Genomic DNA, 258,467 nt, shown 5'->3' on the forward strand with positions numbered 1-258,467 from the left:
AATCTACTGGAGTAAACAAGCTCATAACCAGGCCCCTCAGCATCAGAGGAAAAAGAGAAATAAAAATTCTTCTCAATATAGTTAAAATACATAGTAACTTTACACCACATCTAAAAACTAACCTAAAATAAATCATAGACTTAAAATTACAAAAATTACAAAGCTTTTTTTAAAAAAAGAGAAAATCTTTGCAAATATGGACTAGGAAAAGATTTTGTAGCTACAACACCAGAAACACAGTCCACAAAAGAAAAATTTATGAATTGGACTATGTCAAAAATGTTTATATTCTGCTCTTTGAGAGACATTATTAAGACAGTGAAAGATAAGCCATTGGTTAAGTGAAAATATTTGCAAATCATATCATTGATAATAGACTAGCATCTAGAATGTATAAAGAACTTTAAAACCCTAACAATAAGAAAACAACCCAAATTTTAAATAATGGATGAAAGATTTGAGCAGATACTTTACCAAAAAAAAAAAATACACAGAATGCAAATAAGCACGTGAAAAGATGCTCATCATCATTAGTCATTAGGAAATGCAAATTAAAACCACAGTGAGTTACTACTACACAGTTATAGAATGGCTAATATTAAAATGCATCACCTATCTATGACCCAAGCAAAAACTTTCCAGATAATTGTAACTAGTGCTCTACTGCGAGAAGGCTAACCACATAGAATTTTTCTACCCACATGAAACAGGAACTCCTAAAGTGTAATCCATGTTCTTAACCAGAGATCTAAATATCCCTACAGGATGAATGACTGGACTTTGAGGAGCCTATAAACTTCCTGAAGATATAGTGTGTGCATACCTGTCTATGCATTTGGAGCAGAAAGGAAATAGAGATATCACCAAGTTGTCAATGAGGTCATTTTAATAACAACAGCAGCAACCATCAAAAGCTTAAGAACTCACCCTTACCAATAGCCTAATTGAGCCAAATAACACAGAGAGCTGAATGAGGCAACCATGAAACCACTGGAGAGGGATAGTAGCAATAAAAAAAAGATAAACTCACAATTGAAAATTATAAAGCACACAACCCTGCCATGTCAACTAGTCAAAAGATGCATACACTGAAAGAATTCATAAATAATAAAATATAAATAAGATAGCATTCTGCATTTAATATAAGTATGTTCAAATTTCCCAAAGAGATACAGGAATGAATAGCATCCTGGAAACAAGAACATAAAGTTATTAAACAAAAGTAGGAACATATGAAAAAAAAAAAAAAAAGACCAACTGTAGATAATAGAAATGAAAAAAAAAAAAAGGTTACTGAAAGTAAAACAGGATCTTAGATAAAATAAACCAGACATAGAAAAGTAAAAGTAGTCATTAGAAAGATGGAATAGGAGGAATCACCCAGAATACAGCATAGGAAGAGAAGGTGAAGAAAAATGTGAAAGAAATATTAAAGAATATGGAGAATAGATTGAGAAGTTCCAAAATATAAGGAAGAATACAAGAGTAGAAACAATGGAGTAAGAAAATATTTGCAAAAATACTATCCAAAAATTTTTCAAGAATTGAGGAAAGGCATGATTTTAAAAATCCTACCAAATATTGAACAAGGTAAATAATTTTTTAAAAAAATACACTGCTAGACATATTATGATGAAGTTTCAGACAGTCAAGTATAAAATACAAATATCAAATATAAATATGAAAATCTGCTAGAGAGAAACTATAGATTACCTACAATCCAATGACACTAGACTGAACACAGGGCTTCTTGTTAGCAGAAATAAATAAATGCCCTAAAATAATGAAATAATAATATATTCAAAGTGCTAAGAGACAGGGCAAAAGAAATACATTTTCACTCACATAAGGACTAAGACTTCTCACTGGAAGAATTAGTAACAAAAATAACAATGACAAAATGAATTCAAAAAGGAGATGCAAGAAGCAACAGTGAACAAAGAAATTATTTCAAGATGTAAAGTCAAATAAGTACTGACTAGAAAAAAATAAGCCAACAATAATTTATGAAGGGTGAAAATGGGCCTTAACTACAATTCGGGTTATTCTTACGTGAGTTGTGAGAAGGCAGTTTTGTAGGACTCTGGAATTCCTTGTCTTGTTTCAGAGAAGGCTAGAGATAGTTACTAACTTTAGGCTTTTTATAAAACAAGAGAGTAGCTCACATCACACTCATCTAATTTGTGAATAATTGATTTGAAGAAGAATTTTTTGTACATTCATTTCTAAAAAATGCCTTTATTTTCTTCCTTTAGAAAATAGTCCTCTCTTTCCAAATGAAAGAAACAGTTGATCTGTGGAAAGTGAGGTTTCAGTTGAGGTGCACACACAGAGTATGTCATTTCAATTATCTTCTGGATTTTCCAGATTCATAAGTTGGTATTATGTTTTAAGTATTAAATGAGCTGCCTCCTAACACTGAGTAGAAATTAATCAATCAGAATATGTATAGAGTAAGCACCAAATTGCTATTAAAAATCATTTCCAAATACAAAAACTAGTTGTAATGGCTGTTGACATAAACAGGAAACAGTATTTCTGCATGAAATTTCTGCACTATAAGTTATTGCAGTACTCTATGGTCAGTGTTTCTAGGTATAGAAAGAATGCTATGACAGCAGAGCCCCAGGGGTCAGGAGTGGGAAGCTTCCAGGATAAGAAGACATTTGAACCTGATGTTGAACCATACAGGAAAGCAGAAGCCAGGCCTGGGGAGATGGGAGTTGTTCTGGGAGAGAGGAAAAGCATATTGAAATAGACTGAAGTGTGAATTCCCATGGCATTACTGGGGAGAGGGAGCAATTGTCTTCGACCATTTTACTCTTAACAGAAGGGAAGTGGACACTTTCTGGAACTTGTTTGTGTCCCAGGGAAGTATTACTACTAATTGTTTTTTTTTTAACTTTAGTCTCTTGTATTCCTTTGTTATGATTTTGTAGGTAAAAGGATGCCTCGAAATAAGAAATTTAACTTTTGTGCCTATTTTTTAGATTGATACAATCCAGAGACCATAAAATTCACCCTTTTAAATGGTACAGTTCAGTGGCTTTTAGTATATTCACTCTGTTGTACAACCAGCACCAGTACCTAATTCCAGAATACTTTTCATCATCCCCCAAAAGAAAGCCGTATCCATTAGCTGTCACTCACCATCTCCCCTCTCCCCTCAGCCCTTGGCAGCCGCTAATCTACGATCTGTCTCAATGAATTTGCCTGTTCTGCATAGTTCATATACATGGAATTATACAACATGTGACCTTTTGTGTATGGCTTCTTTCATTTAGTACGATGTTTTCCAGGTTCATCCTGTTGTAACAGGTATCAGAACTTCCCTTCTCTTCATCCCTGAATACTAATCTTTTACTTTTAACCTTACTTTGCTCCAAATGGTTTCCTGTTTTCCCACCCTTATCCCCTAACTGACATTCCACAACTTATCTGCTGTGTGTAAACCATTGGACTAATGAATTGGGTAGGAAGAAGAAAGGAAAAAAATAAAAATACAACTGTGATTCCTAGTAATGTTAGGTAGTTAAATAAGTGGAGGCACCAGGCAGATAGGTGGAGGAGAGGGAGCATGGTCCAGAAGATGGCATTATACCCACTTCCTGTATAAAGGGACTTCTTCTAAATGAGTGCCAGCAAGGAGCTGATTAGAACCTGACAGACATGACTGCATGGTAACAGAAAGGACTTAACCTGTGGACTTAACTGGACATGACACAGTGTTTATTTTATTGTAATTAACATTGCAGTTTAGGCTCCCACTTTGGGTTTTTCTTTGTACACCACGGGTCAGGACTTACACAAAGGGATTAAACATGACTAAGCATTCCAATGACAAGGGCCATCGATCAGTCAAAAGACCACCTCTAAGCCCGGGTGTCAGAGAAAGAGGAGATAAAGAACATGCGATTCCTCCTTGAATCAGCCCGTCTCCTGCTCCTGAAGGCATACTCTTATTTTCCTAAATAAATCTTTAAAAATCTTTTTGCTACACACAATGCTTTCCATCCCCCATCTGTAAATCTTATCTTTCAGGTAAGACAAGAATCAGGTTTTTTTTTTTTCATTTCCCTTTTGGGTAACAGTATAACTACAAGGAAAAAAAACCTGTCCATCTTTGTCTTGGATTGATTATCTATCAAAGAGAGCTATGCCTGACCAGAATCTAAAACTCTGTCTGTGAGAACCTCCTAACTTTTATACCACATGTTCTACCTCTAGAATTCATTGGTTGGAGTGAAAAATGCAAGTAGCCACTACTCTCTTTTAACCTTTATTGGATAGAATGGATGCCAGATATAAAAAAGGATAAATTTTTAATAAACCAGGATGACATTAGCAATTAAAAAATGGAAAATCAAATCTTTATCCATGTGAATTAAAAAGCATGATGATAAACTACCCTGTTCTATTTTGGAATCCAATAAGAAATTTAGCACTTTTTTCATGTGCCCACAATAGAGGATAAGTCATTAAGCTGATAGTTGTTTGCCACTGGAAATGCATTTTGGTCTCTGTGATGTCAACTGGAAAAAATGCTCAACCTAAAAGTTGAGAATTATACGTTATTTGGTGGACTTTCTGAGGACTTTAAGCCCAGGAGACAGCCTCTCAAAAAGTTCTAAAGGACTGCTCTGAAGAGGTAAGAGAGGAGCCACGATATATAGAAATTTTTGCAACAAAGGCCAGGTAGTCAGAGCAGCAAAAGATCACTGTTAAAGAAAACCAGACATCTCAGGTTAAGGAATTTAGCACTTTTCTATGTATGGGAAAATGCAAGAGTCTGGGCTGATTGAAATCATTCCTTTGATATGTCCCTTAGCTATCTAGGGCCAGTATCCTGTTCTTTCACATCCCGAGTCCCCTCTGGGTGTACCATTGGGGGTGGCTGCAGTGGCTGATTGCTTGATGGCGGGCATCCTGTTTCCATCCTGAGTCCCCTCAGGGCTCACCACTTGGGTTGGTCGTGTTGTGATGGCTTAAAGGCCACAACATCCTTTGTTCACTGATATGGCAGGCAATGTTATCATTCACAGTGGATTGACAATAATACTGGCATCCGGGGAGGTGTTGTTATCTGTTTACAAATCCATAGTCTAATACGGTGAAGCCCTAGGATCCAGATGTGTTTTGGAGTGTGGAGTCGACATTAGACAGGTGAATTGGGCAGAGAGCAGACACTGTTACTGAATAGTACTTGGACCTGCTTGCCCACCATGCAGCAAAGCCAATCTACTGACACCAGGGTGTGGTAAAGGAAAGTACGGTGTTTATTTACAGGGTGTCCAGCAAGGAGAGTGGGCAGTTCGTGCTCAAAAGACTCAAATTCCTCAGTGTTCTTTTGTGTGAGGGTAGGTTTTAAGGGCAACATTTGGGTTGAAGGTTGCAGCGCGTGGACTTTCTTCTGATTGATTGGTCGTATGGTAACAGTGTGACATTTGGGGAATCTAAACCATCAACCTTCTGGTTCCAGCCAGTCTGAGGTCTGCCTACTAGCGGTCAGCCTGAAGTCACCATCCTGCTCCTGGGTGGTAGGTTTTAGTCACTACAGAACAACTCAAAGATATGTGTCAGATTGTTACGTGTATCCCTTGAGGAGGAAACTAGGGCTCTGTTTTATCACTGAACTATTGTTTAAGGTATCATTATTTTTATTGCTTAACTACTTTCCCTTTGTTTCTGCATTCCCTTACTTCCCTAATTAGTAACTGCTTGAGTCTACTCTTTGGAACTCAGGAAAGGTGTAGGAGACTAAAGTCTTTTTCTACAAACAAGAAAAGGGGGCTATGGAGGGGCTTTTATACCCAAGCCCAGGGGTTCCTCATAGGGTCTTGCTCAGCTTCAGTCCCCCCCTTTCTTTGATACTTCTCAATCCTGAGGAGGACAAGGGTGGGACAAGAAAAGGAATAAAGTTTTGAATAAAGAGGTTAATCATAAACTCAACAGAGGAACTCAATTTTGGGGGACTCACTTTCAATATCTTCTTCCAAATCTGGGGAAGCTCCCCCACATTACGCACATTCTTACTTCTGCTAAGAGATACATACGTAATTCACACTGAGTGGGATAAGTTAAGAATATAAACAATTTAGTATCCATTCAGATCTGATTTTGCTGCCAAGAGAGTTCAGATCATATATTGCCACCAAAAAATGTTGCGAAAAAATGGTTTTCAAAATTGTGGATAAAGAATTGTGAACCTTGTACTGCCTTCAAGGAAGCAGGGAAGTGAGTAGCATTTACACATTCTTCAATTTAAGAAAAATCAGTCATTGAATTTCCTATCATGGAATATTCGCTTCTTATCCTAAAATAGTCCCCTCAGTGTAATTTGGGTGGGATTTAGTGGAAGTCTAAAAGTCAACCAATAGTTTAATGATGATATTTTTTGTCTACTTTATTATTATTATTATTATTATTATTATTATTATTATTATTATTATTATTATTGTTATTATTATTTAGCCATGAATCATATGTTCTATTCTTACTGGTTTTTAATAAAATAAAACAAAATTAAATTAAATGTTGGTATCAATCTGCATTTTTCACTAGGCTACAGATTCAATTGTCCACATTGTTTGCGTGTGCTCTTCTGGCCTGCTCTCCATGTTGATTTTCCTCTAATAGGTGAGGGGGAGAACATCAAGGAGCATGTCCCATCCCAGCCAGATTCCCATACTTCTCTGGGCACAACAAAATGTGAGATAAACATGGCTGTAGCATACAATGTTCAGGTCTCTGCTCCCGGTTTTCACTGCAAGTACTCCAGCCAGACCTCCCTCCATCCGGTCCTACCTGAGTGGAGGGATATTCCGTAGAACAAGCTTTTCTCTCGAGAAGAGCATAAGGGCAAGTGGGTCCTTTTCACGGGATAAGTTTTGAATCATCTCTCGGTTGCCCTCCCTTAGATCCTAGATAAGCTTATGCCACCTTGTACCGTGAACACCCTTAAATTCCAAAGCTCTTATAGCAGGCAACGTACATTTCTTCCAGCTAAGCACTGTACTTACAGAAGGGAATGACCACAAGGTACTTGACAGTTTGTGACAAGTCACATTGGGCTACACACAATAACATAAGGTTATTTTTATCGTGAACTTTTTTTGTTGTATCGCCTTTATATATATTTTTTTCCTTTCTGGTTGACGGTCTTAGAGTAAAAAAGAGGATTAAGAGTCATCAGGTCAGGACAACCTTCCCCTAAAAAGAATTATGAATGTTTTAAATACCAGATGCACTTACAATGGTTTCCTCACATTTCAGTTTTTCTTGGTAAAATATTTGTAAGGTAACTGAATGTCTTTATTGTATTAAGTTTTATAGGACATGACACATAGAAGAATAAAACATTGTTATATTCCTCGGGGACAGTTTAATCTAGAAGGGGCAAAGGATACATTAGTAAGTTATTAGAATGTTCCCACTGAAGGGCTAGAATGGTAGGGTTAGTAGGATAGGATACATTACCCAGGTACAAGAGGGAAGGAAGGGCATTACAGGCAGTGGAAGAGCGTGGGCAAAGCACAGAGGCAGGAAAGTGTAGCAGGACCTCGGGTGTGGCTGGGATGTGGAGTGTTGGAAGGCCAAAGATGAGCTTGAAGCTGCAGATGAAGAATACATGAGTCAATAAAATGGGCATACAAGTAACCCCCAGCAGTCCAACGTGAAGGAGTTGTTAGGACCAGCAACTTCACTGCAAATGTCTTTCAGACTTGGAAATTATCTAAAAGCTGATAAAGGTGCTTTGGGTTGAGCCAAGCATTTTTAGTGATCTTCACAGAAATAAGCATGTGGTTAACCAAGACTGGCAAGTGGGACATATGTGCAGTTTATGACTTTAACTGATAACTGAATACATTGTGGTTAGATGTGGGGACTCTTTGAGCCAGGCTGCTTGAGTTCAAGCCCTAGCCCCCAAAAGGACTTACTGTGCAAAGTTATTTATTTTACTTTTTTTTTTTTTTGCATATGTCTGTTCATCTATAAAATGAGGATAGCAAATATATACCTTTCTCAGGGTTGTTAAGAGGATTAAGTTAGTTAAAATATGTAAAGTACTCAGATTGTGCCTGGTACATACTAAGTATGAGAGGGGGAGGAGTGGAAGAGGGAAAGGGGGGAAGGAAAAACCAATGACTTAGTTAAGAGAAAAACTGAATATTCCCTCTGAGTGATCAGATCATTGAGCCTAAGGGATCACTTCTTTCTTTTTTTAAGTACTATCTGAATTATGACTATGCTATAAAACAGCATCCAGGCTCCCCATAGGCTATGCATCCAGCCGGCAGCCAGCGTAAACAACTTAATCTCACCCACAGCAGGCAGAGAGCTCAGGGTGCTGACTGTGACCTGCTCCCATTGCCTGGAGCAGCTGCACTGCCTGTGTTTGCACCAGTCAGCATTTCAGTGAGTCTGCCCCCTCCCCATTGGTGTTCCTGTTTTTGGAAGTTTTATAGATTTGCGTTCAAAAGAAAAAGAAAAGAATTGTGCAGGTCTGTAGTGGTTGTTTTTGTTTGCTTGCTTGTTTTGTTTTTAGAGCTAGAAGGAACCTTGAAGACCCAGGAGTAGAATGCCGTCATTTTACCCTGGGGGATCCTGGGGTGGGAGGACAATGATGCTTCTGACCCAGGGGGTGAGGAGATTCAGAAATGTGTCCTTCCTGAAGGTTTTTTCTCCTATTCATTGTCAATGTTTTATTGATTCTAAAAGAAAGTTAATCTTTTATGAACTTGGGGCAAGCCATTGGTCTATAATCTTTGATGTCTTCAACTCACTTACCATAAAAAGGAAGTGGAAACAGCATATTAACATGAAAATACGATTTCATTGTTCTTGGCTTAGGTCATCTTTAACTGCTTCATTTCTGGAGTCAGTGTGATGCTGTTGTAGGAGTGTGATATTGAGGGTCAGAAATCAGGGTTTGATTCCAGGAGCTACTGTATTAATCTAGCCTTGTACAGGCTGCAGAACTTCTTAATTAATAGATGTAATGATGTCTACCTCCTAGGCTTTTGTGAAGATGAATCAGTTAATTAGAGGAAATAATAAGTGTGAAATCTATGGAGCATAATAGGAATTCAGTAAAGGTAAGTCTCCACCCGAGCCTGTTCCTTCCTAAGAGACAAAGTTTTAATGAGGACACCACTTAATTTGAACACAAGTACAACCACTTTGTTAATCATTTTCTCCTAAATCAAAAGCTGACACAGAGCTCATTTTCTTTCACTAGATCTGCTTCCTAATTTGCAAAGCGCGGTGGTTGGATTAGGTTTTGCCCCCAGTGTCCTTCACTGTCTGGACTCGTAGGGCTTCTTCATGGCTTTCCTCTGGCCTGGGAGAATCCACTGAGCTCAGCCATCAGAGTCTCTCGTTTGCTGTGAGAGAGAGTAAGTGGAAATGCTGTGGGTGACCAGAGAGAAAATGGCTCACACTTTCTCCTCTGTGAAAGCATATTTTTCCATTTTTGTTAGCTGTAAAGCACTATCCAATCACACAATTTATTATTATTAATATACTAGTTAGTATTATTTTGGCTACTCTCACTATTCTGCTTTCTTCCACTCCCACAATAAGATGAGAGAAGTAAACACTTCATAATAAACATATAACTCGGTCCATATATGTGTGTATTTACATCCCCACCAATGGGACTGGTCACAGTTTGTGTTCCATCGCACCTCCATTCAGCTCTGTCTGCTCAGTTCCTTGCTCTCCCTCCTGACTGGAGTGACACTATTGATGGCTCAAGACATGCCTGTGGTCAGAAATCCTAGCTGCTGTTGCTACCACCACTACAAATTTGGGAGCCCCCTGTGAACTGACAAGGAGAACTCTGCCCCTAGGCATGGGCTGGATTAAACAGGAGAAGGATCTAGCTTCCCCAGTAGTCACCTGGAGTGGCTAAGTGAGTCAACTTAGAAGTATGGAGGGAGCCAGGAGATACAGTGCTCTGACTTCCTCGCCTCACCCCATGGACAGTTCTGGGAGGGATTCCCTTCATATAGTCTTCCTGGAGATGTCCTATGAAAGTTGAGCAACCAGAAGTGTTTGGTAATTAATGTAGTTGCCTGGGTAACGTACCCCCTTGTACTTACTCTCTGTCATACTTTGGTTTTCCTGAGAAGCAGACTATAGGACAAAGTTTGGTGAGCTGCAGTAAGGAATACTCTTGAGATAGATGTCTGTAGAAAGGAAGGAAGAAGCAGAGAAAGAAGTTAAGTTGTGATACAGACATCAGCTACACCTAAAGATAGCTTTGAAGCTTTGATGACCCTCCAGAATTATCTCAAATTGGTGCAAGGGGACTGGGCACTTTGACTCCTACATCAAGCAGTCATTGGATGTGGGCTATCCTGGGAAAACAGTGTGACCTTGAGAGAGGCAAATGCTGACAAGGGTGGGGAGTTGAGGGCTCTCTGCTGATAGCAGTCCCAGCAGCTAAGGGGATGAGTCCACCATTCCTGAAGGAGGATCTGGGGACACATCTCAGTATCTACTTCAGTGTACCCTGCACTACTCAGATCCAGTTCTTTGTGTAAGTACTGGGAACAGCTCCTTTAGGACTCTGGGAGCCTCTTTTCCTGGTACAAACTTACAAGAGGAAGTTAATGGGGTCAACTATGAGCCACCACTGCTGCAGGGTCTCAAATGATACTGATCATCTTCCTCCTCTGTCATCCATCCTGGGTTCCCATCAGCCTCCGTGCACACCTCTGCTGGTCCCGGTGGCTAACTCAAGTGGCATGACTCAGTCTCTCATCCCTGAGGATTCTGAGCCCCTTGAGCACCGTGCCCTTTGCAGACTGTGGTTACTATCCAGGGAGACATCCAAGGGAATCACCTGGAAGCCAAGCATTCCTTCCTGTCCTCCTTGTGTAGCATTGGCTCGACCTCAGTTCTATCCTCCTAACAGGATGGTGACTCCACGGTGCCCAGGCAGCAACCATCACTTAGAGTTCAGTGTGGTTCTTGACGTGTCTTCTGGTGGAAGTATTTCTTCTTTGGAACTCAAGGCACATGAAGTTCAGAGCTGTGAGGATGGGAAACACAAAATTCCTCCAGTGGGTCCTTGGGCGTGAATGATAAACAAATCACTCCTGCTTCCACCCCTTGGATCTTGGAGCCATGTGTTCTACCTACTGGGGACATGACAGCATAAACAGTTGTTGATTTAGAGTGTGTGCTGTGTCCTGGAGGAAAGTTTTCCATCCTGGCAAGATATCATCTCTTAGCTGGTGCTTCCCTTGGGCCTTTGTCAGGACAAGCCATTGCTCTACCAGGTCAGCACCTTCTGAATGGTGAAGGACATGAGTCATAATCTTTTTGCAGTCATAACAACACAGATCACTGATCACAGATCAACAAAACAAATACAATAATAATGGAAATTTTTAAAGTATTGAGAGGATTACCAAAATGTGAGAAAGTGCTCTTGGAAAAATGGCACCAATAGACTTTCTGGATGCAGGGTTGCCACAACCCCCCAATTTGTAAGAAAAGCAGTTATCTGCAAAGTGTAATAAAGCAAAGTACAATAAAATGAGGTATGCCTGTGATGTATGTTAGAGCACTTTGCAGATATCACGAGATCTCTGACAGTGAAGTCTCATCTTTCCCCATCATGTTCTCTAGAAAATGTGCTGAGCAGTGTACCGGTGATGCCATCTTTCAGGGTTCATCGCCAGGGCCATATGGTGCACAGTCCCTTACCAATGCAGTCATACTAGAGCACTAGGAAGCTACCAGTTCAAATGTCTCCCTTGTCCACTGACAGGGTTCTTCATGCTCCAGCACCAGAGGGTGAGGTTCTTTTGCCTTAAGGCTTTTAGATCTTCCAGTGAAAGCACCAGGGCCATGGTATTGCCCAACCCCAGGCACCATTGCCAGTTGAACCTGTAAATGGGGCCTCCTGGGGTTATGCTGTCATGGCTTTGTTGATAGGGACCTGAGAGCAAGAAAGCCCCCTCTCTGTGGAGAGAAGAGAATGGAAGGGAAGACACTGGGAGTCAGGACAATGAAAGGAGGAACTGAAATATAAAGTCAACGAGAAAAGATTCTCCTACTTCTTTATTTCAAAAAGGTCTAGCCTGGGTTGAATATGTGGCCTAGGTTTCCACCAAGGACTGCAGGAGGTAACACACCACATGCCACAGGATAGCTCATACCTGAGCTGTGTCACTCCTGCCATGACCTCTTGCCATTCCACTTGCCTTTCCATCTTCTTCCCTCTGAAATCATCATTGGCTTCCCTTGGTGGTATTTGTACAAGTTTCTCTTCTGACCTATGTGTGAGAGGGTGACATTCATAATCATTAGAATAAATATTTTAGTCCCTTAACTTAAGCCTCACAATTAAAAAAGGGCATTCATTCTGACTGAGAATGGGAAATTAGAACATGACCCACTCTTACTTAATTAGCCCCCTCTTTTTCTGCCAAGATTCAATTCTCCAAGTCTTTTGAAATGCAACATGTTAGAAGTGAAATAACACAGAATCCCCAAGCACTCTCAGGGGAGGGATGGGTAAAAGTCTTTAAAAAAAAAAAACCAAAAGTAATGGGAAAATAATTAAAGGAAACATCTCTGACATATTAAAACTAAAACAAACCATATGCTGTGGCAGAAAATTATTTCCTGTAGCCCTGCTGAAGGCTGAATGGAACGATCTTCCTTTCCCTTTTGAAGACTGCGCCTTGGCCACCCCCTCTCTGAATCACAAGGCCTCCTCCCCGCTGACCCCAGGGCTCTGGGTCACTGTCCTGCCCCTCAGTGTCTGCTGCTGAGCCTGCTGCAGGGCCAGCACCAATTACTGGAATGTCGGGGATGACCTACTTTCCAGTTTTGTGAACCAGTAAAACTAATTTCGTGCTCTTTTCCAAAGCACAGACTTCATTGATTTTTTTTTTAACAGATCAATGCCAGCCACCCTAGATGGAGGCAGTGCTGAACAGTCCCTAAGCAGCTCTCCTACAGTGAGCTGAATTGCATAGACAACGAAATATGTACATCTACGGTGTTTTCTTTATTGGATCTATACAATCAGTCTGAAATAAAATACCTGTAGGTAAATCAACAGAGTGGGCCATTTTTAATTCATCAGTTGAAAGGAAATGGCAGGTTGCCAAGGAGCCAGCCTGGGGATTGTCAGTGCTGGCCAAATAGGTGGCTGCAGATTTGAGGTAAATTGAAGAACACCCAAATATTTTAGTTCTACACGAAATAGAGAATCATAAACTGTCCTAGATGGAAGGAGCCATAGAAATGATCTAGTTCGGTGATCTTCAGCTGGTAGGGAGGCTGCAGAGTTGGGGGTGGGGAGGCTGTTCATTGGAATCAGTGGGGAGATTTTTCAAAATATATACGCAAGTTACGTAGAAACTTCCAACTCAGTGTGAGAGTCTGTCGGAGCCTGGGGGCGTTGTGAGATGGTCTCACAAATATTTTAGAACTCTGATAAACGACTCCCCATCTCCCTAGAAAACCCGCTGTTTTACAGAAAAAGGAACCGAGTCCCAGAGAGGTATCATCATTTAGCAGAAACCACAGGCTAATAAAATGTAGAACTGAGGCTACCAACCCAGATGTTCTGTTTCCAAATTCAGAACACTATACATTTACTTCATTCTTGTTAGAATATAATCAGTCTCTTGTGAGGTTTAGAGACTACATGCTGTGGTCCTTGGTATCCCTCCGTGTCAGTGCCTAGGTGAGCTCCTCACAGGTGGCATGCCTTGACCAACTGTTCATTTGAAAACACAGATTATGAAGTTTCTTCACATGTTAAGATTTTATATGCACAAATCATCAGTGGATTTCCTCAGTGGATTTGTTCAAGTATCTCTTTTGACCTATGATGAGAGGGCTGCCTATGTATGAGGGGGGTTTCTTAAAACAGCATATAGCTGGATATTTTTAAGGCAGTCTGACAATGTTTACCTCATAATTGGAGTGGTTAGAGTATTTACATTTTATGTCATAATCAGTGTGGTTGGGCTGCGGCTTTCTATTTGCCCTACCTATTTTGTTTTTTGTTTTTCCTTTTCTCCCTACCGTTTTGGGGGAACAAGTTGATGAATGAAGTAACTTATGTTTAATTCTGTTTTTCTCTCCATTATTATTTCACCAGGTAGGAAAAGATCCAACCCTTCATCCCACAAACATGTGTTGAATACCTACCATGTGCCAGGCACTGGACTAGGGGCTGGGACAGTGCATGGGGTGGACAGGGTCCTAGACCTCCCAGAGCTAATTTAACCATTAAGAGAATGAGAACAGTTGATCATTTTAGCAGCTAAGGTTTAGGCTCACGGTTGCTTACGACTGGAGCTAACTGCTTCACCCGTCACATTCTGCCTTCTGCTGTAATTTTCTTATTAAGAGTCTCTCCCCTAGCTGGTTATAAATCCTAGAGGGCAAAGATCACATATTTCTATAACCACTGTGTCACAGCTTAAGGGAGGGAAAGGGAGGACCATGTGTGAAAAATTCCAGGGATACCTCTCTGCAAAGGGAGTTGATGGCCCATCAGTTGCATTGTTAGTTTTGGCCTCCCTAGGTCACTCTGTCAGGCCCCACTAGGGTCATATGTTTGCTTTCCATAAAAAGATTTACCCACAAAAATGTTGGGAGGTGGGCGTTCAGAACGTGTTTTGGGTCTCTGGAAATTGCTTGAACAAAATATTTGTGTTACTCGTCCTGTGTGGGCAAAACCACAGACACCTGGCAGCTACTAGCATCTAAAGATACCTGTATGCTGCCCTGTGGCCACACATGGTATAAACATCTGCAGGTGCAGGGCGACTTTCCTTTCTCTGGAAGCAGGTGAGAGCAGTCAGCCTCCAGGTGCACAATTGTGAGGCAGGGCTCGCTCGCCTTCTGTGTCTTTTTCATCCTATGATGAAACAGAAAGTAATTTGATAGGCATATTTTACACTTCAGTGTTTAAATTCAGCAAACATTTATGCGTATCTCCTGTGTGCCAGCAGACATGGTACTAATCATGTTTCATAAAGAGCTTCTAATCTGTGAGAGATAAGAGACTTCCACAGAAAGGTGCAGTTTCTAAGTGACTGGCAAAGTGGCAGACATGCACATAGGAAGCAGATAAAAAAGATATTAGAGGCAAGTAAATTGAGTAATCAATAGATCATTGATTAGTTTGTTTGTTCAACCAATATATATTTATCCCATGTTTCAGAAACTTTGGTAGTTACTGGAGAAACAGAAGGAAATAAAACAAGTTAAATCCTTGCCCTGGTGCAATTTAAATTCCCGTGGGAGAAATAGGCAATAATAAATAAGTAATGGAGTGACGTCATAATATACTGTATTTCCCAATCAACCTCATGTGTTCTCCATGTTGCATCCTTCCCGAACACCAATTCTTCTATATTTGAGCCATCTTCATTCATTTCACTCATGTTGTTTCCTTACTTACAAAAATTTCCTCCACTTTCTGATCTGGTTAATAAGATTCTCTCTCAATTTTCTTTAGTTTCTAAACTAAAGACTCAGTTTAAAATTTAGCTCTCTCTCTAAGCCTTCCCTGCTAATCCCAGGAATAGTAACATTCTCCTCTCTGGATCACCATAACACTCTATACATTGGCCTCAATTTCTGCACATATAACAATGAAGTGCAGTTAAATGTTTCTATGCCTTTTCCCCCGTTAGACAAGGAGTTTCTCAAGGGGAGGGACGATGGCTGATTTATTCTTACCATACCTTGTGCCTAGGAGATCGCCCATCCATGGAGCTATAATAATATTATCAACCACAGTGATAACAATGACACAAGTTCAAAGTACCAGCAATGTAGCAGGCACTCTGCTAAGTGAGTTAATTTCACACAATCCTTTGAGTTATATATTTTATTATTATCTTCATTTTATAAATGAGAAAACTGAGACCCAGAGAGTTTACATGATTTACCCAAAGTCAGAAAGCTTAGTAAAGGATAAATATCTGATCAACAGATAAATAAGTTGATTTTAATTTATTGTAACAAAGAACTCTGTGTACACAGACTCATCCTTAAAAATCGGATACTCATAGGGCATAAGCATCTGCTCCAACTTTTTTGAAAATTGATGAATATTGATCATTAGCATCATCATAAATCATAGCAGCAAAATCTGGCTGCATATCAAGTTTCATGGTTCTGAATGATGTTCTTTATATGGTTTTAAAACTAAAGAAGAAGTGATCTGCATGAAGGAACTCATGCATACAGTTCCCAGAGGAACATCTGAAAGCCTTGGCCTTTATTTTCTCTTGGACACACATTTTCTCCAATTTAAAAGACAGCTGTTAGAAGGAAATGAGGTGAGGGATTTAGGGGCAATCATGAGACTTAAAAATAGAAAATGGCATTTTTTTCCACCACTCAGTGTCTCCTTTCCTTTGTCAACACAGTATACCACATCTGTGACTGCGTAGTTGATACCCACTCTATTGGAAATCATAATGGACACAGTAGCTCATTTTTAGAGTGAAGACATAAAAGTTGGATCAGGAATATTCACTTTTGGATGACTTAACCCATTTGTCTGTATCACAAAATCTTAGGATTCATCAGCTTATTGTGCACTCTTTTCTTGTTGAGCTTGAGTAGGGAAACACAAAATGTGAACGTGTTCATTCCTATTGGTCTGAAGTACTATGATGCTAAATGTGTCCCAAACAGTAAAGATATGATGAAAAGGAAGAATCCTGTCACGTTTCTGTTTAGTAAAGTCTTCGTGGTATCCATTTCTTTGCGATAAAATTATCTTTCTTGATATCAAGTTAGGAAATAAAGCAGATTCTGGCCATTCTCTCTAAGGTCATTTTCATCAGCCTACTGCCTTAGTATTCATGATATCAACAGCATTCATTCTGAAAAGTTCTTTTGGTCATTCCAAATAAATGAACCGTTAGAAATCCAATCAGTGATGATGAGCTTGGGTATTATAAACAGTCATGCTTTGAATCTTGATTTTTTTTAAAATATTTATGTTATCAGACTAGATAAAACATTACTTATTAGCAGTATTAAGGTAGTTATAATTTAAAATCTATGTAATTTTGCCTGGCAGCTAAAGATATGAGAGATAGTTAGGGATTCAGTCATCTCTTAGCAGAGAAGGGGGCTGGCCATCCAAGACAAAAAGGAGTCTGCTTCTCTACCTCTGGTCAACCTTAAAATTAGTAAGAAAGGCCTTAGAGGAAAACGAAAAGATTAAAAGGTGTGTTTAGTGAGCTCCTCCCTCAGATAAATAAAAACCTTGGAGAATCCTATTTCTTGTTTCAGAAAGAGCTAAGAACTGTAAGTCAAGGACCGTGATGGCTAAGATTCTGCAGCCTCTGAAATGTTTGTAAAATCTCTATGTTGGGTACACTTGTTATCCTCTATTCATTTTTTATTCTGAATTGTACTAAAACTCCTAAAACTAGATTAGAGGCATAGGGGAAGGTGGAGGGTTATAGAAGAGCTTCAAAGAGAGAGCAAGCGGGTAGGCAGCTAATTTGATGTTGAGTGGGGAACATAAACCAAAATCCATAAGGCTGGCTATTGTGAACTCCAAAGTAGGGGTGGATGCTGCTTCTGGAGGCAGGATTTCTTCTACCTCTGGGAAGCTTCACTTCTGCTCTTAAGGCAACTGACTGGGTCAGGCCCAACCCAAATGTCTATCAGTAGGCGACTTTTTGAAACCGTTGTATAAGCAGAAGCAAGGCCAGCTTGGACTGAAAGTGGGAGATTGGACAAGTGAGAGAGGGCTGTTAAACTTCCAAAATTCTATACATAGGAAATGAGTTGATAAAGCTATTCAGCTGCAAGCATGTGCTTCCCTTCAAGAAAAAGGAGAAGTGACTCTAAGGATAGCAGCATGGGCTCAGAGACAGGGGCCAGAGGCTCAGAGTCAGGGGCAGGAGCTGCAGACACAGAGGTGCCCAGAGCTGCCTTGAACCACAGAAACTGAATGGAATTTGCTCTGCTGGATTTTGAACTTGTTGGAGGCTGGCTATTCTTTTATTCCTTCCCTTTTCTCTCTTTTGAAATGGGAATGTCTCTCGTATGCCTATCCCACCATTGTATTTTAGAAGCAGAACACTTGTGTTCTAGTTTCTTAGGTCTGTAGATAAAGGGGTATTTTGCCTCAAGGTCAATAATACCTAGAGTCTCACCCATATCAGATTGGGTTGATTTAGATCATGAGATTTGGAACTTTATGAGCTCATGATAACTAGATGAAAAATTTTAACTTAGACTTAATGCTGTAATTGGTTGAGGTGTTTGGGGGTGTTGGGATGGGGTGAACGTATTTTGCACATAGGACAGATGTGAATTTCAGGAGGCCAGAGAGTGGACTATAGTGGATTGAATGGCTGCACCCCCCAAATATGCTCATATCCTAACACCTGGAACCTGTGAGTGTGACCTTATTTAGAAAAGGAGTCTGTGTAGATATAATTAAGGATTTTGAGATAAGTTCATTCTGGATTTTCCACAGAGGCCCTAAATTCATTGGCAAGCATCCTTATAAAACAAAGATGTAGGAGAGACACCCAGAAAAGAGGAGAAGGGCATGTGAAAATAGAGACAGAATGATACAGTCACAAGACCAGAAGTGCTAGTAGCCACCAGAACCATGAAAAGGCAAGAAATGGAATTTCCCCTAGAGCCTCCAGAGGGATCACAGCCCTGCTGACACTTTGATTTTAGAATTCTACAACTGTAAGAGGATATATTTTTGTTGTCTTTGGTAATTTGCTACAGCAGCCTTAGGAAATTAACATAGTCTGCAAGCAGTATAAAATGTGTTTGGGGTTCTCTGATGGAATTTTCCATAATGTGCCAGAGTGTGCACAAAAGAGTGGTGTCCTCTTTTTAAAAGTCACCTTGGAAACCTAAAAAACACTATGCTAAGTAAAAGAATCCAGGCTCACTCATGACATACGATATAATTCCATTCATATAACATCATACACTTACCCTGGAGAAATCTGGCAAATCCTAATGCCAAAAAACAGATCAGTGGTTGTCAGGGGCTTGGGGAGAGGATGGAGGATTCTCCAATGGGGCACAGGGAACTACTGAGGGTGATGAGTGTAATCAGTGTCTTGATTACTGTGGTAGTCACACAACTGTAAAAGTTTCTCAAAACTTAAGCTCCACACCTAAAAAGGGGATGTTGTACTGGATGTAAATTACACCTCAATAACCTTGACTTTAAAAGTTGTACTTCTGGTGCTATAGGTTTTATAACTCTGCTTTAAAATGTTTGGGGCAAATGTTTTGAAACAATGTGAATATCAGCCTCACATTGATATTTATCTACAACTGACTTGATTTTCCTTGAATGTTTTACTGCTTTCTGATATCAATTCATTCTCAAAGGACAGTTATTTTTCCACCATTGAAGATACACATAAACAAACAAACAAACCACTATAGTTCTGCCTTTAGTTCCTAAAGAAGAGTTGAAAAGGTATTTTGCTTATTGAAATAAGTAGATAGTATCCAAAAGTGACTGCTTTGTTTAGTTTAACTTAATGAGTACTTTGTATCTTATGTGGAAGACATATGCTAAGCGCAGGGCTGGAGCTAGGAGTGGTTACAGAGATGATTAAGAAACAATTCTTCTATGGTTAGAAGTATAAAATAGGAAGCAAGTGACTCTAATACAAAACAGATTCAAACCAAATGCTTAGGGATCTTAGAAGAGAAAGTAGTCACACCCAAAGGGGAGGATCTCTTTCAAGTAGATGAGCTGGAACTGAAAAGAGAAAATGGATGATTGTGGGTTTCAGCAAAAAGGGGAATTCCAGGTGAAAGAAACCAGAAGGGCAAAGGTGCATATTGTGGACTAAATGTTTGTGTCCCAGCCCCCATGCCCCAATTTGAAACCTACTCCTCAACATGATGATATTTGGAGATGAGGCCTTTGGAAGGTAATTAAGTCAAGAGGGTGGAGCCATCATGAATGGGATTAGTGCCCTTATAAAAAGAGAAGGGCAGGATCTCCCTCTCTGCTCTCCACCATGTGAGGCTACAATGAGAGGACCACTGTCTGCAAACCAGAAAGAGTTATCTCACCAGACAGCTGGGTCTACCTGTCTCTTGATCTTAGACTTCCCAGCCTTTGAAACTGTGAGAAATAAATGTTTTGTTGTGTAAGCCACCAATCTATGAGAATTTGCTGAAGATGGATGCCAGAACTGACGAAGACAGTGCAGAAATAGGAACAAACTTAGGGAACAGTCAGTAGTCTCTTTGACTAGTTAGAGTACATGCAGAGGAGTGGGAAAAAAACTAGAAATAGAACTTACAATAGTTTTCTATATGCCTTAAATGCCAAGTTGAGGGATTTGTACTTAATTTAGTGGTCAATGGGGAGCTATTAATGCAGTGCTTGAGAATTTTGGGAATCTGGCAAAAACTATAGATGCATTTCTCCAGAAAAGTGCACATGTGTACAAAATGCTTTATACTATCTCAAGAGCTTTATAGACACCTGCAGCTCCTCCAGGACCTTCCTACCCTGGGTACCCCTAGACTAAAGAAGTTTTGGGAAGGATAATTATAGGAAGGGAATTACTATTTCATATTATTTTACTTAATTCCTTCATATATGATTAGAATGGAGAATTCATTGGTATAACTTATGAAATACAGTACTTTTTCTTAAAGTATGATCTATATTAGAATCACCTGCAGGGCTTATAAAACATCCATAACCCTAAATCCTACCCAGATATACTCAGAGTCTCTATTGATGGGGCCAGGTGACATATATTTTTAACCAGCACCTAGTGTATGGGGTTGCACACTTCACTTAGAGAACAGCTTATCTGGTGATGAAGAGGGTAAGTCATTCCTCCAGTATCAAGCAGTGGTGGATTGATTCCTGGGCCCCTGCAGATACTGAAATCTACTGATACTCAAGTCACTTGTATAGAATGGCACAGTACAGTCAGCTCTCCATATCCACAGGTTCTGCATCCTTCAATCTGGAGAGCCGGAGAGCTGACTGTGTTGTAGTGAACATTCTTTGCTTTTGACTTCCCAACAGATCATGAAAGAGACAGAAAGAACTCAAGGGAAAAAAATATAAAGGATTTTTTTTCCAACTCCACAAATTCTCAAGACATTCTGTGTAGTCAGTACCAATTTAAACTAAGCATAAGAACATCTTCAGCTACAGTGTGTTAGGCAGGACAGCATTTACCCTAGAGAAAGCTGGCTCCTTTATATTAGTCAGAACACTTAAGGGGAACATTAGCATCGCATAGTCATAGTGTTGGAAGTGACTGACGGGTCCCCATGGATGAAGATAAACAGTCATCATCTGTAACCTTAAAACAATCACCTGCCGCAGCAGCCAGAGTGATTTCTGTTCTGTGTCTTGATCCAAGGTTTCACTATGTCTTAGCCAATCCTTTCAGGAAGGAGTTTTCAAAATGACAGTTATTGGCAAGTTTCTGGAATCAGTGAGGTCTGTTGCTTATCAGAATTTTGTGGTTTACTGATATCTTTTTCTTTTTCTGTAAAACAATCACCATGACTGTATTCTAAGAAATGCTATTGATCTCAAATTTATTTATTTTTTTTGATTCAGACATTCCACACATTCATTTCTAGTTGGGTAGAGAACATTTTAGGATTTAATATTAAACTACCATATTAATGTATTACACTTCCTGATTATTTTTTAATAAAAATAAAAAAGGAGAGAGAATAATAGGTTTGAAGAGTTAGCTGTTAAATGAAGCTATTATTTTCAGTTTCCTGACATACCAAGCCTGTTCATGGAATAGTTACATAGCAAGCACACATACTACTATCTGCACTCAAGTGTTCAGCTCATCCAAGAATAAAGACTCATACCACTTGCATAAACAGCCACTTTTATTCTTCCCTAGGCTTAGCAGTATGTGTTTATTGTTTTTGACTTCCCAGCACCTCTTTTCCTCTTCTTCCAGTTATAGCAACCCCTTCTCTTTTGGACAGCTCTTCCTTCCCTGCTCTAGTCATAAGGTTTTATTGGAAGCTGTCAACCTCAGAACTCCACCCCCATCCCAAGCTGGACCAATCACATTACCTAACCTCAGTGAGGGGCCAGCTGATTGTCCTGGGAATGGGCACAGTCAGAGTTCTTCCTAAAGATTTTTTGAACTAGAGCTGGAGTAAGGAGAATAGCAATAGGGAAGTAAAAAGGAGCTCTCTCCTCTCTGCTGGTGAGGCTATGAGTGTATGAAACCAGAGAGGCTGATAGACATGGTCCCAGGCACACTGAAAAAGCTGATCAGAAGCAGACAAAAATGAAGCCATCATCCAAAGGAGAGGTGGCTTTAAGCAACTCTTTCAACTCTAACAGCCACATTAAATTGCTTCAGTGCTTTGCTATCTAATGTGATAGCCACTGTACTAAGCAACAGAACAGGTTAGTCCAAATTGAATCATTCTATTGGAGCAATAGAACTGAATTTTGAAGACTGGCATGAAAACAAATGTAAAATATCTCATTAATGACTTTTTATAATGGATATATGTGAAATTATAATATATTAGATATGTAAGTTTAAATAAATTAGATTTTTTAATTAAATTTTTTATTTTTATTTTTTAATGTGGCTTCTAGAAACTTTTATAATGCATATGAGACTCAAATGATCTCTCTGTTGAAACAGCACTGCTCTCTAGTGAATCTGCTTTTTTGACTTGTTTAGCTACTTTGGGTGGGGTTTGTTCCACTGGCAACAAATAGAGCCCTAATTGATACTGAAATCGGTAACTGGAACAGAGGCATTGAGAGGGACAGATCCAGAATGTGGAACTGGCGACATTCAGGTGCAGAGAGGGCAAAGAGTTTAGGAAAGGCCATAGCAAAGCAGTTAGTTCATCACTACGGGTAATTTATTGTTGTTCAGATCACATTCCGATCCTCACTGAGTTAGTGCATTACTGGACCAACTCCTGAATTGCACGTGAGAAAGGCAGACCCAAACAGACTACAAAAGGCCCTGACAACTGAGCCGATATTACAATCGCCACACACAGTTGTCAAGACACAGCTTTCAATCTGGACCTTTGCTGGTTTGATTGCCTTTCAAAACAAAACAAAACAAAACAAAATCAATATTCTCCAGAGGATTTTAATAAGGCCCAGAGTGCTGTGGCATAGCATTCAAAATGTCTAGGACACAATAAAAAAAAAATTTGCTCAAAAATTCCCCAAACAGGAAAACCCAATCACTTCTTTGGGGAAAACACAATCAACAGATGTTAATCTGGAGATGACCCAGATACTGGAATTGTAAGAAAAGGACTTTAAAATAGCTATTATAACCATGTTCCATTAGGTAAAAGTGAGTGATCTTGAAACAAATGGAAAGATATAAATTCTAGGAAGAGAAAAAGGAGCTATAAAAAAGAACCAAATGAAATCTGAGACTTGAAAATTAGAATATCTGAAATGAAAAATTCACTTAGGCTCAGCAGCAGAATGAAGATGACAGAGGAAAGAGTAAGGAAACTCAAAGATAATATTAATAAAAGTTCAACAATCTGAAGAAGATAGATGAAAAATATTGTTGCACCCCCTTGATATATGTATACCAAGGATGATACATATGTCCTTAATATATGTATTGTACCAGTCCCTGTGGATCAGATAATTTTATTTCAGTAATATGAGTGGAATCCCTGGGGAAAGAGATTGTTGCAAAGACCATTCAAAGAAAAATGACTAAAAACTTCTCAAATTTGGTGAAAGCCATAATTTTACAGATTCAAGAAGTTCAACAAGCTCAAAGCAAGTTAAACTCAATAAAGGCATACTCAAATGCACCATGAAATAACTATTGAAAACCAAAGATAAAAGAAGAAAATCTCTAAAACAGCCAGAGAAAATAGACACATGACATTTAGAACAACAATTTAAATGCCTGAAGATTGCTCTTTAGACACTTGGCTAAAAGACAGAGGAACAATGTCTTTAAAGTGTAAAATGAAAAATAACTCTCAACCAAGCATTTGATAACCAGTAAAAATATCCTTCAGGAAGGAAGGCTAAGTAAAGACTTCTCAGATCAAATTAAGAGAATCTAGTGCAAGCAGATCTGTACTAAAAGAAGTGTTAAAGTTCTACAAGACGAGGGTAAAATAATGAAGGAAACCTGAGCCTTCAGGAATAAGGGAAGAGTAACAGAAATAGTAAACATCTGGGTAAATATAATAGACTATGTTTCTTGTCTTAGTTTCTTTAAAATATTTAAGACTGTTGAAAGCAGAAATTACAATGTTACCTAGAGAGGTTTCAGTATGTGTAAATGTAATATATATGGCAATTATAACTTAGAGCAGAATAAAAAGATCTATATGATGGTAAATCTTCTGTATTTTATTTAGAATGAAAAAGTATTAATTATATCATTAACAGTTTTTTGTTAACAAAGTATTAACTCTGTCTAGACAATGAAAATTAAAATTTCTAGAGGAACCACTAAATGAATGCAAATAAAAATAGCCAAAAAACAAAAAAGTTACTAGAACACTAAAAATATAAATAAATAAATACACAATCCAAAAGAAGATAGGTAATGGAAAACAAGGAAGAATGTTTAAATGTTATACAAATTTTTTTTAAATAGTAGACCTAAGTTTAGCCTTGTCAATAATTACATTAATTGTAAATGCCATTTATATGCTAAAGGACAAAGTATATCAGATGGATTAAAAAAAAAGTATATGCTATCTATAAAAAAATCTGCTTAAAATATAATAATATAAATAAGTTAAAAGTAAAATGATGGGGAAAACATACCACATAAACAGTAATCAAAAGACATCAGGAGTCAGACAAGCCAGGCTTCAGTATAAGAAAAATTACAAGAAACTAGGAGGGCATGATGATACATAATGATAAAAGGGTTAATTCACCAAGATACTACAACCATCCTACATATGTGTGTACTTAGCAATAGGTTATAAGATATAAAAAGCAAATATTGATTGTACTGAAAGGAGAAATAGATCATTCCAAAAATTGCACTTGGAAACTTGAACACTCATCTCTAAGTAACTGATAAAACAAATAGACAGAAAATTGAAAAGGATATGGAAAACCTGAACAGTATCATCAACCAACTTGACTTAATCAACAATGAATATCACTTGGGCCAACAATAGCATAATGTGCATTATTTTCAAGTGCATATGAACTATTTAATAACAAAGACCATATTTGGGCCATAATACAAACCATAACAAATTTAAAATAATTGAAATCATACAAAGTATGAAACTAGAAATCAATTACAGTGAGATACCTGGAAAATCTCAAAATATTCAGAAACTAAACAACATACTTATAAATAACCCATGGGTTAAAGAGAAACTCTCAAGATAAATTTTAAAACATTTTGAACTGAATTAAAATAAAATAAAAATACAACCCATCAAAATCTTCGGGTTTTAGATACTTAAAGGAAATTTTATGGCAATAAAAGCTTATATTAAAAAACAGAAAAGATGCAAATCAATAATCTAAGCTTTCATCTTAAGAGACTAGTGCAAGAAGAGCCCAAACACAAAGTAAACAAAATGAAGGAAATAATAAAAATAAAAGCAGAAATCAATGAAATTGAAAAAAGAAAAACTACAGAGAAATGTGAATTAAACCAAAAGCTGTTTCTTTGACAAGATAAAATTGATAGACCTCTAGCCAAACTGACCAAGAAAAGAGAGAGAAGACACGAATTACTAATAACAGGAATAAGTGAGAGGCAATCACTATAAACCTTGAAAACATTCTAAAGAATAATAAGGGACTACAAAAACAACCCTATGCCTTAAATTTGACAACTTAGATGAAATGTACCATTTCCTTGAAAGACATAAATTACCAAAGCTCACTCAAGAAGAATCTCTTCCAGAAAACAGAAAGAGGAAACACTTTCCAGATCATTTTATAAAACCAATATTCCCTTTTCTATACAACCCAGGCATCTCACTCTTGGCTATTTACCCAAGTGAGGTAAAAACCAGTGTCCACTTAAAAACCTGTACATGAATGTTTATAGCAGCTTCTTTTGTGATTGCCAAAAGTAGAGACAACACAAATGTTCCTCAACCCGGGAATATGTAAATAAACTCTGTTACATTCATACAATGGAATTCTACTGAACAATTAAAAGAAAGGGAATATTGATACATGAAATAATGTGGATGAGTCACAAATTCACTATGTGAAGCAAAACAAGCCAGACTCAAAAGGCTAGTTACTGTATGATTTCATTTATATGACACTTTGGAAAAGTAGGGGACAGAGTACAGATCAGTAGTTTCCCCTGGATAAGGATGAGATTGGAGATGACTATAAAGGGTTACCACAAGACAAATCGGGGATGAGGGGTGGGTGGGATGTGTAATTGTTCTGTGCCTTAATTGCGATAGTTATACAATTCTAGGCATTTGTCAAAACTAATACACAGAAAAAGATAAAAATCTTACTATCTGTAAGTTGCATAATTCACACCAAAAAGTGTGAAATTTGCTATATGCAAATTTAAAATACATGTAAATGAAAATCTAAAAAGATCAATCAATGTAATTCACCACATATAGCTTAGAGAAGACAAACCATATGGTCATCTAAATGGATGCAGAAAAAAATTATTAAAATTCAAATTCAGTAAACTTTGCAAACTGGAAATAGAATAGGAACTCTCTAAGAAACGACATTTACAAACACCATAGCACAAAAATCTCACTTAATGATGAAGTCAAAATAGTTCCTTTTAACATCAGGAGAAATACAGAGCTAGCACTTAGTTAACATTGCAGCAGAGGTCTTGGCCAGCATAGATAGAGAAAAATGAAAATTTATAAGAAACAAAAGGTGTATGACAATAAAAATCCAAAGAGAATCACAAGTGTATTATTAAAATTAGTATAGTTAAGCAAAATTTGCTACATAAATAAAAATGAATGTGTGACAATCAAACGCATTTCTTTCTTTCTTTCCTTCTATTTTAATGGAAGTAATGGAGATTGAACCCAGGACCTCATGCATGCTAAGTACATACCCTTCCCACCCAAACACATTTCTATACATTAGCAGCAGTCAGTAAGGAAACATAATTTAAAAACCACACCCTTTTCAAAAAAGGTACTTAGGAAAAAAATGTAGTATGAACTGCAAAAGGAGAACCCTTTTTTGGAGAAATTATAAAACTGTTGAAAATGTAACTTAAATAGATGGGGAAATGAATACTATTCACTTAGGAAAACTCAACATAATAAAAATACCAGTTGTTTTTAAATTTAGATTCAATGCAATTCTAATCCAAAACTGAATAGGATTTTTCATAGAAATTGATAAGCCTTATTTTAACATGGATTTGAAGGGGCAAAGAATGAAGAATGCCTAAACATTCCTTAAGGAGGAAAAAAAAGAGCAAAATGAGAAGCCTTACCCTATCAAATATAAAGACTTAGTGTAAAGCTTTACTAGTTTTTAATGTTTTAGTAGTTCTTACTGTGATACTGCAACATGGTTGGAAAAGAATAGAATGGCCATTTGACACAACATTGTAAAATGACTATAACTCAATAAAAAAAAGTTAAAAAAAAATGGCCAGAAACAGACCAGAAATACATAAACCATTGATTTGTGACAGATGAGGCTTTGCAGGTTAGTGGGAAGAATTGATTATTTAATATGATAGCAATGGAACAACTAATTATCCAAATGAAAAAATGAGATTGGATCCTCACCTTGTACTATACTCAAAAATTAATTTGGAATGTACTAAAAACTTATATACAAATAAAAAGGAAAAACCTTTTAGGAAATCACTTAAAAATAATTTTTGACCTTAAAGTAGAAGAAAATTTCTCAAATAAGACCCAAAAAAGTGCAAATCGATATGAAAAATGAGTGACAAATTTGACTACCTCATAATTAACAACTCAGTTCATCAAAGAACACCAAAAAGAGAATGAAAAGACAAATCACAAACCACAAAAGATATTTTAATACCTATAATCTGAAAAGGATTGCGATCTGTAATATATTAAAAAAAAAAAACTCTCACAGAACAATGAGTAAAAGACTAAAAGGCAAGTAATCCACTGGAAAAAAAATGAGCAAAATACTTTCCCAGGTCTCAACAGAAGGAATACAACTGTCTTACAATATTAAGATGTCTGTATTATGTTATATATAAGACATTTGTATTATATTTGTGTATAATGCAGAAGACACATATACCTCATTAGGGAATTAGGGGAATGCAAATTAAAACTACAACGAGAATCCATCTTAACCCCACTAGATTGAAAAAAATTTTTTTAATTTAATAATTTCAAATGTTAGTAAGGATGGAGAGCCAGAAAAATTCTCATCCACTGCTAATGGTATACAACTCATTGAAAATAGTATGCCGTTACATAGTGAATTTGTACACAAGTCCTGTATACTTTTACCAAAAGTAATGTTGTAAATGTGCACCTGAAATTTATACATAAATACAACATTTGTTCATATTAAAGGAAAACAACAAATTACACAAAAGTTTATCAAAAGTAAAAGGAACATACTATGATTTTTTAAATAAAAAAAAGAATAAAATAATGCCATTTGCAGCAACATGGATGGACCTGGAGTTTGTCATACTACGTGAAGTAAGTCAGAAAGAAAGAAAAACACCATATGATATCACTTATATGTAGAATCTGAAAAAGGGGGGAAAAAGGGCACAAATGAACTTATTTACAAAATAGAAGCAGACTCACAGACATAGAAAACAAACTTATGGTTACTAGGAGGAACGGGGGTGGGTAGGGATAAATTAGGAGTTCAGGATTTGTAGACGTTAATACTGTATACAAAACAGATAAACAACAAGGTCCTACTGTATAGCACAGGGAACTATATTCAGTACCTTGTAATGACCTATAAAGAAAAAGTATGAAAAGGAACATATATATGAATCACTATGCTGTACACCAGAAATTAATACATTGTAAATCGACTATACTTCAATAAATAAATACATCAAAAATTTTTTAAAGAAGTAGAAGGAATACATAATCTGAGATATATTCATATGTGTAGGCAAGGTCTTAGAGTCTGGGAAGGCATCAAACTTTGCATTAACTATCCTGCCCGAAACTCTGAGAGCTTCCCCGGTCCACGGGCGTTGTCCACGCCTGCCCAGTGGGAGAATGGGTGCTCCAGTCTGTTGGAGATGATTGTACCTTGCAGGCATTGATTTCACAGCCTTTCTCATTGTTTTTTTCGTAGTCATCTAAATATCCATCTAGTTTGAGGAGAGCATCTTCTAACTGCTCAGATCTCATTCTTCTACACTGTATAATTGAAACCTCATCCTTCTAGGCAACACTGTTTAACATCTCTGCCTGTAATCCTTCCTACAATGTGCTGTTTATCTCTAGGAGAAATGGGAGACATCGTAGCAGCCCTGGTTAGTGCCAGCTAAAGTCTCATTTTGCCGTCTGGTTGTCTAATTACCTGAGAAGGTCAGATTTCTACCTTCTTTTTATAGAAGAATTTTGATGAAAATTATATTTAAGTTTTAAGAAACAATCCTGAAAACGGCTTCTATTATTTAAAGTGTTGCCTTTGCATAATTTTTCTATAGCCTGGGATTTCTGTTTTTTGCAATGATGCCCATATATGGAAGGGTCTAATTTTATATTAGGAATGTTGGGGGGTAGGGGGTGGAACATTCACTGTAAATAAGTTCCATTGGCTACATGTGAAAATACTGTAGTGTTTAAAGTTTTATGTCTTTATGTATAGCTGTCTATATATCTATGTTATGTGCATAGTCTATGTACATGTAGGCATGCACTTAAATGTACGTATACTCACATAGAAATATAAATTGTCATAGACTGAAGGTCTTACAATTATGGATTCTGGGACCCACATTTGAATGGGAATAATTGCATTGGAAAAAAATGAAAAATGTGATTTCTTTGTTCACTGGAGCTTCTCTTTCTGATGTTATTGTATGAAGAGTTAACTCTTAGAACATTATTCACATCAGAATTAGTTTATACATAGTACTGTTCAGATTGGTTGATGATGTAGAAAATGGGACCTCATTGCTTTCTGATAAGGACAGATCTGTGTGGACTTCAGTGTTTCAGAACATGATTTAGTCTCTAAAATAAACATTACGTTAGAAGAATTGATGGGGAGAAAAGTTTGAAACAATTGAATGCATCAAAATAATCTAAAGAGTGGGGATACAGAATAAAATTCCAAATATTTTGCTCATATTAGGCCTCCTTCAAAATATTCCTTATATCATCAAGGACATAGCAGAAAACAGAATTTACTTCCAAATAGTTCGAACGAAGAGACTTTACAGAAAAGGCTCCTTATAGAAGTGGGAGCAAGATTAAAGGAACAGGTGTGATTTAGTGAAGTACCCAAAGCTGCCCTTCCCGCTCTTCCGAGGAGGATGGGGAGGAAACTGTTGCCTGAGCCCCATGAGAACTGGGGCTGTGGGGAGGGGCTGCCTGCTGGAAACTGCAGGGATGCACACAGTCTCAGGGCCAAAGCAGGAAGAAATGGGGAATAAAATACCCTCTTTCTTCCCACCCTCACATTTTCTGCTGGTGCCTCCCATTGACTGAACCCAACCCAAAACCAGACAGCAAGAGAAAGGCAGAGATTGGACTCGGGTCGGTGTGGCAAACAGAATAACAGATACGTTCCCTATCATATCAGCCTATTTCTGAACAGCTCTTTTACGATGTTTTTAGTTTTGGTTGTCTTTTGTGCATTATTCATCTCTCCCTCAATCCTATAGAATTTAGACTTGGGATATAAGGAATATAAGGATTTGGAAACTTCTGCCCCCAGTCCTAAGACAGAGATAAAATAAACAAGATGTGCACAGGTTTCTGCTGTGCATCGATATTTCCTGCTCCTAAAGTATCAGTAAAGTGGGCAAATTTTAGCTTGCTCTTCTCCACCCCTGCTTCTGCACTGTATACATTACCCAGGGGAAGCGCATTAGCCAAGTACACTGAAGGTCAACATGTGTCCTTTATACAGAATATTAAATGTGTACAACAGGTTTACATTACAAATTATTTTTTAATGATACCAGAAAGCCACAAGAAGACAATTTCATTTTCTGTCACTGAAAGGCTGAGGGAGGAGACTAACTGGTAATGAGTGACTGTAAAGATGAGGAAGCTGTAGACTAGGATCAGTCATTTAAAACAGCTGCAAGCCTTTCACCTTAGTGTTCGAGCCAGTGTTAGAACTCAACAGCTAGATTCAGTTTTCCCTTTTATTTCTAGTGAAACAGAGATCCTCACCTTGAGGCAGGAGAAATCAAGGAGAAGAGACAGAGCATCATTTTTTGCGAACAGTTGTTGAGAAGCTAGACTGTGCCAGGTGTGTGCTATGCATGTGCTTTATGCACAGGCTCAGAAAGCTTTAAGAACTGTGCACACAGCTAAGAAGTGACAAAGTGGAACTCCCAACTCATTCTGCGCTCATAGACTTACTTACCATTCCACATCCATCTGAAAATAACTATAACAACAACATTAAAGTAGGCTTGCCATTTCAGAAATAAAACAGAACTTTAAAAGAGCCGTAAAACTGAAATTTGTACACAGGGCTCTGACTTTCCTTGTTTCTAGTGTTTTGGGAGGAAAAAACTTGCCATTTATCTGTTTGGATAATGAAACTTCTGTGCGCAGCTTTGCTTGACAATTTCAATGCAAGGATTTATAGCACCTTTTTGCATTATCTATATTTGAGTCTGGATTTCAATCCTCCCAGCTAAGAGTGCAATTCCAAATTGTACAAACGCAGCTCCATAGCTGTCAAAAGCTTTTCTGAGCCTTCACAGTTTGATGCCACAAATTGCCAGACAGCCTGCTACTAGAGTTTAAATAGATCACCTCCCTTTGAACTCTTATCACATACAGTTAAACAGTGGGGCTATAGCTAAGCAGTACAAAAATAATCTTGATAGGACTAAAATGCTATCAGTCTCCATCACTTATCTACATTCTAATCATCTAGGTATTTCCAAATATCTGGTTTGAAAACAGAAGGTAAGAGATATATCTGGACACTGAAACAGAGGTCAACAAACTATGGTCAATGGACCATTTTCTGACCCACCACTTGTTTCTGTAAAATAAAATTTTATTAGAACACAGCCACACCCTTTCATTTATGTCTTGCCTGTGGCTGCTCTCACATTATAACAGCAGAGTCAAATAATTGTGACAGAGACTGAAAAGCTTCTGCAACATCCAAAATATTTACCGTCTTGTCCTCTGAAAAAAGTTTGCCAGTGCTGCTTTACCTGAAATTTCTCCATTTTCTTGAGTTTGGTTTGGTTTTGTTGTTTCTCAGTAATGTGACCAGGAAGTAGAAAAGTTCCCTCCTAACTCCCTTTATTTTCTTTGGAGAATATGCTTTTAATTGAAGTACAGTTGATTTACAGTGTTGTGTTACTTTCTGATGTACAGCAGAGTGATTCAGTTATGCATACATAGATTCTTTTTCATATTCTTTTTCATTTTAGAGTATTACAAGTTACTGAATCTAGTTCCCTGTGCTTCTACAGTAGGATCTTGTTGTTAATCTATTCTGTATTTGCAGTTTGTATCTCCTAATCCTAGACTCTTTGGAGCATTTAACGGAGCCAGTTATTACATCTCACAAATCAGAATCAGCACGACTAACTGTAAACCTGCGTATTTTATAAAGTACACGTTGTCATGTGATAATAAGAGAATATGTTCAATTCCTGGTGAGCAGAGTGAGAGGAGGTTGAAGAGGAGGTGGAATAATTTTCCATCTCACAAGTTTTAACCATGCTTTGGATGAGGTGGGCCACAAACAGTTACATGTCATGTTTTGTAATCAGACCTGGATTCCAGCCCTGGCTTTATAAGCTGTGTGACTTTCTTCTGCCTGGGTCAGTTCCCTTCTCTGTTACATGGAGATGATAATAGTATCCGTCTCCTTGGGCTTTTAAAAGGATTAAATATTGTTAAAATGACTGTTTAGTCTAGTGCGAGCATGTAGTAAATTCGCACATCCTGCTATTGGTGACTCAAGAAAGGAATTGAAGAGATTAAGGAGGGCATGAATGAAAAAGGAAAGAAAAAAAAATTAAAACCACCAAAAGAATGAGGGCATTTTTCTGGTTTTTTTTTTTTTTTTTTGCTTTATACTTCAGTTTCTAGAATTAAATAGTTCTCTCTTTAGAGACAAGAGCAAATGCTTCTAATGTGAGATACCCTCATAACTCAAATTATCTGGAAACTTAAGGGTTTGCTTGTTAACTTGAACAAACAGAATCTGTGGAACCTACAGATGTCATGCTTATACTCAGGGCTTGTTTCAAACCTCATGGACCCTGAATGAGAAGTGAATTCATCCTCAAAGCATGTGTGCACATAAGCAATAGCTGATTTCATAAGCTTGAGAAGCATATTTACTTTCAACAAGAAATGAGCTCTTGCTTGGAAAATTGGCCTGAAAACCCATTACTGCAGTGGATTCATTTTCATTTATTTCCCAACAGGTAATGGAGTTTATCTGGTGTATTGAGAGTGCTTTTCGGAGGCCGGGTATTGTCTCATTTACATGCAAATATTTTTATCTTCATCTTAGATAGAGATAGAAATATAATCCTGTTCTATAAGGCTTGCCATGCACCTAGAATTTAATTAATGATGTGTCTGCACAGAGTCAAGATAAAAAGTTGAAATGGAAAAAGATGTGGCATCACATAACTTCAAAACCCCTGACTGTTTTAGTAATTTCACTCATTTATTCATTCAGTTATTCATTGATTTAACACATTTATTGGGTTCCTACTCTGTGTTGGACACTTGTATGTACAAATATGTAGATGGAAACATAACCTTGCCTCCAGGAAGGTTACAATCTAATAGAGAGACAGAAGCAAACAGAAAGGATCCTTGCAGTATAATAAAATAAGGCCAAAGTACATGGAAATACGTGATTCCAAAGGGGAAAAAATATAAACTTTACAAGAGGGCAGTGTCTAACTTAGCCTTGAAAAATGGGCAGAGTAATGTGGAGGGCATGCCAGGCAAGAAACAGCATGCCCCAAGTGTCAGCAAAAACCAAAAATGGCTCAGGATTCCCAGAATGTAAAGTGTTAGGTGAGCAGAGGGGGTGAATGTCAGGACAGGTGGGAGCGGAGGTTGGATAAGGTCCTAATCATGTAAGACTTTATTGAGCCAGACACTGCAGGTTTTATCTGCAGGTCACCAGACGCCACGGCAGAATTTTGAGCTGTGGAAGCAGGGATCAGATTTTCACACTAGAAATGTCACCTCAGCAGCTTTGTGAAGGATAGTGAGGTACAACTGTAAGTGGGGCAATCAGAAAGTGACCTATAATGACAAATGGGCAAGCGATTGCCAAGGTCATGGACTATACAGGTAAGCATGATAATAGAGATGGAGCCTAACATGAAAATTATTTTGGAGGCAGGATCAGCAGAATATAGGGCCTGACAAAATGTGGGCTTTAAAGAAGAAATAGTGATCTGAGATGATACCCTGATCTCTGGCTTGGCAGCTAAGTTAAGAAAGTGTCATTTATGAGATAAATCCAGAAGAGGAGTCATGGGGGCAAAGTGTAGGATCGATATAGAAGATGATGAATTCTCTTTGGGACACCATCGCTGTGGCATGTCTAAACAGAGATGTCTGATGGGCAAATGCAAATGAAATTTGGGGACTCAAAAAAGAGATCTGGACCAAAGTGATGAATCTGGGAGTCACAGCCATTTAGGTGATATTTGATCATTAAGTTTATGTCACCTTAACTGGACTCAGGGATCCCAGCTGGCTGGTAAAACATTATTTCCAGGTTTGTCTGTGAGGGCATTTCTGGAAGAGATTAGCATTTGAATCTGCAGTCTGAGTAAAGTAGGTCTAGGAAGATGGCTCTCACCAATGTGAAAGGGCATCATCCGATCGTTGAGAGCCTGAGGAGGGTCAGGCAGCAGAAGAAGAGTGGATTCTCTCTGATTAAGCTGAGACACCCATTCCCTCCTCCTCTTGGACCCTGGCGCTCCTGGTTAGGGGATTTTGGGACTCAGACTGGGACTTATACCATTGCCACTCCCCATCCGCAGAACCAGTTCTCAGGTCTTCAGACTCAGACGGGATTAATTACACATCACCTTTCCCGCTCCCCAGCTTGTGTTTGGCAGATCGCGGGCCTTCTTGGCCTCCATAGCCTTGTGATCTAATTCCTATAGTAGATCTTCTCATATTATCTCTCTGTCTATCTATCTATCTACCTACCTACCCTGTCAGTTTTGTTTCTCTGGAGAACCCTGACTGATTACAGATGTTGTGGGTCTGAATAAAAACACACAAGGAAATGTAGCCTAAGGACAGTAGAGGAACTAAAATGGAACCTGAGATGCTTCAGAAGAAAAAAAAATAAGGGGATTGAAAGTCACACAAAGGATAGCATCTGGGAGACTATTCGGTTTGTTTTTTGTTTTTTGTTTTTTTCCAGAGGAAGGTTTTAATGGGAGGTTAAGTCAGAATGCCAGAGGTGGGGTGTGGTTGCTGGATGGAGCTGTGAGAGCAAGGAGCCTGACTGTAAAGAGAAGATCAAAGGATGAGCAGAGGGCTGTTTTGGATGGGAGAGAAAAGGCCAGTGAAGAGGGAGAGGTCGAAAGCTTAGAAAAAGTATATAGCCATTTATTAGGTCAAGAAGTATGCATTTTATTTAACGTTTTAGAGAAATAGGTAAGTCCAGTTTTAAAATGAACAATTTCATGGGAAAAATGGTGGGTGATTCTATTGACCTTAAATAGTCACACTGGTTATATTCTCACTTTTAACTGGAAGGTTTTCCTCATATAGGCAGGCTCTTGAAGTTAATTTTGGTGTGATGAGAATGAGAGTGGGTTTGCAGAACATAAGGAGCATCTGAATAGTGGAGTCCCTCTGAGTTGAGACAGAAGCAGACGTGTTCTTTCTGGAGCTTGTAAACACTTTTTATGTCACAGATCCATCATGACCTTGCCAGCGCATGAAGAAGTTTTTGAGGAATGAGTTGCCCTTTCATGAAGCGTGTTGTAGAGTAGGCGGTGGGATGCTCAGCTAACGCTGGAGGCAGGGTCTTCAATGAGCAGCTCTACAAGCCTCAGAACTATGAGAAAAGATGCTCGGGGAACCTGGTTTCTCAGATCTGCTGCTAATGCTGCTGCTTCACCCAGCTCAGCACTGATCTCAGAGCAGAAGTGCTGATGGGTCCACGGCAGGACAGAGAGGCATGGCTGGGGCCTCCCCTCGCTCAGGGGAGTTTCAGGTCCCTGAGGCAAGTTTGAGCAGCACTGACTGGTCTGTGGTAGGTGCTAGAAGAAGAGGGACAGCAGAGAGAGGAAAATCTCTCCTAGGATTCCTCGGAATCGGGAAGAGGAGGGAGTGGAAGGCTGTAGCTGAAAGACAGGGGAGGAAGAAAGATCAAGTGGAGCCCATTTCACTGTCCAGCAGTTATCAGAACCCTACTGAGTGAGGTATTTTGCCTGGTACCAAACAAATACAAACGCCCAAGACACAGTTTCTAGCCTAGAAGGTATAAACAATCTATGCTAGAAAAATGAGGTTATCTAAAATTTTAAGTACTTACCCATTTGTTGATCAGTATATGAAATATAATTGTGATCAACCCAACAAAAACAGACTTTTCCTAATAAAGGACTATGTGTATTTTAAAATGGTCTTTATGAACCTAATATTTCTGTCAACACTTGTCTGCATTACCTAATGCCTTCTATTAGTCATTTCAAAAAACATTCACCTTAGATAGATAGTGAAATCTACTTTTGTTTTAAACCAGAGCGAATAAACATTTTCTACTAAAATTCCTTTATATGTATGTTATTTATGGTAAATTCAAAAAAGATTAAAAAGTATCCCCAAATTGCAACCAGTTGATATTATACTTCATGGCAGACAAAAAAGGATTTTTTTTTTAATTGCAGCAGCACAAAGTAAAATATCAACCAAAGTGAAAATTCTACTCTGTTTCTTTCCAAGGCTGATGAATTCAATCTGTTTTTCTAAATTGAGTTCAAGGATATGACAAGAATATGAAAAATCCTTAGATATTAAGGCTGGGTCCCAAACAATATAAGAACCAAATTTATACTCCAGTTCTGTATTTTGGGCATATATTATTTCAGGGCTAGAAATGAAGAAGCCACTAAAATGGCAACTGAGGTTTCCTGGTCCTAGGATGTGAATTGTTCATATCTAATTTTTCAGACAACTTGGTTATAAAAACAGAAAAAAGCATAAAAGGTCTTTACTATCTACCTCTGAACATCCTGTGCTGCTGTAATAAATCATATCATTAAGACATTTTCTCTTACTCATACTCTGACAATTTGAGCATGTGGAGAAAATAACTCTAATTAATGAGAAAACTCAGAAAATCACAATAATATTAAGGGCAAATATGTAGGTTACATATGTTTCTGTCTTCTCACAGATTTATCAGACTAAGAAGACAAAATGAAAAATAATCCATTAGAGCTATGTGTAGCATTTTAATTCTCATCAAAGGTCACTCATCCAATTTATAATGCCAGCACATTTTGTTTGCTAGATAACCTGGGCGTATTTCTAGTGTGTCAAACAGCCTTCCTGTCCTTCCCTGATTAATTCAGAGTGTGTTGAATGGATAACCACACTTGCCGCATTTTTTCTTAGCATGGATGGCTGCTATTTTTCCAAACACACCTGCATGTACCTCTCCCTCTACAGCAGTGGCCTAATAGTGTATTCCAGGTCTGCCATCAGAGAAATTCCCTTACTGGAGATTGGGATTTCAAAAGCAAGGAATTCAGCCAAAGTTTGATCTGATACCTGACAAAAGCAGTCTGTCTGATTGAATGTGACCAATTGTAAGTTTTTCTTGGTTTTGGAAAGACAAGGAGCTGAATAGAAAAAAAAGAGGAAGAGAGGGGAAAATAGCAAGCGGAAGAAAAAGAATGGGAACAAGAGAACGGATAAATGAGGTCAAGAGGAAGGTCATGATCACAGAACAGCAATGCCTGAAAATACTGATAGTAAGTTTATAGCATGCGTACCTGCAGGTATCATTATGCAACACAAAATGCTTTAGGGTATTACTCATGCTGTGCACCGTATCTTATGCTACCTTTAAAATTAATGTCTAGCAAAGAATTACATGGTTGTCATAGTCTAAGAGAAATTAGCTTCCATGTGAAGAAAACAGCCCTTTTACAGGCAGAAACTCTGATTATGACGAGAAGATACTAGCTCAACTTCAGCCAATCTTCCTCCTTGGTCAACTGCCCAAAATAGTCCCATGGTTTTTAAACCTTATAACTATTTCAAGTAGGTTCTTTTTTTATTATTATTATACCTAATGCAATTCTGCATGATTACATTATTATCAGTCAGTTAAAAATAATATTGACAAATTGATTTCTAATGATGCCAATAATTGACAAAATATCTGAACCTCATTTGCAAAGAGGTTACATTTAAACAGTACAAAAAAACTGGGTGAGTGCAAAGCCAGTGCATTGATTTTTTTTCTCATTATCAATACTGATTGATTACATTTGTGTAGCATTTTTCAGCTTACAAAGTAATTTCCTATGCATGACCTTACTTGTGCCTCACAGCCACCCAGTAAGAGAAATGTTATTATGCCCGTTTTCCTTATGTGGAGGTTCAGAAAGGCATGCAAACTGCCCAAGTGGGAAAACGTAAGCGCACATCTGCTGCTTCCCAGTTCTCTTCTCAGTCCTTCCTCCCTCCTGGCAGAGCAGGCTCTGCTGAAGGCTGAAGCCAGGTAACCAGATGAGGTGTGGACCAACGTTACAGGAGTCCTTGAAGTCACAGGAGCATGTGCTGCGTACTTCAGGGACCCTCAGTGTCTAAAAGTTGAGCTGTTGTACTTACAGTAACTGCATCATTTAGTATCTTTAAATGTGGAAAGTCCACACCTAGATATCTTTCCACTTTCACAAAAGGCCATTTTCCTCTGGGTCCTTCATTGTGGTGTTTTCCTGCCCCACTGAGCAATGTCACAACTGTAAGAGGCTGTGAGGAAAAATTTTCCCTGTGGGACCCTTCTCAGGCCCCCTGTGGACTCGTCCTGACTGTTCAGGGCTGTTCTTTAGTGGCGGCGGTACAGCTCCAAGAACACTCACCAGGGGTGGGATGGCGTTGGAGCAAGAGAGACGAGACGCGAGAGGCAGGAATCATGCTGGGGTGACGTGGGCTTCCATCCCCACAGAGCTACCATAGGTGTAAAGAAAAAAGGGGTGGCAGGAGTGCGGGGGAAGCACCGCAGGGCGGAGTAGGAGGCGGTGATATGGCTCACATTAAGGGGGATCTTGACAATTTCTGACATTGTACCATGTATTGTTTCTGCACGGCTGCGTGAACAATGCAGGGCCCTCTAGGATCCCTGACTCCCGATGTGATGACAAAACATTAACAGTCATGGGGGCCCATTTTTTTCTTAATGTATATCATTTAAGTTTCGCAGTTTGACTACCTTAAGTAGATACCATAAAGGCATTTTCAAAGATGTGAGTGGGAGCTGTGAATGCTGGAAACGAAAGAATCAGTTCACCTGCTTAAGAATTCTATTCTAAACAACCAAGGAGGTGTTTGGAAAGGGAACACATAGCTCTGCTTTGAAATTGCCCCATTTTCTATAAACATATAATTTTAATAATAGTCCACATGGCTGGACTGTTCTAGCAGCAATGCCAGCCACACTGGGCCTTTCTCCCCGAAGTGTGGTGCATTCACTGGGCATGCGACTCCGGGAAGAATTAAAAACGACTTCCTCTTGACTAAGAAGTCTCCAGAAACCTTTTATGCTTTCCAGGAGCCCTACAGGGACACACCTGCAAAATCATCCCAAGACGCCTCGTCTTTTACCAGGGAGTGGGGCAAAACCTTTGAGCTACAGGGAAAGAACTGATATATGTAATGCAAAATAAAGGCGCTTCCGGTAATCAGTGCCTCTCTAAAAGAAGCTGTCAATCAAATATCAGAAAATTCATGTCCACGCGCATGTGTGTGTATATATATGCACATGCACATGTGTATCAAAATAGCTCACTATTATGGAGAAGCTTTAGATAATCTTTTGTTAATACAGTGTCTTCTGATGGTCCAATGCATGAAGGGAACTTAAATGAGGTGCAAAATGTTAATCTGTTGGCAACCTTCTAGCCAAGGCAGATTATTCTCGTGCTCATTTGAGGGTAATACAGAGTCTGTAGAATCACTGGCAAAGAGCACCATGGTGAATGAGCAGTGGGCTTAAGCTTGACCAAAGAATAGATTTTTATTGAGCACTACTGTGTGCATGGCTATAAGCTTGGCAGCTAGAAACTGAAAACAGGAGACTTTCTCCTATTGATTATCTCTAGCTGGAATAGACTCATACCCCTGGTTAGCTCTATTTGTGCTTCAGAATCCAAGACGGATAACACCTCTTCCATACGCCCTTCTCTGAGCAAGCCTCCCCAACTAAAAAGATTTGTTGCTCCCACGTGTATGCTGCATTCCAGGCACCTACTCACTTGCAGTTTTGTTCTTACCACCATGAATGATAACTATTTGGGTACATGTCTCCTGGCAGCGAGAGGCTATGTCTTGTTCCTCTGGATCATCTATGCCTTACCGAGTTTTTCCCAAAGTTCTTTGATGATAATGAGAATTACCTGGGGGCCCTTGTCAAAGTAGCTAGGTTGCCTGGCCTCTCCCTGGAAAATCTGATTCTGTGGTTCTGGGTTCGGGCCTAGGAATCTGGTGGTTGAATAAGCATCCCAGGTGATCCTTATCATCAGGCAAGATTGGGAAATACTGGCCCAGCTGGCAGTGACACTAAGAAAATGTAATTGAGTGAATTAATAACTGCAGATGAACAGAACCTTTTTTAGGTGAGATATTCATCAAACAAATACAGTATTCCAAAAATATTTGTCCAGTTTGGCTGCTAATTTTGATGAAATTGGGAAAAGACAAATATGATGAATTACTCCACCTCCCTGATATGAGTAAATTAAGTAATTAACAAATAAACTGACAGTTGCTGCTGATAATGTAGCTATGTATCAGTAATCCATTCGTAACTTTATACATGAAGCAGTGCTTCTCAACCAGGTGATCTTGCCCCCCGCCCCCAGACTATTTGGCAGTGTCTGGAGACATTTAGTTGTCACAGCTGGAGAGGTGCTACTAACATCTAAAAGGTATAGGCCAGGGACGCTGCTAAACATCCTACAATGCCCAGGACAGCCCTCCTCACCAGTAATTATCCTCAAATGTCAATAGCATTGAGGTTGAGAAATCCTGCATTAGACGCGGTTGGAAGCTTTAAAAATCCCTATTGCCAGGCCACTCCCTAGACCAGTTACCTGTGAATGTCTGAGGGTGGGACCTGAGCATCAGCATGGCCAAAGTTTGCCATCTATTAGCTGGGAAATTAGGCCCAGAACCTCCCAGTTTCTGTTTCTTCATCTGTAAAATAAGACTAACACCTACCTCAGAGAATTATTATCAGGATTAAAGAGATAATGCATGTGGCAGTGCCCTGTAACTAAATACACAAAAGCAAGGTGTCATTACTGCTCCCTGTTTGGGCATCAATCCAAGTGGCAGATCTGGGTAAGTTACAAGCTTAACGCCACAAATACATTCTTGCATGCAAATTCAGCCTTGTATTTTGGCCTAAAATATGTTCTACATGTGCCAAAGAAGTCAGAAAACTTGTATACTTAGGTGAATTTCTTTTTAACATTATGAACAGTCTTCTCCTACTTTTTCTACTTGTTTTAGTTGTATGTTCAAATTTCTTTAAGATTTTAATAAAGCAGTCCCTATGTTGTTTGAAAATAATGCAAATGATCCCATGTTATATATATGGCTACCTACCTATATCTAATGACAGTACACCTCTGGGAAGGCCACCACCAGTCTTGTAGAGCTAAGGCTGGGGCTAAGGGTAAGAAAGGCTATCGAAATGCAGAGAACACCCTCCCCCCAACATGACTAATGTGAGGGAATGAAGGTTCCAGCATTGCTTTGGAGCATGGGTTAAGACTGATGAGTTAAGGCTTAGAGTCCTCTAGCACCACGTTGCTTCACAGCTGTTTCACAATGTGGTCCACAGAGCAACAGCAGCCACATAAACTGGGTGATGGCTGGACATGCAGGGTCCCAGGACTCATCCAGATGCAGTGAATCAACATCGGTAGTTTAATAAGCTCCCAGGTGATTTGTGGGCACACTAAGGTGGTGAAAGCATTACTCTATAAAATCCTACGTGAGAAATTAGACAACTCAGTTCTCCCAAACGTCAATCATATGATAGCATTCTGTGAAACTAGGTCTATTCTGTTTCCTTTCATGTTTTGAATGGATTCAGACTGCTGCTGACTGCAAGCACAGGAATGTTCCAGTCTGTTAATTCTCACATCCCTTGCCACCTCTGGGTTTTTAGCAACCATTCTAGGATGTTAGGTAATGAGCTTAAATCTGATAAGGTAATAAAGGCTTAGCATAAGTTTAGCTAGAAGATAATCACCATGTATTTTTGCCGGCCTATCCTTTGAAACATGTTATTTCGTTGTTTTCATTATCCTGAAAAATAGTTTACCTGGCAATTGAAGGGTTAATTCATTAGCTGCAAAACTGGTTTCTTTTGTGCTAAGTGAACTAGCTGGCTCATCCTTCTTGCTGAGAGAGGCAGTTAATCAGTATATAAAGACCTGGGATTGAAGTCGCATAACTTCAAAAGGTGCATGGTTTCTTTCTCAGTGCAAGGGCCTACTCCCTGAGAAGCAGACCAAGAGTGGGGCCAGCCACATCCTCAAATCTCTTCCTATGGCCTGCCTGCTTCTTTTACTGTCAAATTATCTGAACTCTTAAGAGCGTGTTTGTGTTGATGGGGGCCTTGATCTAAAATGACATGGATACCCAATACTTCAATTCACTTTAAATCAGCTATGAATTCCCTCCACTAATTCCTGTTTTCATCTTTTTTTCAAAAGTGTCCATACATTTGCAATCACCTGCAGATTATGTTTTTTATAATTCTATGCAGCCATTCAAATCTCCACCCAGGAGAGTAAAACAATTTCCAGGTTATTTGGTAGTTTGGAGAAAGAATTATTCCGATGTGAGGAAAAAGCATATATTTCACAGGGCAATGCAAATCTAAAAACGCTTAATTCAGAAAGGAAAACACAAAGCGCTAAAGAAGAGTAGGGGCATAAACAAGATTTACCTTATAGGGAATGAAGTGCTAAAAAACAGACTAGAGCTTTTTAAAAGTTGCTTAGGGGGCCCAGAGAAGAGGTATTTTTTTGTTTTAAGTTTTAAGTTACTTAAAAACCCAAACACTTGCTTAAATTCCTGGCTATTCCACATTTTTAGAAAGTTATCAGTAAGGTGGCCTCATATGTAATGTACATGAATAGAATTCTCACAGTTCCGTAAGCAAGTAATCAGTCTCCAGATAGTCAAAATAATTTTAATGATGTAAAAAATGCATTGCATTTTAAAGTTGGTATCTTTGTCTTATTAACCATGTTAAATGTATCAATATGTATAAGATATAACCTTAAAGTCACGTGTGTATTGATTTAAGGGCTCAGTCTTATTATTATAAAATCAAAATACATGTAATAGTTAAAAAAAAAACACAATCATTAATAAACTCCTTGAGGTCTTTTGAAACATCATCTCACAGTTAAATAAAAAGTATATATATTTTATAGACTATCTGATTTTACCTGAAAGAGACTGACTTTCATGGAAGTTACTGAAGACAGTCTTGCCATCAAGAACTAAGTATCCTATCAGGACAATGACGAATGAGTGTGACATACATAGAGCATACTTTGGTTTTTAAAAACAGATTTTTTAATGTGTCTGTGTGGAAAATGTGTTCAGAGAAAGGAGAGATCGTAGAGGTTACAAGTTTCAGAATATACCTAATGTAGGAGATGAAGTGTTAAGCTGGACATAGAAAAAAAAAAAAACGAGTTGAGTTTGGATTAAGGAGAGATGGAGGGAGTATTGTACGTAGGGGAAGAATATGTGCCACAACATGAAGGAAGCAATGACTTAGAATATACATGGCAGACTCTGTTGGAAGTCTTCCCCAACATACTTTTGTAGCCCCTTTGTCCTTTCCTGCCTCCACTCAGAATCTAGAAAAGCTACATATTCTCCCAGCCTCCTTTGCAGCCAGGGGTGGTCATGTGACCCTGAGACTTAGTCTTGGATGTTAAGTCACGTGAATAGAATTCTGCTTGGGAGTTTCTGGCAAAGTTGTTGCTTTCTTGATAAGAGGGACAACTATAGTTTACACTAACCTTTCCCCTTTCTCTTTTCTTTCTGGCTTGAATATGAATTTGATGACTGTGCTTCAGTAGCCGTTTTGTGACCATGAGAAAAAAGCCCAAGGAATTCAAGAAATATAAGCCCCAAATTGTTGAATTGCTTAGTTAACACCAGCAGCCTCTCACCTCCCAGTTTCTTATTATATGGGAGGAAAACATTAACCCTTATTTAAGCCAGTGTAGTCATGCTTTCTTGTCACTTACAGGCAAATGCAGTTTTCTCTGATATGGTATATGGAAAGAAATGAAAATTTTTTATCCGAATGACACAGAAAGAACTTCATGGAGTGAAATAAAATAAGATTGTGGGGAGCATAAAAGTCTGTTTGATACCGTGGGCATTAGGAAGCCACTGAATATTATCAAAGGAGAGGAAATAAAGAAGAACTATTTATTGGACATCTTACCAGTAATTAGATTATTCTGATAGAAATGTGCAAGATAATTTGGAGGAAGAATTAAAAGCAACCCAGTAATATATTGAAGATGAACCTTATATATGGTAAACTTTAAAATACCTTTTACTCTCATCCAGAATTTGAGATAAACAGACCAGGTGTTGTGATTTCCCATCCTATGACATGTCTTAGTTCAAGCTGCTAGAACGAAGTACCACAGACTGGGTGACTGATGAAGAACAGAAATGTACTTCTCACAGTTCTGGAGGATGGAAACTGAAGATCAGAGAGCGAGCATGGTTGGGTTCTTGGAGAGTGCCCTCTTTCCGATTTATGGATGCCTGTTTTATCTCTGTGTGCTTACAAGGCAGAGAGTTAACTAGCTCCCCAACCTCTTCTCACAATTTTATGAGCAGTAATATCATTCATGAGGGCTCCACCCTCATGACCCAATTCCCTCCCAAAGGCCCCACCTCCAAATACCATCCTATTGGGCCAAGGGTTTCAACATCTGAATCTGAGGGGAACGCAAACATTCTGTCCATCATAGGTATAGGTTCTAAAGTCAGTGTTGAGGTGAAAATGGCATATAATTAAAAATGCCATGGAGAATCCCCTAGAACACAAAGGACCAAGTTTTGTGTTTGTTCTTGCATTTTTGCTGTGGTTTTCCTGTCTTTAGTGTAGTGATCAGCAAACTTTTTCTATAAAGGGCCAGAGAGTGAAGATTTCAGGCTTTGCAGACCGCACAGCCTCCATGCCACTGCTCGGTTCGGCTGTCGCAGAGTGAAAGTGGCCAGAGACAGAACAACATGAGTGGCTGTGGCTGTGTTCCTCTAAAAGTTTGTTTATAAAAACAGGTAGCAGGCTAGATTTAGGCTGCAGGTCATAGTTTGACAACCCATGACCTATAGCATTGGAAACTAGTCATCTTTAAAGTGGAGAAAGGCCATGACGGGCAGAGGCAAGTTAGTCCAATTTGTTTAATACAAATGTATATGAAAATCAACTCTGCTGTTTGCAGTAAAAGTGGTTTTATGTATTTTCTGTAATTTTTAGAGTCTTACTGATGAATAAAATTAATTTTATCTAGGATCAGTAACTTTTTAAATCAAAAGGCCTTAAACAGTAATGATTCATTAAGTTCACCCTCATGTTCTCCAAATTTATTGTTTGTATAATTTTCTTGCAGTCTAGGATGGTCATTTTCCTCACTAACATAGTTCATTATCCACAGGTAATAAGCATCACAGAATGTTGCAAAACTGTATTTCTTTTAAAATATTTTCTTTCTGTTTTTTTTTAATTGAAGTATAACTGGTTTATAATGTTGCATCAATTTCTGGTGTACAGCATAATGTTTCAGTCATACATATACATACATATATTCCTTTTCATATTCTTTTTCATTATAGGTTACTACAAGATATTAATATAGTTCCCTGTGCTATACAGTATAAACTAGTTTATCTATTTTACGTATAGTGTTAATATCTGCAATAATTAATTTTTTTGAAGGGGGAGGTTTATTTTTTAAATGGAGATACTGGGGATTGATAAAATATTTTCCAATTCAAACTTTTAATTGTATTTTATTTTTATATTTTCCCCAATAATTTAAATATCAAATTAATTACTTCCTTTTTTTTTCCCGCAATTTCCTTATTCGTCAGGATAGGCTTAGGTGACGCTGTGGTAAAACATGAGTTTCCACATCTTAGGGCTATAACACAATGAGCATTTTTCTCACTCCCAGCAGGTCTCTGAGGCAGCCCTCATCCAAGCCACCCGAGTGGTAACGCAAGAACGCAACTTGTAGCTACGCCAGGTGGAACTGCTGACTTCTAGATCCCTGAGTAAGAGTAAGAGATCATAGCTGTTCTCTGTACTTTGGTTTGAAAGTTACATGTGTCAGTTCTGTTTATGGCTGAATTATCAGAACTAGTCACTTGGCCCAGTGGAACTACCTGGCAGGCTGGGAAATGCCGTCTTCCTGTGGGATTGAGTGGGATTTAGAGAACACGTAGCATTGCCTCTGCCACATTGTGATTCTGTTGGATAAAAGGCCATACCAGAACCAATGCATACTGATTTGGTTGCGGTTTAAAAAATACAAAGTAGGCTAAATATCCAACATAACGTATAACAGCAGGTGGAGACATAATGTAAACCCTGTAAAAGTTCGAAGGTTCTTACCCAGTTTTATTCCCCAGTTTAGATACTTAAGTTAAAATACCTTGATGAATTATTAAAAGGATTAGTTGAGAATTAGGGAACTCGTACTGTCGAAGGAGAAATTCTATTCCGAGGTCACATTACTTGACAAGCATAAATGATATGTGGTGGGACATTGATATTTATTCCGTTTCATTCCCTCTGAGTATTTAATGACCATCTTTAGCCAGGCAGAGTTAAAAGAATACCCTTTGTTCTAGGCCATCCTTTTGTTTTACCCCTTCATCCATTATTGTTTCCACTGATCTGCACTGTGGTGCAGTTTCTTGAGATCAGAGCCCTTACAGCTATTTGCTGGATATAGTAAGTCTTTGATTATGCACGTGCCCTGAGATCACTTTAAGCATGAAATCTTTGTCAGTAGGGGTGCTAAGGATGCTTTACTTCCCGCTAATGAACTGTGTAAAATTGGCTGCTTGCTTTGCTTATGCCTCCAAAAGTAGCAGGATGTTACCATAATCTGTTCTCTCAGATCTGAGCCTTGTTGCTCCATACATTTACCCTGTATTTTCTGCCAGAATTGGAGCTGTAGTCATTTCCTTTAGGCACAGTGATTCTCACCAGGAAGGCATGGATTTCTGGGTTTGGACTTGGACATTGAATCTCTGGAGATACAAGCCATGTGTGTAGTAAGAAAAGGCATATTTAGCAAAACAGTGCAATTTCATATTTTGAAAAACAATTGTTTTTATGATTTAAACTCCTGAAACTGAAATTTAACCATCTTATGGGCTGCTGGAAATATACAGATGTTGGTGACTTTCAGCTGTGTTGGGAGGATGCATTTCTGAATCAGCAGGGAATTGGATTTTTACATTTATTTAAAGGTGCATTAGGTTAAAAATGTGAAATTTTTTTATGATGGAAAACTCTAAAAATAGATCCTTCACTGTGCAAAAAAAAAGAACCATGGCATGATTGGAAGATCTGATGGCAAGAGGGTCAAAAGGTAAGAATTCAAAGCAGCCAGTAAGGGAAGAGCATCACAGGGACTGAAAACCCCTCTAGGAAAGCCTTAGCAGTATCAAGGAGGGCACAAGATGCACCTGGTTTGTGTGGGGTAAGAGCTTTCTTTATTTCATTTGGATGGTGAAAGAAGGCTGTAATCATTAGAATTGCATTTATGCTTGAAGCATAACATGTAACCTACTCTAGGGCTAAAATCACATATCCATGTGGGCCTTGGTTCCTTCCATAAAGTAAGAGGACGGATAACAGCCAAGGTCTTTTCCATTAAAAAAAAGCCATCATTTTCTGAGACTCTCCCCACCCCCAACACACAGAAATCAAACAATAAGCCAATAGTCAATGACTGAACATTGATCAAGCCCATTTAATGATCCAAACACTGTAGGCCAAAGTCCTACAGGTGTTGCAAAACAGGATATAGACTTTCCTGCCTGCAGGGAACTTACAATCTATTTAGGAAGACAAGATATAATTGCAAATAATGCAAAAATTCCCTAATTTTCTATTAGAATGGGGTAAGCAAAATAGGGCTTGCAGGACAACTCTGGCCCAACAGCAGTGGCTGCTCTCCCATGGCATGGGGCAGAGTTGAGCTGTTGCTCCAATGTATGGCTCACAAGCCTAAAATACTTACTACCTAACACTTTATAGAAAAGTTTGCCAACACTTAGAGTAATCAAACAATCTCCCAAGGCAAAACGAGATAGATTCCATGTGGTAACAGAGAGGATAGAGCTATTGGAGATGAGGTAAGGCCCTGCCTGTGAAAGCTTCAAGGGGTCTCAGCAGTCAGAGAGAACAGGGAGACTCCAGTTTCTGTAGAAAATAGAAGGTGGGGAACAGAGAGCCTTATAATTAGTAAGAAAATGATGAACATAGCTGCATATTGTTTTTATTCCATATTTTTCTTATTGTTTTTACTACGTTGGCCTTCAAAATAATTAATTTGGAAAAATCTAAGCCTTTGAGATATTCTTCACAGTGTTGTTCCAAAATCAACATTGGTTAGAAACTTCCCAACCCCTCTCCTGAGAAGCAGGACATATTCCTGCATAGCTATTTTTAATACGTGAAAATTTGTGATTTACTCTAATTAGAGATATATCCAAATGAATTTCAAGGGATATTAAGATAGGAAAATCCAGAGTTTGAAATAAAGTACCAATATTTATAGTATTTTGATTGAGATATTTCTATTACTATCTGTCCTTAATTTATAGATGTATTTTATTAGCCACCATAATTTTGACAAATGAAGATACCTGAAAAGAAGTGGTAACTGCTACAGATTCAGGGTCTAGTTACTTTCCAGTGTGTCAAACTTTGCTATCATGGTAAAACAGAAAAATTTACTTTGATGCCTTTAAATATTTCTCAGTGCCTCTGAGTTATTTAGATGCTAAGGGGACACATACTGAAGGCCACTCTCCCAGGCTTGCCCAACCCAGAAAATGCCTCCATTCAAGAATTTTCCTTGCTATTCTTTCCTGCCCCAATCCAAATTTATTTCCCTGAATTTGCTCAGTATCTTGTGTCTTGGGGGCCTGGCCAGCTACTTGAAGACTACTGGATGAACATGAATCAATACAACTTTTAGTAAACACCTGCTAGTGTTATGATACAGCACTAAGAGATGGAGGAATTCATTCATTCCTGAAACTTCCAGTGCTCAGCAATGTGTTAGGCCCAGGGGACACAAAACTGGTGTTAGCTTGTGAGTAGCTTTCTAGCTTCCCGTCTTCAGCAGTGTCTTCCAAAAAGCAGTCCCTGAGTGATCGCCACGTGAATCCCTGGTCTGCTGCTTAAACTGTAAAGCTGTTAAACCTCCAAAAGGGGCTTATTCAGTGGGGATACCTGGGGAGGCCACTCACGATGCACATGGGTAGCATGCTTCCGTGTTTCTGTACTTTAAGGCTCAGGGAGATGATTCCTGAATTCAGGGCACCCATCAAGTCAGAACACTGGCCGCAATGGCCAGACTTGACTTGCAGGTATGTTTTTAAAATTGGGAAATATCACATAAACATTTCATTTCTTCCTTCTCTTGAAAAATTAGAAGCTGTGACAGCACTGGGTTTGTGTTTCTTGACTCAACTCAAGGAAGGTTTTCCGCTTTGTAGGTGGACAGAGCCCATGTGTTCCTGCTGGCTCAAGTCCCTTTAATTCTATATTGTCCGACCTACCTGGCCATTTTTATTCAGATGTCCTACATACCTGGCCCTTGTAATCATTTGACTTAATGACCTTTGATCTAGATTCAAGTGGATAATTACATATTTTTAAAAATTTAAAAAGACAACTCGATAAATGTTATCCGAGTTTATCTATGTCCCAGGTAAGGCTGGGACTTAATTTTATGCACAAACTCTGAAAGGCCATGGGAAGTGGGAGTTTTAGGTTGTAGGGCAGAGAATGGTCAAGATATTTGGGGCAGGTGGCCACTTTCAGTCATCTGACCAGCAAGAGGTTGGTTTAGGCTGTTGAACATGGGTAAGAGGCAAGAGAATTGAAATCACCTTGTTTCTTTCTAAATTTAGCATTTCTATAGCAGTTGTCACCATGGTATCTTGATGTGTTCTGACAGAGGAAATTTCACTTATTAAAAAAATGTAGTAATGAGGGAAAGAGAATGCTTTAAACCCAGAGGCATGTCCTCAATGAAGAGTTCAAAATATGTGTGTACACAGGACAGAAGTTCTACCAGGGTCTGACCTAACCAGGGGCTGGTTATGTTTCTTCATGATGAGGCTGCAGATGTCCCACTGAAAGAATCTTTGAACCTGAGAGCTGAAGGCTAACTCAAGGTCCTAATATCCTTGTGTAGCTCTAGTCAGCATTTGAGGCACTGGTATATTTTAATCTCATTTAATCCTCACAATAAGCTGGTGAAATAAGTATAGAAATGCTTATTCCCATTTTATAGCATCAAAAAGAGATTCCCTGAAGATGAGACACTTGCTTCAGGTCAAACAGGTCTTCTAATACCAATTCCCCTGAATTTTAAATTACAACCAATGTTTTAAGATCTTATTCAGCCTTCACAGCTTCTGTGGAGCATGGGGCTTCCATTTACATAGACCACCGGATGAGTGGTGCCCCCTGGAGTTGTGCAGTGTGGACAGTTTTGAGCCCTGGTACATTCATGGGAAAGGTTTGGATATAGGATGCACTGCAGGCATAAATAAGACATCTGACAAGCTTGGTGAAATTCTTAGTGGGTTAGTCAATCTCATTAATGCATACTCAAAAATCAAGTGAATGAGATGATACAGAAATAACCTTGAATCTGATCTCATTTTTATTACCAAAAAGAAAGAAAGCAAGAGCAAGCAAGCAAACTTAAGGACTGTGCCTATTATTAGGGACAAATTGCTTGTGACAAACTTTGGGATTGCAGGTAACAAGCCTGTGTTGGAACACTTGGACTGAGAAGCACTGAGGCACCCACACTGCTTCAAGTCCATCCATAACTTCTTCCCATGGAGATGCATGCTTACCCTGGAGATATGAGCTTACCCTAGAGATGAGCTGGTTGATATAAAAGTCACTTGTGGGAGACCAGAGGAAGAATGGTTTCATTCAGAAGAGATGCTGTGTTCGTTTGCTAGGGCTGCCGTAACAAAGTGCCACAGACTGGGTGGCTTAAACAACAGAAATTTGTTTTCGCACAGTTTTGGAGGCTGGACGTCCAAGATCAAGGTGTTGGCAGGGTTAGTGTCTCCTGAGGCCTTTCTCTGTTGTTTGTAGGTAGCTTCTCCTTGGTTTGCAGATTGATCTCTTCGAAGGCCTCTTCTGCTCCTACAGAGGGTCTTCCCTCTGTGTTTTTGTCCTAATCTCTTCTCATAAGGACACGAGTCGTATTGGAGTAGAGCCCACCCTGTTGACCTCGTTTTACCTTAATTACCTCTATAAAGACTTTTCCCAAATAGTCACTGAGATACTAGGGGGTTGGTTAGGACTTTAAGAAATGGATTTTGAGGAGGACTTAATTCAGCCCATAACAGTTGCTCATACTGGCCTTTTTCAGAGGATTTATGAATTGCTAGCGTGCATTTTCATGGTGGATGCCAAGATACTTGCATCACCAGGTCTTAAAGATGCTTTTAAGTCCAAGTTTCCTTCACCCTTTTCATTGCAATAAATAAAATGCATAAAATCTTATTGGAATCCATAAAGTACAGTATCTTGCATGAAAGACTATGAAGTTAAAACTCTATAGAAGACAAGCAGGTAATGTAAAGGAAGTAGTACAAAGCAACTAAAGTAAAATAAGAGAGGGTAGGAAGTGATTCTAGACAGCTGGAGAGGGTACGCCTCAGGCTCAAAGAAATTCAGTGTGAGCCCAGCAGTGTCATAGCCTCTGATTTTTTGAGAGTTTGGAAAGCTGAATTTTTAAATAAAATTCCCTGATTTTTTTCTTGTTTTTTCCTTTCTTTTCTAAATTGACGTATAGTCAGTTTACAATGTTGTATCAATTCTATAGCTTAATGTTTCAATCACACATATATGAACATACATTCCTTTTCATATTCTTTTTCATTATAGGTTACTATAAAATACTGAATATAGTCCCCTGTGCTATACAGTGTAAACTTGTTTATCATCCCTCTGTGCTTCCCTCTTTCTCTTTCCAGTTGAAGAAGATCTTTCTTTGGTAGATTCCAGTCTTTTTTTTAATCAATGGTTGTTTAGCAGTCAGTGGTAGTTTTGTTGTGATCATGAGAGGAGGTGAGCTTATGGTCCTACTACTCCACTATCTTGACCACAATTCCCAGGAAGCACCTAAAATACCCCAATTTTTAAGTGTTGGCATTTATTCCTTTTTCAAAAAAGAAAACATTGCATGCATCAAACAAAACATGTCTACTTACTGGATTTAGCTCATTGGCTTGGATTTGGCTGGTTTGGGTCTAATGGCCTGTACTTGATCAGTTTTTTCAACCCCTGCTCTACATAACCCCTTAGGATTATTCTTGAACCATTACTATGTAGTATTTAATTAAAACATTTCTTCATTGGACAAGAGAGACATGCTGTAAATGTAGCAATAATCAATTTGGCCAAAACTGACTTACAAGACCCACCCACAATTACTTATTGACTTTTGCAAGCACTTACGGAGAATTTTTACTATTTAACCTAAAATCTTAGAATATTTGGTTTAAAAGTAAAACTTTATACAGACTTGCAGACATAGAAAACAATCTTATGGTTACCAGGGGGAAAGAGGATGGGAAGGGATAAATTGGGAGTTCGAGATTTGTAAATATTAACTACTATATATAAAAATAGATTAAAGCAAATTTCTTCTGTATAGCACAGAGAACTATATTTAATATCTTGTAGTAACCTTTAATGAAAAAATATGAAAACAAATACATGGATGTATATGCATGACTGAAACAATATGCTGTACATCAGAAATAGACACCTTGTAACTGTATTTCAAAAAGAAAAAGAAAAAAATTTATACAAATAGCCTTGTTAGGACTGTTGTGTAGTTACAGAATCATTTTATTAAATTCAATAATTTATTTCTTTCTGAAATTCTGTGTATATTAGGATGACTCTTCATCCTGTGATGGTTATATGCAGAACATGAAAACAGTAATGAGTAGAAACTTACTAGGAGTTTACTGGGGGCCGGACACTGTTTTAAGTGCTTTAAATGAATTAATTGATTTAGTCTTCTCAGTCACCCTGTAGAGGCAAGATCCATTATGACTGCCACTTAACTAGTGAGATGACTGAGGGAAGCCTTTGCCCAAGGTCATACAGCTACAGAGAGGTTCTTAATCATGTAACCCTGCACTTAACCACTACTCTACAGTATGTGACCTGAGTTGTTTTGTTTTGTTTTGGGCAGTGGGGACATTTGGGAATCTTTAATTTCTCTCTTTAGAATACCCTATTTGGCTTATCATGTCTAAATTTTAATCTCCCCATCCCAAATATCTCATTAAATGTCTCAAATTGGGCAGAAATTTTCATTTTAAGACATATGAACTCTGCCTAATATCTGTAAAGTGAGCTTATTAAACCATAGTGTTCATGGGTAGAATTCCACAGGAAGTCCATAAAAATAAATATTTGTATTTTCATGTTCACTAATCTCTCACTGATAGTATTTACTTCAGTTATGAATTTAGGCAACAGGCCACAAGAGACCTGGCCATGCCTTTGACTTTGTCACAACAGAAATCACAGATACTTTAAAAGCTCAGTACGTAAAATTGTTGCAGAGTTTTCAAAGTGTTATTTACATTCATGGAAACTTCAAAATTACATTAATTATGGGCCTGCTACTATATTATCTTATTTGCTATGGAAGAAAGAAGCTTATCTATTACTTACTGCATTCCAAATTTGTTTTTTTATATGCAGAATTTTGATCACTGGATTAGGATATAACGGATTTTTCTTTATGATCTAATGTTTTGTTTTATGCATTTAAAAGTTTTTTCTGAGAAGGAATCCGTAAGTTTCACCACAACACCAAAGAGGCCAAGGACATGAAAAAGTAAGGAAACAATAATATTTACTTCACCCATTTATTCATCATCTGTCTTTCCATCTACCCACCCAATGGTTCCATTGAATTAATTTGATTAAATACCACTGACTGCTTGTCATGTGTTGGACTCAGTGTTAGGTACTACAGACTTGGAGTTATTGTTCTTACAGGCCCACCAAACTTCATTTGAATTTGATCTCTAGAAACTCTGCCAGAGGTTCTTAGAAAGTACCAGAACTTTCACATTTGAGATGCCTGTGTTCTTTGAAAGACATCCACTTGCTATCAGTCTTCCTAACTGATGGAAACTGAAGCCCCACCCCCACGTAATTCTTCCTCTGCTCTTCCTTTCAATCTCTAATTTTTCTCTTATTTTCTGAAATTCATGCAGGCATGCTACTCCTTAGAAATAAAAGGAGCATTGCTCCATTTTTAAGAGTGGCAATAGAGTTTACACGGCATGGTATTAGTACTGCTGCAGCGTCGTCCTTTGTTGCCAATGTGGTTTTCACATCTGACTGTAGATGAGGTAGATCAGTGCCTGGATTCTGCTTGTCAGTGGTGACTGGAGAGTCTAAGCAGTGTTCACCCCCGTTCCTACAATGAGAAAACAAATAATACAGTCCTAGATTGATCTAATTAGACAAGGAAATATTAGGAAGTTTTGTTAATTATGAACACTCCCTCTGAAAGTATGTACATGTGGTTTTCAGTTTGAGTCACAACAGAGTACTAGCATTCAGTACCTCCTACTGAAAGTTAAAAAAAGTAAAACAACATATATAAAACAACGGTTAGAAGGCATTGGCAAGTAGTGACTGCAGGCAGAACTTGAGAAGCAATGATTCTTGAGTGAAGGGCTAGGAATGGGGTGGGGGTCAGATGGGGAATAAGGATGAGTATTATTGGGCTAAGGACGCAGAGGTCAAGTTTGTGAGTTGCCAAAGTGTCTGGGATTTGAAGGACAAAGCCCCAGAGAGGAATAAACCTAAGAGAAAGAATCCAAAATATCTGTATATAATTTCCTCTCACATTTTAGGCTGAATTCTAAGTGGGGCATGTGCAGGATGAGACTCCAGGAGGAAACAGCATCTGGGAGGGGAAGGAGCTGAGCAAAGATTTAATAAACAGGACACAAAGCACTAAACCATAGGAAAAAAAGACTGATACATTGGATTGCATTAAAAGTAAGGACTTACGTTCTGTTTTACAAGTTCACAAAAATATTTTCCTTTTAGCAGCTTTATTGCTTTACCTCTGATGTTTGAATCTATGATTCCATTTTTGTTGGCTTCTATGGCTCTAAAAATGATTCCTTAGAGGAAATAGAACCATACAATGTGGTATTTGTAATAGGGGGTCTTTACCCACCACTCAAGCTTTTGAGCAGATTCAGTTCAACACTTCCCTGCTACCACCTCATATTTTAAATTCTTGGAACTGGGTTCCCCACCACTGTTCTGATGGGTATCTATGGCCATGCTGGGTGAGGGTGGAGGGCTGATCCCATCAGAAAGTGTCAAGCAAACGTGTCTTGTGACCTGATGGCAACATGCCTTTTGGAGAATCAATGGTCAAGAGTTAGAGGCTGAAAGCTGAAAAAGTGAGATCCTTACTAGATTCTGAGGGGAGGACGAATAGTAATAAAACATATCTCGAATGAATTGATTCTTAACAAAGATGATATTAATGCTCAAAGCGATAAATCATGAGAATTAAGTGATGACATAAGGATAAGGGAATGTTGACTCTGATAGGAATAGTCAATAGGTGGCTGTTTCTATTTTACATAAGGAAAAAAATATTGTATTGCTAGCATAAAACTGCTTCCATGCTTAAATGTTTCTTTAATTGTCAGAATAAAATTTCAGACTACTTAAACCTTAATAGTGATTTGTCAGAAGTATTTTTCTTTATTATTCCACAAGTGATTTCACCTTCCCTAGAATGAGAATAGCAATACCAATGCTTTTTTTTCATTCAATTCTTGAATCATAAACATAACTAAGCCTTCCAGTCTAGCCATGACATTGTTTTATTCATGTTATGAATTGAATTTTATTTTGTATTTATTGGTTAATTGAATAACTTCTGCTCTATATATTTATAGTATTTCTTTACAAATAATGACATCACATTTCTAGACAATTTCAAATAAGCCTAAATGATTTTCATCAGTCAAAAAATGTAGACCAAAAAACTAGTGTCTTCAAGTGAGATTTGGGGCAGTATAAGGTAGAATTTATGTCTCAAAAGTTTCAAAGGTATTTGAAACTCCATTAACTTGGTGTATGGCTAATGATTATAATTGTCTGGGAAATGCGGATGTATCAGTTTATTCTAACTTTACATTGGGGTACTATACATTTATGGCTTTTTTCCTGCATTTTGTATCGTAAGTAAATCATCACTGAGTCAGTCAAAAATGCCATCTGCCTAGTTATTAAAATTTAAGGGCATCATCTTTAGTTTCCTTATTAATTCTTCAAATACTACATTTCCTTTTGAATTGAACAATACATACCCCATAGTGAAAAGAAAATCTCCTCTTTGATTTTATAACTAGCTCCACACTCCTCATCAGAGGAGAAAAGGGTTTGCTCTCACAACCTATTTATATAGTTTTTAAACTTTCTAAGAAAAAGAAAGCTCTCTATAATTAATGCCTAATGTTATAAACACCCCTGCTTTAGTGGTTGCCTAGTAACTACGTACTGCAGGCTTGTGGGGTTGTTAAAGAGGCTGAAGAAACAGAAATATTCAGATCCATTTCCAATTCAGGTGGATGAGGGGCAGCAATGGGCTAGATTCCTTTGTTAAAATTGTTTTTCCATAATGGTTTTGCACTAAAACATCCTTCTGCGCTAAAACTTACTCTTGTAAATGACTTCTGCAGATAAGAGTCCAACCAACAAGTAATAGTTTAAGATTTTAAAAACATTAAGGAGGACTGAACCCTTACTGCTTCATTGTTCTGTATTAGCCCCAGGTTCTGTTCTTAGAGTGACCAAACTGGGGAAAAATGTTCTTACTGAACCTTTAATTCTTCAACAAAATTTTATATTTGCACATTCCTTTAGCACTGAATGACCAAATGTAGTTCCCAGCTAGAGGTGATGTTAAAAACGGCTGGGAGTGAGTATGATGATATATTTATGTTTAGCTTTGGCTTGCTTTCTACCTAGCAAATTTAATTTCCTAATTATGTTTTGCTTTAGTTTGGTAAAATTAGCTTGCATTCCCTTGGCACACACCAACTGCAGTTGGTGAAGCAGACCTACCAAAACCATAGGTTGTTGACAAGAGTGGCTAACTAGATTAGGATTAAATTTACTGAGTGAAATCCACAAAGAGCCTAAGCACATGTAGATAATGACAAGTTGACTATGAGGGAATGTCATTAGGTCATATGAAAACTCATTTCTGGCAATGTCTTGGTTTCAAAAACATGTGATAGATCCAGGGCACTCAAAGTCTACACTCTGTGCTCTTTTGTTAGAGTTCCTGATGTCAAGATTTGGGGCTTCCCAGGTCGGTCACTGCGGTGTAGACAGGGATAAGCATGGTCTGGAGTATATAAATTGTATAACTATAGCCTTGTGGATGGAGTCAGAAATGGTTTGCTCCTCAGTAATTTTGTCATTTGGCAATACTAAGACATGACAACATATGGTTTGCTCTTTGGAGTTAACATAAATGTTGTCATTGACAGAAATAAAGAATTCTCTTATTCCACGAGGGAAGCTGTTTTAGGATATGTGTATATTCCTTTATCTTTTCACATGGAAGGAAGCATCCCATTGCATCATTATGTATAACTCTCTGGGTTTTTGGTTTAGTGGGTTGGAGGATGTGGCCGGTGAGGTCAAGATCATGGTTTAAGCAGAAAACCACTGGGCTCCCCAAGCAGTCTGCATTCCTAGCTGCAAAAACCCATTTCATTGGTCTCAAAAGAGAATCTTGAAGAGTGTGCTATGGCTCAGCAAAAACATGTCTCTTCCAAGATTCAAAGAACAATTTGTCTAAATTCATTTGTCAGTGGGTCATCCCTTATGTTCAAAGGAGAAGACAATGTAGCCAGTGGTTTTCTGTTTGTAAAATATTGTGTCTCTCCTTCCATTTTAATGATGAAAGAAATTTACTGCTAAAAAATCATGATTGATTTTGTTTTTTATATATATATATATATACACACATACACATATACTCATTTCTTCCTGTTTATACTTCCATCTCTCTTCTTTTCCCCTGCCTTCCAGAAATTTTCACTCTAGCCCAAGGGTGTCTGTCTGTCTGTCTGTCTGACTTTCTGTCATTTATTTATTTATTTATTTACTTACTTACTGTTTAATGGAGCTTTAAAAGATTTAATTTCTAGGGCCATCAAGTCACTACCCTTTCAGATCTATTTGGCTTGACTCTAATAGAGCCTGTCTTTGTGCAAAGAAAGTCTTTCAGAAAGAGTTAATCTGCAATCTCAACAGAGGCTAATTCTCAGGAGAGAGTTTAAACCAGCAAGTATCAATCTGGTAGAGAAGCAGCCCAGGTCCAGGCAACTGCTGAGGGAGTAGACTCTTGGTGTGCGACAACTATAGGTGGGACATTCCTTCAGCTCTCAGTAGTGGTCAGTGGCAGCTTTAAGGTAGAGACAAAATGCTGTTAATTTTTGTTCTGAAGCCCTGGATTTTGGCAGTTAGAAAAATGTGCTGTCCTGTGATTTTTTTTTTAATCTTTTTTTTCATTAAAAATAAAAAAAAAGTGAAAGGGAAGAAACCACTCAGAGACTGATTCCTTTGTGATGTGATTCTGCTTTAATTTTGTTTAGACCAATAGAAGCTATTTCTTCCCAATAATGATTTTTTAAAAAAACTGAACTGCATGTAAAAAATAAATGGGATTTTCTTTCTAGAAATATTATCATGTCATATTCCTAGTTCTTAACTCCCAAGTGAAGTTTCTTATTTTATTCTTTTATTTTTTTCTGGCCAATTTCTTGGGTAGTAATTCAACATCAGTATCAAGTACATTTTGTCAGTATCAGTACATTTTTGTATTATCTTGTGACGTGAAAATGCATTTTGAAAAGAACAAGGAATGCTTTTGGTTCCAACTTAAAATTTTTACCATCAGCTCAGCATCTAAGTTTTACTGTCAAATGCTTTTCTTTTATCTTGTGAGTCTAGTTATTTCAATATTGAGCAGTTTCAGAGAGAATATTTGGTAAAAGAAAGTGGTATGACTTCCACTGGATGGAAACCAAAGGGCTAAGAGAGGGAGTAGCTATCAGAGTAAAGTCAAAGAAAATAAATAAATGAGCACTGTTGCTTACAGGATACCCTAGAGGTGATTTCTGAACCTTTGACCCTTAACCCAAGGGTTCCAGGTGTAAGTCCTTTCTTGATGTAGACCTCTTCTGGGAGGGAACATTTTGCAATTTATCAATCACCCCTTTTCAGGTCCTTTGCAGAAAAGATTTTTCTCTGTCCTGTTTTGTGTCATATTTAGATTCAATTTGGAAAGTGAAGCAGTTAAATTACCAAAAACCTTTCATTAGGAGTCTGCCATTGTTTAAAATGAACTTTGATCTGTAACCCTTGGACTGAACATTTCATATTACAGAATTTCAAGTCCAGGATTTGGTTGTGGTTTGTTTTACTTCTTTGAGACACAGTTTGAATGCTTCCATTTGATTTTGTGCTTTCAACACATTTTTGGGATCTGATGATTTGGGAGGGCCTGTACCATATGGGCTTGATAAGGTGATAGATTTTCACGTCCTAGGAATTGGCAGGAAAGGGTAGGAAATGAATCAGATTTGGGAAGGGAAAAGTAAGAGCTTGGGCCTAACTCCCCCATCTCCTGAAATATCTTCAGAGGCTTATAATTCCCATATATTTTTTAGGAAAGTTTTAGTTTTGTTTGTGTGTGTGTCCCCATCACATGGGAGTAATTCTTACAAATTCTCTTAAAAGCAGAGCACTTTCTTTTACAAATAATAACACCTAATATTTCTTGGTTAGCCCTTCACAAAATCACTCGTATTTGGGGTAAAGAACAAAAAAGGGGCCCTGCTTCACCTTTATTGAAAAAGAGATAGTGTAGAAAAGGTATGGCCGAGGGGCTGGGTGTCAACGTAATAAAGGGTAGCAGTACACATTTTGATCTGGAAGTTGATGGTTTTTGGAGGAGAAATCAAACGCAGGCACATACACGAGGAGAGTAAAAATGCCCTGGCGGCAGTTTTGCAAAAAAAAAAAAAAAGAAAAAAGAAAAAAGAAAGAAAGAAAAAGAAAAAAAGAAAAGGATGCCTTATATGATTTCTAGCGGTGGGCTCGAGGCGGCTGAAGTGAAGGACTTCCCTTGATGTAACAGAGGATTGGGATTCAGGCGGCCTGACATTTAATTCGGCCCGTCTGTGAGCCGCCGGCTAGGTGGGGGCCCTGCTGGGCGCACGAGCTCTTGGACTCTTTCTTTCCTTCTCCTCGCCCTAGGACTTTGATTTCTCCATCTGCGCGCCGCGTCTCCACCTGGCCTGGGCACGTGCCCATTTCTCATACCTCGAGGAGCCGGATGAGAGCTGGGAGCCCGGCGCGGGGCGCGCGGCGGGGCGGGGACCAGGAGGCGGCGGGCGGCGCGCCGGCGCGCAGCGGGTTAAGGCGGCGGGGGCGGCGGCGAGGGGGCGGAGGGAGCGCGGCTGCGGCGGCGGCGGCGGCGGCCGGGCTGCGAGAGCCCGCGTCTCCGGACCGCCGCGGGTTAAGCGCCGCCCGCGCCGAAAGGGCTGAACTGGGAGCCACCGCTCCGAGCTCGCATTCGGATCCGCTAGAGCAGGAAGATGGCGACGGACGGCGCGAGCTGCGAGCCCGACTTGTCCCGCGCCCCGGAGGACGCGGCGGGGGCCCCGGCGGAGGCGGCGGTAACTGAGGTCCAAGGGTGGGCGCGGGGCGCGGGGCCCGGGGGTGGGCGTCCCTGGGACGCTCTGCAAGCCCGGGCTCTTCCGGGTGTCCTCTCCTTGGGGTGCTCCCTCCTCGAGGTACCTCATCCCGGGAGGCCAGGGGGAGTGGGGTGAGGCGGCCGCCAGGGCTGGGGAATACCTCCTGTCCTTTCCGAGCCCCGCGAGAGGCAGCCGTGATCCGTCGGTCCCTTGCGTGCCTTGCACCCACTCCCTCCGCTGCGGTGGGGTTTGGCCAAGGCTGGGTGTATTTTCTGGCGAACTTGACCCCCTATTGTTCGCCTCTCGCTGTGCGCAAGGTTGTGGGCGCGTGTCTCAGGGGTGCCTGGCATCTCTCAGTGGACCCGGAAAGCAGCGTGGGTTGGCGGGTCAGTGCCGAGCAGGTGTGGGGATGCCCATTTTGTTTGTGTGTGTGTGTGCGCGTGTGTGCCTAACGTCCCTTGGGAGAGGCCCCTAGACCAGCTGTGGGCGCTGCTGCCGCTGAGCACCGGCGCTTTGGGTCCTAGCAGCCTGCTGCCCCATCACCTGGCGACGGGGGTTGCTGTTGGGGCGGGGGAGATGTCCTCCTTCTTCCCGAAACGGTGCCCGGGTTAGGTGGGGGTTCAGCAGCAGGTATCAACACATTGTTCTCCTTCGCTGGGGTCTAGAAGCCAAATGAGCTTCCATCAATCACTGGTCTCTACTTTGACCCCCAGAATATCCCCGAGCACAGAGGCTCAATGGTGGTTTCCAGCCCCTGCCTTGGAGGAAGACTGGACCCACATTTCCTGGGTGGAAACGTTCTTGGGGTTTGGGAAGCAGCTTGGCAGGAGCTGCAAGGATCTGCAAAGAAAGGCAGCTCTGGGAGCGCCTCCCACCCTTGGCGCGATCTGGCTGCTGCTGCTGGAGGTTCGGGGTGGGATGGAGTGAGCCGAGCGTAGACGCCCCTCGGTTCTTCCCACCCATGATCTCAGCAGAGTCGGTGAAGCAGCAGCTGAAGGCAGGGCCAGGTGTGAGTAGTCAGGGCAGTTTTAACTTCCTCGCTGCTTAAAGGTAGGGCTTTCTGAAGAGGGAGAGGAGAAATGTGGAGGAAAGCAACTTGGGCAGGAGAGGAGCTGAGCCTGGAAAGGAAAAGAGAACCAAGAAGAGAAGGATACACGGAGGTGGAGGGCTGCTGATTTCCACTTGTGAAATTGGCAAGTTTTGATTAGAAACTTTTAGGAAAATTGATGTTTTATTCTTTATGTAAAAAATGTGATCTTAAGATTTAAAATAAAACCAGCCTACTTGTAATGCAGTAAATCAGATCCCCTGTGTAAGGTACAGTAAGGAAGCTAGCTATTAAGACAACAAACCTCTCGAGAAGTTGTTATGATTGGGTGCATTCATCCCCAAGAGATGGTGAGGGGAGGGGGGTGAGAAGAAAAAGAGGGATGTGTTTCTTGTTTCCCAGGAAGGTTGAATTTGTTTGCTTAATTGACTGGAAATGGATTTCTTTCTACTACCCTCAGTATTTTAATCACCTAACAATTACCCAAACACACATCTGAGTTATAGCCTGTAGCTGGTCTGTAGTTTTATTTGATTGAATTATAAACAGAGCCTTAGATGCTAGGTAGATTTTTGTGTTAATAAGGTCAGTGTTCCCTTTCTGCTGTTTAAAATTTTCAGGAATCTGATTTTCACTGCTTCTAGGTAGAGGTTTGATCATTTCACCCAGCTGATTCGAATAGCCATGGAAAATCTCTGAAAGTGAAACTCCTTTGTTATTTCCGTGGACTCTTAGGATTCTGAGGAGATGCAGTAAGAATCTTAATCTAATATTTTTTCAAAATGTTTGACATTTTAGTAAAATTTTAATGATGGCTTTTTACACAGTAAGCTGAGCATTTTACTTTTCACTTAATAAAATATGGTCCGCCCATATCAGCCAATTGGCCTGTAGGCTCATTTTTTTAATTAAAGGAAAGCTAGGTTGAAGAATATGTCATTGTAACTGCCTCAAATCTAATAATTAAAATTCAAAAACGTGTTTGAGTTTTGGGTTTATGGCAACTGAGGACTTAAATTTTTTTAGTGGATGATTCTTATTTGAATTTTAGAGATGTATCTCATTTCAAGTTGGTTTACATATTGTGCATTTTTATATGTGTATTTGGTATTAATGAGACGGTGGAGACCTGAAGTGTTAGGCTATTTTTGAAAGTGTTTTCACAAAGTTTTGACTATTTATATTGTTGCTTAGAGACAGTTTTAATTTACAATTTTCGGCTTAATATGATTTTCAGTGGAGTGTTTTAAAATTAGTTTGTGATTCTTGTTCTTAGCTGTTTAAATCCTGAAAGCATCCAAGTGTAAGGCTAGGTAACAGCTACTTTGTTTAGTAGGATCATATTAATAGTCTTTGCTGTGGACCATGCCCGAGACCTGGGTTATTTTCAACACCTTAGCCAAATGTGATGATTCTTATAGACTATATTGCTATTTCTACTCTGAAATAACTCCTAATAGATAAAGCAGTATGGAAAACAGAAATCTTTTTATTGTCACCAAAGAATTAAGAGTGAAAGGAAAATGTAGATCTTTTTAGAGCTATGTTTGGAAAGTTGACCAACATTCTTGTCAAAAGTAGATATAAATTTTGTTGCCATGGTGATAGTGACGAGAAAAAACTTGGACAGTGACTTTGTTTAAAATGGACAACGGTAATGTTAAACAAATGAATAGCTGGCATCTTAAATTTGTTTCCAGGTGACTAGTATTGAACATAAATGCAATAAAAAGAGACTTCTTAGCCAATTTTGCCGAGCTTTCTTTTTAAAAATTAGTTACATGGCAGCTATAGAATATTGAAAGTTTTACAGAATTATTTAGGTAAGAAATATTTGAGATCTAACGCACATTACCAGACACAAACTGAGATGGAGGTGTCATGAGAAACATCTTTGCTGTCCTAAAGTAACATGCTCCAGTGGTGGAAACTCACATACACCAGGAAATCAAATCAAAGACCATGGTGTTAGGAGAGGCACAAAAATTTTGCATGAGGAGTAGGGGGAAGAAGAGTCATGGGGAAAGTTCCTAGTGGAAAGATCTAGAAACATTCCACAGGCAGATGGAGGACTTGGGCAGGGAGACTGCTGGTAGCTGTGTGCAAAAGTGGCTGTTTCCTAGGAATCCTGGAGAGGTGGCCTGGGGCACATGTGAGGGGCTTTCAAAGAAGAGCATTGAGGTTTCCAACTCAACTCTGTGCCCTAGCGAAATGGCTTAGAAGTTGAGGAAATAGACTAAAATATTCTCAAGATTAGAATATAACTGATTTCTACATGATGCTCTTCCCTGTTTCCTTTTTTAAAATCTTAACTGGTTATATATTTCTGTCTGCACCTATTTTTGGACTTTATTGTTGTTGCTATCGTTGTTACTATGCTGCTCCCAGGAACAATTTTGTTTAGAGAAAAATATTTGTCCTCTTCTGTGATTGAATCCATGCCTAGGCTAGATTGCCAGTTGGTTTTATCCTCTTGTGTTTCGCATAACTTGATGAGGTGAGAAAATGTTTCACAGGCTTCGTACTTAGCCGTTTACAGATTATCTGCCACTGATTGTATGGACAGCAAGGCTCTGGCTGGTGGGAGCAGCCGCCTCTTTCAAGAAGAGCAGTGTGGTTTTTGTTTGTTAAAGGAAAAGTTTCGTAGCACAGTTCCAGGCACATAGTGAATGTTCCACCAATATTTACTAAATGAGGAAAATGAGCACTCACCAAGAAGCTGTGTTATAATCCTTAAGTTAATCGGCTAATTGGAACTTTTACTTCATTTGATTCCTGGTTGTGATAAACTATTGGCCTATGATTTGTAGTAATTAACATTATAGATGTTATAGATCTTTTCTTGTTTCAGAAAGATGACCCTGATTCTTATCTTTTTTGGTTTTCAATGTAATATATTCCCTTTCTAAGCTGCTTTGCTCAATGACATTTCAGATACTTTACAGATTTTTTAAAAAATGAGTTTCCAACATGGTGGTTTTCCCTTCAGATATTCCCTTTTAAATAATGATTGAAACTGGGGATGTGGAGGTGGTGGGATGGAAATTGCACCCCTCCCATCCTAAATTCTTCCAATAATAGAGTGAGGTGTAGGAGAGGAGATCAAGAGAGAAATGCAGGGAGGTTTGGAAATGGGAAAAGGGAATAAAAGGAAAAATTGGGCAGGAGAGTGTGAAATAGTCTGCAGGTGTCAAAAAATGTTGGACTAGAATTCAACTTTGAGTGTGCCCAGGCAGAATGGAGCCAGTGTCTCTCTCTTCTACCCGCACATAGTTTACCACCTAAGCATGTCTGAGTATTGCTTTAGAAGACTTTATTTGAATGCACCTGATTGTATTCTTCTCTATTGGTGCTCCTTTGCAAGACTTATATAATGTGGAAAAGAAAACTTGTCTTTGATTATTAGGTAAAGAAATGGAGAACAGTTATAAGAGAGATGACATTGATGGCAAAGGGTTTTTTTTTTTTAATCTGTTAAAAGTAACTTGTACAAAAGTAACAAGATCATATTAGTAGTGCCGTGCACAATGTGATGCCATTCATGTAGAAATCCTGATTTTAGAAAAAACTACTGCTGACTTGGAATAAATTGTTAGTAAATGACCAAGTAGGTTGAAGATGGATTTAAAAGGTTATTATAGTAGGTATGGTGTGGCCAAGTTAACATTGCTGCGTGAAACGGACACTTGTTTGCAGATGATTTGGTTTTGATATTTTTAAATATCATTGAAAGGGGAACAAGATGATTCCAAAGGCCTGAGTTCTCCAGAAGGGCTTTGTAACTGTAGGAAGATCGTCTAGCTGCCCAGGTCTCAGCCCTTTACTTGAAAATCAGCATGCTGACATTTGCCACCTGCAGATCATCGAGGGGCTATTCTTCAATGTTATTAAAGGACAATTAGTGGATCTGGGTGTCAGCTCACATGTGAAATTGATCCATGTCCCACGTAGGGCTCTTGTAACATGGACAGGCTGAGTTAGGATGGGAATAGACAGTTGTTTTATCTGAGATGTGGTCCTTTTTCCCTCCCCAAGGTGAAAATGGAGATTGAGAGGAGATCTGAAAGAGGAAAAGGGAAGTAGCTGTGCTGAATTAGCAGAGGCTGCCACCCCTGACCCAGCCACTTTTGTGGTTTTCATTCCAGTTTTCTCATACCTAAAATTAATTACATCCAGGACCAGGTTACCTTCCTGACATTCTATTTACTTCCTTCTACACTGAGCTGCTCATCCTCCATGAAAGGCCTTAGGCTGTGTGGGTGCTCTGAGGTGCACGACCATGGGGCGCTGACCCCAAGTTCTCAGTATTTTTCCTTAGTCGCCCTACTTGAGGTTACTAGAAATGGTTTCTTGAAAAATGAGTGAAAATGATCGATCAGTTACTTTGTTGCCTCTAGAGTGGGCTGTGACATTGTATCTTACACTGGGATATCTGCTTACATATCATTTACATACTTCTTGATTTTATACTGAATGAAATAGGCATTTTTATACTGCAAGTGGGAGGCATATATGTTAGGTAAAACCATGTAAAAGGTGTAATACTCTTTCTGTCCTGACATATGTAGCAGAGATGATAAAATAGAGAGTTAATATGGATAAGTAAGTTAATAGAATGAGGAAATACACAAGTCAGGGCATAATTAATTGCAAATAAACTAACAGAACAGTCTCTAAGACAGAATTGAGAGAACGAGGGATTTCTGAGTCCGGCAAGACATAGGGAAGTGGGATTTGAGCTATGTTCTAAAGAAAATGGGGTCCAGGGGAATTAGAGGAGAAAGAAGGATTAGGAAGAATGAAATCAGAGGCATGCAAACCCAGTCAGGAACCCTCTTCCCTCCCCTTAGAGAGACATTATGAGGAGTAATCTGAAAGCAAGACGTAACTGCAGAGATTTGAAATAGTTTTAAAGCATGAAAACACGCACTTTTCATCATGAAAATCACATTTGGCTAAATTCACATTTTCTTAATACTGTTCTGTGTACCTGGAAAGTTAGATTTAGTTTTTTCATGCTAATGGTAGTCTTCAAATTTTTATTTTTATTTTTGAAATCTCAAGATGAGTTTCATTGCTTTCCTTTATTTATAGATTTTTTTGAACTTTTTTTATTGATTTATAATCATTTTACAATGTTGTATCAAATTCCAGGGTAGAGCACAATTTTTCAGTTATACATGGACATATATATATTCATTGTCACATTTTTTTCTCTGTGAGCTACCATAAGATCTTGTGTATATTTCCCTGTGCTATACAGTATACTCTTGCTTATCTATTTCTGCAATTTTGAAATCCCGTCTATCCCTTCCCCTCCTCCACCCCATTGGCAACCACAAGTTCGTATTCTATGTCTATGAGTCTGTTTCTGTTTTGTATTTATGCTTTGTTTGTTTTTGTGTGTGTGTGTGTGTGTGTGTGTGTGTGTGTGTGTGTGTTTTTAGATTCCACATATGAGTAATCTCATATAGTATTTTTCTTTCTCTTTCTGGCTTATTTCACTTAGAATGACATTCTCCAGGAGCATCCATGTTGCTGCAAATGGTGTTATGTTGTCGGTTTTTATGGCTGAGTAGTATTCCATTGTATAAATATACCTCATCTTCTTTATCCAGTCATCCATTGATGGACATTTAGGCTGTCTCCATGTCTTGGCTATTGTAAATAATGCTGCTATGAACATTGGGGTGCAGGTGTCATCCTGAAGTAGGGTTCCTTCTGGATATAAGCCCAGGAGCAGGATTCCTGGGTCATATGGTAAGTCTATTCCTAGTCTTTTGAGGAATCTCCATACTGTTTTCCACAGTGGCTGCACCAAACTGCCTTCCCACCGGCAGTGTAGGAGGGTTCCCTTTTCTCCACAGCCTCTCCAGCATTTGTCATTTGTGGACTTCTGAATTATGGCCATTCTGACTGGTGTGAGGTGATACCTCATTGTAGTTTTGATTTGCATTTCTCTGATAATTAGCAATATTGAGCATTTTTTCATTTGCCTATCGATCATTTATTTGTATGTCTTCCTTGGAGAATTGCTTGTTTAGATCTTTTGCCCATTTTTGGATTGGGTTGTTTGGTTGTTTCTTATTAAGTCATATGAGCTGCTTATATATTCTGGAGATCAAGCCTTTGTCGGTTTCATTTGCAAAAATTTTCTCCCATTCTGTAGAATTTGTTTTACTTCTGGTTTCCTTTGCTGTGCAGAAGCTTGTAAGTTTCATTAGGTCCCATTGGTTTATTCTTGCTTTTATTTCTATTGCTTGAGTAGACTGTTCTTGGAGAACATTTTTGAGATGTATGTCAGATGATGTTTTGCCTGTATTTTCTTCAAGGAGGTTTATTGTATCTTGTCTTATGTTGAAGTCTTTGATCCATTTTGAGTATAGCCTTTTTTGATTCATTTCCAAAGCATAAATCCTGTTTACCCAGAAAGTTCTAAATGCATTATTAATTATTAGTACCCACTATTAAACTGGGGCGAAAATACATTTCTGTGCCTTCTGAGCAGAGGCAAAATCAATTTTCCTCAAATGTTTCTCAAAGGCTTTAGGGAATGACCTAAATTTCCTGAGTCCAGTAATCCGGTTACCCTGATGGTGTGTGAAATCAGGACATTTGGGGGCTGGAAGAGAATTTAGAGATGACTTACAACTTTCTCATCTTACTGCTGAGAAACCTGAGATCTAAGGAGGTGAAATCACTTATTTTCCCTTTCAGTCCATCGGCTTTCTCCCCTGTAAATTCATCTATCAAATGTAGGCACAACCCACTAATCTTGAAACTGGAGGAGATGCTCTTGGTGTCTGCAAAGAGTGAGAGAACACGCTTGGCTCTGTCTGGTCCCTAGATTATCACCTTAGCTGATGTGTTTGGGCAAAGATCTGAGGGCGCTGTGGCTCATAATAGGTCTTAGAGGCTTTTTTAGTACCCAGCAATGTGCCGACTCCATTAATTCCTAAAGGGTATAGATAAGGGTCTTCTGACCTTTTTTGGCTGTGGCTGTTGAATTCCCTACAGAAACTAGATATTGTAGTTTGTTGGTTTTTTTTTTTTTTTTTTTTTCTCCTGGAAGACTTGGGGGAGAGTGGTAGTGGAGGAAACTTCGTACTGGCCTATGTTCAGTTCTGGCAATTTCAGATGACAATTCAGCCAGGTTCTATTTTGTTGTCCTCCTCTCTCTCCCAGCCTCCCTCTCTAGCCTGCGTGAGAATATCTGGAAGAACGCCCTCCCCACACCTACACCCAAATAATTCAGAGCTTTTGCAAACTGCTGTGTTGAATAATAAGAGTTTGAGGTAATGTCTCCTCTTTCGTGTGTATATTTGTGTCCCGGAGAAGGCTTTCTATGTGATGACCAGACTCTGGATTAGTTTAAGTCGCCTGTACCAGATTTTTACAACTAGGTGTTAAGGAGTGCTTTTCCTAGAGTACTTTTCCTGGCAAACACCAAACACGACAGGCAGAGGAGTGGCTTGTAGAGCTGAAATCTACCAGTTTTTCTTTCTTTCCTTTTTAAATGCCTTACCATCGCTAAAAAGTGAGGTCTAGTTTTTCGTTGTTAATTAGGAAAAGCTATTGCAGTAGTAATAAAGATTAGTCTTTGAACATGTCGGCTGTGGGTTTTTTTTTTTTTTTTTGATGGGGGAGTGCATGAGTATCGTGTTTCCTTGGGCGCCTTTATGGAGATCCTAATTTTTTATGTGAATATGGCGTTTAGATCTGTCTTATATCTTCTTTTGAAAATGAGGTTATCAAGTTAATATTTTAAAATATTACCAGATCTGTCACAAAATAGAAGATGGGAGGAAGCTAGCTGGTGGTGGATTTGTTTCTGGCATAGATTATGCTGAAGTTTTCATGGGTGTATACTTAATCTTCAAACTCATCAAATTGTGTACTTTAAAAATTACAGCATTTTTATGTCACTCATACATCAGAAAAATTATACAATTTAGAACAGTTATTTTGCTCTTAAAGCAAGAAGGTTTAATAATTGCTTTTTCTGTATCTGAATACTTTTGTACCATAGTTGTGTCAAGTCAGATAAATGACACTTCGTATGAAAATAATACAGTTTTTTAGTAGGATTTCTGCTTCTGGGCTTCTTTATTTTTATAAAAATACCAAAATGCTTGGAATTTATTTGTAAAATTCCCAGAGTCTTAAGATCTCTGACATGATTTCATATACTTTTTTTTTTTACCCTATTTTGCTAGACTAGGGGATGGAAACATCAAGTAATGGAGAATGACCATTTGAAAATATTCTTAGAATATTTTTATTATTAAAGGCCAGGAATTAGAAGTGTCTTTAGTGAGGAAGCAGGGGTTGAGAGGTAGGGGAGAGAAAGGCAGGCAGACAGATACACTGTGTATCTAAAATAATACATCACTTAATACATTTGGTGTGTTAAGTGGGATGACAATAGATAGATGGAGACAGATTTTCTTTTTTAACATTCTGTGTAACATAATTTATGATTTGGCAAGAACCCTGGTAGCAGTGTTTTTTACTTGAATGAATTTTCCTTTTTATTGATGTGTTGGTTGCAGGTCACATGTTGTGATGTTGATGGTGATGGAAGCAGGGCAAGCTCTCCCAACTCTAATGTGAATCAGAACCTTGGCAAAATGTCTTTCATAATTTATTAGTTTTTAAAACGGAGAGCTTTGCTTATGAAGCTTCGGGAAAACAAGGACAATAAAATATACAATTAATTAAAATCTTTAGAACCACCAGCAGCAGCATTAATAAAGCATTATCCTCTAAAGTGCGTAAGACTTGCAGCTTACTCTCGCATCTCAGTGGGAAAAACCAGGATAAAAGAGTCTGTCTTTCATCATAGTCAGTAAACTGAGTTTATTGAACTTGGGCTGGTAGATTTTTCAAAGAAATAAGCTTGTAGCCAATATCCCACTCCTATATAAAAACATCTGGGTGCTCTCAGCTTTAATAATAACAATCACCCGCCTTTATTTAGCACTTACTTCATTGATACTTGTTTGATCCTCACAAGAACTTTGTGGGATAGATGCTGGGATTTCTGTTCTATAAATGAGAAAACAGTGACTCACATAAGTTATAGAAATGCTTCTCCAAGTGTAGTTCTTGGATCAGAAGCAGCAGCAGTAGCAGGAACACATGGAAAGGCAGATTCACAGCCCCACCGTGGACCTTCTGAATCAGACTTCCGGGGTGGAGCCCAGTCTGTGTTAACAAGGTCTCCAGATGATTCTTAAGCCTGAATTTCAGAGCAACTGGCTTGGAAGGTTTATGTAACACCACTGTGTAAGGGGAGCAGAATTTGAGCTCTAGTATACTGGATTCTGCTCTTTACAGGGAACGTCTCCAAGTTAACGTTGTAAGCAGGGGCATCCCAGAACTACCCATCCTGTAGGTTTGCTCTAGGCTTTTTCCTTTCTCTTTTTCCATCCTGAGCCCCTGACTTTCCAAATAACTGCTTTGTTTACTGTATGTGCAAGAAGAAACCATTTTAAGAGGAAGATTAAAAAAAATTCTTTGGAGAACCAGCCATCTCTGGTCTCTTTCTCCTCTATACCATTATCTCCTTCCAGAAGGTTGTTTTGAAACTGAGGAGTGACCAGGTCTGGTCATACCTGTTTGAAAGTCCCTAGAATCCTTTATAGGCTTTGCTATGTTTACATCCATGTCATCACACTGGTACTATGCCATCAGATACATAGGTGCTAAATTAGTTCTTCTTGGCTCATTGATAGAATAGCACTGTTTTCACCTCTCGAATGTTGGCCCCGAGCTGATACAGTATGCAGACAAGTCACAGCACTTGGTTGCATTTTGGTCGTTTCCTGGTTGTGTGATCTGGGTATATGATCTGACTCTTGAATTACGGTTTTCTAATCTGAAAAATAAAGGTGATGCTATCTTATAGGTAGATTTGATTCCTTGAGAATTCTTTGGAAATCATTGAGTGCTAGGCAAATGTTCTGGAATGTTCTGAAGACTGGCTTCTGAGTTTGGGTGTTCTGAGACATTTGGGGATGAACATGTGTTTGTCAAACAGGTCTCTCCACAGAAGGGAGCAGTGAAGTGTGTGTTGTGGAGGGAGCCCGGGTGGTGGGCTCACCCTGGCCCGGCTGTGAGCCTGCTTGCAGACTCTGTCTCCTCTTCAGCCATACAGGTGGCTGTCAGAAGACCTACTTGTTAAAGTTGTGAGAAAAGAAGGCAGAGTTGGAGACAAAAAATTGGGAACCAGTGGTGAATCAGTGAGATGTAAAGCTGTGGGGTTGGATGCAGTCACTAGGGAGGGAATGTGGAGAAGATGGTGGGGCTGGAAGAGCAGTGGGTGAGGATTATGCCCCCCAGGGCCTTGGGGTTGAGGCCTTGTCATGGAACTGATCTCTGGAAGGCTCACTCATCCCAGCCTCAGCTCCCTCTCAAGCCTGCCTAATGGGATGACAAGAGGCCACGGAGGCATCGCATGAGGAAGTATTTGATAACCACATAGCAGGAGTTCCAGACTCACCTGACCCCAGGCCCAAATGACTATATGTGAGTGTCAGGCCAGGCCTCTTAAAAGGACATTGCCTTTGCTGTGTGTGTGTGGTTTGGGGTCGCAAAGAGCATGCTCTTTCTAAAGGGGCCGCTGCTACTTGACTCTGTGAATTATTACCCTGTGGGAATGAGAATCTGGGGTTACTCAGTCATCTGAATTTTGAGGAGAAGCCAGCAATCTGGATCTGGATTTTTTTGGTGACAGCTTTTAGTTTTTTTTAGTATGGCTGAATGAAAAAATGAAACACTTTGTGGCCCAAGGAACACACATCTGTGGGCCAGATTTGGCTGCCGGCTGCTCGCTGGTGGCCTCTGCTGTGCAGTGTTCTGTAAACATGACCTGTTATTACTGGATGTCCTGGAATTCGTAATAACCTCCCAGGAGCCTTTATGTTGGGGCCCTTCTAGGAATACGTTCATGCTTTCTCTGCTACCCTCGCAACTTCTCCCCAGCACACACTGGGCCCATTTTGATACAAACTCCAGGGACTTTAAATTTGTGCTGTAAGATCTGAAGAGATCCTGGAGCCAGGTGGGCAGGCAGGCTGGGAAGAGAGCTCCTCCGTGGAAAGACTTGGGATGCCCGCACTGTGGTCTTTCCCTCTCCTCCCAGAAGGTCAGGGTGGAGAGTGTTTGCTGCTGACCAGTGACCCAGAGCCCCTTGGGTTTGCTGAGCCGCTGGGATGAACATGATCCATTGCTTTCCCTTAGGAAGGTTTCTCATTCTTTAAAATTTGTGTTACAGAAAAAAGAGTTTGACGTGGACACCCTCAGTAAACCAGAGCTGCGCATGCTCCTCAGCGTGATGGAGGGGGAGCTGGAGGCCAGAGACCTGGTCATCGAGGCGCTGCGGGTAAGAGCCTTCCCGGGCCACACCCCGTTTCTGTGTCATTTCTTGTTCTCACGTGGCCAATGGCAAAGCTGCTTTTTGTTGATTTTTGAATCATATAGATTTGAAACGTTACATCAGGTTAAATAAAATAGGCCCCTCCCTCCAAACACCAGCCTGTAGCCTTGATAAACTCAAACAAACCCTGAAGCCCAACGGTCACTGAAAGGAAGGGGAATGATTCTAAGCTGTTTTGCTTGAGAAACTTAAGAATTAAGCTGTATTGGTTCTGAAATCTCTTTTTACGTTTTACCTATTTATTTAGTGAAAGACATAAGTTTTCAGGAAATGGGTACTTTGTTATACTTCATGTATGTTGAGGCCAGTGTGGAAAAATTGAGAGTCATTTGTAAAAGAAATCGCTGGTAATAGAAGTTTTTCCTTGATAAATGAATTAAAAGATTCCTTATTTTCAGAAACTCTTGAGTTAGAAAATCTTTATATATGTGTATCTTTGAATAGTTTTATTACTTTTCGTCAAATTTTACAGTGATTTTTAAGTTTTCATAATTTGCAAAGGGTTACCTATTTTCTAAATACTTCAATAAAGAAAACTGTTTTCTTAAAAATAATAAACTTTCTCAGTGTAGAATTTTCTGATTGGTTATTCTCAAGATTGTACTTGTTTTGGTATGTGAGCCAAACTTGAGGATTTTTTCTTTCTTTTTTATATTTAATACTTTGTATATAGTGAGGTGTTTTCCAACTTGTGGTCATTTGGCCAAAAGGGACATACTTATTACATAGGAAGTATGAATTTATCTTTCACCAGCGAGTATTCCTCAAACTTTTGGCTTATTTTAACATGTGAAACTGTAGAACGTCAAAAAAAAACACAAAAAACTGTTGTCCCCTTCACGAGCACTAATATGGTGGGGAAAGCGATACTAACAGTGGGTGATCAAACACACTGGAGAGGTAGATGTGCTGAGGATCCAGTTCTGTGGGAGAAGGGGCAGTCGTTCCTGAAATAACGGCTTCAGTACATTTTCACAACCTAGAAATGGGTACAGTGCTGATAATGATTCCTCAACCTGATGACAGAGAACAATGGCTTGTGAAAAAGCGGAGTGTGGTTATACCAACCACAAGCCGCTAATGAGTTGAGGGTGTTGCTTTTTGAATGATACAGTTTGCTAAGGAGACTTGTGCACAGTTGGGTAGTGAGAGGTCTTCATCCTGTTGCACATTTGGAATGTTTGTGTTGCTTGCCAGTGTGAGTTTTCTCGAATGAACTTTGTGGAGAAATGCTCAGGCAGCGAAGCACTAAAATGTGTGACCCTCAGTCCAGGGAGAGAACAAGGAACAGTCACCTGTGAGACCGCACGTGTAGCCTCTTGAGATGGAGTAGATGCGGGGACTTCCGTTGTCCCTTAGGTACCTCTCTGTCCCTCGCTGTTAACCTGTGAAAGGCATCAGCACTGTGGCACTGCCGTCTGCTCACACAGATGTTGGAGTGGTTAGCAGAGTCTGTGTTTTTATGTATCACCGTAGCAACCACATGCATTTTTCTTTTTAACTTAATTGCAGTACTTTCAAATCTAAGAGTTAGAGGTAAAGGCTTGTTAATGATCAGGGCTTGCCAAACTGAAAGTTTTTCATAGAATCGAAGAATGTTGGAGTTGCGAGAAGCCTTACGTGATATTCTAGGTCAGGGTTTGAATCCCTATCAGATCTAGTTTTTCATTTTCTTAAAATAGTTTGCATTCTCTTTTACCGTGCTGCAGTGAAATTTATGAAAAATTGCGTGTATAAGTAGGTAATGTTAAAAATAACTAGTACATTGCCCTAATTGTGGTACAAAGTAACAGGAGAGTAATGTCTAACCAAATAGCATGTGTTTCCAGTACATAAATGCTCAGGCATGACTCCAGTGGAAGACATGATGAAGTAGGTGGCTGTCTCCACCTATTCATAACATTGCTGTGAGTGCATTCGTGGGAAAAGAATCCCGATGCAGGCATGCCGTGTCATTGACTGAATACACGGAGCAGATATGCCATGGGTGAGGTGATTTTTCTGAAATGGCGAAGGACACTCGGTATAGCTCCAAACAAAAGCACACATGGACATGGGAGCTGAATCCCTGAAAAATTTAGTGTTGGTTAAAACTGAATTAAAACAGCTTGTTTATGTGTGAAAAGAAGTTACTCTTTAGGCTCAGATAGTCACCCTGAAGGTTCTAGTGAACGGAATGAACAGAGGGACGGTTGAAAGTTGTGGGGTGCTTGGGACAGTTCCTGGGTGTATGGCGAACCCCTAGCCCTGCCCCCTAAGTGCCAATGACTGTGAAAACTAAAATTGTTCTCACCTGTTTCCAGAATGCCTCCTAGGATACAGCTCCTGTGGAGGACCACTGTGATACCCGTCTTTTATTTATAGATTCAAATCAAAGAAACAAAAAGGAAGCCCTGCGAGACTGGTCCTTATCTCAGGTTGACAATGCAGCATGCATGAGCTCGGTGTATTTGGAGATTCTCAACTTTTTGTCATTTTTTTTCAAATTAGGAATTGTCACTGATTTGTTTAGATGATTGGGCTTCTAGCAGTAGATAATAATGTCATTTTCATAAACCTGTTTTAGCTGTCATAGACTCATAGTGGTGCTTTACTGATTGACTGTTACCTTGAGGACATTCACTGAAACTCATGAAACTAGTGAAATATTTACTTGGGTCCACATGTGTCCTTTAGTTACCTTTTCCTTTAACAGTAGAATATAATTGGTCAGTCACTAAATGCCTCAAAAACAAATTGGAAAGGAAAGAGAATACAAAACTTCTATTTTTACTTCATATTGTGAGATAAACTTACTTCTAAATTAAAAGCCAATATCTACTGAATCACTAGTCAGTAAGCTGCTGTTCAATTGGAAGAAATACATCTTGTTTAAAAAAAGTCAAAAGTAATATTTCTGTGAATATAGTAAATAATTTTTCTATATGTACATTGTGATTTTTTACCCTAAACGTTATTAAAATTAAGAGGTGATTTTGTTCTGAGGCATTCAGATTCCGTAGAATTTTAGAAACTTAAAAAGTGTATTTCAGACCAAGCTATTTTACTTTTTAAATCACGTTATCCTGATGCTTTTGATTTTAAAGTCATAAAAACCTGCAGAGATCATTGAATTAATGGCCATAGACTTATCAGGACAGTCCATAAATATGATTTAGGGGAAGGGTGTTATGAAATTACAAATTTTGGCACTTTTACTATTTTCATATGTTTAAGGTAAAAATATTTCCCAGTAAGTCCATGGCTTTCTAATTGATGTAATAGTCAAGACATTAATTTTTATGGGGGGGATTTTATTTTTAAAAAGAGCAATATTGATGGAAAATCTGAATTAGATCAAGCAGCTTAACTGAAACGTTTTAATTTCATAAGCATAAGAAACAGTTTGTTTCTCAGTGACTTCCTTCTCATTCACATAAAGTAGGAATAAATCTTTGGATAAATATATTCTGTATCAAATGAAATCTGAAGGGAAATACTTTGGAGTTTAATGCAGAATGTGCCCAAGGAGAAGCAGCTACATTTTCTGAAAACCAAGATGGATACAGAGCCTTTTGAATCAACTTTAATTGAGTATTCAAGGTTTGAATAAACAGCTTAATCCAGAAGTCACTTACTCAATGCTCAGTGTTTAGTTTGTGGAATCCTCTGGCCCTCACTTCCTTTCCCCTCTTGCTGTTGGTATTTTTATCAGCATCTTAGTCAAAGGGAGTCAAGGGCAGGAAGACAAAAATGCTGCAGTTCGGAAATTTTAGGAGTTAAAATTGCTTTAGCCTCCATTTTTATAAGGTCCAGCCTGCTGTCATTGGCATGCGCTTATGTAAATTTTAAATCGTTGGAGCAATGAACTCCTTTTGTAGTCAGCTCCAGATTTACTTTCTTTTTCCATTTAGTTTGGATAAATGAGAATGAACATTGTTAACAGGCGTGGCAGTTCTTCCTCCTAACCTATCATCACTATGGAGCGACCATATAATCATGATTTTCAAGTATTATTTGCACTTAAGCTTTAAAAAAAATTAGCCAGTTAACATTTCTTCGGGTAGGATGCATTTATGGCCCTTATATCATAGGAGATATCAAATTTCAGAATTGACTTGTGTAAGTGGCTGCAACAAAGAGACCCAAAGTTTAATAGATTAAATTAAGTAGCCCATTTCTCATATACCATTCTGGAGGCAAGTGATCTCTGCTGGAGAGGCAGCTCTGTGCCAAGTGGTCAGCCAGCCACCCAGGGAATTTCTAGCTTACTGGCTCTCCTCAGGGAATTAGCCTTAGCTGCATGGTTGAAACTGGGTCAATGCCACCTCCATACCCCAACTTATGGTGGGGGGTAGGGACAAGGGAGGAAATGAATAAGAAACTTCTTCCAATCAGTGCACACAAGTGCATTGGTGAGAACTTTTGTAGATGTGCCTGGCTGTGTAGGAAACTGGGAAGTGGAGCTGGCCGGTGGGCTTGATGCCCAGTGCTATGAAGCAAAGGAGGACGCTGCAAGACATCTAACGTAATGCAGTCCATTATTAAATGTCACTGTATACAGTGCTGGGGTGTGGTACAAGAAGATAGATCCTTCTCTTTCACCTTCCCTCAGTAAATACTCGTGGAGTGTCTACTTTATACCAGGCCCAAAAATAAAAGTTTGAACTGAATGTAAGTGGAGCTTTATTATAATGTCAAAATTGTGCCCACTTAGAAAATTCTTATGTCTTGACTTCATATATTTAAAATTAATCGTTCAGAGAAGTGTAATTTGCACCTTAGCTTTACTTGTCTCAAGCTGTGACTTTATGTGTTTTGCCCCGAATACCTTTCTTTTTGAATACCTGACCTTCCATTGGGTTCAAAACTCAATTTAAAAAAAAATTTTTTTTAAACAGGTTTTGCTTTAAAGCAGGTTTTCTCAACTTCAGTACGAATGACATTTGGGAACCAGATATTTGTTGTTGCTGTTGTGGGGAAGGGGCTGTTTTCTGCTTTATGGGAAGCTTAGCAGCCTCCCTGGGCGGTCTGCCCACTGGCTGCCGGTAGCACTTCCACATGTGACAGCCAGAAAGGTCTCTTCATGGGTTTACAATCATGCCCACTTGGAAAACACTGCTATAAAGCAATACTGGTTAATGCCACTTTTAAAGCTATATTTATTTGCTGAAACAAATGTAAGAACACTAATGATTCAGATATTTTTGTTAGGATAGTGATTTTTTTTCCTGTGATAGTTTTTTTCTCAAAGCTAAAAATTAATCTGAAAATGCCCATTTTTAGCAAATTTCATGACTCTTTCAAAACAATGCCATATTATAAAATTGCATTATAGTTTCTTAGAATTTACATGTTTCATTTTTCAGATTAAAAAACCTTTATGGTTGTATGGCCCAGTGCTAGAATCTTTACATAGAACAAAGTCAGTCTCTTTAAATAAAATAAAAACATTAGGTAGGTTAATGTTTCCACTGATTTTTTTAAAGCTGCTGCTAGTACACTACAGAGTGTTGTGAGAGTTCTCCTTATGTGACAGGTCTGCTAATAACACTAGAGGAATAACATTCTGGTTTCAGCTAAATAAAACATGCAGCCTTTTGTGTTTCAAAATGCTCTTATGATGGCAGGCAGTTGATTGACCAAAACATACTCTTTTTTGTGCTATTTATTTTAAAGAATGAATGAATGAATTTGCTGAGCAGAGCTGAATTCATGAAAACATAAATTGTTTCCTTCCCTGTCTGCTGAGATAATGGCTTTGTTCCATTTCTAGAGAAAGGAGGAGGAGATTTGACCAGACACTGTTTGTTCTGCAAGCAAATCAGTTTTTGTAATATGCAATAGCTGATGATTTTTGAATAGCACTCTATTTTGTTTAGTAGGGCAAACGGGAAATAGCAATTTTGATTCTTTACTTCTGAGAAACTTTATTTTCCCTGATGAACACTTACTATTAATGAAGGAAGAAAATAGAAGATAAATTAGGCAATATAATGCTTTTTTTTAAAATGTATTAAGAAAGAAAGGTGATGATGCCATGAAAGCAAAGTGTTTATCACTACCATTTAATAAGCAACTGAAGTCATTTGAGCAACATTTTCTTGCAGATTATTAATAGTAAATCATCAGGATATCTCTGAGAAAGCTGGAAATCTGGGAAAGATGAAGCTTTCCCAACTCAGTGGTGTACCATTAGATCCGCACTGGGCACAGGATAGATTCAGGGTTACAGATGGTACACAAACCAAGAATATATTTTTGTACACTTTGAAGATTATCATCTGTGCAGCTGTCCATTCAATTAGCAGTTCCTTTCTAGAATTAGTTTCTTGTGATTTGAAAATAGAGGGTGTTCCTCTGAGGCATTCTGGTAACACTTCAGCTATCTCATCTTAACACTCGGTGGTTAAGCGATAAGTCATGGGTTCTTGTGGGAATTTCCTTTGCCATGTATATGATTAATTCTGTGTCTTGATTATAAGACACAATGGTCTAAAGCAGTACTCACAACTCTACCTGCCTTCTCTCTGGTTATAGTTATTTTGGGAAGAAAAATTAAGAGGTTTCAATTTCTACCTTCCAACCTTTGGAGTCGAGATGTAAATAGTTGCTGAACGGGTGAAATAAGAAAGGCAGAAAGGCATGGCTATATCCTATATTTCAGATGTACTTGGACAGTGTGTGGGAAGGTGAGCAGACCCATGCATCTGTTCAGCAGATGCTCATTGTCTTCAGGCATGTTCTGGGCTTCAAGGATGGGGAACAAGGGGTATGAGTTCTTGCTCATGGATCTTTGAGTCAAGTGGGAGGAATTGATATTAAACCAATAAACAAAATATCTAAGTAAAAAATTATGATTCTGAAAGAAAAGGAAAGAATACTATGAGATAAATTAAGGTTATCTTATATTGGGTCAGAAAAGGCTTGTCTGAGGCAGTGATCGTCCCTGAGACCTGAAGGTGGGCTATCGTGAATGCAGTTGAAAGAAGAGTGTCCAGGCAAAGGGAGCAGCACAGGCAGAGGCCCTTGGAGAGGAAGTAGCTTAATAATTGACAGGAAGTACAAGAAATCAGAGAGCAAGAAAGAGTGGCCCAAGATCAGAAGCAGAGCAAGGCTGGAGCCAGACCATCTGAACAGGGAGGGCCGGGAAAAAGGCTGAATTTCATCCTACATCAAGTGGTCAGCCGTTGATGTGTTTAAGCTTGAGAATGCCAGTGATCAGGTTTGCATTTTCTAAAAAGATGACGTTAATAACCTGATTACAGTGTATTCTATTTTTTGCATTAGAAGTTTATTAAATATAAATATTTAATGTAAATATTTAAAAAATTTATTACCATTTTCAAGGGGTAAAAAATGACGAAGATCACCCCTAGCTTCTGGGCAGTCAGAGTTTGTAGGAGAACCATAAAGGCAGAATGTCATGGGGTGGTTTTCTAAGACATGGGAATGTCTCAGATGCTTGTGATTATTGCCCTTTAAGAGGGCACAGAAAACTTGCATTCTAATCCCTTTTGTCACTTAGCAGTGAACAGTCCTTTTCAAACTGCTAAGATGAGCTGGTAATGATTTTAGTTAAGGTGTTGTGCACTTAAAATAAGATTGATAAGGTAAATTCTCCATTTGAATTTTTCTGGAAAGGCAAAATTCTATTTTCGGTTTTATTTTTTCAAATCCAGTTCAGTTAGTTCAGTTTAGGTTTTTAAATGGATTTTATTGCTAAAAGCCCCCTTCTTTCATAACTTAAGATTACTATAAGTCTCTAAAGGCATGTGATGAAAAATCAAATTCCTTTTTAATTTTTTCACAGAGTCTTGGGTAAAGTAGCAGAAGATGGCTTCACATAGTGCTAAGAGTGACCCAGCAAGGATGCAAAAGACATTTCAGTGTGATCCAGATTTGCTCTGCTCCAGTATATCTGTGTTGGCCTATTTTAAGTGGCCCATTGCAGGGCTTATGCTCCCATAGTTACCCTCTGCAGAAGTCGAATGCTACAGCTGACAAGCTCTCCCACAGCCCCAAACCTTCTCATGACATTGTTCTTTGGCAAATGGACTGTGGACAGAATCTGCTCTCAGTGTCAGGCACTGACTAGGCACCTTACCTGTATCAGGGTGGAGTTGCAGCTCCTCTGGGCATTAGGCTTTAATGGTCAAAATCCTGCAGAGAGTAAACCCTTAAAAGCTCTTAGCAATTAAGTACATCAGATGTGGTTTTGTATATGCAAGCCGGAGCAGCAGTCCTTATGTACAGGGTAGGTTGAGAGGGGGCCATCCAGGTGCTGGTGTCTGGGCACTGCAGCTCTTCGGCCTCGAAGAAAGACTTTAAATTCCTAGGTAAATGGGGTTGGGTAGTGCTTTAACATCACACCCCTCTCGCCTTAATGCACAGTCATACATTTGTTTGAATTGCAAGGATTAAACAAGATAATATGCTACAGCACCTAGCAAAGGATCTGGCCCTTAGTAGGTGCTTGAAAAAAGATGTGTGCTTGAATCTCAGTCTATCTTGGTAGAGAAATTTCCCCTGCACTTTCTCCCCCTCCTCACACTTTGAAAGTTTAGACAGATCTTGGTCACCTGCTTCCTGTATCATAACATGGGTGTTGCTTCTTATTTCTTAGGGTAGAACTCCACCCCTTAAGTTAGAAGGTGCCAGATGGAAACTAAGGCTAATCTACGCTATTAATTTATCCTCGCAGCAAGCCTAAGGCAAGATGGAAAATAAGCAGTAACATGAGGCCAGATATTTTGGACAATCAGACCACAGGCTGAAAAGAGCTGGGGTCACCATCATTGCTCAGGGCTCCTGTGGTGGCTGTAGGGGTCCTGAGTGGAGAGAAGTGACTTGTCTGGTGTTGTCGGGACAATGTTTTCTAAAGTAAAATCACCACCTCCACCTACCACCACCCAAAGAGGGCTAAAGAATTTTGGAAACTTCCAAAGTGTATTGGAAATAAGATAATATGCATTGTTTTTAAACGTGACTTTTTAAGTGTATAGGAACGACATGATAACAGTTAGCCCTATGAATTATTACACTTACCCTACAGCTTGTCAGTCTGCTCCCCACGTCTCTGTATTTAGGCAGCATACTCTTTTTTCTATGTTAAATGTTTGATTTTCAGTGGCATTGTTTTAAACTGTGCAGGAATAACTGTTTACAGCAACCTCTGTTCACAGCCATTTTAAAGTGAAGAGGAAGGAGGTGGTTCAATCCTTTCAAACTAAAACAATTTCTTCTCTGCAACCTCCTTCCTTCACCCATGATTATAGGTTAGGCAGTAGGCAAATAGAAACCAAGAAGAGGGTCAATTCCATTTGTCTCATGCTTCACGGGAATCCTGAGGCTTGCTGCTGTTTGCCACAGGCTGAATTTGGAGCAGGACATAGAGATGGAATGGGACTTAACGTTACTGAGTTTTCATTATGTGACGGGCACTTCACATGCATTGTCATCTTGATGAAATCCCTTGATTAGTTATAGTTGCCCACTTTAGGAATGGAGAAAACAGCCTCCAAAAATAAATAAGCCATTTTCTGTCTGACTCCTATCCTTGACTCTCACCATGCCTCTGCTTCAAAGATAACATTAATGACACTGATCATTTTTCTAGAGCTGGAGGTTGTCATTCATGGAATCTTTATTTTACTTTAAGTGCTGTAAATTCCCAGAACATTTCCAACACACCTGTAATCAGTTGTAAATGTCAGAAGCTGCACAGAAACTGAAGCTACACAGAAACTGTTTGTTGTTAAGTCTTCTGTTTAATCATTTGCTGTTCCCTCTCAATTGACTGCAGGTAATTATAAACAGAAGTAAATCCTGCAAGACTTCTAAGATCTTATTGAATGGCAATTAGGATAATGTAGAAGAGCATTGTTGATTTTTAAAATGTTTTCTTCTTCTCACTAATTATCACACCCAGTACAGAAAAGTTCTGTAATTAGAATATGCTCATCTTCTGGATGAGAACATGCTGGAGCATGTATGAGTGCTGCATGGCCCAAATTTAAGGAAAAGATGGAGATTTCTGAAATGGACAAGGATGCAATAGCTGAGGAACTGCTGTTTCTATCCTGATCATCTTCCGGTCTTTTAGTCATTGTTAAATCTATCTCTTGTAGTTACATTTAATTTTTTAATTTTTTTTATTTGATGAACTTTTTTTTTTTTCATTTGCACCTGAAGAAAATGGCAGGCAGGAATTTAGTTTGATTTCCATGAAAGGCTGTTGTACTGATTTCCTTGAGTTTATATAATCCTTTGATTTTTGTTTTCCCACCAGTCAGTTGAAGTTGCAGGAAGTTGGCGAAGGTGGATTATGCAGCCAGGGTAATGACAGATTTACCACCAATGAAGAGTGTAATATTCTTAATAATTACTATATTAAAATGCAGATATATCGTTGGCCTTGTTAGAAAGTTTAGGTTTCCTTTCACAAAGGCTAAATCGACAGAACCTGATAGTAGTTTTAGATTAGATTATTTCAAGCAGACCTCTAAAAATCCTCCAGAATTAGAGTTGACAATGATTTTTTACTGATGGGTCTCTTTCCATGAGTGATTGGTGATAGATCTCTCATAGACACTCAGGAAAGTGCATTGGGCTTCTTCTGTAGTGTCTTGACAAAATAATGAGACCACAGTGGTGAAACTGAGAAAAAACTTTCCATCACCTCTGCTTGGCTATATTGGAGGTTTCACACATTTTGTGCCTGTTTGGGGATTGATAATACAATGTGAGTTTGGGTTGGAGGGACAATTAATGGAAGAGCTTTCGAAACCCTTAATGGGAATTAATATGTTAAATTCTTAATAAGTTTAAATGTCAAACCGTTGCCGATTGAGAGTCACTGTAGGCTCTGAGGCAGGAAAGGATATGATAAAAACAGTGTTTAAGGGACATTATGTTAACCACTCTTGGAAGCAGATTGACAGAACGAGGGAGAGAAGTGATCTGAGGAAGCAATTACAATTGACATTTTTCAAAGTATGGGTTCCGTAAAACTCTGAATTCCGGGTGATGGCTCTAAATGTAGGTGATAGGCTGTTGAGGAGTATTAAAAGGATTTGAATAGATGGAGAAGTGATGGTGAATAAAAATAACTCTCCCAGCATAATAGAGCATTATTTTCTAACTGGTGACAGCAACCAGTTATTTCTAAGGTAATTTCAGTGTCAAGGTATAAACCTTTTTTTTTTTTTTTTTTTTTTAAGGATGTTGTGTTTATGCCCCATGTGAATTCATACTTGAGTCATTCAGGCATCAACTCCAGTTCTCCCAACAGGCCTTTTAGTGCTGGCTGTTCAACATTCACCCAGCAAATACTCATCGAGTATGTTCTCTCATGCCTTGTGCTGGGCCCTGGGAAGAGGGCATAAACTAGGCAGTCCCTGTACTCAGGGAACTTACCGCCCAGGAAAGGAGACTAACCATGACTAACAAGTCCCATTTGTGGTACGTGCAGCCAAGGAGGAGTACTGGGCACTAAGATTATGTGCCATAACTGATGCTGTTCAAAGACCTGTTAGGGCCATGTAAAAATAGGGTCAAAGAAAGCGTACTAGTAACTTAGCAAAATATTAGCATTTGTAATATATTTAATAAAAGGAGAATAACCATGTTTCTTTGGTTTGGTCCCTACCTACTGTGTGTCCCTAGATTTTGTGCAGCTTCCCCCCAAAAACTGTTTCTCTTTGTGTGTCAGCTGCTATGCTCCGTCTCCTGCTTTTTTCTTAGATGCAGATGGTGGCCTCATGGATTTCTTGCTTTTCAGAGTAGATGTTCCTCTACCCTTTTTAGCATGCATCGGGTTGCTTGAGATTACAGAGCAGTACTGCTATTTGCATCACTGACTTTATAGAGGTTTTTTTTTTTTAAAGCTCCCTTTAAATTTATTGAAGCCTCAATTCCTTAGGGTTCTGCCACAACTCTGGTGGGGGTTAGGGGAGATGAGGACGAAGGCTGTGTTTTTCTTAGGTTAAAATGAATTCTTTCCAAGGGAGTTGTGTGTTTACTCACAAAGAGATCCTCTGGGATGATTTTCCCTCTAGAAATGTCTGAATCTTGTGATGAACACTCTGAAAGGACTCAACCTGTGCTCCTCTCTGCTGGAGAGGAGAAAGGATGCAAAGATAACATGTTCTTGCTTTGTCACCAATCCTACGTTACAAACCGCCCAGAGACTTAATGGTCTTAAAGAACAACAGTCATTTGTTTTGCTCACATGTCTGCAGTTTGGGCTGGGCGTGCTGGGGACAGCTTACCACCGGCAGCTCTTGTAGTGAGGGTGCTGGGGGTCCACTTCTAAGAGGCTCACTCGCGTGCCGGCTGCTTGCTAGGAGGTCAGCGGGGACTGTGGGCTGGGGGGCCTGGGTTCCTCTCCATCGCCTGCTTGGGCTCTCTTGTTCCAAGGTGGCTGGGAGCCATCAAGGAGCATCGTGAGAGACAGGAAATAGAATGTGCCAGTGCCTTAAAGTCTGGCTCACAGAGTGACTTTCCATTATATATTGTCAAGCAGTCACAGGGATCAGATCCAAGGGAAGGAGACATAGACCTGACCACCTGGGAGGAATGTTAAACAATTTGGGGAACATGTTTTTAAAACTCCAGAAAAGATGATGCTTACTGAGCCCTGTCTGCCAGGAGTGCTATTTAGGACTTCATGTAAATTATCTCATTTAATCCCTTGAAGGAGATACTATTGTTATCTGACTTCAAGGCCTGTGGTGAAGTAGTGTGTTCTGTGTCACACAGCTGACAAGTGTGGAGCCAGAACTTGGACCCAGGCCTTTCTGACTCTAAGTGCATCTTCTTAACCATTCTCTCATGTAATTTGGTGGAAGATAGCTGTGCATAGCTATTAATTATAACATAAGGCAGGCTTGTATCTTGGAGTAAAGCACATGAAAGAGTTTTACTGAAGATGAATTATGGATGGCTTCTGGGAAGAGGTGGCATTCCAGGAGTTGTTTGAAGAATGTTTAGTTTCTAGAGCAATTAATAATTAGAGCGATGAGAAGTGAATATGAGAAAGACAATGTGAGCACTGGATTTGTGTGTGCTGTGGTTTGAGTGAGGAGGTAAGTGGGTCTAGACTGCAGGAGCAGAGCTCAGACAGGCTCCATCAGGGAGGTTTTGAATGCCAAGCTGAAACATCTGTGTGACTAATGCGATAGGCAGGGCAGAGTGCCTGCAGAAGTTAAGCAGGGAAATGGACTGACCCTGAGGCATTGGTTCTTGTAGTGTGGTTTCCAGGCCAACAGCATCAGCATTCCCTACAAACTTGTTAGAAAAGGTATTCAGTTAATTTTTAAAAGTCAGAGGAAAAAAAATATCAAAAGGATTTCACTCATAATGTGGAATGTGAAAAAGCACAGCAAATGAATAAACAAAAGAAAAACTTTTTAGATAGAGACCAGATTAGTGGTTACCAGAGGGGAAGATGAAGGGCGTTGAGTGGTAGACAGAATGGGTGAAGGAAGTCAGCTGTGTTGGTGATCACACTGTAGCATATACAGACGTTGACTTATAATGCTGTATACCTGAAACTTACATTAAAAAGACGAAAAATTTTAGACCTGCACCTTAAACCAAGTGACTTAAAAGCTTTGGGGGTGGAACAAAGTATCCTGTGGTTTCACAAGCCTTCCAGGTGATTCTGATTAGTGCTTGAGTTAGAGAACCACTGATCTGAGGGTTGGTCACTCATTACAAAGCAAGTATGTTTTGTGTAACAGAAAATCAGGGTGCACTTAAATCCTTGAAGCTGCTTTAAATCCCTGAAAGCTGGAAAGGCTTTCTGCTCAGTAAGCAGAATGGCCAGCAAATTAGTGGCGGACGCTGGTTCTAGCTGTAAAGAGATTTCGGTGAGAAAAAGACAGCCAATGACTGGTCTCAGGACAGCTTCTCCAAAAGCCATCATTAAGTGACTCAGCCCAGACGTGTTCTCAGAGACGCTGTGGGAATTGTGCTAAAGGAGCTTTATTGAATCGTTGAACTAAAATAAAATACATTATGAAGACATTAAGAACTGTGTGTAATAACTGAATATTCTTATATTGTTGATGTGTTTGTTTTTATTTACTTCTTATTCCCCTGATTGATCCACAGAGAATTTGAGGTGGCTTACAAGAATCAAAACAGCAAAATGGGAAAATACAAGTATATACAAATCAAGATTAGGAGCTAAAATAGTGGCTTACAAATCTTGTCATAATAAGAATTTGTCTTCTAATGAAATCTTGCTTGGGGTCAGTACATAAGGCAGAAGCTGAGCCACTGAGTTGAAGCAAAAATTGGAACTCTAAGCTTCCTAATGAGGAAAATCAAACAAGAATGGGCAAGCCACAAGATTTGTGTTTTTTGTAAGGAAGAAAACCATGACAGTTACTTCCTCAGGGAAGGCAAACTCCTGGTTACTGAAATTGAAATTTTCTGTGGTGCCTCTTGAAATGAAGGTGTGTACAACAGTGTCCACATAAAATATAATAGCTGGGTGTAAATGATTGCATTTGCCTATCATCCGAGGATGTAAGGGAGAGGAGGATGCTGAGGGGAAGTAGCCAGGGTGGAAGTGAAGGTGGTGGGGTGGTGAGAGGCGGACGCGATAGGGGGGGATTAACGCACAGCTTCCTCAGGGTCTGCTGTGAAGGAGGCAGTCAGTAGGTCCTTTGAATAAACAGATGGGCTGTGTAACCTTCAAAACATTTGCCAGTATGAGCTCATATCATTTGCTAATGTTGCTTGTTTAATCAGTTTATGTGCATGTTTTTTTGACTGAACAAGTCATTTATATTCAAATATGGTTAGGCAAAGCAGTAGCTATGAAAGTCTGAACATGGGACACAAGCATGAAAACAGTTCTATTAGTGTTTCCAAAAGAACATATGAATGCCGATGTTAAATAATTTTGGCTTATAACACAGTTTTTCTAAGCTGTGACAAATATTTTATGTTATGAGTTTATGAATATACTTTGTAGTTTAAATGCTGTTAGTTGACATTAAACGCTGAGCATAACGCATTATAGCACTATAATAATTCCGCTAAATATTTCCTGTAATCAACTGACTTCAATTTGAAAGTTCATCAGTTTGAAAGCTTGTCAATTTTCCACATGCTTGGTTTTGGACTTTCCAGTTTCCTTGATTGTCGTACTTTTCATGCCTGGGAAACCAGTTTGTGCCAGATTTTTTTTTCTGGCACACCTCAAGTGGTTTAAAATGTTACAAGCACTTACCCTGCAGCCTAGAATTTTGTTACTCATATGTTTCTTGCTGCCAGTGAATTGGGTATTGATTTTTATAGGACCTTGTTGTTACTCTGTTGTGTCGCTAAATGGGTAGTTTGTGTTCAAATTGTAACTATCAAGTACAACCTCTGGGAAATATTCACTATCATTTTTGCTTCATAGGAACTTAGGCTACCTTACCTAAACTGAACTACCCTACCCTAACTAAAAATGAGTGTTTTTAGTGAGACAAAGAAGCTAACATTTAAATCTTCACATGCTTAACAAAGAAGTGAAGATTCCTCCTCAGAAATAATAATGGAGCAGCTTTGTAATCTTTTTATAGTAAAAATAATTATTAGAATTGAAAGTTTATATCAGCCTTGTAAAATGTAACAATTTGCTGTACAGGCTGTTGAAATGTCTCTTTGTTTATTATTGTCCTTACTGTATAGATGATCTGTGGTATTTTAAAGCCAGTTTTGTTGTTTTGCTTTGTACGTGACCTATAGGATCCATATGGGATTGGTCTTTCTCCATGATAGTTTTCCTCACTAGCAACTGCATTTTAATTCTTCATGCACTAGGAAGTTATATTATTTTTTCTTAATAGAAACGTCACTTGATAAATTCTGACTTAAAAATTCACCCATAATCTTACCCCCATAACATAGCTTTAACTAAATTATTTAATGCAATTTTATATACTCCATTTTTAACAAGCATTTTCAACATTTTTAGTGTTCCTAGTGCTCATAAATTATAGCCTTGCTGACTGTACTGTATTCCGTAGGGTTGAAGAAGTAAAACCTAATTATTCCTCTATGTTCTCTCATCTGCTGTTTTTCTTTTAGCTGTGGGCAGGGATGATTTTCAAAATGTTTAATAGCAGCACACAAGCATGAGTGAATCAACAAGGATGCTTAACTAACCAGGACATAAGACATCTGTTACACCATCTCATGCACACTGACAGAGTAAGAGCCTTTGCAATGGGTATCTTTTAGAAATGTTTTAGGTTGAAAAGTCTTCCAAGGATAATGCGCAGTCTAGGCAAATGAGTTTGCTTGTAAAAATCTGTCATCTTAACGCGTGTTGGTAACACCTGTTAATGATTTTAGGATGACCTATTCATCTGAACCATAACCTGTAATTTAAGTGGGTTTAGTTTTAAATGACATGATTTGCAAGTAATTTTAAGTTATACTTAAAGTAACATGTATATTTTCCCTAATTATTAAAGCAAGAAATGTTCTTTGTAGAATATCTTAAAAAGGCACAAAAAAGGAAACTTTACCATCATTTAGAAGTAACCATTTCTTTTCCTTCATTAATGAGCAAATGCAGTATATGTATCTCTCAAAATGGGATCAGGCTCTACGCACTAATTTGTGTAACCTGTTTGTTTTCTCAGTAGACTGTGAATATGTCACTAGATAATTTGTCAACATTGCTATTTTTAACCACTACATACCGTTTATTAAATAAACTCCACTGCAGGAAAGCTCATTACCCACCTTAGATTACATGGGGTATCACTGCAATTCCTTCTTAGCAGATCCCCCCAGTTTCCTTGGTTCTCTGAGTCTGCCCCATTCACTTGGCAAAAACCTGATGCTTCTTAAATTCAACTCTCTGCCTACCTCATGTCCATGCCTCTAGGGTTATGAAGGCTGGAGAAAAACCATCCAGCCTTGCTGACTAGACTCACTGTATTTATTTTATTTATTTATTTTTATTGAAGTATAGTCAGTTACAAAGTGTCAATTTCTGGCATACAGCACAATATCCCAGTCATGTGTATATATATATATATATATATACATATGTTCATTTTCATTTTCATTTCCATTAAAGTTTATTATAAGATATGGAATGTATTTCCTTGTGCTATACAGAAGAAATCTGATGGTTTTTTAAATCTGTTTTTATATACAGTAGCTAACATTTGCAAATCTCGAACTCCCAAATTTATCCCTTCCCACCCCCTTTCCCTTGGTAACCATAAGATTGTTTACTATGTCTGTGTGTCTGTTTTTGTTTTGTAGATGAGTTCATTAGTGTCCTCTTTTTTTCTTTTCTTAGATTTTACATATAAGTGATAGCATATGGTATTTTTCTTTCTCTTTCTGGCTTCATTTAGAATGACGATCTCTAGGTCCATCCATGTTGCTGCAAATGGCATTATTTTATTCTTTTTTATGGCTAAGTAGTATTCCATTGTATAAATATACCACGACTTCTTTATCCAGTCATCTGTCAGTGGACATTTAGGTTGTTTCCATGTCCTGGCTGTTGTATATAGTGCTGCTATGAACATTGGAGTTCATAAATCTTTTTGAATTGGAGTTCCCTCCAGATATGTACCCAGAAGTGGGATTGCTGGATCATATGGTAAGTCTATTTTCTCTGACATAAATCTTAGCAATGTTCTAGGGTAGTCTACCCAGGCAATAGAAATAAAAGCAAAAATAAGCAAATGGGACCTAATTAAACTTACAAGCTTTAGCACAGCAAAGGAAACCATAAGTAAAACAAAATGACAACCTAGGGAATGGGAGAAAATATTTGCAAATGATGTGACTGATGGACTCATTTTAAATTTACCATTGTCTGTGCCTCTTGTAGGCTCTTCGTGCTAGTTGGCAGTGATAGCATGTTTCTTAGTGTCTTACTCGCCTGTTCCGCTAGATTCCTTTACACTTCTTCTGAGACCTTCTTTCAGCACCACCTCCCTTTGCTGTCTTGGATCTCACCTAGAGCATAGCAGCAATCAGAAAGAGCTCCCGTCCTCTCTCACCATCACATCAACCAGCTCATGGGCATCTGTACCCACATACTCATCTTTCCTCCTCTCACTGTGGGAGGACAGTCCATGTTCCCAACTCAGTCTCAGCCGGCCAGTGTGCACTCAGTTCTGTGCCTTCTCACATATTCAAGGACACCTTTTCAGCTATCCTACCCCCTTCTGTGTCAGTAAATTTTTCCTCATATTGCCCTGCCTCCCACTGTTGCTGCATTTCCTTCCAACTTGTTACACAAAATTCCTTGAAATAGTTGTCTGCTAGCTGATGCCGTCGTTTTCTTCGACTCGCCCTTGGACTTACTCTCATCAGGCTTTCCCGAACACTATCCCTCCCAAAAGTCAACCTGTTTTTGTAGTTGGCAGCAAAAGCAAACAAACAGATAAACCTCAGAGTAAGGCTTGGTTCCTCTTTTTCTCTCACACTCCATGTCCAATCTCTGTAAATCCGGTTGGCTCTAACTGTAGGATGCGTGCGCAATCTACTGCTTCTCCCAGCTCCACTGACACTTCTCTGTATCCGTTTCCTGTTGTTTGTCTATAGTCCATAGACTAACAAAAAATGTCTTAGACTGGGTGGCTTTAACAACATTGTTTTCTCACAGTCTGGAAGCTGGGAAGTCCAAGATCAAGATTCAGCATCTGGTGAGAGTCCACTTCCTGGCTCATGTGCTCAGATGGTGCAAGGGACAGGGGAACACTCTGTAGTCTCTTTTGTAAGGGCACGAATCCATCCCATCCATGAAGGTTCTACCCTGATGACCTAACCACCTCCAGATGCCATCACAATGGGGGTTAGGTTTCAACATATGAATTTTGGGGGGAGCACAGACATTGAGTCTGTAGCACTTCTAGAACAAATTACCACAAATGTAGAGGCTTAAAAACACCACAGACTTACACATTTCCACATAAATTTTGAAATCGTTCTGGTTCTGTGAAAAATGTCATGAGTATTTTGACAGATTGTGTTGGATCTGTAGATTGCTTTGGGTAGTATGGCCGTTTAGAAAATGTTGATTCTTCCAATCCAAGAGCACAAGTTGTCTTTCCATTGCTTTGTATCATCTTCAGTCTCCTTCATCAGTGTTTTATGGTTTTCAGAGTATAGGTGGCCTCCTTGGTTAAGTTTATTTCTAGGTATTTTGTTGTTTTTGATACAATGGAAATGTTTGTAGTAGTTATAAAATTCTGATTTTTGAAGTAGGAGAAAAAAGTGAGTGAAGGGCTGCAAATGGTAAAATACCCTTTTTGTGGGTGAGTTGTATTCCACAACATGTGTATGCTACATCTTCTTTACCCATTCATCTGTTAACATGTACTTGGGATGCTCCCATATCTTGGTAGTTGTAAATAATGATGCTGTTAGTAGCAGGGTGTATGTATCTTTTTGAATTAATGTTTTTGTTTTTCTCTGATATATGTCCAGGAGTGGAATTGCTGGGGCATGTGGTAGTTGTATTTTTAGGTTTTTGGGAAACCTCCATATTATTTTCCATAGTGGCTGCACCAATTTACATTCCCACCAGCAGTGTACAAGGGTTCCCTTTTTATCCACATCCTTGCCAACATTTGTTACTTGTTTTCTTTTTGATGATGGCTATTCTGACAGGTGTGAGATGATATCTCGTGATTTTGGTTTGCATTTCCCTGATATTAGTGATGTTGAGCAACTTTTCATGTTCCTGTTGGCCCTCTGAATTTCCTCTTTTGGAGAAATATTCAGCTCTTCTGCCCATATTTTAAATGAGTTGTTTGTTTGTTTTTTAATTTAAGTACATTTGACTTAAAATGTATTAGTTTCCGGTGTGCAAAATGGATGGACTTGGGCATTATGCTAAGTGAAATAAATCAGACAGAGAAAGACAAATACTGTAAGATATCACTTCCATGTGGAATCTGAAAAAATACAACAAACTAGTGAATATAACAAAAGAAACAGACTCACAGATGTAGAGAAGTCACTAGTGGTTACCAGTGGGAAGAGGGGAGGGGCAAGATGGAGGTGGAGGATGAAGAGGTACAAACTATCAGGTATAAAGTAAGCTACAAGGATGTACTGTACAACATGGGAGTATAGCCAATATTTTGTAATAACTAAATGGAGTATAACCTTTAAAGATTGTGAGCCACTATATTGTATACCTGTAACATATAGTATACGTCACCTATACTTCAACTTAAAAAATATGATATTGTAAAATAAATATATAAATAATTTTTTTAAAAACCACCACAGACTTACTGTCTTACAGTTTTGGAAGCCAGGAGTCTGAAATGGGTGGGCAGGGTTCCGTTCCCTCTGGAGGGTCTATCAGCGTATTTCCTTGTCTTTTACAGCTTCTAGAGGCTGCCTGAATGCCTTAGCTTGTGATCCCTTCTTCCATTTTGAAAGTTAGCTGTGTAATAGATTCTCCTCCCTCCCTCGCTTTGCCCATTCCGCTTCCCTCCCCCCCCCACCTTTTTCATTCCCTCCCTCTTCTTTCCCAGTGGCATCTCCTTCTCTGACACTTCTGCTTCTCTCTTACAAGGACCCATGTAATCATCCCCTTTTCTAGATAAGGTAATGAATTCCCAGGTTCCAGAGAGGAGGATGTGGACATCTTTGGGGGATGTTATTCTGCCCACCAAAACCCTCTTGCCAGGATTGTTTTAATAGCCTTGTAATTGGTCCCCAGCTTTTGCAGTTGCCCCACTGTAGTTACAATCTCCAAGCAGCCAGAGTGCTCCTGTTACAACAGGAGTCAGGTCATGCCATCCTTCACATCACGTTCGTTTACTGGCCACCATCTCTGCACAGAAGTCAAAGGCCTTTCAGTGGCCTTAGGCCTGCACAGTCTGCAACTCCCCTTGCCTGTCCCACCCTTGGGGCTTTTGCATTTGTTTTCTCTGCTTGGTGAGCTCTTCTGAATGGACCTGTTGCTCCTTCCCTCACCTTTGAAGGTCTTTGCTGAAATATCACCAATCCTGCTTGTATTGTCACCCTGTTCACGTCACATGTGGTCCCCATCCTCCTTTTTATATAGGTCTGTTGCACATATTACCATTGGATATGCTGTATATTTTTACATCCTTAACATAGTTACATGTTTGTTTCCATTTTTCGACTAGAACATAAGCTCCTTGAGGGCAGGGATTTTATTTTGTTCAGTGCTTTATTGTGCCTGGCTCAGTCAATATTTGTTGAATGAGTGGATTTAGATGGACTCTAAATTTCCCCTGTGAAATATAGATGTGCCTTTAAATCAAGAAAGTTAGATTAATGAACATTGTATAGACCTAGACACACTGTACCCTGTTTTTACCTTTTTCATGTCAGACAGAAGTACCCAGTTTTTGATTTTCGGTTGATCCATTTCTGTTCCCTTAGGTGACAGAGCCGTTGGGAAGACGGTTTTATGTGTTACTTTGTTCTGGGGTGTTACTTGAGTTCACATTTCTAGGGAGCCTCGAGTGCTTTTCTATACTTCATTGTGCCGCTTGGTTTTTTCTTTCTCTCCCCTTCAGTCTGTGGTGTATAGAGGTTAGTTAGTGGTTAGTGTGGTGCCATGAAGCCTGGGAGAATGCTTCAGAACTTGTGCTGTGATCAGGTGTCCCTCTTCCCCTGCCCTTCCCCAAGCCAGGGAAACTGTTGGTTCTTTGGTTTCTACCCTGCTCGTAGCATTCCTGCCATTTGCTGTCCTGGTGTGGATTCTAGTGACATCTACTTCTAATTGTTACTGTTCTGTTTATGTCTCTTTTATGCTTCAGTTTTCTATTCTTGTGTACCCCATTGTCTTTCAACAGTCATGGGAGAAAAAGTGATCTTTTCTCTGACCACATCAGTTAGTGTCTCTAACTTTCTGCATGTGGCATACAACCATGTATTCATCAGTTTTTTTTGTTTTTTTTTTTTTTTGCATTTTTACACATGTCATTCCTGGTGGAAAGAAGGGGTTCAACCAAAAGGCTGTATTTTTGTATTTGAGACCTCCTTTATCCTTGGAGAGGTAAGGGGCAGAGTACTGTCGGGTCCTCAGGCTCCCACCACACGGACATCTGATGTTTGGAAGTTGCTGTTCTCTTAAGTCTCTGTCACAAGTGTTTATAGAGGACTCTCTGTACTCTGTAGCAAAACTGATACACATCTGAAATACTTCAAAGGTTGGATGAGAGGAGAATAAAGATAGCAGAGTAGAAGAATCTGAATCAGCAGCCCTCAGAGTGTGGGCCAGTGTCCCCAGAGTCCTTGAGACCCTTCCAATTAGTCCAGGAGATCAAACAGTTTTCTTAATAATAGTAGACGCTTTCTTTTTTATTTTTTTCCACACTCATCCTATCATGAGTGTACGTGAGAGTTTTCCAGGGGCTTTAAGATGTATGATTTTGCAACAGATGAAATGAAGAAGCAGATAAGAGAATCTGGTCATTTCCTAGTAAGCCAGACATTAAATTTGTAGAAATAGTAAACAATGCCATTTTCCCTTGGTTTGGGAAATAGTGATTTTTTTCATAAAAATTTATATTGACATGCAATGGATTTATTGTTTCAAATTAAATAGACTTTAATTTTCTCAGTCTTAGTTTCTAATACGGTAAATAGCAATAACTAGAACCCATGTAAACAAAAGCTCTTTGGGTCTGTAATAATTTTAAGAGTATAAAGGGGCCCTGAGATCAGAATGTTGGGAAAACCACTGGTCAGATAATTTGGGTTTTGAAATAGAGCTTGCTCTTGTTCAGCTGTGTCCTACTTAGACCCAGTCTTCCTCTGGAGCCCATGCTGAGCAGTATTTCTGGATTACTTGGGGTTTGCCCTGACAGTTCAGGTTGCCTGCTGTAAAACAGAGCTTTGCCCAGTGATACTGGAAATAATTGCCCACAGAAGAAAACCAGACTCCTTTCCAAAGAGAGAGAACCATGCTCTTTGCAGCCGCAGCAAGCTGTAGCTGTAGCTATAGGAGAGGACTGTGGAGCATCCATAGTGTGTGTTTATAAATGACGCACCTGTGTGATAAGTTCACATGTGTTGGGAAGACCTGGGTTATAGGGAGAGGGCAGGGAAAGAATTTTTTTTCATCTTGTGATGTGCTTGACCTCAACTTGAAACTGGGCAAGCTGATAGGAATCTGAAATATCCCCTCCCCCTTGAGTCTTTGACAGAGGGGTTGGTTATTGCTGAGTGTTCTGCTTTTCACAAAAGAAAAAAATTTTCCCCTTCTAGGCTATTTCTGGAATGAGAAATGTTTCGGAAGCCGTGGGTTCAATAAAGCTGTGAAGCTTAGTTATGGTTCTGTACTTTACAGTCTTCAGAAACTTTTAAGATATGCCCTAAGTATTTATGGAATGTGTAAACAGGTGTTTGTGTATGTGTCTATACTTGTGTGTGTATGTACATATATGAACATAAGTGTATGTGGTTATTAATTTTTATACCCTACATGTATTACGAGTGGCTGTTTCAGAGTTCGGAAAATAATTTGAGTCATAACTTCAGAAGTTTAGACTAACCAGATTTGATTATTTGGTAATTTATTATTACAGTAATTAATGGTCATAAAAATATGTTACGGATAAAGCCTGGCTTTCAAGCTATTTTAGAGTAATTTTGTAGACGTGAAGATGGCTTACTCGTGCCATGGAGTCCTGAGGCGATCGTGCTGTAGCTGATAAAGCGGAGGTGTAGGGAGGGGGGACCATGTGACCAGGCTCCTGCAGCTGGAAGGACTGGAGCCAGGAGTAGAACCCAGACCAGGCTATAGATTCCTGCCCTCTATCTGTGGCTCCTAAAGTCAGAGGTTTGACCTATTTCTTTCTTAGATAGAAGTAGCATTTTTATTAAATTACCATGTGGCTGAAATTCTCATAAGAAGATATTAGCGAGAGTAAAGTGCTTGGATCTCATTCAAGTGAATAATTTACTACCTATTAAATATAATGATTTGTCACATTATAAGTTTGTTGAAAGTTTTTCATTTATTGTGATCCCTTTAGCTGTTAAGAGAGGATTTTACTAAACGACAACATGCATTGTTAAGGCAGTTCCATGGTATTAATGCAGACTTTGCCTTTATTAGCTCTGTGACTTTAGGAAATGTATTCCCATACTTTCAATCTCAGTTTACCACTCTGACAAATGGGATATAAATAGCTCTGTTAATGTGCTTGTCAGGATTTAATGAGGCTATATACGTAAGCTGTAACAGTAATGGCCCTTGTGATGTGCCAGACAGGGAGATGGGAACAGACTGGGGGGAAAAATTACTAATTGTGACCAGATTTTGTACCAGGAGAATAATAGATGGGTTCTCATTTCAGATAGGGTGGTTAGAGAAGGCCTCAAAATGAACTGTAGTTTTTCTCTGGGAAATGACCATGAACTGGTAGAAATTGCTTTTTGGAGGATTTTTTTTTAAAGCTCCCATTTGGAACATTTATATACATTATTAAACAAGAATGTGGAAAACACTTTAAAGAAATGAAGAAATTCTAAATAATAAAGTGGTACAATGGTTCCCAGCTGTTTCATAAATGCTTATTATTAAAAAGATTTATATAAACATGCCTAGAGAAACTATAGTAGGTCCTGAAATCTTTATTCTAGTGCAGGCTTCTTTCAATATTTCATACACCACTGTTCTCATTAGCATTTTTGTGAAAGCAGAATCACACGTGATATATAAGAGTTGAACTCCGTAAATGAAAGAGTAGATTTTGGAGAATTCCTGCTTTAAATGTTCTGAGCTGGATCACTTGTTAAATAGCTGGTCATTTGTTTAAAAAAAAAAAGTCTGAATTCAGATACATAAATCCTTTTAATAGCTAGGATCGTTTTCAAAGATGGGGTCTGTGATTAATGCAGAGTTAATATATGTTCGTGAATTTTTAAAATTCTTCTTTCTATTCTTCTTGTAATGATTAAATAGTGTCTGAAGAGAAAAATTGCCCGTAGCCTTTCTAAGTTACACCCCCAAACAAAATGTCAGACACGACATTAAACTCTTTAGTCGTGTTAGTGTCAGAGACCACGCTGCTGCTTTGTGCTGTCTGTTCTTTATAACATGCTCCATTTTACTAAACGGGAAACTGCAGCTCAGCGGGTCAGCTCTCTGCTGGTCTTAGTGACGGAACTCTGATCTTTGGGCTCCGAGTCTAGTTTTTGTCCGTTTCACCATGGTGGTTGCTGACACTGTAGATGGGCTCTGACGCTAGGTAGGGTTTCTAGAAAGCAGGAAACTAAACATCACGTTCCATGGTGCTTACCTCTAGGTGGAGTCTATGCCTCTCCCCTCAGGTTGTGTCCCTTAGGCCAGTATTTCAGTTACCTATTGCCACGTAACAAACTAGACCAAAATTTTTGTGATTTTGAACAATGCTTTGTTCCTGTGTGGTCTCCATGGGCTGGCTGGGTTCACCCGAGCTAGTGTGTGGGAGATGGGGCTGGGAAAGCAGACAGAGGTCAGATGATGAGGGACCTTGTGGGCCACAGCTTCGGATAGATGTCCCTTTTGCGGCCTTTTAGGCTCTCCTATATATACAGGTAGTTGGTATTCCCTTAACTTGGAGAGATGGTTGGGGCCAGTGATAGGAAAAGTATAACAGCAAAGAAGGCAGCCGGGGTACTAAGAGAGGAGAAACCAAAGAATCTGGAAAGGATGCTGTGGGAGAGGATTTGTGGTGGTGAGAAAGCAGTTCATGTTTGTTAGGCTTGCAGATGTTAACATGTGAACATGTTGCTGTTATTGGTGGTCGTGGTGTTAGAGAGTCTGGAATTCAGTGCCTTGTTATTGAGAAATGTTTTTGGTTACAAGTGACAGAAACTAAATACCTCCCAAGAAATAGATTGGCTCATGTAACTAAAAATTTAGAAGAGTGAGTCTGGCTTTCAGGTATGGGTAGACCCAAGGACTCACATGATGTCAACCAGAACTCAGTCTCACTGTCCTCATTTCTTACCTGTAATTTATTTCTTAGGGTTAACTCTGCTCAGGCGAAAGACTGCCTCTGGTTTCTCTGAAAAGTACAACATTGGCAGAATTGGAGGATTGGGGTATCTTCTACAAGAGTTACGTTTATTAACCCTCTCAGTCACATTATTAAAGATCACTTTCTTCAGTTTTATAAAGAGAAATGTGAGGGGGGAAAACACATGAAATGGCAGAAATTTAGCAGCATCACACACCTATTAGAATGGCCAAAATCCAAACACTGACAATACCAAATGCCGGTGAGGTTGTGGAACAACAGGAATTCTCACTTACTGGTGATGGGAATACAAAATGGGACAGCCGCTTTCGGTACTCCAGTTTGGAGGTTTCTTACAAAACTGAACATACACATAGCATACATTCCAAGAATTTTACTCCTTGGTATTTACCCAAAGGAGTTGAAAAGTTACATTCACATAGATATTTATAGCAGTTTTACTCATAATTGGGAAAACTTGGAAGCAACCAAGATGCCCTTCAGTAGGCGAATGGATGTGCTGGGGTACACCCAGACAGTGGAGTATTACTCAGTACCAAAAGGAAATGAGCTGTTAAGCCACGAAAAGACATGGAGGAACCTTGAATGCATATTACTAAGTGAAAGAAGCCAATCTGAAAAGGCTACACATGATTCCAACTATGTGACATTCTGGAAAAGGTGAAACAGACAGTCAAAAGATCAGTGGTTATGGCAGGAGTGAGGAAGGGGGGGAGAGGGCTGCATAGATGGAACAGAGGATTTCTAGGGCAGTGACTCTCTTTTGTATGACACTATAATGATGGATTTATGCCATGCATTTGTCCAAACCCATAGAATGTACAAGACCAAGAGTGACCCCTTAGATAAACTGTGTACTTGGGGCGATGCTATGTCAGTGTAGGTTTATCAGCTGTACGAAATATGCCACTGTGGTGGGCATTGTTGATAATGGGGGGAGGCTATGCATGTGTAGGGGCAGGAGGTGTTGGGAAATCACTGGTCCTTCCTCTCAATTTTGCTCTGAATCTAAAACTACTCTTTAAAAAGTCCTTTAAAAAAAAATAGCGGTAGTTTGTTGCTTGCTAATCCAAGAGCATTGTGTTTAGAACTTGAAGTTGCAGGAGGAAGTAGGAACATCACCTGGGTAATGAAGCCTCCTATAATCAACCCTCTGGCCCAGACTTCACCTGCATAGTTTATAAGTGGTATATAAATTATCCTCCTTTATGGAGAGCAGCAGAACTGAACACTTGTCATTGTGTCCGGCAGCATGCTATGCACCACACAGCACATTAATTATGTCTTTAAGCCTTACAACAGTCCTGTGACTTAGGTATTACAAATGAGAAACTGAGGCTTGGAGTGGTTAGCAACTTGGCAGAGGTCACAGAGCTAGGAAATAGAGCCAAAATTCAAATCTAGACAGTTGGAAACCAGAGCCTCCATTCTGGACTGAATTATGTGGTTTTGCATCCTTAGAATCTTGGATCTCTTTCCAAATGCTCCATCAGACCCTCTAGCTTTAAGCAAGAAGAGCCCTGTGAGTTAGTGTGCCCATCTTTCATGTGGACAGGACACCCGGATAACTCACCATGCTGCCCCTGGGGCTCAGAGGGAGAATCGCTCTTGCAAACACTATTCAATGCAACTTCAGCCGTCGCTGGTGGGAGGCTTGGCGAGTAGAGCATCCGTCCACTCATGGCAGCTAGCCCTTGTGGGTTCAGAAATTCACCCTAGGATGTCAGCATTGTAAGCTATTTTTCCTTTTATGGATGCTGGCAATTATCTGAAGAGAGTAGGAGAATTGGGACACTGTGGTATAACTTTGAGGTTATTTCCAAGAGGCATCTCTAAACAGATAAAACTGGGACCTTTTACTTGTATAGCTTTTGAAAGGCCAGGATTACTTTGTTCGGGAAGATAAGTAAACCAACCTAACACCTCCCACATGGACTGAGGAATTCGAGTATCCTGTTCCTGTGTTGAAAAGAAAATAGAAAAATTATAAAAGCTCATCGCTTCTTGAAAGCAACAGATATGAATGCTCTAAATGAGATTGCTCCAAATGTTAAGATGGAGAAATTTATGATCATCACTTTAAAAAGTCATGCTTGTGCATTTAAAATGTTAATTTTATACTTCTTTAATAAGTTGACATGGGTAAATATTTTTCCCTCAAACAATACACTTACCTTGCATCCTAATAACTTAGCACTGATGTTTTAAATTGCCTCTGATGAAGAAGAGAGATCAGTTTGTTTAGCTCTGTGCTTTCTATCATTTCCTAGCTGGAGTGGATTATAAGAATCTTAGGGAGATAAAAAGGAAATGAGCGTAAGTTCCCAGTTCAACATCAGATTGCTTTCCCTGTTTTTTGGAGGTATTATATTGTGGGTTCTAAAGTTACATTACATGTCTGAGCCAAATATATGTATTTGAAAATACATTCTAAAGTCATATTTGGTTGAGCCAGCACGAAGATGTTATCTGTATGTCTATCTGTATATTTTTGGGGTAGTTCAAATGGCTGGTCATAAACCATGTGCAAGGTGATTACTGATTAACTTTTTTCTTCTAGCCAAAATTCTTCATCAGAAAGCTTTGTTTCAAAGCAGCAAAGCTAGTGACTAACACTATTTAATACTAACACTTTTGGTGGACATTTAAATTTATAAAGAATTTGTTGAGTATTTATTGTGTACTAAGCTCAGGACTCATGATAAACATGAGTAGGGCCTGGTTTCTGTCTTGAGTTTTACAGACTAGCCTAGGAGGAGAAAGGTGGGAGGTGGACTTTCAAGCGAATCACTGTGTTGTGAATGTTCAGCCAGGAGCTGTATCTAAGATACATTGGTGGCACAGAGAGGAGTTCAGCATTGGGGTGGTCAGGAAGGGCTTTACTGGGAAAGTCATACTGGAAAATACTCGGTCTCATTGGAAAAATACAACTTACCAGCAGTACACACAGAGGCATGAAACAGCCTGGTGAACTTAAGGCCTTGTAAATTGTTTAGTAGTTGAAGCTTGTTTTAAAATATACCCAGGGTTTGTTTCAATCAGATATGGTAAGATGCAGAAATGGCATTGATTGTCATCACTGAAGAAGTTTTTATACTCAGATCCCTAGAAGTAGAAGACACAGCACTGCCTCACGGGGCCACATGGGGAAGCACCAGGGTCAGTCTGGAGGCAGAAGGAATAAGGAGCAAGGATGGGCAGAAAGCCTTTATTATGGTTTCTGTGGGAAGGAATGGGTAAGGCAAGGGTACCAGGCTTAGTATTGACCAGTTTGAATAATTTCAGAAAGTTCCAGAATGTGGGGACTACCCCTCTCCATCTGATACCTGGTCCTGGAGTGATGCGGGCAGGGGATAGAGGCTTAATGAGAGAGTTTGATAAAGGAGGGAGAAGGGTGGGGCATGGCTATAGACTGGTTGATTTGCATGTGAAAGTCACATTTGCAGAAGAGTAAATTGCCCGCCATCTCTAAGAACTGTCCTGAAAGGGACAGTCTCCCCCTAGTCAGTGAGGCCTCAGATGCTGGAACAGCAAGAATACAGAAAATAAGAAAATATAGTTGATGCAAAGCTTAGGAGATGAAGAGGAGTGGGATGGGTGGTTGTGTGGGAAGAAAACGAGAGCAGAGAGAGGATAAGGGGTCAGCTCAGGGCAGCCCTTGGTGAGGGTTTGTTGTTATGTCATAAAGAGCTCTTGACAGGGTTGAGCACTGCAGTAACACCTCAGACCTGCATTTCAGGGCAATACTGCTTGTCAGCAGAGAGGAAGGTTGGCGAGGGATCAGGTCTGGAGACGTGGAGACCAAGCAGGAGACGTGCAACTGGGAGCAAGAAGGATGATGAGTGGCTAGGGTAGGACAGTGGTGGTGGGCTGGGAAGGAGGCCCAGACAGGGCAGCATCTAGGCTGTGGGGAGTCTTGACTGTTGGGCTGTGGGAAGGAGAGGGTGACAGTGGTAGTGTGGACACTCAGGTTTCAGGCGAGGAGCCGGTGGTGGTGGTGCTACAACCAAGGCAGGAGTGTGCGAGGTAAGAGGTGTCTGGTGGAGAAGATGAGGACTCAAGGCTGGCACCTGCTGGTGTTTCTGGGCTTGACCGACCCGGCATACGTCATTCAGCAGCAGTTGAATTTAAGGGTGTGTAGGAAATAGTTCTGACCCCAGAGTACTGTTTATAGTAGCTTGGAGATGAGAGAAAGTAGAGAGAATGCATAACCCCAGAGAGGTCGAAGAAATGGTGGTGTTTGAGAAAAATAAGAAGGGTTGGAACAGAATTTTGAGAATATGGGAGGAAACAAAAAAAACGTTGAGCATGATGGGGAAAGCAAGGCTGAATGCAACGAAGGGGAGGAGACTGTGTTGGGAGAGCAGAGAAGGCCTGGAATGTCCACCCTGGAGCCAGGGACACGTGGGGGAATAGGTCTCATTCAAACCCATGTCGTTCACTGAGCCTGCAGTCATCTCAGCAACTTGGGCCTCAAGTGAGTTTGGAGACTTCAAATGTGCATTGGCTTTCAGATAAACTGTTGTGTGCTTCAGCACCGCTCAGCCTCCTGAGAGACACAGATGGCCTGTTCTGGGTGGGTCCAAGTTTATGGTCCTGAGAAATAATGGTTTGAAAAAACAGAAGCATCTGGAGAAACATGAGCTGTATGCTGGGTGGAGAGAGAGTGGTTGGGTTGTGGGAGACAAATGGAAGGGAAAGGAAGGCTCTGAGATCTTGGCGTATTTATGATGAAGTCCAAGGGCTTGAGGGCGTTGAGGGAGGGTTCTGGTGGATGCTGTTGGAGCCACGGATATCAGGAAGTCATGAGCTCCAGTCCTGCTTATCCACACGATTCAGGGTCTTCTGGACAGTGGCAAGGTTCTCAGTGAATACAAAGCACTAAGTTTTAGAGAAGGCATTTTTATGTTTTACTCCAAGTGTTTGAATTTAAAATGAAAGTGTCCTGATAGATATTTTGTCTATGGTTAGAATTATACCTTATCTCACCTTAGGGCTGATTACTTTAAAAAAAAGAAAGAAAGAAAGAGAAGCTTACATGTGGAAACATCATTAGCCTTTTCCTAGCCAATAGGATTCTTGGACCATTTGGTCATCTAAGCTGTTCATCCCCAAGGGTAGTTCAAATACAAGTTCCTGTTAGCATCTCATGAAACAAAAACAATGATTACTTTTTCGGTTAATTCTGACCGAGAGGTGTTTATTTCCTGAGAGGAGCAGGCAGCCTCCAGGGCCATGGAGCCAGGGAAGAGTGGTGCTGATGCGAGGTGACGAGGCCTTTGTGATGAGGGAAGAACCAGCCGGTGCTGTTGGAAAACCGTCAGCAGTTTAGTGGCTCTAACGCCTCCCTGGGCCCCTTCTGCCTCCAAAGAATGTAGCAGCTCTGAGGACAGCGTTCCTCCCAGTCGCTGTGTGTTTCGAGTTCTAATTCGTTACTCCCATTTTCACATCTAGTTCTTGGCACTTGAAGAAGGGGAAGAAAAGATTAGGAATACTAGATGTGTAGTGTTTCTGGCCCTTTCACGCAGACGTGGACTCACGGGTTTATTAATCCTGTGGCATATTCTTAGTATATCCTGGTGCTAATGATTTCTCGGCCTTAGAAGACATCCACGGAGCACGTGCTGTTTGCCGCTTACAGTGACTTTGTGGCTCAGTAGAATCGTAGCAAGAGCACTGGAACAGGTCACTTTTACAGGTGCATTTATTCCATTGTTACCTTCCTGGACATAAAGAGAACTTGATTGCCTGTTGTATACTCCAAATGTGTTTGTGAAAACAAAACAACAATAACAGCAAAAACTGTTGGTTGGGGAGGTCATTTTAATGTTGAGAAATAGTAATAAAATTAAGACCAGTACTAAATCAGCCTCAAAAAGAATTATTTTGGAGATGGGCCATTAAGATCTTTCCTTGCATGGATTTTTTTGTGGTCATTTTGGCGGACTCTTCTGTTGATACTATTATTTATATGTAATGGAGTAGGAATCATTTTCTGTGGATGCCAGGCTTAATCTCAAGTGCATGTTATCCTTTACTTCTGGAACACAGCTGCAGTCTCCATGTGCCTGGTACCAAGACTTAAAAATAGACCACACAGGCAGAACCGTCTGTGCCTTCACTGGCAGGCATGATGTTCTGCTAGAGGGATCTCCTAAATGCATAGCTGTACAGAGTCATCTCAGACAAGTATCATGCCTCGTATGGACAGCTTCTCTTTTATAAATTCTGGTGTGCAGTAAGGTCAGTCAGTTTGAGCGTAGGGCTGCTGCGACCAGGGGGGCTGTGGACGTGATTCGTGTTTGGGGCTTTTACTGTAGCACAGAGGCAGTGAAATTATACCCACGTCCTCTCCTGCTGGCTGGGCAGGTGCGGAGACTGCCACGTGCATCAGTCAAGTGTGCGTGGATGCCTGTTCCTGTCCAATTTGCTCTGAGGGACGTGTGTCTTCCAGGAAGTTTCATAGCATCAGCGGATCTTGTATTCATCATCAGTTGAGAAGGAAATGACTGCCTTTAATATGAATGATAGTGTTGTCTACTCTGATAAGGGACTGTGACCACAGGCTTTATTTCTACTGAAACACCGCTTCTGTCTAACTGACCAGAGTTTTAAGAACTGATGTGTTCTGGGCCAAGGGGGGTGACCTTAGTTCTGTCCTAGGTAACTCTATTACAATCCTTGTGTTCTCCAGGAATACTAATGGGAGACTAAGGATATTAAAGGACAGAAGCAGATGCTCTCAGTAGCAGCTCCAGGATAGAGGGGGTGGGAACGGCAGGGTCCTGATCTCCTTCCTGCAGCAAATTCCAGCGAGTGCTGTAACTTGCCTCCTACACAGAAGAGTGGTGTCATCTGGTCTGGGGCCACCGAAGCTCTCAGACTCGCACTCTGCTTTCACTGAGAAAGTGGGTGGCATAGCTTGGAGAAGAGAAAATGGATTCTTATAAGAATAGACTTTAAAAATGCAGTCCAGGTTTACTCTATTCAGAAATTGATCACAGTCTGTCATAAATCATGCTGGAGACTCAGGAAATGAATACCATTCGTCTCGGCCGAAATGCCTTTGGAGGAGATGCCACATTTTCTCCGTTTCATAATGTGTAGCACATGTTTACAGTGCTCCATCATTTATTCTCTACTACAGACTATTTAAGATATACTATCCACCCCCTACTCCACCCACAAAGAGGAATAACAAGGGCAGCTGGTTGCTGGAGAAAAATGGCCCGTGCGTAGATGTGGCTTGACGAATTCTCATCGAATAAATGATGTAATGCAAAAAGAAAAGTCTAGCAGAAACATAAATAGTTGAACATTTTCACCAACATGAACCAACACAAACAGGTCTGTGATAAATGACTTCCTCAATTTTATATTAATGATACCAAACAGCCTGTGCACTGCAGTTGACGGTTTATAAGGTGTTTTCACAGTTGTTCTTGCATCAGATATGATGAAGGAAGACACGATTGCATGGTCTGAAATGAATTCTCACCCTGTTCCTGCAAATGACGCTTTGTCCTCCTGAGATCTGCCTGTCCCTTGAATAAGATGAGCTCCTCCCCTCCCCCTCTACCAACTAGATCCCCGAACCTTGACTTGAGCAAGAGTATCTAGGAGTGTCCAACCCGAGGTTGGCACATCTGCCTCCACCCGAGGGGTGCACACACCATCCTTTATTGCAGGCAGATAGTAAGTTACCCTCCAGGGACTTTGCTTTCCCCCAAGGCTGCCCAGTGATCGATCTGTGTAGCCATCCTTCTCTAGCAGCGGCAGTGGTTTCCTGGTTGGCTGCAGGGAGTAGCTGAAGGTCCTTTTTTCCTTTTTTTTTTTTTTTTTAAAGTACTGGAGAACATTTAATGGTGGTCAGATTACTGTCAGGGTTCGAATAAAGACGGCTTTCAGGCTGTTGACATTCCTTTCCCTTTGATTGTTGTTGATACAGAGTGAGTCATCTTCAGCTGGTAGAAGGTGAGAATGTTAAGGACTTGCTGTGTCTGTTTTCCAGATGCTCAGCAGTCCTTGTGACTGGTGGGTTCCTCCTCAGTGACCGAGCCTGGGTCCGTAGGGAGGTGGGAGGGGGCGCAGCACCAGGAGTGAAACCAGCATCCCCGTTCTCTCTTTATGTCCTGGGGAATTTTATTTTTAACTAGGCCAACTTATGTTTCCTGCAGCTATAAAAGGGACCATATTTTAAATTTTTAATCACAGCCTCTGCCCACAGAAATTATCTGTTATAGTGTCCCCAGGAGACAACACTGTCTTTTATTTCTTTGTTTTTCACTTAATTTTTTTTTTTGCTTGGTGATGCTTATATTAACACTGTTCCCACACCCACTACTGTTGCCACATTTCTTCATGAGAGTCACAAATAAGTAGGCATTTCCGCAATTACCATGTTGGTGAACTACATTGTTGCTGAGATGTTGATGTCTTTTAAGGAGGCTACCTTGCTTTTTCTTGAGGTTGGCTGGTTGGTTTGGATAACTGCTTGTACGCTCATTTTAGGCAAGGCATTTACTGCAGGTTTTGTTTTTCTTGTTACAAGTCAGACTTTCTAAATGATTAGAACCAAATCAGAAAATGTTTCTGTGCAGTCATGACGATGTGAGTAACATGCAAGTGAGGGAAAAACCTGTTTGAGAGTTTTCAGAACTGGAATCTAGTCTGGCAAACATGGATGGGATGTTGGCCCAATCCCTGCCAGGGTGCTTGGTACAGGAATGTTCAGTCCCCAGAAGTGGTAATTGCTTCTCTGAGTAATATCCGACCACTCTACAGAAGCCATATTTTTCAAATACTGATTTTAAAATCAATGGTCAAGTGAAGTTTTTACTTTCCTTTAATCATGGGAAGCATATTTTCTTACAGATGTTGTAAGTCGTCTCTTCCTCAGGAGCTGTTATTTTGCTAGTTCACTATCATGTCACAAACTTGGATAGGTTTTTTGATGAGGTGATACATTTTCTTGGGAAATTCTACCAATTATTCAGTAACTAGAAGTTTTTAAAAACTTAAAGAATGTGATTTAGAGCTTCAGCAAATGAATAGGTTGTGTACATTTGCTATGTTAGGGCTACAAATAGAATATTTACGTATCAACATCTAAGTTTACCCTGAAACCTGATCCATTAATAAGGGCAAAGCTTATAAAGTTAATGGCATAGCATCATCTCCTTTCTCTAAATGCAGTGCTTCAGAAAGCACCATGTGACTTACAGTAGAACTGATTTCATGTATTAAAGAGTGGCACTGAAATAGGATTCTATTACATTTTAATCTAAGTCTTTGTTTTTTGCTCTGTAATCTTTTACAAAAGCTCTCAGAGGAATGTATTGTCTATATTTTCTCTGTCCATGAGTGTCGTTCTCACGTGTCTCTGGAAGTGTTGGAGGATGATGGATTCATTTCCATCCATGGGCACATTGATTCTGTTCTACTTGACGTGTAGCACTGCACAGGTGCGCCTCGGTCCTTGGACTTCCACTGCACTGCGGGGTCTTGGGAAGAGCAGACTGTTAGGGGCACAGGGCTCTTCCCTCAGGGCGTGTGATGCAATTGACGAGGAACAGTTCTCGGTGTGAGGACGCACACAGGCACACGATCACCCAGCATACTAGATGCCTGACTTCTCCGGGGAGCTCTAGGTAACATGGTGGCTTTGGTACTGGCCTCTGACTCCCAACTTCTCCTTTCTTTAATGAGATAGCCTAAAGGATGGGAAAATAGACAAAACCTTACAATCTAGAAAGAGTGTTGTCGTGAGTAAAGTGATAGCTATCATTTATTCCATGGTTCCAGGCACCCAGTTAAGTGCCTTACATGCATCGTTTCATTAATCCTTCAACACAACAGCAGCGAGTCCCTGTTTAGATAGTCTGTGACCTTCGTGTAACTGAAAAAGACCCAGGGGAGTAAAGTTACCAGCCCAAGGTACATTCTTGGCAGCGGCAGAGTCACTGTTCAAATCTATTTTGTTTGATTTCTGAGCCTACTCTCTCCACGGTTGTAATTCCCATGTACTGGAAAATAAAGGAATATCTGCTGGATAGAATGCTTACATGACCGGACTGAGGGATGAATGAGAACTGACTCACTTCCTGGGCCCCTGTGGTGCTCTCTCAGGAGATGGACCTGTAATTTGGGAAGACCCAGCAACTCCTACCTCCCTGGATTTGGAGAGGCGAGGGCAGCCTGAGGGACAGGTAGAGAGGTGTTTGAAATCCCTTCTATGACTGCCAAGGAGAAGCATCAGAAAACAGCATTGCTGCAACAACCATAGATCTATGTGGGCATCGGGGCCACTCCCTGGTACTCTGCAAGGATGGGGGTCACACACACATGCCCTCAGGAGCACCTCGTGGGCGAGCTCAGCCGAAGAGACTCCTTGTCCTTAATACGCAGGGTGGGGAGCACTGAGCAGGAGCCCAGTTTTCTCTCAGGGGCTGCGGCTATGGATTCCTGCCACTCCTCTCAGCTGAAAGGAACACTGCATTATAAATTTGTACCAGTCTGCTCACTGACTCCCAGTATTAGAGAAGCATTTTAATGGCAACCAGATGGAGAGTAAAGATACTGAGGGAGATTCTACCTGCCTGCTTATGGGTAAACACTAGATCTGGGTTGACTCCTACTGTCCCAAAGATTGAGTAAACAAAAAAAAAAAAAAAGAAGAAGAAAGAAGGAAATCCGTAAGGCCTATGAAAGATTTTGCCGCATAGAACAAATAAGATAATAACTTAACACTTTAAATGCAAAGGAACAGCCTCTATCTGACAAAAATTATGAGAAACAAGTAAATTTTAGAAAATAGTTTTTAGATAGCATCTGCTTTGTGTCTTAAAATTTAAGAAAACAGGCTTTGAAGTGAGACTGAATGGTGGGTAAGTCAGACTGTGATGGAGGGAAGGCTGGCTGCAAAGCTGGGGGAAGAAGGCAAGGAATGGGGTGTGGGACTTGGAGGCACAACGCTGGAGTGAGCCCTGGCTCCACCACTTCTAGCCCTATGACCTTGCACAAGCCTCCTGCCCGCTCAGTGCCTCCGTGTTCCTGTCTTTAAAGTGAGGATAACAGTACCTACCTCCTATGGTCATGATAAGAATTTAAAATGAACAAGGAGAATTAAAGTATAAGAAGTAAGAGTGAAAAAAACCCAACACTATAAAAAAAAAAGACTGAATCCATGACAAATATAAGATTTCCCAGAACCCAGAGGAAGGGATTAAAGTAAGAAAATAGAAACAAAGATACAAACATGTGGGAGACGGAGAATGGAGAGCCACCAGGAGAAAAGTGGATGGTCCTCAAAGATACCAGAGCAAATAAAACGAATACTGCGACCAAGATGTAGCAGAGCCTTTAGATGAGAAGACTACATGTCAAGAAAATACCAGGCCCTACACCAGGAATAATCTTAAATGTCATTTAAGGTTAGGAAAAGAATTGATTTAATCAGGCAGAAAAGCAGGCGGCTTCCCTGAAAGGGAGAGAACGCCACCTGGCCTTGTACTTGCCCCTGTGCGCTATTGAATACAGGAGTCTCAGGATATCTTCTGAGAATGTTTTCACCCAGACAAGGTACATGTACAAAGGAAATAGAAAGCATCTTCAGATTAGCAAAGATATAAAATATTCCCATCCCAAAGCTGCTTGAAAAATAAGTGACCTAAAGATTTACCTAGTTGATAGGAAGCATAAAGATAGTAAGTGTGAAAATAATGATAGAAAAGTATAAGTAAGGAGCAGGAAATTGGTTATTCATATCCTTGGCTGGGACATCAGAATACATAAGAGAAACTTGATAGACCCACTGACTGTGTTGGGCCAAAGCTGAGTGTTTGCAGAGTTCTGTAGGTGATTATGATGAGTACTGATGAGAACTACTGCCTTAGCAATTTCTTTTTTTTTTAATTTTTTATTGATTTATAATCATTTTACAATGTGTCAAATTCCAGTGTAGAGGACAATTTTTCAGTTATACATGGACATATATATATATATTCATTGTCACATTTTTTTCTCTGAGCTACCATAAGATCTTGTGTGTTTTTCCCTGTGCTATACAGTATAATCTTGTTTATCTATTCTACAATTTTGAAATCCCGTCTACCTGTTCCCACCCTCTGCCCCTTTGGCAACCACAAGTCGGTGAGTCTATTTCTGTTTTGTATTTATGCTTTGTTTTTGTTTTTAGATTCCACATATGAGCGATCTCATATGGTATTTTTCTTTCTTTCTAGCTTACTTCACTTAGAATGACATTCTCCAGGAGCATCCATGTTGCTGCAAATGGTGTTATGTTGTCGGTTTTTATGGCTGAGTAGTATTCCATTGTATAAATATACCTCATCTTCTTTATCCAGTCATCCGTTGATGGACATTTAGGCTGTCTCCATGTCTTGGCTATTGTAAATAATGCTGCTATGAACATTGGGGTGCAGGTGTCATCCTGAAGTAGGGTACCTTCTGGATATATGCCCAGGAGTGGGATTCCTGGGTCATATGGTAAGTCTATTCCTAGTCTTTTGAGGAATCTCCATACTGTTTTCCACAGTGGCTGCACCAAACTGTACTCCCACCAGCAGTGTAGGAGGGTTCCCTTTTCTCCACAGCCTCTCCAGCATTTGTCATTTGTGGATTTTTAAATGATGGCCATTCTGACTGGTGTGAGGTGATACCTCATTGTAGTTTTGATTTGCATTTCTCTGATAATTAGCAATATTGAGCATTTTTTCATGTGCCTATTGATCATTTGTATGTCTTCCTTGGAGAATTGCTTGTTTAGGTCTTTTGCCCATTTTTGGATTGGGTTGTTTGCTTGTTTCTTATTAAGTCATATGAGTTGCTTATATATTCTGGAGATCAAGCCTTTGTCAGTTTCATTTGCAAAAATTTTCTCCCATTCCGTAGGTTGTTTTTTTGTTTTACTTCTGGTTTCCTTTGCTGTGCAGAAGCTTGCAAGTTTCATTAGGTCCCATTTGTTTATTCTTGCTTTTATTTCTATTTCTTGAGTAGACTGTTCTAGGAGAACGTTTTTGAGATGCATGTCAGATAGTGTTTTGCCTATATTTTCTTCAAGGAGGCTTATTGTATCTTGTCTTATGTTGAAGTCTTTGATCCATTTGGAGTTTATTTTTGTGTATGGTGTAAGGGAGTGTTCTAGCTTCATGCCTTAGCAATTTCAATCAAGATAAAGTACATACTGTGTGCAGATAATTAGGAAAGTGGGAATATTTCCAAAGATTTGTGAAAAAGTTTCCTTTATTCTCAGATTTATGCTGATTGATTTGAAAATAGAAAACTTCTGCAAGATAAAAAAGCAATTTTTAATAAATTAAGATTATTTTCCAATGGCAGGGGTTAATTTTATGAAAAAGTTCTCTTTCCTCAAATGTGTGTCTAATTTATACATAATTTTAATTAAAATTATCATTGCTTAATTTTTATAAGTTGATAAATTTTAATTTCATCAGAAGAATAAACTGGTAGCATAGCAAAGAAACTTAGAAGCTGCTATTGTGAAGGAGGCTTGTCCTTCTGGTGAGTAACATTTACTAATACAAATGAAGCCATTTGTGCTGGTGAATTGTGAATAGAAGGCTAAGGGTGAATTGTGAATAGAAAGATAGATGAAACAGAATAAAAGATACAAAAAAGATCCAGAATTATAGAGACGTTGCAATTCATATTAAAAGGACAGTCATCACAAAGACATTATAAATGTGTACACAACGATTAACAGCCTGAAAATATATGAAGCAGAAATTGACAGAATTAAAGGGAAAAATGAATAATTCCATAATCATGGTAGATTTTAATATCTTTTAGTAGTTGATAGAGCAATTAGAAGTTGCTACAAGAAAACAAAACATAGAAAATATGATTTAACACTTTGAACCACTTATATTAATTGTCATTTGTAGAATATATCAGTGACCTCAATAGAATTAAATGAGAAACCAATAACAGTAAGCTATTTGGGAAAACTCCAAGTATCTGGAAATTAAAAGAAAAAACTGTGTCAAAGACAAAATAACAAATTTAGAAAATATTTGAATTGAATGACAGCAAAATGATATCACAGTATTTGAGATACAGCTAAGATGTTGTTTAAAGGGAAATCAAGAGCCTTAAATGCTTGTATTAAAAAGGGAACCAATCTAAAAATCAATGACCTAAGATTCCACTTGAAGGAACTACAAAGAGGAGAGCAAAGTAAACACTAAGTAGAAGGAAAAAAATTTTTTTTGTTAAAGAGCAGTAATCAACAAAATGTGAAATAGACAATGGAGAAAATTAATGAAGCAAAAAGCTGGCTCACTGAAAAAAAAAAAAAAACAAACCAAAATTGACATATTCTTGGATAAAGTGAGCAAGAACAAAAGAACACAAATCACCACCATTAGGAATGAAAAAAGAGATTGTTACTACAGATCCTACAAATACTAAAGTGATACTACGTGAACTCTATGAACAACTTCAACAACCTCTAGATGAAGCGGGCACATTTCCTGAAAAAGATAACTTACAAAATTGACACAAGAAGAAATAAAAAAACCGAATGGCTCTTTATCTATTTTAAAAATTCATTATCAGGCTGTCGAGAAAAAGGCTCCTGCACTGCTGGTGGGAATGCAGTTTGGTGCAGCCACTGTGGAAAACAGTATGGAGATTCCTTAAAAGACTAGAAACAGACTTGCCGTATGACCCAGGAATCCTGCTCCTGGGCTTGTATCCAGAAGGAATCCTACTTCAGGATGACACCTGTGCCCCAGTATTCATAGCAACACAATTTACAATAGCCAAGACATGGAAACAGCCTAAATGTCCATCAACAGATGACTGGATAAAAAAGATGTGGTATCTTTATACAATGGAATACTATTCAGCCATAAAAACTGACAACATAACGCCATTTGCAGCAACATGGATGCTCCTGGAGAATGTCATTCTAAGTGAAGTAAGCCAGAAAGAGAAAGAAAAATACCATATGAGATCGCTCATATGTGGAATCTAAAAAAAAAAACCAAAAACAAAACACATAAATACAGAACAGAAATAGACTCATAGACATAGAATACAAACTTGTGGTTACCAAGGGAGTGGGGGCGGGGGTGGGAAAGGACAGACTGGGATTTCAAAATGTAGAATAGATTAAACAAGATTATACTGTATAACACAGGAAAATATATACAAGATCTTGTGGTAGCTCACAGCGAAAAAAAAAAGTGGCAATATGTGTAAGTTCATGTATAACTGAAAAATCGTGCTCTACACTGGAATTTGACACAGCATTGTAAAATGACTATAACTCAATTAATTTTAATTTTTTAACATTTTTTATCATCAAAACCGTCCCCCCAAAGGAAATTCGAGGCCCAGATGGTTTCACTGGAAAATTCTATCAGACATTCAAAAAATAAATAATACTAATGTACAGGAAACCTTCCAGAAAATAAAAGAGAGGGCTCATGGCCCCGCTGAGGTGAGCAGTATTCTAACCTCCAAACTGACAAAAGATAGTAAACAAATAAGAAAATAGAGACCAATCTCCCTCATAATTATAGATGTAAAGAAGCTACTACTGGTGGAAATGAAATAGGCAAGCTCTCTCTGAAGAGGAATTTGGTAGTGTATTTCAAAAGTCTTCAAAATATTTTTATTTTTAATCCTGTAATACCACCCCTGTGAGTTTCATAAATGTTCCCACAGGTTTACCTCTAGGTATATCAGAGCAATTGAAAGCAAACTAAGTGATGAAAGTGAAATTTTTTAATATATTAGGATTCATTTATAGAATACTGTTAAAAATATTGGTATAGATGATTGAAATGGGAAATACTTAGTGAATTAAATGGGAAAGGCTACTTAAATCATATTCCCTTAAGCCCTTGATAACTATATTTAATACATGCTTGGGAAAAATAATTTGTAGAATACAAAGCAAATGTAGTCATGACTACTTTCTGATGATTGAATTATGGTTTTTTTCTTTTTTCTTATATCAGTATTTTCCCAAGTTCAGGGAACATATATTATTTTAAATAAAAACATAAGATAGATGTGCTTGTTGATTTGGATAAATACATTTAGTTTTTTATTGCTGTTGAGTAATGATGCCTCTTTCATGAAATTTAAAACTACTCTGTTTTGATATTAAAAGTTCACTTATTATTAAGAATCATAGGGAATGACTGATCCCAGTAATAGAAACCATTACTTCTACCAGGCCTAAATAAGTTGATGTGTGTGGGGTATTCTGTTAAGTTATAGAGATGTAAAAGGCGTGGTTTTACTTGTCTAGTTGAGGTAAGGATATAGCTAATTGTAGCAGTTAACTGCCCGGGGCAGAGTTGGTAGGTAGGTTCATATGTGATCCAGTTCAGATTGTTGGGTAGTGACTGCCTGGAGAGATGTATTAAGACAAATTGTGAGGCCGCCCCTGGATTCAGCTTAAAGTGTGCTGGTAGTTTAATAATGTCTACTCTGCAAGAGAGCAGAACAGCGTGGCACCATGTGCCATTCTCAATCTAGTTAGGGAATAAAGGTAATCTTATTTTTTACAGATGAGTGTGGGCCACATATCTGGCTGAGACAAGCACTGATGGGGTGTGCAAGATGGTAAGTGGCAGACAGGTCAAAGTAAAGGGTTGGGAGATTACTTCTGGCCCTGGCTTCTGTGAAATCAAGCCATTTTTCACAGATTCTGCTAGAATGGTCTGCATTTCGATGAGAAAATTGGTGGTTCATTGAAGTGTGACTTTTGGATTTTAGCCTCAGTAACTAAACAAATCTAAGTCACTCTTGATGTATGAGTCACGGTAATTCATCATGCATTTTCTTGGCATGACAGTTTCTGCACATCCAGATTACTGTGTCCGTGAGCAGGTAGGACGTTGTGGCAGCAAGGTTGGGGGATGAAGGTGGGAGGAGAGAGCAGGGAAACTTTTCTCCTCTTTGACCCACTTCTCCTGCCCTGCAGGGCAGATCATGATGCCATGACACGCCTTCATTTCTGTGTTCCATGTACATCTTGTCACATATAAGCAATGTCCGAAGTGTGTCCCCACAGCTGAACCATTCAGACATTGTGGCATTTCATTCATATTCCAGGAAGTTACATTTTGTTCCTGGTTAGTGAATTTCTAAGCCTTTGTGATCATTGTAGGGCAGTAATGGTCCTTCTCCAAAAGACGGTGTAAACTTTTACGTAGCTGTTCCCACCCTCTGTGGTCCACTCAGCCACAGTGTGTGTGTGGTGTATGAATGTGTAAACTCACTCCTACAGTATTCTGCCTGTCTTAGAGTGAGAATGAGCTCTGAGGTCCACCACTTACGTCTGCTTTTCCATTCCCTTTTATTTGCGAGTAGGATATTTTCCTCCTTTCTTCTTAGAAGAGCTCTTAATTTTAGTTTTTTTTGGTTTTTATGTTTGTTTGTTTTGTTTTGTAGATCTTGGTCTACTTGAACTCCTTACCACTGAGACCGAGATTTAGAGTTAGACAAATTTTTATCTTGACTGTTGGGGGAAAAAGAATCTCTATGGATTTTCCATCCCTCTTGATTTTGAATAATAGTATTTCAGGGTTGAGAGGAATGTAGTGGTTGAGAAGCCAACAGCCTTCTCTGTTTTTGAAACCTCTGCACCCCATTTCTACTATTTCAGCTGATGTTTGAAACACAGCCAGAGAACGTATTTCACTCCAGTCCAGCCTGTTGTATCTTTGGAACAGTTTTGACCCTTAATTCCTTATTATAAAGGCCATAATTTTATTCCTTGGGATTCATGTAAATAGATAACCTCTTTAAACATAAAATGACATCAGGTATTGCAAGAGTGCAGTCGTGCTGCTGTGAGTCTTTTAAGTGTTCCTATTTTCTTCTGCTCTTTCTGTTCAGTTCTGTCTTCAGGTCCTTTTTCTATTGATCATGCTTTAAATATTTTACCCAGAAGAGAGCCCAGTAGTCCAGGGATTGTCTAGATCTGATCATTCTTTTCTATTAATTTATGAAACCTGATGTTGAGTTGCTGGTTTGAGGTGTGGGGAGGGACAGATTTCATTTCATGGTTTACTCCTTGAATGTAGTATTGATTGCAGCCCCTAAGCATTTTTCATACTCGCCTCTGTGTTTGTACTCAAGAACCGACTCATGGTTTTTCCTGCAAAAGTCCGTCTTGTCAAATTGGGCTCATCTGTTTAACCATCCCTTGTGGTTTTGTACCATTGGCACGCACAGTGGTGGCCGCTGTGCTGAGTGGGCCAGAGTGGAGGACCGAATTCCTCTGTCGTCTTCTTGCAGTTAGCACTGTATTAATGGTAGTGCTTCTGGGCTTTGGTTTCCTTTTAATTTTTAGGTAGACAGTGATTTCGATGATATACTTTTGGGAAAAGCATATTTAGAAGCCATTTTTCTTATTGAACTGTGTTTTGCACTTCAGTGTTATTCTCTGAAGAATTTGGGGGGGGAAATGCTTCGATTTGATTAAATTATGTTAATATATGGTTAGTAACAGTAAAAGTACATATAGCCCGTATAGAAAACTGTTAACTCCTCAGAATACTGTCACATTTTTGTCTTTATTTTAAACTGTATTTCTTTGTATATTGGCTTGAATGGTATGTAAACACTACTTATTTTTGAAGCCTTTCCTGGTGTTCCAAAGTACTCTAGTCGTAATTACAAAATGCCTCAAAGTGTAGGCTTTGGAGTAAGACTGCCTGGGTCGAATACCAGCTCCTGTTGAAGTGACCCCGGGAGAGTAAATTAATCTGTCTAAGCCTCAGTCTGCTTATCAGAAAAATGCGAATTTAAAAAATGGCTATCCCCTGGACTTATTTTAGGAGGAAATGAATATGAAACACCTAGCAATAAAAAATAAGCTCAGTTATTAGTATGTTTTAGTCTTACAGAATCATTTCAGTTTTTCATAAGACAAAATAATTTTAACCATGAGTTTCTCAGTATGTTTTAAAATCAATTGATGATATGTTTTAATTGTGACCCACAATGTAAGTTTTAGAGTTTTTTTTCCTAAGAGGATTTTGAAATCCTCTTAGATTTCAAAGGATATCTAAGAAAAATTTGAATAGCTAAGATACTTTCTGTTTTATTATTATTACTCAGGTCCAGCCTAGTTCAGTTGGTCTTATAGAACAATAAAAGCCAAAAGTAGGAACTCAGTATCTGTCCAGTCCTCTATTAGTAATGGCCATGTTTTTATTTCTCACTTGTGACTTTTTCAGGATTCTGTAAAGTTTCAGATTCTGATGGAATTTTATCAGTGTAACTAGGTTTAAGAGTATTTTTAAGTGTCTGTTTTCATAATTATAGTTAGCCTGTGTCTTCATAGTGACTCTTTCTCTGAAAGGCATATCATTCTCAAATAATTCTGATGCATAAACCAAGAAATTACCTGCACATTCCGCTCTTCCCTTTTTTAGGGAAAGACCTCTTCAAACCCAGTATGATAAACGATTCAGGACCTTTGTTGTTACATGGTCTCCTTAAATATTAATACTTGCATGTATTGTTGATCTGTCCTTAATAAAAGTAATGCGGTAAATCCAAAATTAAGTACTATGTTACAAAGAAAGTTGTGCTAAGAAATGTATACTTCTTACAAGAATATTAAAAGAAATAAGCATTAATAGTTGTTGAAAAATGAGAACCCCAGCTTTGAACTTTTAAGACAGAGTTATAAAAAAATACACGTTGAATATATGTAACAAGTATAAACAAATTTCTATATGGTTATCAAATAAAATTATTACCTGCTATTTCTGAAAACAATAAACACAGGATCGGATCAGTTTAATGTTAATGGACCGCGTGCAATCTTTGACATTCATTTTACCTGAGGTTTCCAGGCTTTTAAGAACTTAAAAAAGATGAAATCGTATCTGTTGGGTACATGCAAGGTGTCTTAGACACGCATGAGGCTGCTTCATTGATCTTGATTTGAAAATGGAAGATACCAGGGACAAAGGTGCCTAGCTTGTTAGCACTGCTTCCACCCTTAAAAATCTAGCGTATGTGTCTTGCACTTCATCATAAAGGCGAAGTGTTAGTCCAGTTTGGCCAAATCAGTTGGCAGGTTTGTGGTTACCGTCTTGTACACATATCATTAAACAACGTTTTCAGCAGAAAAAATAATGCCCACAATGACATTTAACAATGTCACAGTGACTCTCGGTTGAAGCTAGTAATTTTGAAACAACACCAAACACGATAAACATGCAAAACTTTCACAACAGTTAAAAAAAATGCATTAAAATTTTTCAGACCATAGAATTTGTTTAAACTAGAAATAGGCCCATGATATGTGTATTTACTGCTTATATAAAAATTAATTTTAACTCATTTATCAAAAGTTCACTCTGATTTAAGAATAATCTGTGTGGTTAAGAAATGGTTTGAGTTAGTGTTACAAGTATTGGACATCATAAAATATGTTGGATGTGTAAGGAGACATCAGGCAATTACAATTAATTGTTAAAATGTTAAGTTTCAGGAAGGTACCCATAGTGATAAATTTTGGATACTAAAATGAGGTCCAAGATGCACAATTTTCAGAAATTTTGAAATCCACCTTTACCTTTTAAACTCCTTACGCACATTGAGAGTATATAAAAATCTTTTATCAAAGAGCATTTCTCTGGAGAGAGTACTGCATCCTGCCCCATCCAGTTGCTTTTCCCTTCATCATAAGAGGAAAGGACTTTAAGGAGGCTATTTAATGACTTAATAGGCTTCTCATGCAGGTCTTGGTGCTCTGAGTGGAAGTGGGGCTGAAAAAGCAGATGATCTGCAGAAATGACTGAAAGGTGGTTGCAGTGGTCATCTTGCATTCCCAGATTTTACTTAGATGAAGAATCACCAGTATTTCCCATAGACGAGACTGGGCCATGGGCATCAGAGTGGGAATGAAATTGATTCAGGTCCTGTTCAGCAGAGAAGTCTTGAGAGCATGAGAAAGACCTCTGCCGACAAAAGACTAGATGCTTCACTGAGATGTGTATGCAGAGCTGGCTTCACAGGGATGCAGGCTGTGCAGTCACAGGGGGCCGTGTGCTTAGAAGGGCCCCACCCTTGGGTAAATGGTGTGCTGTTGCCATCTTGAAATTCTTAGTAATTTTTGAACAAAGAGCATGTGTTTTCATTTTGCAATGGGCCTTGCAGATGGTGTAGTCTGTCCTACATGTATGCCTTAAGTTGGGGAAACTACAGATGAAGGGTCCCCAGTGGTGGGAAAGGGGGATGGCTCTCTAAAGTCACCAGGTACTTCATGGGAAAAGAGTAGGCTTTAAGTATTTGCCACACCCAGGTGGTAAGACTAGTCTGCCAGCTGAACCAGTCAGGTACAATGCTACCATTCCCCTTACCTCCATCTTCATCTGCCTCCAGTTCCTTCCTACCCGGAGAGGGCGGAGGGGGAGAAGGAGTGGGAGAAGACTGGATGAAAGAAGAGAGGTTTTCATAAACATTTCCCAGGTGGTGCAGATCCTAGCTGGGGAAGGGAAGCAATCATACCTCTGAGGTTGGATATCTTAATAACCAAACTGAGACTGTTATATTTTAAAGTGAAGATACAAGTTGTATTAGATGAAAGTAATTAGAAGAACCATGGGGCTACCCCAAGTTTTCATCTGGGGGTTGGGGATGACTACAACATGGAATAAAAACTAAGAGAAATGTGAAGGACAAAATGAAATTGTTTTTGAAATTGCATCTCTGAAGTGATACTTAAGTGCATTGATTGCATAATTGAATTTTTGAAGAATCTAGAAATACCAAATGCTTTTTGACTCATAAATTACTGAGTTTTAAGTTTAAAATAATCCTCTGAAAGCTAGTTTAAATTTAATAGTGAAATTGGACTTTTCCAAAATTGTATTTCCTAATCTAATTTGGTAATAGGAAAAGAAATGTTAGATTTTTCCACTCGTCTTTCGCCCTTGTGTTTGCTTGTTGGCTTGCTGATAGTGGGCTAAAAATGGAAAAGTTGAGTTGGTTGATGAAGTTGCTTTTCAATTAAGGAAATGTATGTAGTATTTCTTTAGAAAAGATGTTTAACATTTTGGACAATTAAGCTTGATTTATTGTGAAGTAATTTAGTTTTTCCACTGGCAGTGATATAGCATGATTTTTTTCTAGTAGCTATTCCAAATGACCTGAGTTAGGAAAATGTTGCTCGTTTTCAATATATTTCTACTGCTATTTTCCATTTTATGCAAAGGCCATTGTAGGCTAATTATAGAAAATTGCATTTAGTGCCAAGTGGATGTGAAATTAACTTTGACGCTGATGGACTGACATTTAAAGTAAAATGAGGTTACATTCTTTCCTGGGATTCTGTGAACTATATTTTAATGCCCTTCAATGATGAGAAGACATTTGCATCATCCTAATTTCCTGGAGGTTTTTTTTCTGGTTGGTCAGACTTCACGAAATGTGAATGCTGTGATTTTTGGCATAAAAAATTACAGGAAATATTTTCTTCTTCAGAAAATATTTTCATACATTCTTTCTGGCTGTACAAAACTTGTGGGAGACTTATATTTTGTGACTCACCTTGATGAGGATTATGTGAAACATGTAATTCTGTCAACATGTAATTTTATTTTTGAATTTTTGCTGAAAATTATTTTAATTGTTGATATTTTTTATTTTACCTTAAATGAGAAATTCAGATCCTTGAAGCAGCACGCATCATAGTGGAGAAAACTCTTTGCATCATTTGTAATTAAAAGACAATATTCTTAAAGGAAGAAAATTTGGAAGGAGACTGAATGGCATGGCAGGCTAGTCAGGGTTTGGGGTCACATTCCCCTTGCCTCTCACTCACCACCTGATGTCACATGTAAGCCATTACTCACAACAGTTGTGAATGCCATTTGGAACGGTAATCACAAAGCCTTTGTATAAATATCTTACTGTATATTTTCATTTCTGTCTTCAGCACATTCCTCTGATTTTGTTCTAGGCTCGCAGGAAGGAGGTATTTATCCAGGAACGTTATGGGAGATTTAATTTAAATGACCCATTCCTGGCACTGCAGAGAGACTATGAAGCAGGTGCCGGTGACAAAGAGAAGAAGCCAGTCTGTACCAACCCCCTGTCCATCCTCGAAGCAGTCATGGCCCACTGCAGAAAAATGCAAGAAAGGATGTCCACACAGCTGGCTGCCGCTGAGAGCAGACAAAAGAAGGTATTGAGACTTTGAAACAGCCCTTTTTTCCCACATCACAGTGTAGAATGAAAAGATAATCTCCATGGTTGTTGTTTTGTTCTTAAATATTTTATTTTCAAGGAGAGTCAGGATAAGGACTTAGAAATGCAAAATACTGACACATTCTGGTGACCCTTCTCAAACGTAACTCAAAAATAACACGGAATCATAAAAGAAGTATGACGAATTATGTTTCCCATAATGGTTACTATGATACCTCCATTAAATACAGATTTTTATCAGGGTGGGGGGCTTCCCTTTCCTAGTGCCATTAGACCTGCTTCACTGCTAGATGGGTGATTGAGTAATGTGACCAGGACTGATCATCTGGTGGCATCCTCAACTTACCCAGCTTCTGTCTCCAACATTTCTTTGCAATCAGAAATTATATTTTTAATTTTTTTTTTTTTTTGGAAAATGAAAATAGGATGAGGAGAATAGAATGAAAGTTTGCATGGTATATGCAATCTCACAGCATGTCATCTTGGAGTCCTGGTTGGTCTCAAACTCGCCTCTGGGGCTGATGGCTGTCTCTGCTGCAGACCGCCAGACTCCTGCTCACATGTGTTTCATTTAAACCAACCTCCTGCCCCCTTCTCACCTCCCCCACCAACACACTCATTTACTGCACATGAGCAGATGCTTCAAAAAGTCCTAAATGATAAAAGCTTGCTGCGGTCAGCCATAAGGAAATAGAAGTTTAAATTTTGTCCTTTCGGTACATGGTGGAGACTACTGATTCCCTTTATTAGAAAAGAGAGAGGAAGTCAGAGAAGGTAATGATGTCTGATATGATGAGAATTAAAAGTAATTCATTCTTCCAACCATTATTAAAGCATAAATTAAAATGTTTCTTCTATTTGTTCTTCTCAGAGACATTGTTATATAGCACACATTTAACACCTGGTTAGCAGTTCACCTGAATGCAGTATACTATGTAAACATTTATTGATACTGTCATGAAATGTGTGGCTTTCTCCCTGTAATTATATCTTTGCATTAACATATATATGCTAGTGTTCTGGTATACATGTTGAATAAAATCAAACCTTTTGCTCGGTATATCACATAGTAGAAAACTAAAAACACTGGGTAAAAGAGTAGAGAACAAAAGGCCTTCCATGCACGTGAGACTGAATCAAACAGTTTTACTCTGGACTCTGCAAACCCTTGACAAAGCCCTGCAGACAACCACTGAGGTCTCCGGAGCCTTTCAAACATTCCCACGAACCACATAAGCAAGAGCCAGTGTATTTCAGCTGATGTCACTAAAGCTCATTTGTGTTTCTTGGACAAGACACATTTCAATTATGTGCTTAACGTGTCAAATGAGCTATTTCATAATAAAGTATGTCTGCTGGGTTTTATGCTGCGTTACCAAAAATCAAGAAAGTATTTTTTTATTGTAGTTTCCATTCAATATATAAAAGTGCTTGCTCTCCTAAATTTTACTGCAGTTTTGCATTTTTATCGGCCATTTCTCTTGTAAGAGGAGAAAAAGAAATTCATTTCAAGTTGAATCAAAGATTTAATTATCTAGTTGATTTTTTTTTTTCTAATCAGCTTACATCCTGTTTGTTTCTGAATGACTGGGTCATTTCCAACCTGGCTGGAAGTGAAAGGAAATTGTTTCTGTCCTATGGGCCCTGAGAGGCTAATATGAAATGAGCCAGTGATCTCTCTCCCACGTATAACAGGAATACAGGAGTCCTTTATGGCCAAATTCACTGGCTGTTCAGTCTCAGTGAAGGGTCTCTCTGATAGGCAGTGCTAGCCTTTGTCCCTAAAGGATGCTGTATTCCGGTAGATTGTAACCGTGGGAAGAGTTACAGTTTCTACTCTTATCCCGTGTCTTTATGAAGATAACAAAGTATCACAGCAGCTGTTAAGATGAGAGACATCAAAGTCATTTTGGCAACAAAATTACCTGTCATTTTTATCCTTGAAAGTAAATACGTTAACCAGACATCTTTAATTCCCTTGTATGTAGAATAAGTCGCAGCTTTGGAAATCTAAAAGCATTAAGACACAGAAATCCATTAATTTAAATGAATCCAGGTCTTTAAATCACTGCCAGAGCAGAAGTCAGGAAAAGCAAAGGTCCCATTATCTACAATTCAAGTATTTATTATCTGACAGTGCGCATTGCTCTTTGCTAATTCTAAGACACTTGGCCTGAACGCTGCTCTGGTTGGCCTCTCAAGGCGGGAGAAGAGGCTTCGTGTTCATTCATGCGTTGGTTCCTGCTGAGACTACTAATAGGAGGGTTAACTGTTTGGTAATTTGCGTGCCAGGGAAATTTGGGCAAGAGTCAATTTGGCAAGTGGACTAAGCCTCAGGCCACTTTGAATAAGCTAATGAGTAATCATCATGGGGAACTTCGCCTCTGGTAATAAGCTCCCCCTTTTCGAGCCAGTAACCTAGGGTGGTGGTTATTTGGGTTTTTTAATGATTTATTTTGTGCATCATCTGTTAATAGATTTTCTATTCTAATTTATGTTCAGCCATTTTATTCATACTTAGTATAATTTCTAGCTCTAAAATGGGTAAAAAATTTTAATTTGAGCAGAGCCTTTAAAAGTAAGAAGCCAAAGTAGCAACTAGGAAATTCAGAAGGGAGCAATTTTTTTTAACCAGAGAAAAAAACTAAAAGTAGCTCTGTGTATTATATAGAGCTCTTTTTCTAGGTGGCAGCTCAGAATAATGAGGTCAGTTGCATGATGTTAGATGCATCAGGCAGAATTCTTAGTTGCAAGCAAGTTAAGTTAGGATTCATTGAGTTGAGCAGAAACAGCATTTATTCTTTGGCTTACAGAATGGTGGAGCATGGCTGGGAGAGCTAGGAGACCAGCTCTTGGCAGCCAGCATCATTGACAAAAATGCTCACCATAGATCAGGTCTGCAGTGGCTGCTGCTTCTGCTGAGAGCTAGATACTGAAGCGTACTGACACCGGACAGCACCACTGCCATCACTGCTCTGGGGCTTGAGTGGTACCTCCCCCGGCCCTGCCTCTATACGTCACTCATTTCCTAGTTGAAGTCTAGCAGCAGGTGCATTTAATTGGCCAGGATTGGACCCATGCTCTTCCTTGGCTACAGGGACGACCAGGAGAGCAACCATTGGACACGTTTAGCTCCTATAGGAAGGAATCATAGGTGGGGAGTTCTCTTAACATAAGAAGGAGTTTCAGGTGCTGGACGACCAAAGACACGACAAATGGGCCAGAAAAGAACATCAAATGATTTATTTTGTTTAATTTATTTCATGTGCCCTTTACTTCCTATTATAAATAATTGTACTTTGTTTCACCATTTGCATTCATTGTTTTCTACCTCATATAATGGTTATACCATACAAATATAATTTTAAATTGCTTTCTAGACTTTCAAGGATAACACAGTAGAAAAACACCTAAAATAACATTTTAGGAAGAGTATTCAGGATGTTTTGTACATGGATGGTTGTTTTTAGTTCATTCCTGAGTCTTTGCTGTATAACTTATAATTACACATCAGAATGCATTTTGACTCATCAGAATGCATTTTGACTCCCCAGGAGCATTGCAGAGTAAGTGTTACGGGGGACCTGGAGGTTGAGGTCTGGCACTCTGAGGAGGGATTTAGAGGAGAGGACTGTTGGCCTCATACATGTCTTTCCTTCTTTCTCTCAAGACTCTCAGTCGGGAGGAAGGGGCAGATGAGAACTGCAGAGCCCAAACTACTGACTGGTAGCTACAGCCCCTCTAAAGGGGGAAAGAAAAAAAACACCTCTTAATATATCTCATTGTTATGTATTTGTTTGCCAGGATTGGGCAGGTGCAGGTAGGGGTGACCATGTGAAAGGTACAAGGGGGCAGTGAGTGTTACAAGATAGGAAGGAGCAATAAGAATATAATTAAATGTCATAAGAGTGTTTTGTGGTTGTGACAGACATCCACTCTGCTTTCTTATTTTGCAAATGACCGTAATTGCTTTCCTCTCCCATTTCCACTTTGAATTAGAACTAATTGCCTTTACATTGCTGCTCTGCTCCCACCTACATAGTTTTCCCTTTCGTTCCGTAAAAACAGTTGTTTGGTGCCTCTCCATTCATGGCTCCCCGTCTGGGTGCTATTCTTGGAGTAGCCACCCACTTGCTCACTACCAGTGAAGCTGTGTTAGTTCTCCTCAGCTGTTCCACGCAATCCACTGCTTTTAGCAAAAGAGTTTGATGATACTGCTTCGTGCAGAATTCCCCCTCCCTCAGCCACGACTTGAAAGTAGTTGTGAGTTGATGTAAGTTGGACAATAATTGAACGAAGTCAAGTGGAACTCAGTCACCTATGTCCAGAGGCTGTGGTTCTTTTATAATCAGTGTGTGGTTGAGTTGCCAGGAGATGTCTATTCCTACCCGTATCTGTCGGATCCATAGCCCCTCGATCACTTCTCAGAATTGTCCCAGAATTGGCCAGTGAGGCCCTTTTAAGCTGCTCCTTTTGATATATTCCCATCATTCTTTGAGCACTTCTTTACTTTCTTGCAGTAAGATACTCCAGACTCATGTATTTTCCCCATCCCAACCCCTGGAATTAGCTGTTTCTCTTGGGAACACGAGTTTCCTTTTTAATGGAAAATGCTGTTTAGAAACAAATCTAGCACTGGGAAATTGTGTATAATTATCTATTCATGTCTATATTTAATATACACACATATATCTATATATATCTCTCTGAATAAAACCATGAGTTCATACTTAAAGTGACACCTTTGATTCTAATCCAAAACCATAGGATACCTTCTTGTCCTTCATTTAAAACTAACTTCTTCAGTACTGAGAAACCTGGCTCCCATTTAACTTCAGTATGTGACTGATTTACTCAAGCCTAGAACGCAAAGCAGTGTCAGAATTGCAAATCCATAGCACTGTAAAAAAGCAAACATGCAAACCTGGAATTCAGTGTTGTTTACAGCTTTTAAGGAGATATTTACAGAAAGTGAAATTTACATCTTAAGTGTACAAATTGATGTTTTAAAAATGCGTACTTCTGTCATCTGTGCCCCTTGTAAGATAGAAAATATTTCCATCACTACAGAAAGTTTCCTGAAGTACCTTCCCAGTAAATCTCTCCCCCAGTTCAGGCCACCACTGAACAGAACACTTCTGATGTCTCCTCATGGATTAGTCTTACCTGTATGTTAGAATGTCAGGTAAATGATGACACTAGCTAAATAGTAATCCTTACATGTACAAACTCTAAGTCTGTCAGCTTGTTTTTTGTAAAAATTGTTTTGGCTCTTCTAGATCATCTGCATTTCTATAAAAACTTAAGTCAGTTTGTTGGTTTCTTGGAAAGATTGCAGGGATTGAAATTTTGTTGCCCCTTTGGACTAATTTGTTGAGAATTTTTATCTTAACAAAATTGAGTCTTCCAACCCATGATCATAGTATTTTTCTCCATTTTGTCCAGATCTTCATAGTCTCTTTTAGCATTGTTTTATTGTTTTTAGTTCAGTAGTCTCAAGTGTCTTTTGTTGAGTTTATTTCTAAGTATTTTTTGTTTTTGATGCCATTGTAAACACATTGTTTAAAATTTTTTTCAACCATTTGTTGCAAGGTATACAAGTATTCAGTTGATTTTTGTATGCTGTCATTGTATCCTGTGATCTTGCTAAACTTGCTTATTAGTGTTAGCAGTTGTTCTGTGTATTATATTGTATACGATTTTGTAGGTAAACAAACATGTTGCCTGTGAATACAACGCATTTTACTTCTTCCTTTCCAAATTACCTGCCTGCCTGCCTTCCTCCCCGCCTCCCTCCTCCCTTCCTTCCTCATTTCCTTTTTTTTCCCCATCGTTGCTCTGACTAGAACCTCCAGTACAACGTTGAATAGAAGTGAGAGCAGTCATCAGAGGCTTTTCTTTTACTTAGGGAGAAAACAGTCTGTTTCACCATTAAGTATGTTGTTAGCTGTGCTTTCTTTTTTTATAGATGTTCCTTATCTCATTGAGGTTCATTCTATTCTTTGTTGAGTGATTTTTGTCATGAATGGGTTTTGAATTTTGTAAAATGGTTTATCTGCATCTATTGCTGTGGTCATAGTTTTTTTTCTTTATTCTTTTAATGTAATGAATTGTACCAATTGATTTTCAAATATTAACCCATCTTGCATTCCTGAGGTAAACTTCAGATTAGTCACCTTTTATTATGCTTTTAAAATATTGCTAGATTCGGTTTACCTGTATTTTGCTAAGGAGTTTTGTGTCTGTGTTCATGAGTGATAGTATTTTAAAATTTACAGAAAAACTAACTTGACTGTTAGTAATGAAAGTAATTCTAGATTCATAAAGTGAATTGGAAGCGTTTCTTTCTCTATTTTCTGAAAGGATATATATAAATTTGGCTTTCTTTTTTTAATGTTTGGTAGAAATCACTAGTAAATCCGTATGAATTAGGAGTTTTCTTTGGGGGAAAGTTATTTGTGAATTCAGTTCCTTTTAAAGATGTAAAGCTATTTTAATCTATTATTCCGTTTTTTGTCAATTCTAAAAGTTGTGTGTTACAGAGGAATTTGAACTGCTGAATTTATTGGCACAGAATCTTTCATTATTATCCTTTGAATATTTATTCTGCAGTGATATCCCATCTTCTATTCCTGTTATTTATAATGTGTTTTTCTATATTTCTTAATCTGTATTTCTAATGTTTAACAATATTAGTGATCTTTTAGAGATGAAAAACACCTTTTGACTGTTAATTTCTCTATTTCTTCTATTTCATTACCTTTGTTTCGTACCCTTGTTACTTCTTTCCTTCTACTTTCCTTGTAATTCATTTACTTCACATTTCCTAGCTTCTTAAGGTGAATGGTTTAGATGAATGGTTTGAGACAATCCTTCTTTTCTAATGTAAGCAAGAAAAGATCCAACTTTCTCTTTATCCTCTTCCTTGTCTTCCCATTAAATACTCCCTTTTCACTGCATCCTACAAGTTTTGATATGTTGTGTTTTTATTTTCAATCGGCCCCAAATATATTCTGATTTCCTTCTTGATTTCTTCTTAAATGTTTGTACTACTTAGAAGTATATTTTATTTTTAAATTTTAGAGTGTTCTTAACATCTTGTGATTTATCTATTATTTAATTCTGCTGCGGTCAGAGAACATATTCTGTGAGATTTTAGTCTTGTAATTTTTTAGTGACTTTTAATAGCTCAGCAAAGCAAGTGCTTCTGAAAAGACAGCCTCTTCTGGAGTTCTAGGGTATTCTGTTCTATAGTGTCAGGCCAGGTGATTCTCACAGTGTTATTTAGAGCTACTATATTCTTCCTCATGTTTTATCTAGTTTTTTTTTTTTAATGAGAGTAGATCATTATTATAGATTTATCTGTTTCTCCCTTTCTTTCAGTTTGTGCTTCATATATTTTAGAGATGATTCAGCCATCATTTATGTTGTAATTTCTCTGTGTCTGTGTCTTTTCCTCTGGTTGCTTTCAGGATTATTTCTTACCTTTGTTTTCAACTCTTTTACTATGACGTACCTAGGTGTGATTCTCTTTATATTTATTCTGCTTTGGGATTTCTGAGCTTCCTGAGTTGGTAGGTTTGTTTTTTAACCAAATTTGTGGATTTTTGGGGCCATTTTTTTCTTTTAACATTTAATATATGTATATTTTTTGGTTTTTCTTCCCCAGTCTCTCTTTCTTCTTTTTTTTTTCTTTGTAATTCATTCACTTAACTTCTAGCATCTTAAAGTAACACATAGATGAATGATTTGAGACAACCCTGAAATCCAGCTACATGGCGTTTAGACCATTTATATTGTCCTGCAGGTCACTGAGGTGCTCTTCATTTTTCAATCACTTTTTCTGTGTTCCTAAAATCAGATCCTTTTTTTTTTGCTTCATTTTCAAATTCATTTTTTTATTTATCCTCTCTCAAATCTTCTATTACACCCATTCAGTGAACTTTTTTTTCTCACTTTAGATAATATACTTTTCAATTCTAGATTTTCCATTTATTTCTAGTTTCCATTCCTCTGCCAAAGTTCCTGTTTTGTTTAATCATTGTGACCAAATTTTCTTTGAAAATGGCTGCTTTAAGGTCCTGTCAGCTAATTCCAGTATTGATCATCTTAAGCTCAGTTTCTATTTGAGTACATTTCTCTTGACAATGGATCACTTAAAAACTATTTTTTGCATGCCTAGCAAGCAAAAAATCACCCTTTGAGTTCTACAGACAACTTTTTTTCCACCTTCAGAAGTAAATTATGAAACTCATTTTAAAAATAAGCTAAAAATTGCCTAGTTTGTGCTTTTTCCTATGTTGCTATAAGGATTTAGCAATTACGTTTTATTGCATGCCAGACATAATAGATGATATGGTTCAGAGATGGTGGATTCTGTTACCTTCTGACGAATGTATTCTGTTTTAGTAAGCAGTTAACCTGGGTAGATTCATACTCCAAACTCTTTGCAGTTGGCAATAGCTGAAATATTCGCTCAGTTCTTGGAGCCATTCAGCTGCCTCCTCTGTCCTCCAGTGTAGAGTCTCTCCTACGAATGTGTAATTCAGGACTCAGCCAGTGATGCTGGTGGGGTTAGTGGTGGCTGCCCCAGTTCCATCCTCTGACTCCTCAAGCTGGTATGAGGGGGGCTTTGTGCTGGAGCTCCTGCTGCCAGTGCTGTCAGGACAGGGAATTGCCCTCACTTGAAATACGAGGGCGAATACCCTCCAGTGTTGTTGGCTTCTTTCTAATGAAAGGGTGTACTCCTCTCTTATTTCTACCACTTTTATTGCTTTCCAAAGCCTTCAAATAGTTATATTTTTTAAAAACTTTTTTTTTCAAGGGTTCATCATTATTATCTGCAGGAGAAGACAGCCTGATTTGTTTCACCATTACTGGTAGCACAGCTTTATCTGATGTACTTTGTATTGTTGAATTACAATTGCTGTGTAACTTATAAAAATATCATCTGTCTGTTTAGTATGGTCAGTTCTCGAGAGCCGTGTTTGTTTCTAAATGTGTTTTCAGAGGAAAAACACTGTAAAACCAGCACACTGTAAAATAGTGCAAATAGTTATTATAAGTTGAAAATTTAACATTTTTTAGTACCAGAGACAATGGTATATATGCTTTACATGTGTTGCCTCATTTAATCCTATACAGTAATCACTGTTACTACTCTAGTGTGCAGATGAGGGAACCAAACAGAATGGATCTTTAGAGAGAAAACTTAACCAAGTTCACACAGCCAAGAAATTGGGATTAGAATTAGTACTGTATTTCTTACTCTTTCATGCACAAGAACGTTGTCTCTGGACCAGAATAGTCAAGGAGTTTTTTTTGATATAAAAATTATTTTTTAAGGATGGGAGTAAGTCTATATACTGATTGGAAGGAGCTGACAGAGAGGAGGATGTTTAATATTTATAAAGAGCAGTGTCATCACTGATGGAGTCTCAGGGGTGACAAGAGTTAATGAAGTTAATTGCTGAAGAAAGTCTGGCCTTCAACAGTTGGATACCTCTCTCCCTTAGAGTGAAGGAGAGGAGAGTTGGATTGGTGAGGCTCTGAAAAAGCTTAAGGGAGGAGACAGGATGTAGAGGGAGTGAGTTAGTCTGAATTTTCTTGATAAAAGAGTCTATTAGGGTAGACTGAGAGTCAGTTGTGTGAAGTATTAGGGAGAGTGGCAGAGGTTTAAATATCCCCTGAAGTAGTAAATGGGTGAGGAAGCTAAACAGAGTTAGGTAGAGTGATTGATGATTGAGGCCCAGAGCTTAGTTGAGTTTGGAGCCCTGTGCTTGTAGGTGCACCAATTATGTGGTTTCCTCTGTGCTCTGCTATCTGTAGTGAGATTAAGAAGACTCATGTTAGTCTGAGATAGGATTTATAAGCCATAAGTGATGGAAAAACAAAGATGCAGAAGAATTATGGGTGCTTTTTATCATAGTATAGTTCTCTGTATAAATAATCTGGGATTAGTTGAGTTGATCTCCTATTAGAAGCCTTTCTTTAATTTGATTCTAAAGTGTAAGATGAAAGTTACCATTTCAGAGATAAAGTGTGATGACCATAGTGAAGAAATACCGTGGGCAGCATATGTGAAGTGGTGAGAAAAGCTTGAGATGAGTGGCGCCCTGAGTGTGTGCCAGGCTCGGACACTGATAAACAGGGTGGCGTCAGGGAAATCACTAACTTGGCCTCTAGCTAGTTGTTATGTGAAGTGCAGGTAGCCCCTCAAGTTCTACAGACAACTTTTTTCCCACCTTCAGAAGTAAATTAATGAAACTCATTTTAAAAATAAGCTGAAAATTGACCTAGTTTGTACTTTTTCCTATATTGCTATAAGAATGGGGGGGTGGTAATACAAAACATTTAACATATTTAATGTTTTCCTGATAGTTCTAACTTTCTGTATGCCTTCTATAGCAACCTATTATTTGATGCATTTAGAAGAGTTAAATGTGCTTTAACTATAAATAAGCTCAGTTTTCTGTGAGGCACCCAGATGAATAAAATGTACACATAAATCTAGTATGTGACAGCACTATTGTTCCCCAAATCTTACCTAATCTACTTACGACGTCACCTCCAAAATTTTGTAGAATAGAGTGTATATAGATGAACAATCTGTCTCTAATTATTCTCGAGGAATTACCTGTATTCCTGATCACCTCTTTAAGAATCCATTGCAGTGCTATTCAACAGCTTCTTCAAAGCAGGGAGAATCCCAAAGTAAATAAGTACTATCTCTGACTGCTCCTTGGGCAGTGAGCCAGTCTGTCCTTGTAACCCTGTGACTGACGATGAGGGGAATGGAGAAATGGAGTTCCTCAGCAGGGTGAGGAACAGGAGAATATCCTCAACTGATGGATCATACAAGCATCTCCTTCCTCTGTTACTGATGACTTAAAACTGAGAATATAATTGTATGTAACATCTGGGAGCCAGATGGTGGGGGAGTCCTTTCCATGTCTTTAATCAGGTAAACCTACCTTAACCTTGATGAACCTTAAGGCCCTTTGTGGACCACCAGTGGAACACTTCTCTAGCGGGGAAAGTAAGGCATGTGGACCAGCCTGACTACTGCAGCCCTCCTTGGGCTGTGTCCCTCGAGAGCATCTTATGTCAGACATTGCCTGGAGGGAAGTGAGAAACCTGGCAAACCTCTGTGAGGCCTGTGTACCTAGAAAGGCCATCAGTGTTTGGAAGTTTGATGTTTCTGTGTTAATTTCATTCATTCAGTCAACAATTTGTTGAGCACCACTGTGTACCAGAGACCGCTCTAGGTCTTGGGGACACAGCAACAAAGAAGACACAGCCCCTGCCCTCATGGAGTCACATTCTGGTAGGAGTAGGCAGGTGCTAACCAAAGTACAAGGGTGGGAGGGACTGTTTTTCCCACTGGGTGGTGAGGGCAGGCTCACTGTGAAGGTGACAGCTGGGCAGAGGCCTGAAGGAAATAAAGGAGCCAGCCTTTTGTGCTGCTGGGTGTTTTTGTGCATTTTAGAAAGCCCCATCTGGTGGTACAAAGGTTTTTAAAAGCTCCTTCTCTCCATTGATCAATTAGGCAAATGTTGCTTTGGAAAGGCTAAATCCTGGGACCTGTGGCTTGGTGAGCAGACAGAGCCCTTTTGTGAAGGAAAAAGCGCCATTCTTTCTAGGCAGGTGTGGCCCCAGGCCTGGGCAGACGGCATGGTAAGTAGGCAGGGCTGGATTTTGGCCCCATCCATCCCCAGAGCTGGTCACCCTGGTGCGGTGCACAGGCTGCTCAGTGCAGAGGCCCTACATGGCAGGTCATGTTGGAAGTTCTAGACAGAGCATCAAGATCAAAGACCCTGAAGCAAGATGCTGTTCAAGAAATACCAGGGGACCAGAGTGATGGGAGCTAAGTGAGCGATTGAAGGAGGAGATGAGGTCAGTCTTGAGGTTCACTGATAATTGACTCTTATGTCTATGAAGATATTTCTTATAAGTTCAGAAAACTTTCACGTATGATTTACATGATGTTTACAGCAACCCATCATAAGCACAAAGAAGTTTTTAAAAAGGTAAGTATTAAAATTAGCAAGTATACTTGCTTAGAGTTTTAACTGAAGTCCTGTTTTTGACACTTTTCATTATGCCGTACCTCAAAGATTGGTCATTTTAAGGCATTAAACCTTAAAAAAAGATTAAAGAACATCAGTTTCTTCAGAGTTCTGTTTTTACAAAAGCAGACCTTTCTGAACTGTAATTAGAAGCATCAGATTACTGTTCCCCTTTTCTGTAGTTCCCTATAATACATTTGTCTCTAATACAATTCTCTACTGCTGAAATGTAAACATTTTTTTCTTAAAACCATTTACATCTTTTTTAATTTTAGTGAGTCTTTAAAATATCTGTCATATCACAACACATTTCAGAAATGTGGCATTTTTTAGCTAACCCAAACCACGTAATTGTTAGAAAGTTAGTGAAAAACTCTCCACTTCTTTGGCTGAAAGAATCCTCTGCCTATTAATCGGGGTTGTCCTGTGAATTTCTTTCAGCTGGAGATGGAGAAGCTTCAGCTCCAAGCCCTTGAGCAAGAGCACAAGAAGCTGGCCTCCCGCCTGGAGGAGGAGCGGGGCAAGAACAAGCACGTGGTCCTGATGCTGGTCAAGGAGTGCAAGCAGCTCTCGGGCAAAGTCATAGAGGAGGCCCAGAAGCTGGAAGAGGTGATGGCCAAACTGGAAGAGGAGAAGAAAAAGACGAGTGCGTTAGAAGAGGAGCTCTCCGCTGAGAAACGAAGAAGCACAGAAATGGAAGCGCAGATGGAAAAACAGCTGTCTGAGTTTGACACCGAGCGGGAACAGCTCCGTGCCAAGCTGCACCGAGAAGAAGCACACACCACTGACCTCAAAGAGGAGATAGACAAGATGAAGAAGATGATTGAGCAACTGAAAAGGGGAAATGACAGCAAGCCCAGCCTCTCTCTCCCCCGGAAGGCAAAAGATAGGCGCTTGGCCTCCGTATCCGTGGGAACGGAAGGACCGATGACAAGATCAGTTGCGTGCCAGACGGACCTAGTGATAGAGAGCGCAGACCCCGTGAAGAAGCTGCCTTTGACCGTGCCCGTAAAGCCTGCCGCGGGGACCCCCCTAGTTTCCGCCACCACGAAAGGGAACGTGAGCGCCGGGGCCGCCTTGGTCAGACCAGGTATCGACAGGCAGGCTTCCCACGGTGACTTGATTGGCTCCTCGCTGCCCACTGCCCCGCCTCCAAGTGCAAAAAGAATCGAGGAAAATGGCCCCAGCACAGGCTCAACCGCAGATGTAACCAGCGGCACAGCCCCGCTGCCCGGGCCCGCCGCCCCGCCCGCCGTGCACGCGCCCGGCCAGGCTCCCCAGGGCGGCGCGCCCGCCCCGCCGCCGCCGCCGCCCGGTTTACATTCACCGTGTGCCAACGCCTCTCTGCACCCCGGCCTGAACCCGCGAATCCAGGCAGCTCGATTTCGATTCCAGGGCAACGCTAATGACCCAGACCAAAATGGAAACACTACGCAAAGTCCTCCGTCCCGGGACGTGTCTCCTACAAGTCGTGACAACCTAGTGGCCAAACAGCTAGCTCGGAATACTGTGACCCAAGCCCTGTCGAGATTCACGAGCCCTCCAGCGGGAGCGCCTCCGAGGCCCGGAGTGTCCCCCACGGGGGACGTTGGCACCTACCCCCCGGTTGGTCGGACCAGCTTAAAGACTCCCGGGGTAGCACGAGTTGACAGAGGAAACCCTCCTCCCATCCCTCCAAAAAAGCCAGGGCTCTCCCAAACTCCTTCTCCACCACACCCCCAACTCAAGGTTATCATGGATAGCAGCAGGGCCTCCAGTGCAGGGGCCAAAGCTGATAACAAAACTGTGGCTTCGCCTCCTGCCAGTTTGCCACAAGGGAACAGGGTAATAAGTGAGGAGACTCTCCCTAAATCTTCCTCCCCTCAGCTGCCACCAAAACCGTCCATAGATTTAACTGTGGCACCTGCAGGCTGTGCCGTTTCAGCCCTGGCCACGTCTCAGGTGGGTGCCTGGCCTGCTGAAACCCCTGGACTGAACCAACCTGCATGTTCAGAAAGTTCCCTTGTCATTCCCACCACCATTGCCTTTTGTTCTTCCATAAACCCTGTTAGTCCCTCCACCTGTAGAGCAGGTGCCTCAGACAGCCTCCTGGTAACAGCATCAGGTAAAGGGCTTGAAATATTATACCCTTCTTTAAGAATGTGGCCTGTCTGTCACTTGCCTTTGTTTCCTTCACGTTGCCTTGAAACTTTTTTTTTTTAATTTGATACTTTTTCCCCCTATTTCTTTCTTCTCTCTCTCTCTTTTTTTTCCTTTGTATTTTTCTTTAAAGGCTCCGGGGTATGGTGATTCATCTTGCTATATGAATTGCGGTTTTGTTATGCTAAGTGCTTTCTTGTTTTAAAATAACCTGAAAGTAGTGGTTTGGAGCACATGGAGACCATTAATTTAGAGAGACTGAAGCATTTCCATGGGAGGAAAGACTCTTCCTTCTTATTAAATATTTATCTCACAGGACTTCGCTATAAGTGAGCCATCACCAGACGGTGTATGTTCAGTTCTGTCCCTCCTGAGATAACATTTGAGAGAATGCTTTAATGTAGCTATTAACACTACAGTTTCCCTCGGATTATCAAATTGATTATATGCATCCTGTAATTGTTACATCCTAAGTTTCATATCAGTTTGGTGTTAACTTTCTTTAACCTCAAAAATAGAGCGTGTATGTTTGTACATCTCTGTTCTAAGTTTAGTTTATCTAAAAAGCTGTCGGTTTGCTGTGTTTAGACCTGCCATCTTCTAACACTTAAGCACAGATGTATAACATAGCATGTGGGCTGTATTAGAGAAGGTTTCCATTGCAAATGTGGTTTATGAAGTCACTTAATCTGGACTCTTGAACAAAGAGTCAATGAAGAACTGAATTTTTCCCTTTTGTTATACAGTGTTAGAGGAAGCTTTGCTTTTAATTGACATGGCTCGGTTCGTTTTCCACTGAGTAAATGTAGCTCTAAAATAATGTTAAAGTCTCATAGTTCTGTTGAAACTTTGCAAGAGTCTCTGCTACCACAGGATCTTAGTGATTAGCAGAGATGGTTGTTGAGAAATAAAGGAAGATTTGAACAGTGTTATATTTAAAATTAGGAAGAAGAGTGGGCATTAAAAAAACTGCACTTGACTTGATAATCACCAGGTAATGGGAGCAGTGAAACAGGACTTATTTGTCCAATTCGAAGTTGTCTCTTTGAAATCAAGCTCCTCGAGAAGCTGTATTTGTATTTTAAGGGTCAGACTTGGGAAATGGAAGCATCATGGGCTTTGCTGGCAGTCAGATCTGCATTGGAATCTAGGCTCTGCCATTTACAGCTGTGTGTTTTGGGTGATTTTTTTTGAACTGAGCAAGTTTTCTCATCCTTAATATGGAGCTTATGCTACTCATACAGGGGAAGGGTGGCTATTGGGAGGACTGAATATCAAAACATGTGCAAAGAGCATGGTGTTGAGTTTAGAGCAGCATGCGTGATGAGTAAATAGAGGTGATATTACTGCTTCAATGATACTGTTGCTTAAAGAATATTGAAAATTTGCTTTAGAATTGACTTCAGTAGTACTTTGTGAAGTCTTTACAGCCATTCAGCGTTCCATAGTTTTTATCCAAAATGGTATTACTGAGCTGAACAGCCTTTCTCATGCCCTAAAATGATGTTAGCTGTTTCTCACAAGTTAAATACATCCTCAAAGGAGGAATTTTTGCTACCATTCAGGAGAATCCAAGAACGTGTTATAAAGTTTCAGGGCAGTTGCAAAACATAAGTTCCAAAAATGTTTGGAGCCCTGGCAGTGCTATTGACATAAATGCATAGGCTATAAAACAGAAAACACTTCCTGGATATATAAACTTTGTCAGTTTTTTAAAAAATATGAAGCCATCTTGGCTTTGTACCCTGATGCTTTGTCGGTAGTTGCCTCGGTCATCACTGTGCTCCAGGGTTCAGCTGCACGAGCCCTTTGGTCTCAGTGGAAAAGCTTTAAAACTAGGATCCGTGGCTGAAGACTGGTTCATCAGCAGGACTTTAAGTTAACCTTTCAAGTCCGAGAATTCCTAGTCAATTATATATTCACCAGGAAGACCTGCCTAGGATACAGTGGAATTTGGGATAAAAGAGCTATAACTCCTCTGAAAATGGCTCTTGCTTGTGTCTAGAGGACAAGAGAGAATAAATGGTGGCAGCAGAGAAATAGCAGTCACTGAAGATCTGTGAAACTGGTCCTCGTTTTCTGTCCTCTGATTTTTGCACTTCGGCCAGAATATTCCCAGAACTGCAGGATTACCTGTGGTGGGACAGCAAGCTTCTGTCATTTGATTAAAAGATGGAGTTTATGAGGGGAAATGGAGACAGCGGAGGTTGTTAGTCATTCAGCAAGTGTTTACCGAACATCCAGTCTATTTGGGGATGGAGGTGTTATTACAGTTACATAATGGGGGTGTACAGCTCAACCAGGGAAGTGGGTCAACCTAAACTTTCCAAATGAGATAGAAGATCTCAACTCTATTTTCGATTTAGATGCCCTGTTGCAAGTAGGAAGCACCAGAGTGCCCTCCATCCTGATTCTTGACCTACCTGTGCCTGGGTGAGCTTGTGCCTCTCTAGATCATAGGCTCATTGATGGGCATTAATCTTGTAAACTACCGCTATTGCCATTGTGGTTGGTAAGGGCAGGACACAGGGACAGAGCACATCTGCCAAATACCTGGTGGATGTCTGTTCCAATTTCAGTGCTGAAAAAAGCACTGGACTGAATGTAAAAAGGCAGTGCTAGTCCATTTCTGCCCCTTTCTAGATATTACCCTTGAGAGCGAATTCTCTCTGAGCCATTAGCTTTTCCATCTAAAAATGAAAGCACTGAACCAAGAAAGTAGTAGGGGCCAAACCAGAAAGATTTATTAACCTTGCCTGTTGAATTTTCCAATTAGCAGTTTACTACCTCTCCCTCCTTAGAAAACCATTAGATCCCATGATCTTTCAGACTCTAAAAATCTGTTTCTATGTCTGCCTAAATCTATGATAAACGATTATGATTACGTTAAAGCACCAAGGAGAACTGTGATGACAAAAGATAGCATTGTAATAATTGTGTTGTAAATTACTCTCACTCATAAAATTGAAAACAATTTTATGGCCAAATGTTAAATTTTTAAATAACATTTAAAATTCTAAACGAATTAGAATTTCTTGTTCCTCCTGAACTTGTCCAATGAACACATTTTAATTGTTAGGTGAACAGAGGCCTAAACCAGAAATCACCTCAGGCAGCTGAGTTTCCATACCCTTGGAAATGTTTTTCTGTTTTTTTTTTTAATTATTATTTGACACATTTTATTTAATTTGGTTCAGATTTTTTTCCTTAGGTAAGCATACATTTAAAAAATTATCCTCCATGTTTGATTGGCTTAAAGGCTAAATCAGAAAACGAAATTGAACTGAGCTATGAGATTAACCTTCTCCACACTCTGAAGCTGATGCCAGAAGCTGTTCTCGACTCCTCTGCCCTCTGCCATTGCACGTTCTGTCTGTTCCCTTCATCACTGCATGTTCTGCAAGATGCTCACCTTTACTAATGTTTGCACATGACAATGCAAAGCTGAATGACCTTTTTCTAACATCATTAAAGTAGCTGTATGACTGCAGGTCTGGTCTATCATCACTTAACTGTTACTTAACCAGTTAACTGAATATTATCACTTTTATTGTTGTTGGGGGTTTCAAATGAACAATTAAAAGTCTCATGATGAGGTTTTATTTTATTTTTCCCATCATTATAGCAGGATATATTATAACAACTTCAGCTTGCCTGTGCTGGAGAAAATTGGAAATGATAGTGGAGATTAAAAAAATATATTTAAACTTTAAGAATACTTGGTATTTACAAAGCATTTCTCTTTTGTTAAAGATTTTAAAATCTGTTTAAAAGAAGAAAATAAAATTCGTATGTATTCTTCTAGAATTTTATATAATAGAACTATAAGACTCTTGCATGGTCTAAAGATTGAGAAAAAATTTGAATAAAATATTTGTTTTTTCAGATAGCTTAGCATTAAAAATAGGGTTTCCCAGGAAATTATATCCCTAATTGAATATTTCCATTAAAACAGTTAAAGTATATTTATATTTATAATTTATATTTTATTATATTTAGTCTCCCAAATTGTATTGAAAAAAGAGGAATGAAAACAAAACCCAAAAGAATCGCAAACTATTTAATAGACGCCTATTGATACTGTTAAAAGGATATCAAGAATTGGCGCCCCTGGGGTGAGACAGAGGTGGGGTGGGGTGGTGGGAAAGAGAGAGGAAGAGAGGAGGGGGAAGGGAGGATGGATTAGAGATGGGGAGGAAGGAAGGCAGGTGAGACAGACAGATTGAGCGTGAGCCACATTGCCATCTACTCCATAGAGGACTGCAGTGCAATGCCTTCGAATTGCCTTTGTGTTTGCTTTGCAATCAAGGTTTCATACCTTGGTGTTTATAATTTCTCTGTTTATCATCCATTTCTAATAAGTACTGATTAAATTTTTGTGGGCTTTTTTTGTTTGTTTTTAAGAAAATACAAAAGGTAAAATGTACCAGAGAGGAGCCTTCTTGTAAGTATGAAGTAAAAATCCTACTTTTGTAAGAAGAACTAATGAATATCAATGGGAAAATATAATAAAATTTAGATTAAATATTTAATTTCATAAGCATTTGAATTTTACATCATTGCAGTCTAACAGAATAAATATAATAAATTACTCATGGATCCAAATAATTGATTTTGAAGATTTAATATCCAGTTTTTAGTAAGCAGCTAGTTTAATTTGTATAAACTGCTTTGTTTTTTTCAAAGAATTTTTTGAATGCTGAGAAATACTTTGATATGCACCTTTTTAAGGCCAATAACTTAAGATTCGATTATAAAAATGTATTACATGTTATAACACCCATGTACTTAGAATATTATCCTGATACCAAGGTGCAGTGAACAGAAAAGATCCACCTGTTGTATCTTACTACAGAGACTGTTACCAAATGGAAAGTGTACCCCAGGAGTGATGTTGGGCACGTGTACCCCCATAGACACACCAACTTTATTTTGAGGTTTTGGGGGCTCCATAAAGAAGAAAGAAAAAGGACTTATTTTGAAGCTTAATTGTATTTAAGCCTAAAATACACCAAGTACCTATATATCATGTTAAATAAACATTTTTACTTTACTGTTTTTACAGCCTTTTGATCAAGGAAGAATTCAGAAAATTTTCCATGCTATATGCAGCCGACTTCATACACTTAACAGATTCTCTTCTAAAGCTGCTAAATACTGATGAGAAATCTCTAACTATGATAACTCTTATGACTTTTGTTAAAATTCTATGGTAGAGTGTCCTGTTTTGTTGGCTGATTAAAAGTTTTTGGTACAAAATGTTGTGAAGATGGCCAGATGATACAGTCTTCAAAATTTGTATTGAGTATTTGTGCTGGTATCTTCTATGTATGTTGTACTTCTGTTAGCTCCTGATACTGAATAATAGTTGCCCATTAATTTTCTTCCCAAATAAGGGAATTCAAGGAATGTAAATAGATTCCTTGACAGTGTTTGGTCCATCTCAATGATTTATGTTAAATTTATAATTAAGTACCTCCAAAACATTGTAGAAAAAGGAAAATCTCTGTTTCTTAGAATTATTTCTATCTTATTCCTAAAGATAATCAGTTGATACTGAAACTGAGGAAATTTGTATGTAACCTTTAAATTCAAGTTGTTTTGAAATCCTGAAGAGGAAATTGAGCTTTTAAAATGAGATAGCTGTCTTAGTTTCCTAAAACCCATCATCATTTTTAACACTTAATCTGTGCAAGACTGACAACTAAAAATAATTTGTTACTGTGTATGTTAAATTAACTAGCAGCAGATACAAGATGGAAATAACTGTACCGATTTGCGCTAAGTAAATATTAACAGATCGATAATGTTGGAAACCACATAATCCTCTAGGGATACGTGTTGATATGTTTGTGTGTGTGTAATTCAGAAGGGAGTGGGTAATAGCTGTCACTCTTCCTTGCTCCTACTCTCTAACTAGGGTCACTTTAACCCACAGGCTGGTCACCCTCCCTAACCCCTTTGCTAATGAGTGGTGGTCCTGCCCCCCTGGCTGGCAGGCCCACCCTTCTTCAGCAAGCTGCTGCCCAGGGAAATGTCACTTTATTATCAATGCTGCTTAATGAAGAAGGACTGGACATTAATAACTCCTGTGAAGATGGCCATTCTGCCTTGTATTCTGCTGCTAAGAATGGACATACAGGTAAAGACGGTGCGATCTTACCTCATTGTATCGGCCTCTTGAAGAAGGGTGGAGAGTTTAAGTACTTGGAACCATTGTTATGAGCAAAAGGTTCATTTAGGTTTCAGTTTTCTCTTACAGGTAGAATAAATAATTTTTTACATGATTTAAAGATTTTATAAACATTTAAAAAATCCAAGTTGTACCGTTCTATAATAATGTAAAATTTTGCGAGTAGCAAAAAGTTATTTTTATTTTACGATAATGAAATGTATTGTGTATGTAGAACTGGGGGTCTAGTAACTGTAAAGCACATTTGGGATAAAACCGTCCATCTGTGATCACTTTGGCCAGGATGAAATAGCTCTAATTTGTCTGTTAGAAATGCCTGATGTCTGTGAAAGCAAAGCCTTGGGGCTTTAGCGCATGCTGCAGCGAGGGAAAGTGTTAGTGGTTAGGAAGGTCCTGGGTCTGAAATTGTTCTGTAGTTGGAACAATTTATAGTTACTTGAATTTTTTAAGAGAGCTAAGAAGTTATACAACTATAAACAACATATCGATAAAGTCAGGGAATTAATCTTGTTCCTTAAAAAGCAAATCTTATACTCCAATATACTAAAACACATAGTGGTGCAGGTAGAGAGATGATTTGATGGCAAATTCAAAGTCAAACAGTATTGCTCATGTAGGCTCTGTGATCATCAGTTAATTCAGATAATGTGGCTTTCTTGGAAGTTTTCGGAGCTTCACTATGTCTGAGTGGACTACATGGAAGATTCTAGTGAACTAGGAAGATAGCTCATTATTTTAAAAGTATTTTGGAATGCTTCATCAAAAGTACTGTGGCAATTTTCTCCAGTGTAGAGAAATTTCAGTGGAGTAAATAACATGTGGAACATGAGGTCTGGGTGATATTTATGCTAGAATCTGGTGACTGTCTGTGGGTTCTCTTTGATCCTCATTCATAGAGTTAAGTGTAGGGTGGCCACTACACAAAAGCATTTTAAAGATTAAATTAAGCACCATAAAATAAGAATTTAACTATTTAAATACAAAAAATGATATATCAATTGGGTAAATGGATTTAGTTCTCCATCCAGTAATGTTATTTTCTGGAATTGGCTAATGGAAAAATCTGGCAAAACATTTCCTGACATGTGACAATCCCTTCACTCGTCAGCAACTCTTTACAAAGCAGCTCTTCCTGTGTGCACCCTATCCCCCCCGAAAAAAAAAAAGAAATCGTGTTTTAGTTGGTGAGTCTAGGGTGTTACAATCCTGGGGAAAAGAGACTGCTTTCTCTGTAAAATACGTTGTGAAGTCTCACATGAGCCCTGAAAGAATTGTCAGATGAGTTGTGCATGGGAGAGGTCCCTTGGGGTTAGTGTCTGCCTACAACGTGTATAGAGTTTGGCTCATCATAACTCTAAGCAAGGAATTAAAATGGCTTTCTATTCAAATCCATAGACTGTGTGAGATTGCTGCTGAATGCAGAAGCCCAAGTCAATGCTGCTGATAAAAATGGCTTCACACCCTTGTGTGCTGCAGCTGCTCAGGGACATTTCAAGTAAGTGATGCTCTTAATTCTTTTTTTTCCCCTCCCCTGTGAGAAGAGACTCTTTATAATTTGCACACATATTTTAGTTCTGGCTGAATGTGTAAACTAGTGCTTAAGATTCGTTGGCAGTTATGTTCAGCTAAACGTATTTGAGGATTTAAATGCAAAGCAGGATCCTAAATTTGCTCTTCTTAATAATAGTTGTATGTGAAGGAAGTGAAGAAGAGAAATAACGCTGTTTCCAAACCTTATGTGAATGAACTTGCTTCTGAAGATGATTATTTTTAGTATATCAGCGTAAAGTCGTTCCTCCTACCCATCGGGGACTGATTCCAGGACCTCCCACGGATACCAAATTCCGAGGACACTCAAATCCCTTACGTAAAATGGTGCAGTATCTGCATGTAACCTACGCACATCCTCCGATATACTTTAAATCACCTCTAGATTACTTATAATACCTCGTACCATGTGAATGCTATGTAAATAGTTGTGAGCATGCAACAAATTCAAGTTTCACTTTTTAGAACTTCTGAGAATTCTTTTCCAGACATTTTCCACCCAGGGTTGGTTGAATCTGCAGATGTGAAACCTGCAGCTTGGGACGGCGACTGTTTGCGTGATTATGTAATAGCCTTGAACACGTCATTGTTCACTATTTTCTACCACTGCAACACAAAAAAAAGCCTTTTTATGTGTAATGGCCTTAATGTATTATTTGTAATAACCTTAACTTCCTACTGGCAATTGATTCAGTATTAAATCCCAGTTATTCACCTTGTTTTATCATTTTTAAAAAAACTGAAGCAAGGACTTTCACACTGAAAGAAATTAGAGCACAAAATTGAAAAGAGCCTGTCAATTAAAATATGCGTAAGTTTAGCAGTGATTTCTTCAGTAGCTTAATTAGTCAGTTGAATGTAGACAACTTTTTAAAATCAAGTTATATTATAATAATAAGCTGGAATATAGCAAAATTGCTTTCTCTGCCTGTGCTGAGATGACAGGCTGTGGGGAATGAAAGCTGTTTCAGCCTTTTTTCTTACCATCCCAGTAGAAATACTTCCTTTAACATATCTCAGAATTCTTGAAATATGGGTTTTAAGTTTTACAGTAATGTTATTAGTCATAAATGTAAATTTTTAAAAATTCAAAATACATCCTTAAAGTAGACTTTTTTTTTTTCTGCATGTCTAACACATATCTCATCACATTGAATTTATTATTGAGGACCTGAGCTACTGATCTTGCTTACTTTTTGCATGTATCCTAAGTCCTCCAAGAGAGATTCTCCTTCTGGGCTCAACTTTAACTTTTATTTTTACTTCATCAGGCAATCTGTAGGGCCAGTTGCTTGGACAGTGTAACAGTCATGGGAATGGAGGCCTGGATGGCCTTACAAAAAGGGAGAACTCTGGGGAAAGCCATAGGCTTGATTAATTTAAACAGGATTAGGTATGCACATTAGTATGCAACTTAATTTTAAAATATGTATAAACAAACCAAATACCACCAAGGAAAGCCAAGAAAAAACATGCATCCAAGCAGAAAAATGAAGATGTGAATTTTCTTAATTTGATCGATTTAAGCCCTCTTTTCTAAGTTTATTTTATCTCATTTTGCAAAAAATGAAGCCGGCTCCTAAGTGCCATGAAGCTTGAATTTACCTCCTTTCTGTCCTTCTTGATTCTCAGGGCAATGTGTTTCTGCTTAGCTGTGTCTTTTTCCTTGTAAACTAGCCCCACTTGAGACAGGACAGCCTCTGCTGTCTTTTCTCCCCAAAACAGCCCTTTTCTCTCTCTCTGCGCTGCCTTTTATAGTGGAGGCACATGGTGCCCTGCTGTCTGAGCTATTTATAATTATTTTCTCAAGTGAAAATCGCAGAATGACTCAGCAGCCTGACTTTTTTTCAAGGTTCAAACTATTTTGAACCACAAATAATGTATATGTCAAGCACAGTTAAACATATTCCAAAGACTGCACTTTTATAAGCTGGTTACAGAGAAGTGTCATAAACCAGGTATTCACACTTGATCAGAGCTGCTGTGTTAAATTTTCATGGGAGTGATTAAAATACATCTTCTAGGCTTGTTAAAAACAGTGCATATAATAAGACCAACAATTGATACTTGTGTGTGTATACATGTCTATAATAATTGGTGTAAATATGCGACATAGCTCTAACATTATTTTCTCTGTGTAATATCTTGGTCAGGTGGTACTTTAGAAGTCAAACCCAGTTTGTATGTAATCGGTAATAATCTTGTGTTTAGGTGTGTAGAATTACTAATTGCATATGATGCTAATATTAATCATGCTGCTGATGGAGGACAGACACCTCTATACCTGGCCTGTAAAAATGGAAATAAAGAATGTACTAAACTCTTGTTGGAAGCTGGAACTGACCGAAGTGTAAAAACCAGAGTGAGTACCTGTATTTTGGGTTTTGTCCTATAACTTACAGTGTGTTCATGAACTCTACTGCTAGAAAAATAAAATAGGTTAAAATAGAGGTTGCTTAGTTTTGTCCTGCTATGAGGATATTGGGTAAGGACATTGGCCTCTGAGTATCTGATCATGAAAAGCTTGTTCTTTTTAAGATGGTGCAGGGCCTGGAATTGTAAGCAGTCAGCAAAGGTCAGCTGTCACCGAGGTCATCATCATCGTCCACAGTAATGCTCACTTATAACATGTGGAAACAGAAGCAAGTTTTGTGACAAGAGCTTACGCATTGCCAGCACTTAGAGGAGGGTTGCTGATGATCACTTTTCCTCTGAGAACTGATTTTGTTGTTGCTCAGATTGTGCAGCACCTCACAGAGTTCAGGGTCATTGTCTAACGTGTCTCAGGACTTGAAGCACTGCATGTGAAAATCCATGTGAAACCTGACAGGCAGAGGTAGCTGTTGGCTCTGTCCCACACAGTTCTGATAGCACCTGTGCAGGATGCAGAGTGAAGTCAGAGATTTAGCAGAGGAAGAAATTTCGAGTCTGATCCTCAGAAGAGTCTTTGGATAATACCTCTGGCTCAGCCACGCAGAAGTGCATTTGAAACAAGCTTTTCAATTAACCCCCCCAAATCTGTCTTCATCAGTCTGTCTTGATAGACTTGAGGATGGAGAAATCAGCCCTTCGCACACTGAGATGCCTTCTCCAGTGGGGACCCATCCAAGGGCTGGAGGGATTAAGGAGCTTCCATCATAATCTGCTCTTCAGTGGGCTGGGCTCAGGAATTTTTTTTTTTTTTTTGCAGATTCCCAGAATGTTAAAAGTGTAATAATTACCACCCTTCAACATATTCCTGATAAAATACAAGTATAGACATTTTAATCTCCAAAGGTTATCTGAACCTTGAATCTCTTCTATGAATAGAGAATTGACTATACTGTGCATCCATTTCACAGGAAACACCCTTAAAATTTCCTAGGATAAAAAGGTGCATTATCTATTTTAAGGTCACTCTTAGATCCTGGGTTTTCTTAAGTAATTTCTCAAAAGAAAACCAACAATTAATAGTATAACCAGGGATGTATTATAAGCTAGATATAAACACTGTCCATTGAGTCCTATTGCTAAAGGGTTTTTTTAATTTCCTATTTATTTTTGAAAATCTGAGAAAATAGTCCAGTGTTATATTTATTCCTGTTGCTTTATATATTTTAAGAAATCTATGGTGTTGTACATGTTCATTACAAAATTCTACCTTACATATGAAAAAGGAATGAATTTTACATCATTATCTGAATGAAAAATAAGAAGTGCAACGTAGAAATTTGGGTCACATCCTATGAGTTAGACGACACAAATCTGTGCTCTCAAGCTAGTTGGTGATAAGCTTGAATGAAGTCGTTAGACGTACAGAGATAAAGAGCATAACTGATGAAGGGTCTTGAGGGAATAATTAATTATTCCTCATGGCTTTTAATAAGAAATCAAAGGAAAATGAAAGACTTTAAGTTTTTCAGAACTGACTGCATGGCCTTTGTCATATAAATTAGGGGAGGTCGGGGGCACTCACACCCGGGTGCCCAAGTAAGGCTGATATGATACCCAAGTAAAAGGATCCACAGCCCAACAAAGAACCAAAGAACAAGGTGTGAAACATTCAGCCTGACTGGAGCGTGCCGTGGGACTACATGGTCTTACAGTTACTGCCCAGCCTTGGTCTTGTCTCAAGCCAAGTCTGCTCCCTTGGTAGGAGGTAAAGAGCCAGACAGAATCCCCATCATTCAGGGACAGCTTTAGCAATAATCATATGACTAGTCTAAATGTAGATTGTTGCCATTTATTGTCTGTTTTTCTCACTGTCTACTACCCTATTTTTTTTAAGAGTGTACTGTATTTGTAACTCACTGGAAAATACTTAGGATAGCAATATGAAATGCCAAATAAAAAATATGCCAAAGGGAAAATAAAACAAAGCCAAAATACATATCACCAAAATAATTATCAGTTCTTGTATGAAAGTCTTAAAAATCTTAGGAAGACGGATACCTGAGTAGAAGGCAGACCTATCTCGAGATAAAAATGACAGACTACAGAGGGCATCAAGGTTTTTCCTGGAATAGTGTTGGTCAAACTTCAGTGCATCAGATTCACCCAGAGGGCTACTAAAACAGATTGCCGGACCTCACCTCCCCGCCTGAGTTTCTGATTTAGTAGGTTTGGAACGAGGCTCAACAATTTGCATTTCTAACAGGCTCACAGGTGACTTACTGCTGCCGGTTAGTGGATCACATTTTGAGAAGCACTGCCCTAGAAAAGAGTCCTGAGTCTACTCTAGCAGCCAGCTAAGTGGATGATTGAGGCTTCACAGTAATAAATTCTAGAGAATGGGGCCAGTCATTTCACTTGGAACATTTTCGAAGCTTGATTTATCAATATCCAGTTGGCAATCACAGAGCACTCCATAGAGGGCCCCATATATTTCATGAAGTTATTTGTGTTTTTTCTATATGTCTTCATTTTTCCCTGTCATCTAAAATCTTTCCTTCTGGAATGGGTGGCATAAAATTTTAAGATCACTTGAGTTAGGACTCTGCCCTGTAAGTAAAACTGGCTTATAACAGCATTCATTTAGTACCATACTAATAACATTATACTTGGATATAAATTTAAAAAAATTTTATGCTGAAGTTCATTCTCTTTCATAATATTAATTTGAGATTTTGTTTTACCATAGACAATGCTTAGTTACCAGCCTGGGCAGTACCTGTTTCCTCCAAATGGTCAACTCTTAAGAGGAAATTCTTACAAAGTAGCGAACATGAGTCATAGCAATGGAAAACACAATAATTAACAGAGGTCTGAGAACTTAGTTGATCAGTGACACTCAGGGTCAGAATGCCTACTTTCCTCAGCTCAGTGGTCCATGCCCAAGAACATTTAGAGGTGAACTTTCAATAACACTGTTCTCAGCATTAATGTTGTAATCAACCCTTTCCCCCTTGGTTGTTTTATTTTTAGGATGGCTGGACACCAGTTCATGCAGCTGTGGATGCTGGTAACGTGGACAGCCTCAAGCTTCTTATGTACCATGGGGTACCCACCCGTGGAAACGTGTTGCACAAGGAGCCTGAATCAGGCGTCTTTGACTTGGATCGGGGAGAAGAGAGTGGTGGTGGCACATCCATGCCTGTTGTTTCTGCAGACCTCATCAACCACGCCGACAGCGAAGGCTGGACTGCTGCCCATATTGCTGCTTCGAAAGGTTTTAAGGTGCGTCCGGCAGCAGCTGGCCGCATTACACAGTGGTAATTTGATGAATGGCAAAGTTGTCTGCTATTGACTGAGTGTATTTCACTTGAATAATTGGAGACTGAGCAATACCATTGCTACCAATACGAACCGGCTTTTCTCTGTCCAGCAGGTATTTGTGTTCAAGCGTATATGAAACTTACTGTAAAAATCAGTTTGGAGTTTGTTGACAAATGTGGGAGTAATTCCAGACATTGTATCTCATGTGAAGTTAGGAGGAGAAAGTGGGTCTTGAGTCCCCTGGATTGTTGGACTCAGTACCGAGGCCGTGCTATTAGAGGGAAGGCCAGGATTCAAGCACACATGCCCTGGACCGGGAACTCCCTCTCTCAGCACCGCCTGGGCTGTCTCACCGATGTGGACGAGGGAGCTCTAAATTTCACTCATCAGTTCGAGGAGAGAAAGATTCTGATTATTAAGGAAATAATATGAAATAGTAAGCCATTCATTCTTGCTTCTTTTTCTATTTAAATCTCTTTAGCAGTAATACTGCTTCAGCTGTGAACAGCTATCAGGAAGTTCCTGAGTACCAGGCACTGTGTAAACTAATATTCACAGGAATCATTTATGCGACTAGGTAACTGTTAGTTCAAGGCAAGGGTTTAGGATGCAAGACAAGTGGTGGGTAGAGAGGCACAAAAAATTAAAACAAGGGTAATAGACATGTGGTTGGAATGGTACAAAAATATAAATTTTGGGGTTTTTTGCGGGGAAGAGAGAATGCACTTATTTCAGAGAGCAGTGTTGTGCAATATTAGGCTCAGAAATGGCTCGTTCCAGAGGAGATGGAAATGATTTGGGCCCTGCAGAGCGGGTTACATTGGCCACTTATCACTGAGAGGGGACAGTGGTTGAGATGGCGCAGGAGGAACAGAGACTGGAAGTCGGGAGGGGCAACAGCTGCGGCTGAGCTGGTGAAGAGGAGTGAGAGGTGAGACCAGACAGGGGGTCCCCAGCTCAGCCTGGGCTTGTGGTGACATGTGCAGAAGTTTGAGCTTTACTTATTAGTCAGAGTAAAGCCATCAAAAGCTTCTGCACAAAGGAGCAGAATCATCAGCTCTCTAGTTTAAATTGGTTAGTTTAGCAATAATATTTAGAAGGCTTGGGGTTATGAAAACATCGGTGGCAGGGGGAGAGACTGTGTGAGAGATGATGAGAGTCGTAGCAATAACTGGAGAGGAGAGGTCACAGACAGCCACATCCGAGAATTGAAGGCAGATCCGATGCAGGAAATGAGGGAGCCGAAGAGAAGGATCATTGTGACGTTTCCAGAAGGAGGAGAGGAGAGGCGTCCTTGTGACCAAGAAGACAGAATGTGGGCTCAGGCATGCGGAGTTTACTTCTGGGATGCGCTCATCCAGATGGAGATATAAGGGAATAGCTAGAAATAGGCGTTTGGAGCTCCTGGTTGGGTAACTTCCTGTTATGATCTAGAGCAGAAGCTGTTCATTTTGGACTTCGGTTTTTTTTTTTTTTCTTTTAAACAAGTGAGAAAAAGGCATGATGCAATTCAGCGTGGAGGAACTGCTTGTTAGTAGTAGTTTGCTCCCATTTTACCCTTAAAAAAAAATACAGAAATTCTGGAGACTTGATATATATGTGTGTATTGATTTGATTGGGATGCAGTGACATTTGACATTAAAGTGTTTGGGAGACAAGGATGGGAAATATGAAAAGCTTAAATTTGAAAACACATCCTTAATCTAAGACAGTGAATCTCATTTGATGGTGGAAAGGTACATAGAAGGGGTAATTTTCAACCTACCTCCCCGCTGCCCAAGAAAATCTGAGTATAATGCAAGATGTTACTGACAGGAGTGGGCTGTGTGCACTCATCCTGAAGATTAAAAAATATGTATTAAAAAAGGCGAAACAAAAAACAAAACCTGAGCATCACTGATCTGAATGTTTAGCTGCTCACCCTCTGGTGCTAGGCAGGGAGAGGAACCCGCTCTCCACGGGGAACTACCCTGCGGGGGGTTGGGCGGGGGGTTGTGTTGCTACTCAGCTCCATAATTATGCTTTTTTTGTTTTGTTTGTTTTGGGGAGGGTTAATTATGTTTACTTCTTTTTGGAGGAGGTATTGGGAATTGAACCCAGGACCTTATGCATATTAAGCATGCACTCTATCACTCGAGCTATACCTTCCTCCCTTTAATTATGAACTTCTCATTAGTCCTAATGTTTTTTATAATCAAGAATGGGATCTTCGTGGCTTCCTAGGACCCTGGCTTTGTGGATGCTCTTTTGTTGAGTAAAGGGAAATAGGACCTCTTTGTCCCATGTAATCTGACTCTCCCAGTATTCTCTTAAGAAGCATAAGATGAATTTTGAAAAAGAAGAGAGATTTTAAAAAGTGGGAGTGACTGACAACATCCACATACTTCAAAATAAAATAAAAGATTAAAATAATAGATTTGTTTTGCCCTGGAGTTGGATACTTCATCTTTTAATCTAACCTCATCATTTTATGATTGGGACATTTAAACCCTGGAGGGATTAATAGAGAGAAGTTGGGAAGGAAGCCCAGATCGCCTGGTTTCATTAGTCTTCACATGATCCCACACGGCCTGCCTTCCTAGTCAAGGGCTCTGGAAAATATTTTTGCATCCTTTGTTTGATACAGTGCTTATATCCTGGCTGAGATAGTTCTCCAAGAGGTAATCTTTTCACAACTAAGTCACTAAGACCAGATTTCCGAAAAAATTAATTACAATTCTGAATTAATCATTGTGTGGGTGAAAAGATTCTATACAGACCACAAGCAGAGCTGAAAAGACAGCGTTTTTTTTCTCTCTGCAGTAGTGTGTATGGGTCCAATTTACATAAGGTCCTAGTACCATTGTTACCCAATAAGACGACTTCAGTTTCCACGTGTTTTTCAATTTAAAAAAGTGAGATTTCAAGAGCTTGAATACGCATAAGTCATCTAGTCCAACCCTCTTGTCTTACAGATGAAAGATTAAGTTTGGGGAAATAGCGTAACTGATTTCCCGAAGTCAACTCATAGAAGACCGGATTCCCAGATCAGTGCCTTTTCCACTTAGTTCTTGGTCTTTTTCCCAATGGTTAAGCAATATATGCAAATTGCCATTTAGCATTTGGTAATAGGAGTAGCTCTCTCTAAAACTGGTCAGTTACTGCTTCGAAGCTGAGCTAATCACCGAGGATAAACTTTTTTTCATCACATAGTGTGACTAGACAGAAGAGCTTCTTAAGTGAAACTCTGTGTTCTGTCATGAGACCTTTGACGTGTCAAGTTTCTGCCACAGAAACGTACTAAGGAGAGTGTCTGGACTGGAGCATCTTGTTGTTGAAGCTCTCCTATAAAGAGATCCTTTATTTGGGGAACTGTGTGTGTTTTTGAGCACAGCAGCAGAAGATAGTTCTCAGCGGCTCCCCAGCACTTGTGCTCTGACTTTTGCCTCTGGGTTGTTCAGCATGTTGGCTCTAACGTGAACCCTCAGTGTCCAGAACACTGCCCCTTCCTTGCGTCCCCTTTGAATTTGATGACCAGGCTTTCTCTTTGTTTTTCTGGTTCTTCCCCCCCCCCCTTTTTTTTTAAGCCTAAGCAACTCCTAAGCTCCATTCCCAGCTGCCTTGTCCTATTTTTTAGAGTTTATCCAGTCTTTCAGCTTTAACTATGGCTTCTACAATCACTAATCCTAAACCCAGATCTCACGCCTGGCTTTTTACCTGTCTTCCAGCCCTTTATTTCCACCACCCTAGAGGTCCTCTCTAGGAAGACCCACTATCCCCTGGTCAGTCTCATCATCTTCAAGCTACTGGCATTGTGTTAGGATTGTGGACTGACTGATGCATTCTTAGCTTTTAGCCGAGTGAATGAGGTTTTGGTCCTCTCTCTCCTCTCGCTCAATACTATCCCCCTTGAATAATCTTGTTGGCCCCAGAATATAATCTTTAGAGATTCCAAAAATCTTCTCTCTTGCCCACCTAACCATGTCCTGATTCCAGCCAGGAAGGCCTTATCCAGGAGACCCACAGTTTACAGGACATCTCCTTGGTAAACTGAGGAACAAATTTCCCAGTTGGCCCAGTGCAGTCCTTGTGTATGCCTGTCATTTTAATATAATTATCAATACTGCTCCTTTTACTCTTTAAAATGTTCCAGTTTAGACAATCCTATAGTAACCCTGTTGATGGCTATATTCATTTCTGCTTCCACCAGACAACTCCATGCGAGGCATCCTTGGACTCTCGGATTGATGTCCCCTTGGCCCATCTGCCCATCTCTAGTTCCTCCTCTCTTGACCCAGTAACATCGCTGACATTTGCGTTTACTTGTTCCATCTTACTAACTTAATCCAAATGACTGATAGCACTCTAGATTTTATTCCCTTGTCAATGAGTGTGTGAACAAAGGGAAGGCTAGTTTTTTTAAAACACTCATTCCAGAGTGTCCCTTAGGGAGGCCTTATCATCTGCTGTCTGGACTCGTGTCGGCCCTGCCAAGGGCTCCTCATCTTCAGTCTCTCCAGCTCCTTCGTGGTGGCTTGAGAAGGGCCTTTCTAACAGAGGAAGTTGCTCATGTAATTTACCTTCGTCTTTCCAAGGCTCTGTCACTTCCAGGATAAGTGCCAGACCTTTATCGTGACAGAGAAGGCCCTTCCAGCTCAGGCCTCAGTCCGCCTCCACAGGCTCCCTTCCTGTCTCCTTCCCTCATGCCGTCTGTGCTCTGGCCGTGCCCTGCTGGCTCCTGTGCTCTCTCTCCTCTCCCTGCCTTTGCATCTGCTGTTCCCATCACCTCCATGGCCTCTTCCGTCCTGACCCTTCCCTGCCTGGAAGACACCTCCGCTTAAGTCTTGGCTTCCAGGAGTTAGTTGATCCCAGGGCACCTCTCCACACTTCACTTAGGGAGCTTGCTCTTTACAGTGGTGATTTGCAGGCCTCTCTCCCTTTCCACCTCCTCCAAAATAGCACCTTTCATCATTGTATATATTGTGCTTAGCAGTGTCTCTGGCCCACAGGCACTAAATGTTGGTTGAATCAGCAAGTGAATGGACTATTTACCATTCTTCCTTAATTGGTCTCATTTCTGTCGCCCACTTTTTCAGTATGTCTTCCAAACACACCAGTTGGTTTTCAGAACTGAGATGCTCATGGTACTTACCTACCTGAATGTGTCCTCGTGCCTGTGGAGAAGCACTCGTGCTCCCTAGCACCCAGCCCTTCACAGCTGACTCTGGTTGTCTTCATCTTTGGCCACACCCACCGAAGTCTCCCTGCTCACTTATGCTGCCATTTCCCTTTGTGATAGCCGCCATCTCCCCTGCTCTGCAAAGCAGCGGGCACCCCGGCACCCCCAGGTTGTTTGTAGCACCTGTGCTGGACCTGAGCCGTGCATCTGCAGTCTGCCTTCTCTCTCACCCCCTCTGCCAGTGTCAGGCTCTCAGCTCCCTGCCCTGACTTGGAGCTTATCTCGAGATCTTTGGACTTGAGATTTCTACTTACTCTCTCTAGGACTGGTACCTTGCTTCTCTGCTCTCCTTAAAGGCCCGTGGCAGAGGTGGCTGCTTGTCCCTCAACATCTCTCTACCCATCCTCTGTGGGGTTCAGCTGGGCTCAGGACCACCCTAAATAGAGACGACCTCCTCCAGCCTCCACTGCAGGTAACCGTGGCCATCCCCCCAAGTTCTGGCGATGGGCATGTGAATGAAAGTGGAACCTGGAGCCTAAACCACTGCTGTTTGAAGTCTCTGCTCTGGCAGATGTATCAGGATCGTAGTGAATAGCAGTTTGACTTAAACTCATTTGTCTAGACCGCTTGCTTAGAAATGTATTCTACTTAATGCTTTCATGAGAGTTATTATTTTTAAACGATCTTCTGAATTTACTGGTTTTATGCAGATGAGGTAATAACAATTTGATAAGAACTGTTATTTTTGTATTTGACTTAGTTTTCAGTTCATTTCTTGGCTTAGTGACATTTTTAAACCTGAACGCCAGGCCTTGATTGCAATTATTAGAGGAGAGCCCTCCAACCAACCAGGAGAGCAGGGGCAGTGAAAAGCCAGTGTCCTAACCAGCTCCTTTGCAGGCAGACAAATTTTTCTTCATTCAGGGGTCCTCTGGTTTAACTCCTCCATTTTGCAGGTCTGAAGGCCTAGCCTCCCATCCCCCCAGCAGCCAAAAATACTCCCTGGATTGGCTTTGCTCTCAAATCAGCAGTGGCTTCCTGTTCAAATTTCACTTAATTGATGGTTTCAGCTTGCTCTTTGTTTTTCTTTCTGACCCTCAGGGATTTCCTGTGTTTCCTTGTGAAATCATAATTCATTTAAAGTACATTTTGGGGGCAATATGAAGCAACTGGAACTCATGTGTACTCCTGGTGGGAGTGGAAATTGGTATAGCCACTTTTGAAAGCTCTTTGGAGTCTATACTGATGTAGAACATGTGTGTAACCTGTGGCCCCGCAGACCGACTCTGTCCGTAAACCCAATAGAAGTGTGTGCGTGTGTCCATCACAGGACACGTACCAAGATGTCCATAGTAGAACCCAGATGTCCACCAGCAGGAGAGTACGGATAAGGTACACCGGTTAACTGGTTATTCGTTTGATGAAATATCACACAGTAATTTTAAAAAAGGATGAATTGAACTATAACTCTTCCCAACACATGGATAATTTTACAGATACTATGAATGAAAAGAAGCCAGATTTAAAAATGTACCTCTAGTATGATCCCTATTTATATAAAATCCATGAACAGGCTAAACCAGTCTCTGATCTTAGAAATCATAATAGTAGCTAGTTTGAGGGGAGGAGGGGGTGGCTAGTGATTGAGATGGAACATGAAGGAGGTTTCCACAGTGCTCCCTGCGCAAGTGTGTTCACTCGGTGAGAACTCAAGCTGTACACTTACTTGTGTACTTTTCTATGTAGATGTTATATGTCTATAAAATATTTACACTAAAAAATGTATGTTTTACAGAACAGAAAGAGGTGTCTTACAGCAAGCTTAGCAAAAGCTATTCAGACTGCCTGGTTTACTGTGTTGTTGGAAGTGGAAGTCAGCTCCAAGCCTCTGTGTGTGTAGGAGAAAGATGATGCTTATTTGCTTGTTTCTTTTCATGGTTTCAAATGGTTGTTCAGTTTTGCGCTTACTCTGGTGGGAAATCAGTAGACCAATCATGAAGTGGGAAAAGTTGAAATAGCAGAGTTCCTTGATAAATATCCTGATGTAATACCCTGCCGTGCCATCACTTACTTGAAAATGTTTGCATATATATATTGTCTATCACTTTGAAGTGAAGAATTTGGGAAAACTAGACCTTTCAGTTCATAGATTAGTGATATTTTTTGAATGGAGATTTCCTGAAACAACACGGAAGAAAAAACTGAAAAAGAAGGTATGTAGCTTCTATATCTCTTGAGAATGTTTTTCTAAAACCTCGGTCAACATGGTGTTCATACATACTTTTCAGATTAAAAAGATGGGACAGCATAAGATCTCAAATATAAATGTGTTTACAAAAACTCTGGGGCAGAATTGTTGAAACTGGAGCCCTGCGCTTGCTTGTCTAGGAGAGCAGTGCATCGTCTAGAAGACAGCAAGGGACGTCCGGGTGCAGCAGAGATCTTTTTGCTTTATGTTGCCAAATTACCATAAAAGGATGCTGTCTGCTGAAGTCCTTTTTCCCCCTTAATTTCACTCTGCAAACTGAGTGATTAGTAAACTAACTTTTTTTTTTCTCTTGAAACCCAAGAGGCTGTTCTGTGGAGTGACGTTTTGAGTCTGTGAATCACATTTGAATGAAGCACTTTTTGCTTTTCACTTGGAGCCACTGTTTAATCTGTATATTTGGGTTGCTGAAAGAGAAGTAAGATTTCTAGCTGAGAATTCCTGATTTTCTTGCTACAGGCAACTAAATGTTCCCTTGGATTTTTCACTTGAGTTACTCACTTGGACATGGGGTAATAGAGCTCTTGTCTTTACAGAACTGCCTAGAAGTCCTGTGTAGGCACGGAGGGCTCGAGCCAGAGAGAAGAGATAAGTGTAACCGGACTGCGCATGATGTCGCCACCGATGACTGCAAGCATCTGCTGGAGAACCTGAGTGAGTGCCGTCTGCAGTCTCTTGTTCATCCTGCGTCCACGCTGCTAGGGCTTCCAGGACTGTGAGGAAAATAGTAATGTGACTCCAGTGTTCTCATTCTCTTCTTAACCTTCTTTGAACCCTAACTACTGGAAAACACTTAATTGGTTATAAATGTGGTAATTATATTTTTCCATGTAAAATGGCTTTTTACAGAATTAGTTATTCAAATGGTGATAGATCTTCCTTGTATTTTACTGACCTTGGACAGTATTTAAAGAACTATTAGTCTTTTCTTCTGATTTACTTTGTCTTTCTAGACATGAGACTAGGAGGGTGTGAGAAATCATGGCTGAGTAGTTTGCTGTTAGCTGATCGTATGAATGTAGGCAGGTCAGTTATCTCTCAATGTCTGATTGCCTACCTGTCTATAAAGATAACTGATAATATTTTGGGTACCTTCCAGCTTTAAAAGTGTGTATTACTCAGCACATTTTATGAAAGATTCACTTGTGGGTTTATGAATATAGAGTGCTGATCACATGAAATATCATGACCTCTTGTATCAAGGTTATTGCTCAATCCATCCAATCATCTAGCTCTATCAGTAGTTTGATTGGAGTTCACATTCTAACGTTAAGAGGCAGAAAATGAACAATAAGCATAGTAATTCATTATATGATATGTGAGCTGGTAGGATGTGCTGAGGAAAAGACTAAATGGGGATTGGGTTTCAGTTTTTTAAATGATAGACAGGGTAGCCTTACTGGTAAGACATCTGAGCAAACACTTGAAGGAGGCAAGGAGGACATCTATGTAGATACCACAGGTAAGAACCTTCCAGGCAGAGCATCAAGTGGACAGAGGCCCTGCCAGGTAGAGACATACCTGTTGTGTCTGAGGAAGCACGTGCAAGTTGGAGTGACTGGGTTAGAATGAGCAAGGGGCAAAAACTAGGAAACAGGTCCGAGAAGTTATAGGAGGGGTGAGGAGTGGACGCCGGATCTTACTGGAATTTGTAGGCCATTGTAGGGACTGCAGGTCGCTGTTTCAGTGTTTGAGCTTAGGAGTGACAGGATCTGATGAACATTTTACAAGTACCTCTGGCTGCTTTGTCAGAAATAGACTGGGAAGTCACAGGTAGAATCTGGGAGACTTGGTACACCATTAATGTAAAGTTCCAAGTGAGAGACAATAGTGATGGCTCAATCCGGATTGCAGTAGACTTGGAAGTCTGGGTTCTGGATATAGCTGGAGGACAGAGCCAACAGAACCTCCTGGAGGGCTGGGTGTGAGGTCTGGGGGAGAGAGGGCTTCATGGGTAACTCCGAGGTTTTCAGCCCAAACAACTGGCAGGATGGAGTAGCCGTCACCTGTCAAGGGGAGGTTGTGGGGGAGGCATATTTCACTAAGGAAGATCAGGAGTTATGTTTTGAATCTGTGAATTTGAGATGTCTGTTAGGATGTCTAGGTAGATGTCAAGTCAGCAAGAATTCTGGAGATGAGTATGAGCTGGATATATAAATCTGACAGTCAGCAATCTATAGATGATATTTAAAGTCATGGGACTGGATGAGGTCATGACGGAAGTGAACACAGAGAGAAAAAATGAGAGAAATGAGCCTTGCAGTACTCTATCATCATGAAATCTGGAAAGAGGGGAGGGACCAGCAAAGGAACAGCATGAGAGAGTGACCACTGGGGTACGAGGAAATCCAGGCATGTATCAGAGAGCAGAGAGAGATCGGTTGTGTCGGGAGTTGCTGGTAAGTAACATGAAGACTGAAAATAAAATAATCTAGTGACAAATCAGTTAATGGGGAAAAAAAGTCAATTTAAGGAAGGAATCATAAAAATAACACATTTTCAAACATTTTATTTTAATTTAAAACACACCCGCTTATGCTTTCATCCACTTTTAGGTGAAGGTCTTTCTATTAGTATGGTTCTGCTCATTGAAGCTCTTCGTGTTCTTGTTTGAACAAACCACACCTTTAATGCTTTGTCTGCGGTTTCTAGTGTTTGGAGACTTAAACATGTTTATGAAGCAAACTAAAGACAGTATCTGTCTAGAGATAATTCAGTTAATTTTTCCTAATTTTATCTACTTGTCTCATCCATATCTCATTAGATGACTTTTTATAGCAGCTCCTTTGTTCAGTGACTCTCAAGTGTTCAACTTAATTTTCATGGGAATAGTAACTCATTTCATCAGAGTCTGGAACATTTAATTTACTAATTATTGTCATGAGTTCCACAGACATAGAAGATTTGGGGCTAAACTCAAGTGGCTCTTGGTAAGCATACAGTTCGGTTCATGAGAACAGAAATACATGGGGTGCTGCCCATCTGTGTGGGGCCTCAGTCAGTTGGTGTCACAGAGAGATTGGAAGGATTGTTGTAAAAGTTTCTACTGCACTGTTGACATTTATCAAGTACTTACTAGTACTTGTAAGATAGTGTGTGAACAGATAATGTGTTAAACAAAGAGCTTGTTAAATCCCTTATAAACATGAGTTCATTTACTCTGCCTAACAGCTCAGTTGTACATTTCTTCCATTTTTTAGAAGAAATTGTGATATAGAGAGATTGAGGAAATTTACCAAGTACTTAAGAGATGGCTGACCCTGAGGCCCAGCCCAAGGTCTGTATGAGTCTGAAGCCAGTATCCTAAGTGCACAGACCTATGCAGCTGTTTCCTGCCTATATTATGTTATCAAAGAAGGTGAGGAGGAAGGGGCAGTATAGAGAGTTGAGGCCAAGAGAGGGGTTCTGGTTTTCCCAGATTTGAGGGGAAAGAATTTGAGAATCTTGCCGAAGGGAAAGAATCAATGAAGTAGAATACAGAGAAACAAGGAAAGACGAACAGTTCAAACAACGTGGTTCCAAAAAAAAAAAACTGAAGAGATTGGGAGACCAAGCTTTACTCCAGTGGAAGAATATGCAATTGACATCATTTAAAGAAATAGAATGGCTGCCCTTTGCTTTGTTTTTTTAATGTTTATATCTGTTTATTTTATGTAAGATTTTTGCTGGTTTCATTTTTTTGTCAAAGATTTTTTTTTCCCTAACTCTTATATTGTTCCAACAGATGCTCTTAAAATACCCTTAAGGATTTCAGTGGGTGAGATTCAATCAGGCAACTATGGTTCCGATGACTTTGAATGTGAAAACACAATATGTGCTTTAAATATCCGCAAACAGACATCATGGGATGATTTTTCAAAAGCAGTGAGTCAAGCTCTGACAAATCATTTCCAAGCAATCTCTTCTGATGGATGGTGGAGTCTGGAAGACGTGACGTTTAATGGCACCGCCGACTCCGGCATTGGCCTCGGTGCAAGCAGTGTGCGATCCATCATGTTAGGTATCAGCCATCCTGCAATGAAGGGAAAGTTAACATTTCTGGGTTTATTTATGTTTATGGGTTCCATAACCTGATACTTAGTTCATTGATTAAATACATTTCAGAGCTCACTTGTGGCAGCTGCTGGTGCTGAAAACCTTGAGCATTCATAATGCAGCCATTACATAATGTCGCCTGTTAGTATAAAAATGCTTTTATGCTTCAAATAATGCCCAGAGAGTAAAGAACATGAAAGCCCTTGATGAGGCTTTGTGATTGCACTTGCTATTTTGATAAATGCAAGAAACTCACCACATTGCAGCTGCTTGCTAATCCACAAGCTCTGAAGACAGCTCCAGATTTGAACTTGAGCTGTGCCAGGGATGCGTTAGTACATTAACACTCACCCTCACCTTCGGACGGGAGGCCTAATGAAGTCTAGAGTCAGAAGAAGCACTTTAATGAAGATGTAGTGAAAGCTCCCACTTGGGATGAGTTAAAATGATAATTGGTTAATTCTGTTTGGTAGGACTCCAAAGAACTTAAAAAGATAAGGTTTGCTTTCTTGTGAGCATAGTAAGTGTACTTACTATAAATGTTAGCTGTCCCTGGTTAGTTTCTTTCCTGTTGAACTAGGAGAACTGACATCGATGGGGAACCTCCTGTGATGTCAGAACTGGGCAGGGTGTTGTATATACAGACCTCAGTATGTCCTGAGAACAGGCTCATTTCACAGATAACTAGTTACAGGATGACTTGCCTGAGGTCACACAGCTAAAGGGAAAAGCAGATAGGATTCATATCCTATCTGTCTGATCAGAAAGCCTGTACATTGTCACCAGCGCCATGTTGCAAAAGAATGGTCAAGATTGAGGGAAGGGCAAAGTTTCACCATGCGATTAATGTATCAGTCTATTATATTTATTTTGTTTATGCGTATAAGGTAAATGTTAAATCACTTTCAGAACATACATTACCACCAATTTTTAAAGCAAATTATTCACAACTTAATCTTACGGATCATTGTTGTGATCTTTAATTAAATTATTATAATAGAATTATTATATAATGAAATAAGTGCATTAAGTAAATAAGTCATAAGTGATTCTCAGGAACACATATGCCAATGTGCAAAAAATGCAGTGTTATTTAAGGTGTGGTTCTGCCCAGGGGTCTGATAAACGAAATCAGCACAGCCATGTTTTGAAGGAAATGGCCCTCTATCAGCAGCTCTCATCCAGCTAATCTGGAAACTAACAAAGGCAAATGGGTCTTCACCACCATCAGATAGATTGGATTCTGTGAGCAATGGATGCTAAGGCCCAATAGTTCCAGTGTTCATTCATGTCCCTGAAGTATGGGGCACCCGAGTAGCATTTCAGATCTAAAAATCATTGAGTTTTATGGGTAAAGGTATCTGGCTGTGGACACTTGATAACTGGTAGTTACAAGTGTACTTCAGATATGGCAGGTTCATTTCAACACCATGGCAATAAAGGGAACATCATAGTAAAGTAAGTCACATGAATTTTTTGGTTTCTCAGTGCATATAAAAGTTATCTATAATATACTGCAGTCTATAGTGTACAACTGCATTGTGTCTAAAAAAACCACTATGTACATACCTTAATTAAAAAGTACTTTGTTAAAAAATGCTAACCATCATTTGAGCCATCAGTGAGTTGTAATCTTTTTGCAATTGTAACATCAAAAATGATCACAGATCACTATAACACTATACTGATCACAGATCACTATAACATATAATAATAATGAAAACGTTTGAAATATTGCAAGAATTACCAAAATGTGACCCAGGCACAAAGTGAGCAAATACTGTTGGGAAAAATGGCACTGATAGACTTGCTCGATCCAGGTCCAGGAACCTTCAGTTGGTAAATAAGACAGTATCTGTGATGTACAATAAAACAAAACACAATAAAACAAGGCAAACGTGTAACATTGTTATTTATGTATGAATATGAGTAATGTTACTATATCAATAACCTAAACTAGGTTAAGGGGACCAAGGGCAACAGAGGAGCGGTGAGTTACAGGTAGTACGCATGTGTGTTGGGGACATGCTGAGAAGAGGTATTTAAGAATTGATCCGTGGAAGGGAAGAGATGGAAACACATACTTGTAGCTAATCCCTCCCTAGAGTGGACACTTATAAAGTGGGACCCTTTGTGAGCAAGAATGAGCAGAGAGCCTGGACTGTGAAAAGGTTTGCTTTATTCTGAGTCCCTGAAGTGACCTGTTTTTACTGGGATCCAAAAACTTGTTGGAAAGGGAGGCAGGGACCAGATCATTCAGGACCTGTTATCTCATCCAACGTGCTTGGGTTTTGTGAAGCGGGCATTGGAAGAACCATGAACAGTTATAATCTGCTTTGTCCTTTAAAACTTCACCCTAGGCATATTTGGTTGTATTTTCACTCCCCAGATTTATTTCAATCCCATGTAAGGACAGCTTTGGAAAAGGCTGTGGTTTGAAGGGCTCCTCCTGATCTTCTACAGAAATTGTACTAGAAAGTTAACCCCTTGTGTGACCCTTTCCATAGCCTGTGTGTGCCTCTGACAGTCTAAGCTCTGGAGTCCTTAGGGTTCTCACACAGGAGATCATACATTGACCCTTATAAGAGTCACTACTTTTTAAGCTTCTCTTGACATTGTATTTTATTCTTTTGAACTAGGAAATGTGCCGTGGTCAGCAGGTCAGAGCTTTACGCAGTCCCCGTGGGACTTTATGAGAATGAATAAAATAGAGCAGGTCACTGTGCTTTTAACAGGTAAGGATATTCCAGACTGAGGTTTGCACCGTGACTGTTTGACAGCAGCTCAGAATCTGCATGTTTTTGTCCCGTGGCCTCAGGCCGTGCATGTGTGACTCTGACTGCTAAATAATTAGGTACTTTTTTTAAACGTGTGATTGAGAGGAAAAACCAAGTGCCATGTTTCTGACACGTGTGGTGATGTCTGTCCTGATCATTGGTTGCTGTGATTCTGATTGCATATCTCATTAGAAACAAACTGACATGCTGATAAGAGAGTGGCAGATACCCTGTGAAGAGAAATGTCTTGTATTGCTGTCAAGTGCAATGTGTGTGATCAGTATGATTATTATGCACAAGCTGATCCTCTGTGAGTGTGTATGTCCTAGGCTCTGTTGATTACAGAACAAGCATAAATTCATGGAATCCTTATAAGAGCCCAATTAGATAGGTGTTTCTGTTTATCCTCATTTTACATACAAAGAAATTGAGACTCAGAGAATCTCTTCTCTAAGCTCATACAGCCAGTAAGTAGTAGAGGAATTCTCAGTTTCTCAATCTTTAATTCTAAAAGGCTACTGATTTCATCATGTCTTTCCCAAACTGAGGAATGGAGCCTTTAAAAATTCAGTTTCAACTAAGAAAATTTTATCTTATTTTTTGAATGGTATTTAAGTTTTTAAAAAGTGTGAGACCATTCCAGAAAATTCCTTCATGCTCAAACGCCATATTGAGAGAGTGGCAGAACACAGAAGGGGTTTGGGGGCGGGGGGCAGAGTTTGGAAAAGGACCTGTGCGTTAATGCTGGCCAGGGCTAGAACTGGGATTGTCTCTGATGACATTTGCTCATGAACAGTAAAATATTGAATCCGGCAATGAGAATGGATACCAGCTAGAGTGCTGGAGCCCGGATCTGAAGGCCCTGGTCATGACTGACAGGAGATGGGTGGGCTCCCCAGGGAAGGGAGGGGGCTGCTGGGAGCTCTCTGGCAGCTGGCAGCAGGGGCTGTTTCTCAGCCTGTGCAAAGTATTGCAGTGTATTCACAATGGCAAAGGTACACTGGTGCCTTTTGGCCAAATGTCAGCTCGGCCTACATAAGTCAACGTATTGTGGTTTTTTTTTATGCTAGGTTCTGTTATGTTTTGACCATTTGTATTTAACAAGAACCAATTTTCCTCCTGGGTATTTCTTTCTCACAGGTCCTCAAGAAGGCTGCCTCAGTAGTGTGACTTATGCAACTATGATCCCTCTTCAGATGCTGCAGAACTACCTCAGGCTGGTAGGTGGACGCCGTCGACTGGAGTCTTACACTCCTATCCCTGACTCTGGGTTATATGGGAGCCCATTTTTGTGTTGAGAACAGTGTGAGCCCCCACCCACCCTGTGCCCGGACCTCCCGAACAGCCCCCTCGTTGGAATACTGCTGGTACCTTTGTTGTGGATATCTGTCTGTCACAGCCATCCAGGTGTCCACTGCCCGACCCGGAGGCCACCTGTGACTTGTGAAGTGTTACAATCTGGGCAGGAGGAAGTTGTCCTCCCCTAACAAGGACTTGACATCAAGTAATCGATCGTCAATATGAAATAGAATAACTATAGACATCAAGATGCCTGGCTGTGAACTTTCACAATTTAAATTTGAGTAAATATGCTAGCATTATATTTGGCCACTTGAACAGAGACCAGTCATAGCTTAAACAGTACAGAAGTTTATTTTTCTCAAACACCGAAGTCCCCACAGATGAGAGACCCGGTATAGACTACAGTATAGTGAAAACACACATAACTTTTATATGTACCGGAAACCAAAAAATTCACGTGACTTGCTTTATTGCAATATTTACTTTATTGCGTTAGTACTAGAACCAGTGACAATGTCTCTGAGATATGCCTGAATATGCCAACCTCTGCTCTAAGTATATAGATAATCTCATTTAATCATCCTATGAGGTAGGTACTTAGACCAATTACTCCTATTTTAGAGGTGAATAAACCAAGACTTAAATTGCCCATGGTCCTCAGGGAGTAGTAAGCGGTAAAATCCAAAGAGTAGAACCAGGCTGTCTTCCATTCTCATGCATGTTATCAGAGTTTATGCTAGTTATTAACCTCTTGGTTAAGAAAGAATTGCAGTAACCAGTTTTCACTACGTGTGTAAATGTGCTACAGAAAATGCATGTACTAAAATCCTTATGCAGAAAACCAAATGGAGTGAAACCTTTAAATCAGGCTTTTTTTTTTTTTAATGATGTTAGTTTTAAATACTTTCATTGACTAGTTCAATAATACAAGTGAATTTTAAATCTCCATCCTGGAGTGAATAAGGAGACATTTAACTTAATTTTGAATCACTAATAACTTATTACAATAGTTGAACTTTTTCATTAATTCAAGCTTTCCTCAGCCAGTTTGCAATTTTTTAGCTTATTCGTAACCTTGTATTTTAGTAATTCAGTGACTGAATAATTATTATATTAGGAGAATACTTAAATAGATCACCCTCATCTGAGCCCTATTTTAAAATGTAGGACTCTTGACTCCCCATGAGCATAATTCTTGAGAATTCTGTCTGCTGTCCACTCCAGTGTGCTAGTCATCACTAGGAGATTCTGCTTATTCTTCATACCTTCCCCAAACACATTTGCTGTGTTTGCATAAAAATAATGTTGTCAGTGATGGCTACGTATCTAAGACGGCCCACAAAAGCTCATCAACCCTTTAGCAGGTGACCGGCTTCAGCCTGATCTTTTCCAGGGCGTGGAGGGCAGTGTAGTTAAGGTCCTAGGGGAAGGAGGAAGCCAGTTCCCTGGTCTGAGGAAGAAGTGGTTCCAACACCTAGAGTGGCAGTGAGGTCTGAGACATGGATCCTTTGTCTTCCGTGGCTATAGAGGAAGAAGATTCTGGCCAGTAGGGCGAGTGTCAGTCCAGAGGAGATGTGGGTCAGGAAGAGTTCATGAGCGCCAGAGGCTAGGTGACAAGGGAGAAGTTATACCCAAGAGTTGTATCTTACAGTTTTATTTTTTTAAACAGCTATAATACCCAAGTTATTATATCTACATTAACAAGTGAGGGCCTATCTTTATTTGAAGTTAGGAACCAAGTCTGAGATTGGCTTTTATTCTTTCAGTAAGCTAATTTTTTAAAACATCGTGTGTGTGTCTGTGTCTGCGTATGTGAACTCTAATTTTTCTTGAATTCTTTTATTCTCTTATGCCTATTCTGTCAAGAGAGACCTCAGCAAATAGATAAAACCTCTGACATGAAAGACTGCAGCTTTGTGTATACACAATGCTGGATGTGACAGAGTTTGGGGAGATTTCACATGAATAAGTGAACAATTACTGGGTCATTTGTGGCTCTAAAGTCATATATAAATTAGTTATTTAAAAGTGTATGTCAGAGAAGTTGGAATTAAAGTCTTAGCTATAAAACATGACACCAGGCTATAGCCATCCCAATTTTATTAGCTCTCTAAAGGTCTTTTATTTTTCATCCTTCTCTGAGTTCAGCGTCTCAGCATAGCTTGGCCTAAAGCTGTCTCAGGATAGTAGAAGCTTTTGCTCAGAGTCTGGCAAGTGAAACTCCAAACAAAATTGAAGTTTATTGCTTTTAAATAATGCCACAAGTCTGCAAGCACATTACAGGTGCCACATTGACCCTAGTGGAGACCTCAGCTCCTCTTGTAAACGCCACTCTGCAAAAAAAAAAACACTGTGAGAGGGGAAAAAAGAAAGGGATGGATGGGCCTTTGTGAAGGTCATTGTTTCCCTTTAATCCAGAATTCATTTGCCTCACAAAACACTAATTGACATGTGATAAGAGCTTCCTGAATAGGCTGTGAAGACACAAGAATAAAAGGGATTGGTACCAATTGTGAGAACAAGGCCAGTGTCCCTCTACGAATAAGCAAAACTGTCACACCGTGAGCGTGCGCTTCAAAGATACATCTGGTGACACCAGTTCACCTTGTAGAAGTTGAGTTTGATTTTGTTTTTCAAAAAACAGATCTCCTTTCAACATAATTTAAATATTTACCTTCCCTCCACCTCCCCAAAAATTCCTGCCTGTCCATCTGCCTACCTACCTACCTACCTGTCTATCTTTAGAGCCCTCTGCTGGAAGCATGGAGCATGTATATTTATTATACCTCAAATCTTGTTATTTGGAGAAGTAATATGATAACTCTGGAACAGACAGGTATGTTTTCTTGGCATAGTTTTGCACGTTTGCAAAGTGTCAGTAAAGCAATAGGCTTTCGTAAGTAAATTTTTTGTTCAGATCTTAAACGGTAACCCACACAACTATATCATTTGATGAGATAGAACAAAATACCATTAACAAAAAATTAATACCTGAAAAGAGGAGAAATGTACTGCTAGGAGGCATGCATTAGAATGTATGAATGATCTGGAAGTCTGTACATTCGTTTTTACCTTTTCTTGCTTACTGGATTCACTTGTTTATATTTTACTTATTCCAGAAAGGATATTAGGTGATGTGAACAAAAATGCTTACTGCTAGTGAATGGCCTTTCAATGAAATTTTAAATTGAATGTTTCCAGTCTTTCATAAGAACCTACAATCTGAGAACAAATGAAGTTGAAATTGAAGACAGCTTATCTTTGAAGTTGGGTCTCTTGCTGTTGTTACATGATTGCAAAATCAATCTTTAGAAAACGTAAGCAGTTGGACAGGATGGCTATATTGAATAGAGCACTGTTCATTTCAAAAGTGAGACAAGATTAAAAAGCAATGCTGGTTGAAAATCTCAGGGGTAGACTATTCAGTAAATCTTGAAAATCTGTATCCTGTTTCACTAGTGTGAAACAACACGCTCCTTGTGGGAGAATTTCTACCCAGTAAGTCATAGCAGTTTGGGAGTAATTTCGAGAGCTCAAGATTTCTGGTTGAAAAGTGCACCTGGCCAGCAGTACCTAACACACAATTTCCCACTGAAGTACTTTTTGAAAAGTGACAACATTTTACAGTGACAGAGGAAACTAGAACTTGAAGTCTTCCTTTGGCAAGAATCTAGAAAAAATTTTCACTACCTTCAGGGGCAAGAGAGTGTTGGGTTCACTTATTTAAGGCCTGCCTCAAAGGAGATAACCATCTTACTAATGGTTCAAAAAAGCAAGATCTACACCAGTTAGAAAATTAGAAAATTGGTCATCTGTCCTTTACTCTGTTTTTTGCAGCACCACAATATTATCCTCCAGCCCTTTCAGTACAGGTCCTTCCACGTCCGTTCGGAGCTTAAAGCTCCTAGAAATCCCTGAGCAGGAAGTCAGGGGGCCTTGATGAGCCCGTGCTGCATCCAGGAAGTGGGATGGGTACAGGAGCATCCTGCTTCCTGGGACTGCAGTTCATCCCATGCATTTGTCCACCGAGGGGAACAGCAGGAGTTCAGCCCACTGCAGCGACTGCTGGATCCTGGAGTTTAACTAAAAATTATAGACACCAGCCCACCTTCCATGTAGTGATCTAAGACAGGCATTCATCTGGAAAATCAGTGGACAACGAGTGAAACCAGTGATGGCCCACACATCCTTCTTTACTGTAGAATTCTTCCTGTGGTTTCAGAGTGTATAAATACTAATGGCAAGTTACCTTTATACCTATGGAGGGATGAATACTGCAGAACAGAACAGGGGTGTCATTCTGGAAACTCAGGAGGACACAGCTTAAAAATAACTAGGGGAAAAAAGCAGAGAAAAGTTGGAAAACTATGTTCACTCTCTAAAGAATGCGAGGAGATAGACTATAAAACCAGGACAAGGAAGCCATGGTCGAGTGCAGGCTGAGAGGAGAAGGAAGAGTGTTGGAAAGGAGATGGGTGAGGCAGGGAGCTGTAAGAACAACAGAAACTGCGGTGGCAGCACCGAAGCTGTGCTTGATCACGAAGAGCAGACGCGAGATGGTGAACACTCCGTTCAGGGCTGTGAGAGACTGGCTGGAGGAGCCCTCTCCCACAGTGGGGGGGAGAGGGGAGCAGAGTTGGGGTAATGATGAGATAAGGGGACGGACACTCTCACAGAGCACAGAAAGGGAACTTTAGCATCATAGGTGTTCCTTAGAAATAAAGAGAACTGTATACATATATTTCTTTTCATATTCTTTTTCACTAAAGGTTATTACAAGATATTAAATATAGTTTCCTGTGCTCTGCAGAAGAAATATGGTTTTTTATCTATTTTTTTACCTTCTGTTTTTATTGAGTTATAGTCATTTTACAATGTTGTGTCAAATTCCAGTGTATGCATGACTGGGACGTTGTACTTGTCACTAGAAATTGACACATTGTAACTGACTATATGTCAGTAAAAAAGGAAGCATAAAGAAAAAAAAGAAAGAAAAGTAGAAGTGGAGAAATTAACAGAAGTATAATGGAAGAAAGATTTCACAAGCCAGAAAAGGTCTGACTACATATACCAAAAGGATTTACCATGTTCCATTTAAAATTGGGAGAAAGAGGCCATAACTAGATAAATCTGGGCAGCATTTTTAAAGGACAAGTGTAATCTGTATATCCCCAGGCTTGTCCATCACCTAGGGACAACTAAGAGATTATTCTGTAATTCTTCCTTAGTAACAACCTACCCCTGAAGTCTCGTGGCCTCGTGGCATAGAAGCAGAACCTCAGATGAACTTACAGGATTTTCTCTCTCCTCCCATGTCTCTGGGGGAGGCCCTGTCCCTGTCTCGGGCCCTGCCGGCACCTCTACCGTTGCTTGGCTCACAGACCCCCGTAGCACAGAAGACATCCCAGGCTGGCCTGTGCTGAGGTCATCCCGTGGCTTTAAGATCCTGACGTTCTTTACGCAGCTGTGGCTGCTGTCACGTTTCTTCCTGTCACACCACTCTCCCTCCTGCCCCAGCCTCTGTTGTCTCCCTTTTTACTGAAGACTTAGCAATGGTGGAATAGTGTTTAAACTCAGAGAAAACCACTGGTGGCTACCAGATAAGTTGTCTTTCAGAGCTTAAAACCCAGTCCCAAGTGCAACATCCAGGCGCCCCTTTAAGGATCTTCTCCTTAGCTCTTGGCCTGACACCCAGTGGTCAAGCCTAGTTTCCCTCCGCTTCCCAGGAGTTCCTCTAAGCTTGTCCTGGTCTCCTTGGAGGCCACCGCTCAAGTCTTAGGGCCCCAGGTAAGGAAGGAGTTTCTTCCTTCCATGCTAAGGACTTTCCCTCATGCCTTTCCTGTCTCCGAACCTGTCTCTTCCTGTGATGAGCCAGGGGCAGTCACTGTCTTGACAGAAGTCCACTCCAGCCACCCTAAAGGATGTGGCCTTCCCCTCTGATCTAAACGGAGCAAACTCATCAGGAGCACAGAAGAGCAGCAATAGCACAAAGGTAGACACACATGCCCTGACATTGTCCCATCTCGCATCATGAAGAGCGACAAACACTTTGACGCCTGACGCTTCTCTAAGTTTGGGTGGCTCAGCCTTCATACACGAGCTACGTCCCCTGTACTGGTAAGGCGGCGTTTCATCAGCCCAGTTGCTTTTCTACAAGACCTTTCCAAGAAGAAAGCTTCTCTGCATCATGTTGGCTGGGAGTGGGAGCTCAGCCGCAGGATGGCAGAGATCGGGGGATGGCTTCCCTCTCCACATCTGGCTCCAAATGTCACTGCCTTTGCCCCACATAAAAGGTCATTGGCTTTCTGTCCCAACATCTCCTACATTGCCACATGTTCTCAGGCAAGGTATCCTTATACATGAGGATCAAGATTTCATTTAAAAACTCTATAGGCTTTCAGGCAGATTTTCCTTTTTACAAAGTAAAAGTGATCGATCAGTCTCTATCTAGATTTCTGGAATTCAGTGCTTCAAAAAATGGAATCATATAGACAGTTGATTCAAGAATTTTTTTTTACATTTTTGTTATTGAGTTATAGTAATTTTACAATGCTGTATCAAATTCCAGTGTAGAGGAAACTTTTCAGTTATACATGAACATACATATACTCATTGTCATTTTTTTTCACTGTGAGCTACTGCAAGATCTTGTATATATTTCCCTGTGCTATACAGTATAATCTTGTTTATTTGTTCTACATATGCCTGTCAGTATCTACGAATTTTGAAATCCCATTCTGTCCCTTCCCACCCCCTACCCCTTTGGCAACCACAAGTTTGTATTCTATGTCTATGAGTCTGTTTCTGTTTTGTATTTATGTGCTTTTTTTTAGATTCCACATATGAGCGATCTCATATGGTATTTTTCTTTCTCTTTCTGGCTTACTTCACTTAGAATGACATTCTCCAGGAGCATCCATGTTGCTGCAGATGGCGTTATGTTGTCATTTTTATGGCTGAGTAGTATTCCATTGTATAAATATACCACATCTTCTTTACCCAGTCATCTGTTGATGGACATTTAGGCTGTTTCCATGTCTTGGCTATTGTAAATAATGCTGCTATGAACATTGGGGTGCAGGTGTCATTTTGAAATAGGGTACCTCCTGGATATGTGCCCAGGAGTGGGATTCCTGGGTCATATGGTAAGTCTATTCCTAGTCTTTTGAGGAATCTCCATACTGTTTTCCACAGTGGCTGCACCAAACTGTACTCCCACCAGCAGTGTAGGAGGGTTCCCTTTTCTCCACAGCCTCTCCAGCATTTGTCATTTGTGGACTTCTGAATTATGGCCATTCTGACTGGTGTAAGGTGATACCTGATTGTAGTTTTGATTTGCATTTCTCTGATAATTAGTGATATGGAGCATTTTTTCATGGGCCTGTTGATCATTTGTATTTTTTCCTTGGAGAACTGCTTGTTTAGGTCTTTTGCCCATTTTTGGATTGGGTTTGTTTTTTTCTTATTAAGTTGTACGAGCTGCTTATATATTCTGGAGATCAAGCCTTTGTTGGTTTCATTTGCAAAAATGTTCTCCCATTCCGTAGGTTGTCTTTTTGTTTTGTTTATGGTTTCCTTTGCTGTGCAGAATCTTGTAAGTTTCATTAGGTCCCATTTGTTTATGCTTGCTTTTATTTCTATTGCTTGGGTAGACTGCCCTAGGAGAACATTTTTGAGATGTAAGTCAGATAATGTTTTGCCTGTATTTTCTTCAAGGAGGTTCATTGTATCCTGTCTTATGTGTAAGTCTTTGATCCATTTCGAGTTGATTTTTGTGTATGGTGTAAGGGAGTGTTGTAGCTTCATTTGTTTACATGCTGCTGTCCAGTTTTCCCAACACCATTTGCTGTAGAGACTGACTTTCTTCCATTGTATATTCTTGCTTCCTTTATCAAAGATTAGTTGACCAAAAGTTTGTGGGTTCATTTCTGGGCTCTCTGTTCTATTCCATTGGCCCATATGTCTGTTTTTGTACCAATACCATGCTGTCTTGATTACTGTAGCTCTGTACTACTGTCTGAAGTCTGGGAGAGTTATTCCTCCAGCCTCTTTTTCTTCAGTAATGCTTTGACAATTCTAGGTCTTTTGTGGTTCCATATAAATTTTATTCTGATTTGTTCTAGTTCTGTGAAATGTGTCCTGGGTAATTGGATAGGGATTGCATTAAATCTGTAGATTGTCTTGGGCAGTGTGTCCATGTTAACAATATTGATTCTTCCAATCCAAGAGCATGGGATATCTTTCCATTTTTTTAAGTCTTCTTTAATTTCCTTCATCAATGGTTTATAGTTTTCTGTGTATAATTCTTTCACCTCCTTGGTTAGATTTACTCCTAGGTATTTTATTACTTTGGGTGCTATTTTAAAGGGGATTGTGTCTTTACTTTATTTTTCTGTTGATTCATCATTACTGTAAAGAAATGCAACTGATTTTTGAACGTTAATCTTATAACATGCTACCTTACTGAATTCTTTGGTTATTTCTAGTAGTTTTTGTGTGGACCTTTTAGGGTTTTCTAAATGTCATCTGCATATAGTGACATTTTTCACCTCTTCTTTTCCAGATTGGATCCCTTTTATTTCTCTCTCTTGCCTGATGGCTGTGGCTAGGACTTCCAAAACTATGTTGAATAGGGGTGGTGATAGTGGGCAGCCTTGTCTTGTCCCAGATTTTAGTGGGAAGCTTTTGAGTTTTTCACCATTGAGTACTATGCTGGCTGTGGGTTTGTCATATATAGCTTTTATTATGTTGAGATATGTTCCCTCTATACCCACTTTGGTGAGAGTTTTTATCTTAGATGGGTGTTGAATTTTATCAAGTGCTTTTTCTGCATCTATTGAGATGATCCTGTGGTTTTTGTCCTTTCTTGTTGATGTGATGTATTACACTGATTGATTTGCATATGTTGAACCACCCTTGTGTCCCTGGGGTGAACCTCACTTAATCATGATGTATAATCTTTCTTATGTGCTGTTGGATTCTATTAGCTAGTATTTTGGTAAGGATTTTTGCATCTATGTTCATCAGTGATATTGGTCTGTAATTCTCTGTTTTGGTGGTGTCTTTGCCTGGTTTTGGTATCAGGGTGATGGTGGCTTCATAGGATGAGTTTGGGAGTATTCCCTTCTTTTTGATTCAAGAATTGTATACTCCTGAAAATGTCTTCTATGTAAAAAGTCAACACAAATGTATCATCTGGTATACAACAGCTGTAAAAAGATTACACTCACGTATCGTTCTTAAAAAACAAATACACATACATCAACTATGCGAAGAAAAAAGCTGAAAGGAAACATATTTACAGTGATTGCTTCAGTGATGTCTATTCTGCTACTTTATGTGTCTTTGTATTTTCCAAAATTGATAACATTCGTTGTTATTTTACTCTGAAAAGTAAAACAAGCATTGGGAGAATTCAGACTAAGGAGCATCTGCAAGGGATAATAAAGACAAAAACTAACATCTGCAAGGGACAGGATATTCTAGGAACTGTGTTCCCGGCTGATACACTGACCCTCCCTGTAGAAAATAGAGGGAAGAAGGAGCGTGCTTTTTCATAAAATGTCGTCTCTTGCTATAAATGTGTAAATGCTATATAAAATATGCCACATGAATACTATATTTGCAAGTGTTTCACATTAACATGAAAGACTTGACATGCCCAATGAATACAGCTAATCCCTAGAATAATGTGTTTAATCTTTTGAAAGGCTGAGGACAGTCAGAAAGGAAATTCCACACTGGTGTACCACATTTTTTTTCTGCTTAGCAAAATGCTAAGCAAAAGCCTAAAAAGTACCTGAGGTCTCTTCTTGGTTCATTTACAGGTCGAGCAATATCATAATGTCATTTTCCACGGCCCAGAAGGAAGCTTGCAGGACTACATAGCACATCAGCTGGCGCTCTGCATGAAGGTACCGAATACTTGCACACCATCTCCTTTTTTCTGAAAACTTGAAAGTCTGTAGAACTAATGACTCTGTCTTCTTATCACAGCACAGACAGACGGCTGCAGGATTCTCCTGTGAGATAGTGAGAGCCGAAGTGGACGCTGGTTTCTCCAAGGAACAGCTAGCAGATCTGTTCATCAGTAGCGGTAAGCCCGTTTCAGCAAACTCAGTTGTGGTAACCAAAACTCATCTTGTCAGTGATGCCATTACAAGGAAATAAATGTTGTTGCTTGGGGATGAATTTAAGTGGACTTTTAACTTATTTAGCAGCTGAAGGATGAAAACTGGAACCCAGGTGAACACTTGCAAAAAAATATTTTCATGTACATATCATTGCATTTATTGCATATCCTGTACTTTTTCTTTTTCTTCATCTTTTGCTTATAAATTATTACCTGTTCTGAGCATACTATGTAACTGGCACCAGAAGATGCTAAAGGAGGTGGTGGTAGGAGCAGTCCACCTGGTGGAACTAAGTGTATTGTGTCTTTGATGCGGTTTAGAATTGCACAGTGATAATAAGCAGATCAATTTTGGGTAAATTTTATTCTTATTCATAAATTCTCTGCAACCAAAGAACCCCTTATTGCTGCACCTGGGTTGAACTGCTTTCTCTACCTCACTCTTAATGTGCTGTTGACTGGTACTTTGTTAAACACATTACATGTATTAATTAGCTCATTTAATCTCCACAGCAGCGCTGTGCAAGTCAGTATTATTTTCTCCATTTCAAAGGTGAGGAAACAGGCACAGAGAGGTTCAGTAACTTGCCACAACTATACAGTGGCAGAACCACGATTAAACATGTTTATTAATAGAACATTTTCATGAATTTTCTATCCTTAGGCTCTAGAGATTCACACCCCAACCTTCCCACAAGTGGGGTTAGTGTAACCCTGCGTAGCATAGTGTGACTAGTGGCTGTGAAACAAAACTGAAATGGACCAGCCTCCAGTCTCCAAGACCTCAAAGCCACAGCGACGCTGGGGACGGAGGGGAGGGAAGGAGGGAGGCAGTTTGTGAGCTGGGTGAAGGGGGGTTTGAAATGCAAATTCAGGTCTCTTTTTTAGGGAGAGGGGTGATTCTCATCTTTGGAGCTATGATCAAGGAATATACCTTGTGGCTGGGGTAGATGTTGACCAGGTTGAGGACGAAAGAGATTACCAGGAGTTCCTAAATCAAGAAGTAAAATTGAGGCAGGTTTAGAGAGGGACGGAGGAGTCCACAAACCTAGAGGCACACATTTTGGGGACAAGAAAATCCCACCAGAATCTGAATGCTGCTCTGGTACTCAGGTCAGTCTTTGACCAGAAACTAGTGAAAGTTAGCTACAGAGAGCTGTTTTTCTCTGACCATGATGCTAATAATAGCCAACACTTATTCAGCTTTGACTCTGGTAAGCTTTATTCTAAACACCCTGATTTATAAACACTTGAGCCAGAGGTTAAGTGCCCTACCCACAGATCCCATGGCGAGGACACAGCATAGCAGGGAGGGCTCAGACCAAGCGGTCTGGCTCCTGAATCACTGCCAGCTGCTGCTCCTTAGAAACTCACCTGTACCAAATGTTTATTTCTGCTTAGTTTTATAACAAAAGCCCCTATGTTTTTTCAAGATTTAGTCTTGTTTCATCTCAAAGTAAGAAGCTAAAATATTCTGTTCTCACCCTATCATTGTGAATAAGCAATTAGACTAGATTCTGCTCTAAACTTAGAGAGCTAAAAAAATCTGAGAGCAGTGAATTAGGTCAAGAAGAATGCAAAGGTGACCAACTCAGCGTTTCTTAACTTTTGGGAGCATCTTGTTAAAAAAAAAAAAACCTCTTCTTCCTAATTGCACAATTTGGCAAGCAGCACAAGTCTCTTGGCCCCCACACTTGGAATTCAGGTCGCACTGAGACTTGAAAAACCTAAATGCCCACAAGTGCCAAAAAGCTGCATTAAGGGGTGAAGCCGGCTGGTTGGGGCTGGGGGAGGGGAGGCACGTCTTGGTGTCCCCAGGGCAGCAGCTCTCAGCTTGAGCAGCTTGTTGGTGGCAGAAGTGTAGACCTAGGGTCCTGAGGTCTTGTGACTTGGAGGAAGAAGCCAGAAATGCAGGTTTTTCTGTGAAAATCTGGGAGTTTGTTCTTTCCATATTTTTAACTATCTCCATTTTTAAAGCAGTATGAAGACCGTCTAGAACCCCCAGGTTCTCTCATTCATGGACCCCTCACTCCATCCACACAGCCAGTCCCTGGTCATGTCCTGCCAAGTGGGGCTCAGTGTACCTTTTTCATCCAACCTCATGATACCATCCTACTGTGTGCCCCCTTTCCCTAGATCTTGTCTGCTCTCCTGGCAGTGTTTGCTCTGCCTGCATCTTCTCCCTGAACATCCTTCACAGACCACCAGACCCCTGATTGAAAGTTCTCTGTGACTCCTGCCTCCCACATTCTTCCATCACTCACTGATGCTATTCAAGGCTTTCCATTCAAGGACATTGATCCATCTGATTTGCTTATCTGTCCCTTTTTAATTTATTTATTTTTTGAGAAATAGTGTAAGTTCAAGATATACAAAGCATTGATTAGATACACATACATATTGCAGAATGATTACCACTGGAGCATTAGCTAACATCTCCATTACTTCACATAATTACCATCTCTTTCTCGCAATGAGAACATTTAATATTTACTCTCTTAGCAACTTGCAAGTATATAATATAGCATTGTTAACTATAGCCTCCATGTTTACATTAGCTCTCCAAAACATATTATCATCTAGCTGAAAATCTGCACCCTCTGACTGTCACCTCCCCATTTCCCTCATCCTCCAGCCCCTGACAACCACCACTCTACTATGTATCAACAGACTGGCATTTTTAGATTCCACATGCACATGATGTCATGCTGTCTTGTAGTATTTGTCTCTCTGACTTACCTCACCTAACATAATGCCCTCAAGATCCATCTGTGTTGTTACAAATGGCAGTATTTCTTTATCATGGCTGAATAATATTCTGTTGTGTATGTATGCCACATTTTCTTTATCCATTCCTCTGTTGATGAATAATTAGGTGTTTCCATGTCTTGGCTATTGTGGATTAAGTGGTGAGCATGGGAGTGCAGATACCTCTTCAAGATCTCTGCAAGATTTCATTTCCTTGGGATATTTACCCAGAAGGAGAATTGCTGGATTATATGGTAGTTCTGTTTTCGGTTTTTGAAGACCCTCCATACTGCTTTCCATAGTGGTTGTACCAATTTTCATTCCCACCGACAGTATAGGAGAATTCCCTCTTTTGCACATCCTCACCAGCACGTGTTAACTCTTTGGTGATAGCCGTCCTGACAGGTGTTGATATCTCATTGTGGTTTTGGTTGGCATCTCCCTGATGGTTACTAATGTTGATGTACCTGCTGGCCATTTGTGTATCTTCTTTAGAATATCTGACCCTTTTTTAAAATAGATACCTAAGTTCCAGCAGAATATAGTATTTCTCCTCACATGTCCTTTGCTTTTCCATTCTCCACTCTTTGTTTTTGCTGCATTTTCCACCTAGAATTACTCCAAAATTTCATCTAGAATAAACACACGAACTCCCCCGCTCCCACACACACGCACACACACACACACTCACTCTCTAACCACGGCATGGCAGGTACCGTGCCAGCACTGTGTTGTACAGTGCCGATCACAGTGGACATGGAAGCCCCTGTTTAAGGGCTCTAAGGACGCCTCAGATGGAAACCTCCCTGACCCCTGCAGATGCAGCCACCACCTCTGATGAACAGCAGTGGGCTGTGTTTACCTCCGTGCCCCGCCTGCCTCTAGCTCAAGGCAGTGAGGGTGTTACTTGGGCTTTTGGCCCACACACATGTTGTGAGCTCCCTGAAGGCTCGTAATGTAGCTTATTCTTCTGTTTCCCCTTGTACGCTGACTGCCAATAATTGCTTGTTGAATGAGGGGATAGCATGGGCAAAGAAAAAGGAGTTGGTCATACTCAGTTGTCAGCAGGTAGAACTTGCTTACGGTGGAGGTAGAAAGAAGTAAGATTAGAGTGTGCAGCAGTTGTGAAGGCAGTAGCTGATAATAGGGCATAAAGGTAACAGTGAGTTTGAAAAAGAAAGTTTTGAAACTATAGACTGAGGCCAAAAGTCTCCACTCTAACTCCTTTCTCATGTAGGAATTAGTGTAGCATCTCCAAGTATTAAAGGATTTTATTCTGTATTTGGCTCAGCAATTTATAAGTATCAAATATCCTCTTTCTTTTTTTAATAACAAAAGTAAGACACAAACACGAGATTCATCTGCCGAGACCGTGAAGGCATTTGCCCTAGTTCACCTCCTGAGTGTATCATAGGTCCTCATCTGCCTGCGTGCCCACGTCCGCTCAGCCCTGAGTTCTTCTGACACTGCTTCCTACATCTTGTCTCCACCTCCTGCTCTCCTGTCCCCCTGCCACCTATCATTTCTTGCTCAAGGTACAGTGGGGGCCCTTCTTATTTCCTCTAGTCTCATTCCTTCCACAGGCCCCCTACAGGCTTCCAGAGGGCTCACCCTAGAATAGAAAACTGCTCAGGACAGTTCTCTGCTATTATACTGCGATGGCTCGAGAACAAACGCTGAAGGTCTCTGAATGTTGTGTTAAATTATAGTCTGGCTTCAGATCTCTTCCTTGCTGCTGTCCATCCTCGTCTCGTAAAACTCCATCCACTGTCACCATCATTTTCTCTGTAAGGCCAGCTGCTGTTGACTGGTGAGCTATGAGGAGGTCATGGAGAACGTACGCTTTGAGCAGATGGGGGCACCAGAGGCTTCTGAGCAGTGCGAGAGAATCTCATGTGAGCCAGTGGGAAGGGTCTCTGGACGGTGTGGTGCCTCTTCTTTTGTTGTGCAGAAAGCACCTAGCAGGGAATGTTCTTTTGGTCAAAGGGTGATGGAAAAGGACAGAGAATAGAGCAAACAGAGATCTGGATGAGAGAAAATGGGTCTCCTCGGCTATTCTACATAAACTATTAGAATATTGGGGATAGGAATTATCTTTCAGCTATTCTCTTGCATTTTTGCCAAGAAATTAAATTGATCAAATTGCATGACTTCCAAGTGAGGGATACACTGATTCGTGAGGTATTCTAAACTTACTCCTGGTTTTTAACCTTATTTTCTCTAAAGAAAGAGATTTAAGCTACTTGAATTGGGCTGGGGTTAGACAGCTGAACTTTTATCTTCCAATGGGCATCATACATGCATTACTGTATATGTTCCTGTCTACAGCTCTGCAGAAAAAAGCCAGTAAAAAGAGACACAGAGAAGGAATTTTAAAAATGTACGAATGAAAAAATACAAGAAGGAAGAGTAGCAGATTTAAAAAAAAAAACTAGCTTTAAGAATATAAAACTTATGTGGAGATTAAAATGGTGCCAATGAAGAAAATAATGTGGAACAGAACACGTCAACAAGGGTGATATAGCATGTAGGCTAGCAAGGGTTATCTTGTGTTTATTTTAAAGTAAGATCTTCCTTCTCACATTGACTTGTGTGGGAGATAGTCATGCCACATGGCTCCGTTATTTGCTAAGGAGGATGTGAACGTGTATTAGAAGTGGGTCAAATTTCACCTCAGTGTAAAGTATTGAATTGGGTTAGCAAGACAGACACTTTTTAAAATTGCATGTGACTGTAGTAGTAAAAACAAAAAAAAAAGCACTAAACTGCTATTTCAAAATAATACTTAGAATTCCTGAGAGAAATTTCTACTTCAAAAGTAATAAGGATGGAATGACTGTAATAATAGGAGGAGGCTGTGTAAATTGAAGTCTACATAAATGAGTTTTTCTCCTTAGACCCTGCATTCATGAAGGCTCTTGAAGGCTTGTCCCTTGCTTCTCATCGGGACTCAAAGCATCATCCCTGCAGAGCTTTGTTTTAAGCGAACAGTGTAAAAGATGTGCTGCCGTCCATCCCAAAGGGGAGATTTTAGACTGGGGGGTCACATTAGATGTAAAGGAGTTTGGATGTAACTGTAAACATGGTATGTTAATTATTTTTAAACCCATGAGTCTTGCTCTAGAACGGCTATCCATAAGACAAGATACAGTAAACCTCCTAGAAGAAAATACAGGGAAAACATTATCTGACATACATCTCAAAAATGTTCTAGAACAGTCTCCTCAAGCAATAGAAATAAAAGCAAGAATAAACCAATGGGACCTAATGAAACTTACAAGCTTCTGCACAGCAAAGGAAACCATAAGTAAAATAAAAAGGCAACCTACAGAATGGGAGAACATTTTTGCAAATGAAACCAACAAAGGCTTGATCTCCAGAATATATAAGCAGCTCATACAACTTAATTAAGAAACAACCAAACAACCCAATCCAAAAATGAGCAAAAGACCTAAACAAGCAATTCTCTTAAGGAAGACATACAAATGATCAATAGGCACATGAAAAAATGCTCCATATCACTAATTATCAGAGAAATGCAAATCAAAACTACAATGAGGTATCACCTCACACCAGTCAGAATGGCCATCATTCAAAAATCCAGAACTGTTAATACAGTGGTGTGCAACACTGGGCGATAACCCTGAGCCTACCCAAGTGGGCGTCTGACTAAGATGACCAGCCTGTGGAGAGGAGCAGGACGGACATAGCCTATAAAGTTGGAAGAAAGAAGGACAAAAAGAGTAGATCTGTTTAATAAATAGGGCTTTGAATTATCACAGGGCAAAGGGAATCTGAACAGCTTTCCAGCAACTGGCCAAAAGGAATCTCCAGCTGTGGCGAGGAGTGGGTGGCCGTCTTACACCTACACGAACCCTGATCAGGGGCTGATAAATCCTTCAAGCCCGCAGGTGTAATAAGTTTCTGCTTCTGTGGTTGGTTAATACATTAGAACTAAAACTATGTTAACCTGAACTAGACACATGCTATTTCTGAACTAAAATGAAATCTACCTTCAGACAAACTTGCTTCAGGATGTTGAATTTAAGTGGTCCTATAGAGGAATAGATGTTACTGAAAAATACGAGGCCAGCAGTGTTGAAGACCAAGCTTTTCATCAAAGAAACCCAGTCTGTTTGGCCTTTGATCAGTCTCTCAGGGAAGATCAAAGTGAACAACGATGAGATGGAAACAACCCAAGTCATGAACAGCACCCTACCCTCCTTTTGTCATGGGCACAAGCTGTCCATTCAGTGTGGGATTAACAAGAAATAACAGTCCTTGTTTGTGGACCCAGGAGGATGAGTTTGTGTCTCCTATATTCCTATAAATTCAGTTTATTTCCAGCCTAAATCCTCCCTTGCTGCTCCCATCCATCTGTTCCAGCCCCTGCTGGACGCTCAGGAGAGATGCCTGACTCAGCAAACACTCAGGCCTGAAACAGCCCATCCCCGTCTCCCCTGCCTCATGTGTGCTCTTCCTCGTGTGCCCTCTGCCTCCATCACCGGCATGACCTCTTCTCTGCCGCTCTGTTGGGACAGTCAACCATTGAGCGTTACCGACTCCATCTCAGAACACCTTTTTGCTCTGTGCCTTGGCCCTGGATGCGGCTCCCGCCCCCTTGTGTCCTCACCTCAGCAGTAAGAGCCCGGAGGTGTGTTTTCCTGGTTTTCTTTCCTCTCCTGTCAGTTCTAAACACCAACGTGAGATCTCAAAGCAGGATTTACATCATGTTTATCCCCCTCCTTAAAGACTTTCACCCCTTCCCAGAGCTGGTAGTTTCTCCCTCCCGACTTGACATTCTGGATTCTGAGACTTCATATCAGCAAGTCTCACCCTGGCAGCTCATAAAATGCCAACACCCTGGGCCCAGCACGGACCAGTTAAATCAGAGCCCCTGGGGATGGATCGTCGGTGATCTTAACGTGTAGCCTGCCGCCTGCCTGCCGACAGATGGGCCTCCTGGATTCTGTTCCACTGATGCCATTTCTGTGCCCCGAGCTCCCAACCAGCCCTGCCTGAGGCCTGTATCGGCCTTGAGCTCACCCACATGCCCCTCTTGCAACTATTCTGACCTTGGTTTGAGGCCCCTGTCCCCTCTAGGCCTGAGCCCTGCCCAGCCTCCGTTCTTCTGCCTGTGCCATTTCTTAAACCTAGAAAACCCTCTTCTGACCTGTCTGTCAAGATGCCCTTTCTTTTAATAGGTCCAGTTTAAAATGCCACACACCCCCGGTTAGAACTGGTCACCTCCAGCGTGCCATGGAGCTTAGCATGGTACATCCAGCAAGGATGTCTGTTGAGATGCAGTTCCTTGTTCCTGCAGACACGTTGTCTCTGGTCTCAGCAGCTGCAGGGCCACTGGAGCTATCAGACACTGAGCACACGGCAGGGAAAAGCTGGAGACCTGCAGGCCTTAGTTACAGAGAAGCAGACACATTGACCATTCAGCCTGGCCTATTTTTTTTGTATCACTGGGTGTAAAAAGTTAGCTTATCATTGTTGTTTTTAAAGTATCTATAGGTTTCTCAGACTTCCATATCTCTGGAATAACATTTGAACCTGAGAAGCGTAGGATTTTAGCACTATTGACTCGATCGCTGTGTTGAAGAGGACCCAGCCCTCCCTCCGCCCCAGGTACAGCTAAATTGAGACGTGGTGGTTATTGTTTCTACTCTTCTAGTTTTTAAAGCTTCAGAAGAGATTCATTTACAGTGCTCAAGGAGCTCTTTTGAAAGTGAAAATGCATTTGTGTCTATAGCAACAAGGAGGCGGAAAGGGAGTATGATACACTATCAGAAGTGTTTGTGAAAAGTGGAAGCCTTGACAGAATTACTCTCAAGTATCTTAAATTGATCTTTTTTCAAGGTTAATTTAGCTATCACTAGGGCATCTTAGAATCTTCTAAAACATTAAAAAGTGATTTTAATCTTTTTATTCATTGGTATATAGGAAGAATTACATATATTTTAACTACAATTTTAATGACATTTGAGTGCTTAGCAGGTGCCAGACACTGTTTCAGTTACATTTTGTCCACTGACTTATTTGTCTTCTACATATAATAATAATCTTCCATTTACTTTCCATCTTTCATTTGGGGTTGATACGTAGTTCAGCCCCCGTGTCTTTAGTGTGAAGACCCCTAAAATAAGAATCAGAAGTCCCAGACTGTAGTCCTTCCTTAACCACTGTTTCTGAAACCTTAGATCACTATAACCTTTCAGAGATCTGTGAAATGAAAGGAGAGTTCTGCTTGTCTCTGAGGTCCTATCTCCATAATTTTATGAATACTTTATATATGTGTCATTTAAAGGTCACTTAAGGATTTTGGCTTTCTGTATTGTGAAATATCCATCTATAAAATACATACTACCTATATTTACAGATCAGTGAATAATTTAAAATAACGATTTAACCACCGATCAGGTCACGAAATAGAACATCCCCAGCTTCCAGAGTGTAGCCATGTGCCCCACCCCGTCACAAACCCTTCCTTCTAGAGGTGTCCACTAGTCTCTTTTTGTAGTAACCATTTTCTTTGCTTTTTAGAAAAGTATTACTACTATCTATGAATCCCTGAATTATATGTTTAGTGTTGCCCTTGTTTGAATTTTAAATGTTCAAATTATATTGTATGTATCCTTGTGTGATTTCTTTATATATGTATTTTTTTAACCTGAAGTATAGTCCAGCTTGCATCGTGTCAGTTTCTGGCGTACAGTGCTTCAGTCACACATGAACATACATATATTCATTTTCATATTCTTTTTCATCATAAGTTACTACAAGATATTGAATATAGTTCCCTGTGCTCTACAGTATAAACTTGTTATCTATTTTATATGTATTAGTTAGAATCTGCAAATCTAGGACTCCCAGTTTATCCCTTCTTCCCCTCTGCCAGTAGCCGTAAGTTTGTTTTCTGTGTCTGTGAGTCTGTTTCTGTTTTGTAAATAAGTTCATTCGTCTTTTTTTTTTTTTAAGATTCCACATGAGTGATTTCATATGATATTTTTCTTTCTCTTTCTGGCTTACTTCACTTAGAATGACGATCTCCAGGTCCATCCGTGTTGCTGCAAATGGCATTATTTTATTCTTTTTTATGGCTGAGTGGTTGTTTCTCATTATATCATTTGTAACAGTCCTCCACGTGGTTACTTGTAGTTGTGATTTGTTCCCTTTCATATCTGTTATATGAATACACTCCTGTTGTTGGTGGACATTTGGGTTGATTCCATTTGGGATTTGTTAAGGAACTGGTGTTGGACCATTTGTGTGTGTGTCTGTGTCTGTGTGTGTCTGTGTCTGTCTTCACCTGTTTTCAGTAATGCCAAACTGTTTTCCAGAATCCTTATACTCCCGCAGCAATTTAAGAGCATTCCCATTGTGTCATATCTTTACACACTTAACTTTTTGCCAGTTTATATAGGTTTTTGCAAAACCTTTAATCATCGAATTTCTTTTTTGACCGCAGCATGTCTGATCCCAGTGAAACAATCCCCTGCTAACAAGAAAATCATCATCATCTTAGAGAATTTGGAAAAATCTTCATTGTCCGAGTTGCTGGGGGACTTTTTGGGACCTCTGGAAAATCGCAGTACTGAGAGCCCCTGTACTTTCCAGAAAGGTAAAGATAGCAGAGAGGGCTCGCTGAGAAGCAAGCTTCTTCGGGATCCTTCCAATCTTTCTGTTCCCCGGAGTGCACGTTAGGCTTCCTGGTCTTCTCTCCTTCATGTACGTGCATTTGGATTTGGCCCCTGATATGGCTTGCCAAGGTTGGAGCGTTGCTCTTGGTTTGTTTTAGGAAACGGAACGTCCGAATGTTACTACTTTCACGAGAACTGCTTTCTGATGGGAACCATCGCCAAGGCCTGCCTCCAGGGCTCCGACTTGCTGGTGCAGCAGCATTTCCGCTGGGTTCAGCTGCGGTGGGACGGGGAGCCCATGCACGGGCTGCTGCAGAGGTTCCTGAGAAGGAAAGTTGTGAACAAGGTAACAGCCCACGGGCATAGGCTGCTGCCAGGAGAGGGGCCTTGAGTGTCAGGCAGCCTGGGCCTGGGCTCTGCTGCTTAGGTGTGGTCCGCAGCAGTCAAGGGTTAAATAAGCTAACATGCACAAAATCCACAGTAGCTTCTGGACTATATTAAGTCCTAAAAAAAAAAGGCAAATATTCATTGTTCTCAAGGAGTCTCTCCGAGTTTTAAATGCTGTGGGAAACTAGATTAGAAAATTAATCACTCTTCTGAAGGAAGAGCTACTGCTTGCTTGGAGCCTTCACTGTCTACCCCCTCGAGCTAGTCTCAATATTTGACTGTTACACTGTGCTGTTGTAAATGTTAAGAAGTCACATGAAAAAATTAGAACTCTCTGTTGACACATTTTCAAGAGTAATCATCACTGTTAGTGATTTTTTCAGAATAACAAAATATTCTATATTCTACTAAATAACAAAATTAATTAGTGCCGACCAAAGTTAGTACATTACTATTTAATTTAATATTCTTAAATGAGGCCAGTAGCCCAGTGTCAGGATAGCTCTGAAGTAAAAGAGCTCAATTTAGCAGGGTTTTATCGTGTAATCCTGCACAGTGGGCCACACTTGGAGGGCAGGATCTTCATTGTGTCAGCACAGTATTTTAAGCTGTATCCCAACACCCCACTGCTAGCTGCTTCACAAAGAGAGGCTTCTCCCCTGACATAACCAGACGTCTTCCGGAAGGTGTTGCTGCCGTCCATTCACACCTCCATGATGGCAGGCGCTCAGATCTGGGTGAGTCTCTTGACCACCGTTCAGGACTGCAGGATGTCTGCAGGGCTTCGGGTACCAGACCCTCACACATATGTGCCCCCCCGCCCTCGGGCCCCCCAGCAGGAAGCAGGATGCTGTGCAGAGAGGGAGCTACAGCATCCTCCATCTCCTCCTTATTGGGGAGGAAAGCAGCTTCTTCTGAAACTCCCAGAAACCTAAGGCTTGCCCTTAATGGCTCATTAACTAGAATACTTTCATGCCCACCCCTCCACCCCATACCATGGCTACAGTGACCTTCCCGAGAGCAAAGTGCTCCACCAAATTCCTGAACAAAACTATGTCTGTTGTGTGAGAGCATGTGACTGTACGTGCACCTGTCGGGTGGGGCAGGGGAGGCAGGCTGAGGGAGAAGAGTGGGGTGGGAACCCCTTCAGTGATTTTGTGAACAGTGCCTGCCTGCCACTAGGGATTTGAATTAGTTTCTGAAATTTCTAATTTAATCAGAAGTCTTCTGCCCCAAGCTCTGCTAAAGTCAGTTGCCTGGTCATAAATACATGCTTTTGACCAAAGCACGTATAACGTACGACCTCAACCAGTAGGAGGGAAGGTGAGGTCACAGGTCTGCAGCTTTCCTAATTACAGAGACTTCCGTTAACTTCATCACTTTAAATATTTAAATCTTATTGCCAAAAATATCGCAAAATAATTGCAAAATTGCCAGTTTTTCTTAAAGACTTTACTTTTTAAGAGCAGTTTTAGGTTTACAATAAAATTGAAAGGAAGGTACAGAGATTTCTGATATACCCCTTGCTCCCCAAACATGCATAGCTTCCCCTGTTATCACCAGAATGGTACATTTTCTTACCAAGGAGGAACCTACATGACACATCAAAGGCCCTAGTTTACCTAAGAGAAAAACAGAATGCATCACAACTTTGCATGTCTTCCTTACGCAGGGGCCGTGCTTCTCTGAAAGGTACCAGTTTACCAGTTTGGTTCTGTAGATACAGCACTGTTTCAGATAAAATGTCCCTCCTTTTCCCCTTCTCCAGCTCACTGGTGAACATACTTTGAGAAGGATTGATTGTACTTATTTTGAAAGGAAAATTCCAAGCTTCAAGCTACACACTTTTCCTCCGTTGTGTTTGAGAACAGGCACTTGGGGTGTGCTGTGAAGAATAGAAGGGAGGGGTAAGGGTAATGGCTTTGACTTACCAGGAATCACTCAGGTAGATTAATAAAATGGGCTCCTGGGGTGAGTGCACAATGGGAATGAATGCCTCCTGCAAAACTTTAGAAATCTTGTAACTGCAGGATAGAACCAAATCTTTGGGGCTCTCAGAAGCACACTGGCACTTGTATCACAATTTCTTCTTCCAGTTCCTCACAGGGATACAGGTAAACTTACCTTTTAGGACAGTATCAGGCTTCTAGTATTTAAAAAATAATAATTGTGCTCTTTAGTAGGAAGTTAATAATATTCAACTTACTAACTGTAGCAGATGATCTCATTATTCTTGCTAGAAGAATATTGGAGAAAGTGGGAGAAATATGATTGTTCCTTTTTTTGAAGAAAAGGGAAATTCTAACAGATCCCTAAGCCTCATGTAGCACAGTGATGTCACTTTAGTGGAGCTGCTAGTCACTGAGCCCCTCTTTAATTTTTTTTCTATACCAAATTCTACCCCTTCATGTAGGACATGCAAATATTCATATATTATCCTCAGTCTTAATATCATTATTATTTGGTAAAGGTTTACAGGAATCCGCTTTCTTACAAAATACAGTTAACTGTGAAATAATTCTAAATTATTGAGATTTCTCCTCATAGTAAATAAATCTTCATCCTTTTATGAACCTTCTGTGCTACCAAAAAAGGATTCTATTTTATAGACTATAATTCTAAAGAGAATTGCTCCCATTAAACTATGTGTACTATACAGTATTACTTAAAATATACACATTTTAAAATTTGAAAACAAATGAATTTCCTTATGCCAGCAGAACTCTGTACATTTTAATAAAGTTAGCATTTTAGCTGACTTGCATTCTAGGGAAATTAAAATACAAGGTGAACATGCCACAGATTCAGATGTACCATCTTATCACTTACCCAAATTATTGAACTATTTCATATCATCTTTATTCATTTATTCAGAATCCTTTCTTGAACACCTACTGTTTGCAAGACCTTGTGAGGTACTCTCTGTACGTGTGAAAACTGGTTTCTTCCAGAATTGATGTGTAAGAATTCATCCGAGGTGTCTTACTGCACTGTTGTGTCTGCGTCCTTGCATTTCATGTGACAGGCTACAGAGGTCTCTGCAGCTCACGCTCACGCTCACACACGTAATAAAGCGTGCTGTTACCTATCCCTCCTTCAGCCACCCCAGGTGGGGGTAAAATCAAAATCGGCTACATTTTTGTTTTACAGTTGTAAATGTTTTTATCTTTTTCATTTTGGAGTGATAGAAACAAAAGGAAAAGCATCCCTGTTCTAAACTGAGCCCCTGCCTTTCTCCTCCCTGTGTCTCTAGTTCCGAGGGCAGGTGCCCTCTCCCTGCGATCCCGTGTGCAAGACGGTCGACTGGGCCCTGGCTGTCTGGCGCCAGCTCAACGCGTGCCTGGCCCGCTTGGGCACACCGGAAGCGCTTCTTGGGCCAAAGTACTTCCTGTCTTGTCCTGTAATCCCAGGGCATGCGCAAGCAACGGTGAAGTAAGTGTCATTTCTCCTTCTTTGCCCATGTAAAGTCGAGCCCAGGCCAGTTTGGGAGCGAGTGGGAAAGCTGCAGGGGCAGCTCCTGTCACAGCAGGGACACCATGGCTTGTCTGTTGAGCATTTCCCAGGGAAATTGTTTGCTAAGACTAGATTGATAGCAGTTTCCCTCTGTTTACAAAACTCTTATCTGAGTTGGGTGCAACTTGCTGTGCAGTGTCTCCTGAGGGAGGTCCACGTGACACGTTCGGTCAAGGATCCTATAACCAAAAAGAAAAAAGACACAACTTCATTCTATTGATGAAGTGAAAAGCTTCCTCTTTTATTATTGAGACTTACGTACTTACTAAGTTTTCCTTTGGTGCAGCTTATGAGAACAGACTATATATATATAATAAGGTTAATGAGATAGAAAATCAGAAGGAAATTGAAAAGAGGAAAAATTTGTCTCCATTCCAAAGCTTACTTAGTAAGGGTTCTGAGATTAGCTATTAGATTTGATTCTGTGCTTTCTGGCGTCCTGGGCAGAAATCCATTTTGGAAAGCAGGGGCTACAAATAATGTATCTTCTCTTTTGTAAGACAAACTGTCAATTTAGTAATAGCTAACTGGGGGAAAAGAAGAAGTGCTATATTAAAAAATACACAGCCTTTTCTTGTTAAAAAGCAGAAATACATTTATTCATATAATTACCCCTTTATTAGTATCATGATTAAATTTAAGCCTTTTCAGAGTCTCAAGATTCTTAGATTCTCAGGAGCCAGTTTTGGCCTTTCCCATTTGGAGCAGTCTTTGTCAAGAAGTAGAAGCTCTGAGGTTTTTACACTGTTTGTAAGCTGACAGGTTTACCTGCCGCTGGGTCAGAAGCCGGCACTTCAGCACTCACAGCACAGCCGCAGCCTAGGTTTCATGTGTGCATCAGTTCCCCCAGCTTCTCGGTCCCACAGGGTGATGCCTAGTGGCCCAGGTGGACGCTGGCTTTGCATCAAAGCTGTGTAACTTCGAGTTTGGGTGGGAATCACCCTATCTTCTAACAGGAGATGCTGGCAAATCTATGTCTTTTGTCCTGGAAGGAAAAATTTTCATTATCCTGCTCAGGAAACAAATCTGCCCTCTGCTCCAGAAGGAGGTAGTGTCTCTCTTTTCCCAGTCTGTTTGTTTGTTGTACTAACATCCTTGAAAAGCTAGTCCAGAACAGCAGCTGACACAGGAGGTACAGAGATGCTGTGGAGAGCTGTCTCCCAACATTTGTGGGAGTTAAGAAATTTTTTTTGCCAAAGCTTATCATCTTTACCCCTCTAGCAACTTTAGGAGTAATTGTGTACTTTTTTTTTTTCTGAATCATGTATCACTAGACATGAACAAAGAAGCTGACCATAGACAGATGCTTGATGTCTGGGGAACAGTGTTTACAGTCTTGAAAGGCCAATAACTTAATAGCTTTGACAAGTTTCCCATTCTGGGAGAAGCAGTTTTAGCTACAGCCTTTAATTGTATTAACTGGTTTGTTTGTTTTTTTAATGCTACGACAAAGTGTCATCTTTTTTGAAAGAATCTTAATTGGCATTGAGGGCTTTAAATTTGGGCTCAAGTCCCACAGCTACAGCTCTTAATGTGAGAGTCCAGCTGAGGTGATGGCTGGTTGACTATCCCCTCTATGGTCCAACCCTCCCACGTAGCCGCTGACCCCCACCCCCGCCTTGGGGTAGGCAGATTTAATTTGCCACTGATTATAAAGTGAATCCCCATTGCAGAAATATTAAAATACAATATATGTGTCTTACTAAGGAAAATGGCAAATAAGTTTAAGGTGTTTAGACACAGACTTTCAGGCAATCTTTTTTTCCCAGACTGCTTCAGTCTGTAAAGTCTTCCCCTTTCCTCCTTACAATAAATAAATACTTATTGGTGCATTCATCTGTTCAAAACTCAAGCATTGATTCCTGATCTCCAAGATGTTATAAAGAAAAAGGAAAGACATGTGAATAGTTTCATTTGAAATACACTGCATTTTTAAGAAAAATTCAAACTACTTTGGTATTGGGTAATTTCACTTAATCCAAAACTACCTGGGAAATGTAGGATACACATAGAACACTTAGGTTTTGTTTCATGGTCCTCAAACCTGTCCCTCATAATGTGATTCATGAGAGGTCTGGTCCTAACGGTGAACCCGCCCCTCTCTCACAAGGTGGATGTCTAAGCTGTGGAATGCTGTCATTGCACCCCGAGTTCAAGAAGCAATACTGTCCAGAGCCTCTGTGAAAAGACAGCCGGGCCTTGGGCACACAACCAAAAACCCCAGCCAAGGGCAGCAGGCTGTGGTGAGAGCTGCTCTCAGCATCTTGCTTAATAAAGCTGTTCTGCATGGCTGTCCCCTCCAGAGAGCAGGTATGTGGGTTCATGCTGGGAGGAGAGGAAATTCACACACTATGTAAGACTTGTTTGAATTAGGTTTTAGGGAGCTCTCTATTCTCTTTGTAACTAGAGAAATTATCTCAACATAATGGATGTTTCACAACATTGCTCGAGAACTCACCTGTTTTTTAATTACTGGCTCACCTTTACCAGATTTCAAAGTAAAGTTTGCTGGTTGACAAAACCTCTGAATGAGTATGAAGCAGGCCCATGATTCTGAAGAGGCTATTTCTTTGGGAACTGGAAATGGATTTTGCTTGACTCCATGAAACCGCATTATCACTGCTCTCCTTTGTGTCGTTTCAGAGCTGGACCAGCATACAGCTGATTTCAAAGGAGGAAGTTTCCCTTTATCCCTAGTTTCAAGTTACAACAGTTGTAGCAAAAAGAAAGAAAGCGGTGCCTGGAGAAAGGTGAGCACCAGTCCTCGCAAGAAGTCTGGCCGTTTCTCTTCACCCACCTGGAACAAGCCGGACCTGAGTGAGGAAGGTAAGGGGCCAGTCATGTCACCTACACATATGTGGGCACCCATAGGTGGTTTCTGAATGCAGATGTGCTTTTATTTTTATCATTATGCATTTAGCAAAGCAAAACTGAGTATTTCAATGCATATTTTCATGGAATAAAGTACATCTAGTAGGTACATTTCAAAAATACTGAGAGCACCCTACATGAAAAAATAACCTTTTATAGTAGAATTCTGAAATTAATTTTTTCTTTAGCCTGTTAATGATCATCTGGTTTTGATTAATTTGACTTTCTTAGGATCCACACAATTACGTATGTCTATAATAAGAATTGACCCATAAAAGGAAAGAAATATGCCAAAGTGCATTCCTAAGCCAACCTTAAACGCTTAGGAGTGTGCTACGGTCTTTCACATGCTGCTTTTTTATACATGGGGTGTACCTTGTCCCAAGTCTTATTCTAAGCACTGGAAACACAGAAGTGAAAACAGGAGAGAAAAACCCCTCCCCTCATATAGCTGACATTCTAGTGAGTCACTGAGCAGATTCTGTAATGGGTATCATATACAGAAAAGAAATGTGTAAGTTTTCATTCTAACAAAGAATAATTTATCTCTGGTGTTGGCTTTGACAATAGGGTAATCAGCAATTGTACAGATTACAAATGTCCTCCCTAAAGATCATCTTTGAGGAAGACTGATGTTCCAACCTCACATGCATTGAGGATTTCTAATGTATGTAATTAATTTTAGGTCTTTAGGGTATAAGGGGGCTCCTGAAGTAGTCTGTTTTAAGCAATTTTATGGCAACTTTACAGCAGAGGGGTTGCTAAATAATAGGATATGATGCCTGAAATCTTATATTTCTTATAACAAAAAAAGTTGCTTTGTTAATATATTTCCATATTTAAGCTTGTATTGATTTTTAATAAAAATTTATGGCTTTTGACCATATCAATACATTCCAGAGCTTTGTAATTACCCCAAGTATGTGATGATAAATTGTGACCACTTTTTAAGAAATGATTAAATAGACAGTCACTAGAAAAAAGTATATAAACTCACTGTAAAATAAGTGTTATATATTTATAGTAGGATACATTCTGATCCCAAAAGCTTGCCATTACTTCCTAAAGTTAGAAGTAATGATGTTTGATTCATGGAATAAAGTCATTAGACTCCAGTCCCCCAAGAGACTCCCCTACATGAACTTCTGTAGCGAGGATTATACCTTCCACCTCTCTATCCCTTGCTAGTATTCAAAAGAGCTCTGTGATGAGGATTACTACCTCTGTTTTTACAGATACCAAAACAGGCTCAGAAACCCATGGCTGCCTGCTCCAAATGCCCTCTACAACCACGGGGTTCTGTAATCCGTGTTTTTGTGTCTTGCAAGTCCATGCTGTTTTCTTCCATCTGTGCCCCTCTAATCCTGAGGCACAGGGAACAACACAGCAGTCATACCTGCACACCATGCAGGCTCTTCACTGTAGCATTTCCACGTGCGTTAGAATTTTTTGAGGGTTCAGGATCAGCCTCTTTCCTGAGCTAAGTAATTACCTAAACAATAAGCTTTGTCAGTATACTTTAGAGTTGACAAACAAAACCCATTAAATGAATATGAACTTAATATTACGGAAATAAGTCTAACTTGGCAGACTATTATGCAAAATACTAAACACTAAAAAAATAAGATTTTAAATTCATTTATATGTTCAGTAATTAGTTTTAGAACTACTGGATATATCGGATATTCTTTGAAGTATGAAAACTTACTTGAAAGATGAATGAAATTGTGTGCAACTATAGGTTTACAATGACTTAAACACTGGCCAACGAATTTTATAAATCTCTGTGTTAAGGTGAATAAACCACTGGTTAAGAACCAAGATGGACATGCCTCTAGGTATTTTTTAGAATAGTAATTTTTCCAACAATTACATTTGATACAAAGTCATTACAACAAGGCTTGGGTTGAATTTTGGTTTTTTAAAATCATTGTTTAAAAAAATACCAGAATAGGAAATGCAAAAGGTGCCATCCCTGCAGACCACTGTGTAAGCTCAAGGAATGTGGTAAAGACACCGCCTCTTTGCTGACCTAAAGCACAGAGATGCAGGTCACAGGCTTCTGGAGCGCAGGGCCCAAGCCTGTGCGCTTATCTGGTAATTAGGGCAAAACTGCTGGTTCATGCTTTCGGACAATAATGACAGAAGTATCGATGATGAAACTAGTACAGAGATTCTCTGATGATCTGCCTTTGGTCAGGAAATTTCAGAATCATTCTTTAGAGATAACCTGTGCTAGCACCATTCATACAATTTTAGAATTCACTCAGAAGCAAATGCAAACTGTATTACAGAAACAGACATCTTGATTTGGAAGTGGCTTTCTCGTACTTTGACTATAACCCACAGTGAGAAATAATTGAAAGCATGACTAGTTACACACAAATTGATACGTTTACTGCAGGCAGTATATAGTCTGATATTATTTCCTATTCTGTTTCTTGGGGTTTTTTTTAATGAGTTGAAATCTGCAGTTTGAAATATTGGTATGATGTGCGGTATTTCTTAATGGTGTGACTTTTTGTATACTGTTTCTACTTTGAATTGCTTTGCATTTTACAGAAAACAAAGTTAAATTTCTACATTATTAACACCACCTGCACTGTAATACATCATGGGGCCCTCACATCAAAAGCTCTGCTTAACCTATAGTCAGTAGTGTTGGAAAAGGAGAGAAAGGTAAATTACCATCTCAAAAGGCAGGTATTAACTCCTTTTTAGGTACTCTGAGAACAAAGGCCTAAGGGCATGGGGAATGGACCAGGAAGAACAGGGTCCATTGATGAAAGCAGAGTTCAGGATTCCCGGATTCAACCTCAGGCGGTATGAGTTGTACTGACTTTAGTTATAAATATACATGAGGTCGTCATTCCCTGACCTTTCCACAGTGTCTTAAGAGATGGATTTAATCCAAAAACAATTACTCTGTACTAAGAAACTGATACATTGTAAACTGACTGTACTTCATTAAAAAATGCGCAGGGACATTCTTTTAAAATGCTTACAATTTTTCTTTAAACAGGTATCAAAAATAAGACTATATTACAGCTGAATTGTAACAGGAATGCTTCTCTGTCAAAACAAAAGTAAGTTTACCTTGCAGATTTAACTCGTGACAAACAATACATTCTTATTAGTTTGTGCACCATTTATGCTGTTAATATAATTTCTTAAAAAGCATAAAGGTCATTCAAATGCTAGTATTAAACTGAAATCTAACAAATGAATGAAATCTAAAGAAAAAAAGTTCCTTAAGCTTAATACAACAATAATAGATAGCCTAGTTTGCTTTTAGTTTGTTAAAAGGTTAGAAATATCATTGACTTCATTTTGTATCAAATTTGATTATTCTTCTTAATGCATTTGCAAAGATAGGGTAAAACCCTGTATTTGTGAACTTTTAAACAGGCTTTAAAAGCTATCATTTTTTTTTTAATGGTAAGAGTTACAGAAACATAGCATGACTTATTCTCTTATGTTGCTCCTAGGGAATTGAGTATAGCTCCAAATTGGTTAAGCTAAAATATTTGTAAATAGGTCCCCCGTGTGGTTGAGTAAATTGTGTGCCCTCTCACTTGGCAGGTAATGTTTAAGCTCCTGTGGCCAGAATTACAGAAGGGGAGAGGGTGAAGGGAGGTCAAGGAATGTCTCACGTGCTTGTTTCTGCCAGGCCCACTGTTAGATCTGCTGTAGTCAACAACCTATATAATTTTTTGTGCTAACTCTATGATGCAGTATAAGGAATTTGTTAAGCTAAGGGAGCCCAGGAGCTGAGGTGTTGAGTCCAAAAAAGAAATCTGACCCAGGCCATAGTGCTAAGTGGTAGATTCATATTTTCTCCACTATCCCACTGCCCCCTACACCAGAGTGTTTAGTATCTTAGCCTTGGAGACAGAAGAAAAGGGAAGCGTATGGAGACTGGAATGTTACAAGACAACGTGGATTTCTTTGTGTAATATAATTTTATCCTATACAGAATTTTGAGTGGGAGTTACAAAATCCAATGGGAGTGGGTTGTTCCCTTAAATGATGCTTATGAATGCCTTTAAAGGATATTAAATTTTTTTTTCCTACCCTCCACCAAATCCCCCAAAAAAGCTGTGGTGTCTAGGTTCCATATTGGGAATTGGACTGTTGCTCTCCATTTGAAAAACTCTTTTCTGAACTTTGTGGTAGGTCTTTAGAGAATGATCTATCACTGACGTTGAATTTGGATCAAAGACTACCTCTGGGTTCAGACGATGAAGCAGACCTTGTGAAGGAACTTCAGAGCATGTGTTCCAGCAAATCTGAATCTGATATAAGCAAGGTAAGCAGGACACATCAGGGGGGACACTGGCTCCACCCAGCAGCAGAGACTTCTTGGAGCCACATCATAACATTCACTCCCTGATGGAAATTCCTTATAGTTAATGCTCCAAATCAAAACACCCCTTACCTTGCTTAGAATAGCACTTCCTTCCAAAATATCATTTATACAATACGAAAGCCCTACTTAGCACAGCTAGTCTGAAAACCTTGAAGTTAAAATTGCATATGTTAATCGTCTTACCACAAGTTACACCAACACATCCTTTTCCTTTCCATATTCTTAACTTTGGCCTATAAGTCATCTATCTGTAAGAGAACATTACAGCAGACTTGTGTTCTGGATAAAGCAACAAGTCTCCTTAACAAATAAGAAAAATGGCCTATATAATTTGTTGAGTCAGTCTTTAAACTATGAAATCTGAGATCCAAATATGGACATCAATGACCCACAGTCTCAAAGAAAGCATTATTACAGCAGCAAGTTCAGCCTGTTCTGGCGCTCTGCTATCTGCAGCAACGCTGACCTAACTTCCTTGATAAATGCCTTTTACTTCAAAGGGAGAAGGAAGGTAGTTATAACTTGTACAGGTTCCACTGAAAGACTCCCCTTTTATATTTAGGACTAAGTAGAATTGAATTCCTTAGCCACTGGAAAAATAAGAATATAAAATTTGCAAGACTTTGATGGTTACCTTTTTTTGCCAAGTGACTTTAAAAAAATAGAGGCTTATGTGGTTATCTTTTTTCTTAGAGACTATTTCTTACGCATTTGCTGTTAGTTTCCCATGAAGGCTTCACGTATACAGTATAGGACTTGAGGGTCTGTTCAGTAGAACTTCAGACAGACAAGAGAAGGATCACACTTCTGGCCTTCCACAGTGACTTTGTCTTACCTTGAATATGTCACAGTGTAACTGAAAACACAACTTGATAAACTATGTATTTTCCAGATTGCAGATTCCAGGGATGACTTGAGGAGGTTTGATAGTTCAGGAAACAATCCTGTATTTTCAGCAACTGTTAATAATTCAAGAATGCCAGTGTCACAAAAGGTAAGTGCCCCTCTCCCTCCAGAATGGGACAAAGGATTGTTGTGGAATTAACTTCACAAATGTGCATCACCAGGTTACTTTTAAACAATAGCTGAGAAATAAATAGGAGAAAAATAAAAGTGTTCATTAAGTAATCAAGGTTAGAAAGATCGCTATTGGGGTAACAGCTTGAAAGAATCACATAGAAAAAGCATTACTTTTTTTCCCCCTTCTATTTGATGCCAAAATTTGATTTCATTACTTTATGCCAAAACTAGAACTAATGTAACTTCTGTCTTCTTTGTTCTACTTTAAAAGGAAACATTGATTTTCATCTGAGAACTATTTTGGAAAATTGGAGTTAATTTACAGCAAATGGCCGAGTGATAACCTAAAGGTCTTCTACACACAGTCTCATTTCTGGCTTGCTTTAACTTGCTATATCATGCATGATGTTTCAGTGAGAGTCTTTCCTTTAAAAACAAATCGGAATGTCAAATAGAGGAGCCCAGATTCCTACAGAGTTCATTAACCTCCTGAAATAATTTAAAAGATTCGTTAATAAATGCCAAGAGATGAGATGGCCCAGCCTGATCCTCCTGGTGAACAGAAACAGTAAAACTGCTCCTTACCCAGCAGTGATTTTGTGAGGCTGCACATGCTGCACATTTTGCAAGAGGCATTTAATAATGTGTGGTTTGCTCACCAAGCCATGTCAGTCGTGGTTCACATCCTGCTCTTGTCCCCTCCGATGGCAGTGGACACAGCCCTGTGTGGGGGAGCACAGAGGGCAGATTCTCAAATGAGCGTGGTGAGACCACTGAATTATTCCTCCTCCTCAGCTCCCCTGCCCTCTCACTGCTTCATTGGGTTTCAGCCCTGATGAGTTACATGTGAAACTGTGCGGCTGTGGGTGTCAGGGGGAACAGTGACAAGGCTGTGGTCCCGTGTAAGAAATATATAACTTAACCGTCGGTGAAGAAGAGCACGACCTCCCTGGCTCACTCTCTAGAGTGTCTGCTTTTCTTTTTCCCAAGTGGGAACAGTTTAGAAGCACAGTAAAAGCATAACTTGCAGAGCAGGTAAGGGAGGATGACTAAGGAGGTGACCTGGGGTCTCTAGTGAGAATTCTGGCTGGAGAATACTTTGGTCAGGAGCTGTCCCTGAGCTGTAGTTCAGAATACTTTTCTTAAGCCTCTTAGGATTCCTCGTGGGACAGTCAGTGGGAAGAGGAGCCCTAAGCCGCCCTGTCTCCACTGGCCCAGTCACTTTCCGGTATGAAAAATGTCCACTGCTGGTAACTGGCTGCTGTTGACCAGTGTCTAAGGGAGACAGACATGACCATATTATTTGGGTTGGCACAGTAAGGTACTGTCCATTAAAAGAAAGTACTGAAAGTAAGATAAGCTCTGGACACCTTAAAAGGGACCTTAAAAAATAGGTCCTTTTATACTTTCCGGGCTCTTAAAAAGAACCGTGGAGTTGTTTAAAGGTGTGTTTGATGTGGGTGTTAGGCCAGCTGCCTCCCGTTTTTCCTTTGCCCACTGAATCCGTTCCAGGGACTATTCCCCAAGGTTACATGTTTTTATCTGAACCTACCAGCAGAGGGCGAAGTAATATTCGTTTGGGTTTGGCGGCGTCCTGAAAGCTTCGCAGGCTTGTGCCTCTTCTAGCCTGATAAACTCAGTGAGTATTTCTTGGTTAGATGCCCAGTTTCTTCTGTTAGAACGAATAGCTTCTGTGTTAGTTGAAATCAGTTTCTCCTGTTTGGTCAGAGAGGGGCCTATTAATCAGGTGGCATGTTAGCCCGCCTTCTAAATTAAAAAAAAAAAAACAGAAATACACATTTAAATCAATAGAAAGAACAGGTACTTATAAATGTTTTCTTCTCATGAAAATGCACATTAAACCTCCTAAAGCAAAGTTCTCATCTTTGGTTGCATAATGAAATCCACTTGATTTTTTTTTCTAATCCCTGGTGCCTGGACCACAGGCCCTAGACTCTTCTGATGTAATTGGCCTGAGGTGCAAGCTGGACACTGGGGTTTCTGTAAGCTCCTTGTTGAGGCTCATGTACACCTGGGCTGAGACCCACTCTAACACATACCTCTTGCTCTATTATTATTCTTACTTTCTACCCCATTTCTTTCTTTACAAATGTGTCTTTGATCTTCATGTAACTTATTTTTACATGTTATTCCTTCTTTCCACACCACACCCTACACTCCCCCGTCTTTCCCCTTCCTCCTTACAGTCCCATACGTCCTTAAAGATCCATCACAGTTTTCCTTTACTTCTTCCTGCTCTCCCATCTAGAGAACTGGGATTATAGTGTCTCTTAGCTTCCACCAGATTCTCAGGATTGAATGAATTACTCTGATTTAACAATATTTCTTTACAGTTAAACAATTAAAACTTCTTTTAGGGTCAGTGCTTTTTCTATACAAACAAGAGGTTTTCTTTGAGCTTTATATGCACAGTATGCGTATCCTTATGTTTAATAAAGAGAACTTCCGGGTTTTAGCCCAGGAAGGGTTACACACCCAGCCTCAAATTGCCGTGGCCCTTCCAAAGCCCAGGTCGTTGTCCGTGCGCTTCTCACTCCTCCCCATCTGTCCACACCCAGCCTCAAGATCAAACCACAATTTTAGCTGTTGTGGGTGCTTCCTGGTACTTTGTATCACATGAGCATTTCCTGCCATGGGCCATCCTGATGCCGACAGAGGGGCGGATTACCAAAGAACACACTGTGTCACCTTTCCTCCCTCTGGGCCTTGACAGCACTACCCCTGTGGATGCCCAGAGTTAGGTCCACCTCCCCGCCTCATAAGTACGTATCAGCAAGTTGTTATTCTAGCATGCCATGTCTGCTGGCATTTTAACCCAAATTACAAGTTGGGATTGCCTTACTAGGCCCATGGCTCAGTCCCATTGCACAGATTTAAGAAGACACACAGGAGAATTCAGCTGCCAGCGGAGGCCATCCAGTTACTACTGTCCATTAAAAGCCGTATTATTTTGCCTGTTAAATTCTAGGGTGTCTACATTGCTGTATGGTTGCATTGTTTTAAATTTAAAAAGAAGGGAAGTAATCAGTATCAACTGCTGTAAATGCATTTGGAGCAGCACACTTGGTAGGCCTCGCTTCTTGTTTGCTGGTTGGCAGAACTGAACACAAGATAAGGGAGAAAGCGTGCAGGGAAGGTCTTGTCCCAGCATCATCTACTTACCGGTCCAAGTGTTCCTTCGTGGGTTCTCTCGAGAGGCCCACACCAGATGAGCAGAGGAGTTCTGAAACCCTGGGAAAGCGGGAGCATGCAGCTGCCTCATCCTAGAACCTTAATTCTGTAGAATGTGAGCTCCACTAGAGCAAGGATGCTGCTCTTTTAAGGGTCTCTACCGCCTGCCAAGCACTGCGAACAGTTTTGTTTTGTAGTTAAACACTCAGAGTATCTGTTGAATAATTGTCCAATTTTTAGTTTACAGCTTTGAAGTCAGAAAAGGTAAGTAACTTACTTAAGGTGCTAGAGTTCATCTGTAGAACTGCTTACAACTAGTTGGTCGGACTAGTCCCCTTTGATTTATTTCCTCAGACCTAGGACTTCATGAAGCTCCTGCTGGTGGAGAGATAGCAGAAAGGGCCTAATGAAAACCAGGCAGTGGGTCTATGGGATGTTAAGCACTCAGCTTTTCCTCTCCCTTGTCTCTTGTTGTTTTTAAGGAAAAAAACCTCCTACAAGCTTGTTCAGGGCCAGAGAGGAAGTTAGGACTGATCACAGAAGCTGGTCACAGTGTCAAACGTGGCATGCTGTTTTGTTTCCCTTTCTTACAGGAGGTCGGTCCTCTCAGCAGCCATCAAACGACTGAATGCAGCAACAGTAAATCAAAGACTGAGATGGGTGTTTCTAGAGTTAAATCTTTTCTTCCTGTTCCTAGAAGTAAAGTCACCCAGTGTTCCCAGAACACTAAAAGAAGCAGCAGCAGCAGTAATACAAGGCAAACAGAAATAAACAACAACTCAAAAGAAGAGATTTAGAACTTACGCAAAAATGAACAAGTAGAAAAACCTAACAAATAGGCCTGCCTACAAGTCTCATTCTTAACTTCTATATATTTCACACACAAACCAAGGACAAGATGTAAATACCTTCAAATGAATCAGATGTTTTCAGTGTAATATGAAGTATGAGTGCGGGACCACTATTCAAGTTTTTGTAAAGAATGTATTTATAACCAACATTTTCTTTTTCAATTCTGTAGGACTGAACTGCAATACTAAGACATAATACCCACTTTTCAAGTAGTTTTATAATAGAACAATTGTAATAGTTTTAATCAAGATGTTCAGGGGTATTACAACAACTGTGTACTGTATATCTATATATATGTACATATGTACATTTAAGAAAACCATGAATTATTGCATACTACATGTTAAAAATGTGTACAACATTGGCTTAGATAACATGTACCATTTTAAATGGAGATCATACTTTTTATGCTCACTTGAGGAATGAGTAGAACGGGGCAATAACAAATCATTTCTAAACAGTTACTTTTCTTAAAAGCCATATTAAGTATTTTGCCTGTTAAATTCTAGTTTTTAGTTTTAAATGTTTTAATGGTTGCATCATGTATTTATGCTTATGAGTTTGCATTATGCCTCCTGTAAAATAGGAAATTATATAATGCAATAAATAAAAGTGTTATCTTTCTTACAAAAGTTTTGTACCTAAGTGGATATAAAAAACCTGTAAATGCTTCAAATAAATTAATTCAAAGTTAACGCCCTCTTCAAATCTAGGGGCACAAAGGGTAATATTTTCTAGAATGGGATCTTCTAAAATTACTAATCAAATGACTTATACAACCTCAAAGTTAATGCCTGGACACCAAATAAAATACTGAATTAGTGAAACAATTTTGCTCTAGTTTCTATCTATTGCTCTTAAGAGTTTATTGGTGCAAAATATGTTTGTGTTCAATTTAGGGACATTTATAAAACTGGTCCTCCGTGTTGGTATTTCACTAGCTATTCAGAAAAAGACCCACTGTTACTAGAAAGTGTTAGTTGGTTTAAACTAAACTAAAGCCAACATTTCAGTGGAGCTAGAGGAATTAGGTGCTTATCGAAAAAAAGTTTTTCATACATATAAAAAGTATGATTTTATACCAAGAATAATTTGCTTTGAGTATTGAAAGTCCTTTCTTGGACAGAATGGTTATTTACATATAGGTACACATGTGTGTTGGAAGGATATTACACTTAGCAAGTAAATTTTTTTAAATGTGTACTGAAGACTATGCTACATGGGGAGAAGTAGAGGAGGAAGTATCAGGGAAGAAATCAATTCCAGCACATGTCAGTCAGCCTAGGCTTCATCTCTGCAATCCTTGGGGTGTACAGTTTTGATCTCACAGACAGGGAGGTAGAACTAAAGCAAAGGACAGAGCGTCGGCTTAGGCTTGAACACAGTAATGCCTCTGAGCTAGACTCAAATTCTTGGTACCCTGGTGGTATTTGATACTCTCAAGTGTTTTCATAAAAAGATACTAATCTTGGGAACAAAACTGAATGCTCTGGAAATCATAGATCAACATACCTAGATTGAGGTGGCTCTCATGTGCTTCCTCTTGCTTACATACACCTTAGATTACATCAAATTTGATTTCTTAGTGATAAGGCATTGTTTTATATTAGCAGCTTTTCTGAAGATAAAAATCTCTTCAGTGTATTCAAGGACCAGAGAAGAAACAAAGGTACATTTGGAATACATTATTAAGATAACCTATAGTAACATCCATACAGTTTTGATTTGTTAGTAAAATTCAACATGTACTTTTTTATGATTGGATGGCAGGTTGCAAGGTGTCTAAAGGGGGCATTTAGATCAGCTTTTAAAATACAGTTAGAACACACACCTATGGTCAATTAATCTTTGACAAAGGAGGCAAGAATATGCAATGGAGAAAAGACAGTCACTTCGACAAGTGGTGGGAAAGCTGGACAGCCTCATGTAAATCAATGAAGTTAGAACACTCCCTCACACCATACACAAAAATAAACTCAAAATGGCTTAAAGACTTAAATGTAAGACAGGACACCATAAATCTAGAAGAAAACATACGCAAAACATTTTCTGGTGTAAATTGTAGCAGTGTTTTCCTAGGTCAGTCTCCCAAGGCAATAGAAGTAAAAGCAAAAATAAATAAAATGGGACCTAATCTAACTCATAAGCTTTTGCACAACAAAGGAAACCATAAAGGAAAAGACAGACAACCTACAAACTGGGAGAAAATATTTGCAAACAATGTGACTGACAAGGACTTACTTTCCAGAATATACAAACAGTTCATACAACAGCTCAATAATAGAAAAACCCAATCAAAAAAAAAATGGGCAGAAGACCTAAATAGACATTTCTCCAAAGAAGACAACCAGATGGCTAATAGGCACATGAAAAGATGCTCAACATCGCTAGTTATCAGAGAAATGCAAATCAAAACTACAGTGAGGTATCACCTAACATCAGTCAGAATGGCCATCATTAAAAAGTCCCCAAACGATAAATGCTAGAGAGGGTGTGGAGAAGAGGGAACACTTCTATGCTGTTGGTAGGAATGTGTATTGGTGCAGCCACTATGGAAAACAGTATGGAGGTTTTTTAAAAAACTGAAAATAGACTTACATTTGATTCAGCAATCCCACTCCTGGGCATATATACAGAGGAAACTAATTCAAAAAGACACCTGCACCCAGTGTTCATAAAAGCACTATTTCTATTAGCCAAGACATGGAAACAACCTAAATGTCCATCAAAAGATGAATGGATAAAGATGATGTGTTATATGTATACAATGGAATATTACTCAGCAGCCATAAAAAAGAATGAAATGCCATTTGCAGCAACATGAGTAGACCTAGAGATTATCATATTAAGTGATGTAAGTCAGAGAAAGACAAATATCACATGATACCACTTTTACGTGGAATCTTTAAAAAAATGATACAAATGAACTTATGGTTACCAAAGGGGAAAGGGAGGAGAAATGAATTAGGAGTTTGGGATTAGCAGATACAAACTACTATATATAAAATAGATAAACAACAAAGTCCTACTGCATAGCACAAGAACTACACTCAATATCTTCAATAACCTATAATGAAAAAAACATGTATAACTGAATACTGTACACCAGAAACCAACACAACACAGTAAATCATTATACTTGAACTAAAAAAATAGACAGACCCAATGTGTTATTACATCAATTTAGTGAGTTACAACTACATTTCTTGAAAACAGAATAGGATAAAATAGAAAATGTCAGAGTACATCACTTATCGTCAATAAAAGAACTGTGAAGCTTTTGTTTCTATAATGTGTATATATGAATGTATGCACTAGATTGTGATGTAAAGCATAACTTTTCCTGTGAGTCATGGCCAAAAATCTCTGAAAGTCATTAATATATAATGGGACCTAGTGGTGAGGGTCGGGGTACTCTAGAGGTAAAAAGGTCTTTTGGTGATAAACAGCCTTGGGGCTGAATTAAGCACTAACATTTATTGGCCGTGTGACCTAAGACAAGTTACCTAATCTCTTTGACCCAGGTTTCACAGTAGTTAAGATCGTGACAACCCTATAAGTTGTCCATGAGCATGACATGAGGTAACAATAAAGTATCCCTAGTTACCTCCCTCATACATAAAAAGTAATGAATCATATCCCGGAAGTCTTTGTGGCATTCCAACATCTTTTCAAGTTGTAATCAATTTATAAGTAGATATTAGCAGCTGTATTATGAGCATCAGATTTTACTAGCATTGTATGTAACATCTAATTGACAGAAATATTTAATTGTGAATTAATAAATAAAACATATTAGCAATCTTCTTTTTCCTTTCATGTTTGAAGCTTGAAGATGAGGTTCTAAACAGATGAACATTTTGTGGTTGCTTAGGTAAAAGAAAACAAGTAGACACTTCATGAAATCTGATTATTAATGACAAAAAGCCAATTTTGACAGACAAGGCCAAATTCTCACAATTTTTTTTCTGTGTAGTTAATACTTAATGCAAGTTCAGTTCAGTTGACTAGAACTAGTCACCACCTGATTTAGGCACCTGGTCTTAACAACTATGACTCATTACAGAAAATTTACTCTAAGAAGTTATGCGATACTTCTGAATTCAGTCTGACCCCTTTTGTAACATTTTTCTCAGAGGACATCAAATATCAAAGGAATAAATTAGTGAATAGATGGCCCCTTAGTTTGGTTTTTTACTATGAATAAATTGTTTAGTTGTAAACCAAGATGTTACTGTTAATTTGAGAGCGAGGACTGGCTATGGAAATATACTGAGAAACAACTTATCTGTTCTGTCTTCAATAGTGAAGATAGCATTTGAATATCAAGACTCATGAGCTGAAGTTCTGGCACAAAGCCAAGACAACACGTAACATCTCTGGGCTTCCATGACTTCACTGGAAAAAACAAAGGTTTTTTTTCTTGTCCCCAGAAAGAAAAGCACAATGGGAAAACCAGAAGTCCTGATAGTTGTTCCTATACATTCTGATACCTTAGTAAGAGTGTCACCTAAACACACCAAAAAAGTTATTTGGGTTACATCTTAAGAAAATAAATAATATATCAGAAACAAATTAAGAAAACAATCCTGTTTACAGTTGCATCAAAAAGGATAAAATACTAAGGAGTAAATTTAACCAAGGAGTGAAAGACCTGCACACCGAAAACTAAGACACTAATGAAAGAAACAGAAGAGGGCACAAATAAATGGACAGATATTCTGGATTCATGAATTAGAAAAAATATTGTTAAAACATCCCTTCTACCCAAAACAATCTACAGATTCAATACAATCCATATCAAAATTCCAATGACATGTTTCAGAGTCCTAAAATTTGTATGCAACCACAGAAGACCCCAAATAGCCAAAGTAATCTTGAGCAAGAACAAAGCTGGAGGTGTCACGCATCCTGGTTTCAAACCATACTAGCTATAACAATAGAAACAGACACAGAGTAACAGAGACCCAGAAATAAACCCATGCATATATGGACAATTAATTTCTGGTAAGGGAGCCAAGAATGTACAATGAGGAAAGGAGTCTCTTCAAAACATGGTGTTGGGAAAACTGGATAGGTAACATGCAAAGAAATGAAACTTAACTCCTTATCTTACACTGTACCAAAAAAAAATTAACTCAAAATATATTAAAGACTTGAATATAAGATCTAAAAACATAAAACTCTTAGAAGAAAACATAGATGATAAGCTCCTTGACAGTGATTTTTGTGAATTTTTTCATCTGACACCAACAGGAAAGGTAACAAGAACAAAAATCAGCAAGTGGGACTATGTCACACCAAAAAACTTCTGCACACAAAAGGAAACCAACACAAGGAAAAGGCAACCTATAGAACAGAAGAAAATATCTGCGAATCATATACATAAGGGAATAATATCCAAAATATATTTTTAAAAAACTCATACAACTTAATAGCAAAAACCCCAAAGAATCCAATTTAAAAATGGGCAGACGATCTGAATAGACATTTTTCCAAAGAAGACATACAATGGCCAACAGGTCCATGAGAAGGTGCTCAACATCACTAATCATCAGGAAAATGAAAATAAAACCACAGTGAGATGTCACCTTATACCTGTTAGAATAGCTATCATCAAAAAGATAAAGAGAGAAGTGTCGGCAAGGAAATGGAGAAAAGGGAACCCTCGATGCACTGCTGGTAGGAATGTAAATTGATGCAGTCACTATGGAAAACAGTGTAGAGGTTCCTCAAAAAATTAAAAATAGAACTATCATATGATCCAGCAATTCTACTTCTTGGTATTTATCTGAAAGAATGAAAAGACTAACTCAAAAAGATATCTGCACCTCCCTGTTCCTTGCAGCATTATTTACAATAGCCAAGACATGGAAGCAGCCTAAGTGTCCACTGATGGATGAATGGATCAAGAGGAAGTAGTATATATAAACAATGGAATATCATCCAGCCATAAAAAGAAAGAGATCTTGCCATTTGTGACAACATGGATGGACCTTAAGGACACTATGTTAAGTGAAATAAGCCAGAGAAAGGTGAATACTGTACACTCTCACTTATATGTGGAATCTAAAAAAAAAAACTCATAGAAACAGACAAAAGATTGGTAGTTGCCAGAGACAAGGGGTAGGGACTGAGGGAAATGAGTCAAGGGCAACAAAAAGTACAAACTTCCAGTTATAATACAAATATACACACAAAACCACACACACAATGTAACTATGTTAGGAATATGTTAGCTACACTTACTGTGGTAATTATTTCACAATATATACATATTATCAAATCATTGTGTTGACAATAAACTTATACAACATTACTTATAAATTACATCTCAAGAAAGCTGGAAAAAAATCAATTCAATCAACATATTTACTGAATGTAGAAGAAACAATCATAGGATTATCTTAATAGATTTTAGAAAAGTACCTGATAAAATAAAACACCTATTCATGACAGAAACTCACAGGAGACAAGAAATAGAAGGGAACTACCTCAACCCGTTAAAGGTCATCCAGGTCAAACTACAGCCAACCTCATATTTACCGGTGAAAGACTTCATGCATTCCCCTAAATTCAAGACAAGGCAAGGATACTCTTACTACTTTTATTGAAAACAGACACACACAAAACAATGAAAGTCTGCATATTGAGATGGAAGAAGTTAAACTGTCATTATTTGCGAATGACATGATCATACACATAGACAATCCTAAGGAATCCACAAAAGAGCTTCTAGAACATTAATAAGTGGATTTAGTAAAGTCCAAGATAGAAGGTCAGTATACAAAATTAAACTGTCTTTTTACATTCTACAATAAACAACTGGAAAGCAACGTCATTTACTACAGCATCAAATATATGAAATATTCAGGAATAAACATAACAAAACAAGTATACTTCTTGTGCACTGAATAATACAAAACACTGCTGACAAATTAAGACCTAAATAAGTGTAGAGACCTTTATAAGTGCAGCCTCTGGTGGCTAGGAAGACTTAATGTTGAGTCAACTTGTCCCAAATCTACAGGCTTAAAGCAATTCTATCAAAAGTTCCAACAACAACAAAAAAATGTTTTAAGAAAGTGACAAGCTCTTTTAAGCACATATTTTCAATTTAATCCAGAGAGTTCTGGTGTATCTGCCTGGCCTTCTGCCTGAAAACAGCACAATCAATGTTCTATTTTCTTCCTGACAAATCCTTCAAGGGCTGTTTAAGTCAAAACATAATAATATTTTAGCAAAAATATTTTTTAAAAGCAAAAGCAGCATGAGTTGGTCTTGTCAAACCAGTTTGTTGTTCAGACCTTTCTGACAATTCATTCACTTCACCCTGGAATCTTCAAGACTGGCCACATGAGTAACGAAATAGGACCTAGTGTAGTATGTAGCAGCTGTATGGTCTGACCTGAGGTGAAACAAGCTGTTCCTGCCCCACTCTTCCTCTTCCTTGTTTCTAAAGTGTCTTATTAAGATGTGGCATGTATTGTGGTATTTTGTGCTTACAAGAGAGCACAGGAACTGAAGTAATAAAATTCCCCGTTCTGCCCTTGAGTGATCTGTGTTATTGACCTAGTGACACTTAACTTTCTGGGGCCTAGATTTCTGATTTGGAATGAAAATACCCTGTAACTCTAGAAATCTTTGTTTCTGTAATTTATCAAGTATCTCTACTAATCTCAAATTTGCTTTTCTTTTATTCCTCTCAGCTGAACACTGAGGGATGGCACCAGAATCCCTCCATTTAGTCAGAAGGAAGCCATCAGACTGGATAGAGGAAATGGGTCCCTCAACATTAAGTAATGCCCCAGGTACATGGTGTGGGGAGGGGACCAGTGAACGACATCGCACTGGTACAGGAAGTGAGTGAAGAGCAACAAAGTCCAGGGGGACATGGACCAAAAGAAAAATGGGTAACAAAAAGAGAAACACAGGCTGAAGATTGGAGTTTTGGTGGAGAGATATTTCATCCAGCTAATCCTAGCTGAGTCCAGGAACTCTAACGGAAAATGTTGTGCCAAATATTTAAAACCAACTAAACAGACAGCACACTATTAGCTATTCATGCCTTACTCATTTCTGTTTAAATCCAATACCTAGTATTACTATATAGTATAACTCTAACACATATATAAACGTTTGACAAGAACTGATAAAAATGTGATGATGATATGATGGTGGTGTCCTAGACTAACCAGGAACCCAAGTTGAGTTCAAGTTCCTCTCAAGGAAAGTTTTAAAGGCTTCCTATCCTCACCCACACCACCACCACCACCACAATAGGTATCTACATGTTTTTCATTTAGGATTTTCGATATCCTGAAGTCAATGTAAGGAGTGGGTTGCTAATAGCAGAGCAAAAACCAACGAAACTAAACTGGCAGGTGGAAAGGGTACAATCAGCTTGCAAACACTCTGTCCATCCAGGTTCCTGAGCACCCACATAGGGCCTCCTGCAGTGGCTTTTCTCTTTGGCCACCTGCCAGCACCCACATAATAGCTTCTCTTTCGAACCGTCTTTCCTAATGAACCCCCATTTTTTTGGACTCTGGGGTTCCCCAACCCCTTCTTAGGTCTGTCTTTCCTACTTCCATCGATTCTTGCCCACCCAAGTTCTCTTTCCTTGCAGAAGAAAAATTTTTTTGTTTATTTCACAGAACTTTCATGGCCAATCAGTTTAAATTTCAAAAGCTAAAAAGTATCCATCTAAAGTGAAGGAAAAAAGATTAGTTCTCTGCTAAATTAGACGTTTATTGTATTTATGCCAGGTACTATGTTCAGTGTTATCTCATGCATTATTCCACTTAATCTATTGAGAACAGTATCAGAGTTTTGTATCATATAGTTTATCCAAGAGTTAGAGCTCTGTAGACAGACTTGGGTTTGAGTAACAGCTCCTTCATTTACTAGCTGAGAGGGACTCTGGGGAAATTACTTGCATTTCTGACTCCAAGTTCCTTATCCCAATAATGGAGATAATATTAGCACCTACTTCATAGGGTTTTTATAAAGACCAAATGAACTGGTGAAAAGATGAATACCACTGAGAATCTATTATATGGTCAACACATTAGAAAGTGTGATCTCTAAAATGTAGACAACTGCAGATGGGCAAACAAGTCTGTGGTCAATAGATAAAATTTTATTTGCAGATAAAATTTTTAATTATTAAACCTTTAAGCTCAATGGAGAGAACAGGGGATTCATCAGAACTGGAGAGAGATTTAATGAAGAACCTCGACTAATCCCTGGAACAATTAAATCAAGTCTCTAGGGAAGGCTAGTGAAAAATGAAAGGGCTATACTAGATCACACTGAAAGTTTCTTTCAACCCTGACATAGCAGACTCTGTGACTCAAGATTGTGCTTTTAAGTTTTTTGGTATCTTTGAAGATGGATATTGTGGACAGAAAAAAAAAAGCTATTTGGGTGACTTCATATTTATAGTATTATTTTCTATTTATACATCTAGTACATTTTAATAATCATCTTTATAAAGACCTTTAATTTGGGGCCTGTTATAAATTGGTCAGGTACAACTCTTACGTTCTTTCTGGTAAATACTGATTGCCACCTATGATTAAGGAGGGTAAAGGATAATTACTTCCCTCAACCTCACTATCAGGTGGTTATGTAAGCAAGAACCTTAGATCAAATTTTTCCTCACATTCACATGTTTTAAAAAAACCAACATTCAAAAGCAGACACCCAGCAGTTCATATAACTCTTTTTTAGAAGTTCAATGAAGTCTCAGCTTTCAGAAGATCTAACATCTGGCATGAAAAGTTCACTTGAGACAGATATAACTATATTTTTAAGGCAAAATGATTTACTTTATGGTCAGAATTGGTCAACCAGAAACAGTCTTAACCAATGACTGGATCTGGGACCACTTAAGAGATCAAGCACCATCCTTGAGAAGCTGGGATTCCCAAGATACCTATAATTTATTCTCTCTCAAGAATGTCTCCAAAATATTTTAGCCATGCCACACAACTTGAATACTCATTTAACCAAAAAGATCATATTTCTAACATTCATTGAGCTGACTGACAAGTTGCTAATTTCACCAATGAAAACTTATTTGACATGTATTACACTAATTAGCCAAGGCTCTAATGTGGATCAACAATGAAGCTGTCAAGGTGCTTTGTAGTATCTGCCTCTGTTGCCTGAGCTTCCTCTTTAGAATGCTGGCTGACTAACCCTGGGGCGTGGGTTTCTGAGTAGGATAACCTGCCTGAACTAGAAGTGCTCCGTGATAAAGAGAAAATCTTAAAAGTGTGAGTGGATGGAGGGACCCCTAAATTAGGAAGCCCACCAGAGTGTGGGTTCTTGCCACTGGCTGTGAAAGAATTCGCACAGCAGAGGGACAAAGTGAACAGCCGCTTTATTGCTCAGCAGGGGAAACAGAAGAAAAGGTGCTCGAGCAGGGAGCTGTCAGCCAAGATGGCCAACAGAGATGGCTATGGCCCAGGTGGGCTAAGTGAAATTTTATGAGAGGGTTGTGCCATCATGCCCCGCTTCCAGGTGTGATGGAGCCAATCAGTCCTTGTATGAGCTTTTCTGGGTGTTGTTATGGCAACTGCCAACAGTCATGGCACTAGTGGGTATGTCATTTAGCATGTTAATACATTACAAAGAGCGTAAAATGAGTGGGTTCTAACCAGCTCTTGTTCCTTCTCTGCAGCTGCCTCCTGAGACTTAGATAAAAGTAACTGGTTTCTAGTTGAGGGAGGGACAGGGGTATCATTCTGGGGGCAACAGCTTTGGTAACAAAATGGAAAGTTGCTTTTAACCAGAATGCCTGCATTCTGGTAGACTCAGCATCCCTCCTACACACACACACAAATCTCCAAAGATTCTGTTCAGCCATTAAAGTTTTAAAGTGAAATGAAGGGATAATCTCAGTTAATCATTGAGATAGGTGGTTAGAGTCATTGCCATCCCCCAATGCCTGTAGGCTTGTCCTAATCAACTGCTTGCGCCTGCTCTTCTAGGCCTCAGGGAGGCCTGAGAAATGTCAGCTTTTCTATAAACAAGAGGCAGGGGTTGAGGAGGGGGGTGCCCACAGGGTCCTACTCCCTTTCAGGTACACACATATAAACCTCCACTTTTGCCCAGATAACCTTAGCTCTGACAGCCAAAGGGGTTTCCACTCAGGAGTCCCAGAGGAAAGTAGGAAACAAAAACAATGTTTTTAACAGGCTCACCTTGCCCTAGCGATACACCCTGGTCCCAGCACAGAGGAAGAAAATCAAAATCATAATGGGATAATATAGCCATTCTAACAGATAGGAGATGTTATCAAAAAGTCAAGAAATAACAAGTGTTGGTGAGGTTGTGGAGAAGAGGGAACCCTTATGCACTGCTGGTGGGAATGTAAATTGGTGTAGCCACTATGGAAAAAAGCATGAAGTTTCCTCAAAAATTAAAAATAGAACTATCACATCATCCAGAAACTCCACTTTGGGAATCTTAAACAAATAAAATTCATGGATATAGCAAACAGATTAGTGGCTGCCAGAGGTAGGGGGTAGGGGAGGGGTGGGTGAACTGGATGCAGGTGGTCAAAAGGTACAAACTTCCAGTTATAAAATAAGTCAGTCCTGGGATGTAATGTACAGCATGGTTACTATAATAATACTCTATTATACATTTGAAAGTTGGTAATAGAATAGTTCTTAAAAGTTATCACTGGAGGGTTTGAGCCCAGATGGCAGAGTAGAGAGACTCACAGCTCGCCCTCTCCCACAAATACACCAAGAATTACATCTACAAACTCACTGAATTGCACAGAACACCTATTGAACTCTGGTAGAGTGTCTCTCACTTCAAAATACCAGAGGATTCTCACAAAATCCGGTAAGAAAAAAAAGAAATTAAAAAAGGATCAGTCCTGCAGGGAGGAAATGGCATAGAAAGAAAGGCACTCTCATACTGGGACACCCCCTCTCCAGCCAGGAGGTCAGTGGGGACAGAAGCAGAGATTCTGAGGCTCAGAGGAGAAAGTGGCAACCGCCTGGCAGACAGAACTAAGGGAAACTGACATGGAGGGTCCCTGCGATCCCTGGCCTTAGATGTGAGCTAGCAGAGACAAGCTGGGACTGGCTGCTGGAGAGCAGTGAGGAGCCTGGTAGAGGGCTGGGGTCCACAGCACAGAGGCAGCCTCAGAGTGGTGTGAGGTCTGGCTGGGGGTGTGTGCAGAACAGAACAGCCTGGGACCCTCATAAAAAAAGCACCACTATTGGTGTGGTTAGGGGGAGGGGTACAATGCTGCCACACCATAGCCACTTTCTCCTCTTGGCTCCACTGTTGGTGTGTTCTCAGAAGAGAGGTGGGGCCCGGTCATAGCCATCACTGCTGCGCGGAGGTGGGGCTGAAAGAGGAATGCATACCCAGCGGCCCTGCAACTTCACAGGCAGGACTGAGATCTGTTTACAGCCCCATACAGACAAGGTAGACCTGTTCTCTCTGGACCCTTTGTGGAACCACGCCTCTGGGACAAACAGGCCATGAGCAGAGTTCTGACACACAGTGGGGGCGAGTATGGGTATTTACAATAAGCCAGTACACCACACTGTACGTGGAGGTGGAGATGGGGTCTGCACAGACCCTGTGGCGTACCACAGATTCAGGTGTGTGACTGCACGCTTGCTATAGCAGGTTCTAGCACCTGACATTGGCGGATCTGCACTAGTGGTCCCTGGGGCTCAGAACCTGGGGGACACCAGAGTAGGTGGCTGATGTTCCCACAGCTAACGTGGGGACAAAGGCAGTGTCAACAAAGAGTACTTTGTAAGCCCGCATAACAAGTGACAGACAACATCACAGAGGGCTCTTTCCTGGAGGACATCTCCTGCCTTGTCTTCTTCCCAGCTGAAGCACTCCAACCCTGCCTACGACACACCACAGCTCAGGAATGGGTCTAGAAGCCTCTATTCCAGAGACAGGGGAGCAAACCAGGCCCCTATCAAGGCTGTGACAACCACAGAACAAAAAAGGAGGCCCAGCTCAACAACAATCAGGGCAGGCTCTGAACACCACAACACAAACCACACCCCCAAATAAAGGGATAACAGCCAATATTTATGGAAAAAAATAAAGATCAAGGAGAAAATAAACAAAATAGAGATTAAAAAATAATAGAAAAAATCAATCAAACCAAGAGCTGTTTTTTTTGAAAGAGTAAACAAAATTAACAAACCTCTGGCCAGGCTCACCAAGAAGAAGAGAGTACATGAATAAACAAAATAAATGAAAATAGAGAGACTACAACCAACATCACAGAAATACAAAATATCATAAGAGAATACTATTAATAACTATATGGCAATAAATTGGACAACTTAGAAGAAATGGAAAAGTTTCTAGAAACATACAGTCCACCAAAACTAAATCAAGAAGAAATATATCACTTGAACAGACCAATCTCCAGAAGTGAAATAGAATCAGCAATAAAAAACCTCCCTGCAAACATAAGTCCAGGACTACATGGCTTCACTGGGGAATTTTACTAAACATAAGGAACAGCAGCATGTAAATCAATGAAGCTAGAACACTCCCTTACACCATACACAAAAACAAACTCAAAACGGATCAAAGACCTAAACATAAAGACAAGATACAATAAACCTCCTAGAAGAGAATATAGGCAAAATATTATCTGACATACACCTCAAAAATGTTCTCCTAGGGCAGTCTACCCAAGCAATAGAAATAAAAGCAAGAATAAACAAATGGGAACTAATTAAACTTACAAGCTTCTGCACAGCAAAGGAAACCATAAGTAAAACAAAGGGACAACCTACAGAATGGGAAAAAATTTTTGCAAATGATAAAACCGACAAAGGCTTGATCTCCAGAATATACAAACAGCTCATATGACATAATAAGAAAAAAAAACAAACCCAATCCAAACATGGGAAGAAGACCTAAACAAGCAATTCTCCAAGGAAGAAATACAAATGATCAACAGGCACATGAAAAAATGCTCAATATCACTAATTATCAGAGAAATGCAAATCAAAACTACAATCAGGTATCACCTCACACCAGTCAGAATGGCCATCATTCAAAAGTCCACAAATGACAAATGCTGGAGAGGCTGTGGAGAAAAGGGAACCCTCCTACACTGCTGGTGGGAATGCAGTTTGGTGCAGCCACTGTGAAAAACAGTATGCAGATTCCTCAAAAGACTAGGAATAGACTTACCATATGACCCAGGAATCCCACTCCTGGGCATATATCCAGAAGGTACCCTATTTCAAAATGACACCTGCACCCCAATGGTCATAGCAGCACTATTTACAATAGCCAAGACATGGAAACAGCCTAAATGTCCATCAACAGTTGACTGAATAAAGAAGATGTGGTATATTTATACAATGGAATACTATTCATCCATAAAAACCAACAACATAATGCCATTTGCCGCAACATGGATGCTCCTGGAGATTATCATTCTAAGTGAAGTAAGCCAGAAAGAGAAATAAATATACCATATGAGATCGCTCATATGTAGAATCTAAAATTAAAAACAAACAAACAAATAAACAAAACAGAAATACAAAACAGAAACAGACTCATAGACATAGAATACAAAGTTGTGGTTGCCAAAGGGGTGGGAGGTAGGAAGGGATAGACTGGGATTTCAAAATGTAGAATACATAAACAAGATTATACTGTATAGCACAGGGAAATATATACAAGATCTTGCGGTAGCTCACAGAGAAAAAAAAAAGTGACAATGAATATATGTAAGTTCCTGTATAACTGAAAAATTGTGCTCTACACTGGAACTTGACACAGCATTGTAAAATGATTATAAATCAATAAAAAATGTTTAAAAAAATAGATGTGGTATATTTATGCAATGGAATACTATTCGACCATAAAAAATGACAACATAACGCCATTTGCAGCAACATAGATGTTACTGGAGAATGTCATTCTAAGTGAAGTAAGCCAGAAAGAAAGAAAAATACCACATGAGATTGCTCATATGTGGAATCTAAAAAAAAAAAAAAAAACATAAATACAAAACAGACTCATAGACATATAGAATACAAACTTGTGGTTGCCAAGGGGGCAGGGGGTAGGAAGAAACAGACTGGGATTTCAAAATTTGTAGATACTGATAGGCATATGCAGAATACATAAACAAGAATATACTATATAGCACAGGGAAATAAATATATACAAGATCTTGTGATAGCTCACAGTGAAAAAAAAAAGTGACAATGAATATATGTAAGTTCATATGTAACTGAAAATTGTCCTCTACACTGGAATTTGACACAACATTGTAAAATGACTATAAATCAATTTTTAAAAGTTAAAAAAATAAAAATAAAAAATAAACACACAAAGAAGAGTTTATACCAATCCTTCTCAAACTCTTCCAAAAGACTGAAAAGGAGGGAATACTTCAAAACTCATTCTACGAAGCCACCACCACCCTGATAACAAAGATAAAGACACTACCAAAAAAGAAAGCTATAGGCCAATATTGTTGATGAACACAGATTCAAAAATCCAACAAAAACAAAATTCAACAGCACATGAAAAAAACCATACACCATGATCAAGTTGGGTTCATTCCAGGGACAAGGATAGTTCAACATATGCAAATCAATCAACATGATACACCACATCAACAAAAGAAAGGACAAAAATCACATGAGCATCTCAACAGATGCAGAAAAAGCATTTGATAAAATTCAACATCCATTTATGATAAACTCTTACCAAAGTGGGTATAGAGGGAACATATCTCAACATAATAGGAGTTATTTATGACAAACCTACAGCCAGCATAATACTTAATAGTGAAAAGCTGAAAGCCTTTCCACTAAAATCTGGAACAAGACAAGGATGTCCACTCTCACCACTTCTATTCAATATAGGATTGGAAGTCTTAGCTATAACAATTAGTGCAAGAAAAAAGAAATAAAAGGGATCCACATTGGAAGAGAAGAGGTAAAATTGTCATTATATGCAGATGACATGATACTATATATAGAAAGCCCTAAAGGATCCACACAAAAACTACTAGAGCTATCAAAAGAATTCAGCAAAGTAGTAGGATACAAGATTAACATACAGAAATCAGTGGCATTTCTTTACACTAACAATGAAGTATCAGAAAAGGAAAATAAAGAAACAATCCCTTTTAAAATTGTATCCAAAAAATAAAATACTTAGGAATAAATCTGACCAAGGAAGTGAAAGACTTGTATGCAGAAAACTACAAAACACTGACTAAGGAAATTAAAGATGACTTAAAGAAATGGAAAGATATCCCATGTTCTTGGACTGGAAGAATTAACATTGTTAAAATGGCCATACTACCCAAAACAATCAACAGATTTAATGCTATCCCTATCAAATTACCCAGGACATTTTTCACAGAACTAGAACAAATAATCCTAAAATTTATATGGAATCCCCAAAGACTCAGAATTGCCAAAGCATAACTGAAGAAAAAGAATGAAGCTGGAGGAATAATCCTCCCAGAGTTCAGACAATAATACAGAGCTACAGTAAGCCACACAACATGGTATTGGTACAAAAAAAGACATATGGATCAATGGAAGAGAATAAAGAGCCCAGAAATAAACCCACAAACTTTTGATGAATTAATCTTTGACAAAGGAGTCAAGAACATACAATGGAGTAAAGACAGTCTCTTCAGCAAATGATGTTGGGAAAACTGGACAGTTGCATATAAATCAATGAAGTTAGAATACTCCCTCACACCATACACAAAAATAAACTTAAAATAGCTTAAAGACTTAAATGTAAGACAAGACAGTATAAAACTCTTAGAAGAAAATATAGGCAAAACATTATCCGACATAAATCTTAGCAATGCTCTCCTAGGGCAATCTACCCAGGCTATGGAAATAAAAGCAAAAATAAACAAATAGGACCTAATCAAATTGGTAAGGTTTTGCACAGCAAAGAAAACCTCAAGCAAAACAAAAAGACAACTTACAGAATGGGAGAAAATATTTTCAAATGATGAGACTGACAAGGGCTTAATTTCCAGAATATTTAAACAGTTCATACAACTTAATGATAAAAAACAACCCAATCCAAAAATGGGCAGAAGACCTAAACAAGCAATTCTCCAGTGAAGACATACAGATAGCCAACAGGCACATGAAAAAATGCTAAATATCGCTAATTATCAGATAAATGCAAATCAAAACTACAATCAGGTATCACCTCACACCAGTCAGAATGGCCATCATTCAAACGTCCACAAATGACAAATGCTGGAGACGCTGTAGAGAAAAGGGAACCCTCCTACACTGTTGGTGGGAATATAGTTTGGTGCAGCCGTTATGGAAAACAGTATGCAGATTCCTCAAAAGACTAAAAATAGAGTTATCATGTGATCCAGCAATCCCATTCCTGGGCATATATCCAAAGGGAATCTTAATGCAAAAAAATATATGCACCCCAATTTCACAGCAGCACTATTTACATGGAAACAACCTAAATATCCATTGACAGATGACTGGATAAAGCTGTGGTATATTTATACAATGGAATACTATTAAGCCATAAAAAGAATAAAATAATGCCATTTGCAGCAATATAGATGGACCTGGAGAATGTCATTCTAAGTGAAGTGAGCCAGAAAGAGAAAGAAAAATACTGTATGATATCACTTACACGTGGAATCTAAAAAAAAAAAAAGACAAACTTATTTATAAAACAAACAGACTCACAGACATAGAAAACAAACTTATGGTTACCAAGGGGAAGGGGATGGGAAGTCATAAAATGGTAGTTTGAGATTTGCAGATACTGACTGGTATATATAAAATAGATATATAAGAAGTTTCTGCTGTATAGCACAGGGAACTACATTCAATAGCTTGTAGTAACTTATGGTGAAAAAATATGAAAATGAATATACGTATGCTCCCATATAACTGAAACATTGTGCTGTACACTAGAAATTGACATAACATTGTAAACTGACCATACTTCAATAAAAATATTTTTTAAAAGTTATCACTGAAGGAAGAGAAATCACCATCTCAAAAAGTTATTTGTACCCCATGTTCATTGCAGCATTATTTACTGCAGCTAAGACAGGGAAAGAACCTAAGTGTCCATCAGTGAATGAATGGATAAAGAAAATGTGGCATATATACACAATGGAATATTATTCATCCATAAAAAACAAACCTGCCATTTGTGACAGTGAAGGGATTTGCTAAATGGAAAAAGTTGAACAGAGAAAGACAAATACTGTATGATCTTATGTGTATGTAGGATCTTAAAAAAGAGAAAAAAAAACAAAACCTCTCATCAATATAGAACACAGATTGGTGGTTGCCAGAAGCAGGGCTGGGGAGTGAAATGGGTGAAGGTGGCCAAAAAGTACAAAATACCAGTTACAAATTAAGTAAATCCTGATATGTAATGTACAGCATGGTGACTATAATTAATAATAATCTATTAAATATTTGACAGTTGCTAATATAGTAGTTCTTAAAAGTTCTCATCACAAGAAAAAAGGTAATTATGTGTGGTAATGGGTGCTACCTAAACTTGTGGTAAGCATTTCACAATATAGACATATATCAAATCATTATGTTGTATACCTAAAAACTAATACAATGTTACATGACAATTGTATCTCAATTCAAAACAGAAAAAATCAATAGTAATTTTATATAGTAGCAACTGGAAATTTTAAGATACCTTATTTACAGTATCATCAAAATCAAGAAAAAGTTAGAAATACCTTTAATAAAATAATGTATGTAAATACATGCACTGAAAACTGTAAAACATGAAAAAAAAGGCTCAGAAAAACAGACTATCCACTGTGTCAGGGAATGAGAAGAGTTAGTATTTTTTAGATATCCATCCTCCTCAAAATGACCCATAGATTCAAAGCAATCCCCATCAAAATCCCTGCAGTTTTTTAAAAGTAATTTACAAGCTGAATCTGTAATTTATATAGAAACAGAAAAGATATAAAATAGCCAAACCGATTTTGAAAAGTAATTCACTGGGGAAAGGAAAATTCTTATAATAAATGGTCCTGAAACAATTTTATATCAATATGTAAAAAAAGAAAAAGAAAAAGAAAAAACTCTCACCCCTTACCTTACATTGTATATAAAAATCAACTCAAATGGGTTATAGACCTAAATGTAAGAGCTGAAAGTCTCTAAACTTCCCTTTAAACTTCTAAAGGAAACCATAGGAAAAACCCTTAACTTTAGATTAGGCACAGATTTCTTAGGGTATAAAAATCACTAACCGTTGAATTTGACTGCTGATCACTTTCAAGCTCCACCACTCCCCTTTCTCCTTACCCACATCAGGGCAAGCTGAAAAGAAAGCTTAGATTCTCACTCCTTTTGCACTAATGAGAAGTTCAGATCATGCAAGGAATCATTTCACCTATGCAAAGGAATCATCACCCCAGCCCCACTACCTAACCACCATAAAACCCCAAGCTCTCCCAGCTTTCAGTCCACTTCTGGACTTCCTTGGGAGCCCACTCTGCTTTCCCAAGAAGAACTCATTATATGAGTGACAAACCTTTCATACCTTCTTGATTGTATGTGTGCATTCATCAGTTTTGATATCTGAATGAAATTTTGGGTGGAGGATTCTAATTCCCTCTGTGGGGTAACCACAACACTATCTTCTTTCCCTCCCTTTCAGGTGTTAAATATTTACACCTCACTTACTCCTATAAATACTTATACATTAAGTTCCTTTATCTGTAAACGTAATGTTTACCCAATGTACTTGAAGAGTATTACTGTACCAACGAAACCTCCATGCAGTGTTCATGACTGGGCAGTCATATCAGTCACAGAAATCTTGTGGTATGTATGTAGGCAGGTAGGTAGGTACGTAGGTATGTATTAGCCTACACCTTCTTAAGCTCATATTTACCAACTACTCCATTCATTGGAGAATCTGCATTGCCAAGATGGATCATTATTGTGCTCCTGAAATGCAAATCAAAAGTACAATGAGGTATCACCTCACACCAGACAGAATGACCATTATCCAAAAGTCCATGAACAATAAATGCGGAAGAGGGTGTAGAGAAAAGGAAACCCTCCTACACTATTGATGGGAATGTAGTTTGGTGCAGCCATTATGGAAAACAGTATGGAGAGTCCTCAAAAGACTAAAAATAGACCTACAATATGATCCAGCAATCCCACTTCTGGGTATACATCAAGAGGGAAGTCTAATTCAAAAAGATACATGCACCCCAATGTTCATAGCAAGCACAATAGCCAAGACATGGAAGCAACCTAAATGTCTATTGACAGATGACTGGATAAAGAAGTTGCAGTATATTTATACAATGGAATACTATTCAGCCATAAAAAAGAATAAAATAATGCTGCAACATGGGTGGACTTAAAGATCGTCATTCTAAGTGAAGTAAGACAGATAGAGAAAGAAAAATACCATAACACTCATATGTGGAATCTTAAAAAAAAAGAAAAAGGACACTATGAACTCATCTATAAAACAGAAACAGACTCACAGACATAGTAAACAATCTAATGGTTACCAGGGAAAGGGGATGGGAAGGGATAAATTTGTGGGTTTGAGATTTACAAATGTTAGCCATTATATATATATATATATATAATAGATTTTTTAAAAGTTTCTTCTATATACCACAGGGAACTATGTTCAGTATCTTCTAATAACCTTTAATGAAAAAAATATGAAAATGAATATATGTATGTATATGCATGACTGGGACGTTGTGCTGTACACCAGAAACTGACACACTGTAATTGACTGTACTTCAATAAAATATTTTAAATAAATAAATAAATAAAAATCATTGTACTCCTTCTCACATCTTCCTTGACAGATGTACTTCATATCCACTCAGACTTTTCAAAAATGTGGCCGATTCATGGAAGCATGTAGTACTTTGTGGTAGACCTGAGGTGGAATATCTGCTTTTTAATTTCAAATCAAGCCACATTTCTCCTTGGGAATAGCCAGCCTGTATATTATCTAATCTGACTAGTATGGTGTCTTTCAAGAGACATCAACAGACTTATGCTTCAGGGGACACAATTTATACTGAACTCCATGTGAACAGCCTCCTTTGGATTGTGAAAAATGTCCACCTGCCCAGAGTACCTGTCATTTACATCCAAGCTGAGAAAGAGCCTGCCCTAAATTAAAGACATGTTGCTTTGAAACCCCAGATGAGTGACCCATCTGTATCAAATCAAAAGCCAAGATGTTTGTCTTTAAGCCATTTTTGTATATGATGTGAGGAAGTATTCTAACTTCATTGATTTACATGCAGCTGTCCAGCTTTCCCAACACCATTTGTTGAAGAGACTGTCTTTACTCCATTGTATGTTCTTGACTCCTTGGTCAAAGATTAATTGATCAAAAGTTTGTGGGTTTATTTCTGGGCTTTCTATTCTGTTCCATTGATTCAATGTCTGTTTGTTTTTTTTTTTTACCAACACAAAATGGCTTAAAGACTTAAACATAAGACAAGACACTATAAACCTCTTTGAAGAAAACATAGGTAAAACATTATCTGACATACATCTTAGCAACATTCTCCTAGGGAAGTCAACCCAACCAATAGAAATAAAAGCAAAAATAAACAAATGGGGCCTAATTAAACTTAAAAGTTTTGCACAGCAAAGGAAACCATAAGCAAAACAAAAAGACAACCTACAGAATGGGAAAAATATTTGCAAAAGATGAGACTGACAAGGGCTTTATTTCCAGAATATATAGACAGCTCGCACAACTTAAAAAGAAAAAAAAAAATCCAAACATGGGCCAGAAGACCTAAACAATTCTCCAATGAAGCCCATGAAAAAATGCTCAATATCACTAATTATCAGAGAAATGCAAATCAAAACTACAATCAGGTATCACCTCACACCAGTCAGAATGGCCATCATTCAAATATCCACAAATGACAAATGCTGGAGAGGCTGTGGAGAAAAGAGAACCCTTCTACATTGTTGGCTGGAATGTAGTTTGGTGCAGCCGTTATGGAAAACAGTATGCAGATTCCTCAAAAGACTGAAAATAGACTTACCATATGATCCAGCAATCCCATTCCTGGGCATATATCCAGAGGGAATCTTAATTCAAAAAAATACATGCACCCCAATGTTCACAGCAGCACTATTTACAACAGCCAACACATGGAAACAACCTAAAGTCCATCAACAGATGACTGGATAAAGAAGCTGTGGTATATTTATACAACGAAACACTACTCAGCCATAAAAAAAACAATAAAATAATGCCATTTTCAGCAACATAGATGGACCTGGAGATTGTAATTCTAAGTGAAGTAAGCCAGAAAGAGAAAGAAAAATACCGTATGATATCACTCATATGTGGAATCTAAAGAAAAGACAAACTTTTTAATAAAACAAACAGACTCACAGACATAGAAAACAAACTTATGGTTACCGGGGGGAAAGGGGATGGGAAGGGATAAATTGGGAGTTTGAGATTTGCAGATACTAACTACTACATACAAAATAGATACATAACAAGTTTCTGCTGTATAGCATAGGGAACTATATTCAATATCTTGTAGTAACTTATGGTGAAAAAGCATATGAAAATGAATATAGGTATGCTTATATATGACTGAAGCATTGTGCTGTACACCAGAAACTGGCACACTGTAAAGTGACTATACTTCAATAAAAAAATATATGTATGCAAAAAAAAAAGCCAAGATGTACACTGCCAATATCACAGATAGATGAAGCATATAGGTTTCGATGGAGTTTCTAAAACAGTCATGATTCTTGACTTTTAATTGATATCTGAGCCTCAGTCACCTGTGGGGCACTCAAGCATTTGCATTTTTATTGAAAACTTATTTTTAAAAGGCTTTTAACACCAAAGCAAGAAACTCTAGTTGAGAAAATTAATTCGTGTGCCACACCCAAACAAGAACATTTTCTCCTCCTCGCCGAGGTCTTTCCCAGCTCCTCTCATCACACAAGAGCTATCCCAGCTGCCTGCATCGATGACTAGTCATGGCATTCATCAAATATCTTAAGACCTTTCTTACTCCTCATTCTCTTCTCCAGCTCAGTTCTGTAGTTCCTAACATGTAACGATAGCTCCTTTTTAAAAAGCATATCAGAAGGCTCATTTATGTTAGCAATTTGATTCCATCTCATTTTTTCTAACTGATCCTTGCTACTTCCAAGAACTCATTGGTTCTTTTAAGTAACACCACAAGGGTTGGTATAAATATACAGAGGGTACTGGAAGCAACTTGATATCCAGGATGAATTCTAAAAAGTAAGAGATTGGCCTTCCTTAAACAGACTGAAGAGTTCAAAAATGAGTTAGAAACCTTGTATTCTTCTAGTTAACATTCAGTATCAAAGACAGTATGCAACCTCATGACTCCAGACAGAAGCACACTTGAAAGACATATTGCTATTCCATGAAAGACATTGTATTGACTTTATCAAAGAAAATCAGGTTTAGACATGCTTATTTAATACCAAAATGTCTAGCCAATTCATCACTGAATTAGAATTTTACACAGACCTTTGAGCACTATTTATGCAAGTCTGTAATTTTACAGAACTGGGAACCAAGGCCTACAAAGATTAAGTGATTTGCTCCAGGTAATAAAACTACTTAGTGGCAAATTAGACTAAAACCCAGATTTTATGACTCACACTGCAGCAGTCTTTAATCATGACTCTTTCTTTTTACCTGTCCCAAGTCTATCCCCTTGACCATTTCTTCTGGTAACACACCCAGTTTTCCTTGGGAAACAATTCCTTTCCTTCTTTGTCCGGTGAACCAGGCAGAGCTGACTTTCTCTCCAGCTGCAAGAGTTGGCAGTCCAGCCCAAACAGGGCCAAAGATGCTCAATTCTAGGATTATGTTTCAGGTTCACATAGAGGTAATCTCCCTATCAAGATTATTGAAAGGACAGATTATAAGTCTGGAGCTGCTGGCAGCCACCTTAAGGAGCAAGCCTGTCTTAGAATGGAGTCAACAAAGAAAAGCAGAGACAGTAAGACTGAGCCTTTGAGCACCTCATGTGCAGTACCTAAGAACCCCAGGCTCACAGGAGCCAATAAATTCCCATTTTGCTTAAGCCAGTCTGAGTCAGACTTCTGTCTCTTGTGACTGGAAGTTCTAAGTAATATAATTTCCAGTAATACCACACCACGTATGATCAGATTTTGTAAAAAGCAAAGAAAGCTTATCTAGTATTAACCAAGACATTCTCTAATCATAGAGCAGATCTCTTTTCCTTTACAATGTTATGTATTGATATGATACAAAATGTTAAAATTATATTTTGTTCTGCCTTAATTTCAAAGTAAATGGTATGTTTAGTCATGGGTTCCAGGCCAATTGGAGTGCAGAGAACAGAACCCAGTGTCTGTTTCTCCACACCAAGGAATTGAAATGGGAAATCAAAGCCAGAGAAAATATTAAGAAACGATTTTTAAATCCTGTTATAGAGCATTATATATTAAAAAAAAAACAATAACTATGTAGAGACAGAGTAGACTGGCAGTTGTTTAGGCCTATGAGAGCTTGAGGGATTGAAGCAGGTGACAGCTAAAGGGTGTGGGGTTTCTTTTTGAGGTGGTAAAAATATCTCATATTGTTTTTGGTTATGGTTGCACAATTCTGATACTAAAAATCAGTCGATTGTAACGGCTTTAAATGGAAGAACTGTATGATATCCTATCTATATGTGAATTATACCTCAGTAAAGTCATTACCTAAAAAATAAAGTAAGTTGCAATCTAAGGACTGTATTCTTTCACGGACCACACACAATTGTTTTCCTTTTAATGTGGCAATAATATCGTAAAATCTTCTACAGGAAAAAAAAGAAAGATAATTAAATCTGGACTCTAGCAGTTTTTCAAATTTTATTTTGATTTTTGATAATATAAAGCAAAAAGCTTTTAGCTTCACTGATAATGCCACATATGCAAACTTCTTGCTAAGTGGTGCTTCTAGCTATGGGTAGGATGGACCAGAGAGTCAAGTAGGCCAAGTCACAGTGGTCTGGATCAGAGAGCAAAGCAGCGACTCATTCAGACTCTCCTCATTGAGGCAAAACAGGATTTGATCCTGGATGAGTTCTACCAGGGTCACATTTCAGAGATGTAGAGCAGGACTGGTCTAGGGTCATCAGTGCTTCTGATTAAGTACCCTGTATCTCGTATGATGTGCTGTGATCACTATATTATTCTGCAACCACTGAAGAGAATGTTTGGAGGTTTGAAATGGGTCAGTATAAGTGAACATCCACGAGCTTAAGCTTCATGGTAAATTCCTTTGGCATATTTCTAACCCCAGGCCTGAGAACTAGCCATTTACCTAAATTAATTACAAAAGTCTCCAAGAGTGAGTCAGAGGAAGGGGAGAGGAAGAGGATTCAGCTATCCAGGTTTATAGGGGAAGGTATAGCTCAGTGGTAGAGAGCGTGATTAGCACACACGATGTCCTGGGTTCAATCCCCAGTCCCTCCATTAAAATAAATACATAAATAAATAAGCCTAATTATCTACACCCCCTGAAAAAAAAAAAACTCAACACAGCTATCCAGGTTTATGTATGAGGACAGGGATAAAGTTGGACGTGGCAAACCAACGGGTTTCAGTGGTCTATAAATTGGTCATTTTGAGACATTGATCAAGTAATCCTTTTACCATGTTACAGGTGAGAATAAGGAAGTCTAAAAGTAGGATGTCAGCCCAATGTCTTAAGTACCCTAGCAGTCACAAGCAAACTTGAGAGGTAGTTGAATATTATGTGAACTTCCTATAACCATGAGTCAATCAGTTATCCATGTCTTAGTGTTTCCTTGCCAAGGCAGCATGGGAAGTGTTTGGCCATGCTTATCTACCTGGCACTGAACCCAATGAGAAAGATGGCTGTAAGCACTGTTTGGAAAAGATTTTGAGGACTGACAAATCCTGGTTCTAGAGGCTCACTGGATCAAAGATGCAATCACTCAGTGAGATGGAGCTCTGAACGGCCTCAGTGCGCAGACCCAGCCAGCCAGAGACTCTGCAAACTGAGAGCTAAAAGAATGAGAACCTTAAATCAAAGAAGGGGCAGCTCATGCCCCTGAGTCTTGAAGAATAAAATAAAGTACAAAGAAAGAGCTTAGAGTTAGATTAATGGAGAGTAAAAAAGTTTTCATATGGGTTGGAGAAGAATCTCACATGGAAGTTCTACCACATCTAAGGTAGAAGAGTGAACCTCCCTCAGTGTCCTTTCCTCAGCTGCTCCTATTCAGCTCCTATTCATCTGCGTCTTCCTTATCTTTATGACATTAAGTTTCCAGCCCTTTCTCCAACACTAACAAATTCCTTTTTTTTTTTCTGAAGTGGAAACAATCTAGCTTGCTACCTGGGAGGAAAATACATCTTAGTAATCCTAAAAGTAAATACTGTTAATATAAAAGGATTATTAAAATAAATTGACTCTGTGTTCTGTTGACCTTGACAAAGTTTCCTAAAAGATGATGTCCTTTCCTCTGAAGAAAAGGAAACTTCATAGACTGATGGTAGCTACATAACAGGTAAAAATTTGAGCTGATATCCCTGTCAAAGTTCACCTCTAAATGGAGAATGGCATAATTAATCTTGAGGAAGGATGCAAAATCACTAATTATGAAATATCTATGCGCTAGTTGTCTGAGCAAACTTGATCAGAACAGTCTCTTGGAGGGGCTTGTCATGTTGGCAGACTTCTGTGACTTTAATTTCATTCACAATTATTTACTGATCTCTCTGTGACATTGTAAAACTGGGAGTGAATTAATCAAGTGTGAAAAGTCTTAAACATGTTTTCCTGACTGGGGTCTACTGTGTAGCCTTAACGGTGAAGACGATGAGGCAAGACACAGCTAATTGATGGACTGGATTAAACTTCATCTGAAGAATTTAGCAATAGTACTGAATAACCCTCCATTCTGTACAGCAAGTACACTTTCCAGAAAAAGTGGCAATTCACTTTTACTTTATAAGACAGAGGCCCTGACTATACAATGTTAAACTTCCTATACCTTCCAGTAGCTTTATCCCAAGTTACTGGAAAAGCAGAAGAGGAACTCATTATAGGTTTATTACTGAGGGATGAAAACTTCAAATGGTTCGACATATTATAACTAGCTGGAGTCTCAAACATTTGGAAACAAACCCAAGGACCCAAGTGGAGAAATGCTATAGACCGAATCTGTTTCCCCTACAATTCTTACATTGAAATCTAATCCCCAAAGTGATGGTTTTAGGAGGTGGGGCCTTTGGGAAGTGATTAGGTCATGAGGGTGGAGCCCTTCTGAATGGGATTAGGGCCCATCTAAAAGAAACCCCTGGAGAGCTCCTTGGTCCCTGCTGCCATGTGAGGTCACAGGGTCAAAAAACAGCTAAACCAAGAAGCAGGCCCTCACCAGATAGGATTCTGCCAGTGACTTGATCTGGGACTTCCTGGGCTCCAAAACTGTGAGAAATAAATTCCTGTTGTTTGTAACCACCCAGTCTACGGTATTTTTGTTTTAGCAGCCCAGATGGACTAAGATAAGAATTAACATTCAAGATTAGTTTATTTACTGGTTAAGGTGAATTAGTTAACATGGCAAGGCTACCTCTCTCCCTCTCTCTCCAAACCCAGACCTTGACCACGATTTATGACTCATTGGCAGGTAAGAAAACTGAGTGAGTAACTAAGACTCTGCACCAAGACTGCTATGTACCAAGGATGTGCAGTTTCCTGCCCTCAAAGTTATCACTGCCTACTGGAGGGAAACACCTTGGTGCAATAAGGTGCTGTGCAAATGTGCAAAATTTGAAAATGTGCAGAAAGTACAAAATGCAGTAGCATCTATTATGCTTTGGAAAAATCGGAGAGTCCCCAAAAGCTTCCGGAGTCTATGAACAACAAATTTACCCAATTGTGTTTGAAATGGAATATATGAGACAGTAGATTTGATTAGCAATCTAGGCATGAGGTGGTCACCATTCAGCCCAGATCAAGGCCCTGAAAAATATGGTTGAATATAATAAAACTTAAAATTGGAAACACTACCTGTTCACCTCTCTGCCTTTAGACAGATAGGGAAATAGTAGTCTTATCTCCGACTTACTGATGAATAGCTTAGACTCAGAGTGATTAATTCAAGGTCACCCAGCAAGTCTGTTGTAAAAAGGAAGCAAAGATCCAGGATTCTGGTGTATTCTCTGGTGTATTTGTACAATGCACCTCTTGCTACCAGATGGTGGCTGAAGGTGACAGTGGGTAAATGTAAGGGAGGCCGGGTCTTTGAGCAGAGTCTGCCCAACAACAATGGGACACAGAGATCTCTCAGAGCTCCCACTCCTCACTCCACAGATCTCTGAACATGGGGCTTAATCTCAAACACTATCTGGCAAACAGCATAGCATCTGTAGAAACAGATCAAAAGGCAACTTAATCTCCTCTGCTTGTTACCAGAAAAAAATCATTGTCGTCTCCCTGAATAACCCACCCAATTACCACCAAGTCTGAGAGGCCACCTGGGTGAGTCATTCTCCTAAAATTCATGAACATCTGAGAACATAATTTCACTAGAGCAATTTCATTGGCTGCAAGAAGATCATGGTGGAGAGAGTTCTGGCTGCCCTGAACTTGACAAAACATATCTCAGATAGTTCCACACTATCTGACCAAACATGATCAAGACGTCATTGAGCTTCATTGGAGAGCATGCTGAAGTTACTCTAAATCTGATTTTTAAAAGCTTACAAACCACAATGTTACTACACAGTGGGCTTGTAGCAGAGTCAAGAATTGTGACTTTTTAATGAACAACATTTTTGCCAGCCATGCAAATAAGCACACTAAATTAACCAATCCTTAGAAAGAGAACTTTCTACACAGTGGGTAATATCAGGTACTGACATTCTTCAACATAGAAGGCCCTGTGAACATTTTATCTGATTTAATTCTCACTACAGTCCTATGGTGGTTATTTTTTGCATTTGAGAAAAACACCAGCTAGATATTCTAAAGCCACAGAAAACTTAATTTACCAGAAAGAAGCAACACTGGAATTACAATTCAGGTATTTCTAACCTCAAAGATCTTGCTCTTCCACTATGTTTGAAGATCTGCTATAACATATGATATTTTGGTCAATGATCCAATCTGTGGCTTAGGTTTAAATGAAGCTAACCAACACCAAGCTGTGGTAGAATGTCCTGTTCATCTCTCCCCTCCTTACACATGCACAAAAAGTGCAGAACTGACATGGGAACTACTTTCTTTACATAGCAGCCCAAATATTTACCTAGCTCAGCTCTATTGGCAAATCTGTATCTTCACATTAAGACACTTTGGCTAGACAGGGGCTGGGGCTAAGGCTATTATAGGGTTATAGTTTAGGTACCATCTTCTCTAAACTCATCCCTATGTAAACAATGTCTCTTTCTGTATTTTCTTACTTTGTTTATACAAACCTACTCAAATATAGGCAGATTTTTTCAGAGGTGGAAAATTTTCTCACCTTCATTGAGAAATAATTTGTGTGAAATGAACTGCATTTATTTAAGGTAAAATATCATTGAGTTTTAACGGTTGTAGACACTCACAGAACCCTCATTACAATTAAGATACAAAACATTTTCATCATCAGTGTTTTTTTTAATTCTTTTAGATCTTTACATAGTATTATAATTTCTATTTACAAATTATTTCTGTAGACCAGTCTACTGCTCAAAATAATGTATTGTGTTTATTTTTGTGTATGGTGTGAGGAATACTCTAACTTCATTGATTTACATGCAGCTGTCTAGCTTTCCCAACACCATTTGCTGAAGAGACTGTCTTTACTCCATTGTATGTTATTGACTCCTTCGTCAAAGATTAATTGACCAAAAGTTTGTAGGTTTATTTCCAGGCTTTCTATTCTGTTCCATTGATCCAATGTCTGTTTTTGTACCAATACAAAATGGCTTAAAGATTTAAACATAAGACAAGACACTATAAACCTCTTAGAAGAAAACACAGGCAAAACATTATCTGACATACATCTTAGCAACATTCTCCTAGGGCAGTCTACCCAAGCAATAGAAATAAAAGCAAAAATAAACAAATGGGACCTAACTTACAAGCTTTGCACAGCAAAGGAAACCATAAGTAAAACAAAAAGACAACTTACAGAATGGGAGAAAATATTTGCAAAGATGAGACTGACAAGGGCTTAACTTCCAGAATATATAAACAGCTCATACAAATTAATAATAAAAAAACAAACAACCCAATCCAAAAATGGACAGAAGACCTAAATAAGCAATTCTCCAATGAAGACACACAAATGGCCAATAGGTATATGAAAAAAATGCTCAATATCACTAATTATCAGAGAAATGCAAGTCAAAACTACAACGATAAATGCTGGAGAGGCTGTGGAGAAAAGGGAAACCTCCTACACTGTTGGTGGGAATGCAGTTTGGTGCAGCTGATATGGAAAACAGTATGGAGATTCCTCAAAAAACTAAAAATAGATTTACAATATGATCCAGCAATCCCATTCCTGGGCATATATCCAGAGGGAATCTTAATTCAAAAAATACATGCACCCCAATGTTCATAGCAGCACTATGTTTTTTAACATTTTATTGAGTTATAATCATTTTACAATGTGTCAAATTCCAGTGTAGAGCACAATTTTTCAGTTATACATGAACATACGTATATTCATTGTCACATTTTTTCCTCTGTGAGCTACCATAAGATCTTGTATATATCTCCCTGTGCTATACAGTATAATCTTGTTTATCCATTCTACATTTTGAAATCCCAGTCTATCCCTTTCCACCTCTCACCCCCTTGGCAACCACAAGTTTGTATTCTATGTCTATGAGTCTATTTCTGTTTTGTATTTATGTTTTTGTTTTTTTTTTTAAAGTCCACATATGAGCAATCTCATATGGTATTTTTCTTTCTCTTTCTGGCTTACTTTACTTAGAATGACATTCTCCAGGGACATCCATGTTGCTGCAAATGGCGTTATGTTGTCATTTTTATGGCTAAGTAGTATTCCGTTGTATAAAGATACCACATCTTCTTTATTCAGTCATCTGTTGATGGACATTTAGGCTGTTCCCATGTCTTGGCTATTGTAAATAGTGCCATAGCTGTGGTATCTATGATACTAACTACTATATATAAAGTAGATAAACAACAAGTTTCTACTGCAGACCACAGGGAACTATATTCAATAGCTTGTAGTAACTTACGGTGAAAAAGAATATGAAAATGAATATATGCCTGTTTCTATATGAAGAATTGTGCTGTACACCAGAAATTGATACAACACTGTAAACTGACTATATTCCAATAAAAATATATTAAAATTTTTTTTAATTTAAGAAAATGTCCACAATACATTATTTTTTAAGTCAGCAAATACCGACCCTACACATTTTTTTAATGGCTGCGTAGACATCCATCTTATAGATGTACCATAATTTATTCATCCATTTTCCTATTGACAGGCTTTATTCAGATTACTTTAGGTTTTTTTCCCCTCATATTAAATTCTCTATTTTATCTCCTGCTGTTTGGACCAAAATCAATGGTAAGATTTGACTTCTTTTTCCTTACAAAAAACTTGGGGTTTGAGTCATGAGTATATTTTCTTTCCACTTAGTTTCTTGGGTTGCATACAGGAAAGCAACCTGTATTATCATTCAAATGTTCTTTTAATCATCTAGTCCACAATTTACCAGCAATCAGAACAATTTGTAATTCATGAGCCATGTGCAGAGAAGAGATATCTCACTTCACTGAAAAAATACACAGTTTTGTGAAACATTGGGCTATTTATGTGTCAGAATGGGCCACTGTACACTGAACCACACTGAGAAACCACAATGCACCTTCAATTGTTTCCATTTATGCTTTAATAATGGGGTTTTTTTGTATCTTAGTATAAGGTTGATCCAAATTTTGCTACATTTCAATTCACTTTTGACAAAACTGTCTATGAAAATATCAATCAGGAAAACTAGAAGAATAAAGTTAGAATGTGTAGTCAGCACAAATGTTTCTCTTTTAATTAAAAAAATCAATCACTGAGAAAATAATGAAGGAGACTGTTTCAGTTTTTTTTTTAATGTTGTTTCTGCTATTATAATCTATGGCACAGTAAAATCTTTACACACTGTATTTAAGTATTGGTAATTTTGTTTCTGTAAGACAGATTCCTGGAAATGGTTTTGCTGTGTGAAAAGGCACAGGCATTTGAGAATGGTTAGTTGTAATGCTCTGCAGAGGCACATTCCTCTAAATGAATGCATCTCAGAGAGCAGTCACTTCTCTTACACCGAGGAATGTTGTCCCTTACAACACAACAGGAGCCCGTGGGCCACAAACAGTGATGCCAGGGGCTCAAGTGAAATACTCTGTTCCTAGTAGGCAGCTGCAGGGCCTCATGTCCCTTCTGGGACTCTAAAGAGGCTCAGGGAAAAAACAGGGCTCCTAGGGGCACACCTGACGCTGCTCTGCGTCTTTTCCCTCAGTCCCCACGGCGCATCTGCTTACTTTCTAGGCTGGAATCATCTAGGTTCCAGCTGCCCTTTCTTGCCTTCAACACACCAGACTTAGGACTTTATAATTTCTGTTCCCTCAAGATCTTGAGAAATCTAGTCACTTCCAGTCACTCGTGTATGAGCTAAAATGTCACCTCCTCAGGGAGGCCTTCCCTGGCTACTAGCCACCCACTTTTCACCTTGTGGTCAAGGTCCCTGCCTCCCCTGCCGCCAAATCTGACCCTTTACTACCCATTACTCACCCAAGAGCCAAGGGGATTTCCCTATCAAATCCAAGTAAATCCAAATTCCTCTCCCTGCTCACAACCCTTAGACTGCTTTCCAAAGCGTTTAGAGTGATAGTATCTCATGGTGGTTTATTGGGCTCTACCTGAGCCCAGGCTACTGCTCAATCCCTTTCTTTCCATTCCGTCCTGGTTGGCTCCCAGAGACTACACTGGCCTTCAGCTCTTCCTCAAGGTGCCAGGAACTTGCCTTTACCACCCATTCCCCCAGCTAGAACACTAAACAGAGAGTCAGAGTTCTCATACCCTAGTTTCCTTCAATCTCAGATCAAAAGAGCACCCTGTTCTGCTTTGCCCTTTTACTTTCTTCATAGCATTATCACCAACTAAAATTATTTTGTTTACTCATTTACTTATTTATGCATTGTCCCTCTACCAGTAGAAAGTGTTCCATGAGGGCATGGACTCTGCTCTTGCTTCCTTTTCCTCATCCTCAGTGACCAGCGCATGGTCAGTTCTCAACAAATACTGCCTGTGAGTACAAATGAATTATACAGTGTATCTCTCCCCCAACTAGAATGTAAGCTCCTTGAAAACAGGGACCTCGTCTCTCTGGTTCATTACTTTCTCCCTGGTGCCCATCACTGTCCCTGGTGTGTGATGGACTCTCAGTAATTATTTGTTAAATGAATACAAGTGTGCCATTAATGGAGCTTGGGATGTGATGGTGATTATTTCTGTAGGGGTATTTGTTTGAACCACATTTAGTTTAAAGGGATTTAGAATATTTAGAAGAATATTCTCAAGACTACCTGTACTAAGCTGAATAGTATCTACCAAAAACGTATGTCCACTTGAACTTGAGTGTGACCTTATTTGGAAATGGGGTTGTGGCAGATGTGATCACATTAAGTTGAGGAAGAAGGTGGGCTTTAGTGCCCTTATAAGAGGGAAATTCAAACACACACAGATAGGGAGGGAGAATGCCATGTGATAACAGAGGCAGAGACTGGAGTGATGAATTTACAAGCCAAGGAACACCAAGGATTGCTGGCACCTCGGAGAAGCCAGAAAGAAGCAAGGAAGAGTTCTTCCCTAGAGCCTTCAAGAAAGCATGGCCCTGCCAACGCCTTGACTTTGGGCTTCTAGAACTTCCAGAACTGTAAGAGAGTAAATTTCCACTGTTTCACCCACCCAGTTTATGTTACTGTTTTAGAATTCCCAGGAAACTTCTAATACATCATCCCTTTTTTTTTAATGCTATTCATCAAAAGATACAATGGTTATCAGTATTTAAAAAGATATGAAATGAATTTGATAGTGATCTAGACAGTCCTCCATTTTAAATATTGGAGACTCTATAAAAGGCAAGATGGTTCAAGGTGAGAAACTGACTATAAACTGGCTTAGCCTGTTAGTCATTTGCCTGAAGAAATGAGAAGTGTTTCCCCATGCCAGGGAATCAGTGTTCAGTTTAACAGCTGGTGAGGTGAGCAAGCACACATCGCCATTACCTCCACTGACAGAAAAGCCAAGAACACAGGAGGTGAGTCATATGAGTATATCCTGAGACAACCTCTAGGAAAGCCAAAATGTACACAGCATGTAACACACCTAATAAGCACGCAGTCATTAAGCAGCACATTATGTAAAGAATGATGCTTACGTGGCCTACACTCATTGGGTAAAACAATCTTAACTTCCACACTGAGTCCAAAGTGAGGATTTTCCCAGCATGCATAACACTATTTAACAAGCCCACCCCGGTGTAGAGCCTGACGGTTTCACTCTTTCACCTTTCCATGCCACCTTAGCAAAGCTCAATAATCTTTAATTTCAGGAAAAAGGGTAGATTCTTTATTCTCTCTGAGCTCCTCTCCAACTAAAGCAAGTCTGAAGAGGTGTCACTGTCCACCTGGAGCTGCACTCTAAAGAGGGAGAGCCTATCCAGGACAGCTGACTGTATGACACATGTATGAACCGTGCTGCCCTCGTGCAGTGATTCAGTCACACTGGCCAGCACTGCTCATTAGAGGAAGGAAAACTGGTCACTGAAATAAGGTAGTTGGCAGAGCTGATTTTATTATTTTTGTCTTCACAGCAAAAAGCTTGAAAGCGATAACACATTTGTCCAGAGGGAGAAAAGGAGGCAACTTCCTAAGACTCTAAGAGGAGGTGCTGAACAGCCCCAGGTGGAAATCATGGCTAAATACCATCCAAGAAGTACCTTCGGAGGGTTGCTTATTTCACAATTATTAATAACATTCTGCCAAACCCTCATCTTGGTATCAGTCAGTCCCTGAGGCACCACTACTTTATGTGGCTATTCTTAAGAAAAACCCATCCACTAAGAAAGACTGCACAGGCCAACCTACCTTCTTCCCACTACTTCCTGGAGGCAAAGACCGCACCGGATCTGGGCAACGCGTTTCAAGAAGATCCAACACACATTCCTTTGGGGCCTCTCGTGTTTGCCATGGGTTCTTATAACCTAGACAGCAAGAGCCATGAAAAGAGAGTGTGATGGGAGCTGACAAGGTAATTTAATGGAAGTTCTTCCAACAAGTAGGATGTGTGTTCAAATACAAGGAAGAGAACCAAGCTCTTTGAAAATGAAATGCACTATAAAAGGTAAGGTCAGAAGCAGAGCCAAAAAGAAGTTTTTTTTAAAAAAGTGCTGAGAAGATAAACAAAATGTCAGCTGGTTCTGTTGACCTGGCTTCCTTCGTAAAGGTTTTCTCTCTTCCTGATTCAATATAAGCATTGTTTCAACCCTTTCCAACTCCAAATAGAAAAGTAAAATATTATACCATGTTTTGTATGCCTTTCCTGGAGCTGTTTTCAAGATTTGTATAGAGCATGTGATTGAAATACTGGCTTTTTTCTTTACCTTAAAGAATATTGTAATAAAAGATCTGATATTGATAAAACAAAAAATCCTTCAAAAGAAAAGGAGAAAATACAAATGACAGCCCTTGATGCCCTTTGGATTGAAATAAATTTTCACTCCCTTTTCAAAAAGAGTTCAACTTTCTCAAAGGATGAAAAATAGGAGTATTTCTTACAGTTACACTGGTCTTCGCATGAGAAGTTTCTGCAAAAATTGGCAATGATATTTGATGCTAAGGGAACTGAATAGTGATTATCTTTGTTCTCAACAGATTTGCCTAAAAAATTTGTAAGGCCCTTATGATATATTCACATTATCAAGTCTCTAAATGTTTTCAAGTTCAGCTAACTGAAAACTTTGGTGAAAGAAATTTTTTCTCTTGGCTTTGATTAGCTTTGGTAGGTGCTGTTGATAATTCACTCAGAGTTAATGACATCCTTGAACCATGTACAGCATTGTTCCAAAGCCAAACAGTACTCAAAGCTTTCCAGTTTCTCTAACTCAGGGCCCTGAAGCCCAAGCAGAGCCCTGGCCAACAAAAGGATCGCTTATATTAAGAGGTAAAGTGGATCTGACTTAGAAGAACTGATTGAAAAAGCTACATGAGTTCATGTCACCTTCAATCTTTGTGACTGAATAACAGCATCTGGACTTTCTTCTTAGCTTTGCTATTCATTTGTTTTGATAATGCAGTTGATTGGGTCTGAGTCAACACTGGATATACTGAAAACCCTCTCCAAGGTAGTTAAAAATTTATCTCCGTAAAGAGGCATGGGCCACAAAAACCTTTGGGATTGCTTGCAACTCTCTGTACATCCAACTGTAGAATCATTGCTACTGAAGAGTGGGAGACAAATCTAAACTGTCTGCTTTCTAAAAAGTGAAAATCCTGGAACAGCTTTCACTTATTCAGCCTTGATCACTGAGGAGGAAAACAGAACTGAGTGCAGCAACTAGGGGACTCATTGTTAAGGTCTATTTGAATAGCGTAAAAGAAACTCATTTGGCCACAGAACCACTCGAAACAACCTTTCTACATCTGTCGCTGAGTCAGAGGGTGGTGTATGAGCAACTGCAGAGAGATGAGGGAATTTCTCTGACTAATGGAAAGACCAGAGGAGGTATCAGAATTCAGTCTGGGGAAGTGAGAGAATTACCTCACACAACATTTTGAGAGGAAGCCTCTGGTTGCCACCGGGTCATGGATCCCCACTGAGGGTGGTGATTCAAAAGAACTCATTCCTGACTACATTGTCATGGGCCATGAGTAAAGCCCAAATATGTTACTCTAGCCATGGTTACCTGAAGCAAAGATTAAGACTGCTTTGGAAATGGGTTATCATTTCCCAAGAAAATGCAGAGGGATAAACCTTCACTTGGGCATGTAATCCAAGGGAGGTTATGGATCCTCAAAGCCTCAGGTCAAAAATCCCCAATGCAAGAGAAGCTGACCATAAAAGAGGTGAATTTGGGACACCATTTCTACTTGGGGAGCCTCATAGTGAGAAGCTGAACCCTGACCCTACTGTGTGAGGGGAACAATGAGAAGACACATCGCCTCTCTGACCTTTGATTATAGGTAAGAAGTCCACTGTGCCTCATCACCCCCAATCCCAGGCTGGGGACCCAGGAGGCACTGCACAGCTGATGAGGAAATTTCCCATCGTATCCCTAGCTCTCATATTCTGACAATAAAATCCCATTACTGAAGGTGATATGTATAGGATTCCTTTTTGTGACCTTGAAAAGCCCAAATACACCTACCAAGACGTGAGGTGGGATGCTCCAGTGTGGTTACCCAAATGCCTGCTGGAAAGCTGGCTTCTCTCCTCCCTCCCTCTTCCCTGTAGCTTCACAGCAAAGATGGGACCACCCCACATGCCAGCACGTATCCTAGAGACCAACTGTCTTGATTGTTCGCCTCTTATTGTGAGCCTAGAAGAAAGTAGTTTCTGGGCAGCTGAACTCTAAAGTGAGTAATCTGGTAACTTGGAAAACAAGTGTTAACAAATGTTGCCCAATGAAAGGCTGTGAGGGTGGGGAATTGCTCCTCAATTAGAACTTGGACAGAATCCTAGAATTTTCTAGCTGTCCTTCAATGCACAGTGTTTTTGAAAAGGTATTAGTCAAGATGGGTCACAGCCAAAGTCACCAGGTCACAGGAAATGGAAATACCACTGAAGTCCATAAAGGTCAGGCTTAAAGAGCATTCAGGACACCATCACTCTTACCCTGGCTACACACACACGTTTACACACCCGGGAATACACCCCTCCTCACATCCTAGCAAAGGCTCGTGTCCTCATTTGTTATACTAAGATGGAGGAGTGAGGGCTGCTGAACATTTGGATCAATGTTCCAATCAAAAAGGAGACTCAATAAAATTTAAAGAGTCTTCTATGTCTGTGAGTCTGTTTCTATTTTATAAATAAGTTCGTCTTTGTTTTTTTAGATTCCACATATGAGTGATAATATATATATTCATATATGACTGAAGCACTTTGCTGTACACCAGAAATTGATACAACATTGTAGACTACAATTAAAGAAAAAAAGAGAGAGTCTTGAAGAAAATAGATAATCACTTTTTTAGAATGGATCATCTTAAGTCAGGGAATTAGACAAGACTCTGTCTCTCATTTCTCATTTCTGGAATGACCATTTTGAGGAAATTTTCAAGGGTTAAGGAAGGGCAAAGTTGTTTTCTCAAATAGATTATAACAAAATATTTTGTCTTAGAAAAAGTATGCTATCTGAAAAGTGACATTAGGTAACCTATAGCTGCTTAGGTAGAAAATTCTGAACAATCTGGAGTAGTTTCTCACCATAAGAGCAGTAGTCACATGTGACCAGAAGCCCACACTCCACACATCCCCCAGCCTGATCCCATCTCTCAGACCTCCCCAACTCCCCAACTCCTCACAGCCTCCCACTGTACCCTCCGGAATCACAGCAAAATCTTCTGCATCTTCAAACATTTGGTCCACTCTTTCTCTTTCCATGTGGTTTTAATGAAAACCTGGCTCCCTCTGAGCACACTGTTTTTCATGGGACCCTCAAGGGGATTGCTTTCTTTTCCACACATCTTGTACCACCAGACCCAGATATGGAGGATGATGTCCTCCCCACCTCTTGGTCCCATCAACACATTGTATCTTCTTCTTCCACAAATGCCCTTCTTTGAAGTTCTGACATCAGATTTCACCAGTGGACAGTACTAGATCTTTTTTTATGGTCATACGTATTTCTTTAGGGTTACTCTTTCTCATTTATTGAAGATTTTATCTCCAGGTTCACTAATTTTAATATCAATGTAAATTTTCCTCTGACACCCTGACCTCTCAGTTTATTAGCACCTTTTCTTCCACCTTATTTCAGCTACCCACTCTCATTAAGCACCCTGGCTTTGTTGCTACCAATATCTGCATCCCATCATGATTTCAATTTCCAGCATTCTATTCTCTGATCATCCTCTTCCCACTGAGATCCCAACTCCCAAAACTCAGACCCCACAAAATTCACAGTCCACTGAATCACCCACCTTTTCAATATTCCTCACCCATTCTGCATCCTAGTTTCTCTCCTCACCTAGTTTATACACCTGCTTCAAACTTAAGAGTCATTCCTTTCCATTCTCCTCAACTTCCTCATCCCCTCTCTCTTCCTGTTGTACTTACTTGGCATAACCCTGAACCCAGTTAAATTCAGTTCTCCACCTATTGTATGACTACACCTGTAGAGCTGAAGATGGTTAAAAAACACACAATCATCCTGACCTTTCTCTCTTCAAATCTGTGAACTCTATCACACATGGATCCTTTCATGATACCTGGCTATCTCTTTACTTTCCTCTGGTCCATTCATTCCCATAGCTTACTCAGAAGCCATGTGCCAAACAGAATCAGGATGCCAGAAGATACTACTTTTGTTAGCCATATGGGCATCTAGGCAGGACTCTTTGTCAACCAGAACCCCTGATCCAGTTGCCTCCTACCCCAGTAAACTGGCCCAGGGCTCCAAATGCCCTACTATTTACCCAAGTATTCTCATGTTTTTATGTGTGCTGTGACTTTAAAAGACTGGGAAAACTGTCTTAGATAGCAGTTCACACTTCCTTCTCCTTAAATCCCCAATATTTCCTTTCCAATCCTCATGTTCTTATGTCTGTCTTGCTATTTAATTAATAAAAATTGAGTCAATCAAAAGAAAACCATCATAATTTCCACATCCACATTTATCAACGTGCTTTTTCTCTTGTTGCCATAAATAATGTCCATCCTCCTCACTAAAGATGATCCTTCCTCTTGTGCCCTAGGTCCCTTCGCTCTCACTCAAGGTACTTTGGGACAGTTCTCAACTCTTCCTGCAGCTCCATCAACTCCCCCTCCCCTTAACTGGTTAGTCCATATTGAATATAATGAAAGGATTTTCTTTTTCTCATCTTAAAAAAAGTCTTGACTTCCCTTTCCCATCCACTTAAAATCCTCTTCTCTCCTTTCCTATAAGTAAAACTCATAAAAATCTATACTCACTGTCTCTCATTTCTCTCTCTCCGGCCTCCTGAACCCCACTCAAAATGCTCTTGTAGAAGTTACCAATGGCATTTGTAATGCTGCTTCCAGTGGTCAATTCTCATTACTCGTCTTAACTGACCTACGACATTCACTAAGTTGATTACTCCTTTCTTAAAACACATTCTGAACTTGGATTTGGACACTATTCTCTCTGAATTCTCCTTCCTCATATCATCTCCATCTTTATCTCATTTCCATGGCCTCCAAAGTTAGATAGTCCTTAGTCTTTATTTTCTATATTCATGCAGACTCTAGGTCATCTAATCTGAAAGCATCCTCAAACTTTAAAGTCCCTTAAGGTCACTGGGGGATCATGATAAAAAGCCAATATCCATTCAGTAGTTCTGGGGAGAGTGAGACTCTGCAGCCCTAACAAGCTCCTAGGTAATGTTAATCCTCCAAGTAGCAAGGATCTAGGTTCACCCTTGTGGCATGAAACAATCTACATTCTGATGACTTTCATATTTCTGTTTCTACTCTGTACCTCCCTCCTGAACTTCAGACTCATATATATTCCACTGCCCACTTGCTATTCCACTTGGATGTCTCAAATTTAACATGTCTAAAATATGTCCTGACTCCTGCCCACCCCTCACCCCCCAAACCAGCTTCTCCTTCAGTCTTCCCAGTCAATAACAATTTCATCCTCAAAACTTCTCAGACCAAAAACTTTAGCATCATTCTCTCCTCCTCTCCTTTCCCACCCTATATCCAAATTATTATCACATTTTGTTGCTTCTATCTTCAAGATACATGCAGAATCCAACCACCTCTCAGCTACACCATTGTTGCCACCTTGGTCCAAGCTGCTATGGTCTCTCACTGGGCCTACTGCAATAGACTCCTAACTGGTCTCTCTGCCTTTACACTCTTACCTCTCCCAGTCTAGTCTCAACACACCAGCAGAATGACCCTGCTAGAATATAACACCTAGCACTTCACCTCTCAGTCAAAACACTCCAGTGGTTTCCCTCATCGCTTGGAGTAAAAGCCAGTGTCCTTACAGAAGACCGTGTCATCTCCCCTTCTCCCCGCCCCCTAATCCTCATGATTCTATTTTCCTCTCTGATCTGGACACAGCACCTCATTACTGTTCCTCCAACTTACCAAGTATGATTCTGCCTTTGCTTTGGCTCCTCCATTTCCTCAAACACTCTTCTTCAAGATACCCACATGACTTACTTCCTCACTTCATTCAGGTCTCTGCCCAGCTGTTATATTGAGGACTTTGCTGACTATGCTATGTAAAATAATCCCTCTAAATCTCTGCTTGATTTTTCTCCTTCATTATCATCTGCTATATTAGGTAGTGTAACCAATTGTTTATTTTTGCCCCCACCCACTAGAATATAAGCCCCATTAGACTGAGGACTTTGCCTTTTTCATTGCTGCTGTACCTGTAGCACCTAGGACACGGAGATGACACCCAATAATTTGTTGAAATTCTGGTTAAGAATTCTTACTTGATGTTACCACGACTTTTTTTCATGTTTCACAACTTTAATAGAATATTCTAATTATTCTGTACAAATTGAAAACACTGTATTCAGTTACAAATATGTTGTAAGTAACGCTTGGCACTCCGCAGGCCCAGGCAAGCGCCAGCCAAGAACAGGTTGCTCCCAGCCCAGGGCTTTTAAGACAAGATGAATGTGGGGCCAAGAAATGGGAGCTGCTGAGAAAGCAAGACATTTACACACAATGAATGGAAATGCTGTTACTTCCCAGCCTGGCCCGCACCACAAATCCTGGGTCTGCCCACAACCATCATCCTCAGAGCCAAGTGTGGTCCGTTTGTCAGGGGACCAGATCCCCGCCAGCAGTTTCTTTCACGCGGTCCTCACCGGGTGAAAGACGGACCACCACTGCCCGCTCAGGGAACCCGGTCTCTACTCACAAACCTGGTTTCAGAAACTCTAAGGACAAGCGACAGCGTGCATCCCAAGCCTTCACCTGAGTGAAAGGGTAAACACATACCAGACGAACAAGAGCTCGCGCCTCAGGGTCTGCATCACCACTTTTTATGTAAGTGCCCCTGAAGTACCCTCGGGTGCCAGGCGTCAGGCTACCGTTCCCGTCCTCAGGTGACAAGCGTCAGTCCCCCTGGACACTGCTGTGCTGCTCCCCCGTCTCCTCTCCTGGGCATCCCGGCCTTCAGCCACCTTGATGGTCCAACCCACCGGGCCAATGGTTCTCAGCTGGCTGCACATTAGAATCACCTGTGGAGCCTTTAAGTCGTCAATAACCTGACCGTTCTCCCAAGATTCTTCCTTAATTGGTTTGGGGTGGGGTCTTGCCTCAGCATTTTCTCAAGCTCTCCAGATTTTCCTAATGGCCATCCAGGTTTCACCCCACCCCCACCCCCCTCCACCCCCGATGATTATCATGGCTCTCTTAGTTTAGGCTGCTACAGAAAAATGCCACCACAACAGATAATTTTTTTCCTCACATTTCTGGAGGCCTGAAGTCTGCGGTCACGGTGCCGGCTGACCTGGGATCAGGCGAGAGCGGGCTTCCCGCTTCGCACGCGCCATCTTCGCGCCGCGTCCTCGCGGGAGAAGGAGCGGAGCATTCTGGGATCCCTCTTATAACCTCGCTGAGTGCAGGCTTGGGGGTGGGGTGGGGGGCTCCACCCTCCTGACCTAATCACCTCCCAAAGACCCCACCTCCAATACTATCACACTGGGCTTAAGAGTTTCAACGTACGAATTTGGGGAGGACAAAAAGTGCCGGCCATAGCAATCATTCTGACTTCAAAATCATAGTCGAAGTCAGTGTGTTTTTTAAACTTCAGTGTGAATAAGAGTCACCTGTAGGGTCTGTAAAAACAGTTTCCTGGACAAACTGCCAGTAATTCTAATCCAGTAGTTTGGGAGAGAGGAACGTAGGTTTCTATTTCTAACAAATCCATAGGTAATGCACGGTGCTGCGGACGTCAGGGCCACACTGGGAGCACTGCTGGTCTAGCACTTGCAGGTTACTCTGTGTGGAGAAAGTGCCAGTAGCCTTCCAGGGACTGGGTCTAGGAGCTTTCAGTGGATAGAACTTTCGGCAACCCTGACCACACCCTCCAAGCACCCACACCTGGGGACCAGCAGCAGCGACTCTCTGATTCTCCCTCCCCTCAGAATAAGCCCCAACTGTGAGGACAGGGACAATTTTCCTTTATTCTTTTTTTTTTTTTTTTTTTTTTTTTGCGGGGGAGGAGAGGGAGCTTGACTCTGAATTGTGCACTGATTTACTATTGATTTCAAGTATCTATACAAGTATTTATTAAATTCCTATCGTGCACAATTGCTGGCACCATGCTTGGCATTAGAGGATACAACAGTGTGTTCTTACTACAGCACAGTTAACCACCTGCCCCAAAGTGTTTTTCTGCATTTCTTCCAAGGATCAACAGGTAGCCTATGGGATTAGTGGAGAGTTCTCCAGATGGGAATGCTGATTAGGCTTCAACACAAAGCTGGCTATGCCCTCACAGACCCTTGCAGCTACTGAACAGTTTATCCATGAGCTCTCCCTTTAAGAGACAAAACTAGGTACTCTCCCTTTAAGAGACAAAAACTAGGCACTCTCCCTTTAAGAGACAAAAACTAGGCACTCTCCCTTTAAGAGACAAAAACTGGGCACTATCTTCCATACCAGACCCTAAAGGATGGCACACGGAAACACTTTTCATATGCAAATATTTTCCAGCCATTTGTAAGGATTTCCCCTGCCCTTTCTGTGCTGAATAAATGTTTTAGGCCAACCTCTCCCAAAACGCAGAGTGTTAAGTGGCACAAGGAAACTGGGTTGCAGTGCCAAATAAGCTGGGAAATACTGCATATGATATTCCACACTTAGAGAGTCGAAAATGTACCTCTGCATATGAAAAGCCCTGAGAAGTCCTGCAGTAACTTATGACATCCCACTAAGCAGACTGAGAAACTACTGATAAAGGTCAATCCAAGCCCTTTTTTAGTACACCTTTACAGACTTTGGGTTATATTAGACAGAATCACTTCAGCATTAACAAAGACTTAAAAATCAGCAACAGAGCCACAAGCCTGAATCTGGATAGTGCTGAAAACATGAGCTTTCCCTTGTTTCATCCTGTTTTTCTGAAGAGATTTTCTGCTGTTTGAGACTCAGTGGGAAGGTAGAGTGGGGCTGGTAGGCTCTCTAAAGAGGACCGCATAACTAGAAAGTGGTTCTTTCTTCGTGTGGTAAACTGTCAGGTGACTTCCCTCTGATTAAAAATGAGTCTAAAGGAACTAATTCCCAAAATACATGAACAGCTCAGATAACTCAATAGCAAAAAATAAACAGCCCAGTCAAAAATTGGGCAGAAGACCTAAATAGACATTTCTCCAAAGAAGACACACAGATGGCCAACAAAGCACATGAAAAGATGCTCCTCATCACTAATTATCAGAGAAATGCAAATCAAAACTACAATGAGGTATCACCTCACACCAGTCAGAATGGCCATAATTCAAAAGTCCACAAACGATAAATACTGGAGAGGGTGTGGAGAAAAGGTGGGAATGTCATTTGGTGCAGCCACTATGAAAAATAGTATGGAGATTCCTTAAAAAAAAAAAAAGAAGAGTTACCGTGTGATCCAGCAATCCCACTCCTGAGCATATATCTGGAGGAAACTAATTCAAAATAATACATGCACCCCAATATTCATAGCACCACTATTTACGATAGCCAATAGATGAAAGCAACCTAAGTGTCCACAGACAGATGACTGGATAAAGATACACACACACACACACACACACACACACACACACACACACACACACACACACACACAATGGACTACTATTCAGCCATAAAAAAGAATGAAGTAGTGCCATTTGTGGCAACATAGATGGACCTAGAGATTATCATACTAAGTGAAGTAAGTCAAAGACAAATATCATATGGTATCACTTATATGTGGAATCTAAAAAATGATACAAATGAACTTACTTACAAAACAGAAACAGCTCACAGACACAGAAAACAAACTTAGAGTTACCAAAAGGGAAAGAGGGAGAGGAATAAATTAAGAATTTGATTACTCAAAAGACTAGGAATAGACTTACCATATGACCCAGGAATCCCACTCTTGGGCTTGTATCCAGAAGGAACCCTACTTCAGGATGACACCTGCGCCCCAATGTTAATAGCAGCACTATTTACAATAGCCAAAACATGGAAACAGCCTAAATGTCCATCAACAGGTGACTGGATAAGGAAAATGTCGTATATTTATACAATGGAATACTACTCAGCCATAAAAACCGACAACATAACGCCATTTGCAGCAACATGGATGCTCCTGGAGAATGTCATTCTAAGTGAAGTAAGCCAGAAAGAGAAAGAAAAATACCATATGAGATCGCTCATATGTGGAATCTAAAAAACAAAAACAAACAAACAAAAACAAAGTGTAAACACAGGACAGAAATAGACTCATAGACAGAGAATACAGACTTGTGGTTGCCAGGGGGGTGGAGGGTGGGAAGGGATAGACTGGGATTTCAAAATTGTAGAATAGATAAACAAGATTATACTGTATAGCACAGGGAAATATACACAAAATGTTATGGTAGCTCACAGAGAAAAAAATGTGACAATGAGTGTGTATATGTCCATATATGACTGAAAAATTGTGCTGAACACTGGAATTTGACACAACCTTGTAAAATGATTATAAATCAATAAAAAACGTTAAAAAAAAGAATTTGGGATTAGCAGACACAAACTACTATATGTAAAACAAACAACAAGGACCCACTGTATAGCACAGGGAACTATATTCAGTATGTTGTAATAACCTACAGTGAAAAAGAATATGTGTATGTATAACTGAATCATTCTGCTGTATACCAGAAACTAACACAACATTGTAAAACAACAATATTTTAATTTAAAAAAAAAAAGAAACGAGTTTAAACTTTCTAATGGCTTAAAATCCAGGAATGAGATGCAATTTCTGGAAAGATCTGTAACCCCTGAGCAACATAACTCTCAGAACCCCCTTCACAGGGATTATGTGAGAAACAAAATGAGAACTATATATAAAAAGCACCTGGCACATACTCTGTGAAAAAGAGTCACCCAGGAGGTAAAAGGTTAGAACAACTGAAACCCACAGGAGTCAGTAATAAGCTGGAGGGCACCTTCCAGGACAGGAAGGTGAGGAACTCTGTGGACCTGCTCCCCAGTGGAACAACAATTACTGCTCAAATTATCAAACAACCATTTAAAGTCTCTGGAAATTGTCCTAATAGCATACAGCAAATGAATAAACATTTATTCAAGAAAACATAGTAAGTCTTAGTAGAAACAGCAAAAGCCCATAGCAATTCAACCATAACCTGCTCCCATTTTCCTTCCCTAGTTTGTTATGATTGAAGCTCTACTCTGGGATATTATGGCCAAGAGCATGGGGAGGGGGGCCCCTTTCCCCCTAGTCCACAGTCTAGGACTACAGTATCTCCTTGCGGGTGCAGGCCAATGGCATTTTGCATTCCCCCAGCTTGCAATTCTGTATCACAGAGGCTAAATGCCAGATGAGTGCAATGGAGAGGTCAGGGCCCCTCCTCAGCCATCATCCGAGACCCGATTCCAGGGCAGAGGCTCATCCCAGGTATGGCAGCCAAGAACACTTGGGCTCTGATTGCCCTCATGCTAGCTCATTCACAGAGTGGAACTTCTACACTGGGAGAGGCAAACCTGGAAGGCCAGAGTGTACCACCCCCAACTCAATACCTTGCTATAAATCTGGGGTGTCCTCCAAGAGAAGTAGGAAACTGTATTTGCCCCCAACCCTGGAGCAGTGATTCAGAGATTTTGCCCAGAAGGAGACACATCATCGGAACAGAGAACTCTCTCCAAAGGAAGTGACTTTGTCTGGAACAGAGTGTAGGGCAAGCCTGAAGGCGCTCTCAGAAACCAGGGAGATTCAGGTGGGAAGCAACTGAGAGCAGGCTGGTAGCTATTTTATACATAGTATATTCAATATCTCGTAGTAACCTATAAGGAAAAAGAATGAGAAAACGAATACATGCATGTATATGCATGACTGGGATAGTATGCTGTGCACTAGAAATTGACACATCGTAACTGACTACACTTCAATTTTAATAAAAAGAGCAGGCTGGTAGTGCCACAAGAACAAGCTGAACCATTAGGCCAGTGAGTTCACCAGAGAGGACCAGGGGAAAAGACAGCTAAGAAGAAATAAAATAAAGCAAAGTTACCTAAATGTGTCTCCAGCGGGCAGCATAATCACACAGAGAGGCATTACTCCAAATGACTTTAAAGCACAGTAATTTGTCTGCATCTCTCTGGTGGAATATACCCTAAAGATGAAGGAAAAGAAGGAAAATGAAATTAAATATTTTTCAATAACTATAATATGGGTGTAGTGTAGTGTTGTGCTGTTATTTTGAAGTGATGAGCAAGTGAATAATTACATACAATCCTATTTGTTACCACTGTTAGTGTTGAGAGCTGGGCTTCTTGGCAGAGGGAAAAGAATATACAGATAGAAGATAGACAAAGGTAAATAAAAACTCTTTAATCTCAAATTTGGCTTGGAAGTAATAGTGTGACCTTTTGACATATTTTCTTTATAGTAGATGTAGAAATAGGTAGCAATGTAGACATAAAAATAGACATAATAGATGCATTTCTTTGCTTGGTTAAAATCTACTATATAGTTTATCTATATCTGTTTCTTTGCTCGATGCACTGAAAAGACCAATCCAGTGACCAATTCAATTGCAAGGAGCAACTCTAGTGACCAGTTTGGTCTTCACATACCACTTCCCACTGAAAGGAACGAGGGGTACTTAGAGAAGTGGTAAATTCCATCTCTGCAAGTAAGCTTAGAATATGTACAAGTAAGCTGAGGACGTCTTATTCCAAAATTCAAGGAAATTATCAAAACATATTGGAGTATTTCAGAAGAACTCAGGAGCCAACTAGAAGCCTTGGGATCTAATGCCAGTTAATAGGAATTATGGGAGACAGAAACTTGTTAAAACAACTCTATGGAGATGAAAATGGCAAAATCCAGACTGGTAGAAACTGCAAAGGATAAACAATCCAGTTTCTTCAACCAGTAAATTGCACGGGGAAAAAAAAAAGGGAAAAGAAAAGAAAAGGGAGGAAAAATCTATAAGGGACTTAAGAGATCTGTGAACCAATCACAATATGTGAATCTTAATTTGATCTTGATTCCAACAAACCATAGGCAGCCCTTGATTTATATTGTTCAGAGATGAACAGATTTCTGTTGCCAATTTAGTTAAATAATACCAGTTCCCCAGCAACATGGTTCAAATCTCAGTTACCACAGTAGATTAACTATGAATTGGAGGATATGCTAATTGCATAAAATGCAAATGTCACTACTTGGTCTTCAGTCCACTAATCACTATACAGTCATACCTCAGTATCCACGGGGGATCGGTTCCAGACCCCCCAGGGACACCAAAGTAAAGGATGTTCAAGTCCCTTATATAAAATGGCTCAGTACAATGAACATAGTCGGTCCTCTGTATCCACGGGTTTTGCAACATGTTCGGGGACCAATCATGTCACATCCTTCAAAGTCTGTTGGTGGTTGGTCATTGTGCAACTATTATTCAGGACACTCAAAAACAGTAAAGTGTGTGGAGTGTGTGGTTGTGTAGCCTCTTGGTCTCCCAATGATAAACCTGCATGCCATTTTACAGAAACAGAAAATTGAAGGAAGAAATTGATCAACGAAGATGGAAGTGCAGCAAAGAGACAAAAAGTGGTATCGCTAGAAGTGAAATTCACACAGAATGTAAATGGAGTTAAGAAAGAAACAGCCGACTATGGAGATGTTGACCCTGCAGCCATTTAAGAGACTCTAGACCTGCAGCCAGAGGAAATCAGTGAAGGCAAACAGCAACACAAATGGGGGAAGCGGTTGTGGCAAAGAGACAAAGACACAAAGACGTCCCAGAGAAAGTGATATCAGCAAAAATCTTTATGTTAAACAAACTCTTGGAGATATTTCACAACATTGGAGGCACTAAGGATAAAATGTTGGAAGCAGATCCAAAGTTAGAAAGAAGTATGAGAACTTGCGAAGACATACAAGAGATGCTGCCTTCATATTGTAAGTTACACGACCGGAAGAAGATGAGCGAGCCCTGCTCAAACTATTCTTGATAGGTATTTTATAAAGAAATAAAACACTTTAACACTTGCTGTTCCTAATATTTTAAATGTATTACAGTTTACTAAATAAATATTAGTTTTACTAGATTTTTCTTATTTTCTTATCCATTTATAACCAAAGTAGGAGAGTTTTTAATGTTTAATTGTTTAATATTTGTAAATATAATAGAACAATAATAATTTTTACCATTAATATGTAAATTATTTTTGTACGGTCACTTTACAGTCCTACATTATTATGCAAAGTGAGGACTACCTGTATTTGAGAAAAAAAATGAGACAATGATCTGTTCATTGAGTGGATAGTTGAGGGTACTAAGGACTTTTTCTTTTTAGTTGTTGCAATGGCATGGTGGATGTGTTTTTAAAAAAAGATGACAGAGGAAGTCTTCACCTTTTAGAAATACATACAGTTAAGGTTATATGATATCTAGAATTTGCTGAAAATAATGTAGGAGGGAAGCGCAAGGCAGAATAGATGAAATGAAATTGGCCATGAGTTGGTACCTACTGAAGCTCAGTGACAGGGATGTGAAGTTTATTATATGTTTACTTTTGTATATATTTGAAATCTTCAGTAAGTTTTAAAAATGCTAATTGACCAGAAAAAAATGTAAAAATATCATCATCCAATCTTTAATTGCAATATTTAATTGTACTTTGCGGCTCCCTGGCCACAGATGAGCCAGGCAACAAAGCCAGGTTCAAGCACAAACGCCTGGTGTGGGTTCTCAAGTAGGAAGGAAGCTAAGTCTGTTCAAGGACACTCGAGTTCCTGCTTTGCCTTCACAGGACACTGGAGCATCTGACCTAAATGGGAGATAAGAGGGAATAAAAATAAAGATTTCTTCCTCACAAGAGGCTTGCCTATGATCACACATTTGTTTACACAACTTTTGCTTTAACCCCTGGTGAAGAGGCAGGGCGAAGAGAGAAAGTTGTTTTGAAAGTTGTCTTGGTTTTAGAAGCTTGTAGAGCTCTGAGAAAAATGATGGTTGAGCCATCAACTGTGGCCAAAGACTCTTTTTTGACCACTTAACCCAATTTAATTTCCAGCTTTATTGAGATATAATTGACAAGTAGCACTGCACAAATTTAAGATGTACAATGTGTTGATGATTAACCACTGCAGCAGTAGCTAACACCTCCATCATATCACCTGGTTGCCTTTTCTCTTTTGTGGGTGAGAATACATAAAATTCACTCTCTTAGCAACTTTCAAGTATGTAACACAATATTCATTAACTATAACCACCATGCTGACATTAGATCCCCCAAACTTACTCATCTTGTGACTGGATATTTGTATCCTTTGACTAACATCTCCCCATTCCTTCCAGCCCCTGGCCATTGGTAATCACCAATCTACTCCCTGTATTGATTTATTTTACTAAAACAGAGAAAGCCTTTTTCTTTATATTACAAATTTTTTTTGTAAATTACAACTTTAATTTCATAGAAGTTAATTGCAAAGTAGATTTCTGCTATTTATTTTTAGCATCTGTGCCAACACTTGTCAATCCAAATATAATTCAGTCTTAGTTCCCTTTATCTGTGCATCTGTCATTGCTGTTAAAGATCATTCATTCTATTTACTCTGTAAGTGTCAAAGGTGAAGGAGGAAGAACATAGCTAAAGAGTTGTTTATAGATGAAAATTGTTCAGGCTTAATTTTCAATATTCACAGTGGCTTCAGGAGAAAATATCTCTGGAGATTCATTTAAGTTGTTGGGTGAGTCTGTGCTCATTTCAGTAACTGGCATATATGTTTTTTGGAAAAGAATCAGTTATCCTAACAATAGAACCAAATCTCTAAAAGGGAGCAGTACTTGAGAGAGTCAGTCCGTACTTTTTGTACAGATTTCATACTTTGATGAATGGAAGATATAAATTGTGTCAATGTTTGATCCAAGTAACCATTTAGCATCATTGCTGCATGAATTCATTTTGCTACATGAAATTAAAGGCCAGCATTAGCATATTCACTTAAAAATTTCTGACCACCTTTCCCAATGCACTGTATCATTTTACAATTGGAGAAACTGAGTTGTTAAAAAGCAAATGAATGTTCCCACCTCAGTGAAATAAGGATAAACCCTGAACTTCTGCCAGGAAGTCTCCCTTCTCTGAAAAAGTACATGGATACTGATTCCCCAGTTTCCTGTCAACTGACAGAAAGTGACTCAGGTCTCTGGCTTTACAGATAGGGAACAGCTAATAATTCACAGCCTATTGATTTGGAGTTCTCATGTCCCATGCCTTTGCCTTGAATTTATGAGTTTCTCTCACTGTATCTCTTAATAGCAAGTTGTGATTATCTGCACCTGCTTTAACAGGTCAAACAGGTTTTTACACTGAGCTTTTTAAACCTCATTCTAAATTGTCTTCCACACAGTATTTGAGGTTCTTTCTTTAGCAAACTACTAAAATATTTACATTGGGGGTTTTTATTAGCCTTTCACTCTAATACACTGTAATTTCCCAACCCTGGAAGGTCCCCAGTAACGGGAAGGAAATGTACTTGCTTCAAACTTCAGCGTTTTTTTTTTTCTTATAATGAGGAAAAACAAAGTGAAAAGGCTGAGAAATAAATGAAAAAAGTATGAGTCAGATGCAAGTGGGTGTAGACTGAGACAAAACCCAAAACTCCAGCTTTAAATAGAGAAAACAAGTAGAGAAAAGTGGGAAGTCTGTGGCCAAAATAATTTATTTTAAAAAATGAAAAAGAAGAGGGAAGAAAATATGATATGAGGAAAAGCCAGGGGTGAGGATAAGCAATGGTGCTTAGATGAACAACACTGACTTTCCCTTTCTTGTTTCAGTGCTTTTCTTCTTAGAACGGGGTTTTAGAATTAGGCTTCTTTTGTCACACTGAGTTTGCATTTGACTCCTTCTACCTTTGCAAAGTTTTGTCTGTTTGGTTTGTTTTCATTCAAAATGAACTGAACTTCAGATCAAGTATGTAAGGAAGTTAGAAGTCACCACCCTAGCCTAACAATATGTAAAAAGTTGAGCAAACTGAAAAATAAACAACTCTTCTTAGATCTCTCAGAGAAGTAAGTCACGGGGCAAACTGCTGCCCTCTCCCGCAAATTGGAGACAGACAGGTGGATACAAAAATCACAGCTTACCTGAGTAGAAACAACCAAGTAGAAACCTCCTTAGGAACCAGTATAATTGGTAAGTTTCTAGAGACTTCAGTGTGGATCAGCCTGAGAGATGAAAACTCCAAAGGGACTCAGTCATCAGGGGAGAGGGACTCACACTTTCATGAGTTTTTAACTCCAGGAGCTCTAATACGTTCTCACAGTAAAAATGGGTGAAAACTCCCTTCTGATTACAGCAGGAAGAGGAGAAAGGAAATCATTTTGAGAAATACCAGAGCATTCTGTTTTTCTTAACAAGGCCTAACCTCAGGAAAAGCTGTTTTAGCAGAGCCTAACCTACCTGGGGAAAGGAAACGTCCAACTCCAACCCATTCTACCATCCTGCTCCACTTAAGAGGGGGAAAAGTTCTGAGAAGCACTGGTGAGGTTCACAGTCCAGGGGCACAGGTAAGACCTAATCAGAGGACTATAGAACACTCACCTCCCCCAACACCTTACTACTACATAACTAAGGGCCTGTTTAACACAGATCCTTTTCCCTAGTGCATCATGCCTGGCTTTCAAACAAACAAACAAAAAACCACAAGGCATACAAAAAGGTAAGAAACACAGTTTAAAGAGACTGAACAAGTATTAGAACTAGAGTCAGACAGGCCAGGAATTATCAGGTCAGGAATGCATAAAAACTATGATTAATATCCTAAGAGGTCTAATAGAAAAAGTAGACAAGCTACTGGTACAGAGAGATGGAAACTCTAACAAAGTATTAAAAAGAAATGCAGAGATCAAAAACAATGTAACAGAAATGAAGAATACCTTTGATGGGCTCACTAGTAGACTAAATATGGCTGCGGAAAGAATCACTGAGCTTCAGGATATGACAATAGAAACCTCCCAGCTAAAAAGCATAGAGGAAAAATAAAAGCCTAAATCTCCACAAATTGTGGGAAAACTACATAATGTGTAATATACCTGTAATAGGAATATCAGAAGAAGAAGAAAGAGAGAAAGAAACAAAAGAAATGTTTGAAGCAATAGTCACTGAGAATTATTCTCCCAAATGAATGTCAGATACCAACCCACAGATCTAGGAAGCTCAATAAACACCAAGCAGGACAAATGCCCCCCCCAAAATCCATACATAGGCTTTATATGTAAACTGCAGAAAATCAAACATGAAGAAAAAAATCAAAAAAAGAGAGGCAAAAAAACACCTTACTTATAAGAAGAAAGGATAAAAACTGTACCTGACTACTCCTCAGAAACCATGCAAGCAAGAAGAATAGAGTGAAATATTTAAAGTAATGAGAGATAAACCCACCAATCTAGAATTCAGTATTCTGAAAAACTATCCTATAAAAAAAGGGAGAAATATAGTCAGAAACAAAAACAGAGGGAATTTATTGCCAGTAGACCTACCTTGAAAGAAATGTTAGGAGTTTTTCAATAAGAAAGAAAATTATATAGGTGAGAAATTTAGATCTACAGGAAAAAAAGAAGAGCATCAGAGAATAAGTAAGTGAAGGTAAAATAAAATAAAATAAATACCTTTATTTTTCTTATTTGTTAATCTAAAAGATTACAGCTTATTCAATAAATAACAGCAACAACATATTTGATTACATATAGCATGCATATTAAATATGCTTACATGTAAATAAGATGAATGACACACGAAACAGGAGTGAGGTATTAGGAATGTTTTGTTATCATAAGGTACTTGTACTACCCCTGCAGTGCTGTAGTGTTATTTAAAGGGGATTCAGATTAGCTGTAAAAGTATATTGCCAATTCTATGGCAACCATGAAAAAAAAGTTTGGAAAAAAAAAAGTATAATTGACATGCTAAGAAGGGAGAAAAATGGAATCATATAATGCTCAATGAAAGGTACAAAAAGGAGAAAAACTATGAAGACAAAGACAGGAACAAAGAACAAGGGTGGGAAATAGAAAACACTAACCAGTATAGTAGATATTAATTGAACTACATTAATAATCCTTTAAATGTTAATGGTCTAAACACTAATCAAAAGACAGAGATTGTCAGAGTGAATCAAAAAATGAGAACCAACTATATGTTATCTGCAAGAAACTCATTTTAAATATAAAGACATAAATAGATTAAAAATAGAAGTATACAGTACATTATACCATGCTAATATTAATCAAAAGAAAGTGGGATTACCAATATTAATTTCAGCCAGGGCCAACTTCAGAGCAGAGAAAATTATTAGAGATAAAGAAGGACATTACATAATTATAAACAGGTCAATACTCCAAGAAGCTGTTACAATTCTTAATGTGGATGTCCCTAACAACAGAAGTACATGTACACATATTTACTACATGAAGCAAAAACGGGCAGAACTGCAGGGAGAAACTGCAATAGATAGACCCACCCTTACAGTTGGAGACTCTAATACCCCTCTAATCAGAAATGACAGATTCAGCAGGCAGAAAATCAGCAAGGACATAGCTGAACTCAACAGCACATTAAGCAACTGAGTATGTGACATCTATGGACTTCACCAAACAACAGCAAAATACACACTTTTCTCAAACTTGCATGGAACATTCACCGAGATACATCACATTCTGGGCCATGAAACACCTCAACAAATTTAAAAGAATAGAAATCACATAATGTCTGCTCTCAGCACAGTGCAATTAAACAAGAAATCAATAACAGACAGATAGCTGGAAAATCT

The 258,467-nt window shown here is 39.5% G+C and overlaps 1 protein-coding gene and 1 pseudogene across 2 annotated transcripts; one reads left to right on the plus strand and one right to left on the minus strand.

The window, feature by feature from the left end:
* The first annotated feature begins 61,268 nt into the window (after positions 1–61,268).
* CTTNBP2 (cortactin binding protein 2) lies at positions 61,269–203,962 on the plus strand. Of its 2 annotated transcripts, none has more exons than XM_072964604.1 (23): positions 61,269–61,515; positions 73,851–73,958; positions 122,985–123,209; positions 135,742–137,404; positions 143,378–143,581; positions 145,028–145,127; positions 147,392–147,542; positions 150,584–150,835; positions 158,835–158,952; positions 162,023–162,298; positions 164,973–165,068; positions 166,251–166,330; positions 176,240–176,326; positions 176,409–176,508; positions 186,767–186,919; positions 187,097–187,284; positions 190,579–190,757; positions 192,949–193,148; positions 193,482–193,664; positions 196,732–196,795; positions 197,886–198,018; positions 198,971–199,072; positions 202,884–203,962. In XM_072964604.1, the coding sequence occupies exons 1-23, from the start codon at positions 61,426–61,428 to the stop codon at positions 203,085–203,087; spliced, it is 4,956 nt and encodes a 1,651-aa protein (XP_072820705.1). In that variant the 5' UTR covers positions 61,269–61,425; the 3' UTR covers positions 203,088–203,962. The 2 variants fall into 2 exon arrangements, with proteins under 2 accessions (XP_072820705.1, XP_072820706.1); XM_072964605.1 differs by having other exon boundaries at positions 61,269–61,506.
* On the minus strand, positions 188,953–189,050 carry LOC116278835 (U6 spliceosomal RNA; annotated as a pseudogene).
* Positions 203,963–258,467: the final 54,505 nt, after the last annotated feature.

This window comes from Vicugna pacos, chromosome 7 (assembly GCF_048564905.1).
Source record: "Vicugna pacos chromosome 7, VicPac4, whole genome shotgun sequence".
NCBI classification, from domain to species: domain Eukaryota; kingdom Metazoa; phylum Chordata; class Mammalia; order Artiodactyla; family Camelidae; genus Vicugna; species Vicugna pacos.

Bases quoted from the DNA above. Each gene is read 5' to 3' on its own strand.
- CTTNBP2 (XM_072964604.1), top strand. From the start codon at position 61,426: ATGGCGACGGACGGCGCGAGCTGCGAGCCCGACTTGTCCCGCGCCCCG. The intron at 147,543-150,583 runs GTGAGTACCTGT...TTTTATTTTTAG, and splicing joins ACCGAAGTGTAAAAACCAGA to GATGGCTGGACACCAGTTCA. The intron at 176,509-186,766 runs GTAAGCCCGTTT...TTTTGACCGCAG, and splicing joins AGATCTGTTCATCAGTAGCG to CATGTCTGATCCCAGTGAAA.